Source organism: Lytechinus pictus, unplaced genomic scaffold, assembly GCF_037042905.1.
Source record: "Lytechinus pictus isolate F3 Inbred unplaced genomic scaffold, Lp3.0 scaffold_20, whole genome shotgun sequence".
NCBI classification, from domain to species: Eukaryota; Metazoa; Echinodermata; class Echinoidea; order Temnopleuroida; family Toxopneustidae; genus Lytechinus; species Lytechinus pictus.
This window is the reverse complement of record NW_026974141.1, coordinates 7,077,406-7,308,671: the sequence shown is the minus strand read 5'-3', so window position 1 is coordinate 7,308,671 and position 231,266 is coordinate 7,077,406. Positions and strand designations below refer to the sequence as shown.

At 36.9% G+C, this 231,266-nt stretch overlaps 7 protein-coding genes and 3 long non-coding RNA genes across 21 annotated transcripts; 5 read left to right on the top strand and 5 right to left on the bottom strand.

Moving 5' to 3' along the window:
• The first annotated feature begins 799 nt into the window (after positions 1-799).
• LOC129282839 (alpha-mannosidase 2C1-like) lies at positions 800-48,579 on the top strand. 9 transcript variants are annotated; one of them, XM_064115101.1, is made up of 26 exons: positions 5,803-6,036; positions 6,712-6,795; positions 13,865-13,985; positions 15,010-15,165; positions 16,347-16,443; positions 17,705-17,796; positions 18,411-18,588; positions 19,030-19,219; positions 20,205-20,311; positions 20,914-21,117; positions 21,698-21,814; positions 22,388-22,483; positions 23,860-23,951; positions 25,015-25,192; positions 34,189-34,359; positions 35,010-35,105; positions 35,599-35,785; positions 37,251-37,455; positions 38,419-38,526; positions 39,414-39,567; positions 39,922-40,065; positions 40,457-40,566; positions 42,256-42,335; positions 42,853-43,001; positions 44,260-44,363; positions 46,067-48,579. In XM_064115101.1, the coding sequence occupies exons 3-26, from the start codon at positions 13,870-13,872 to the stop codon at positions 46,191-46,193; spliced, it is 3,258 nt and encodes a 1,085-aa protein (XP_063971171.1). In that variant the 5' UTR covers positions 5,803-6,036; positions 6,712-6,795; positions 13,865-13,869; the 3' UTR covers positions 46,194-48,579. The 9 variants fall into 9 exon arrangements, with proteins under 9 accessions (XP_063971164.1, XP_063971165.1, XP_063971169.1 ...); XM_064115100.1 differs by having other exon boundaries at positions 5,809-5,909; XM_064115102.1 differs by having other exon boundaries at positions 5,895-5,914.
• On the top strand, positions 29,406-32,440 carry LOC135157911 (uncharacterized). The gene is made up of 3 exons (XR_010296817.1): positions 29,406-29,742; positions 31,172-31,288; positions 32,010-32,440. It is a non-coding gene; the product is annotated as an uncharacterized LOC135157911 (long non-coding RNA).
• A 1,915-nt stretch (positions 48,580-50,494) lies between the features above and the next one.
• LOC135157830 (monocarboxylate transporter 7-like) lies at positions 50,495-63,272 on the bottom strand. The gene is made up of 4 exons (XM_064114805.1): positions 62,827-63,272; positions 58,450-58,590; positions 55,365-56,342; positions 50,495-54,062 (listed from the first exon to the last, which is right to left on the bottom strand). Exons 1-4 carry the CDS (start codon positions 63,020-63,022, stop codon positions 53,926-53,928), a joined length of 1,452 nt encoding a protein of 483 aa, XP_063970875.1. The 5' UTR covers positions 63,023-63,272; the 3' UTR covers positions 50,495-53,925.
• Positions 63,273-82,055: 18,783 nt separating this feature from the next.
• LOC135157836 (uncharacterized) lies at positions 82,056-109,487 on the bottom strand. Of its 2 annotated transcripts, none has more exons than XM_064114830.1 (10): positions 109,164-109,487; positions 99,212-100,088; positions 98,400-98,639; positions 94,996-95,694; positions 93,664-93,891; positions 90,881-91,014; positions 90,202-90,433; positions 87,821-87,962; positions 85,832-85,899; positions 82,056-84,782 (listed from the first exon to the last, which is right to left on the bottom strand). In XM_064114830.1, exons 2-10 carry the CDS (start codon positions 100,014-100,016, stop codon positions 84,778-84,780), a joined length of 2,553 nt encoding a protein of 850 aa, XP_063970900.1. In that variant the 5' UTR covers positions 100,017-100,088; positions 109,164-109,487; the 3' UTR covers positions 82,056-84,777. The 2 variants fall into 2 exon arrangements, with proteins under 2 accessions (XP_063970900.1, XP_063970901.1); XM_064114831.1 differs by having other exon boundaries at positions 99,212-100,091; positions 109,164-109,459.
• A 23,920-nt stretch (positions 109,488-133,407) lies between these two features.
• On the bottom strand, positions 133,408-158,672 carry LOC129282837 (uncharacterized). Of its 2 annotated transcripts, XM_064114936.1 has the most exons (9): positions 158,470-158,672; positions 157,750-157,837; positions 147,711-148,578; positions 140,643-140,897; positions 139,462-140,157; positions 137,996-138,229; positions 137,421-137,554; positions 136,582-136,804; positions 133,408-135,618 (listed from the first exon to the last, which is right to left on the bottom strand). In XM_064114936.1, exons 3-9 carry the CDS (start codon positions 148,528-148,530, stop codon positions 135,536-135,538), a joined length of 2,445 nt encoding a protein of 814 aa, XP_063971006.1. In that variant the 5' UTR covers positions 148,531-148,578; positions 157,750-157,837; positions 158,470-158,672; the 3' UTR covers positions 133,408-135,535. The 2 variants fall into 2 exon arrangements, with proteins under 2 accessions (XP_063971006.1, XP_063971005.1); XM_064114935.1 differs by lacking the exon at positions 158,470-158,672 and having other exon boundaries at positions 157,750-157,977.
• A 14,341-nt stretch (positions 158,673-173,013) lies between these two features.
• Positions 173,014-175,073, top strand: LOC135157852 (uncharacterized). The gene is made up of 3 exons (XR_010296778.1): positions 173,014-173,257; positions 174,331-174,457; positions 174,989-175,073. It is a non-coding gene; the product is annotated as an uncharacterized LOC135157852 (long non-coding RNA).
• A 2,003-nt stretch (positions 175,074-177,076) lies between these two features.
• LOC129282838 (A-kinase-interacting protein 1-like) lies at positions 177,077-192,216 on the top strand. 2 transcript variants are annotated; one of them, XM_064114813.1, is made up of 6 exons: positions 177,077-177,192; positions 183,795-183,863; positions 184,681-184,809; positions 185,378-185,458; positions 186,557-186,664; positions 188,130-192,216. In XM_064114813.1, exons 2-6 carry the CDS (start codon positions 183,852-183,854, stop codon positions 188,274-188,276), a joined length of 477 nt encoding a protein of 158 aa, XP_063970883.1. In that variant the 5' UTR covers positions 177,077-177,192; positions 183,795-183,851; the 3' UTR covers positions 188,277-192,216. The 2 variants fall into 2 exon arrangements, with proteins under 2 accessions (XP_063970883.1, XP_063970884.1); XM_064114814.1 differs by lacking the exon at positions 177,077-177,192 and adding an exon at positions 182,081-182,401.
• Positions 192,217-192,832: 616 nt separating this feature from the next.
• LOC135157841 (muscarinic acetylcholine receptor M3-like) lies at positions 192,833-199,358 on the top strand. Its single transcript, XM_064114850.1, has 2 exons — positions 192,833-194,187; positions 195,811-199,358. Exon 2 carries the CDS (start codon positions 195,831-195,833, stop codon positions 197,202-197,204), a length of 1,374 nt encoding a protein of 457 aa, XP_063970920.1. The 5' UTR covers positions 192,833-194,187; positions 195,811-195,830; the 3' UTR covers positions 197,205-199,358.
• LOC135157842 (zinc finger protein 593-like) lies at positions 199,201-206,419 on the bottom strand. Its single transcript, XM_064114851.1, has 3 exons — positions 205,801-206,419; positions 202,166-202,228; positions 199,201-201,641 (listed from the first exon to the last, which is right to left on the bottom strand). Exons 1-3 carry the CDS (start codon positions 205,992-205,994, stop codon positions 201,485-201,487), a joined length of 414 nt encoding a protein of 137 aa, XP_063970921.1. The 5' UTR covers positions 205,995-206,419; the 3' UTR covers positions 199,201-201,484.
• Positions 206,420-224,170: 17,751 nt separating this feature from the next.
• Positions 224,171-229,115, bottom strand: LOC135157908 (uncharacterized). Its single transcript, XR_010296813.1, has 3 exons — positions 229,016-229,115; positions 225,718-225,834; positions 224,171-225,168 (listed from the first exon to the last, which is right to left on the bottom strand). It is a non-coding gene; the product is annotated as an uncharacterized LOC135157908 (long non-coding RNA).
• Positions 229,116-231,266: the final 2,151 nt, after the last annotated feature.

The following is a 231,266-nucleotide window of genomic DNA, read 5'->3' as shown; positions in this document are numbered from 1 at the left end:
TACTGATCACAGGGAGATAGAGAGAGAGAGAGGGGGGGGGGGGGAGAGAAAGAAAAAGAAAGGAAAGAAAGAAGGAAGGAAAGAAAGTTGGAAAGAAAGAAAGGAAGAAAGAAAAGAAAGAAGGAAGGAAAGAAAGAAATAAAGAACAAAAAAGTAAATCCCTGACTTTTTTAGTCCCCCCCCCCACCACCAGTTATTGTTGATTGGCATTGCTCATGCAACAAATTGCTTTATAGAAAATCTGCATGTTAAGGTAAACATAAAACCTAACCCCAAAAGCTAATTAAACCTTATCTTTACATTATCTGAATTAAACACTGTATTACAATCCAAAACTCTTAACCCAATGCCCTCTGAAATATTCAGACCGGCCGGAGTAAAAAAATGCCAACCTCAGTATAGGCTTTTGGATTTATGCCCCTTGCCTCCCCCATAGAGACTAGAGAGATATAGTAAAAGGAGCCCCTCTTGTAGCCATAGGGCATAACGACTATGCTTTCCCCATTTTCGTATCTACCATTTTATAGCATCACTTATTCAATTAAAAAATCTTATTAAAAAATATATATTATTGAATATTAGGTATTCATTGTTTGTTCCTAGTTATTAGTGTGATTTGTTTTACTCCTTTTTGACTGTTTATACTTTATTTGTTCTTTGTTTATTCCAGTATTATCTTTGTATGTTTGTCTTGATGTATATTACATGTATGTTATTTGTTGATATGGACCTCTGCATATGCAGCTGTGTCTGGATTAAAGCCTTGAATTGAAATTGAATTGAATGCTCAATAAGCGTTCCATACAACTAGCAACTGCATCCGCATCCCCCGTAGCTAGGTAGCGGTTATGTTGCGTCGTCCGGCCGGCCCGGCGGCTGCCCTGGCCTGCCGGGTACTCGCCGTCAGCGTACCCCATCGTCGTCGGACGGGCCCTGATATATTGATATAAAATGTTATGCTTACAGATTTTGCGAGGAGACAAGTACGAGTAATATTGTAAGTGGTATCATACTTTTTCCTAAGTGAGTCTAATCTAATGTGTGAAACTTGAATTGTTTGTACCGTATACCGACCAGAACTCGAACACCTGGCTCAACTGCCAGCGGCTGCGTCAGTGCGCCTTTCATTGCCAGCGCAAACGCGTATCGGGGAATGACAATACGCAACGGGGCTACTGCCGGGTAGGCCACGATCGTGCCTTTGCAAACATGCGCGATAAGCATCGAAAACGATAATTAAACTTGGCAAAAACTAGTCTTTTTACTTCACAATTTGAGTAGCGGTTGATCTTATTCACGATTTTCTACGGGGTGCCCGTAATCAGTATTTTTACGGAAATTTCACCTTTTTAATAAAATTGGAAGAAGTTGACCAAAAAATATACAATATTCCGAAAGTGCTTCTTACGTCGGCTCGGTGTTCGTCAGGGCATCTCGTAATTACGGATAATTTTCGTTTCAGAAGGGGAAAAAGATGACACCAACATGACAATTTTTTCATGCCAGAACTCGAACACCCCGATTTATTGATATTTGCACTTCAACACGTAATTAATTAATGGTAGACTAGTCTTTATCAAGCATTAATTATGATCTCTTTTCTTTTGATATCAATTTGTTTTCTTTTATTTTTTGACCAAATGCTTTTTTCTTGTGTGTTAATTTGCCCATTATAATACACATATTTTATTATTTATTTAGTCTTTTTTTTTTGGGGGGGGGTGGCAAATACTAAGGATTTAAAATGACCTTACATTTTGGGTGAACCCCCCCCTTTTTTTTTGCTTGTAAAATTTTTCTGTTAAAATAACATTACATTTTGGGTGATAACACTTTTTTTTTTTGCTTGCCATTTTTTTTTAAATGACCTTACATTATACTTTTGGTGATGACCTTTTTTTTTTTGGGGGGGGGGTTGTTAATTTTTTTTGGGGGGGGGTTAAAAAGGCCTTACATTTTGGGTGATAACCTTTTTTTTTCTTTGCTTGTCATTTTTTTAATGACCTTACATTATATTTTGGGGGATTTTTTTTTTTTGGGGGGGGGGTTGTTAATTTTTGGGGGGTTAAAAAGACCTAACATTTTGGGTGATAACCTTTTTTTTGGGGGGGGGGTCAGGTCCCCCTACCTTTGGGGACAGATTTACGCCCATGTCAAATCTTTCTGTTAAAAGTACCTTACATTTTGAGTGATCTTTTTTTTTTTTTTGCTTGCCATTTTTTTAAAAATGACCTTACATTATACTTTTGGTGATAACCTTTTTTTTTTTTTGGGGGGGGGGGTTGTTAAATTTTTTGTTGGGGGGGGGTTGTTAAATTTTTTGTTGGGGGGGTTAAAAAGACCTTACATTTTGGGTGATAACCTTTTTTTTCTTTGCTTGTCATTTTTTTTAATGACCTTACATTATATTTTGGGTGATTTTTTTTTTGGGGGGGTTGTTAATTTTTTTTTTTTGGGGGGGGGTCAGGTCCCCCTACCTTTGGGGACAGATTTACGCCCGTGGGAGGGTTTCCTTTTTATTATAATTTTTCAACCGTTTCCTTTTATTTATTTTTGTATAGATCGGGTGATTTTTTATCCTTCATATACAGACCTTTTTGGTCAGAATACCCCTATTTTTCATTTTTAATATTTCTTTATTGGGCGATTCTCCCTAATATTAAATTATTTTGATCCAATTATAATATCTAATTTTGGTCATATATCGAGAACCACCCCACGGATCCTTGAGACCTTGACTATGATTGATATATAATTTCATCTACATGTTGCTATTGTTGTCATCATTATCATTGTGACATTACTTTTGTCATTACTATATATTAAAATTATAATCATTATCTCGAACATTCTTACCTTTTTCTGTGATGGTATGGCCAGGACCGAATCCATTTTTTTCTTTCTCTACATTCTAGGCTGGGTATTTTGCTCACTGTGGGCATGCAGGCTATGTATGAACAGTATATCCAGGTTTGTATGCAACGGCAGCACCAAGATTTTGACTAGGAGGCAAGTGGGGGGGGGGGGGGGGGTTGGTTTCAAAGATATATTTGGGGCCAAGTTTGGCAAAAGCACATTACAATTTACTAAACACGTTTTTCCAGGTTTATTTATTTTAAATTATCAGGGGACAACTGGGGAATGCCCCATAATGCCACCCCCCTTGCAACCACTTTTAATTTGTATGCCATGGACAATGCCCTATTTTGATGGAATGAAGATTTTAATATTAACTATTTCTAAAAATTACAGGACTAATAACTCAACTAATACATGTTCTCTTAAGCTCCTTTTCTTATTTCCCTTTTTTTCCTCATTTTATCCCTTTATTCTATCAGGGGGTAATTGTTATTTTCACAGCCACGACTCATTGAACCCCCCCCCCCCCCCCCCCGTTGTATACTTTCCTGCACTTTTATAACATGATATTCTCTCTTTCTCTCCTATACTATAGAGGTGGATTTATTGTCATATTTACAAGAAGATCTGTAGGCCTACCAAGTCCATAAAGGTGTCTTCTGTGGATAGGCTATACCTAGCCATCAATGTTCTATGCGGTTATACATATACTTTGAAATGTAGAAAAAGATGCTTTTACTGTTAATATGGAAAGTTTATTTGTTTTTAATGAACAGTTTCACAGTGATCATATGATTAATAATGCTTTCACTGTTTCACAACTGAGACTGATTGAAAGATGAACGCAAAAGATTTTGAATTGAAAAAGACTACATCATTCATACTCATTGTGCTTTTTATTGCATAGTATATAAGCGATACAATTATGATTTTGATTTTGCTAATCCATAAATGATTGGTCTCAAAATAAATATGTTTCATTTATGATTACAGCATTTCATCATTGTAGAAATATTTATTCTGCTTAATTAATAAGTATAAGATACAGAATGGATCAAGAATAAAAATAAGGGCTGCAGTGATCAAGGAAAAAAAATGTCTACTGAAATGATGCATGACAGGCAATAATTTTCCTGGTATCGCATCGCAATTTGCTCCACACTTTTTAAAGACTGCTACGCATAAATTCTTTCGTAAAGCATATTTTTACATATAGGACTGTACATTACTTAGTTGAGAGCTAAATTATGACCAAAATGCTATTCGAATATGTAAGCAAAATTATTCCCTGCATGATATAACAATTACTTTTATTTGGTTGTCTCATCTTTCTTTCTTTAAAAAAAATGATTGACAGTCTATGATCACTAAAAACAATTTTTAAATCTCATTTTGGGACATGATAAATGTCTTTGTGTTATTATATTATAATTAATGCATTAATGCTCATAAGTAATTTATTGAAGTTGATGAAACCATTAAAAGTGCTTTATGAATATATTTTATGATTTTTTTATATTTATAATTCATTTATTCATTTTTATTTTTATTTATTTATTTATTTAAGTTGATAAAACAAATAAAAATTACTTATGATCTTTTTCAATTTTGTGTATTTATTTATTCATTTTTTTATTTACTATTACATGTATTTTTTATTTAGTTATTGTATTTATTGTATAGTTTCTGTTATGTTTTTGGAGATAAAGGAATCGATAATAAGGCAAGAGTGATCGATATATATATCATCAGTAAGTTATATTTTATTATGCAATCGGAATTGAGCGCCCATGCAGAGTGTGCTAAGGTAAGTGGTAAACTTCTATTTCGCACTTCTTTAGATGAACCAAGAAACCTGCAATAAAACACAGAAATCAAGTACCGGTAAGTGATATATGGAAATCAATAAATCAATAATGTTAAATCTCAATATGAATATAAAAAAAAAAAACCTGAAATACTCCTACTTGCCTCAATAAAAGTAGCGAGACAACAGACATGCATTGTGGTTATATCCTCCAAAATATATTCCCTACATGAATTACTCCATGAAATAAGTTCATATACTGGCAGAGAGAAATTATACCAATGTGGTAATAAGTAATAATAACACAAATGATATAGGCCCATATGAAAGAAGATGCCAATGATGGTGATGATATTGATAACATTGATAATAGTAAATATTATTTTAATAATGACAATTATGAAAATGACAATAGATATAAAAATATAATAAATCAATAACAATATTAATAATTTTATAAGTCATAGAAGAATAGTAATTGAGAGGAATACATAAAAAAGCTATTGCAAATAAATGTATCCATTCTCATTTTTCTAAATAAACAAATTAGAAAATCTATATGCACAAAACTCAAAATAAAAGTAAGTGATATGACTGAAATTATTCTAAAATTGAAATATAAATTAAATGTAGCAGAAACTCATTCAAACAATGAAATTTATGATTTAATGTATAAATAGTTGAAGAAATTAAAAAATAACTACATGGAAATAGATAAAGAGGTGAATTAAGTCAATAAACAATGAATTAACAACAAACCAATCATTTAATTATCACAGAGCGAGGGGGATATGATCGCGCGATCATCAACAGGCAAATTGTATTGCGCCATCTGGTGTTCGAATTCTGGCATGTGGTGTACGAATTCTGGCAGGCTCGAAGCCTTCGGCGATCGCCGCGCCACCCGAAACTTTCCCCAGAAAATCCAAATCGGACGGCACCTACGGAAAGCTTAGAATTTCGGCTACATCGCAAGCCCAAGAATGTAAGCCAGAAACACCGTAAATACATTTTATGCGACCTTTATTGAAAAGGTGTACGAGTTCTGGCGGTTATACGGTATTAATTAAAGAATAATGAGGAAAGTTAATAAATGATTTTCGCCGCGATCCCACGCCCACGGGCGATCGATGGGCGAGAATAGTCTTGACTTGATCGAGCACTTGTTCACGTCACGTCATACGTCACTGCATGAAACCATCCTGCCTAGCCTGCCTGTGGGGAATCTACAGGTAGGACTATGGTACGGTATGCCAATGCTGATTTCATATTTTCCTATAAGAATATGAACATTATTAAGAAATTTAGGAACAGGAAATGCTCTTTATTTGCATGATAAATTGAGTCATGAGTGCGTATCTTTACTTTAGGTAGGGTGTCTGAAGCCACACTGAAAAGTGTCAGCATAAAACAGGCTAATTTAGGGGGAAATATGGCACATTTTTTCGGGGAAGTTCAGGCTACTAGAAAATAGTGATCTGAATTGATTATTAACTTGTGTTTGATATGTATGGAAAGAGAAAATTCAGGGGCTTCTTTTGACAGTAAGGACAAGTTTATATGATCATTTAAAATAAGGATTTAGAGATAAATTGCAAACCCTTATTTTTGTGTGTGTTGAGATTGCCATTTCTCCATGCGTTTTCTATGGGAGAATGAAATTTCTGTTTTGCACAATTTTTTTCACTTTGTCACAATTTTTCATTGTGATCTGGTTTCCAAATCTTTATAAAAATCATACCATCAGATAGAGCATAAAAAATTCTATTGGACTCTTTATGGACAAGTTTTTGGCATTAATAATAAATTTATAACAGCTCTCGGAAGCTAAAAATTTGGATTTGTGTGTGTCCATTTCTTAACTACACAGTCTATGGCAGAGAAATGCTGAAAATTTACCTAATTTCATTCTTCTTTTTTGCAGCCAATAATTGGATTTTTTTCAAAAATGTTACATTTCTGTCAGTCTGAAGGTCATTTCTCTTCAAATTCACAAAGAAAATGTGATATTTTCTTGAAATAAGAAAAATAAATTTTTACTCCAGACACCCTACTTTAGGACCCCTTCTAATCGGACGGCGAAATCAAAAAGGTGTTCGGAAAACACGGCGGGATTTTCGTCTGACTTAGTGAGTTTTGTTATAATTTCTTCTAGGTTAAGAATCTTTAGAATATTTAACACAAATTTGTGAAAGATGATTTGTTAAAATATCCAAATTGGCATAGTCTTTATCGTTTGTAAACAAAGTGCGTAGGCCGTAGCTTTAGGTCCCCCATCATACCATTACCAGCAACAGGTGCATCGTATATGTGAAATACACATTCACCGTGATTCACGAGGGCGACACTTTCACCAGCAAATCCGTCTACCAGCCTTTCTCACCAAACCAAGGGCAACATCACATGCACTACCACTATTAATGTTGTATATCTCATCACTTGTAGAGTTTGTAGGATACAATACATAGGGGAAACCAAGACCACACTCAAGAAACGATTCTACGGGCACAGATCCACCGTCAACACAGCAAAGCTGGACACTCCAGTTGGCCGCCATTTTAACCTTCCCAACCACTCCATCACTGACATGATGCTACAGGGCATCGAATCTTTTAGGTACCCGTCCTGACTCAGTCCGTACTAGCAGAGAGAAGTTCTGGATGAGACGACTTCGCACCACCCAACCTCATGGAACATCCAAGAGGGGAACGACTTATTAGTCTTTTCTATCCACTTTCTATATATTTTTTCCCCGTCAGCTCTTTTAGATTAGTTATATTATAGTTTCTTCCTCTACATTCCTCCCATATCTCGTACAAGCTCAGCTCCAATTTTTGCTTTTCACATTCAGGCGATGTAATATATATTTTTTTAAACATATTTTTTTCTCCACTCACCTCTTTTGGACTTACTATATATATATTTTTTTTAGTTACATCATCATGTATGCTGTAGTTTCTTCATATACTGTTCATTCCCCCTCTCATACAACCTCGGCTTCTACATGTATATTTACTCTACCCTTTTAGGAAATATGCTTCTCCCTTTTCATATATACATGTCTTGTTTCTACTATATAGCATTATGGTTTTTTTCCCCTCACCCCTAGCGGATTTACAATACTAGTTACACTATATATTTATATAGGCCCTATTCAGTTTACGCCATCACATGGCGAACTTTCAAACAATACCGTTCAGTCTAAATTCTTCCACCTGTTCTGTTATTTCTAGTGGATTAATTAGGTTTTATTGTTACTATTATTAAAAAAATAAACACTAGAAATGTATAATTAAGATGTGAAGATCACATAAAAGGAATAAAAAACAGTAAGCATAAAAAGAGAAAGTCGAATAGTTAACATTAGATAAATCGCGCATTTTCGCGCGACCAAATTCTGGGCGGCGTGACCGAATACTGGGCGGAAAACACCACCTCGGTCTATCGGCAATATTTTGTTCAACAATATTCAATATTCTAAATGAGTTCAATAATCTGAAAGAGTACAATTTTTTCTTTCTCCTGGTTGGTGGATTTACAAATAAATGAGGTAGGTATTTATTTTACCGGCGATTTCCCCTTAAGTGACCGAATACCGGGCGCGTTACCCTATAGGCCTATGTGTATGTTTTTTTTTTTTTTTTTTTTTTTTTTTTTTTTTTTTGCTTTTCATTTATACTTATGTCTTTTGCACATTATCAGTTGTTCCCCTTTCTTTCCCTTTTTCCCCACTCCTATGATCAGTTTATTATAATAATAATAGTGATATTTTATATAGCGCGCACACCGTCCAGAGACGCTCATGGCGCTAGGCCAGCAACAGTTCCTTTAGATAGCAAATATTATATACACGTACATTACAAACAGCTACTATAAACAGAAATCTGGAGTCACTACAAGTATCATCCTGGAAATTCCCAGCTACATCCTGGTGGGGCCTGGTGCCCTTGTGCTTGCTGCCATGTTCACCGACAATTTAAGGGGCAAGCCCGGTCAGCTCAGTACTCACAGGAGCTCTAGCAAATAAGGGCACCAGCCCCCATAGGAAGCTATGCCTTTCTTTGTAACCTGTTTGACCCACCTTTCACTAATTCTTTTGTTATTCATCTCTTCCTCACACCCCCTATCACTGTTTTGTTCCAGATCCTGTTTGATGTTGCCTGCCCAATTGTCTTAATCCCTCACAGCTTTATAAGGTCTTATACTGCCTTACTGTCCTTACTTACACTGACTTCCCTTTGTGTCTGCCTACTCCTTTGCTTTCATCCCCTTCTCTAACCTGATTGGTCATCACAACTCTCTAATGCCCTTTTTGTCTCCTTGTTTCTAGTGTTGCTGTTGCATGTCTATGGTCCATATTATGTTTGTCCCACTTTATATGTTTGTCATTTTGCCTCTGACGAAGATTCTGCTAGGATCGAAAGCTTAGGCCCCTTTTGACTCTCTAATTTACTCCATTGGCTCTCTTTTATTAGATATAAGCAGTTTTCAGCAGCTTTTGTCTGCCACTTTAAAAAATCATTAAAATGTCACTTTTGTGACCAAAATTACTTATTTCCATACAGTTGTAATTTATTTTTCATTAGTAACCAGGGAATATCTTTTGTATTCACCAGAGCGCTCAAAAACTTAAATTTTGGGCATGTTTTTGTGTACGCCATCTATTGGTGGAAAGTAATATGGTAAGAAAAAAATTTCATTTTTCAATCTCTATTTTTAGTTAAGAAAAAATAATTTAAAGAATCAAATTCACTTAAGAGCCAAGTTATATGATGAATAGCTGTAATGGAAACAGTGTAAAAAAATCAAGCATTTGTCGCAAAGAAAATGAGAAAATAAGCCAAACATTGCTACCCTTATTTTGCAACACATGGAGATGTATTTAAACTGAGAACAAGGTTATATTCATAACCTTGTTCATTGAATGAGTGGACTTGAGCGGGAGTCGAGGACTCCATGATGATGACATTAAAAATATTTTGACATATATTTCTTCATCATGGAGTCTTGAACACCGTCCATATATGAATAAGAGACACATGTACACAAAGATGGATTTCCCTAGGAAATCCATCTATAGTTAGAGGGTGAAATCGGTTTGTAGGGTCGAATTTTATTAATCTATGAACCTTCAGGCGCCTAATGTGTATAAAGGGATAAAAGTTATTTCACTATAAATGGTAAAAATGAGACGTTTCTTACCAGACTGATCTCCCGTAGATCCCCCGATCCATTTGTCAACAAAGCAAAGACAATAGGCCTGACTCTTGAACCGCTTTATGACGTACATCCGGTTAGCGATGTCGTTTTGAAGAACAATTTGTAGATAAAAAATATTTCACAAATACTTAAATTTAATACGTGATTATAAATAATTAGTAATACTTAAATTTAATACGTGATTATAAATAATTAGTAGTATGTACTAATTATTTATAATCACATATTAAATTTAAGTATTTGTGAAATATTATTTTTTATATATAAATTGTTCTTCAAAACGGCATCGCTAACCGGATGTACGTCAAAACGAAGCAGTTCAAGAGTCAGGCCTATTATCTTTGCTTTGTTGACAAGCGGATCGAGGGATCTACGGGAGATCAGTCTGGTAAAAAACGTCTCATTTTTTACCATTTATAGTGAAATAACTTTTATCCCTTTCTACCCATTTGGCGACTGAAGGTTCATAGATAAATAAAATTTGACCCTACAAACCGATTTCAACCTCTAACTATAGATTTTCTAGGGAAATTCATCTTTGTGTACATGTGTCTCTTATAGGACGGGGGTTCAAGACTCCATGATGAAGAATATGTCAAAATATAAAAAAAAACATCATCATGGAGTCCTCAAGACTAGGCGGGGAAGGGGTAACCCAGGGAGCTTCGGCCCGCAAAGCGGGCCGAAGCTCCCAGGAGTCGACTGTGCAAAACGAGGGAGACACTGGGGTAGATTGGGGTCTCAATAGTAATCTTCATAAAATGTGGAAACATAAATTATGCACTTACTACGATATGGATCCTGACATTTGAGGCACAGACTGGAATCTTAAAAAACCCGAAAAGTTCTGTCGCGATACCTCTCTTTTCAAAATTTCAAAATTCAAAACAAAAAATTTCTATCCTGACACAAATCCTGACATCGAGGCACAGACTGGAACTTCAAAAAAACAAAATATAGCCTTGGTCTCGATCGGCCATTTTGTCAAAATTCATTTTGGCCTATTTATTCATTTATTCATTCATTTATTTATTTACTTATTTGAATTTATTTTCATATTTATTTAATCATTCTTTCATGTATATATATATATATATATTTATTTATTTTATTATTTTTTTTATTTGGGGGGTGCTCTCTACTAGTTAATATTTGACTCTGTCTTCCAAACTTACATTATCATTTGAAGAGATATCTATCTCTATAATTGCTAATTCTCTTCCAATGTATGTTTGCCTTGTTATCAAATAAAGTTTCTGTGAAATCCATTGTGTGATGACCTGTTACATTTGCTATTAAAGCATATTTCTGAAGTTTGTACGCACATGTTTGTACAGGCAAGATATGGTTGTTTCGATCGCTCTCTGCAACCACAAATTATGTTTGCTTTCCAGAAGGCAGCAGATCAGAGGCAAACCCTCTTCGCATTTGTATTTTACTCTATGAAGTATTTTTTCTAGATAATTATGTAGTAGCGATACATGTACATGTATCTGTAATGGTGGATTTTTGCTCTGATCTCCAGAGCTAACTATTGTGCATTATTCGCAGGGAATAATTTCCCTTTTTCCATTTTTAAAGACTGCTTTGCATAAAGTCTTTTGTACATGTATAACATATTTTTACACAGGACTGTAAATTACTTAGTTGAGAGCTTTTCTCTCATGACCAAAAAATGCTATGAAATTTTAAAGCAAAATTATTCCCTGATTTGTACCTTTTAGGAGACACTTTGGCACTTTGTTTTTACCCAGAATGCTATCAGTTACCAGTGAATATGTCCTTAATTAAAAAAAATATATACTTTGTTGGATACAATGCCTGCATATATTTCTTTTTTGTAGTTGAAGAGAATCATTACACTCTCTCAATTGGAAAAAATATGAAAATGAATTCGCTCTTTAAATATGCAAATATATTCCCATTATATCCTGGATTTTTAAAGTTATATTGTAAAAACTATAAATGGGTCAAAACATAATTGCTACTTTGAAAATTGAAAGCCAATTTAAAAACAGGTTTTAAGGAGTATTGCAATAAATTCAATCATTTGCAAATTTCTGGTCTTGCTTGATAGATCAATATTAGCCGTACAGAGCAAATTAGTTTAATAATAATAATAATATTCCGCATTTATATAGCGCTTAATACATCAGAACGACGTCTCTAAGCGCTTTACAGACATATTATTACCCCGGTCATCGGATCCTTGCATGCCCGCATACAATGTATGCACCTTCTCCACTCCCTGGGGAGCATCCCAACCAGAGTTCCAAGACTCAATTGCTAGGCATACTATATAGGCTTTCACACCCTACCGGGTACCCATTTAACACCTGGGTGGAGAGTGGCAAAGTGTGGATTAATGCCTTGCCAAAGGACGTTAGGCCATGGTGGGATTCGAACACACGACCCTCTGATTACAAGGCAAGAGTCAGAACCGCTACACCACGACGTTTACACTTCTTATCACAACAAAAGCAAACCAGCAGTAAATTACAATTGATTGTGAGGCATGATTGATTTACTGTAGGAACTAGGAACCCTATTTTGCAACATTTGGTAAATTGCCAACTCGTCCACTCACCACATGGTCTACCTTCATTTAGTCTAATGCCATTCCGTCCATCAACATTTCGTCTAACAACCATTTTGTCCAATAACCATTTGTCCAATCATCACTTTGTCTACTAAATACCATTTAGTCTATTACCATTTCGTCTAATGACCAGTTGGTCTATAACCATTTTTTTTTCATTCAGTTTGCACAATTAACACTTTAATTGTATTAGACCAAATGGTATATGGACTAAATAGCTATTGGACCAACTGGTTATTAGATGGAATGACATTAGACTAAATGAAAGTAGACCATTTGGTGAGTAGAGGAACTGATGATAGACCAAATGTTAGTAGACGAGTTGGCAATGGACAAAATGGCATTATACTAATTGGAGTAAACCTTTGCAATTGATGGGACTTTTCATTTCATTTCATTTATTTCCACAAAATTACATCAAATATATCCAAAGCAACGTTCTCCCAATGCCAAAGTAGGAAAGTTGTTTGATAACTAAACTGATAAATTACTACTTATGATTTATTTTTCCATGTAAATGGGGTCTCTACAGCAGTATTTGTCAATTCCATATTTTTGCTATAATAAGATCTGTCTATATAAATACAGTACATAAAGCAACCGCCCCCTTTTGCAGAGTGCTTTCTAAGTCTGCTGTACCGTACCCATAGCATGTAATGTCACTGCCAGTCATTTGTCAAATGCTAATCATGAGAGTATATATATAGTTTCACCTCAGCTCTACATGTAGGTAAGTAAAAAGCCATATTGTTATGCCCATCAGGGGATATAGTCGATGCAGGTAGTTCAGATTCACAAGGCCAGTGGAGAAAACCTTCCATAGACTTTGTACAGGTAGCTCGGCCTGAGGCCAAGGCCAAGGCTGGCAAAATGTGACCTTGAGGCTGGCCTTTACTACATCCTTGATGCCCAGGTTGTCTAGGTTCATTCTTAATCCGTCTAATGTCAATTCGTCCAATCACCAACCCATCTACTATCATTTGGTCAACCGTCGGTTCGTCCACTATCCACAGGGTCTAATTGCCATTTCGTCCACTCACCATTTCGTCTAATAACCAGTTGGTCCAATAGCTATTTTGGTCTAGTTGGCCTAAATTTTAATTTGGCGAAATGATTGAAAAGTCATGTGGTACATGTATAAGACAAACTGCATGGTTATGAGAAGAAATGGTCATATAGACAAACTGGTGATTAGTCGATGTGATCATTGGACAAAATGGATATTGTACCAAATGGTTGTTAGACGAAATGTTGATTGGCGGAGTGGCATTAAACTCAATGAAGGTAGACCATGTGATGAGTGGACAAAATGGCAATTTAGAGGTTGTCTAGCGCATTACGTTTGGCCCTTGATAATAGGACTGAGTTTTTTTTTTCAGATTGAATGATGGCTGAGTCTGGTTCAGCCCCGGTTCCTCTCAAGAGTAAACGGTGCACCCTGGAAAGAGCTGAGAAGTTTATATCAGATGCCTACTTCACGGACTGTAATTTGTATGGAAAGTGAGTATCAAACTACAGTACATGCAAAAGACATTGATAAAATCACGGCTCTCTTCGGCATTATCCTGGTTTAAGTCACCAGTCCATTCACTGCCATTTATTTTGTCAGCGCTGGTGACTTCTTTCAACTCCCATTGACTCGATACACAACAAGTGCACACACACCGACACACACGAGAAGAGAGGTGACTTATTTCACGATAAGGCCAACTCTTCAAAAAATATTCCTTGATTGTTGCTTTGTGGTGTATTTAATATTGTTCATAGATTCTAAAAAAGAAAGGAATTCAAAAATTGGATATCATTTGTGCATACCTTCAAGACATTTATGACTGATAAATCAACATTTACTAATAATTTGATGCAGGGGGTTTTAATTTTAACAAGTGAAGCATATTGAATGAAATTGGGATGATGTTTCCTGTCACTTAAAATCACTTTTTTTTTTAGAACTAAACACTGATTTTCCATGTGCATTTTCTCAGGGCTTCATATTTACAACTTATCACAGACATGGTAACAAATACATGTAGATTTCATATCACTTTCAGTCAATGCCTCTGGCATTATGATAAGATTTGCATGGTATGCACAAAAGAGAATATGATGAATATGTTTAACAGGAATTCAAGGATCTAAGAATTGTATTGGTTCGCATAGGAGATAACGTTAAAATCTTTTGAAAATATATCTATATGTACTCTCTGAAGTGCACAGAGAGATGTTTAATCTATTATACGCAAAATAAATTAATCTTGATGATTCATTATAATAATAATTGCATGTATCCAGCAAAGTTTCCCAAAAAGTTTACAATCAGAAATTAGAAACCTAACATCATCATGGTTATACTTTTATTTATGAAACCTATCTTTTCAACTAATTCCCTTTCATTCTTTTTTCCCTTTTCTAAATTTTCAAGCATTTCATAAGCTCTTAATTACAGTGCAGTAGAATGTATGTACATAGTTTCTGCACTATACTAATAAGTATATTATTATTATTATTTATTGTGTAAATACAGGCTCTTTCTAGAAAAGCACCCTGTGCGCATCACTCACAGAAAGGCCAATGGTCGGGTGACCTTTGGCGAGGCCACTCAGGCATGGAATTCAGGTAGTTCCAAGTCAAAGTACCCAGCCGCCGAAGTAGTCAAGCCAGGGTCATCTTATGGTCCTACGTAAGTTCTAGTCAATACAGTGCTGCATGTATCTGTGTTGATTTTCAATGTTGTTAATTTTAGCTGAAGTTTCTGATTTCACAAATTTAGGTTTCTGTAAATGTTTTTCACTTGGGTCTAGATCTATTATAATACGGTGAAATACTTTCAAAAGAATTATTGTTTGCTGCAACAATTAGCTTAGCTTAAACGTCAAGCTAGTACATGTATATTGACATTTACCCAGCTCTGAAATTATAAAATTAAAACTAAAAAAATAATCATCGCATTGAAAATCATCAATGCAAATAAGCAAATTTGAATCAGTGTGTTGTTTTATTATTGCTCAATCTAGATGAAATGTTAGGTATTTTGCTAATTCTTCAGCAATTAAACAATACTAGAATCATTTGGCATTTTTTTGAAAACTTCATACAAACAAGTATGTGTTTATTTATTCCATTTGATCTCATTTTTAGATTGTTATCACAACTGGCATTATTTATTGCTTTGAAAAAGACCATTTTCTTTTCATTCATTTTGCCAAATAAACACCTAGTCCAATTAGACCAAATGGTATATGGACTAACTGGCAATATGACCAACTGGTTATTAGACGAAACGGTGAGTGGATGAAATGGCAATTAGACCATGTGGATTGTGGACTATCTGATGGTAGACCAATTGATAGTAGACGAGTTGGGAAATTGACGAATTGACATAAGACCAATCGAAAATAAACCATTCTCGCGGGAGCAAATGTCATGATGATCTCTAACTAAAGGCTTTCATGGTGGAGAGAATAATGGGAGGTTTTGTGCGGTAAACAACATGTATGTAGTCCTGAAATGGCCTGTTTGTTTTGCTTTCTTGGTTGTTTGATATCTCTTAAAAGAACTGTTATCGATTTTTCGACCAGCGTGTTCTGGTCGTCATCAAGAATGACGATCCACTTGAATACTTGGGTATAAAGCAGGTTGGTTGGTAATGAAAAACTTCAAGGTAATCAAAGTATTCAAGTGGATCATCATTCCCGATGACGACCAGAACAGGCTGGTCGAAACATCGATAACAGTTCTTTTAAGAGCTATTAAACAACCAAGAAAGATAAAAACAAATATGCTTTTCAGGACTACATATATGCTGTTTGCCGCAAAAAAACCTCCATTACTTCAAAGATGTTGAATCTTGCTCTTCTTCAGGTGGGCGACTCACTGGTTTCGCATCCAGTTCCAAATTCCCAAGGCATGGAACAAGAAGGAGGTCCACCTTCTCTGGAACTCAAACTCTGAAGCAATGGTAGGTACTTGTTTTTATAATTTTTCCTTAAGCTACACAATGATACTCATTCTAATTGTCATGCCTCCATCTACCTTATGGGGTTGTCGGAGGGCAGAGTCATTAGGTTTTGGGGTTGCCTGTCCAGCCATTCTGTTTTCATTTTGATGATCGACATAATAACTGTTAACGGATCAAATTCAAACTTGGCTCAGGTATGTATCGGAGTTGCAATGATCTGGATCCCGTAACACAAACGTTAAGCCCCATCACACTTATTCGGAATCAGCAGGAATCAAGCAGAAGCTGGAAAGAAAAAAATATTCAAAAAATCTAGAAATTTTTGGGAGGAACTTATGAATTCACCAAACTGGAGTTGAAATTCAGTATATTGACCAGGTGTATCATCATACACTAGTCAAAATGAACCGCAATGGAGTCAGATTGATAATTCGTGCTACGTTCTTGGACATTCTAGGGGCATTCTAAATATCCTGACTGCATTCTGAGTGCATTCGAAATATTTTTGTCATTTCTTTTGGCCGTCCCGAAGGTTTTGGTCATGTTCAAAACATTCAAGGGATATTTTCGAACGGTGTTCGAAGTAGATTTAAATGACCAACTGGTGGTCAAACAATAGTCCTTTCATTCAGGCCAATTCTGCTTGATTCGGAATAAGTGGGATGGGGGCTTTAGCGATTGATCATATGCTTGATTTTTGCGATTGATTGTACATTGTAGTCAATACAATCAATCGTAGAAATATGTTCTGTGATGATTGCTAAGCTTTTTGGTACAGGCCCCTTGGTTTGATCATTAGATCTGACCATATACCTGAAAATTGGACACCATGCAGTCTACTGAAATGTGCCTGCTGGCTTTGCTTTCTCGCATTTTGATATGCATGGGTCATCAAACCTGATTGTACAGTTTGGTGCATTATTAGTGTTTCACCTCACGTTGGTTTGCACAGTTCATATCACTGTAATCAACCTCACTTTGGTTTATGTTATGTTAATATTGCAAAGTTCATTTCACTGTTATCATGATAGTAGTAACCTCACTTTGGTTGATGTTATGTTATATTGTACAGTTGAAATCACTGTAACTGTGATAGGAGAAACCTTACTTTGGTTGATGTTATGTTATATTGTACAGTTGAAATCACTGTAACTGTGATAGGAGAAACCTTACTTTGGTTGATGTTATGTTATATTGCACAGTACATATCACTGTAATCATGATAGTAGTAACCTCACTTTGGTTGATGTTATGTTTATAGGTCTGGAGTCCTTCAGGAGAGCCTCTGCAGGGATTAAATAAAGATGATCGAACCAGCTTCATCCTAACCCGTCCACATAGCTCGTTATTAGAGTAAGTACACAAAATGATTGTGTTTTCTAATTCAAACAAAGAAATTATCCAGAAAAATTAAATTAATGGTCAATCCTGGTGTGTTGGCTCAGTTTGGTAGAGCATCCACCTCACAACCGGGCTTTGGGGAGTTCAAGGCCGTACCGCATCAGACCAAAACACATTAAATGATGGGAGTTGCTACCACCCTGTTTTTGCACTCAACGATTTAAGGGATAGAGTAACATCGATCTGGGGCCCGTTTCATAAAGAGTTACAACTGTTGTTACTTTGCCATTATGGCAACTACCATGGCAACCTTGATTCTGATTGGCTGATGAGCCCTGTTACCATGGTAGTTGCCATAATGGCAAAGTTCCAACAGTTGCAAGTCCTTTATGAAACGGACCCCAGATGCTGCTTCAGTGGCTGCAGGGCTCACGATCAATTTGGCAAAATGAATTTTCTGAGGATTTTTATTTCTAAATTCTATTTCGAACAATAAAATATGGAGTTTTCATATACATTTTCTTGTAAAATTGGAATTAAAGGATGATAGTGCAACATGGTTTTATCATCATGGCTGCCCTTGTTTAGATAGTTTGGATTCATATCTTTCTCTCTTCTCGATCTAGATATGAGCACCTTTACATCGAGATGGCGTGTAATAAGATCCTGGGAGCGGGGAATGGTCTGATCGATGCACCGATACTAGATAGTACATTCACTCTATCTCAAGCTGAGCTTGCTCTCTTCAACCGTGATGCGTATGACTTGATGATGGACGTTGAAATATTGGTTGATATGGTTAAGGTCAGTATACATCTACTGCCCCTGAAATTACACAAATTTCTTTTGCATGCAGTTCCGCTCAGTTGCTATTAGCCACCCAGGTTGCTGGTCATTCATAGAATCATAGTGAGTAATTACATGTACTTGGGGCCAGGGAGTGCATTGGGAGAGAACTTGTCGGACGTTTAATCCGACAACCTCTTGTTTTATCCGACAGTTACCATAGTGACATTGCTTCTCAACCAATCATAGTCAAGGAAAGTCGTCGGGTCTGATAACTCGTTGGACAAAAATGTGGATGAACTGCTCGCCAAAGCTCGAAAACTCCCCAGGGAGCGGCAAATCTTATAAAAGTGGTGAGGGTAATTCTGAATCTTGTAGCGCTTTTAAGTTCACTTTACGCCTATGATGAACTTTGTTCTGCTGACAACGTTAAACATTTCAATCCCCATTTCTTTCTAGTACTTACCCGAGGACCGAGAGCGCGGATATCAGGCTCTCTACACCGTCAATCGGATGATGAATGCTTGTTCGGCCGATCAGCCTGAGACCTATCAGGCTGCCCGAGATATCTGCAGGAAATTCCTTGAGGAAAAGAACGGAGACTCAGCTCACACCATCCATGCTATAGCCAATGCTCATATTGATTCTGGTGAGGTTTTTATCCCTCCTTTAAAGTCCACCATGGGGCAATTCCAAAAATGATCAACCTTTATGTACGTCCAACCCCCATTTTTCTCAAGTGTTACTTCACTTCATAAAGGAAGCATACATTATGGAAGCGCTGTGGTGTAGTGGTTCTGACTCTCGCCTTGTAATCAGAGGGATGTGTGTTCGATCCCACCTTGGCCTAGCGCCCTTTGGCAAGGCGTCAATCCACACTTTGCCACTCTCACCCAGGTGCTAATTGGGTACCGGTAGGAAACAACCGTCATTGTGGTTGGTTTAGCAAGTGTGCGACTAACAGGCTGCTTGAAATGCTATGAATCCAGTGACCGGGTAATAATAATTGTGAAGCGCTTTGAACAGTCGTAGATTGATAAAGCGCTATATGAATGCCAATTATTATTATTATAAACTGACCCAGCCTTTGAGAACATTACAGACTGTCAAAAGAACAAGGAAGACGGAAAATTTCATGAAGGTCCCACGTATAGGGAGTCTGACGTACATATTTAATGGAATTGCACCATGGTGTTTTTCAGCAATTAAACATCTACCAGAATCAGTTTAATACCCATACATACACTTGTGGGGTCAGTTTATTGGATTCTATTCTTTGTCATTTTGATATTGTTCAGGGGCGTGCCAGGATATTTTTATGATTAGGGGGAGGGGTGAGACAATCTAAATGACATAAATCTGACGCCATATTTCTTTTTTCACTTGACTTAATGGGTACCATAGATTCACATGCCCCCAACCTCTTCTCCTGGTTTCAACCCCTTTCTACCCTTTTTCTTCTTTATTTTCCCCTCTCTTTTATTCAATTCTTTGATATTATGGTGGGGGGAGGGGGGGGGGGGGCGGAGAGGGGCGGGGGTGTGGCAATTGCCCCATGTCCCAGTGTCTCACCACCCCAGATGTCCATATCACAGTGGGAAGTTTAACAAGTACAAATTGTATTTTATTCCTAGCCTGGCTTTGGCCCTATGCAGAGACCAAGAGGAAGGTAGCCAGGACCTGGTCTAATGTCCTAAGTCTTGCTAAGGACTACCCGGATCTTAACTTTGCCTTCTCTCAGGTAAAAGGTAGTAGTTCTAGATCTAATCCATATCTACATGTACATGTAAGAGTAATAGTATTGACTCGCCTTGAGGGGAATATGATATAACCGTGCCCCTCCAGCCGTTTCAGGGTTTAACAATCTATGCTGGCAGCACAGAAACGTTGTTGGCATAACAGAGTGCTACCAGTAAACCCAGTCACATCTTTCAAATTGTGTAGTCAAAACATTTATTTCAATGTGTAAGTAATGCATTGTTGTAACATTAGGCATCGCTGGCACATTACCAGTTGTAACAGGGCCTCTTTTTATAGCGCATTGTTAGCACTATAAACAACATTTCTGTGCAGTCAGTACTGGTATTTCTCAGCATTTCCAGATACTCAAAATTTTAAAGAACAGAATTACAGTCAGTTACAACATTTACAAAAAATAGCATTATTAGAAATTAAAAAATAATTAGGCATATACATACCTTGTTTCTAAATATATATGTACATAAACTTGGCTTGAAATATGACTCATTGTGCAATTCAAGTTTCTTTCTTTAATAATTATGTAAATCTCATGAAAAGACCTCTTAATAATGCAATATTCATGAATATTATCATTATCACCAGGCCCAGCAATTTCAGTGGGTGAAGAGTGACTACCCATCGCTCTACAGGAAGATACAAGAGCTGGCCAAGAGAGGGCGCTTCATCCCTGTAGGGGGATGCTGGGTGGAGATGGACGGTAATCTGCCGAGCGGGGAATCGTTCGTCAGGCAGGTTCTGTACGGACAGAGGTTCTTCAAGGAAGAGTTTGGGAGTTATTGTACAGAGGTATGGGAAAGGGTTAATGTTTGACTCAGGGCCCTATAGGCACTAGCGTATCCAGCATCACTATGACAAAGAAATGTATTGGCCCATGCACAAGCATTATAGTGTCACTAATGTCCGCAGACAGTTGGGCCCCTGAAATGCTGATGTAAAACATAGGTTTTACTACAAAATGTAGTTTATTGTGGTCCCGAGAAATTTAACAAGCAAAGTTTCATTACAAAATGTAGGCTCCCGATAAAATTCATACCCTGAAATACTGATACTACGTTTGATACATCGTGAGACAACTGGTTATTTCTTCTACTCAAAATTCATACCCATGCTTACTATCAACAGTTTTAATCCAATAAGTTTTAAAGAAATAAAAATGTAATGTAATTGTTATTTTTTTTTAAGTGGAAATAATTTCATTTATTAAACATTTCAATTACTGCATAATAAGGCTCAGATTGCACTAGAGAGCATCTTTCAAGCCAGGGCCATAAGGGTTGAGCTTTGTGCCTCCCTAATTCTAATTTCCAAAAGTTGGCATGTCTGCAGAATCAATCACGCTCATGAAAATATTTTCTTCTCTTCACAGTACTGGTTACCCGACACCTTTGGTTACTCCGCTCAGCTCCCTCAGATATTAGCGGCAGGAGGAATGAGGAGGTTCGTTACGCAGAAGATGAGCTGGTGTATCGTCAATAAATTCCCTGTAAGTAAATCCAAGCTGGTATAACTGCACATGTGCCAACTGTTTAATTTTGTATTGAAATGATCAACTCACTTCATATTTGTAGTAAAAAAATCCCCCCAACCCCCCCCCCCCCCCAAAAAAAAAAAAAAAAACCAACAACAACAATTGCTTTGACATCTTGAATCCTGAATCCCATAATCGGTAGATTAATTTAAAACCTTAAACACAATTTGGATGGTTTTGGATTTCCCATGATAATGTTTAATTGTAAACAGGTTTTTTTCTTTCTACATTTTTAATTCCTCATTTTTGCCTTTATGATTATCTTTGGGTTGCCCACGCTTTTCAACTTAGAGCATTTTTGTTTTATACATTCATGTACAACACAATACATCCTGAATCCCATAATCCGTAGATTAATTTAAATCCCTAAACACAATTTGGATGGTTTTGGATTTCCCATGATGATGTTTAATTGTTAACAGGTTTTTTCTTTCTTCATTTTTAAATCCTCATTTTTGCCATTATGATTATCTTTGGGTTGCCCAAGCTTGTCAACTCAGATAATTTTTTGTTAACATTCTTGTACAGCACAATACATTCTGGTGGCAGGGTATAGATGGTACCAAGTGTCTTGCACACTTCCCTCCTACGGACACATACCATGCTAGGGTCAAAGTTGAAGAGGTCAGTTGAGTTCCACTCTCTGGCCCGTATTCTGAAGTCGGGTTTAAGTTAGACTTAGGTTTAAAGTTGTGGTTTAAGTATGGACAGCCAATTGTTATATAAATCAGTAACAATAGAGATATTATATTTCAGCTCCTTTGGCTCTCAAATCATTCATAATTGTCTAGGAAGTATGAAAAATTATTGTCTTCACCATCGATGAATCAGGAAAGAGCACAGTAAACAGAAGAAAAATACAACTTAATAAAAAAAATGATACTTTTGGCTTCCCATACTTAAACCACAACTTTAAACCTGAGTTTAAGTTAAACCCGACTTCAGAGTACGGGCCTCTATCTCCATTCTATACTTCCATCTTATTCATGATGTTTATGTACATGTACATGTATGTTTAGTAAGCCTCAGAGTAAAACTCTTTAACCCTAACTCTCCCGGGGTATTTTGATTCTTGTCCTTCCCGGGGGGGGGCCATTATGGCCCCCCCTTAAGATCTCGGCTGCCGATCGCGCGAGCGACGCAAAAATTTGCACGCTGGTAGTGTGCGATGTAATCTACAAGGCTGTATGGTAAAATTTTCCAAAATAATGAGATTTTATTTTATATGAATTAATTATGCTAATTTATGCATAAATCATACTTTTTGCTCTAATTCACTAAATAAAGCTCCTAGAGTGCTAATTTTTGGTAAAAATATTCTTTGTAGCATTCTTAACAATCGCATTAAAAAAAACTTCAGTTTGGAAATCAATTTCTTATGTATTTTATTGTTTTATGAATTTCTTATGTATTTCTTTGTTTTTTTACTTTTTGTTTTTTATTGTTTTTTCAATGGAAATTGTTCCAGACTTAATTCTGATCATAAACAAGGCAAAATTAATTAAGTTTAATCAGTAAAAGTAGAAATAATGATACATTTATGAATTTTGGCTAAATACACCATTTGCATTGGATTTGTACATGAAATCACGTTTATGAGCAATTTTGGGTCTGACATGCACTTACATAATGTTGTGTAATGTCGTAACCGTGTACCCGGGCGTCACAAATTTGGGCTCAAAATTTGCGCGAGACTTGAAAGTAAAAAGTCAGTGAGCGGCGAGGTCAAAAAATTTTGCGCAGCAGATATATCGCGAAAATTGTCGAGGGGGGGGGCCATAATGGCCCCCCCCCGGGAGAATTAGGGTTAACAATCAGTACATTGTATCTTTTTACTAACAATTTGCAACCGAACGACGCACCGTATTGTGAATCCACCGAATTGAATTGTAAAAAGTGTATGCATTCCAGGTTTAATATACATTGCTCCAGTTAAAGACAATTAAAGATCTATTCAGTTGCACATTTCATCATGAAATATGTCCTTTATACATGTATAGTGTCTAAAGAATGCTACAAACCACCGAGACAAAGGACGCTCTGATCATAGTCTGATGCTATATGGCTTTGGTGATGGAGGCGGTGGACCAACGTAAGTGTCCCCGCTTTATTCATTCTATGATTACAAAATATGATTGAATGACATGTGTAACGTATGGACTGAACAGATGTATGAATTTGGAGTTAAACATGTTTGCACACATACATAGGCCTTACATTGGGCAAAGGGTGATTAGCCCTAAAATATAAAATTAGTAGCATTAAATAGTATTTGTATGTGTTTTTGTATCCTATACGGATTTAGCAGAGGTAAGAAAAAAAACCTTATATAATGATATTTTATTTTGGATTGGCATTTCCACACAAAGTGATTGCTTGCCTTATAAAGATTAAATCCTCTTGTCTTTAGGAATACAGTCCCTTGACCATTTTGACTGGTATAATGTTGACAGTCAAACTTACTGAAGAAAAAAAAAAGAGTTTCTAAAAATAATGATATTGCATGATATCTTTGACCTTTATCCTCCATTGGTGCATTTCATCAAAGATACTTCAAGGGGAAGATCGGACACTTTGGCGATTTTTTGAAACGCTTGATTATTGCTCAGAGAGTAGGGTGCCCACTCGCGTTGAGTAAGTAAACCTTCACACATCAGCAGCGACTGTGTATGAAACATGGGGAAAATGAGAGGGCTCAAGGGTGGCCCATGGGAATAATTCCACATTTTATTACCCAGAAACCTCTGAAAAATATTCATCTTTGATTTAAGAAAAAAAAATTTGAATAAAAAAAAATTCTAAAATGTAAAAATCGTCTATTCCTTCACCATTTCTCCCATATATTTTGTACACAACCACATCGCGATACGCAAAGGTAAAAAAAGGTCGTTACTTACTCAACACTGTGGGGCGCTCTCTTCTCGAGCGTTTCATTGCGAGATCTTTGTACTGTCCGATCTTCCCCTTGAAGTATCTTTGATTTCATGTATTAAATAGTAAGTTTCAATGACAAACTGTTATAAGCTACTGAAATCCTTGCCTCTGATTGGCTCAGAACAAATTGGTCAGTAAAAATCATTGACAAGATGCTTCATGAAACACTCTCCCGATTTTGATATAATCTTAACCTTTGACATTTGACCTCCTGGTTACAGGAAAGATATGCTAGAGAGGATGCAGAGACTTAAAGATGTAGACGGCATCCCAAGGGTCAAACCATCCACGCCAAAGGAATTCTTTTCAAGCGTGGAGAAAGACGGCGGCAACCTCTGCACATGGCAAGGGGAGTTATACCTTGAGCTTCACCAGGGAACCTTCACCACACAGGCAGAGGTGAGATAAACACCCCTTATTTGAAATGGAATAGACCATCGTTGCTGAGAGGGCATTGGGATATAATAATAATAATAATAATGGATATTTGGATCGCTAAAAACAAAAAGTACCATAGCGCGTACAATGTATGAATAATTTAACATGAATAATAATTTTATAACTACAATATTCAAGATAAAAAGGGAAATTAATTATTGAGGAAAAAGGTATGTCTTAAGGGAAGATTTGAAGCCAAGAACACTGGAAGCATTTCTTATTGAAAGAGGGATAGCATTCCAAGTCTTGGCAGCTGCTACAGCAAAACGTTTTTCGGCAGAGGAGAGTTTTGAGAAGGGAATGCAAAGTCTGCATGTGTCAGTGATTGAACGAAGATTACGAGAGGGTGTGTATAATTTGATGGTATTATTAAGATATTCAGGTGCCAATTGATTTAGAGTTTTGTATACATATAAACAGACTTTAAACTGAATACGTTGGAATAGAGGTAGCCAGTGGAGTTCCTTAAATAGGGGTGTAGTATGAGTTCGGGATCCAAAGCCAAAAATTAATCGAGCGGCACGATTCTGAATAACCTCAAGTTTTCTTCTATCCCTAGCTGACAAAACAGTATATAAACTATTGCAGTAATCTAACCGAGAAAGAATCAGTGCTCGCACAGCATGGTGACATGTCTTAAGATAATAATAATAATAATAATATAGAGTATTTATAAAGCGCCAAATCCACATTGATTATGTGCTCAAGGCGCTGAAATATACTTGGTATATTATTATTACCCCGGCTGTAGCTGAGCGGCCATACAGGCGCTAAAGCATTCAAGGAATAAATCCTACCGGGTACCCATTCACCTCACCTGGGTCGAGTGCAGCACAATGTGGATAAATTTCTTGCTGAAGGAAATTACGCCATGGCTGGGATTCGAACCCACGACCCTCTGTTTCAAAGTCCGAAGACTAATCCACTGGGCCACAACGCTCCACATCAATGATCAATGAATCTACGAATCCTCCACAAGTTGCTGAGATGATAATTACATTACTATAGCCTGATGAACATCATCTGGAAATGTACCCGATGATAATGAGCTGTTTACAATAGAGGTCAGAGCAGAAATATTGCAATTGACAAGTTTTTTCAAAAGCCAAGTAGGTTGAGAATCTGTTAAAAAAGTGGCATTAGACATATTGCTCACAATGGGTTTGATATTATCCTCACTGACAACCTCAAAACAATTCAACATACTTTCATGAAAAGAACTGACTTCTTGATTATCTACACTTCTTGGTTCAGGTGTATTTGTGACATTGTTGCGGATATCACTTATCTTCTTGACAAAGAACAAAGAAAAACGATTTGCTAGATCAAGAGGATTATCATACACAGGGAGAAACTTAACATTCTTGTGGAGCAGATTATTAACAACTTTAAAAACTGTTTTGACATTAGCTTTACAGAGTAACTCTGTATAGTATTTTTGCTTAGCCTCAACTACTGTATTAGGTCGTTAACATGCTTGTTAGCTAGCTTAAAAGCTGTGTGATCAGTGTCAGAAGAACTTTTGATCCATTTCCGTTCAATCCGTCTTCTTTCTCGACGCGCAGTAAGGATTTCCTCATTGAACCAAGGATTGCGAACCCTTGTGGAGCAGAGACATGATTTCTGAGGAGCAAACTCATCAACGCAGGCTGCTACAGATGTGTTATACGCAGTAAGAACTGAATCGACATCACCAGCCGAGGACAAGTCATTGAGTTTGTCAATCAGTGCCTCACTAAATCCTTCGATGTCCATCTCCTTGAAGTTCCTGAAAGTCCGCTTAACTTTCTTCACCACCGGCCAAGGATACCTGAGTACAAACCGGATGCAGTGATGATCAGACATGAGACTATGATGAATGACAATGTCTTCAATTATGCAGTCACGACGGGTAGGACAGGGGCCCGTTTCATAAAACATTTGACTTGCAACTGTAACATCTCCCATATCTATGGCAAATCTTGTTATTGCAATGGCAACTTGTCATAGTTGCAAATATCCGTTTCATAAAAGCAATAACAAATTGTTATCGTAAATAAAAATAAATAAATGAAAAATAGTTCGTGAACGAGCCTGATTTGCAGCTAACAGCCGGTTTACCGTTTTTTTTCTTCACACACGTCGTCTGCGATAAAATTTTGATGGTGACAGAATTGAAGTAAAATTTTAATCGGAGATGTAAGTACTTTCTAATTATTGTATTTATTCAATTATTACATCATTTGATAAAGTAATAAATAAATCACTTCCGAAAGAATGACATTGATAATACATATCATATTTCCATCGTTTTCTACGAGGTAAACATGCATTTTGCCCGGGGATATCGTGGAGGCATCATCGAGATGCCGAGTGGTCGCTATCCCGGAGCTTCGGCGTAGTACACGGCAGTAGTGTTGATGTGTGTGGGGTGGAGCTCGAATGAGCGGCGTTGCGACTTGAGTTGCATCTGTCTTTCTTTCTGACTTTAATCTTTAATTATATAATTCAGTGCGATATGTGAACAGCTGTGTGAGAGTGAGCCTTTATTTTTTTGTGGCTTGGGTTGTTGTGGGCGACAAAAATACAGTCAAGTCTCGAGGAGCATTGATGGGTGTTGATTGGTGTTCACGCTCATGTTGTTTGGCCTCGGCTTTGGCATGTTTTTTTTTTTTTTTTTTTTTTTTTTTTTTTTTTTGGGGGGGGTGACTGTCACAAATATTGTACTCTGTAACTGTGAGGGATTGTTTTTCTTATAGTTTTCAGGGGGGGGGGGTGGGTGGCTTGCGAGTATAAACAGTTTGGTGGCCAGACAGTAATAAAAAAAAAGGCAAAGTTTTTTTTTTTTTAAAGCTGGGAGTGTGAGTCAGTTAGCAAAAATTTGGGCCTTTTTTAGAGGATCTAAGTACTTCTAGATCTAGACTCTATACAAAATCTGATTTTGTGATAGATTTCGAGTAACCCAGGCAACTGCGGCCCGCTGTACGGGCTGCAGCCTAGGAGCTGTCCGTGTATTACACGAACAGCTCCTGGGCTAGTTGGCAGACAAATGGGGTAGAATTGTGGTCACCATATCACCCCAAATTAAAGGGGGAAAATTATGCACTTGCCTCTATTACATGGATGAAGATCTATCGAGACACAATACTATCGTCGATGCATAAAGTGTAAGCTCAAAAAAGGCGAAAGTTATGTCGCTTTCGCTCTCCTGCTTTCAAAATTGAAAACAAAATGGCAGATCGATACCGGGGCTACTTTTGTTTTTTTTAACTTAAAGTTTATGCATCGACGTTAGGAATGTGTCTCTCAACAGACCATTTTTTTTTTTTATTTAGACAATACAACACTTCTATGTGTGAATCATATCTAAATGCATAACTATTAGTGTTGTATCCTAGGCTGGGTCAGCCGAGACAGAGACCGCTAAAAAAATTTGCATGTTTTTTGTTGAATTCAATTGACAATTGACCCCCCCTCAAGAAAAAAAAAATGAATAAATGAATGTAAAAAATTGAAAATAAATAAATAGAATAAATTTAAAAAACAGGCAAAATATATATATATTACCGGTATATATAATCTATAGAGAGGGGGGGGGGGGGTGGGGTGGAATCTAGATCTAATAATAGTGTGTGCATTAGAAATTCACATTGCGTTGATGATGGACACAATTTATGTGCTGGAAATGACTGCATTTGTCAGGCCTCGGAGCCGAGACATCAAGACAGAGCGACCGAGGCCGAGACATCAGGCTTCGAGGCCGAGGACGCAAATTCTGGTCCCGAGGCCGTCCTCGGTACACAACACTGATAGCTATAGAATCAGCATGCTCTCTTTACCCTACAAGATTGATAACAAAGACATATGTGTTTCAACAAGAATTAATTGGTCAACGTATATCTGAATGGGGTATTGTACAGTACTATTGATCAACCAATGATACGAGTTGTATTCTGAGATTTAAATCCATGTTCCTCTTTGACCAATGTTGTCAAATAAAAACCTTGCTTTGAGCATAACATCCTCAAGGTGGTCTGAAATTCTATTAGAAGAAGGTACATGTACTCTTCTGTGGAAGTTCATTTTATGCTTTGACTGCTATATCTACAAGTTTTATTATCAATATACTAGTGTTCTGAAGTTGATGTGTTAATAATCAAATATTTTAATGTTTATTCTACTTAAAACATAATAGATGGCAGCAGGAGCAAATGTTGGTCGTGATGAGGCGTATACCACCATCAACAATGCTGCAATTGCAGTCACCGCCACCACTGCTGCCACCACCATCAGTGCTACTAATGCCACCACCACCAAGTCTGCTTCTGCCACTGCCATCACCATTGCCACCGCCACTACCAAGACCACTCCTGACACAAAGCCCCCAAGTCCTCAACTGACCAGATATTGCAGCTGGAGAAGGGCTTGCCGGTCTCCTACAATAAGAAAAATGCCAAGGGCCCATCTAATGAACTTGTTGCAGAATATTTGGCCACAGTTGTAGAAAAGCAGAGACTAACATGCAGCCACAGGTAAAAATCAATGTCAGATATGATGGATAGTCTTTGAAATATGGGTTGCAGAATGAATATCAGTAAAACCCATCATGATGTGCAATCTGATTTAACCCTAAAAAGGCGGTGGGGGGGGGGGCTCAAAAATTTTCGCGATAAATCCACAACGTGAAAGATGGTGCCGCGTCATTATATGCCTTTTTTAAAAAGATTCATGAGTTTTCAGACAAAATTTGTGACACATGGGTACCCGGTTCTGTAATTACGCAACGTTGTGTAAGTACATTTCAGAATTGCTTTAAAATGTGATTTCATGAAAAATCCAATGCAAATTCTGTTTCTAGCCAAAATTCATAATTGTATCATACCAGTAATTTTCATTTTTACTGATTAAAATCAATTACTTTCAAGTTGCTTATGATCAGAAAATTTTGTCAACAATATCAAAAAAAAGTAAAAAAAAACAACAAAGAAATACTTAAGAAAAAAAAAAAATACAGATGAATGGAATTTGATATCATTTAACGTTTATGTGTCTGAACAAAAAAAAACCACTTCAAGGGCTTTGTTTATAGATTTCCAGCCAAATTCTAATTTCATGCATGATTAAGTAAAATTTATTAATTACAAATAAATTTAAATAATTTTAGAACGATCAAATATACAATTTTTTCATCTGTGACAGGCATGTTGCATTTTTTCACAATTGCGCAATTAACGGTCATACCGTCAAGATCTTGAGGGCCCCCACCCCCCTATCTTTCCTGCCTCCAAAATACCCTGGCAGTCTTATTAGGGTTAGATTAGGTTTACATTAAAATATAAAATTCTTACAATGGATTTCAGTGGCGTAATGAGCCAAATATTTTGAGAGGGCTAAATATGACGGATGGAACAAAAGTTCTCCAAAGATGCAAGAGAGCGAAGGGAGTGAGCAAAATTGTTGAACTTTTAAATACAGAAATCAAATTTTTAGAAAGATTTTGACGTAATCAGAAAATAATAGACTATTTCACCCTTTCCCATTCCCTTTTTTTTTCTTGGCCATGAAACATTGGGGGGGGGGCATTGCCCCCTCATCTATACACCAGTGATGGATTTAATACTTTTTGCATGTACGATGACAACGCTCGCTCTCTCTCTCCCTCACCCATCCTCACTACGTGTACATGTGTGTGCAAGATAAATTATGAGGAACAATTGCATAGCATATGAAGTGATGTTTCTCAACCAGAGATTCCTTATATATTATCTATTGTTGCATGTTTGCATTTTTGTTCATCATATTAACCCATCTTGATCCCTTTACCCCCCCCCCCCTGATAAAAAACTTAGTAGTCAAATGACGTTTCCTCTTATTTTCTTTTGATATACATGCAATGTATACATGTGAGAAAAAAAAGTGCCAAACATTTTTTGAAAATTTCAATTTAATTTATTCCTTCAGGTGAGGCTTTGCCCACATTTCCAGAAAGACACAAGATAGTATCAGAAAGCCATGTCAAAATCAACGACTGAAGGGTTTGGAGAGCCATACAAAGAGCCTAGAAATGTGATTTCACCTGTAAGTTAAACTCTTGATTATAATTCTGATTCACTTTGGCATAGGAAGTATGTCACATGATAACAATTTGAATGATTTTTGTCTTCTTGATTTGCTCTTCGTCAAGAATCCAGTCCATATTTAAGAATTAAACTCTAAGTTCAAGGTGTTAAATTGATATATGATATTTCTTTTACAGCTGCAAAAACAACAAACCAATATCAATCATTGGTAGATAATGTGACTTGCTTTCTCTTGCCAAAGTGGTACATGAATATTCTGCATTTCTATAATTATTGACCCCCACCACTACCACCTAAGATGCAACATGTCAAATTACTGCAAAGACATATATGCTAGTTATTCACTTCATCATATTTTTAATTATTAATTTGTCAGTAAAGGAGTAATAGGACTCAGGTAGATTACCCGAAGAAGCTCACATAATTTTTTTTTGACTGGTAGACCCTTTACATTCATTTGATGAATTGAGTTGCTGCAAAATCAACTGAATGTAATGAGTACAAAATCCTGTTAATAAACCTTACTAGGTGAGGCTATTCTGGTAGATCATCCCGGGGGGCGCCTGAGGATCTTGTCCATTTGGAGAAATCTTGCAAAGTATCGAAAGGTGCCTCCACCCCCCCCCCCCCCCAGTCTATTAAGGGTTAACAATGAAAATGAAATTAGGAATAACTTTGGTATCTTGCTTATATGCATTATAAATTAACTTCTATTTCAGGTACTTCAATCACATGAACAGCAGCAGGAGCAAAAACAGCAGCAACCACACAGGAGATGTAACGACAGCATTGACCAACAGCAACAACAACAGCAGCATAAACAATTTCTGCAGGAGGTGCAAAAACCACACCGGCAACCTCAACAACATCAAGATGTCCAACAACCACTCCGGGAACATTAACAGCAACCACAACTTCAGCAAGAGTTTCAACAAACACATCAGCAAAAACCAACAGCAGCAGCAACAACAGCACTTATGAAATGAATTTAATTGAAACTCAAAAGCCAATGAGGAAACATCTTTTACAAAATGAGACATCATTTGTTCATTCTTTTACAGGATAAAGGAAAGCTTTTTTGAAAGTGTAAATTTGCAGGAACACAATGTATGTTCCCTCTGTATCTATTTTTTGAAATAAATTTGACTTTAAAAAGAATGAATGATGATTCAATAAATATCTACTTTTTATTTGTCAATGAGTAAAAATACATGTATTTTCTATTTAGAATGACAAAAAGCAATTTATCAAATCAAAATCATCAAAAAATTGACCAATATGGCTCTTAGGCCCTCAAAATTGTTGGTATTTTGATGAAATAGCTGTTTTTGCGGCAATATTTGACACAGCTCAAATATCTGCGTCAAATTTGCCGCAGAAATTGTCATTTGACGCAGCTCCTTGAGCTGCGTCAAATATTGCCGCTGAAATTGTCATTTGCCGCAGAAAGTATCTGCGGCAAAGTTTTATGAAACGGAAACTTGACGCTGTTTTAAGATTTGCCGCAGAAACACAGATTTGCCGCAGAAAATGGGAGTTGCCGCTGCGGCAAATGTTTTATGAAACGGGCCCCAGATGTCTGCAGAGGATTGTCCTTGATGATTACTCTCATCTCTGGTCATTACAAGGTCCAAAGTGTGACCCATATTATGGGTAGCTCCGATGACATGTTGAACCAAGTTAGCAGATTCTATGATGGAAAGGAACTGAGCTACATCAGACTTTGAAGGTTTATCGAAATGAATGTTAAAGTCTCCCAGAAGAAGAACTCGCCCAGCCAATCGTGATATCTCAGCAGTAAGATCATAAAATTCTTGAAGAAAATCTGCTGTACGGAGCTGATTCTGCACAGAAGGTGGTGGTCAGTAGACCACCAAGAAATGCAATTGACCTGCATTACTAACAACATGTGCGAGCTCAAAAGTAGAAAAGGTCATAGAGTCATCCATTTTCAGCTGTAGTTGAAGTGGAGACTTAAAAATAACCGCAATGCCGCCATGAGGATCAGTTGGTCTTGGAGCATTCACAAACGCATATCCAGCTGGTAGGCATTCTGCGATGACGACTGGATCTTCTGCTCGAAGCCATGTTTCTGTTATAATCATTACATCAATATCGTGTTCAGAAATATAATCATTGAGTAGGTATGTCTTATTACGTTCAGAGTGAGCATTCCATATACATATCTTTAAACAGGATTCATGAACCTTTTTGTTATTGGTATCAATAACAATCAAGTTATTATGATTAATTCCCTGCACAGTACATTTGTTGTTCAGACTAAAGTGAGAGATACCTGTAAGTACTGGGATTCTACGTTGCTTTCTACAACCTCCCCGTTTCCCACGATGAGCTTTCTTTTTGAGTTTACGATTTATTCCTAACCTCTTGATATTTCTCAAAACATCAGGATGGAGACTGATCCACTTGAATTTATAGGGAGGTAAATTACAGGTGCCCGTATGTGTGATATGCATGTACACTTCTATATTATAAATGGACTGTGCCATCGTTAGTGAGAGGGGATTGTGATATAGACTCATCCACTTGGCTTGATAGGGGAGTTAAATCGTATGATTCAGCAGGTACATGTACTTTTAAGCACAAAAAGATGTGCTTTCGTTGCTAGTACTTCTTATAGTTGTTGTGTTCAATGGTATTTGCAGTTTCTGTTTTACATGTATATTTGTATTGATATTTTTTTCTCTCGATCATCTCTCTTCCTGCTATTTCCTCTCTCTCTTTCTCACTCCTCCCCTTCCTCCCTCTTTCCATATCTCCCTTTTGTGATTCTGTATCTGTTTCTGCTTGTCTGTTTGTCTCTCCCCTCAATGCCCCCCTCTTTCCCCTCCCTGTTCCCCTCTCTCCTCTCACCTTCCTACCCTCCATATACAATAGATCAAGTACCTAAATAGGAAGTTAGAGCACAAGTTGCAGCAGACGGAATTCCTCTCAGCCCTTCAGCCCGTTGGTAAAGAAGCCCTGATGCAGGAAACCATCTCGGAGAAATGGAAACGACTTCTCCTCCATCAGTTCCATGATGTTCTACCAGGGAGCTGCATCAGGGAGGTAGGTGAATGATGATGATCGTGGTGGTGGCTAGGATGATGATGGTGTTGATGATGATGATGATGATGATGATGGTGATGATATTGATAAACATGTTCATAACAATGATGGTGTTGGACAATTTATGATGATGATGATAATGGTGATGGTGATAATGACAATGGTAATGCTGGTGATGGTGATAGTGGTGATGATTGTGATTTGTGATGACGATGATGATCGTGATGTTGATGGTGATACAGATCATGATGTTCATAGACATGATGGTGTTGATGATGATGATGATGATAATGGTGATATTGGCAATTGTGATGATGGTAAGGATGAAGGTGCGGGTGATTAGGATCATCGTTAATCATGATGACAGTGATGATGATGAAGGTTATGATGGTGATGATCGTGGTAGCTGTGGTTGTGTTAATGATGATGATGATGTTTGTAATGATGATTGCGATTAATGTGATCATGATGATTGTGATAATGATTATAGTGATAATGGTGATGATGATAATGATACTTATGGTGATAGTGGTGATGATGAAGACGGTGATGATGAATTGAATGATGGAGTGGTTGAAGATGCTTGAAATAGAAACAAATCAAATCTTGTTTGGCATATATCTCAACCATTTTCACTCTCTGTTCCCTAGGTTGTAGAAGATGCTGTTACCGACATGAAAGCTTTGAGCAGGGAATTGGATCTGGAGAAAATTATTTTAATCAACTCACTTTCCCAGAATATCAAGGTCAGGAATTAAATATTCACATGTAATTTTGCATTGTTTTCTATTATTTATTTATTCATTTATTCATTCATTTATTCATTTATTTATTTATTTGAATTAATTAATTCGTTCATTAATTTATTTAATTAGTTTTTCATTTATTTATTTATTTATTTAATATTAGTTTATTTATGTATTCATTTATTTATTTGTTTATCTATTTATGTATTTATTTATTTATTTACGTTTTTATCTATCTATGGATTTTTTAAATTTATTAATTTGTTTGTTTATTTCTTTATGTATTCACTTAAACTGTACTTGCTTAATTACTTTATATTTGTTATTTATTTATTTTTTATTTATTTATTGTTTTCATTTTCATATTCAAAGTTCATGCCGATTGCATGATTAAGACTTTTGAGTAACATTAATTTATATTGGAGCCAGATGAAACCAGGTTAAATACTGCTCATTTTTTATTAAACTTAATTTTCCCCATTGTGTCATGCAGAGAGGGAAGTCTTCGTCCGTGCTTGGGTCAAAGGTCATATGTAACCATCTAAGCTGGGAGCGCACAGAGGTGATAGACCTGGGTCAGGGGTCAATGTCAAACACTTCCGGGTCAGGCGGCGATAGTCCTACACCGGCCAAGAAGGCAAGGAAGGTGGGCGGTGGTTCTGAAAAAGTGGACAACTTTGGTGAGTAGAGCAATTTTTTTCATTATTCATCCCCAAAATCTACTTTTTTTTAAATCTTAAGAATTGTATCTATATTAAAACACAAATCCCAAAATGTGCCAGGTGTCTGTTTGTATCGATAAACAACTGTGTGCCTTTTTAGGTGTTAACCACTTGCAGATCCCGGGGGGGGGGGGGGTGGGGGGGGTGGGGGCACAGCCAGCCCATGCCCCCCCTCCCCCTTTAAGAGGCACAATTAAAATTTGTAATGTAAAATTGCCGTTAAAGCACAAGCATGCCCCCCCCCCCATTTTGAAAGGCATAATTAAAATTTATAATGTAAAAATGCCGTTAAAAACACAAGTGTGCCCCCCTCTCTTGAGAGGCACTATTAAAATTTGTCATGTAAAATGCCGTTAAAACACAAGTGTGCCCCCCCCCTTTTGAAAGTGAAGACCTTTTGGACGAAATGTCCTTATTTTTTGGTTAAAAACCTTTTTTTTTTTGGCTTGTCAAATCTTTCCTCAGGAAAATGTGAGTCCCCTTTTGGAAAATCTTGGTGTTATCGATACACTTAAATGAAAAGGAGTTGCAGTAAACATCGATTTAAAAAAAGAAAACAAGGTTAATTGTCACTACGTATACATGTATCATCGTTGATCCAAATCTGGTAGAGTCTGGTACAGTTACAGTAGAGTCTGGTACAGTTACAGTATTGAACTTTGTGAAATCACATTGAAGATCACTGTACACAGATAAGCACATGTGCGACAGTGCATCTTTATTGCATTGAAAAAGACCTGACCTTTGTTGCTAAAACTTCATGCTTGTTTTACTTATTTCCCAGGAACTGCAGAATTTGTTAGAGAATTCTTTCATTAGCACATGTTAGTATTCAAACATACGGACACCTGGGTAGTCGTTTGTTTGGATTCTGTAAAAGCTGATTTTGAAATCAATAGCACAACTGGCATTATCTTTCATTTCTGTTTATACAATCTCATCCCTCTTGTACCAAATCTTCAAAGTCTGTCCATCTCCAGACCAAACCTGTGAATGATCTGCAAGAATACTTGCCCCTTGGACCATTAGCGTACGCAGGATTTTTCAAAGGGGGGGGTTCGACAAAAAAAAAGGTCTTCACCAAAAATTTGAGGTTGTTTCGTACCAAAAAGTTAATTAGGCGGGGGGGGGGGGGTTTGGAACCCCTGTAACCCCCGCCCCCTGCGTACGCCACTGACTTGGACCATTTGTAATTATACCAATGTAACATATTATGTAATTTCTTATGTTTATGTTTGTATTTATGGTTACCATTTTGCTTTGTTAGTGTTCACAAGTGCTCAGGGAGCCATTTTTTTGTCCAGCTCAGATCGAACCTTCCTTTAAAGGTTACGAATCCTTGATTAAAGCACCTTTTATTGTTAACATATTCCAATTCTGTAATCAAACTGCTTGAAAGAAATGATTTTTGTTTGATTTGTAGCTATGGTAACCATTCCCGCAATGTCGGTGTCAACCGTTCTTCAGTGCACCCCATCATCCACTCCTGTCCCGGCTCAGATTGAAGCAGTCAGCAACGGTTACAAGCTCTGGAATGAACACCTTGTGGCCTTGGTAGACTCCTGCGGAAGACTGACCCAGATGAACTTGAGTAAGCCTGGAGGAATCAAACCTGTCTACCAGAAACCGTGAGTCTCTTTTTTCCAATTTTTTTCTTACACAACATGATGATGATGGTAATGATGATGATGATGGCGATATTGATTATAATGATGATGATGTTGAGGATGGTTAAAAGTTTTGGAACGAACACCTGGTGGCATTGGTCGACTCCTGCGGAAGATTGACCCAGATGCACTTGAGTAAGCCTGGAGGAATCGAACCTGTCAACCAGACACCGTGAGTCTCTGTTTTCCAATTTTTTTCATACACAACATGATGATGATGGTAATGATGATGATGATGGCGATATTGATTATAATGATGATGATGTTGAGGATGGTTAAAAGTTTTTGAACGAACACCTGGTGGCTTTTGTAGACTCCTGCGGAAGATTGACCCAGATGAACCTGAGTGAGGCCTGTTTGCAGAGCAGAGGAACCAAACTGTCTACCACAAACCATGAGTCTCCATCCCGTTTTGGTTTCAAACACAACATGATGATGATGATAATGACAACGATGATGATTGAGAAGGAAGATTATGAGGATGATGATGTTTAAGATGATGAAGATGATGATGCTGAAGATGATGATGCTGATGATGATTATGTTGGTGATGATAATGATGATTATAATGTTGATGATAATGGTGTTGTTGATGACAATTTTACATGTACAATTTTATGGAGTGCCATTTGTCGACTTATTCACAAATTAAAAATTGTTCCTATCCTGCTGTAAAAAGTTGTCAAAAATTAATTTATTCTTGAAATGGAAAGAACAGAAAAAAACCACAAATTTTATAATGAAGTTTAATGAATTAATTGGTACATTGTAAATGCCACGAAGAAGGAAGAAATATTATGAAGCAAGCAATCCACAGAAATATGGTCTAACATTCTAGTTTAGACTAGGGTTAAACCTAGGTTTAATTGTCAGAATATCACCCTTGTGATTTATTTTTATATTTCCCATTTATTCTATTTGCAGTGATGTCATCCCTGATGGTGATAACTATGGCAACCAGTTTGTGATGTTTGATGACGTACCTCTCTTTTGGGATGCCTGGGATGTGATGGATTATCATCTTGAAACAAGGTGAATAAAGGTGCCTTAAAGCATGTTTTTAGCTTTGGTAAATTTCCGAAAATGTATCTTATTTCTATTCCGAGTAATTTCTAGATAATACATGTACATGTATGAATGTACATGTATGTACTACATGTATATGCTATACAACAGATGATATGATGTGTAGAATATGAAATGAAAATATGTTTCACAGAGTAAATTCATTTTTATTGGGTGCCCAATCAAAATAAGTAATCAAGCCATCAACGAAACAATCACAATCAATCAAACAATTATGCAAATCCTCAATCAGCAATCAATCAAGCAAGCAATAATTAAATAAATGAGTGAATGAATAAATGAACGAATGAATGAATGAATGAATAAAGAAATGAATAAATAAATAAAACAGTCCCAACAATCAATCAGTCAGTCAACCACACAATCAATCAGTCAGCCAATAAATAAAATGATTGATCAATCATTCAAGGAAGTATTAGTAACCACTCAAACCACCAATCAATTGATCGACCGACCGACCAAATTGACCAATCAAGTAATTCAAAATCAATTGATGCACCAATCAATCAAACATTCCCTTAACTAAACAATCAATAATTTAATACACCAATCAAACTGTCAGTCAATCAATACATATATCAAACAAGCAATCACAATCAATCGAACAATCATTCAATGCCTTAATCAGCAATCAAGCAAGCAATAAATAAATGAATGAATGAATGAATAAATAAATAAACAATCCCAACAATCAATCAGTCAACCAAACAATCAGCCAATAAATAAAATGATTGATTGATCAATCATTCAAACAATCAACCAACCAATCAAACAAACAGTCAGTCAGTCAATCAATCAATCAACCAATGAATCATCCATTAATTTACTTACAGGAAGCCAGTGAATGAGTGTACATCCATTGAAGTTGTAGAGACAAACCCTCTCCAAGTTTCTCTCAAGGTTGAACTCAAGATCAGTGACAGAAGCTACATTGAACAGAAGATCATACTCAGAGCTCATTCCAAGTATCTGGAGTTCCATACAAAGGTATCATTGAGGAAACTTACATTTAGACACGATCATGTTGATTTGGATGGTGATGATTATGATCATGATCATGATGTAGATGATGATGTTGATGATGTAAATGATGATGATGTTGATGATGGTAAAGTTCCATACAAAACTATTGTTGAGGAAAATGGCAATTACTATAGCAATGATGATGAAGACAATGAACATGTAGATGATGGTGATGATGATAATGATGATGACATTGACAATGTTGATGGTGGTGATGATGTTGACAATGATGATGACGATAGTGATGATGAAGTTCCATACATAGAAATTCAGGAATCATCATTGATCATTTTTTTTAACATAAAACATCATCATCAGGTTCACTGGGACGAATCTCACAAGTTCCTCAAGGTGGAGTTCCCTGTCAACGTTCACTCTCCTGAAGCGACCTTTGACATCCAGTATGGCCACCTCAAGAGACCAACCCATCAGAACACTTCCTGGGACTGGGCCAGATATGAGGTAAATTGCTGCTTGTTCTACAAACAGTAGCCTCTATTCTGAAGTGTGGTCCAATCTAGACCACGGTCGAAAGTCAGTGCTAGCAAAAAGCCAAAAATGACAAGATTTTGTTTACATTGTAAACTCCTTGGCCCATTTTTTTTGGATGAGTTTTCATGTGTAATACATGTAACAGTACAAATTCATGAATTATGCAGATTTATTGTATTATCGTGCCTCTTGTTTAGCGCACTTTGCCAGAAGCGCAAATTTACTTGGATTTTTCTGAGTTGCCTGCTTGCTCACAAGCATTCATTCTTTCTTAACAATCAGGTGAACATTCACAACCACCTGATCAACCATCACCATCTGGCCTATTTCAAGCATTTTTTTTTGAAATTTTCCCTTTCAGGTCGTAGGCCACAAGTGGATCGATTTATCACAGTATGACTGGGGCGTGGCCATCCTCAACGACTGCAAGTACGGACACTCTGTCATCAAGAATGTCATGAGGATCTCATTGTAAGTTAAAAGCTGATGGACGGTCTTATGAGGGAGTGAGTTAACTCAATTGGTTAAGCATCTGCCTGTCGAATGAAAGGTCGTGGGTTCAAGTCCATCTGGACGGTTGACTGAAGCCAGTATTGTGTGTAAATGTCTCTCCCTGTTCCATAGATGCAGGCAGTGTCACATTGGAAAACACTCCTTCCCTCGGATAGGACGTTTAATGGAGGTCCCTTGTAGAGGAGAGGCACCACCTTTGTACAATATGCACTACTTGTATATTTGGGGAAAAACTCCAACCCCCCATCATTTATATCAGGAGAAAAAACCTGCAGGTCATAGTGATTCAGTTCGCTTTTCTTACAGTGTACCAGGCACAGGTGACACCAAACAAATAATGATAGGAGGACTCGCTGGGAGAACAGTTTCCAGATCTGAAGTGGCTTACCTGGATAAATATACCTTTATTATTATTATTATTATTATTATTATTATTATTATTGTGTACTACAAGTATGTGAAGATGTGATGTAGAGTTCCAGTTTTCCTCAATACAGAAAACCAAAAAACTTCATGGAATTCAGTAAGGGCACGCGACTCACAGATTTTCTTGGAAAACATGATTTTTCACTTTCATGCAATAAAATTTGTGATATGAGAATGCAGTAAACATGAAAATGAAAGCAAAATCCTATTAGTAAAACAAAAAACTATGCATGAGTGGAAAATGTGCCCATCTAACGCGTTGGCAGTGTTTGGCATGTGCTTGCTTCCCAAGCTCTTTCTTCATGGAAACTTATGTTTTTCTTCTGAGAGTTTCACTAAATTAACATCGGGTTATCATTATGTTTTGTAATTGAAGTACACAGAATATGATGTTTTGGGGTATTCTCTCTGAAGAAAAAAAACAAAAACAAAAATGTCCTGTAAATCAGGTGATCACCAATAACAATTTGCATTTTACCATGAAATATAAAGAAAGAGGTAAAAACAGATCTGCTGCTGTGTTCTAATCAAGTATGAGAAACCCTAAGACTACCTGACGTCCCAACTTCTGAAAATTCAGTCTTGTTATTAAAGGACAATTCCATCCCCCATAAAAGTTTATTTGAATAAAAAGAGAAAATCCAACAAGCATAACACTGAAAATTCATCAAAATCGGATGTAAAATAACAAAGTTATGACATTTTAAAGTTTCGCTTAATTTCACAAAACACATCCTGGTCGGTATGCAAATGAGGGGACTGATGACATCACTCACTATTTATTTTGTATTTCATTATATGAAATATGAAATATTCTTATTTTCTCATCATTGTCCTGTGAAACAAAGTTTTATTCCTCCCTGAACATGCGGCATTACCATTGTTATAATATTTTATGGTTCAGTTGAGTTGGTCCTTGATGTCAAATTGGTTAAAATTGAAATATTGTATAATTCAAACAATGAAAAACAAAAGAAATAGTGAGTGATGGACATCATCAACTCTCTCATTTGCATGTCACTGAGCTGTGCATATAACGGTTTTGTGAGAAATAAGCCAAAATTTAAAATGTTGTAACTTTCTTATTTTACATCCGATTTTGATCAAATTTTCAGTGTTATACTAGTTTGATTTTTCTCTATCTATTCAAATCAACATTTTTCTGGGGGGACTTGATCTATAAGTCACAATGCATTATTTATTGTTTGTCTCTCTCTCTAGGTTGCGCTCTCCTAAGAAGCCAGACCCAGAAGCTGATATCGGTGATCATGTCTTTTCCTATGCCATCATGCCTCATACAGGTAAACAATCCCAAGAAATTACCAGTGATGTGTGACTCGGGTCCGGTCTCCAGACAGGACTGGAGTCCGCAATTGCCCCTCCCCCGACATTTTTTTACTGAAAATTTTACCAAAATTATGCATGAAATCCTTTAATTTCACATCACATAATGCAGAATCTCCCCAATGGTGAGCTTGGTCGCTTTGTTCCCTCGCTTTCAAGTGTTTCTGAAAAAGTTTACACGTCCTGCCCCCCAGCAAAATTTTTTTGCATACGGCCATGTTCTGATTGAGTACATGTATGTAAGACTTTGCACTTGTGCCGGACTCGGACTATGACATACTGGACTTGGACTCAGACTGACTGGACTCGGACTCATCACTGGAAATTACACACCAGTCTCTTTATTCCAATGTATGACTTCTTTTACACTAAAACATTCTCTTGTGTATTATCATTATTATTAGTTTTATTTTCATTATAATCATTATTGTTACAATTATTATCCTTTTGTTAAATTGATTCCATTTACACTAGGTACGTACCAGTCAGCGGGTGTAATCCAAGCAGCGTATGAGTTCAACAATCCTCTCACACCCATGCCAATGCCCACTGATACGACCCTTGACCTGAGGGAGATCTTCACCATAGCGCCCTCTTCAGTCATCATTGAGTCGGTCAAGAAGGTAAGGATAAAGTGGTTTAATAGGAGGATAGGCTGTATGACTATGTATAAGATGACATGATGAGATTTTTCAAATTCTCAATATCTTACATTGCTTGTATTTCAGAAAGGTATTCTTACACTACTCCACTCCAAATGATTGACTGATAGTCCTGTTTAATAAGTTATTCAAATGTGTGGATGTTTCTTTCACGGAAGCTATGAGCCTACAATACTTAGAATCCAGTTTCCATGCATTACTGATTGCTATATCTGACATTCCCTTGGCAATCTCTGATTATTTTGAACTCTTCTCACCAACACCAGGTTTCAACACCTACCTTTAATTGGTCGAGACCATAATTAGTGCAGATTTGGCATGCTCTTTAGTGAGCAACTTTAATGAAGGATATATGTTATACTAGCAGAGATGCCAATTAGTATGATTTTATTTTAATTAGTAGGAATTTTTAAGGGTAGAGTGACTGTATAGGATTATTCCCTAAGAAATAGGATTTTTGAAACTTATAAAGAATGATGATTTTTGGGTATGTTTTTCAAAATTTTAAAGGAAAATGTGATTTTAGGCTTGAAAATAGGATAAAATGTATTAAAGAATAGGATTTTGTTCACAAATAAGGTTGGCAGTTTGTACTAATTTTTTTGACAGAATAAATGTATTACCACTTATTTAAAGGTAATCGTTCCAGGGGTTCTAGAGGGCGCTGTTGCACGGTTTTGTTATGTGCTGCACACATTTTTCTGCTGACTTCACACAGAAGGAAGCAGAGCCAACTTGCCGTAATCTTCGAACAGCAGCCGAGGCATACGCGAACTAAGAATCATCCAATTTTGAGGCATTAGCAACAAAGGCATCGTACTATGAACGTTTGTGTCAATTGGCAGCTGGCGCCATCCATAGAACGTACGCATGTTCAACAGCACCCTTTTGAATTCTGGGAACGATCGCTATTCATAATAATAATAATGAGAAGAAAAAAAAACATGACTAGCCTAGATGATTCGAACTTGAATATTTCCATCAGGAGTGTACTCTTTTTACCGCTGCGCATCAAAAATTGGTACTACTAATGGTGCTTGCACAAGAGTTCTATCCTGCACTCCTAAACCCTGCACATACATGTATAATCAGGAATATTCATGTTGACTTCAGGAAGATTACCTCATGAATATTAATGAGCCTGCCCAATCTACGCCAATACAGTCTTTAATCAACTTATATCATACAGTGCTCTTCACTTGATCTCTTTTCATTTCAGTCTGAGGATGCTAACGACTGTGTGGTGGTCCGCTGCTATGAGGCTTATGGAGGAGAAGTGCTCGCAAAACTAACAACAAAATTAGAAGCAACCAAATTCTCAAGGTGAGTCAAAATGAGGAAAGGAATGTCTACTTTGCCTAGCTGCCAAAAGCGAGTAGCCCGTGTGGTCACCTCCACAAAGTAGCAGGCCAAAAATATTATTTATTTAATTTTCGGGGGCTACAGTAGTTTCCCCCGAACAAACTGGCTGAATCCACAACATTGGGGAAGCTTCAACATTGTAGTGAATGGGAATTTTCTAGGGCTCTTCTGAGCATATTTTGCCCGAGCCTCCATGTAATTTTTTCCCCTCCATCCGATCCCCTATACGAGGGGGGGGGGGTCATTCCTGACATGATTCTTCGGTGCTTTGTGCTTCATATGAAACAATGTAATGCTCTCAGATTAGCATGACTTGATTAGTTCATAAAGTGATAAAAAAATGAAAAAATTAGGACTTACACAAATATTGACAAAGTGAATAAATACATCATGGTACGTGTAAAGAGGACTTTCTAATCAAACAGTGCGCTTTCATTCTTTAAGCACTTTCATCCTTGGCTATTGTTCTTAACGATTATGCGTAAGCTCCATGCAAACCTTGACATTGATTTTGATTTGCTGTGGATAGTTATCATGAGGGCAAAGTTAGGTTCTTATCATGATTTTAAGCTGTTGGTGGTGGTGATGATTATAATAATGATTGTGATGATGATGATGGTGACGATGATGACGATGGTGGTGGTGGTGGTGATGATGATGATGGTGATGATGATAGTGATGATGATGATGACGACGACGATGGTGGTGGTGGTGATGATGGTGGTGATGGTGATGATGATGATCATGATGGTGGTGGTGGTGGTGATGATGACTATGATGAGGATGCTGATAATGATGATGATGCCTATAATAATAGAACAAGTAATACAAATGTAGAAATGTAAGTATTATGAGGGCAGAAAGGCAGAGCCTTATATTTAAGCCAATTTCCCTAAAGTTCAGCAGATTTAAATTTTGAATTGTTGATTAAAAATAGCAAAGTAAAATTAATTAAAAATAATATATTTAAAACATACACAATGGTGGTGATAGTGATTATGTTGATGGTGGTGGTGATGATGATGATGATGGTGATGATGATGATGGTGGTGGTGATGATGATGTTGGTGGTGGTGATGATGATGATGATGATGATGGTGATGATGATAGTGATGATGATGGTAGTGATGATGATGATGTTGGTGGTGGTGATGATGATGGTGATGATGATGATGATAGTGATGATGATGATGGTAGTGATGATGATGATGGTGGTGGTGGTGATGATGATGATGATGGTGATGATGATGTTGGTGGTGGTGATGATGATGTTGGTGGTGGTGATGATGATAATGGTGGTGGTGGTGATGATGATGATGATGATGGTGATGATGATAGTGATGATGATGATGGTGATGATGATGATGGTGATGATGATAGTGATGATGATGATGATGGTGGTGGTGATGATGATGATAGTGATGATGATGGTGGTAGTGATGATGATGATGGTGATGATGATGATGATAGTGATGATGATGATGGTAGTGATGATGATGATGATGGCAGTGATGATGATGGTGATGGTGGTGGTGATGATGGTGATGATGGTGGTAATGATGACAATGATTTTCATCACAAATATGCTGATGAGTATGATTGATGATGCTAAGGATGATGATGATTGATTCCACTGTTAATGAACCCTTCTTCTTGTATTTCAGATGCAATTTCCTTGAAGACGAAGATGCTGATTGTGATGGCTTCTTGGAAGAAGGGCAATCATCAGTTTGTTTCAGACTCACACCATTCCAGATAGCCACAATCAAAATTCAGCTAAAACCACACTAGCAGCTCAGTTGAAATTGAGAAATGTACCAGTACTTGTTTGGGGGTAATTCCATCAGGTTGTGTCGAAAAATGACAAAATGTCCATGTAATCTAGATATTAACTATTATCATCTACATAAAGAGTGTTCTAGCGTTGCATTAAAAACGCATATTTTGGTCTGCATCAATTGCCCTTGCAGTATCAGAGCGTATCCCTAAAAGGACCGAAATCCGAAGAATATCCCATAGGCTTCTGTACAAAATTTGCTATTGAATATGAGAGCATATTCAACAGTATAGTGCGAATGCGTGAAATATACAACACATACATGTACAACAATGAAAGCAATGCGATGCACAGCAAGAGCACAACGACACTCGATGACATCATAATGCAAGTCGCATGTCAACGACCAAATTTGATCTTATGAAGTGATGATGCCATTATGTGATAAGTGACATGACTTGTTCAATCAAATTTCTCCCTCCTTTTGATTGGTATGGGTGGGATAGATAATAATGATTATATTGGATGGCTTTATTTCATGGAATACCTGAAATATTCCACTCGTTAGGGCCAATATTCCACTCATCTACGATTCATGGAACATTTGCCCATACTCTTGGAATATTTCTTGTATTCCATTCTGAGCCATCTAATGTAATATAATTATATTTCACAGTGTAGATCAATTCAGGGGCCTGTTGCAGAAAGAGTTGCAATCAATCGCAACTCTAAAAATCATGTGTAACTTGATTTTCTACCGATCAACAGCGCGCATTTGGGACTTGCGATTGATTTTTTTACTTGCGTTTAAACGCAACTCTTTCTGCAACGGACCCCTGCAGCCTGTTGCATAAAACGTTTTACCTGAGAAAACTCTGGTAAAAACTGAAAACTAAATTTAGTCTGATCTCTGCCATTGACTTTAACACAGGGCAAAAACTCAGGTAAAAGATACCTGAATTTTTCTCAGGTAAAAATTTTTATGCAACAGGCCCCTGATGTGGCTATAAAGTCTCCACCCATAGATATTTATGTTTGATCATGAAATCTTTTCTGGGTTTGCTGTAGTTCAAACCTTTTTGACCAACATTTCATGGACTTAACATTCATATACATGTATCATTGTCAATAGACCGTCAGGTCTGAAATTGCAATACATCAGGATGATGTTCAACTGGTAAACCTTAGTGGGTCATTGGAAGATTTTTGCCTAGTTTAAATGAAACACATATTTTTGTTAGTTCTGGTATGTCAAAATAAAAGAAAAGACCCAATCCAATGGAATGACCTTTTTTTAAAGGGGAAAGTAATGTACCTTCTAATCTATGTTATTCAAGATGCATATTATAGTAAGAGGTCTGCAACAAAATAATTTCCGGTAACTTTGCCACTATGCCAGAACTAAAACTCATGATAAAGCAAATATGAATTGTGCAAAATGTTAGAAAAACATATTAAATTCCCAAGCAGATAAAATTCAGCAAATGCATGGTTAACACTGCAATCAGTTTTGATGGACAGATTTCTCTTTTAAGGTAGGAACAATATGATGTTGCTTTGATTTTCATTGTATTTTTTAATGGAAAAAATGTGCTTGCTCAGTTGGTAGAACATCCGTCTCACAACCGGGAGGTCAGGAGTTCAAACCCCGGCCGCATCAGACCAAAAGATGTTAGAGGATACGAGTTGCTGCTACCCTGTTTGGCGTCAAACGATTCAAGGGATAGAGCTTTGTCGATCTGGCGCTGCAAAGTACCTGCTGGGCCCACGATCAATTTGGCAAAAAAAAAGAATTTTCGAAGTATTCAATTTCAGATTTCATTTTTTTCAAATAATAAAATATGGATTTCATTAGATTTTTCACTGGATTTTCATTTTCATTTCATTGGATTTTTAATTTTCATTGGACTTTTTGGGCCTGAAAAATGATGTTTTCCATGTCCTTTTGAATTCAGTGATTTTTCTTTATTTAGAAAACTGGGGGCTCTACCATATGGAATGTATCAATAAGAGTTATTATGAAATCGGCTCTTGATCACTCAATTTCATAAGAAAGCTGAAATACATGTATACATTTGTGTGTGTAGGTTATGTGACTCTTAACTGAATATAGTCATATTTTGATAAATGTGACTACATCTGCAACTTTAGTGAGGAGGTTTATATATCTCAATAATATATTTTTTTATAATCATGATATGAGATAATTTCATGAAGGTTCTGTAATCAGTATGTGTATTCATTTGTATCTGTACAGCGTATTTTTGTATGAAATTACGACTGAGGGGATGATTTTTCAATCTGATATTTCCTGTTCTTTGCTATAAATGTTTGCACATATAATGATGTCTTGGATTAAAGTTGTATACAATATTGACAATAAAGAATATTGACAATGTACGACTATTTATAGGATGTTGTGGGTTTATATTTTACAGGTAGGCCCCAGTTTTCCTTGCCCACTCCTCTTCCCCCCCCCCACACATGGAGAACCCCCCCCCCCCCCCGTAATATAGTCACTTACACACTCATCGTAATGATATGGCATGTCTACCCCCATGGGCGGAAATCCCAGGGGGATGTGTCCCCCCACCAAAAATAGTAGGGGGGACACAATATCAAATGTCCTCCCTACTATTTTTGATCTTTTATGATGGAGAAAAATACATCACTTCACAATCACTTCACACTTTGTGCAAAAACCTTTTTTTTTTCTTTTCAAATTTTGTTTTGGTTAAAATGACCTTACATTGTGAGTGATAACCTTTTTTTTTTGCTTGTCTAAATTTTCCAGGCCCTGGTTCCCCCTACCTTTGGTGACAGATTTCCGCCCACGTCTACCCCCTCAATTACCCTCCCCCATGACCCTATCCACTGCACATTTCGATCACTGAAAAGTCACACAAGACGAAGGAAGGTTGTTGTACCCCTACCAGGGGCCGCGGAACCGGGGGGGGGGGGGGGGCTGGGGAGGCTTCAGCCCCCCCCCCCACTTTTTTCTGAAACTGTGTACAAAAACGTAAAAATTACCATATGATTGTGATTTTTAGCATGGTCAGCCCCCCCCCCCCACTTTGAAAACCGTTCCGCGGCCCCTGCCTACTAATCACCCTACCCCTCCTGAACGAAAAACTATGTGAGAAAAATGGTACCTTGAAAAAAGAAAAAAAAATCCCCCTTTCATTTTTGTCATACCGACCTCGGTAGATTTGCGTTGAGAGTCCAACTAACGATTGGTAGCCGTGACATCTTCAGTAGACACTCAGAAATTTAAAGAAATGCTGATATTGTCAAAAATTTGAGTTTTATCATTTCGTATTCTTAGTTCTTGGAACTCTTGAAACAGCACATGCACCTGAATACCATATTAGAAATGGGAATCCCGCTTTCCTGGTTTTTTTTCCTGATAATATATTCAAATGCAATCATGGCAATCATACATGCAATTTAAAGGCAATCTCGATCTTATCACCCTTTGCCAGAACTTCAACATTACTTCAAACATTACAAATATTCTTCTGTATTTTTTTTTCCTCATCCTTTTTGATCGTCGTTTTGTTTTGTTCTTCATCTTTTTCTTTTTCATTCAACTTCATTCCTTATTTTTTCTCCTTTGTTTATCATCCGTTTTCTACTGATGATTTTGCCTCCCCCTTCTAAGCTTCCTCCATTTTCCTTCAATATGTGTTGGGTTCCAACCAGTGTTAGGAAATACACGACGTGTTTTTATAGGGAACAAACGCAATAAACCTTTATAACAAGCAGACTATAATAGACGTTTTGAATCCGATATCTGCTAAGAATTGTGTTAATTTACGAAATGTGGCACTGCTACCCGTCAATTTAAGCATGGACCTACTACTCTAGTAGGTCCATGATTTAAGCAATATTGGCCATCTCCCCCAATCACTTGCACGCGCACACTCGCACAACACACACGCTCTCCCGCAAGACACCAACATATGCACACCACCCTGCGCCCTGCATGCTTATACATAAGAAATAGCGCAACCGATAATCGATGTACTCACTTATAATTGATGGGACTATCATTTACGTGCTAGGAATATATCTTTTTTATCTGCTGCATCTTATGAGGCCTCATTCACGTGCGAGTGCCCCCCTTCTTTGAGAAGCAAAATTAAAATTTGTAATGTAAAAATGCCATTAAAACAAAGGTATGCCCTCTCTTTTTTTTCTTTTCAATTTTTTTGTTTTGTTCGAAATATCCTTATTATATTTTGGTTAAAATCCTTTTTTATTATTTATTTTGCTTGTCAAAATTTCCCTCTGAAAAAATGTGCCCCCCCTTTGGAAAATCCTGGATCCGCCCCTGGGCCTACATACTTCAGTGCTTCCACTTTTTCAAAACGAAACCTGGAATTTGCTCTGAAAGTTCCTGGAATTTAAAAAATGTTCTCCAGTCTTTCATATAGATATACTTCTCTTCTATTCACAAAAAAAGATGAAATATAGGGCCCGGTGCCGTAATGAGCCTAAAATTTTGAGGGGCCGGGGCGAAATATGACCAACGACGTATAGGGTAAAAGAATTGCGAGCGAGTGAGCAATTTTTTTTTGATATTTTCATGACAAAGATCCAATTTTGAGATAGATTTTGTCATAATATTCAGAAAATGATATCATTCCTGGAAATGATAGCTTCGCGGAATTTCTCACTTCCCTAAATGATCTTGGAAAATAAAACTTCCGGAATTTCCTGGATTTCGGGAAGAGTGGAAGCACTGACATACTTATGTCGCGATAGTTTTATATTGATATCTCCATCAAAGACAATAACCAAGTAATGGTAAAGTTCAATATCTTTAAACGACAAGTCTACGCTTACAAAAAATGATGTGATTTGAAAAAAAAGAGTAAAATCCAACCAGCATAACACTGAAATTTCATCAAAATCGGATGCAAATTAAGAACGTTAGGATGCGTTTTCTAGTTCCACTTCATTTTACAAAACATTTATATGGACATCCTGGTCTGTATGCAAATGCAGGGACTGATGACGTCACTATTTCTTGTGTATTTTATTATGTGAAACATGAAATATTTTAATCTTTTCATTGACCAGTGAAACAATGTTTTATATCTCCATGAACATGTGGGATCACCGTCGATTTATCATCAGCTCTCTCATTTGCATGTCACAAAGTTTTACATATAATTGTTTTGTGAAAATTAAGTGAAACTAAAAAATTTCTTGCCCTTTTTGTAACCATGAAATGGATGGCTAGCTAAATAACAATTGGTGCGAGCGCGAAGCGCTAGCTGATTTTGATTTTTTTTTACCGACTTGAAAGCAGAACTCTCTTAAGCACGTTTTTCTTACCAATTAAATTTTCTGACAACCCTACCTGAAAAACAGGAAAGTTTAAGCAGGTTTTCAAAAGAGAATAAGATATAATATCTCAATAAACAATTGTTGCGAGCGCAAAGCGCGTGCAGATTATGCATTTTTATGAAAAGGATATCTTTCTTGATAAAACGATAAGTACAAGCTGAAATTTAGTAACATTCCTAACTGAAAACCGGTCGTTTTATGAATATGTTCAAGATAAAACAAAAATCATGCTGTGTTTAAATAATGAAGCGCAGAGCGCGAGCTGAAATTTTTGATATACTGACACGAAAGCGGAATTGTGAGTATATATATGGACCTCGTTTTTCCTTGTTTGCGTTCTTATTTACATCATCGTTCTTTGAGCAAAAAGAAAACAGATACAGCCTACAATAAGCTTGAGGATAAAAAAAATGGACAACACATTATGGGTAAAAGATAAAATGTGAAACAGATTTGAAATAATTGTGCATGATACTTATTTAATTTTCTTTCCACAGTTTTCCATATAAAGTATAAAACTTGCTCTCTATTCAAAGATTTCTTTAAAAATGTGACTGTCTCATATTTGTTAAAATATTCTAAAAGCTAAATTAATATTACCTTTAAAAGGATATATTGACATTGTTGGGTGTTATTGAACTAAATTTTAAGTTTTCTTATAAAATGACCTGAAAGTTTTTATGATTTTTTTTCTCCAATAATTCGCTTCCCCCCAGTTAATTCACCTTTCTTCATACTCTGAACGATTTTGTTTCTCTTCTCTTTCCCTATCATCTCTTTTGTATTCTTTTTTGCGTTGCTAATAATTCAATTTTATTCACATCACTTTAAAAACACATCAAAATATTTGAAAGATCAAGTTAACAAATCAAATTGCATATTACATTATGCATAACATTATAAAAGAAATAGTCAAGACTAAGAGTGGAGGTTTTGGGGGATAAACAGAAGGCCATTGCTCTGTCAAGGTTAATCCCAAAATTTAACCCACTTAAAAATTGATATACGGTGTGTCCAAGAAAAAAAAAAGGAAACTGGGATTCCCATGTCTTTTTTCTTCAAAGGCAAATAAATTTTATTTTATTACATAATCATATAATTAAATTATTCCTATTTACTTTGGGGGATAAACCAAAGGCCATTGCTCTGTCAAGGTTAATCCCAAAATTTAATCCACTTAAAAATTGATATACAGTGTGTCCCAGAAAAAAAAGGAAACTGGGATTCCCATGTCTCTTTTCAAAGGCAAATAAATTTTATTTTATTACATAATCATATAATTAAATTATTTTTCTTTACTTTGATACCTAACATGATACCAACACTTCACGCATTAATGAACATGGCGAGTTTGAAATTTAATGTCAAAACCAGGTTGCGCAGAAAAATTGGACAAGATTTGTTCGAGATACGACGACCGTGCTTATTCAACGATTGGCTCATTAGCATTTTTAAGATTCTCTCACTGATCCCTAAAATGAGAGTGGATTCAGATGCACACGTGAGTTTCTGCGCAAATCGTTTCTGATGCCCCCCGGGGGGGGGGGGCACTTACATTGACGAGTGGATACCATGCGCGACCAAAAAAGAAACACGTAAAAATGTCTTTTTTACATAGGGCACGTTAAAGTTACGTACGTGTCAAAAACACTAAAATAATGAAAATATGGTATTTATTTCACTAGATGTTTAGGGTCAAATTTGCGACGGTATAAAAAAAAGACTAAATTTTTTTATCGAGGATGTACTTTTTGCCCCAACAGTCAACACTACGTGTTTAGAGTCGTGTGGGAGGTGGGGCCGTACTAAACCCAATGATGTCGGAAAAGATAAAACCGACGACCCACGTCTGTGACATAATACTTAAATATATCGCTGTACTTGTTTAGGGGTTCAGTTCAGGGAATACTTGCAAGGGTATCGTTTTGTTTCCAATACTTGTTAAGGGTAGGGTGTTACATGCCAGTACTAAAGGGGTGCATTTTCAGAATATGGAAAATACTTTAGCATGTTTAGGGTGCCTTTTGAGACTCCATGGTCGCGCATGGTATCCACTCGTCAATGAAAGTACCCCCCCCGGGGGGGGGGGGGGATAAGCCTCAATATTCATTGTTTGTCATCTGTCTTGCGTGACGATTTGTTAAGCTGTTGGTTTCAAATTCGATATGATATTCCACTCTTGTGATGAGTATCAATTTATATAGTAAAAACATAGACCTATTGAAAACGGGTTTCCTTTTTTGTGTGGGACGCACTAGCTGTATATTACACATTTCAAAATATAAAGCTAACATAGAACAGTAACACACATTCGCCTTGCTAGTCTGCTCGTCTGGAATGTTAAAGCACACTGGAATGTTAAAAGCACACAGTTGAGTGTTGACACAAACACTATTTTGTTTGAAAGTGCTTCTGTCGTCTTTTGATAAGAAAGCATACGATTATGAGATTGATGACCGCAATGGCGTGTATGGCACCGATGATGATGAAGACCTTCGTGAATGACTCGGTAACATCAATCAGATAACCTTTGGAAATATAATGAAAAAAATAAATAAATACGGCTTAACAATTCCACACGAAGAAAAAGTGCAATTGTGCACCCTTAAAATGCAACAATGGTATCTCCATTTTTGGATAGGGTGACATCGAGCAGAATACCTTTGGAAATATAAGAGTGAAAAAAATAATTGTGCACCCTTATATGCAACACTGGGATCTCCATTTTTGCATTGGTGCAACTTAACGCACTTTTCAGCCCGGAGCACACTACACAATCGCTGCGATCTGATTTTCATAGAATTCGTAATATAGTATTTGAAATCAACTTTCTAAGCTATAAAATCTTAATCTACTTTCCCAACATTTGTATTGATTTTAAAATAGAAATTCCAGTCTACCCTCCCTCTAAGTTAATAAAATTTCATTCCAATTTGTTATGGCGCCATCAACGGCTGCGACTTCGATGTCGACTTTCCTCCGACCACAAGCCTTGCAGCAGTGCAGAATTCTGGGGCGCATTTCATCAACATTTTTCTTCCAACAACAAGTTGTCAGATCTGACAACTTTCATTGATTGGCTGAGATGCACTGTAACTATTGTAATTGTCGGATAAAACAGGACGTCCGCTTACACTGCAAAAACTCCGGTGTTGATTTAACACCAGCCCGGAATCTAAATATGTCCACACCAGAGAAGTATTGAAACAACACCAGTTTGGAATCAAACCGATACTGTTTTAATACTAATTGGTGTTGTATAAACACTTCTCTGGTGTGGACATATATAGATTCCGGGCTGGTGTTAAATCAACACCGGAGTTTTTGCAGTGTAGTCCTTCATGAAATGCTCCCCTGATCATTATATTCATACTTAATTCAAGTGCAATTTCTTCAAATCGCTTCGTAGTCGAATGGTGTAGTGTGCGACGGGCTTTAAGGTGCAGAGTTGCATCCCTTGGGACAAGGGAATAACCAAGAGGTCAAAGCTAGGTCGCCGAACTAGAACGGTGTCACTTTTCCGTTTCCGTTTCTTACCACAAAAAGGCATTAAAATTCTGTCATTTGAACAATCTTTCCACCCGCCCCTGTCCCCTCCCCCTTTACGAAAGTTTCAAAATTGGCGGCATTTGAATGCAAAATAATATTAATAAATGAATAAGAAATTAAAAACCCCAAAAGAGAGTTTTTCAGATGCAAATGGGCATAATTATAATAATAATATCAAAATGCAACATTTTGTGAAGAGATAATCGCAATGTGTCTAAGCGCGTCGTACTAAGCCATGTTCTTGGATCCGAGTCCAGACTTGAAGGCACTATACTACTTACCTGTGAATATTCCGGCACAGGATATGCCTAGCCCACTCGTGAAGTTGGCAATCGCCACGGCCATGTCGAAATTATTCTCATGGAAAATCGCTGATTTACTTAGACTGGTTAACACAGAATCCTCGATAAAGAAGGAAAACCCTTGGATAAATGCCAGGGTAGCGCGGACAGGATAAGCAGAACTGATGAAATCCAAGAAGAAAGACCCCGAGCAGATTGAACCTACCACGATGTACACGGACAGGTCACTGACTCCTTTGCTGATGAGGGTGATCAAGATAGTTCGACCGAGTATGCCACCTAATCCACCTAAAGTAGAGAGGTAAACGGCGTTGGAAGGAGAAATACCTAGATGTTCAGCATGGGGTACCAAAAACAGCATCCATGAGTAAGTTGCGTAAGAAAACAAGAATAGAGTCGCGAGTGATATAAAAAAGATCCATTCCGTAAGAATTCCACAATTTCCCAGAGAGTCATTCGGTAATGTTTTCTGGTTTCTTTGAAAGTTGGTCTCCTGTTGAATCAAACGCCTTTTCTCTAGTAATGTCTCTTTCCAATTCTTATTCTCTTGTTCCTTGTCCACCCACTCTAACAGAGAGACGTCCTCTTCCTCACCTTTCTCATCCAGTTGATGAAGCATAACCTCCCTGTTCAGTGATGGACGTTCTACGGAACCACACCTATGTCTCTTCTCCTCTTGATCGCAACCTCCGCCTTCACTCGTGCCATTTACAGACCTATCGGTCGCCTTCCGAAGCGTTGCTCCACAAACGAGAAGGTGAAGAGCTACACCGCCAAAGATGATGAATTCCCCCTGGTATCCGTACGCCGGAAGTGACCTTTCAGTTAAGATAGGGAGCAGCAATGACCCTGATATGTAGCCATATGACGCAACTGTACTCCATAAAACAAAAGTGTCTTTAAAGTAATCATTCAGTGCAAGGACTGTAGGCAAGTACGTCATTGCCATTCCAACACCTGCAAGATAAAACAAAACAGAACACACTTAAAAGTACACCTAGAAGGCTAGAACCACTCCCTGGCTAGCTCCTATTGTACTGGTGGAACAGCGGTGATTTGGGCCTTGACAATCATGTTATTTTCAAATATTGTGATCACATTAAAGCCTCGCTCAGACGAATGCAGTTTTGTCGGAGGAAGGGTCGGAGAAAGTCATAAGGGTGGAAAGTGATAGAAGGGGTCGATTGAAATCTTTTCTAATAAGCCAGTTCGTAGTTCCACTCTGCGCATGATCAGAGGAAGGTCATTAGTACTAAAGTGACATGATGGTGGTTTAAAATTTGATAAGATAAGCACCAACGTTGATGTCTTGATTATTTATATATTCTTTTTAATTGTGTTTTTCATTTACACCCCCCCCCCAAAAAAAAAAAACAATTATAATGCGCCCACGAACGACTGGTATTTCACAGTTTGCCAAATTCATTGTACAACATGCTCTAAATTGCATTCAAAGTAGATATGCAACAAATTCCTTCATAGAGTGCTCATTGGTGTGTTATTCTAGTCACCTGGTCTATTCAATTTCTTCACCCTGCTATGTAAGGCATGCTAACGTAATATCTGGCTGGCTTGAAATTTGCCTATCACAATTAAAGAAATGAAAGGTCATTTGACCAAAATTGTCCATGAAGTAACTACGAACTGGTCTATAAGCCAGTTCACGGTTAGCTCATGATCAACTTTTCTCAAATGATCTTTGTGATTTTTCATTAGGATAAGCACTATCATTTTCAAATGTAGATGTTGCGTAAGCTTTACCGGTAGAGTATTCAAATTCTAAGAACAAAAGGCATTTTATAGACCAGGTGACTAGAATAGTACATCAGGGATAAAGTTTGGAAATCTGTTTTATTGTCTGCCTTTGGCACATTTGACTATTGTTTAGGCTACTGTCAAATACCAGTGATTATAAAGGCTCTATTTATTACTCTTCAGCTTAGACGTGATAAATATTTTGAAATGAAGACATGAATAATCATCAAATCACAAATGCCTATGTCAGTGAATTTGAAAGCCACCTTCATGGTTGTCTCCAATGACCTCTTTCTGCTCGTGCGCAGTTTACAACCGTGAACAGGCTTATAGTCCATGAAGTAACTACGAACTGGTCTATTGGAATCTTTGTGTAAAACCCACGGATAATATGTGACTAGCAGTGGCGTACCTAGGATTTTCCACAGGGGGGGGGGGGGCAAAACCGTCCGCCCAAAAATTTGACAAGCAAAAAAAAAAAAAAAAAAAAAAAAAAAAAGGTCTTCAAGTTCGTCAGGGGGGCATTAGAGGTCTTAAAGTTTCAAGCCCGTCAGGGGGGGCAAAGATACGTTTTTGCATGGGTTGTGACTCGTCAGGGGGGCAGAGTGCTCCCCCTGCCCCCCCCCCCCCCGTAGGTACGCTAGTGGTGACTAGCCACCCTTAAAAGTCAATAAGTCGCCAGGAGGGTTCTCTGTAAATAACCAAACCAATTATTTTCTTCTTAAAAAAAAGCAAATTAGCTTATCTGAAAGAGTAGTATTTCTTCATCATACTGTCAAAATATTAAGTTGTAAATTAGATAAACTAAGATATACAAGAGATTCCCCCTCCCCCAGACTGCTTTCACGTTCCATACATGTACCTCGATCGGTCACATTACTTCTACGGCCGTCGTACGGCGAGTCGAAAACAGCCGTTTTATTTATTTTTATTCAAACCCCACTAAATGTAGCTGGTACAAAAAATTAAAACGGCTGTTTTCGACTTGCCGTACGACCACCGTAGAGCAAATGTGCCCGAGGTATCACTTACTATTGCAAAATTGTGCATCATCCTCGAGTGAGCCCAAACTTCAAAATTTGTTTTCCCTTTTATTTATCGAAGCTCTCATTGAATTTCTTCTATATTCATTCAAGTACTTTTGTGTGGGTTTTCTCACAAGTTATAAATCACTGTACATGTAGGGCCTATGGATGTAGGTTTTCAAGCTCAATAAAATAAATTTAAAAACTCATTTTGGGCGACTTATTCTTGGTTTTGGGGTGGTATATAGGCTCCTGCATAATATTATAGTGACCGCGATACTCACCTGAGAGGGCGAGACAGATGCCGACAGTAGCTGTGGTTTTCAAGAAAGCACAGGCAATAAAACACAACGCTGACAACAGGCCGCCTGACATAGCAACAGGGCGATGACTGACTCTACGAAGAGCGAGCGTTACAAAAGGACCTAGCATTGTGAGGGAAATGAAAGTATGTGGGTTCAGTTAATACGTTTAACTTGTTTAGGAAAATTATCCAGTAAATAATGTAATGTTCATGTGCAATTATCAATCCGAGTATAATGCGCCTTATATCCTACCAGACAAATTAAGGCCTGGTCCTACTGGCCGACGGAAACGATACGTATTCATATCGGATGCAGCGGACAAGCCATATTTTGGGGTGGCGTCATCCGGCCGTTTTCATCCACTCCAGACATGGACAAAATCGGCGAACAATGAAATCACAGTGGACAGATTCTCGATGGATACAGAGCGTGTGAAACACGTGCAAAGAGTACACATGCAGCGGATACATAACGTTTTCCAACGAATGGCAAGATTCTTTTCCGTTTTAGATCCTCTCTGCATCCGTAAGTGCAGTGGGACCAAGCCTTATATCCTACTAGACAAATTAGTCCATACCCCCAACTAGACGAATACTTGCAACACGATCATAGAGCATGCACTCCCTTCAATATTCATTTTTTTTTCCAAAAAAAAATCTTTCACAATATTATTCATAATCATGCATCGATCCGAACTCCTTCAAATCCGAATCCTGATATTTCCCAGTATTTTACTCATTTCATCATCAAAATAATGGATTTTCTTTGCAATTTGATTTTAGAATTTCGGGTGAGCGTTTCAACAAATGTTGCTTCATTTCTTCTTTTTATCTTGAAATATGCTACCAAGTAATGATATATTGAAAAAAAAATCATTCTTTAATTTGATTCTATCAAGATATTATAATGTGTTTTCTACTAATTGAAAAAAAAAAGTTAATAATTTAAGTTTTCTCATAAATATTTTGTATGCTAAAGTTCAATGGAATAATTGAATAATTCAATCATCAACAGGTACAATTTAATACTCAGGACTATAAACATGGTTATTTCTGGAGTGAAAACCTCGAGAGAAGTGTATTTTCCATTCAATGATAAATAGACCAGTTCGTAGTTACTTCATGGGCAATTTTGGTCAAATGACCTTTCATTTAGTCTTTCAATACGATAGGCAGATTTCAAAGCAAGATATTAACGTAAGCATGCATTACATAGCAGGATGAAGAAATTGAATAGACCAGGTGACTGGAATAGCACATCAATGAACACTCTATGAAGGTATTTGTTGCATTTCTACTTTGAATGCATATTATGTACCATGTTATACAATGTACTTGGCAAAATGTGAAATACCAGTCGTTCGTGGACGCATTGTTTTGGGTTTTTTGTGTGGATGTAAATGAAAAACACTATTCAAAAGAATACATGAATAATCATGACATCAAAGTTGGTGCTTATCTCATTGAATTTAAAACCACCATGTCACTTTAGTACCAATGACCTTCCTCTGATCATGAGCAGAATCTTCTGATCATGCGCAGAGTGGAACTACGAACTGGCTTATACCTGACTAACTTTTATAAGTCGACTTGAAGAGATAACGTATCTCGCCATGTTGATATACAAGTTTACATATAGGTTGACATTTGATTAGTTTTCGCATATCGATTCATTCTTTTTAAAAAGACAATTAAAATCACGATGGAGAGCTTAGAGGCTTATGTCGAAAAGTTGGTGGACCGGGACAGCGGCAGTCGGAATCTCTTGACTCTGCACAACGACATATCTGCATAATCTATGTTCGTCGGGTGCAAATCCTCGGAAGATCTGCTGTCCCCATCTTGGCTGTCCCAGTCCCCCAATTGTCGACAAAAGCCTGTCAGCTCTCCAATTGTGATTTTAATTGCATTTTCAAAGGAATCGATGCGTTGTAGAGAATGTCTCCGTAGTAAATGCGAAAACTCCCTATCATCTCGCCATCTCGACTGACATGAAAATACAGAATACTTTCTGTTAATGTGTATGAGTCTTTCCTTCACCAAATCACGTCCTGCTGGGTTTAAATGTGCATCATATAATTTTATTGTTTTTAATTTCATTTTTCTTGCATTTATCTGCAGTATATACTATACTAAGCCCCGCCTCCTTAAAATCTACTAGATCATTTTTTGCCTCTTGTGATGTCACAGGAGGCAGAAATAAGCATATAAAATACACAGAGCAACGCAACTTGCCCGCCAACTGTACCATCGCTAACAATTACAAGTCTTCATAAAACACCATCTCACAAGCAGTATACTATAAATGACAGTTTGAATGGTTGCTACGTAGGCCCTGGTGTTGATTGAAGGCTTGTGATTGTTAGGAATGACACATAGAAATGGCATTGTGTATTGTAATACTTATTTCTGCCTGCTGTGGCATCACAAGAGGCAAAAGATGATAATTTAATGGGGCGGGGCTACTGCAGGTAATGCAAGAAAAATTGATAAAATAATTGTATGATGCACATCTAAACTCGAGGTAATAATTTAGAGAAGTAAAGACTCGTACACATTAACTGAAGAACATGAATCGTATGTCAGGGGACCTCTTTAAATTTCCGTGGGAAAGCAAACTTAAAGGGATGGTGCAGGCTGGAAATATTTATATCTCAATAAATAGAGTAAAATTCACAAAGCAAAATGCTGAAAATTTGATCAAAATCGGATAACAAATAACAAAGTTATTGAATTTTAAAGATTTGCATTATTCCGGTGAAACAGTTCTAGGCATGTCTTTATGAATTTTCATAAGGTGGGCTGATGAAGTCATATCCCCACTTGTTCTTTTGTATTTATCATGTGAAATTAGGTTAATTCAAATTTTTTCTGCCAAGAACTAATTGGATTGACAACTGATTAAGTGTTTAGTTATATATTGCCGCAACTTATTTCATCATAATGGAGACACATCATTTACACATGTATGACAAAAATGAAACATTATGATTTCATGTAATAACATAAGAAAAAGGAAAGTGGGGATGTGACATCATCAGCCCACCTAATGAATTAATGACGATGTACACATAACTGTTTTCACAAAATATTGATAAACTTTAAAATTCAATAGCTTTGTTATTTGTTATCCGATTTCGATGAAATTTTCAGCATTTTGCTCTGTGAAATTTATTCTACTTATTTAGATATAAATATTTTTAGCCCGGACCACCCCTTTAAGGCCACCGCACACCTTACGACTGATCCACGCTCCGATTTAGAACAAATAGCATTTTGCTCATTTTCTGAAAATGTGAATGAAAGGTAACTTTTTATTTGAAGTTTCAGTTAACTGTAAGAGTACTAATATAACAATTCTAGAATATTGCAATAATGATTTCGGACTAATGGCCAAAATATTTCAAGATCGTAGCCAATTGTTAGATTGCTATGACGTCATTGCGACTAGGTATTGAAGGGTATTGAATTCGCTTTTATTCTAATAAGGATGGGAGCATAGTAGCAAATTTCAGCATAGGTATTCGTACGATGATTCAGAACTTTACACAAGTATAAGATATTCCATTTCTCAATATTAGCATCAAATCCTACGACGTTATATTCCAGAAACGGTCGACGCAGACCAATCGTAAGAATAAAATGGCACTGTACATACTCCACGCCAGACCTGCCAAATACAACGATTCACCAGTCGGTGGACTGTACTTTATCAGAAGAAGAAGAAGGAGATGTGTGGTGCATTGTATTAAAGGAGAATGAAACCCTTGAATCTAGCTGAATCCATATAAAAGAGAAAAGTCAAAGAAACATGTTGTTGAAAGTTTGAGGAAGATTGAATGAATAATAAGAAAGTTATGAGCATTTGAATATTGAGATCACTAATGCCATGTAGATCCTCCCATTGGCAATGCGACCAAGATCTATGATGTCACACACGTACAACTCCCTCATTACTTTAGTACTTATTTCACTTATATTCTCACTTTTATAGAGTCTATCACAAGGTGAGGTGTTCTCTTTATGAGAGGACAAGTACAGAGGTTTCACAACATTATATCATTGATGAATCGTTTGTCATAAGATTAGATTGAGCAAAAAGAGATGTTTTGGGGTATATTTTCAGTGTCCAAAAGGGAAGAGTTGTTCATCTGTGACATCATAGATCTTGGTCGCATTGCCAATAGGAGGATCTCCATAGCATTAGTGATCTCGATATTCAAATGCTCATAACTCTTCTATTGCTAGTCCTATTTTACTCAAACTTTTGTTGATCTTATTCTTTGATTTTTCTGCTTTCACAAAAGCTAACTTGCTCCAAGAGTTTCATTCTCATTATAAAGTAAAAATTTCTTACAAGCAAGATACATCATCGTTGAATGCATACTGCATATCAGCCCAATCGTTGCATAGTCGGACTCCAGGCGCTCAACTAAGGTGGGAATCAGAACGCCAAACGACTTCTCTATTCCGGTATCAATAAAAAGGATAACGAACTTGCTCAAAACAATCACATATCCCCAGGAGTCAACGCGGGAGTTTGCGGTGGCCATGATATTTTTCGCAATCAAATCAGCTCCTTGCCCTCCGCTCCTTCAAGAGTATACATCAATATCATAGAGCTATTACAGATACATCAATTATGATGTCCGTTCTTTGATTCGAGCCGTCACACACCATGCACAACGTGAACTAGCTTAGCGATTCTAATAGGCCTGTAAGGATTCAAATGTGTGGTTATTGTAATAGACTCGTGTCGTCTTACAATAACGTTACATGACTGTATAAACCCATTTCACCTTAACTCTTTTTAATTCCCTCTCCTAGCTCTGTCTATCCATGGAGCTATAGACCAGTTCGTAGTTACTTCTGGGACAATTTTGGTCAAATGACCTTTCATTTCTTTCATTAAGATAGGTAGATTTCAAAGCAAGATATTACGTATGCATGCCTTACATAGCGGGATGAAGAAATTGAATAGACCAGGTGACTAGAATAGCACATCAATGAACACTCTATGAAGTTATTTGTTGCATTTCTACTTTGAATGCATACTAGAGGATGTTGTACAATGTACTTGGCAAACTGTGAATATACCAGTCATTCGTGGACGCATTTTTTGTGGATGTGAATGAAAAACACAATTCAAAAGAATATATGAATAATCAAGACATCGAATTTGGTGCTTATCTCATTAAATTTTAAACCACAATGTCACTTTAGTACAAATGACCTTCCTCTGATCATGCGCAAAATCTTCTAATCATGCGCAGAGTGGAACTAACTGGCTTAACACAGAGTGTTAATAGCTCCGTGCAGTGGCGTAACAGGCGGGGGGGGGGGGGCAGGGGGGCAAGCTGCCCCCCTGTCGGAGCTCACCGGGAAAAAAAAAAAAAAACGGGGGGAAAAAAAAAGGGAGAAAGGGAAAGGGAAAGGGAAGAAAATAAAAAATGGGAAAGGGGAAAGGGAAGGGGAAAGGAAAAGGGAAAAGAAAACTAAGAAAAAAAAGGGAAAACGGAAAGATAACGGGAAAAGGAAGGAAAAAAGAACAAGTGACAAAGAACAATTCGCCCCGATATAATACATTAGCATGATTAGTAAGACAGGGAAATAAATTAAAGATGACAAAAAGGCAAACAAAAGCGGGAAATAAAGGCAGAATGGAATTAGCCAAAATCTAAATTGGAAAATAAAGAATAGGGACAAGAAAACGTACACCACCGGGCTGCCGAGGATTGAGATAACGAGCGGGAAGAAAAATGGATGGTATAAAGCATAATGTTGTATGAAAGTCTATCATAAACTTGCTAAATCTCCAAACGCTCTGTCCTAGAATCAAGACCCCGTGCAGTGGGGGCTCTTCATCTGTAACCTTTAATGGGTTCTATAACGGGCCCCTACATGGACCCTTCCTGCATTAAGCTTTACGTTGAAGCACTGGCGTACCGGGGGATGGTTCCACAGCCAAGGGGAAATAAAAGAAAATAAAGGAGGCAGCGAAATGAGATGAATGAACAAAAATATATGACATGATATTTGCTGTAATGATGTAAAAATCTATCACATAATTAGAATTTCATTTTAACAGGCCATTTTTTTTCTGGCTCGCTTCGCTCGCTGGCGACTTTTTACAAATTTTCCCACATTTGCTATGGTGTGCCCCTCACAATATTTGGATGATTACGATACACAACTGCATTGAATTTATGTGTTGTGTTAAAGCTATATAAATATACACGCAATTTGATTAAAATAAGTGGCCATCTGTAAGGTTTAAAATGGCTTTGATATCAAGAAGTTCCGGGGCTCTGCCCTGGACCCCACCCATAAAGCACTGTTATATGGATGAGTTGGACCATGGCCCCTAAAAGTTCTACAACCAAACAAAAAAAAAGAGGAAAGAAAGGAAAGTGTATTATATTTTTTTGAATATCACGTTAAAATCTATCTTCATGTTAGATTCTCATGAAAATGTGATGTTTTTATCTCGCTCGCTTCGCTCGCTCGGGACCTTTATTAAGCTACTTATTGCCAGAAGCGCCATACTCGGCCCCCTCAAGCATATAGAGCTTCGCCATGATGCTCACAATCATAACAAAAATCCTGTTCACCGTGGCGTACAAAAAAGAGAGAAAAAAGGAAAGAGAGGAGGGTGAAATATGATATCATCTTTTTAACACATTATGTCAAAATCTATCACAAAATTGGATTTTTGCAATAAAAATGTCAAAAACATTTGCTCGCTCACTTCGCTCGCTCGCTTATATATATTATATATTTGCCCGATACGCCATATCGCCCCCTCAAATTTTTTGCCTTATGACGCCATTGCCTGTTCCATGATATGACCGGGAAATTTTTGGCTCTTGCCCCCCCCCCCCTGGCCACCGACCCCTGTTACGCCGCTGAACGAACTGATCTGTTCTGGAAGGTGAAAATACCCATGTGCCTGTTGTATGAAACCGGTTAAGAACAATCAGAAGGGACTGAAGTGTACTAAATGCAACCAATGGATACATATCATCTGTGCTGGTATTCCTGAAGAGATCTACAATGACAAGTCAGAGAACTTTTTCGGTTGGCAATGCAACATTTGTTTTTTTAAAGACATGCCCTTCTATAATGACTAATCGAAAAATATCACTATCCCAGAGTCAATTAATGTCAGTACAAAATACTACCAACCGAAACATTGCTTGTATACATGGTTATACTACCAATAATTACGTGGTAATGGCCTTAAGATCGCCCATTTAAATGTTAACAGCCTACTGAGACATATTGAAGAAGTGAGAACATTTGTTAAGACTAACAAGGTTCAGGTATTCGCAGTTAATGAAACCAAAATAGATGAATCTATCTATGATAGAGAAATCATGATTAACGATTATAATTTGATTCGTAAAGACAGAGTTCGACAGGGTGGTGGAGTAGCCATTTATCTCCACAAATCATTACATTTTGAAAAAATAATTCATGAAATCCTTGATGATTTAGAAGCAATTGTTATTAAGGTTTATCTCAAGTTTTCAAAACCTCTCATCGTATCAACTTGGTATAGACCACCATCTTCAGATATTGGAATCTTTAATTTGTATGAAAGATTTCTTAGCGTTATGGACACAATGAATTGTGACATAGTTATTGCAGGTGACGTCAACTGGGATATCCTAGCTTAATCCTTATCAAGCATGACCAAGAAATATGTTGATGTAAATAATGTTTATTCTCTGGTCCAAGTCAATACCAAAGAAGCAACAAGAATCACAAATGTTTCTGCAACACTGATTGATCATCTATTAACAAACAACACCCAAAACGTAGTGAATCACGGCGTAATTCATAACGGAATGAGTGACCATTCGATTAGCTTCCTGACCTGGAACTCTAAGATTTGTGCTCAGCCCAAATGTATCACTTTCAGAAGTTGCAGCAAGCTCAATAGTGATGACTTTAGAAATGATATTCGTAACCAGAATTGGGGAAGTAAAGATCAATGTAATTAAGTTGATGATGCTATCGAATTATGGCAAAATGTGTTTTTACAAGTTGTTGACAAACACATGCCAAATCGTTCAAAAAGAATAAGTACAAAGGGTTCCCCTTGGATGAATGGATGAATGCAAATATTTGTAAACTCATGAAAAAACGTGACAAACTTAAAAGAAAGGCTTGCAAACTGAAAGATGAAAAAAATATGTGCGAGTACAGAATATTACGAAATAAGGTAACGAATGAAGTAAGGAAATCAAAGAAACGGTATTACTCTGATAAATTTACAAATTTTAAGGTAAACCCGAAACAGACTTGGAAAACCTTAAAGTCCATTATTCCGAATAAAAAACATGAAATACCTACAGTTTCGTCTAACTCGGATTGTAATACTGAAACTACTAACCTATTCAACACTTACTTTGCAAATTTAGGGAGACAATTAGCAAGTGAAATACCCGATATGAACCCCCATACAGAAAATGATAATCATACAAATGAGACTTTTGCATTTACTCAGGTGAACGAACATGATGTTTTGAAAATCATACGAAATCTTAAAAACACTAAGTCTGTCGGTGTTGATAAGATATCTGTCTTTGTCTTGAAGGCATGCTCTATGGAGATATCAATGAGTATTGCTAAGTTGATTAATTGATCTTTGTCAAGTGGTATATTTCCGCAACAATGGAAAAAAGCCAAGATTATCCCAATTCACAAAGGTGGCGATAAAAATTCTCCTTCGAATTATAGGCCCATCTCAATTTTGCCCTGCGTATCTCAAATACTGGAAAGGGTTGTCCAACGGCAAGTTTTAGATTTTTTGCGAAAGAATGATATTTTGACACCTGCCCAATCCGGTTTTCGGCCACGGCACTCAACCATTACCACTCTCCTAAAGGTAACCGATGACTGGTTTCACTCAGTCGATCTGAAACATTACATTGGGGCCGTCTTCGTCGATTTAAAAAAAACATTCGACACCGTGATTTGTGATATTTTTATGAAAAAAAATGAATAACTTAGGCATTTCTGGCACACCATCCTTATGGTTTCGAAGTTACATGTCAAACCGGGCTTGTAGGACTCTTATTAATTCGGAATACTCTAATGAATCAGTTATTAACTGCGGTGTGCCCCAAGGATCACTCCTGGGGCCACTGCTCTTTATATTATATGTCAATGATTTAGTGAAATGTATTAAGACATGTCATATCCAATTGTATGCGGATGACACCGTTTTGTATTTTCCACACCCCTCCATTGATAGAACCAACGAGGCCCTGAATTCAGATTTAGAAAATATGTACCAATGGATGTGCCAGAATAAGTTAAGTGTTAACTGTCAAAAAACGGTCTGTATGCTCATTGGAAGCAAGAATATGATTTCTAAACAAAATGTCCTTCATGTTTCCTTAAATAATACCCTATTAGAACAAGTTCATCATGTCAAATACCTAGGCATCATAGTTGATGATTATTTGAATTTTAAATTGCATATAGATAACATGTTGCAAAAAATAGGTCAATTAATCGGCTTTCTTGGAAGATTGCGGCTATCCCTAGGTGAATCGATTCTGAAATTAATATAAAGTTCATTGATCCTCCCCTACTTTGATTATGGTGATGTTGTTTACCATGCATCCTTTAGGAAATACACAGACCGCCTCCAAAAACTACAAAACAGAGCAGGTCGTATTATACTCCAGATTAAACCCGAATCTCATATATCTATTTTGGAAATGCATAATACACTTAATTGGCAATTGTTGGACAAAAGAAGAAGCGACCATTCCCTTATTATCATGTATAAGATCATGAATAATCTATCTCCAAAATATTTAAGAAATGAATTTGAGTTAGTATCACATACGTATCCCTCCCGTTTCGGAACCAAATTTAAATTACCCAAACCAAGAACAAATTACCTCAAAAGATCCTTCAAGTATAAAAGCGCCATAGCTTATAATTCCCTTCCTCCTCTCATTAAATCATCCCCTAGTATTAATATTTTCAAATCTAAGATTGTTGATCTGTAGCCACATGGACTCCGGTACCCCCTCCCCCATTCCCTGTTAGGTTTGCACCCCTTAATTTTTGTTTTTCTGTTCGTTTTTGCGGTGTTTTATCCGAATATGTTTACTGTTGATATTTGTATTTTTAATCATTTATGTTCGTCATTATTCTCATTTATCTTCTGTACGTCTGTTATTTTAATCTGCTTTTATTGTGCCTAACTTATATGTTAATATTAAATGTTTTGGACCCCACGGAAGACCAGCGTGACTGTGCCAGTCACGCTGAATGTGGGCTATCCACCGTATTTTATTGTATATAATTGTGCTTTTAATACGGAAATAAATACTACTACTACTACTACTCCGGGTTCTCGGCCCCAGCACTAAATGTTAATTTATTACACCACCATTTTCACCGCCCGCGTTGATAATAATAATGATAATAATTATAGTAATAATGATTATGATGATGATGATAATATGCAACATTTATATACCGCTTAATACAATGTTTCTAAGCGCTGCATACTATTAACGCTGCTTACTATTATCATGAATACAAATATAATTCATTAATCATTTTACCATGTTCGCATTGGTTTCATGTGAATTCCCCGAAGCACTGCATGGCAGGCATATCCATCGAGAGCATCTGTACAAGTCGCTCCATTCATGCTGGGGTAACTAACACAAGCTGTAACATATTAAACAGTGTATATAGCATTGTTTCGCATTGTCTTCTGCCACGACTACCAGAGGCGTCGATCCTGGGGGGCAGGGGGGGGGGCGACCAATGAAAATATTGGGGGGGGGGGCAAACATATCGTTCTGCCCCCCCCCCAATAATTCCGCATGTGCAAAAATAAAATAAGATTGTAATCTTACAGAGGCATCAGAAAGCGAGATTGAGATACACAACTCGTTCTTTTTTTTAAATCGTGCTAAAAATGTCCGTTTTTCAGATTGGAATATAAAAAAATTCAGCTCGCGCTTCGCGCTCGCATCATTTCTGTAGCAAAAACCCATACTTTTCATAATTAAATAGGTTAATAGAATGTCCCATTTTCAGTTCTAAACCTCAAAAGAACTCCCTCATCGATTTGCAATAATCTTTTGTTGGATATATTTCTTGTTCTTTACTAAAAACCTCCATTAAACTGTCATTTTTTTCAGATCGAAATATCAAAATTTTCAGCTCGCGCTTCGTTCTCGCATCTATTGTTCTTTTAGTTACCCATCATAATCATTGGTACCAAAAATTCTTAGAATATCAAGCTGTCAGGTCAGAATATAAAGAATTTTCAGCTCGCTCTCGGCATTCGCATTATCTATATAGTGAGATATGAATCCTCCTCATGAGTTACTACAAACAATCCTAAACATGTACCTTTTTCCTGTTTTCAGGTCAGTTTACTAAAAGATTTCATCTCGCGCTTCGCTCTCGCATTAATTTGTTGGTGAGATATGTGTCTCCATCTCATGAGTCATATATAAATATGTATATATATATAAATAAACATGTATATATATATATATATATATATATATATATATATTACATATATATATATATAAAACATATATATATATATAAGCCTATGTGTGTGTGTGTGGGTATATTTGGTTTGTGTGATTGAGCGCCTTTGGAACGTTGATTCATGATTTTGCCCTCCCCTCATCTGAAAAATGGATCGACGCCCCTGACGACTACTCATATTTATCATTACTATAGCGACAACGATTACTCCTCCTCCTCTTCCACTGGCGTAAATTCAAGTAGTGAAACTATCATTCAATACATTCAGAAGATGTATAATCACAGTCAGTCGGCAAGCCATGAAAAAGTAGCTTCTTTTATCCAAGTGATATTCATGACTAGAGGGTTTTTGCATTGTTAATGAGCTTGGTGCGGACCGAAACACCTCTTTTTATTCGGGCTATTGTTGCTCTAAATGTTGACCAAATTTCATATTTTTGGTATCTTTGTTAAGAAGAAGAATCATTCTTTTAGGTCATGTGTTTGGATTTATAAGAAAACTTTGCAATATAGGGGAAACCTTTGATCTAAAACATGAAACAAAATGATTATTTTCATGCAAAAAAGTTGTTGTTTTCACACTTAATTTCTGTTTGAGCACAAATGATTTTTAAATTTTGATAAAGCTGAAGGTTTAAGCTTTAATATGATATAATTTTTATAAGAAGATGTATTTTAGATGGGTCAGCAGCCAGCTTTTTATAGGCCAAGTACATTTAGCAGCTCAAAGACAAGAATACTGCACTCTGATTGGTCATAGAGACCACACACCCACGCAAATTCCAATGTTCCCCACACTCTGCAAGGACACACTCACCATGTAGTAATCTCTTCAAATGACCCGCACCTGTTGTTTTGAAAACATTATTCAGCCAATCAGAACAGAACTCTAGATTTTATGTAGCTGGCTGCTGACCCATTCAAAAGATGCCAAATATCAAGAGTGACACTGTAAGAAAGTATAGAGTTTGAGCTTTCTGATGATATAAATAATGTTTGTGCCTTACACACAAGATGTTGCACAATTTGCAAGTGAAAACAGAGGAAGAAAATTCTGTTTGAGGCATCTTTTCAGGTCAAAAATTAACTTATTTATCAAAATATTTTATTCAAAAGAAATAACCACTATAAAAGAGTAAAGGCGACCGCACACCTTACGACTGGTCTGCGACCCGATTTTGGAACAAATCACGTTTTGCTCATTATCTGAAGATGTGAATGGAACATATCATTTTATTTGAGGTTAGAATTAATTGAAATAATTATATTATAACAATTTTGAAAAATTGCAAGCCCTTATTTTGGAGTAAAGTCCAAATTAGTTTCAAATCGTAGCCAATCGCAAGACTGCTATGACGTCATTACGACTAGATATCAAATTCGCTTTTATTCTAAGAATGATGATAGCATAGTCATAAATTTGATCATAGGTATTCGTACGATGATTTCGAACATTACACAGTAACTTATTCCAAGTCTCAATATTAGCATCAAATTCTATTACATTTTATTCTGAAATCGGGTCGGAGACCAGTCGTAAGGTGTGCGGTGGCCTTAACATGTACTCTTTTCCATGGTACAAAAATAATCAATATTACTCAAAGAGAAAGTGGTTAAATTCTTTGAGAAAGAAAGTCTCACTATTCACGAGATTTTGTTGGGACATGAATTTAGCCACGAGAGGACTTTGATAAATCTTGCTCATTTGCTCATTAACACAGGGGCTTGCAGGCTGACTGATCTTGATAGTATTGTAATGGAATGGAATAGTGACATTCACTTTGAGGGAATTTGCTAAAATCTAAAAGCGCCTCTTATCATTTTAGAATAGAATAGATAGTGTCTTAATATAATCTTTCTTACTCTAAAAGTGTACAGATTCGAAGCTAACAAAGCTCTCTTTTATTCGTTTCTTATCCACAATTCTCTTTTCTTATATTTAGTTTGAACCAATTAAGCAATGCATGTCTACTGCAAAGACGAAAACAAAAAATCATTATAAAATTCGCCCAATCAAATAGACGTTTATTTGACACGCATGTTAAAGAGCCAATGTTCTCTCCGTATATTAAATTTCGTAGATTAAAAATCAATGTAATTTATTGTCATGATTGTGGTCAGGGACTAATCCAAAATTGGATAGGAATGTTCAATCGAATAAGATTGAATTCTAAATCTATTAGATTTAAAACTTCAATCCAACATGGATTGGTCCCTGATCGGAATGTATTTCAATCTAAGAATTTGAAAGAGTATATATCTTATTCACGGCCTTATCATTATGACCAGAAATATATGCATACTTACCAAACGTCTCATTCTGAAGATTCGTTGTATTGCAGTCTCGCGAATAATGCTGAAAATCGGCTCGTGCATTGATGGGATTGGGCAAGTATAGCTCTTCCTCCTCCATTCAGGAATTCAGTCGATCATTAATTATATTTCAAAAAGCGTACATCGCTATATAGTCCAGTCAATATAGGATTTGACCCACCACTAATTGCAACACGAGATATTCCACTGCAATGCTTTCTAGGAAGGTCCCCTAAACAACATACTAAAAGTCCCAAGAAATCCAAGCAGTGGAAATTTATGAAATTTGCATATTAAATTGAGTTAAATGGACGTTTTTAATAAAGAACAAGATATATATCCAACAAAAGATTATTGCAAATCGAAGCGAGAGTATTTTTGATGTTTAGAACTGAAAACGGGACATTCTATTCACCTTTTTAATTATGAAAAGTATGGGGTTTTGCTACCAAAATAATGCGAGCGCGAAGCGCGAGCTGAAAATTTTGATATTCCAATCTTAAAAAGCGGACATTTTGAGCATGATTTTAAATAAAGAACAAATTTTTTATCTCAATCTTGCTTGCTGATTTCTGTGTAACATTAAAATTTTATTTTATTTATTTGCACATGCGGAATTATTGGGGGGGCAAAACGATATGTTTGCCCCCCCCAATATTTTCATTGGTGGGGCGATCGCCCCCCCTGCCCCCCCAGGATCGACGCCTCTGGTTTAGGGGACCTTCCTCAAAAGAATTTCAGTGGAATATCTCGTGTTGCAATTAGTGGTGGGTTACCCCCCTATTCTGGCTAGATTGACTGGACTAATAAGAGTCGAAGCTTTAAAAGCGTTTGCAATAATGGTAATTACTAAACCTGCACAAATGCTGGTATGGGCAATATTTGGATTTCCAAGGATATACTGCATCTAATTTGTCAACTATGTTTGTTTTTCTTATTTTGGGCTTGTGAAGAGAGCAAAAAGATAGATGGACAGAGAGAGAGAGGGAGAGGGGGGGGGGGGAGATTGGGGGGGGGGGGTATGCGGTGTCGGATAGGAAGAGTCGGGCGAGAGGATTGGTCAACGTCAAAAATATTTCGATTTTGGCCTGGTCTTACGAGGAGAGTAAAAAGATATATATAGTGCGTATCCAAAAAAAGTTTACACTTAGAAAAAATCCTGTAAAATTATTCATTTGTAATATCCTGAAGATTTTTCCACATTTTAACATTGGTACAGATCCATTTAAGCAAATGACGATATAACTGTCAAAAAATATTTCCGCTTGAGTGAGCACCACTTACTTTTGAACAGTTAGTGAAAAAAGAGTTGCGCAGAACTTTGAAATAGTAGAATAAAAGTAGACCATAGTACTGAATAACGCATGGAATTTAGCTAGTAAAATTGATTTGAAGATATCTTTTACCTTTTTAAACTCGTTTCCTTGCCCAAAACACTTCGAAGAGTGCATTGTGCCCCACCCCACTCCCCCACACACCGAGGCCATCGTGACGATATTTGCTTTACACTGAGCTGTGATTTACATGAAATGGGTTAGGCTTGATTTTCATTTTGTTAATCATTGTCAAGCTTAGAAAAAGTGTGGAAAAACATGTATTAAATGAAAAATGAAATGTTAACCCACTTTAAATGATAAAAATGATAAAAACTTAGTGAAAAAATGCTGGAGATGTCTGATATAAACTTTTTTTCAGATTCAGTTATGTCCTCAGTTCCAGCTGGCACAAAAAGGGTAAAGGTTGTGCTTACTAAGTGTTGAAATTTCAATTTGGGTGGCAAAATGTTACAAAATGCTTGAATGCATCCGTTTTATTTCATTTGACTAAAAGTGCAAGGGAAATGTATGAGAAATGGTTCGCAGGGTAAGTTTGATTTCGCCCTTTCCCCTTGATACAGCGTGAAAACGAGCATTTCTGCGCAAACAGATTTCTGCGAGCTTTACAAAAATGGACAGTGCTCTCTTAAGTGTAACATTTTGTCAAAACTTTTACTTTCATTGGATAGATGAGACCCAAACCCAAGATTATATGTGAAAAAATTACCCACATGTTTTTTTTTTAATTCCCAGGGCTTTTTCAAAGTGTAAACTTTTGTTGATACGCACTGTATATAAAATACACACATCCACACACCGCCACACCCCTACACACATATACATATGTATATATAGAGAGAGAGATGGACTCTATATACTAGTTTGTATCCTCATTCTGTATTCAGTGTAACTCATTTTCACATAAAAGTGTTATGGCATACACATAATTTATTGTCTTTCTTTTAGCGATTTTTTACGTTTTATTTTGCGACGTCTCATGTAAGCACCTCCTTCTTATTTCTGTATTTCATATATTTCATAAATGGGGAATTCTATTGCATATTATCAATGATGATTTAAAGATAAATGATTGCTTTGGTAATGATTTCAAAATTAGTTTGTACCGAATCAAAGTAAATAACCGCCAAGTGTTTGTATATATCAATAAGAACAAAAATATGTTCCAAAGAATTCTGCAAAAATCAGCAAAATAAAGAAGGAAGATATTTCAGCACGATGGCGGGTCTTTTTTTCCACGCAATTATCATACACAGTCGTGCTATACCTTTCCCCGATAGACCTAAAACTGTTGACCTTGGGAGTCAACTTAACAAAAAGAAATGACGTTCAAGAACGTTACTGAACGCAAATAACCCTCGCATTGTGTGTGTGTGCGTGATAGGGGTGCATGTGTGTGTTGAAAAAAGTGTGGTGCATATGTGTGTGTGTACTAAAAATGTCCGAAGGTCGTATGTCAGCTCATTAACTATTCAAATTGGTTTTCAGATATTTTTGATGGATGTTAAACTTTTGTTGTGTGTGTGCAAAAAAAAAAAAATTATGGATGATGTTTGTAAATTCAGAATCCGCGGGTCAAAAGTCTTGGCTCATTATGTATTCAAACTGCTTTCTAGAAGACCACTAACCAGTTTGGACAATTAAACAGATGACAATGAACTATAAATCTTCTGAAAACTCTTTAATTTAACTCATAGCTCTTTATGCGCCTTGACCACTCTACAGAGTGAATTTGACGCTTTACAAGTCACATTATCATTATTATTATTATTATTATTATCATTATTATTATTATAATCAATTGAATTTGCTCACACCATGCCCAATTTAAGATCTACCCAGTACTCCGTTGCAGAACAGTATAAAATCAGGAATAACTTCGAAAAATGTCCACTACCATCCAACATTTTCAATAATCTCCCAGACTTAGGCATCCTTAGAACTCTATAGGCGAGGCGGTCGACAACGTCGTGTTTGTCAGATGTCAACTTTACGTCTAACTATGGTCACTGTAACACCATCTGATTTAACTAATTCAACTAGATCTATTGAGGTTCGCATCAGCAACAGGTCTTGTCATGCTGATGGCATGCTCCTACTCTCAGACCTCGTAGAACATTGGTTAATGTGCAGCTTCAACACCGTACTCCAAAGTGTATGCCTAGTTTGATGCTTTTTAATGCTCGATCATTGACTAACAAATTCAACCAATTTCATGCGACAGTGCTGATCCGGTTTAAGGACACGCATCTGATTGCAGTAACAGAGACTTGGTTCTCCGACAATACACCAGTGAATGCATGTCGTCTACCGTCATATCGCATCTTTCATATGAACCGCAGAGGGAAAAAAGGAGACGGTGTAGCCATCTATGTGCGTGAGGATTTAAACTGTAGAGAGATTTTCAGCGATTTGGATTTTGAAGTTGAAGTCCTATGGGTGCTCCTCAAGTCATCACCAGCTGTACACCTGGCCCGAGACATTTGCGTGTGTGTGATCTATGTTCCTCCAAGATCGCCACACCAAGACAAAGTTAAAGAGCATATCATTAGCATGGTCGACCATATTCGTCTTCAGTACGCGAACATTTCTTTTATTATCATGGGAGATTTCAACGATCTAGACACCAATGATATAGAGAGACATTGCTCTTTTACCCAGTTAGTGAATAAGCCTACACGTCATCTGGCTATTCTGGATAAGATAAGATCCTGACAGACATTAATGAGGAATATGAGGACCCGCACATTTCCTCACCAATAGCCTCCAGTGACCACAATGTGATTACTGTTTGTCCTACTGCTCCACCACCTCCGAGGAAGTCGAACAAGTCATCTTATCGGCCTTTCCGTGACTCTTCTATCCGGAGTTTTGGACAATGGATCCAAGAAATGGACTGGAGTACTGTTTCTCATAGCAATTCTCATGAAATGGCCTCTGAACTAAACAACTTGATTAACCTCAAGTTCAGACAACAATTTGAGCTTGTTTCTGTCAAAGTTCAACACCTGAAGGAATCGGAGCCTGGGAGGTGGCACCAGCAGATTCGCCACCTTGCTGGCATCCGTAAGAAACAGCTTGATCGTGCATCTGGTGACAAATCTGACTTTGACATTGAAAATGAGTTGAACATACATTTTGCTGCTATCTGTTCTTCTTTGCCTCCACTTTCTTTGACTGCTCTTCCAGCGTTCCTGCCAGCACCCTCACCGGCTCCAGTGATTGACTGACGAGAAGTTTACAAGCGTCTGTGTCGAATCAGCACTACCAAGGCTTGTCATCCCTGTGACCCCCCCTCCAGATTGCTGAAGGAATTTGCCTTTGAGTTTTCTGAACCTTTGACCACTCTCTTCAATCTGTGCCTCAGTGAAGGCTGCTTCCCGGACATTTGGAAGACTACATCTATTAGTGCTATCCCTAAAACTAGTCCAGTTACCAGCTACGACCAACTCCGGCCCATCTCTATCACACCAACTCTTGCGCGTATCTTTGAAAGTTTTTTTGCAGACTGGATCCTGAATGACATTCGCCCATTAGTTGATCATCGTCAATTTGACAATCTTCATGGTAATTCAGTCTCGCACTACTTCAGTTAGCCTTCTTGATACTATCCACAAAGAAATTGACAAGGGAAGGACTTTTGTTAATCTTTGTACTGTCGATTTTAGCAAAGCTTTCGACCATGTTAATCACACGATTGACTTAGGTGTCGATAGAGCAATCATCCCTACCATCTGCAGCTTTCTTTGCAACAGGAAGCAAACTGTACGCTACCATGGCAAGGCATCAGAAGAGGATACCATCACGTGCGGTGTGCCCCAAGGTACGCAACTCGGGCCCATTCTCTTCCTTGTTTTAGTGAACGACGCATCCGTTGATTGTGCTAACAGGTGGAAGTATGTGGATGATTTAACCCTGGTTGAGATATTGAAGAAATCACAGCCATCCCAGCTGCAATCCAACGTCGACGCCTTGGTTCAATGGTGTAACTCTAATGTTGTTGTTCCGAATGCTTCCAAGTGTAAAGCCATGTAGCTCTCATTTCTTCGCCAACCACCACCACCAATTATACTTGACATCAACTCTTATACACTAGAAGTTGTTTCATCCCTGAAGCTTCTGGGGATTTCGCTTCAGAATAATCTCAAATGGGATGAACAGGTGAGTCGTCTGATCTCCAATGCCTCTAGAAGACTTTACATCCTGACCAAGCTTCGGAGAAATGGTGTGAACGCCAAAGATCTTGCCATCATATACAAGATGTATATTCGACCGACGCTTGAATTCGCAGCTCCTGTTTGGACATCTGGCATCACATGTGACCCCTCTGCCTGCATTGAGCGTGTTCAGAGAAGAGCTCTTAGGATTATCTCATACCCGAACATTAAACCGTATGATCAATTGCTCTCATAATTCAATGTAACCTCTCTAGAAGAGAGACGCTCTACCCTTTCACTTAAATTTGCTCAATCTCTTCTCAAATCTAAGGTGCATCGACATCTCCTTCCTGCAGATAGAGGTAGTGACTGTGGTCGTACTCTGAGGAATGCATCTGCACTTTCCCTTCCCAGGATGAGAACTGACAGATATTGGAATTCCCCCATCCCTTATTTCATTCGAACTTTAAACAGTCAGTGAATTTACTGTGTTCAATTTATTCAGTTATATTGTTATTCCTGCTAGCCTATTGAATGCATGTATGGTTAATTTAAGACTATATCTGTATGCATTAATTATTTTTCTCTCATTTGATGTGCAATATTCCTTTGTGCTGTTTTCTTTTTCTCTCCTCTCTCTCACTTTTTCTCCTCTCTTTTTCCTTGTTCCCTTCATCTCTCCCCCTTTCTTTTACTTTTCTACAACTTCTCTTTTCTGATTTCATCCCACTGTTATCTGCTACGTTTATATAAATCTTCAGATAGTTCTATTTGCACATATGCTTGTCAGTTTACTCATCCTGGGGATGATTCTCATTTTTGTTTTTGATTTTAATGTTTGTCCAAATGTATTATGAATGTAATTTTCAAAACAGTTATCTCTCACATTTATTGCGTAAGTTTTATGATTGCATTTTAACATTTTCATGTACCTGTTGTGCAATATTCCCTAACTGGATGTGATGTATTTTTTCTTTTCCTGTCTCTCTCTCCCCCTTTTTTTCTCCTTTTTATCTATTTCTCTATCTTTTTTTGCTCTCTTGTTTCTTTCTCCTTTTCTATAGTATTCCTTTCATCAATGCATCAAACTCCCACTTGCTTCATTCACTTTGGACAGCGTTGTAATGTAAATCAGTAATGCAAATCATTAATGTTATATTTTTGTATTACTCCCTTTCATTTGGTGTCTGGCCGGTATTCATTATTGATGCCTACCTTTTTTTCTATGTATATATTGTTTACTTATGTAACTTATGATTAGATATGATGTCCTTCTTTCAGATCCTGTCTGACCTTTCTATTTCTCTCTTTCTCCCTCCTTCTCTCTCTCTATCTCCCTGTTGCTCTTTCCCACTTTCTCGTCTATTATGATCGCCATCATGTCCCTTTTTTTCTTTCTTTTTTTGTTACACATAATTCTTATAATATTTGTAATCTGCAATTTATTGGTTACTTGTGGGTCTTTTTCTTTTCCTCCTTCATTAAATTTTCCCTCTTTCCTTTACTTTTGCTACATCCCCCTCTCTATTCTCACCCTTTCACATGCTTACTCCTGCTATGCTAGTTCAGATTCTGAACGATTTTATTTAAGAGCAATCCCCCAACCGCTGCCAGGCCGAGAGATGGCGTGATCCCGAATTGTACGGGCGAGGAATTGTACGGGCTTTTCCTCGCCCGTACAATTCGGGATCACGCCATCTCTCGGCCTGGCAGCGGTTGGGGGATTGCTCTTAAATAAAATCGTTCAGAATCTGAACTACTGCTATGCTTGCTCCACTTTCTTGCTCTTCACCTGCTTTTTATAAAGTGCGTCCCAGAAAAAGCGAAACCGAGATTTAGCGATGATTTATCATAACTTAATCACAAATACAATAGACAAATGACCTACCATTGTAAAGCTTAGAACCTCCTATTTCATCTGAAATTACTTAGATTATTTCTCATTCACGCATGAGTGAGCAAAAACAATTTGAAAAGGGGATACCAAAAAGTCACTTGGCGGGCTGTATCTGGGTTTCAAAATGAAAGCCACATTTTCAAAAAGTTCAATATCTGCTGCTTAATTTGATACCTCAATTACAGAAAATGGTAGAGAAATAACAAATTTCTGGTTATTTGAAATAAGGCTTGAATTTCAATAATTACATAAAATGAAGAGGTTTTACAGGCCAGCGTTTAAACTCACTCGACACTCCGTTTTGTTGACGATCAGCCATGCATTAAGTCTTTTGTTACCGTGCGATAGCTTCTGTGGGAAACCGGTGAAAACACGTTTATTTAATGAAATTATGGAAATACAAGCATTGTTTCGAGGGAACATAACTTTTTTACTTCTTGACCATTTTCTGTGATTAAGGTATCAAATAAAAGAACAGATATTGAACTTTTTAGGCATGTGATTTTCTTTTTGAAATTCAGATACCCCCTGCCAAATGAGTTTTTGGTATCCTTTCTTCAAATTGTTTTTGCTCACTCATGCGTGAATGAAGAATAATATAAGTAATATCAGATGAAAGAGGAGATTCTTAGCTTTACATTGGTAGGTCATTTGTCTATTGTATTTATGATTAAGATATGTTAAATCATCGCTAAATCTCGGTTTCGTTTTTTGTGGGACGCACTGTATATAAATTAAATCTGTCTTATTACATGCATCTGCTCATTCTTTCTTTTTTATACTATTATTGCATTTTAAACATTTTATATATTTTTTTCTTCTTTAATGGTCACTGCATGTTATGTATTTATTTATTTCTCTGTTATGTATTTTTAAAAATGTAAACTCACATTGTTAGTCTTTGGACTTTTTGATGAGTATTGTTTAATGAAACCGAATTGAATTTGAATTTGAATTAGAATATTATTATTATCATTATTTTAGTATGACTTTGGAGTTGGTGGATGAATAACCTAAAAAATGAATTTTGAAAATTTCTTATCGATTATGTAAAGCGGTTTCCACAGTGTACCATGGTCACATCAAATGCCTGGCTCATTATTTTCTGAGTGATTAGTACGAATGTCTCCAGTTGGCACCGCTTAATACCAAAGAGCCATATGCTTGTCTGGCATTCTAAGAGTTAATCAGAGTCACGCATGAGTTTCCGCGCATATCGTTTCTGACACACTTTCCTTAATTGTTTTTACTTCGGAATGCGTGAACAATTCACTAAGAATTTAGTGTCAAAATAAAAGAAGAATTTTCCTTCTCACTATTAATGTTAAAACTATGATCTAAACATATTCAATCAATTGGGTTTCTAGCTCCAAAGACGGGTTTTCTTTTTTGTGGGATTTGGAAAGGGCAGGGGTGTGTAGCCCCGAAACCTAAAACCACTCCCTTCAGAACTAAAGTTGCTGTGAAATGAGGTGCTTAAGAACTTAAGAACAACTGGGCGTTGTGGCGTGCGCCTGTAATCTAAGCTATGTGGGGAAGTTACACATTGATGCAGAGGTTCGAGGTTGGAGCCTTGGTCACGTCTTTCGGATGGTGACGTTAAAGGTCGGTCCCAGACGTAAATAACCATATCTGATTGATACACGTCTGACAAAACTCAAATACACACATAGATTGCCCTATCCAAATGGAGGTACTTGGGAACTAGGATTTTACATGAAACGGGAGTCTTCGTTCTCAAATCGATATAACATTTTAACATTAATGGCAAATTTGTAATAAGAACACCCTTGAAAAGGCATCGCCCCTAATACAGGGTTTTATTTTTTCTGGGACACACCTAATATACAATGACAGATCACTCAGAAAATCTTCAAAGTACAGCAGAAAATGTTTTTTTATTTTTGCTGTGAAATGAGGTGCTTAAGAACTTAAGAACAACTGGGCGTTGTGGCGTGCGCCTGTAATCTAAGCTATGTGGGGAAGTTACACATTGATGCAGAGGTTCGAGGTTGGAGCCTTGGTCACGTCTTTCGGATGGTGACGTTAAAGGTCGGTCCCAGACGTAAATAACCATATCTGATTGATACACGTCTGACAAAACTCAAATACACACATAGATTGCCCTATCCAAATGGAGGTACTTGGGAACTAGGATTTTACATGAAACGGGAGTCTTCGTTCTCAAATCGATATAACATTTTAACATTAATGGCAAATTTGTAATAAGAACACCCTTGAAAAGGCATCGCCCCTAATACAGGGTTTTATTTTTTCTGGGACACACCTAATATACAATGACAGATCACTCAGAAAATCTTCAAAGTACAGCAGAAAATGTTTTTTATTTTTTTTTATTTTTCAGAATTAGCTCTAGATTAATTATTGCATGTAAAAAATAAAATATCTTTTAAAAATCTTTACATATTTATGATCACAAAAACAAACTACGTGAACCACATACATGACATGCCAGGCTGGGCCCGCTAGGGAAACAGTTTTCGGAACTGAAGTGTCTACCTTGGGTAAAATTGGATGTTATTTATGTTATCATCATCATGAAATAGTTAAGGGGCGGCCCAGGGTATTTTGATATGGAGGGGGGGGGGGGTGGCATGCAGGACGACCCAATTTTCTATTTAAAAAAAATGAATACAGGAGTAATAGTTAAACACGTTAAACGTCTTATACCTGTATACCTCTTTTGTATTATCTGTTTTATTCTCTCTTCCCTTTTCCTCCTACTTTTCTTCTTTCTGTTCAATACTTGAAATAAAAATCGTTGTGGGTGGTTGCCCGCTGTCCCCTGCAATACCGCCCTTACAAAATCACAAGAACATTTTCAACATTGATATAATGACTTATTGTTCTGTGGCACTGACCCGTTCGGGCACCCAATTTTTTCCCTTCATATGAATGCATGAAGAGTTATGTCGCAAAAGAGAATGGCCTGTCCATAGTTTTCTGTTTTATATAGTACGATTGTTTTCTTAAGCGGCGAAAGCCTGGTTTATATGTAGTCGTAATGATATTCATTAGACACTTTTGGTTAATTCTTATCATACATTTAAGAACATTCATTGTTTTTATCATGAAAATGATTCTCTTTATTTAATTTTTATGTATTTATACTGCAGGGCTGTCCTTTTCAGTTTCATAAACTGCTATACATTGGCGCCCCGCAGTCTGACAAGTGAAGGTTATACATTTTAGAAAGGCACCTTTTCCATGATCAAATTATTGAAAGGGTTTTATCACATTACAAAAAAAATGGATAAATACATTGATATTTAAACTACACCAGTCTTTGTTGTGAAAGGAACACACCAAGCAATTTACACCTTTGTTTAGTGTTAGTTTTACACCATTTGTGTTATGTAGCAATAAGGCCTAATGTTTGTTATATCACCTCATTTAGTGTTATAGTCAATCTCCGTGGTGTATTTCAAACACCTGTTCGGGCGGTCCTCAGTAAATTTACCGCATTTGCGAAAAAGCTCACAGTTTCACTCATAACCAAGCATACAATTTATATAAAATGTAGCTTCATTCTTAAAATAAGTTGTAGAATCAAAATAACAATTATTATGATTACATAGAATCAACGCGACTTCCACACCGATTACATCTATTTCCGATGATTCAAGATATGAGCACTTCAAACTACATGCATTCTGAGATATAATGTATCTTCGAGGAAAAAAAATGTTAGCTTGAAAAACGAATTAAAAACTGTGCCATTATTATTCAGCTGCTTATTATTATTTTAAGATAACCAGGGGCGGTGAAAACGTAATTTGATAAGAGGCAGATCTTTTGTAACGTCATTTGTCCCCATTTCATTACAAATGGTAAAGCAGAAAATGCCTCTTTTTTCCTTCCCTTCCCCTGTCAACACTTGAAAAAAACCATAGGATCCCCTCCCTGTGTAGCACCACCCCTGGTTATACCCCCCCCTATTTATGACAAAGTCGAAAAGGGTGTTCCTAAAAAGCATAGCTGGAACAATATTTAGATCATAACTATATACACAGACAAGTATGAACACTTATTTATAGTTTTGTCAATCATGAAAATAAAGGTAAAGAATGATTTTCTATAAAGTGATATCGTTATGAGCAGAATATGATATCAAGTGGTATCGATAAAGTATTGCAATCTGGGCAAAATTAGTCCTACGAAATTTCCATGGAGATAAAATAACAGCAAATAATACAGATGAAAACTTATCAAAAAGTAAAAGAAAACATATTCTTTAAGATGTGGATCGACATGCTAGTACATGTATATTTCAGCCTATATTTGATATTGAACGGCTTAATCATGTTAATATGATTCTAAACAATACCATTCGACAAAGTACTGTATTATGTGTAAATATATGTCAAAATCGATGAAATAACATAGTACATTAAGATGATTAAAACACATAAAAATAAAATAGTTACCAATAAACTTGATACATTGCAGCCTATAGATAGGAACTGCGTATGATTCTAAATATCATTAATTCATAAAGTACTGTAATCTGTGAAAATAAGGCCTATCAAATCTCAAGATCTCCAAATACATAGTAAAATAAACAAGTATAATAAAAGTAAAAAAAATACACTGTTTACGCTATGAATAAAGTTGCTATATTCATGCCCCGTCTAGTCAGAGCTAAATATGATAGTAACCAGTACCAATAGATCTGTGTAAAATATGCAAATATCAAATCTTCAAGACGATAAAACAACATAGTACAAAATAAGGATGAAAACTGATTAAAAAAAATAATTTGAGTTATGAGTGAGCCTGTAACATTTATGACTCGTCTGATATATGTTATTATCATGTTACACAATTGTACAATGTTACATTATTCTTTAATAGATTAAGACTTAATTGCAAAACAAATACAGAACATGATTTACAGATTATTAACATGATATACTTTTAGATTTCCCGATAGTATTGATGAAAGACCTTTATTAATCAATTTTCTCCAACTTTTATCGATTTACGTCACCATGGTTACCAAACTGCAAGGCTGGAAAACACATTTGAAGCTATGCAGATTAAGCTGTGAAAAGAGAATTTCAAAAATATATATTTGTTTGTTTCCTAAATGATCATGTTATCATGAACAACATACCTGTCAATTTACATTAAAACACGATATGACTGGAATTCGAACTTATGAATTTGGTACTTTGTCATATTTATCATATTATGTACAACATTGTGAAACGGAAATCAATAAATGAAATGAAATAAAATGACCCTCTTTTTAAAAGACGAGAGCCAGAACCATCAAAGAACTAGATCATTATATTTTAATACTATTTTCTCTACTATCAACTTTATTAATTATTTTTTACCACTATTTTTTTTAATCTCGCCTATATATTTTCAATTTTTGAGTTCGTTTATTACTTTATTTATATATATTTTTTTAATTGATTTGAAAATGTTATTTGTTATATTATTATTCTGAGATAAACTAAAGCAAAATCAAGATCCAGTGATATAGGCCTATACGAGTTCATCCTTTGACAAAGCTGTGCCCAAGGCGTAGAAAGTAAAAAATCTGCAAATGCACCTCACAATAATACATTCGTCGCATCAGGAATAGACATGTAGACAGGCCTATGCAAGGACGGGACTTGGCCTAAAAATTGTGATCTACCCCAAGAAACAACCTTGGATATACAGACCCTTATTTTGACACTTAAAATCCCCGACATGTCTATACTCATGTGTAATTTTTATACGATCAGGTTTGTGAAACAAGCATCAAAATATTGATTACAATTAATCAAATCAACAATTCAAATAAATCGATTTTCCCAAACTTGTTTTTTGAAAAATGCGATAGATATTGTCACAGTATATCGTCGGTATTCCCAAAACATGTGTCTTCACAAAATATCTGTTTTGACATTTGAAATTTGTAAAACAAATTGTGTTTTTGATCAGTATGGAGGAAAATGGTTCATTTATTTATTTAGTTCTTAAGTTTATTTTGATGTTGTGCATATTTTGACGGGCATGAGTACGTTAGTATGATGGGGATCGAAATATTCATTTTCTCACGCGCAGTGCGATCGTGATGGTGTGGTCGATACTTACCGTATCTTGGTTTCTCGTCAGATGCGTATCCAGGATTTTGCATCCCAATACCTCGTCCGCCAGGGGCACTGCATCATACAAAACAAAGGATTGAACGTCAACTTTGACTGACACAGCACAAGCAATGCTGTCCCCAATAATAGGTCAAGTCCACCCCAGGAAAATGTTGATTTGAATAAATAGAGAAAAGTCAAACTGTCATAGTGCTGAAAATTTCATCAAAATCGGATGTAAAATAAGAAAGTTATGACATTTGAAAGTTTCGCTTATTTTTCACAAAACAATGATATGCACAACTAGGTGAGTCAGTCGATGATGTTCATCACTCACTATTTCTTTTGTTTTTTATTGTTTGAATTATACAATATTTCATTTTTTATAGATTTGACAATAAGGACCAACTTGACTGAACCATATAGTATTAAACAATGCTAGTTCCACATGTTCAGGGAGGAATTAATCGTTTTATCACTTGACAATGAGGGGAAAATGAAAATATTTCATATAATAAAATACAAAATAAATAGTGAGTGGATGACGTCATAGTCTTCTCATTTGCATACCAGCCAGGATGTGCATATAACTGTTTTGTGAAATTAAGCAAAACTTTAAAATGTCATGAAATTCTTATTTTACATCCGATTTTGTTAAATTTTTAGTGTTATGCTTTTTGGATTTTTCTCTTTTTATTAAAATCAACTTTTTGTTGGGGGTGGACTTGTCCTTTAAAGAAACATGCACGTTGTAGTTATGACTTCAATGAGTTTGTACACGATCCAATAACATGACTTCCCAAATGTCAGTATATGTATTAAACCAGCCCACACGTACCTCTGTTGGGTCTGCCAATTAAGCAAACAGGATTTGCCTGTTTGCCGCAAGTTCGTTTATAATATACCATTTTTACAAAATTGACTTTAATTTCAAATTGCTATCTTCTTTCCATTAGATGGTGTTATCATGGCGGCGTTATGATATTTTGGTGCGTGAGTGTGTGGGTGTGTGTGAGGGAAATGATGCTTGTTCACTCTCAAGTGAAGAAAATGAGTGTTATGCGGTAGAGCTATAGTTACAGGACCAAGCCCAATCCATGTTGGTCTGTTTTATATTTTGTTATCTTCCTTCTTCCGCCGCCCTCTCTCCCTCTCTCTCTCTTCTTTCTATTCGCCCCCCCCCCCTTTCTCACTACTTGAAAAGAAACAACCACAACCTGCATAGAGATGCGGGCCCAGCGGGATTAAAGGAAACCAAAACCCAAGAAGAGAAGCAATTTTATTGGAAAGAGTAAAATGAGAGGAACAATTTAAAAAACGTTTCATCAAAATCGGTTATGAAATAAGCAAGTTATGGATGTTTAAAAAGTCGTCTTGTACTTTCTATGGGGATCCTCAAATTGGCAAACGTGCTTCAAAATGGCTGATTTTGTGGACAACTCTCCTTTGTTTTATACACAAATTTTCAGATTTTCCCCTTTATTTTACATATTTCACATTATCTCCTCCTGACCTTCACATATGTGGTGTGAATTATATTTTCCCATGACATATGTTGTCCTCAGAAGGAGGCAAGATGCAATTTGAAAGATAATGAGGAAAATCTGAAAATTTGGGTACAAAACATATGGAGAGTTGTCCACAAAACCAGCCATTTTGAAGCACGTTTGCCAATTTGAAGATCCCCATAGAAAGTACAACAAGAGTTTTCAAACTCCCATAAATTGCTTATTTCATAACCGATTTTGATGAAACTTGTTTTAAATTGTTCCTCTCATTTTACTCTTTCCAATAAGATTTCTTCTCCTCTTGGGTTTTGGTTTCCTTTAATGTCAGTCCTAGCTTTGAACATGTTGAAAGTCGGACTATTGTGCGAAAACCATCTGGCTCCTAAGATGGTACTTTGTTTAACCTGGTTAGATCCACCACTGGGTCTACCACTTACAACCAACAAACCCCACCGTAGACCCGCCCCTCTCCGTAATACTGTACTCACTTGTTATGTGCTTGTCGGTGAGATTGCTTTACGGCGATGGCGATGATGGCGACGACGAGGACAAGGGCAACCAAAACGCCAACGACGATGCCGATGATGGCACCAGTACTCAAACCTCCCCGTATACCTGGCCTTTCATCAGCTGACAGAAATAATATATATATGAAAAGGGTTACATACATACACATACTGGTGTCTAAAGCATTGAATGGCCAAGCCCCTAGTTATCTTGAACTGCTTTTCTTGAAAATGCCATCAACCTCACACAACCTACGAAGTGTTAAAGGGGAAGTTCACCCTGGCAAAAAGTTCATTGTAAAAATAGTAGAAAAAATAATAAAAATACTGCTAAAGGTTTGAGAAAAATTCATCAAAGAATTAAGTTATTAGAATTTCAATTAATTGATTTGTGACGTCATATGCGAGCCGCATTCCTACATAGCGAATGGTAAAAAATCAATGCAATGTAATTTTCTCAGAAAATTGAAAATGGTTTTCACTGTACCTTTTGTATATCAACAGACAAATCATTTCACACCCGATCATGTATAGAAAACAAAATTAAGTCATCAGGAACCATACAAAATTTGAAATTCATGCATTTTATATTACATAACATATGGGGCAGCTGCTCGTTTATGACGTCACAAATACAAAATTTTGAACTCTAATATCTTTTAAAATCTTTAATGGATTTTCCTCAAACCTTCACCAATATTTTTATTTTTTTTTCTGCTATTTTTACAACAAAGTTTTCTTCAGGGTGAACTTCCCCTTTAAGGATAGATTCCTTGAAAAAAAAACATACTCTAAAACACAGGCACACCTGGAGACTGCATCTAGCTAGGCAGCCTCGGAACTAGATAACCAACTTCTCCTCACAATTAGAATGGCCCGAACTGTGCCTGCTTTCAAGAGTATAGAAGACACATCTGTTAGGGAAACGTTTAATTAGATCATTTTCATTGTATAGTACAAGCAATATTAGTTACTAAAGCGCAGTAGAGTATATCATAGTGGGTGCGCTAGACAAATTATGTCTCATATTACACTATTGACTTAAAGGCGTTAAGTGTAAACTTCTCTGAACGTCTCTAATTTGCGACGCCGCTCACGTTTAGTAAGAGGAGTTGACCTATAATTGTCAGAATAGATATGCTGCAAGTCTGTCTGAGTAAAAAATCAATTCATTCCTATTACAAAATCATTTCTATTGAATTCTACTGCCACCAAGATTATGTTAATACAATCTCTAGGAGAAAGTACTGATATATAACTGTAACTTGACTTGAACATCATACATGTCAGAGTTAATTGATATCATCAACGAACGTAGGGGGCAGTAACACACAGCAGTGTTGCTGCCCTCTACGTTCGTTGGATATTAGTGTGTTTTCGCCCAGCGTCGTACGACGTAGAACGTAAGGGTCGTGTGCAAAAATTGCCAACTTCCATGGAAACAGAGGCCCAAGCGATCTTGAGCTCAAATCACGGACGGTTCTTCCGCAAATTAGCGGGCGTCCGCATTAGAACGTAGGATTTGTCAACAGCCGTCAACAGCCAATCAGATCGCTTGTAGAGTGAGCAAGCTGAGCCGATGTAAACATTCGCCCATCGCGTGCATATGCACATGTTGTACTCTACTCTGACTACACTGCACTGATAGCTGAAAGCTTCAAAACGATCCGGCCGCGATCAGCGATTTGCGAAACTGCTTACAAGCGAGAGTTGAGCGCGACGGACGCACGAACCAAGAGATCGTTCTACGTCGTTGATAGCGTCGTACGACGCTGGGCGAAAACACACTACTATTAAGAAGGGACCGTAGCTGGCTCACAGGCCACGGAACTGATCTAGTTCAGTGTCACAGGCCTCATTCTTTTCCCATAGACTCGTGTGTCAAAGTGGCACTTAAGAAGAATTCATAAAAAATAAGGAGGAAATTCGAGGGTTAAATGTTTACTACCAGTGGATAGGATAAATGTTTGACATTCCATATCTGACCAGAAAAGGGTACCTCGACCGGCTCATTTTAAAAATAAATCAGGGACCAAATTCATCACTTGAGAGAGTAAACTGATCCTAATTCTTCCACCAGTAAAAACATAGTTCCATAGTCGTGATATATCTTTCCAATTTGGGAAATATAAGTTCAGTAGGTACCCTCCCTAGAATCAGTTTTAGATTGTCAGTCATATTCATTCATTTTTGTCAATCAGCAATATCAAATTTAAAAATTGAGCAATATGTATGGCCTGCCACTTGTGAATAGGCCCGTGCAACCCGTACTGCTCGACGGACTGGTGGCTTACCTGCAACTTGTACATCGATCAGTAAAAGTCAATGCCACGTATCAAAATGAAAAAGGACTGAGGGCTTACTTGTAACTTGGACCTCGGAAAGAGTCAGTGAATTCCCATCCCCAGAGATGGTCAGACTGTCACTGGATGCAAGCTCGACCGCGTCGTCGGCAAGTGTGTTCGCAACCTCTTCCGAAATAGCATGTAGTTGAAATTGCAACTCGGCGATGATGCTACCCTGGCGAAATGCGGTAGCGGTGCAGGTGATGTCTCGCAGTTCGTTCCCGAGCTCCTGGGTGATAAAGTTCGTCGTCTGGAAGCAGTAAACAAAATTATGACAATTAGCAAAGCAAGCCAGACTCCCAGTGTGGTTTGCCATTTCGATCCAGAGGATCTTGAAAATGTTTAAGGAAGGGGATAAGATGGTATGAGATGTTACGATTGTTATCATTATCTCTCAGAATAGTTGAATAGCTCGGTCGTCATTCTTTTCAAACGTATCAAATTATAGCATTTTTGCTTTGGTAATATGAGGATAAAGTTTAGGCCTTCTTGCACGTCCAAAATTTCTATAAAAAAAAACCCCACTCTGCTTTGAATTTGTATTTTAGTTCTTGATCATGCATATTCTCTAAATTGTATATCTTTGTCTTCATCCAAAAGAACGATGAACATGATTACTCTCTTCAGTTTATGAAGATAATTAGGTGACTGTCTATTATATCACATGCACAGTGTTCTACAACTTCAATAAACTTACCACTCCACAGAAAAATGTTTCGTATTCCTGGAAGCGATCGGAATTTCTATCAGCTAGATCATCGGTATACACGAGGGGTATTCCATTCATACTCTCCGCTTTGAGCGTCATCGATATGTCAATCACAGAAAGCACTTGAAACAAAACAAATAAACAAAAAATTCAAAAGAAAATGCTTATTGTTTTCACCATATGCCTTCTGCATCGTAATACATGGTACTAAGTTTCTCCCACACGTGGGCGTATTTCATTAAAGGACTTGCCGGACGTTTCATCGACAGGATCTAGTTTACCCGACAATTACCATGGTAACGCTGCTTCTCAGCCAATCATAATCAATTAACATGATTAAAGCCTTCAGACCTGACTTGCCAGATGAAAAAAGTTGATTAAATGCTCCCTTGAACATTTTCTCAAGCGTATACAGGTGTATGATAAATTAATCAGTTATCACATTTGATCCCATATCTTGATACCCCCATCCCCGCTGCTTTTCAAAAATGTTGGTTTATCGTTACATATTAGGCTTTTTGACTTACTGTGTCACTACATAAGCTGATTACGGTACTCGTTTACAGGAATGTCTCGCCCAAACAAAACATGACTTCTAATGAAAAGAGAAGTATCGAACGAGCTTCATGCTAAAATTTCATGTACAATTAAAGGAGGTTATGACATATTGAATTTAGATTAATTGCAACAAACAAGCTCTATGCAAATGAGGAACCCATAACGATGTCCACTCAATTAAGACTATTTCTTTGGTAATTCGTTATGAAATATCTTGATTTTTTCCTCTATCAATACAACCAAAATACGATAAACTATTCTTAAAAGTATGACTGATTGAATTTATGCTTTAAAGAGATATATGTGGGATTGCCCTCGTTGCAACCTATTGTGGTTCAAAGCAGACGCAACCGCATTGTGAAATCTGCAATAATTGAAATATTGTACGTAACTTGAAATAAAAATAAAAGATGGCTGAATGGCTTTCATCTGCAGCGACGCAAAACATGTAAAAAGAAATTAAATACAAAATGGATAGCTAGTGCGTTGCACCAGTATTGACTCTTATTTGTCATGTTTGTATAGCGCCGATGTTGTTCAAATAACCTATGTGTGAAAATAAGCAAAAATTGTATTAAAATGTCAAACTTACTTGTTTTACATCCCAGTTCGATGGGGGGGGGGGGGCTAGAGTGAAGCCTGTCTGATTTTTTTTCTATTTATTTCAATCCACCTCTTTGTTGGGGTGCCCTTGTCATTTATAAACAACATGCACTCTCGTCAGTCGGATGGCAGTACGGATATCCGGGGATTTCCGGTCACAGATTAAAAGAAACACATCATTTTTTGGCCTTTGGATGTCACACATTAAGCCCAGCAAAATCAATGCACAAGCATTGTGAATGAATGAACATTTTCCTAATTATTGCCCGACATTACTTTCATCGTGTTCATATAAAGACTTTTCTATGAACTATTTCTCGCAAATTTATTGAAACGACCGCCTATACAGTCCAGGCGAACAACCAGTTCTCACATAGGATGTGGTCGATCCAGGTGAGAGGGGGGGGGGGGGTCTGATCCTTTTAAGGGGGGGGGGACAACGAAAAAGGGTCTCCGTGGACCTGTACAAAAATTGAATCAGAGGTGCTGGTTTGTATTAAAAAAAGCAAAAAAAAAATTATATATATATATATACATATATATTACAAAAAAAAAGGCTTTTGCTCCAATATATTATTAAGATGATTAATGGTCAAATTTTAATATTCTAGCATAACAATCTTATTTCCTCGGGGTGCTGCCTATGGTGTATAACATACGCAGCACCCCCGACAGGGGGAGGGGGGTGGGTCTGATCCTTTTAAGGGGGGGGGGGGAGACAACGAACGAGGGTCTCCGTGGACCTGTAAAAAAATTTGAATCAGAGGTGCTGGTTTATATTAAAAAAAGCAAAAAAAAAATCATATATATATATATATATATATATATATATATAAATATATATACTCCTAGATGGCACCTTTCGGAGACGTGTATAAATTTTGCCACTTTATGGAGACAATTTGATTTTTCTTTAGTTACATCGATTAGGTTCATCATTTTTTTACTAAATTTGTGCAAAATATTGAAAAATACTTTACTTTTGTTATCACAACTCTTTGGGGATTTTCAGAAATCAGTTTCAAATATAGGATTTCCTAGAATATATATACATATATATTAGAAGAAAAAAAGGCTTTTGCTCCAATATATTATTAAGATGATTAATGGTCAAATTCAAATATTGTAGCATAACAATCTTATTTCCTCAGGGTGCTGCCTATGGTGTATAACATACTTAGCACGCTCAGAACAAAATCATGAGGGGTGCTTCTGCACCCCAAGCATGCCCGCTTCCCAGGGCCATGCTTGGGTCCCTGGGGCCTGTTGCAGAAAGAGTTGCGTTTAAACGCAAGTCAAAAAATCAATCGTAAGTAAAAAATGCGCGCTGTTGATTGGTTGAAAATCAAATTGCGCATGATTTTTAGAGTTGCAATTGATTGCAACTCTTTCTGCAACAGGCCCCTGGAGTCAATGGAGGGGGTTCTGATTGTAGTAATAACTCCTTCCCTTTTATTTGTTTTTCATCTCGGGAAAATGATCCCTGCCAATAGTGATAATCCTTTTTTTAGGGGGAAGAGGGGGGGGGGGAGGGGGTTCGTCAAAGTGTCCCCCGTGGTAATTTTTGGATCCGCCCCTGTTTACATACAGCATCCGGGTATGAGACTTACTCGTGAAAGCTGTCTCGATGGCTCTGCAGACCCCTTCTACACCCATAAAACCAGTATAACGGTAAATGGTATAATCGCTGATTTTAATCGGTAGCCCGAAGAGCTCAAAGAGTGGGTGAATGACCTCATCAATGAGGTCGTTTGCGTACATGGAGCACCGGGCTGTGTCGACGTAAATGCTCGAAGAACTTTCAATGATTCCTTCGGCAAAGGTCCTTCTTGCTTGCTCTGGAAAGTAAGAATGGAAGAAAAAAATCCAATAATACGGGCACCACATTCTAATATGAAATAGATCTACACTTTGTAGGCAAAAATTAAGCAATATGTAAAAACAGTTGATGCCCCCGAAAAAGATGAATACGATTTAAAAAAAGCAATAAAAAGATATTTTTAATTAATAAAAACACAAATACAAACAAATGAATAAAGAACCAAGCATAGAATACCCCAAATAAAGTAAAATGAGTTAACAAATAATATGGTGCAATTTTAACACTTCAGGGTGTAGTCCTCTGTAGACACCAACTGGTGTCAGTTTTAACACCACAATTTTTACAGTGAAGGAGTTTTCGCTTCAATGACGCTTGACGGTTTCCAAGAACATAAAAAATGTATTACCAAATGCCAATGAACAATCAATCAGGAAATCTTTGACAAACTTTGGTGTATCAAGCAGCAGTTTCATCCTTGACTCCGAAGAAACGACATTTTTGCAATTTTTCGTACGCTTAAAAAAATAGGATGAACTGCCTTTCCGGTTCACCAATGTCTGGCAAAGACCCTACAGCTGGTCACTGTCATTTGATGGACATTTAAGATACATTTACTGTGTTCTCGTGCTCTTAAATCCGTCAAACGCCGATAAAGCGAAAACCTCTCTGATGGCTGAACTTAAAGACGACGACATTTCGTCATAACACGCATGGCAATGGGGTTCCTGTGTTATAAGCTGGTACACTGTTAAAACTGACACCAATTGGTGTTAATAGAGGACCACACCCTGAGGTGTTAAAATAACACCCTAGAGATTGAACATAACACCAAGAGTGTAAATGTAACAACCATAGGTGTTGTTATAACACCTATAGGTGTAAAACTAACACCACCAATACCGGTGTAAAATAACTGGTGTGGTCCTCTATGTACACCGGTTAACACCACAGTTTTTTGCTGTGTATGGCTTATATTTTTAAACACAGGAAACACCTAATGATACGTTTTCTGGAGAGGCGGGGGAAATGGCCGAGTGGGGATTTGAATTCCCAGCCTCAAGATCGTGAGTCCAATGCTAAAACCACTCTTCCACACAAACGCCGATCGAGCTCTTCTTACCTGACTGCTCCTGCACCTCGCCAATTCTGTCACAAAGGTCTTGCCTGTTGTCGTACCCCAAAAGTTGGACTACGATACGAACACCATTGTTGATCACGTCGATGTATTCTTGAGCATTATCGACACCCGGGAAGAAGGATTGGAGCATCTCATTCCAATTTTCACACAGATATGGAGATACCTCCGGCAGATAGGCGACCATCAGCTCTGTCTCAAACTCCGTTAAGATATCATCAATGGACCGGTCCAGGAACTGACCGATGTTTGGGCAGATGGTAGTCGGATCGGTGATGTCGATGTTGTACAGCTTCTTGGTGATGTCATTAATGAGTACCAGAGGATCCTGCGCGGAAGAATCCATTGCCTGTCGCCGTTTCCTCTCAGCGCTGACCAAGCTAGAGATCAGTTGGGTAATGTCATTGCAGAAATCTTCCGCATCGAATCCCGCCAGGTTATTGGCTGCCTCCTGAACCCGACCACAAACTTGGTTGTAATCCCAGTCGGCCTGGTCAAAGTAAGATTTAATCGCGGGCACCATCGATTCTAGATCCGGCAACACCTCGCTGCAGATGAAAGCCATTGAGTCGATGAGTCTGCTCTGCTTCCAGATGCCCCCGGCAGCATTCAAAAAGAATGGAACGGTCAACGTAGTTTCGGGGATCAGATGGACCGGTTCAGCATCCACCAGGTCTACAATATCTGAAAACAGGAATGGGATAAAGGGCAGTGAACTAATAGCAAATTAACAAAACATACACAATGAGCGTCCACTCTAAGAAGTAAAACACTCATATCAGGATTTTAGAAGATAATATATTTTTTTACTTTGAAGTGTTGATTTTCAGCACTTTGGCTGCTAAGACCAGCACGTGAATCTGAGCAGTTAGCAACGAAAGTGTCGAAAATCAGCGACCAGGGGTTCAGCCCATACAGGAGCTCCTAACGTGTTTAATTTAGCACTTTATCTTTTTAAGTTTAAGTTTAAGTATAAGGTTGATCCGGGAAGCGGTTTCTGAAAGGAACTTTCGGGGGGGGGGGGGTATCATGCAAATTCGTTTTTATCTGACTGGTGCCCTAGGGACGGTGCCTGTCGGACAACCAGAAGGGACGAAAGTTGTCATATAACAAATGGTGATGTTGACGTAGATCTTGAACACATCTTGACCGAGCTCTCGAGGCCCTTTTCATTTCCTTTCTCTTCCAATTAATTATTCACGCCTTTCAGTTTCATAACCGGTGGGGGTGATCCACCCCCCAAAAAAAAATCGATACAGTGCCGGGGAAATGGGGAGATTCTTTTTCCTTCTCCTAACCTTATCTCGGCATTTCTTTTAAGTCATCAAATCAACTTTATTTTTTATTTTTCCCCATTCTCTTTTTTTTTCTTTTAAACATACATATATTTTCTTATCTTTAACAAATTTTTTGAGGATCCACACTTACCAAGCCCTGTATGTTAGTGGATCCCTCAACTCATTTATTGAAAAAAGGAAAAAAAATAGATATATAAAATTAGAATTGCAAAATGGAGAATGATCTCAATTAGTTTGATGTTCATTGTATAATTCTGTTAATCAATAATGGTATATTATATACCATTATTGAACATGTTGAATAACAGAATTACCAAATTGTTTAGTGTTTACCATACACAGTTACCTATTTCTCCTGTACAGTCATACTACTTAGAATGTATATTTATTTGTATCGATTTGTATGGCTATCATTTTATATCTGTGTAATCATTTCCTATACAGCGCGTCCCAGAAAAAACGAAACCGAGATTTATCGATGATTTATCATAAATTAATCACAAATAAAATAGACAAATGACCTACCAATGTAAAGCTTAGAATCTCCTCTTTCATCTGCAATTACTTAGATTATTTTTCCTTCACGCATGAGTGAGCAAAAACAATTTGAAGAGGGGATACCAAAAAGTCATTTGGCGGGTTGTATCTGGCTTTCAAAAGGAAAACCACATTTTTAAAAAGTTCAATATCTGCTCTTTAATTTGATACCTCAATTACAGAAAATGGTCAAGAAATAACAAAGTTCTGGTTATTTGAAATAAGGCTTAAATTTCAATAATTTCATAAAATGAAGAGGTTTTACAGGCTAGCGTTCAAACTCAGTCGACACTCCGTTTTGTTTACGATCAGCCATGCATTTAGTCTTTTGTTAACGATGCGATAGCTTCTGTGGGAAACCGGTGAAAACAGTTTATTTAATGAAATTATGGAAATTCAAGCCTTATTTCAAATAACAAGAACTTTGTCATTTCTTGACCATTTTCTGTAATTGAGGTATCAAATTAAAGAGCAGATATTGAACTTTTAAGACATGTGATTTTCTTGTTGAAATTCAGATACCCCCCGCCAAATGAGTTTTTGTTATCCTTTCTTCAAATTGTTTTTGCTCACTCATGCGTGAAGGAGAAATAATCTAAGTAATACCAGATGAAAGAGGAGATTCTAAGCTTTACATTGGTAGGTCATTTGTATATTTTATTTGTGATTAAGTTATGATAAATCATCGCTAAATCTCGGTTTCGTATTTTCTGGGACGCACTGTATAATGCTGTGTAATTGAGTCGAGTCGAAATGAAATAAAGCAATCTTGAACTTGAAATGTCCCCCACGGGATGACAGACCGCCTATGTTTGTGAGAGTTGCCAAGTCCTTATTTCAAACTATCCTGAACAAGGAAATGCCAAAATCGAATATCATAAAGTGAATATCAGGTAAATTTTTACATCAAAGATGCCATGCTCTTCATTCCTGAGTCGGCAGTGTATATTTGGCCAAAGCAACGCGAATTATAGCATTATACAGTGCGTCCCACACAAAAAAACGAAACCGAGATTTAGCGATGATTTACCATGATAGACAATAGACAAATGACCTACCAATGTAAAGCTACATGTATCTCCTCTTTCATATGAAATTACTTAGATTATTCCTCATTCACGCATGGGTGAGCAAAAACAATTGTTTTTTGCTCGGTCATGGAAGCTCTCGCTGAATTTCTTCTGTATATGCAATCACTTGCTTGTGTGCTTGTTGTTTTACAGGGTTTTTTTTTTCATTTAAAAACTTAGGATGCACTCTTTTGATCTCAATACACATATTCAACTAATGCCGAAATTCCTTCTTGGGTGACTTATTGTTGGTTTTGGGTTGGCAAGTCACATACTATACCGTTTACAACAATATATGTTTTTATACTTTAGGCGGGATTTTGAGAAAACAAAATTGCAAAACTTATATTGAAAATTCATAGTTGTGCATTCAGAAACTGGATATGGAGGCAACTGCCTCCCTCATCACAGCTGTAGGCCCTTATTTGCAAAGAAAATAATACACAGGCTTAATGAGTTTTTGAACATTTAATTATATACTTACTCGTAAAAGCGTTTGCTAAAGGGGAGCACACGCTAGGAACACCACCACTGAAGCCAGTATACTGATAGATGTCGTTGTTAGTGATCTCGTAGCTAGAGTCATACACACGCTCCAGAGGTACTACGACGTCGTTGATTACGCCAGTAGCAATTGTAGTACACCTATCAGCATTCTCCAAGACGCCGAAGGCATCTGTAATGGCGTCACTGGCGAACATTCTCCTGGCATCCCCATTGTCACCTGCAGATAAGACAAAGGGCGTGGGGTTAGTGTGAGGGTAGTGGTAAGGTCAAGGAAACGAGGGGTGGAAATTGATGATCGACAATAGTACATGAATCCGACCTCGGAGTGCTGTAGGACTTACTAACAGCGGCAATAAGGGGGGGGGGGTCTTATAAAGAACAAAATAAGTTTACCTGAAAAAACATGAATATAGGCCTATACAACGAGCTAGGTATGTTGCTTTTTCAGAGCGTATAGTATATTTTACGGCATACTTGAATATCCCGAGTTGAAGTTACTATAAAAGATGGCATCGAACCCAGACTTGTTTGTAGGGTACCATTTTGTGGATTTTAAGAGTGATTTTCTATGTTAAATGTTGAAAGACAGCAGATTGCGTTAATGAGATAAGGCTTCTATAGTGAGATGGTGTGATGAACGTTTGCTCTTAATAACTATCCATTATCGCTAATCGGGTAACAAATGTGCAATTTCTGTCACAAAATCTATCATTAATTTTTGAGAACTCTGCGTTCGGTAAATTTCAGTTCACTCTATTGTTCCGTAGACTGAAGTACAAGTGTTCCTACCTTGCATTGACAGTGCTAGGTCCATATCTTCACAGAGGTCGTTCATGCTGTCATACCCAGCGGCCAGAGACCCGAGATGGGCAATGATTTGGCTGATGTTGTAGTCTACTGATGGAGGTTGTACCTGGAAGGTTTGAAGAAGAAAGCCATTGTAGTCTTCGCAGATCGGTGCTGCCATTGGCAGAAAAGCCTTTCCCAATTCGCCTCCGGCTGTAGTAATGATATCTTTCAGAGATAACCTCAGGAAGTTATCTTTGATGTTGGTGCAAATTGTATCAATATCAGATATATTACCAATGATCATGTTGATGTCGATTCCGTACAGATCCCTTGTACTGTTGATCAGGGTTTCTATAATGGGATCGTTTACCTCCTCTGACATGGTTGGAGGAAATGCTTGTCTGCGTCGCCTGAAACCGGTCATCCCATCGGGATTTTCAACCAGATCAGATACCTCCTCGATCAAGTCGACACAGAACCCCCGTGCGTCGTAGTTGTCCAGATCTCTGGAAGCTTCGATGACTTCGTCACAGACGAACCCCCAAATCAGACTTGTCTGGTCAACCACTGGTATCGCCGATCCAACAACCGGTAAGACGCTTCTACACGCATAGGCCAGCGAATCAATTGCCCGGGTCTGCTGCCAGATCCCTCCGACTGCGTTCATCGCAAACTTGATGGTAAGCGGAGATTCATAAACGATTTCACCCGGATTTGTGAAGGGCATCATATCCTCTGGTTGAAGCTGGCCAGACACCATAACAACCAGAACAGAGATCGCCAGGGACAATTTAAGCTCCCTCATCTTTGCACGGTAGATATAACCCGTCGGATGTAAGGTTGACTTGATCAGAAGGTAGAATCTTAACGCCCTTTGCTGCTGGTAAGACATGAAAAATGAGAGACGTGTTAAAGCGATGGTTTCACTTTGTCCTGGTTAACAAAAAAATGCATTTATATGGACATTTTGAACACTTTTTGAGATGTAATCCAAAGAAAAAAAATGAACGAGGGTTGGTATTTACAGAGCGAATCGATCTGTACTCCAACACATGAACCCATCATTACCTACTACTGTAACCTTGTAACTATTTGATTGTCTTTTGTGGTCGGTGCTTGAACTCTCGGTAAATTGCCAATTCGTCTACTGCCAACTCGTCCACTCACCACATGGTCTATTTTCATTTAGTCTAATGCCATTCCGTCCATCAACATTTCGTCTAACAACCATTTGGTCCAATAACTATTTGGTCCACTCATCACTTCGTCTAATCATCAGTTCGTCTCCATTTCGTCTCATAACCAGTTGGTCCAATATCCGATTTTCATTCATTTTGCCCAATTAACACTTAGTCTAATCAGACCAAACGGACTAAATCGCTATTGGACCAACTGGTTATTAGACGAAATGGTGAGTGAACGAAATGACAATCGGACCATGTGGATATTGGACGAACTGATGGTAGACCAAATGATAGTAGACGAGTTGGCTATCGGACGATCATAGTCCTCGTCAAATTTTCAAGCCCCTGGTCCCCCCTACCAATTCATCATTCTGCCTTATTTCCTGTTAGGCTATTCCCATTTCGTCTGTTATCAAGCTGGCCAAACGCCACTAAGTCCATAACGATTAAATGGATTGTTATGAATTAAGTTCTCGTTTGCAATGGTAAAAGAAAGTAGGCATACGAAGAGGAAATTAGACCAACTGCAGGGGTTTAGACAAGATGAGAATTCGACCAAGTGGGTATTACAAGTATACCAAGTACCTCGGGCCAAGTACAAAGAACAAACGGTAATTAATCAAATTCAATTTCACGTGTCCTTATCATACATAATTATCCAAACTATATTTTCCCGGATCACGCAGACTCGACAATCTTTGCTTTTGTTTTTAGTTTCCTTCATAATTCACCATATTCTAAAATTGTATTCAATTTGATATCGCTGTATTCTTTGGTTTAGAGGAATGGTTATGGTACGACTGATTTATATCATGTTGAGTTTTCTGATATATAGTTTTCGTGTATTATGTTTATTTGTGAAATAGGCCTATGTAAAATAAAATTGAATCAATTCAAATGGATGGTCGACCAAATAGGATCTGGCCCATGTGGTATTATACCCGGGATTAGGCTAGCTACTTGTATGTAGACGAAAACAAAAACAACAACATTAAAACTATTCAATCAACCTTCGGATTTTTCTGCAACCTTTTCGAAATTCAATTCAGGCAAAACCAACACAAAATATCAACTAGAGACTGGTCGTATATAAGAAAGAGATCGTTATTACATTTCTGACGTCATCAGCTATTGTAATATTCAGCTACGACCTTCGTTTCTTTCACCGCAATGGCCACAACGATAACCATTAATTTTCATTTTAAACAAATATTGGATTTTTGCCCTTTTCTTGGCGTTTCTCATCATTTGGCACGTACACGAATTGACTCGGTTTCCATGCCTTTACACGGCAGAGTTTAACGAAATGGAAAACTGTCCAACCCTATAATATAAATACTAAAACAGATGTTTAGAATATTTAGAATATATCATCGAAAACTTGCTTCCTAGATTCAACGAGCAATACATTAAAGACTTCATCTATACCTTGATAACAAATGGTGGAGTGTCGAATTTCGATGTTTAGCAGTATTTTTTGAAAACATTTATATGCACGTCGTTACCCAACTGAAGGCCGTACGCAGGGGGGGGGGGTTGACACATTTTTTCGGGGGTAACTCGAAAGCAGGGGAGCAAAGCGACCAAGCTTGTTATTGGGGCGCATTTGCTAATTTGCCTAATATGAAGTGAAATTTAGGGATTTCATACACACTTTTGGTGGAATTTTTTAAAACATTCAATAAAAAATGTAAGTTTTCAAAAATTCTGAAGCAGCCCCCCCCCCCTGTATATCTTGTCCCAAATTTCCTTATTCATGTGAATTTTCATTCATATTTTCATACACGGTATGTCTCTCTTGTAACAAATATAACAAAATAAATATCGTAGTGCTTATATGCAAAATTAATCCATTTTTGTTTTCAGAGGACAACATTTTGAATAAATATAATTTTATAAAATGAATGACTAATAAAAGCGATTACGCGGGGATATGACACTGTCAGCTTGCTCATCGCATATTCACGAGGAACTGACTAGAAACGTTTGCCGAAGTAGAGCAAATTTTTAAAATGTCATACTTAAAAAAAAAATCCTTGTTTTTTTTTTAATGAAATTTTCGGACAGTATAACATATCATGTTCAGGTTTTAACCTGGCCTACCGCTTTAACTCTATCCTACCCTTTTCAACAAACATAGGCTATCCAGTTTGTAGAGCTCAAAGTTCAGCTTTGCTCTGACAACATAATTATCAATCTTTTCATTTTTTTGCATTGCGGTTTTAAATCATTTTTATGAGGAAAAGGGGTAATATCAATGAAATATCACCATAGGCATGATAGGACATTCTGTCGACATCGGCACAAACATTATTCCTGAACAACGGGACCACTGAAGCGGTAGCGAACTTATCAACACTATAATTATGAAGTCTCTCATCGACTGCGTGTTACAAATACCTAGTCTTAAAATAGTCCTCTGGGGATAATTATGAGAAGTAAAGATAATAAACTAGCCTGTCATCTTATTTTTAATTAGAAACTAAATTATGTTGAGAGGAAAAGTACCTTCTTTGCTACATGGTAATATAATTATTGCGACATGAATGCATTTGAGTATATATTGAATGAGTGTGTTATCATTCAAATGGGTCTTTATTACAAGACTGCATCGCTGAGAATGTTGCATTGTGGGATATAAACCTGGTCAGATATGAGAAGTTGGAGACTTGTGGTGGGGCAATATTAAGACGTGGTTCATGAGTCGATTACATGATTAAGAAGCTGATGTACGGGGGTACAGTAAACACCATGGCCCGTATTCTGAAGTCGGGTTTAACTTAAACTCAGGTTTAAAGTTGTGGTTTAAGTATGGGAAGCCAAAAGTATCAACATTTTTATTAAGTTGTATGTTTCTTATGTTTACTGTGCTCTATCCTGATTCGTAGATGGTGAAGACAATCATGTATTTATACTTCCTAGACAATTATGAATGATTTGGGAGCCAAATGAGTTGAAATATGATATCTCTAATGTTAGTGATTTATGTACATGACATTTGGCTATCCATACAACTTTAAACTTGAGTTTAAGTAAAACCCGACTTCAGAATACGGGCCTTTGTGTCAAGCACAAAATAGGTGTTAAAAATACATTCTTGAGTTTAACAACAAGAAAATCTGTTTAATTCATTTATCAGTTTCACCTTTAAAAATATTAACTACATAGTATTCACACATCAACTCATCACACATTGTCACTCTTTCGTTGTTACTTTCGATATTTTGTATAGCCTCCTTTTAAACTGTCTTCCGTCTCTCTTTTATACTATAGTTTTGTAATGTTGCCTCTACGTATTGAAACTATACAGGGGCTTGCCTCCCATACAAGCTTAGCTTTTCTTGGCAAGCCCCTCCGTTTTGTTTTATATAGTTATTAGTCAAAGTTACTTTAGTTCGCATTAGTTCTCATTGTTTATACCTTCTAATTCTTATGCATTATTCCGATTGATATTGTACTTTAAATTTTACTATGTATTGTTACTTTGATTTTGTTGTGCTTTGTGAAAGGAAAATGAATAAAATCTAAATCTAAATCAAACATACACATCAAATTCATGGATAAAAATGTACGAAAAAAGTATGTAAATGTAAGATAGAGTCAAATGATGCGAGTATAATTAGGCATGTCTAATACCATAAGGATACAATAGGAGGAAATATAATAAAGACAGTAGCGGTATTGTAAAGGAAAATCTCCTAAAATACGAAACTATTATTTGAAGGAGGCTATTTCATTTATTAAAAAAAAATGAATATGACAAACAGTGGGGCTAAAAACATCGTGAACCCCACCAGAGAATGCACTCTTTCTTGCCGACTGTTGAATGTAAACAACAACACTACAATGTCTGGCGAGCCCAGCGAAACAAACTTTATTACATGTAATATTTTATCACCCGACTTGACAATTAAATATCTAAAAGATGGCAGAACCTGAACACTTCGAAATAATTATGTTCATTTTCTGGTGGGGTTCACCAAGGAGCTTGTGTTGGAAGCTCCTTGATTATAGTAACTCTGCAATCTAGTCCAGGTAGGCCCCATAGAAAATTGACCAAACCTTGTTTTTTCGAATATGCAGCATTTTTTGATGGTTTCTTGTTAATTCGAGGGTGTTGATTACGTATGTGAATGATGCCACTCGTGCAACCTTGAGCATTTTCCGCAAATTGGCAAAATCCAATATGGCCGCCAAAATATGCAAATTGCCCATGAAAATCATAAAATTGCCCGCACATTGGTTATAAAACACAAATGTGTTGCAGGAGTGAAACATTCTCTGAAAAAAAAAAGATTTTTGACAAAAAAATTAGTTTCTAGATATTCAAAATGGCCGCCATAGACCCATGTATTCTATATTATGTACAATATGAATGGGGAAAACTAAATTTCACAAAGGTGAGCACTAAATGCACATAATTGTGATTTTTAGTGAAATAATGGGTGAAAACATGATTGCTAACGAAATGTATCATTTGTTATGTCATGTATATAATAAATGAAGCATTTTAATATTCAAAAAGCCACCAAATGCCCTCACAGTATTATGTACAATGCTAATGGGGGGAAAAGAAAATCATAAGAGTGAGTACTAAAATGCATATTACTAGCATTAAGACAAGCGAGTGGAATACTGGCTAAAACATAATTGTTAACGAAATATAAATGCAATTTATGTGATAAATGCTGTATTTCGACATTCAAAATGGCCGCCATAGGTCCATTATACATTATGTACAATGCAATTGGAGAAATTAATTTTCACAAGAGTAAGAACTAAAAAATGCATGTAATTGTGATCACCGAGTAAAATAATGTCTGAAAACATATCATTTCTTTTGTCATGCATGAGATAAATGCTTTATTGTGAAATTCAAAATGGCCCCTATAGGCCCTAATAGTATTATCTACAATGTAAATGGGGACATGTAATTTTGTAAGAATTTGGATTTACTTGACTATGAAATCCATAAAATCCTGTTGTATGATGAAACATTATTTGAAAATATGATTTTTATGACATATAACATTTCTTCTTCCATGTAAGCGATAAATGCTGTATTTTGACATTCAAAATACCTGATACAAGCCCTAACTGAATTATGTTACATGCGTACAAGAGTGAGAATCATACAATACATGTAACTGTGATGTGTGAGTAAAAATATTGTCTTAAACATGATTTCTAACTAAATACATCACATATTGGTCATGGAGGTAATAAATGCTGTACTTTGAAATTCAAAATGGCTGCCATAGGTCCTAAAAGTATTATGTACATTGTAATTTGGAACATATAGTTTGGACATAATTTGGCTTTGCTTGACTATGATAAGTATTGCATATAACTGTGATGTAAGAGTGAAATATATTGTATAAAACCATGGTTCTTAACGAGGTATATCATATCTGGTGCATTTAAGGTGATGAATGCTGCATTCTGAAATGGAAAATGGCTGCCATGGGCCCTTATTGTATTATGTACAATTTGAATGAGGACTGATAATTTTCACAAAAGGGCATATGGCGGCCATTTTGAATTTTGAAATATAACATTTATCACCTAAATTTTAGATGAAATGATATATTTCGTTATTAATCATGTTTTCAGACAATATTTCACTCATACAACACCATTTAGCAAAGCAAAGGCAAAATCTGTTGAAATCATTTATCCCCATTCGCATTGTACATAAAACTGTTGGGGGCTGTAGCAGCCATTTTGACTTTCCAAATACAGTATTCAGGTATTTATCACCTACCTGACAGAAAAACTGAAATATCTTGTTAGAAATTATGCTTTCAGACAATATTTTACTCATAGATCACAATTACGTGCATTTATGGTGCTCACTCGTGTGAAAATTTATTTCCTAGTTCGTATTGTACATAATACAATCAATGTCTATGGCGGCCATTTTGAAAGTCAAATTAAAGTATTAAACACAAACTTTAAACCTGAATGATGTATTTCGTCAAAAATTGTTTTTTAGACAGTATCCCATTTATTCTTCACAAATAAATGCATTTCAGTGCTCACTCTTGTGATATCTTTGGTCCTCTTTATCATTGTACATAATACTGTAAGGGCCTTTGGTGGCCATTTTGAATATCAAAATACTGCATTTATCACATACATGGCATATTGAATAATATATTTTGTTAGCAATTGTGTTTTTAGTCAGTATTCCACCAGTTTCTCTTAATAATATGCATTTTAATGCTCACTTGTGATTTTTGTTGGCCCCTTTGCCATAGAAAATAATACTATTTTGGCCAGTGGCAGCTATTTCTAATATTAAATACAACAATTTTCCCATTCATTACATAATAAATGATATATGATATGTTAGTATTGACGATTTTCATATATTTCTTTGTCCATAGATCACAATAACTTGCAGTTTATTAGTGATCATTTTTGTGAAAAATTAATTTTCCCTACTCATATGGTATACAGAGGTCTGTGGCGGCCATTTTGAATATCAAGAAATAAATATTTTGTCAATTTTTTTTTTTTTTAGAGTATTTCACTCCTGCAACACAATTACATACATTTTATATTCAATTTGCTGGCAATTTTATGATTTTCATGGGTAATATGCATATTTTGGCGGCCATATTGGATTTTGCCAATTTGCGGAAAATGCTCAAGGTTACACGAGTGGCATCATTCAGATTCGTAATCAGCACCCACGAATTGACAAGAAACCATAAAAAATATTGTATATATGAAAAAAAACAAGGTTATGCCTCTTCTATCCTGGACTAGTAGCTGTTTGTTCGTGTATCATAATGTAAATCATAAGCCAAGAAAAATGTACATTGAATGGAAAGAGACACGCCTGTGCACTATTTACACGCACACTTTATCATACACAAGAGACAGTGTTTACAAAGGGATTCAAATATATCTCCACTACAAAGAATGTAGTGTCCCACAATGTGTGCCACAGTGTTTTTTCACTATGGAACACAATGCGAAATCACTTTTTCAACAGTGTGAATCATGTATTCACATAATCGACCATGTGAACACACTGTGATCACACTGTGTGATGCTAGTCTGTTGTGCAAACCACTCGCGTAACATGAGTAAAGGGTCTGAATTGCAGCCTACTCATGCCTTGTGTACGGAAGGCCCTCTCGCTGAATTGAAACAGCAAGTTTTGTATTTGCTAGTCTTTGCGTGGAGACACACTTGTTGATCAAAGTTTCAACCAGGGTCTGTGCCTGCAGACTAGTGTGATGCTGAATTCTTTCCAACAGGGGTGAGACGTTACTTTCAGAATGAAATTAATCTTTTTTGTATTCCTCGAATTGGCAACAATGTGTTTCCATACTATGAACGACTGAAATATAGATGTAACAATGTAACAATTAATGATAAATGAACAGATTTTGAAAAAAATTGCCACGCTGAATTTTTAGACAGTGATTTTATTGATTTCATAGCGTTGTCTGATTTAGAGTGCGAAATAATATTATCGATCTAGTCCTAGTAAAACAGCTTTCATTAAGGAATGGCACCAGATATTGTACTGGAAATGGTATGTATATATATATATGCCTATAATCTTTTTCACTGTAACTACGTAAATCTGATATATTAAATAAGTCTTTTTTGTTGTTGCAAATAATCCTTCAAAATATGTATTTGAAGGAGAAGGGATCCAAAATGTGGCCCGAATGGGACTGAAGTAAAATTCATATGGGAAAAATAGCACGGTCAGGGGGAAGTTTGGCAAACCTAACCAAAATACTTAAAGGGGAATCCAACCCAAATAAAAACTTGTTTTTATGAAGAAAAAAAAAATCAGACAAGTTGATAGGTGAAAGTTTGAACAGTATTGGACAAACAACAAGAAAGTTATGAATTTTTAAAAGTTGTAGATATTGGTAATCACTATACTCATGGCGACTTCAAATTGGCCGCATATGGGATGTCATAGTGATGTAAGGCAAGGACTACTCTTTCATGTGCTCCAATACATATTATGGCTAAAATGTCATTTTTCCCAAAAGTTTTATTTCAAATTATATTTTTCTTTCATGAGGACATTAAACAAAATACTACCTGGGTTATATTTAGATTACTGCCCCAGGGGAATGGGTACTTAGGAGAAAACCACAAATCCCTGATAATAAAGTACATGGCCTATGGAAAAGTTGTCCTTGCCCCTTGTCATAATTTACTTACCCAGTTGCCAATTTGAAATCTACATACTATTAGTGATCTCAATTTTAAAGCAGCTATAACTTTCTTATTGCTTGTCCGATTTCTTTCAAACTTTCACCATCCTGTTTAATTTATTTTTCTCCTTCCCAACACAATATTTTATGGCAAAGGTTGGATTCCCCTTTAAATCACAGATACAAGGGATACAATTTTCTTACAATAAGATTAATACTGGACATAACAACCCTGCTAAGGACATAAAAGAATAAGTTGTAGACTGAAGACCATGGACACAACACTCCCGCAATATACCAAGGGCCATGCCATTGCATCCGCTCATCCCTTAACGGTTGTTCCCGTACAATAAAGAGACAAATTGAATATTGGTAAAAAAAGGGAATATAATCAATCATGGGAATCATCATCATTTATAAACAAAAAAAAAATGATTGAAATGCATTATTGATATCAAAGAAAATTAATTCCAAGATGAACACAAATCCAATGAGATGATTTCCCTTTATCGAATTATTCGAATATGAATCAAATCAAACTATTCCAATAAATTACGAGCTCTCATTTCTCACCTTGAACAGTTGTTAATGACCACAGTCCACAGACACGATGAGAACCGTGTGGGAGTTCAGAGTTTGGATCCGTGTGGTAGTAATATGGAGAATGCTTTACAAAGGCAATGATAACATTTCGTCCATCGCTACGCCACAGTGAATTTACCTACGTGTGTTCCGTGAACTTGTACGTTGCAAAGCATAGCACCCTTCAGGTGGAATGACACCAATACAATAGCAATGAAAAATAAATGATGAAGTCACTTGATCACGTGATAATTTTCAGTTATGCGTGTGAACCTATTCTGTGGAATGTTTAGGCATATCCTCCTGTGCTGGAGTAACAGTTGCAGCAAATGGGGAAACCGCAACAGCTATATATGTTTGTCTACACTCCTCTCTCTGTATTAGTTCATATGCAGTTCTCACATTCATTCCTCACCCCCCCCCCCCCTTTCCCTCTCTCTCTCTCTCTCTCTCATTCATCCGCTCTCTATTGTGTCTCATTCCTAAGTTTTTTGCGTAATTTTCGTATATTTTGGTTATTTGATATTTTCTTTTAATGATGTCTCCTGTTGGCAATCATGGTTTCTATTTTGATTTGTATTTATAAAATTGATCGCTTGTCATATTTTGAGGAGCCCACAATATACAAGCTTTGCTTTTTAGTGGGATCCTCCATTTTCACAAATTATAAATCACAAATCCTTTACACATGGTTATTTTGTATGTAACTTTCTTATGACATGTCCTTCTCAAGTTGATTTTATGACATTGGTATATTTTTTTATGATGTTGACTTGTTATGATTTTATTTATTTGATTTATATTTGTTGAAAATGAAATGAAAATGAAATGAAAATGAAATAAATGAAATGAAAATGAAATGAAAAAATATCACTGGTCCCTTGTCCCCCTTTTCACATGAAGTGATGTCGTTATATCGCAGGCGGGGGTGCTGAAACGCCCCAAGATTTACCTGGGGTGTTGCGTGTGTTATACACCATAGGCAGCACCCCCGGCCCCCCCCCCCTTACTGGGCCACATTTCATTAAAAAAATGGCATGATAGCCACTTTTCCTGGAAGGTCAATTACAATGTCAATTACCATCAATAAATCAAATCAAATCAAAGCATGGCAATTAGCAGTCAAACTTCTGCTTCGATCCTAATTGGCTCTTCCAATGATAGTTGACAATCCAGCTCGAGTTGATATCATAGTATTTTTTTTACGAAATGGGGCCATGGAAATGATATTGGTATGCTAAAGAATTAATTTAACCCATATCACCTTCATTTCCAAGGGAAAACATTTTTTTTTCTTAACTTCCAAAATACCCGAAATACATTTTTTTTTCTACCAAATCAACACATCTTATTAAGAACATCCCAGGGCCCTGGCAGGGGGAGGGGGCGCTATTTTTTTTAAATCTCATTTGAACAACAGGCGTATCATGCATCTACATGACCTAGACCTCTCGTTTGCCACTAATTCTTTTTCTTTCTTTTCTCTTTCTTTTCCCCCTTTCCTCCATCATGTTTATTACTTTAAAATTCCCCTACCCCCTACAGCCTACCCCATCTCACCCCACCCCTGTACCATCGCCCGTGACCTAACATCAGCCAGAGATAGGTGTTTCCGTCCAAGAGCCGTTCTCCTCTTTTTTTTAACTTGATTATGCGGTACATAGTTACTATTATATCCCTTACTTAAAGGGATGGTCCGGGCTGAAAGTATTTTATCTAAATAAATACAGTAGAATTCACTTAGCAAAATGCCGAAAATTTCATCAAAATCGGATAACAAATAACAAAGTTATTGAATTTTAAAGTTTAGCAATATTTTGTGAAAATAGTCGTCATGAATATTCATTAGGTGGGCTGATGATGTCACATCTCCACTTGTTCTTTTGTATTTTATTATATGAAATAAGGTTTATTCAAATTTTTTCCTCCAAGAACTAGAAAAATTGGATTGGCAACTGATTTAGTGCATTAGAAATTTATTGCTGCAACTTATTTCATTATAAGGGAGACATATTATTCACACAAGTATGAAATAATGAAAAAATTATGATTTTATGTAATAACATAAGAAAACGGAAAGTGGAGATGTGACATCATCAGCCCACCTAATGAATATTCATGATGACTGTTTTCACAAAATATTGCTTAACTTTAAACTTCAACAATTTTATTATTTGTTATCCGATTTTGATGAAATTTTTGGCATATTGCTCAGTGAATTCTACTCTATGTATTAAGATATAAATATTTTCAGTCCGGACCATCCCTTTAAGATTGTCGCATTGAGAGTGTACACAAGAAAAATAAGCGTAGTTTTACTACGAAAGACGTTTGCCATGAAATAGTTCATTTTCCTTGCTGACGTCACGCATAGTCCATTTTTCCCCTAGGAAAAAATGAACTATACGTTTTTTTCGACCCCCCCCCCTCGATTCGCGAACTGTGCGACGCGACGCTCTAGCTGAACTAGTACTCATGCGCGGGGTGCGAAATTATTTTTCCCACCGAGTTCTGGACCAACATATGAATATTCATGACTTGCGTCTTCGGATTGAGAGTACGCATGCGCGTGGACTTTGCCTCGACCAGTGCCGATCGTAAGCATTCACGTTGCTCAGAATGAATTAGCATCGTCAAATTACCGGTACCCTTACATAGTTACATATATAGGTCTTATAGGCTTAGATCTATATATATATATATATATCCAATTCTTAAACACTTAATAAACTAGCTGCATTAACTTTACCTCAACTCTGGACCTGTCTAATTAATTCCTAGTACTAATCAGTGTTTGTAGTGCCTTGATGCTCGGCCTTGGCCTTTAGGCGCCTTAATGCCTAGCTACTTGTTCAAAGCCTTGGCCTTGAGGATTTTGAGCCTTGACATTTTAAGGCTTTTTCAAGGCATTTTGTATTTTGTACTTTCATTTGTTTTAAATAAGTAATTATAAATGTTTCAATTGTTTTTTATATATATATTTAATAACACTAATGGTCAATACTACCAATCACCAGTAACAGTAGCAGCAGCAGTAGTAAGTGTATACTAGCAGTGTCATCAATTGTAATTGTCACCATTGTCAAGAAATTCAAACAAAGAATACATCAGTTATGAAAAATAGCATTATGTATTGGTAATGTGTTGTAATCATATGATGATAATGACAGTAAATAATAATGGTCATGATCAAGATGACAAGAATAATTTTTACATCTGACTGCAATTTTGACAACAATTTTCATACTTTAAACATAGCTAACTCTAAAGAACAATAACAAGGTTGATTTCTATTCCATTAGGATTTTCCTTGTATTATTTTCTTTGGCCAACAATAATGTTTTAAGTCTTAATGATATTCTGAAAAGATTTGGTAAACTTGAACACAGTCTCCAATTTTGTCATATCCAAATGGGTTATGTCAATGGCATGATGAGCCAGAAACTTTGAGGCCAAGCATGGCATATATAGAGCAAAATTTCTGTCCAAAAAAGAAGAAAGCGATTGAAGCGAGCGAGTGAACAAAACCTGTCCCCCTCTTTCTATAAGAAAAGCTAATTTTGCAATAGATTGTTTAAAAAATAATATCACATTTACTCCATCTTTTCCTTTCCCTCCCCCCCCCCCTTGTCTAAGTTTATTCTTGGTGGTGGGACTTCTTCTTCTCTCTATCTCTCTTCTAAATTTTATAGTTGTTTTGGGTCACATTGACAAAACAAAGGGGAAAAAATGTTTACTTCTTTTTAATCATATATCGTTCAACATTGAATCTCATTTCTCTACAGTTTCAAGGAAATAAACAACATATTTGTTTTTGTGTCAATATGGTTTCAAGAAATAATAATTAAAAAAAATAATTCAATAATTATTAATATTATCAATAAGTATTAATAATTAATGATTAATTAACTGTTTAATAAAAGTGGTTGTAAGCAGAAAAAAATATGAAAACTGACAAGAGTCCTAAAAATTACTCATTTTCAGTTTAAGCATTTGAAAATTTTAGCTTGCGCTTTGTGTTCTCTTGCCCCCCCCCAAAAAAAAAATCCCACATTTCAAATGAAATGTGCCCTTTTAAAAAAAGAAATACCTTCTTTAATAATAAAACATAATACATTTTAGGTTCGAAAATCATAGATTTTGAATCGTGCTTGAATCAATTATTGTTTAGTACAGTACTGCTAATATAATGGTTACAAAAATGTATAGAATGTTGCTTTATGGTTGAAATATCACAAATATTTGGCTCGCTTCCTGCACTCGCATCAATGATTGTACTCGTTCTCTTCTCGTTCACAAAAAAATGCTTAGAATGTCCAGTTTTCAGGTTGGAATATTACAAATTTTTGAGCTCGCGCTTTGCGCTCGCATTATTTTTTATTGGTGAGTTATGTATCTTATTTAAAATGCAGTAATTAACTGCTTCCTTTACTGGTCAGTATATAAAAAGAATTAGCGAGCGCAAAGTTATTTTTTAGTTAGATACACATCTTTTTCATGATTACAAAACCAGCTCAGAATAAAATAATTTCCATGTCTTATTACACGACATGTCAAGAAGTTTGAGCTGGTGATTCGCGCTGGCAACATCGCGCAAGGAAATTTCAACAATGATTAGCCCCATAATTGACCATAAATCAAGTTTTACAACTTCAGATTTTTTTTTTCAAAACCGCTTGCTCGCTATGCTTTCTCGCTGAGAAGTAAAACCTAAAGCAAAATATCTATCTTATAATTAAAAATCACTTTAGAAAGCCTTTGCTCAACTTAATTTCTATAAAACACACAATTACTTCACGCAGTTCATAATCTCATTTTGAAAATACATGTATCTGTTTGCACAAAAAAACTCATTTTGAAAAATGGGTGCCTTTTTGGCGTTGACCCCCCCCCCCCATAATAATTTTCTGCTGCCCCAGTCCCAGGGAGTGGAGACTGAAACATACGGTACGTTGAGAATGCCAGGATCAGATGACCGTGGTAATAATAATTATTGCAATGTAAATCGCCTATAGAAAAATTATGGATTATGTGTACACAGGTAACTATATCATTACTTTGATATGTCTCTATCATGAAATTATTTTTGTTTTAAACAAAGGTTTTTTTTTTTCTCGCTCAGTCCCCTCGCTCACATACATTTTACCATGTGTGATGTCTGCCGCCTAAGTATTGTTAGTTCATTGTTCTGTATATCGTAAGTTTGAAATGCCTTGGCCTTGAGGTTTTCAGGCCTTGGCCTTGGGGTTTCCATGCCTTTGCCTTGGGTATTACAGCCTTGGCCTTGGGTATTACAGCCTTGGCCTTGGCCTTGGAGGTTTGAGCCTTGACTACAACACTGAATAGCCGACTAATGCCATGGTTAACTTCGAACTGGTTGATTCCGAACTTCACGTTTAATTAGGTTTAGACAAATATTAGCTTATTTGCCATGGTTTAATATGTCTAGTCCGTATACAAAACCAGTCCTAGATCTAAAAAAAAATTATCTTAGTTCTAGTCTAGTCTCTATATCTAGATTAGACTCTGATCTACGCTGTATCAGCATGGAACCACTATAATTTGACGATGCTAATTCACGTGAATGCTTACGATCGGCACTGGTCGAGGCAAAATCCACGCGCATGCGTACTCTCAATCCGAAGACGCAAGTCATGAATATTCATATGTCGGTCCAGAACTCGGTGGGAAAAATAATTTCGCGACCGGCGTATGGTACGCGCTGCATGCACGCCACGGGAAAGTTTCGGCAAGCTGCGCTGGGACGGTATGCACTAATCAAGTGAGCTTGCACTTGCAGAAACTGCCATCTTTTGATCATCGAGAGTTTTTGATCGCTTTATTCTGCAACTTCATACAGGATAATTAAATTGTGAGAAGCATAACAAGGTGAGTCAATTAAGGACGTTCCACAGTTATGTTTGTGCGCATTATGATCTGCGCATAGTTTACACGCTGCGCGCTGACGTCACAATGGATGAACAGGTGATTAATTAGCTGCGGGTATGTGCTGATTTTTCTCATCTTCTGCACTTTAACTGCAGATCGGTTGCGTTATTTCATGAAGCTAAAAAATGGAATTATTCCATGGACCATTAAAAAAAAAGATTCTCTACAATTTCAAAATACTTTACTCTGCAGTGCTGCCAAGAATCACGAATATTACCCCGAGTTTGAATAAATGGTAGAGTGGTTTTGATTTTTTCTTCACATAGATACAAAGCCTTCGGCGCATTTTTGGTGTTTTAAAAAGCACATTTGCTCTAATAAAAATACTGATAGTTTAAAAACAAGCACATGAACCCCTATTTTTTAATGTTTGTTCCTCTTAGGTATACCTTCCTCTACAACTCGACAAATTTTGGTGAAAATGACATGGATTTTGAATAAAGTGCAGCATTTATTGTACTTTTGTAGTTTGTTACTGAAATTTCACATTTTTTTGATTGGGATTTTGTTATCTTTTACGCCATTTTTAAGAACTGACAGTGCTGTTAAACCTAAAATTGCAAACAAATAGCACTATAAATATATTCTCCATTCTAACGATACAATTATTAACTCTCTTGCGAAATATGATGACTTTTTCATGTATTTTGACTGAGTAATACAGGTTTAAACTCATCTTGGGCGGTCTAAAAATGCCAAATTCTTTTGAATGCGCAATTCTTAAGAACATCAATTTGGGTGAACTTTGAAGTTCTATAGCGAAAAATCAAGCACATGGACCTATGTTAATTTTTGCATATTTCGAATATTAAGGTTCTAAAGTATCTATGTGCAAAGTATGGTGAAAATGACATGGATTTCACTTTAACTGTGGAACGTCCTTAAGATCCGATGTATTAAATTAACGTTAGCCGGCCAGTGCGTAGCAAATTGACTTGAGTGAAAAAGCAGCAGGAGAGCAGCTCAGCGGTAACCGGATCGGAGTCGGGCCGGGTAGCAGCCGCGCGCAGCCTACCCAGGAGCTGGATAGCATAAGCTCATGCGCTAGGTCTAGACCGTCTGTCTTTTGGCCAGGACGATCTAACGTTTTGGTCCAGATTGGTTACAAAACAGTTCTCACTTACAGAAGGGATATAAAACAAATATATCAGGCGTTTCCTTCAAAAGCATAGTGGGAATTATTACTAATCCTCAGTTGGACTAGCAATATTACTATTTTGCCCTCGGGGCTTCGCCGCTCGGGAAAATAGTAATTGCCAGACCAACCTCGGATAAATATTTCCCACTATACTTTATCAAAGCCTGATATATTTGTATATTATATTATGATAATGATCGGTATAGAAAACAGGCCTTTGGTGGTATCGTTGCGCGGCAGTAGATATTAAAGGTCAAGTCCACCTCAGAAAAATGGTGATTTGAATCAATAGAGAAAAATCAGACAAGAAAAATGCTGAAAATTTCATCAAAATCAGATGTAAAAAAAGAAAGTTATGACATTTCAAAGTTTCGCATTTTTTTCACAAAATAGTTACATGAACGAGCCAGTTACATCCAAATGAGAGAGTTGATGATGTCACTCACTCACTATTTATTTTGTTTTTTATTGTTGAATTATGCAATATTTCAATTTTTACGAATTTGACAATTAGGACCTCCTTGCCTTAACCACAAGATGTTAAAATAATGGAGTTCCACGTGTTCAGGGAGGAATGAAACTTCATTTCACATGACAATGACGAGAAAATCAAAATATTTCACATTTCATATAATAAAATACAAAAGAAATAGGGAGTGAGTGATGTCATCAGTTCCCTCATTTGTATACCGACTGAGATGTGCATATAACTGTTTTGTGAAATGAAGCGAAACTTTAAAATGTCATAACTTTCTTATTTTACATCCGATTTTGATGAAATTTTCAGCGTTATGCTTGTTGGATTTTTCTCTTTTTATTCAAATCAAGTTTTTGTTGGGGTGGACTTGTCCTTTAAGCATCAATTTCATGATCACGCTATATACACACACAAGTATGCCATTTCGCTGGTAATGAATTGTGGAGTTTGATATCCGGGTCCCCGGGGGGCCACTTCCATTCACGAGTGGATACCATGCGCGACCATGGGGTCTCGAAAAGCACCCTAAACACGTTATTTCCATATTCTGAAAAAGCGCCCCTTAACAAGTATTGGCGCGTGAAACCCTACCCTTAACAAGTATTGGAAACAAAACAATACTCTTGGCAAATATATTCCCTGAAATGAACCCCTAAACAAGTACAGGAATGTTTTATTGTTACGGGTCCTTCGGTCGTCGGCTTTACCTTATTTGGTTTAGTACGACCCCACTTTCTACACCTCGCGCAAATCGGACTCTAAACACGAAGTGTTGGGGCAAAATGGACATCCTTTATAAAACTTTTTAATTTTGTTTTATCATTCCCGCAAATTCGACCCTAAACACGTAATTTTCCTAGCGAAAAAGAGACCCTTTTTTTGATTATTTTTGTGTTTTTGACACCCTTATCACGTTACGTACGTAACGAGCCCTATCGTGAAAAGGACATCCTCTTTACGTGTTTTTTTGGTCGCGCATGGTATCCACTCGTCAATGTAAGTGCCCCCCCCCCCCGGGATCCGGGTCAGCTTTCTTTTTTTACGAAGGACACTTCAAATTATGATGATTTTCCACAAAGTTACGTATATCCGACATTGCATCGCAAAAGGAAAAACCGGATATACCTTTAAAAGTAGATCATGCGATTAATTATGGTCCCACGACATGTAATGATTTATATTAACATAAACAATACCACCTATATACACTTGGAAGACAAATGGGTAAAGAAAGCGACCCCAAAGCTCTCGAAATTTAGTTTCATTTTCATTTTTTATTTATTCAAATACGGTAGAGATTAAAAAAATGCTATCCTCAACAAGCTGTTTTTCAGCATGTTATTTGTGCGAGCTTTGGGCCATGCTGGCTTTATTCATGCCTACACATAAAACTTAAACAAGCTACTAGAAACAAAAAAAAAGTTATAACATTATATGCACATGAAATAAGTTATTTAAATCACGATTTTGAACATCACTTGGATGAAATTCAATTATTGTAGTGTATATAGAGTGTATGCATTATATCGACAAAGGGTGTGTGTGTGTGATGGAGTGTGTGTGTGTGTTGTGGGTATGTGTGTGTGCGGGTGTGTGTGCTAGTGTGCGGGTGTGGGTAAGTGGGTTAGGGTGTAGGAGGATGTGTGAGGGTGTGCAATGCGCACATATCCACTCCGAGAAACGCTCGAGGCGCCTGGGTTGAGTGCAGCACAATTTGTGTAAATTACTTGCTGAAGGAAAACACGCCATGGCTGGGAATCGACCCCACGTCCCTCTGATTGAAAGACGAGAGTCATAACCACTAGACCACGACGCCCAAGGGGGTCAATTGAGTGAAAGTATTTGTGTAGCTTAAATCAATGTTCCTCAGAACTGTCTTTCCATTTGAGATTTAAAAGGTTGAAGTTATCACTTTCATGGTAATTACTTTTATGAACATACAAAATTATGGATTAACTAACCTTTAAAAAATATATATTATTCTCTTCTCTCATCAAACAAATTTGAACATAGTAAAATATTACATCCATGATCATAGATTAAAAATGATATCAAATCAAATTACATCATAATTACAAAGCTTGGTTTGAACGTACAATTATTGTGATCAACACATCCATACACTTGACTATTCTCAACGAAAATGAAAAAACAATGTCATGAATAAATTCTAAATCAATTCAATTTGTTCTCAAAATATCTGATATACATTTTCTTCAACAAGATTGAGTCCATGATTATTTATTTTCCATGGGATATATATTCTTTTCTCTTACATTTTATACACATACATAATATATATGTTTAATTGAAAAAAACAGTACAACCTTAAATCATACAAATTATTCACCATTTCTTGATGGTTGTATCACACACACAAAAAAAATCTTGAATCCTGTAAATTTTTAAAATACAACTAGTAAGATTTATGAGAGAAGATGTAATATTCATAATCCTCGGACCTCTCCCACACACTCACATCCCACCCCACCACACTCAATACAGATTCGCGCACAAACACCCCCTGCACACACTCCCATACACCCTCACACATACATCCACCAGATCAAATGCATCTGTCCGCATAATATAAGTGTCATGGCAGCTGTAATGAAAATAAGTGCATGTCATAAGTTTAGTCCAAAAAATAAATGGATTCGGAATGCCTCGTCGTCATGAAGTGTAAAAATTTTCCCTCTTCCTCAGGGGACCGGATAATTTTCCACGTGCCTCTGCTATTCTTTTTTCATCCTTTTCATTTTCCAAATTTTCCCCTGATCTCTTGAGGGGTTGTGGGTTTTCTCTAAGCTTTACTATGCTCAAAGATCATAAATTTAATTATAAAAAACATGATTTAGTATTTGTCACTTCCCTATATCAAAAACCTTAACTCCAATATGAATATCCTTCCAATTAACATTTTTAATTTGACGTAATTTAAATAAATAACCACAGTCTCTCCACAAAGTTTTTATGTATTCACAGGTGAAGAATATGTGCTCATATGTCTCTTCACATTTACCACAGAACGAACATAGATTATGCGTTGACAATTTAAATCTAAACAAATATATTTTTTTAGTATAAACAAGTTCATATAACAATTTAAATTGAAACTCCCTTAATTAGCTATTTAATGTAGCTATCCTGGGTCTTAAAAATATTGTATCAGTATCTTTTCGGAAAAGTCATATATTCTTTCAATGTTTTTAACATGAACATTATTTCGATACAAAGAGAATTTAAACCAAAATTACGGTAATTAAATTGCCAATTCGTCCACTGCCAACTCGTCCACTCACCACATGGTCTACCTTCATTTAGTCCATCCATCAACATTTCGTCTGACAACCATTTGGACCAATAACCATTTGGTCCAATCATCACTTCGTCTAATCACCTGTTCGTCTAGAACCATTTCGTCTCATAACCAGTTGGACTAATATTCGTTTTATTTTCATTCATTTTGCCTAATTAACACTTTGTCTAATGGGACCAAATGGTATATGGACTAAATGGCTTTTGGACTAACTGGTTATTAGACGAAATGGTGAGTGAGTGAGGCGATTGGAACATGTGGATATTTGAAAATCTGACGGTATACAAAATGATAGGAGACGAGTTGGCAATTGGACGAATTGGCATTGGACCAAATTAAAATAAACCAAAATTACCACTTAAAATAACTAAAAGAGCAGTATAAAATAGTCACATTTCTACCTTGTATCTCGCTTGACATGAATAAGGAGCCAATTGAAAGGTGAATGAAATTCAATTGACGAAAAGAATAAGTTCCTGGTGATTTTCGAATAATCAGTTGTGTCAGAGCTATATTAGGGACTGGTGAGTAGAGCCTAAACAAATACATTGTCGTTTCATGGTGATGTGGAATATTTTCGCTTAGCAATCTTAATTCCATTTTTGTTTTTATCATATTAACTCTGGGTGTGTTTGGAAACTCGCCAAGATTCAAACCTTCAGAAGACGTGCAATTAGGCTTTTCTACACACACGCCAATATATGTGTCCCCAATGTGTATATTATCAATGTGCTTGTTATAATCCGGGGAAAATTTAATTCGATGTTCTTTAAAAGTGAAGAAAATTGAAATTCATACTTAATTTAATTTCATTTCATTTGATTCATTTCCATATCCCAAAAAACAATTTCAATTCAAGTAACATAATCACCTAAAAACATGAAAAAGTGTAGAACGAGGGGGGGGGGTTCCTTTAACTATTTCAACACGTTTTAAAACTTGATCTAAGAACAAGCAAGTTCAGGGCCCCGTCTTACAAAGACGGTTGCAACCGATCCCATCAACCACAGCTATGGACGGCCAGCAACGTGAACATCTATCATGCACGTTTCTTTTTACAATATTTGTATGATGTATATTCTTACATTTATCGTTCTCTTGAATATTTAGAAAGTCAAAAGGGGCCTAAGCTTTCGATCCTAGCAGAATCTTCGTCGGAGGCAAAATGACCAATATTGAATATTTAGTGTGATTTTTCCTGTTTACTAAGGAGAAAAAACGATACTGATGGATTTCCATAGAGTTATGATTGATTGGATCAGTCGTAACTCTTTGTAAGACGAGACACTGATGAAATATTATTGAGCAGGATCTGGTGCAACATTTCGCCCACACTCTTAAAGGGATGGTCCGGGCTGAAAATATTTATACCTAAATAAATAGAGTAAAATTCACAAAGCAAAATGCTGAAAATTTAATTAAAATCGGATGACAAGTAACAAAATTATTGAATTTTAAAGTTTATCAATATTTTGTGAAAGCAGTTATATGCACATCGTCATGAATATTCATTAGGTGGGCTGATGATGTCACATCTCCACTTTCCTTTTTCTTATGTTATTACATGAAATGTTTCATTTTTTAATACATGTGTAGATGATGTGTCTCCAATATGATGAAATAAGTTGCAGCAATAAATAACTAATGCACTTGATCAGTTGTCAGTCCAATTGTTTTAGCTCTTAGTAGAAATTTTTGAATAAACCTAATTTCCTATAATAAAATACAAGAGAACAAGTGGGGATATGACATCATCAGCCCACCAAATGAATATTCATAAAGACGTGCCTAGAACTGTTTCATCGGAATAATGCAAATCTTTAAAATTCAATAACACTGTTATTTGTTATCCGATTTTGATAAAATTTTCAACATTTTGCTTTGTGAATTTTACTCTATTTATTGAGATATAAATATGTCCAGCCTGGACCATTCCTTTAAAATGGGATTCAAGTTCGCAAACGACTCATCTCTGAACAACTGTTATTCCAATCTGTTCAATTTCTGAATCTGGACTATGAAGTATTTTCTCACTGAATTAACTGCAGTCATTTTATAAACTTCAAATTCATCTATTATAAAACAAATTCGAAAGTTCTTGTGACAACCAAAAGGATTGCCAGATGCTTAACTGACATAACATCAAGTAATGTATGCAAAGTGGATTTCATTCATTGTATTTCCTTATAACGAACAGGCTGTATGAAAACCTTGTTAGAATGAGATCCACAGGAAATACTTATAAATCTGAACGATTAAACAGGCATGTTCTGGGAAGATTTCCTGTTGACTAACAATTCCGAATTAACATACGTATGCGTTACTTTGTGCGAATTGATAAATTTTGCTATGTTCTACAACAGTACACACGCTACATGTGGATTTGATTCATATCCGGTAATTTTGCTGAAATTGGAATGGAAAAAAAGTGTTAAATCTATATATAATCTTGTAACAAATTTAAAATTTATGCAGCTTTTTAAGCAACGATTGTTCTAGGCAACATGGAAGACATTGCAAGAACTAATGTATCCAGGCAACGTGTTACTTTATCACTTAAAAAGGATAATTGTTAGTAAGTTCCTAGGAAGGAAGTGTCATGAATATAATCACCTGCAGCTAATTAGGCCTAATGTGATGAAAAATAAAGTTGGTACCTCTGGGAAACGGATATTTCTAAGTTTGTTCTGGGGCCCGTCTTACAAAGAGTTGCAATTGATCCGATCAATCGCAACTATGGAAATCAAGCAAAGTCATCATATAAAATGTATGTTTGTTCAAAAGATTTTCTAGATATGAATGTATATCCAGGAATTCATTGATTTCTTGACAATTTTGTGTTTTCTCCTTTGTTTACAAAGGGTATTTTGCAAATTTCCTGTAGAAAAAATTATGGCACTGATGGATTTCCATAGAGTTCCGATTGATTGGATCAATCGTACCTCTTTGTAAGACGGGGCCCAGATATTTTAAGATGAGATGTGACATAGACAGTAAAGTGGACCAATACATTGCAACAATAATGCCTGTCTATGCATTTATACATGGATGCTGCAGCACATATGTGAATGCAGACTGCGTTGTATATTCACCAGTATTGCATGGCCAGAGATATAGTTATCGATATTGCACCGTCATTATGTCACGTGATCATTAAGGTAACAAAGAAAATGCGGAGAAGTAGGCCACGCTGGCACCCTTTTGTTCGACGCTGAAAAAAAAGGAACGTTTGTTGTCGGTTGACAAGGAAGCGATGTGCGAATCTTTCTCAGGTCAGATAAAAGACGAACTTCAATACATCCGCATGATACACGAGAGATGCAGACAAGCTGTGCAGGCTATTTCTTGTTAAAGGTCAAGTCCACCTCAATAAAAAGTTGATTTGAATAAAAAGAGAAAAATCCAACAAGCATAACACTGAAAATTTCATCAAAATCAGATGTAAAATAAGTGAGTTATGACATTGTAAAGTTTTGCTTAATTTCACAAAACAGTTATTTGCACATCCTGTCTGGTATGCAAATGAGGAGACTATGACATCATCCACTCACTATTTCTTTTGTATTTTATTATATGAAGTATGAAATATTCTAATTTTCTCCTCATTGTCAAGTGATACAACGATTAATTCTTCCCTGAACATGTGGAATTAGCATTGTTTAATAATATATGGTTCAGTCAAATTGGTCCTTATTGTCAAATCTATAGGAAACGAATTATTGTATAATTCAAACAATAAAAAACAAAAGAAATAGTGAGTGATGGACATCATCGACTGACTCACCTAGTTGTGCATATCACTTTTTTGTGAAAATAAGCGAAACTTTAAAATATCATAAGTTTCTTATTTTACATCTGATTTTTATGAAATTTTCAGCATTATCCTAGTTTGGTTTTTCTTTATTTATTCAAGCCAGCATTTTCCTGGGGTGGACTGGACATTTAAAAATTAGAATCATCAGAACTGCGATGGTTGTACGACGTGGTACTCTCTTTTGCTCTTTCTCTTTCTTTTATCTCTCTCTCTCTATTTTCTTTCTCTATCGTCTGTTATTTTTTCCATATGAGTATAGTGCCACATTGTGGGTTATGCCCACTGGTGCAAGTATAGGTATTTTTTTAATATACAAAAGCCGGTTGAGGAAAGATTTCCAAGTATATATTCTATATCATAGACTAATAAATTGATATTGAATTGAATTGAATCTATACCAGTCTCTCACGAGTTCATTTTATCAATATAAAAAAAACTGCATAAACATAATTTCAGATTTAAAAAAGATACAAAAGAACAAGCGGGGATATGACATCATTCTCTTTATTAAATATTTCTAAAGACATGCAGAGAACTGTTTCACCGAGATAATGCAAATCTTTAAAATGCCATAACTGTGTTAATCCTTGTCCAATTTTTATAAAATTTTCAGTGTTTTGTTTGTCTGATTTTTCTATCCGCCCTTTATACGAAAAAAAAAATCGTCATTTGAATGATGATTACAGTGACAAATAAGGCTAATTACGAATTTTAGCACGTTGAAACCAAGCTAGAATCATGAATGCTATTCACAATCGCGAATTCAAATTCTACTCCGGAGGTGAATTCCAGTTAAGTTTCACTAAAATTACGGTACGAATTTTTCGTGTGAAACCTCCGATGATTCTAAAGACTAATTGCTATCATCATTAAGAGTCACGTGTGCAAAGGCCCTTCAAATCATAGTATTTTCAGCATGGAGTACCCCTGTAACCGTGAAAATATTTCATATTTTTAATATTTGTCTCTGGGGTAGAGGCCTAATTCTGGGGGAGCATTTCATGAAACGAGTGGTCAGTGATTCGCACTGTCTATTGTTATAAGATACTGAAATCCTTGCATCTGATTGGCTCAAAGCAAAATAGTATGAGGGAAACTCACTGACAAATATTTCCCTGAAACGTATTATACACTACTGACTATTTTTTTTCCTGAAAGGACATTTATACAGAGATTGCCCTTCGTAGACCTATGTCATGTTGTTTCCCTTCAAAAGAATAACGAAAGAAAGAAAAAAGAATATTCAAAAGAGAAATGCCACACTCCCGTCGCAAATAAACTGGATTCCTATAAAGTCTGTAATAGTTTATAGAAATATGAAATTTTCCAAGAGGTGTTTTGAGTGTTATAGGCTGTGTGACATGTTTGGTCATGAATACTTCATATATACATTACCCTGCTATGCAAACATTTGTGTTATAAATCATCCGTTTCTATTTGACTAACACAACCTTATATTTTTCCGACACCATCCCGCCGCAATCATGGCAGTTACACCGCTTAAAGCCCCTTTCACAATTGACGTACGACCTGTTTACGACCGCCTGCAACAGATTTTTCTTGTTGTTGCACGATCGATCTCTTGGTGTCTTGCGAGCACTCGCAGTGGTTGTAGACGAACGCACGAATTTGAGGTGGTCGGAGGTGGTCGTGACTGGTCGCATCTGAATCTGAACATGTTCAAAATCCAAACGCGATCAAATACGATTGGTTTACTCGCATCAGGTCGTACCATCGGTCGGGCGATCATCGTGTGAGTGTTGTTCAACGTTGTACGACTTGGTGCGAGAGGTGACACAACTACGTATAGTCGCATTTAGTCGACTGGAGGTCGTACAACACTTGCACATGCGCTAGATACCTACAGAGACCAGTCTTGCGACTGGTTGCGATAATATAAGACTGTTGCAAGACCGATCGAAATTACGGCTTACAACATTCCACTACCGTTGCATTCGCATGTATGCGACCGTACAGCCCCTTTCACAATTGATATCCGACCAGTTTACGACCGCCTGCAACAGTTTTTTTCTGCTGTTGCACGATCGATCTCTTGGTGACTTGCGAGCACTCGCAGTCGTTGTAGACGGTCGCACGAACTCGAGGTGGTCGTGACTGGTCACATCTGAACTTTGAACATGTTCAAAATCCGAACGCGATCAAATACGACCGATTCACTCGCATCAGCTCGTATCCGGGGTCGTACCATCGGTCGGGCGATCATCGTGGGAGTGTTGTTCAACGTTGCACGACTTGGTGCGAGAGGTGGCACAACTAAGTAGTCGCATTTACTCGACTGGAGGTCGTACAACACTTGCACATGTGCTAGCGACCTACATGTACAGAGACCTGTCTTGCGACTGGGTGCGATAATATGATGTGCCATAAGACTGTTGCAAGACCGATCGCAACGGCTTACAACATTGTACTACCGTTGTGTGCGACCGTTCCCCTCGCAATCCCTCGTGCAACACTCGCATGTGATCGCACGAGCACAATAGGATCATAATCGACTTACTCGTGCAACGGGTTTTACTGGTTGTTTTTGTTGTACGACAGCTGTTGCAACTGTGAAAGCCTATGTGCGATATTATGAGATGACTGGCGATTGATGCCTGTTGCAGCCTGTCGCACGACCAAAAGGTCGCAAGTGGTCGTACGTCAATTGTGAAAGGGGCTTAACTGTGCTTTTTTTCGCTCGCCCTTCTAATTATAAAATTGAACTTATCTTGTTTTGGTGACTAAATCTATTTTTTTTGGCATTTACATATATACATATATTTCAATGATTGGAAACATGACATTATTATGTTAAGTATCAGTCTTCTTCATTTGGCATTATGGATATTAAAAAAGTAAAACATAATATGGTTCTAAGATGCCTTTTAAACCGATATGTATAATACATTAAAATTAAATAATTCATTAGTTCTCTAAAATTATGATAGAAGAAGGTATGTGTATAGACTGTTATGAAAGCATTGATGGGTGGTGAGTGTTCGGCCACTTAAACGCAAGTAGTGTGTGCAGGGGACACGAAGCGTCCTCGGCTGCTCAAAATATGCTCACGTTCTGTCTGAAAATGAGCTCAGTTGGTGTAATATGAGTGTACACACACGTCCCCACTTTGACGATTAATGATAAATGAGTCCCCGGTTGTCGAATCACAAGAGTTTGTCTGTGTATGTATGCATAAGTTGTCGTGGGGGTAATGTGTGGGTGTGAGAGCTTGTAATGACCCTCCTCTGAGGATATTATCTTACATTTTACCAACCAACCGGGGACGTCCCTGGTCGAGATAACCATTATATTATTGCTACCGTCTCTGTTGAATTCATATTTTGTTTATGCATTCACTAGTTATGTGCTAAATATGATTATCATCTTTTTAATCAATTTCTCAACTCATTTCAAATCGATATACCCATTCGGTCAATTAAACCCAAGTTCGGTGTGTGTGGGTGTGTGTGATGATTATCGCAGCATCAGGCTTCGTATTAAATGAATATAATAGACGAATAATTTACATTGTCATGTAGGCCTAAATATATAAGAATCTAATGGGTAAAATGCATAGACGAATTACTTGGATATTCGGGAGTTTTTTTTAAAACTGGTCTAATGCCAATAAGCAACTCGTCTACTATCATTTGGTCTACCATCAGTTCCTTCACTATCCACATGTTCTAATTACCTATTCGTCTACTCATCATTTCGTCTAATAAACAGTTTGTCCATTGGCCATTTAGCCAATATACCATTTGGTCTATTTTGACGAATGGAAAGAAAATGGGTATTAGACCAACTGGTTTGAGACGAAATGGTTATAGACGAACCGATGATTAGACAAAGTGATTAAGGGACCACATGGTTATTGGACCGAATGGTTGTTCGTGAGAGGAAATGTTGTTGAACGGAATTGCATTAGACTACATGAAGGTAGACCATGTGATGAGTGGACGAGCTGACAATGGACGAATTTGGCAATATGCCCATAGGTTCACGTTCCCGATATTATGATAAAATCAAGACTCAAGATCCAAGACTCAATCCGGAAATAAAAATAATTTTATAATCAAAATTCACTGGCCTACATGGCGTGTATGGAAGGCTTAATGATAAATCAAAGAACCCCAAGTAATAATTTTATGCAAATTTTGTAACATTATATCCATGGAAGTCATAAAGGAGCGCACGTGGTGAATAATATCTAATTCGAATGACACTTCTTGACTAAAAATGTTATCCCTTTTATCATCATTATCATTGCAGGGTAGATGCAGAAAGTAAAATCAACAGCATCTTTAGCGAAATTACCGGATAAGCCTACTCAGCTTTGTTAATATAACGAAAGTTTTCTTCTCCTGGGTCCAAGATAAATAATTAGTGTGCTGCCACAGCAAAAAAAAGCACGTTGTTTAAGCCTGTCACACTTGTTTAAAAAGTTTTAACAGCTGTTTAAAAAGTGTAAACAGTAGTTGTTAGAGTGACAGGCTTAAACAACGTACTTAAAATTTTAAACAGCACTTTTACAATGTACCTGATTGTACACCACCGAGAATATACATCAAACTAAGACAATTACACAACATTAAATAACAAAAAAAAAACACATACGAGGGGGTAACCTTTCCTTTCAATCGAACATGGAAATAAAAGAATATTATACATGAACAAAGAAGCTAGGAGAGCATATTAGCTGATGAAAGATATAGAGGTTTTGTTTTCTTACCTTTCAAAGATGAAGGTGTACATCTGAAATGGTTTCCCGTTTTAGTATTATAATAGCGTGTAACAAGGCGAATGCTCTGCAGATTTTTTTTCTGTCACGGGGAGGGGGGGGGGGGGTGGTGAAAAAAACCTAACCAATAATAAATAACAAAATTAGATCTATTCATATATTTATGTTTATTCAATTATGTATTTATTTATTTAATAGTTATTTATTCATTCATTTATATATACATGTATAGATATCTATCTATTTATTAATGTATCTACTTATTCAATCTCATTTAGTTATTTCATTTTATTTAATATCGTTTGGTCAGTTTAATTTCTTTTAATTCAATTTTATTTCATTCTATTTCATTTATCAATTAATTGATTAAAAGAAATCATTTACTTTTTAGGGGGGGGGGGGGCATTTCCCCGTTCCCATGGGATCGCCTCCCATCATCATATTTATGCAAAATTAATATAGGCCACGTAGAGTGAATCGTTCCTAATCGCAAGAGCGCCTTGAGCTCTCAGTACATTGAACAATAGCATTTTTTAGCCCTGTGTGTCTGCATAATAAGTATAATTTATTTGGCTTTATACCAGGCGAATATTTAAAAGGCGGTGGAATTCCCCGCGTGGGGAATTCCACACCGGATGTAAATGTTCATGGCCTTGGGAAGAAGCGGGAGGGGGGGGGGGGGTGCTACGTGTATTATTCTCCAAAGACAGCACCCCCTGGAATTCTGGTAGGTGTGACAATATGGAGAAATGTCAGCAAAATAACCTACAATTTGAATACCGCTCCCTTTATTCCTTTTTGCTTTTCAAACTTATCGGGACCAAAATTACTTTCATTTTTTTGTAGTGAACCCCATTTTTTTATGCTTGTCGAATTTCTCGGGCCCAAATGACCTTCATGATTCGGTGAGAACTCCCCCCCCCCCCCTCTGGCTTGTCAAAATTTACATCAGTACCCCCTGTAAGAAAAAATCGTCCCAGGGCCCTGCAAATGCTAACGGCATCTTGACATGACGCCAAATAACAAGTACGAGAATCATTTCAAAAAAATCATATTTGATCAAATCAATCCATTCACCTTTGATTGCTACCAATCCATTGAACTATTTTAAGGCTTATATAACATGAATAGCAAACAGTGTTGTATAGGCATCTTAGGCAGTGTTACTTTTATGTAACTACCCATTAATAGCAAAGCGAATGCAGAAAACGCTATTCTTCAAATAGGTGTTTTATTTTTTTCACCCAAATAGTTAGGGGGTAGTGAAACAAACTGTAATTATAACAAAAAAAGGACCCTGCTAATTTATCAACATTCATTTTTGTAAAATGTCCATTTTAAACACATATTTTGAAGACAAAATCGTCTGATTTTCTTGTATTTAAAAAAAAATGACAAAACACATTTACCAAATTCCATTCATCTTTATTTTTATCATTTTCGAAAAAGAACACTTAACATCTGATAAAAACTCGATATGTTCTGGGAATGCTGAAGCGGGGTTGCTTCAGCATTCCCAAGAATTTCCCGGGGGGGGGGGTGCTACCTGTGGAGAATAATACACGCAGCACCCCTGGAATTCTAGTAGGCGTGGCAAATTGGAGAAATGTAAGGAAAGTGACAATTTTTTTTTGGCTTGTCTAATTTCTTTGGACCAAGACGACCCTCATTTTTATTGTAAAACCTTTCTTTTTTCCTCTGTCTAATTTATTGGGTCCAAAACGGCCTTTATTTTGTAGAGAAACCTTTTTTTTCTTGTTAAATTTACTTCAGCACCCCCAGCCAAACAAATCGTTCTCATCGTCGATGTTATGAGATGACGTGCAATATTCTGTCCATGATATGTATTATCCATTTTCGTGCACCAATGAATTTCTATGGAAACGAGTTTTAAAAATGTAAGAAAATGATTGATTTGAATGGCTAGATGTCAATATCTTTGTGTCCAACATGGCATGATAATAGGTGGAATTCCGCAGTTTGTTATACGAATCAATTCCCCCATCTTATTATTCCAGCCATTTAAGCGGAGTTTGCGTTGAAGCATGGCTGGCGGCACGTATCCCACTTACGAGACTGTCGTATCTATTTATTTGACAGCATATATGCCGACGCATATTACGTAGGCTGTGGAAAGTCCTTTTCTTATCAAAAATGGAAGATGAGCCTAACAAAAATCTTTTCTTTCAGAATTAGCCGAAAACAATGTAAAAAGTATTGATTTGGGTTTGAGGAAAGTACATTCAATATTCAAAAAGCAATTAGAATTTCATTTTATTTTTGGTTGACTTCGCATAAGAGCAGCTTCTCATATCGTGAATTAAAAAAAAAATATTTGCTCAAACACAATTATGAAATGGTTGTTTTTACCTTCAGTAGAGCCGTTATCAACAGACAAAATACTTGACATCCGCCCCTGAAAAAAGAAAGTTTTTCGTCAGCCTGAAGCATTAATAAATTGAAAATTGATACCTTTCATATACAAAACACATGTGACACCTGGGCCCCGTTGTACAAAGAGTTACGATTGATCCGATCAATCGCAACTATGGAAAGCCAGCAAAGTCAACATATGAAATGCATGTTTGTTCAAAAAAAAATTCTAGATATGAATGCATATCCATAAATTCATTGATTTCTTGACAATTTGGGGTGTTCTCCTTTGATTACAAAGGACATTTTGCAAATTTCCTGTAGAAAAAATTATGACACTGATGGATTTCCATAGAGTTAGGATTGATCGGATCAATCGTAACTCTTTGTACAACGGGGCCCTGCTCTCCTATATGGCGTCACAAAAATAAAATTGTTATAACTATCTTATTTTTTGTTAGATTTTCTCAAACTTCAATCAATATGTTTTTATCCCTTTTTCTGGTATTTTACAATAAACTTTTCGTCAGGGTAAACTCCCCCTTTAATATGGCTTAAAATCGCACTTTACAACCGCACAAATGTATGATTTTTCATAGAAAAAATATAAATTCATATCCTTTTGTGTTGTTGAAATGAAGTTCTTGATAACAATGGAATAGTTGATATCAGAGAATGTGATTAAAGGAGAGGATAAGTGGTCACATCCATGTACAAAATATGAGTATACACTGGCTAAAACTTCCAGATGTGACCCCCAATCAGCAAGCGAGTTTAGCATTCTCTTCTATACTACTACCATTGACCACTAATACTACTACTACTACTACTATTACTACTACTACTACTACTACTACTACTACTACTACTACTACTACTACTACTACTACTACTACTACTACTGCTGCTGCTGCTACTGCTGCTACTACTACTACTACTACTACTACTACTACCGCTACTACCACTACTACCACTACTACCACTACTACTACTACTACTACTACTACTACTACTACTACTACTACTACTACTACTACTACTACTACTGCTGCTGCTGCTGCTGCTACTACTACTACTACTACTACTGCTGCTGCTGCTGCTACTACTGCTACTACCGCTACTACCACTACTACCACTACTACTACCACTACTACTACTACTTCTACTACTACTACTACTACTACTACTACTACTACTACTACTACTGCTGCTGCTTCTACTACTACTACTACTGCTGCTGCTGCTGCTGCTGCTGCTACTACTACTACTACTACTACTGGTGCTGCTGCTGCTGCTGCTACTACTACTACTACTACTACTACTACTACTACTACTACTACTACTACTACTGCTGCTGCTACTACTACTTCTACTACTACCGCTACTACCACTTCTACCACTACTACTACCACTACTACTACTACTACTACTAATACTACTGCTGCTGCTGCTACTACTACTACTACTACTACTACTACTACTTCAACTACTCATACCACTACTGCTGCTGCTTCTACTACTACTCCTGCTACTCCTATCACCACTATCACCACCATCACAACTTTTCTCCTACTACTACTACTACTACTACTACTACTACTACTACTACTACTACTACTACTACTACTACTACTATACTAATACTAATAATACTACTACTAATACTGCTACTACTACTATTACTTCAACTAATTCAACTACTCATACCACTACTGTTGCTTCTACTACTACTACTACTACTACTACTACTACTACTACTACTACTTCTACTGCTGCTACTTCTACTATTACTACTACTACTACTGCTGCTGCCGCTGCTACTTCCACTATACTGCCACTACTACTACTACTACTACTACTACTACTACTACTACTACTACTACTACTACAACTTCTACTACTTGTACTGATATTACTACTACTTCTACTACTACTACTTCTACTCATACTCATACCACTACTGCTATTGCTATTGCTATTACTGCTTCTGTTACTTCTACCACTGCTACCATTTGTCATTATCACTAGAGTGGTTCATTTCATCCATTATTAGAATTAATATTCTGGTAATTCTTATTTCTGTCATTATCATCATCATCATCATCAACAACAATTTATCTGCCAAAGAGGGAAGATAATTAATTTTCGAAAAACATTTGTTGGTCAATCAACATAATCAAATGGGCGGCCAAAATAGGAAGTAAATACTCCAAATTTCTATTAGGCATAAACTTTCCTGCGTACCAAGTGTGACGTCATGATGATCATCCCTCGTCACAGTATGTGGTTCTTAACAAGTTGTATTTTTTTGCAAATTCATCTGATTTAACGCATATACCATGGTAAAACTTGATAAAAACTTACATAACTGATTTGTGGAAATAAGTCTTCAGTAACAGAAAACAATTGTCAGACTTTTCATTGCTATACTATGTCAATAGTTTAATTCAAACACGAGGCATACAGAATTGAATGTATTTCAGGTTCGTACTGAACTCAAAGTGGTTATGAGATTTAAAAAATATAGAAGAGATATATAAAATGGCAAGAACTGATGAGTAAAAAAATATAACTTAAATAATTGCTCAATGTTTTGCCACCATGGAATTATCAATAGTATACGAAAGACTTTCCTATTTCTTAGTGCGGATTCAAATCTTCTTAGGAATAAAACGGTGATAGCAATACCACTACTACCTTATTTTTTTTTTAACAAGGAAGTTATTACAAAAGACAGTGAAATGTATGGTAAGAATGTACATCTGTAAAATTATACCCGATTTTTATTACTTTGTATTATGTTTGAATGGATATGAAATAAAGAATTGAATTGAAATGTAAATAGAATAAAAATCATAATCCTCATTAGTATGAAAGAGAGAGAGATAGAGAAGGGAAGATGGGGCCTAAATATGTGTTTTAACTATGGAAAGCCAACCGTTTCTTAAATCCCAAACAGTAGAAGGTTAAATTTGAAAGAATATTTGGTGTCTGAATTATTCATAATTGTCTGTGAATGAAAAACAAAGTAGATTTCTCTACCACTAATGCTTGCAAAACACGTAGACATGTAGAAAAGGCACACAATAAATATCGAAAGCATATAATAGTGTAACAAAAATTAATGTTAAAGAAATGTTGAGATTTTCGACTTCTTATAATGTAAGAACTGACTTGAAGCCATTGATGATCTCCCCACTGGTTGGGAGATCAGAGGGCCGTATCACAAAGAGTTGCGATTGATCCGATCAATCGCAACTATGGAAAGCCAGCAAAGTCAACATATAAAATGCATGTTTGTTTAAAAAAAATCTAGATATGAATGTATATCCATGAATTCAAGTTTAAGTTCAAGTTCAAGTTCAAGTTTATTTTCCATTTCCATTATCAGCATAGGCAAATACAAATCATACATACATTATAAATTCATTGATTTCTCGACAATTTGGTGTGTTCTTTGTTTACAAAGGACATTTTGCAAAACTCCTGTAGAATAAATTATGACCCTAATGGATTTCCTTAGAGTTACGGTTGATTGGATCAATTGCAACTCTTTGTAAGACGGAGTCCAGTGCTTGGACGTTAGTCAAAGCTCAGGACACTGTAAAAGCGAAGTAAGGCACAATCCCAATATTGTTTCGAATTTCTGACGATAGCGGACGTGTTTCGTAAAAACTATCATTAAATTTTAAATAATTCACTTGTCTGATTAGCTTGTACTAAACAAGGGTATCTGTACCTTTCGTTTTCAAGTCTTCAATTATTGATAATATTGCTCCCATGACAGTCGTATAACTATTAAACTATTTGAAATAATGATTTTCTCTGTGTACATTATTTACTTAGTTTCTCCACCAAGTTTATAATTGAATCTTAGTACTAAATATTGGATATTTGTGTCCTTAGTTTTCAAGTTTTTTACTTGTTATCACTACTGATCTTTTCGTAGAACTAACATTCCATTCTAAATATTTTGTTTTCTGTGTAAATTCAATACAAAATTATCATCAAACCTTAGCACTATCACTAAATATAAATAAAGATGTCCGTGTCTATAACTTTAAAAGTTTTACTTGTCATTACTTGATTTATTTGCAGAACTATAACATTCCATTATCAATAATTCTTTTCTCTGTTTAGTTTGAATACAAAGTTTGTTTGTCTACCAAGTTTATTGCGATATTTTAACAATAAAATATACATTTTCAAGATATCACTTGTTATTACTTCCCAATACATTTATACCGCAATAATTATGTTACCAAGGCAACCAAGCAGCAAAACAATTACTCTTCCTCTCAAAATATTTTAGTTTCTCGAAACAAATACAATTATAGGTCAATTCATTCTCTGTTGTATTATTAGATATCTGAAAAAAGTATAGTTTAAGACTATGTATTTATAACACACAGTCAATGTGAGACCATACACGGTTCACTCCCCTTTAACTTAAAATTAATTTGCGTGTCCATGCGTTGGAATTGACGGCGATTCCTTGTCATGTTTGTTATCCGTTCAAAGGAATTTACGTCATCGCCAAAGAAGGCAGATCTACCATAGTCCCGCCGTAACCACGCCCAAGGCAAAGAATATGATTGCTCCAATGGACGGGCTTCCAATCTTTCCAGCACCTCCTAGTATGTAGGAAACATAAAAAGGGAGAGAGAAAGGGAGGGAGAGGGGGAAGGGGAAGGGGAGAGAGAGAGGGGGAGAGGAAGAGAGTTGGAAAGAGGGAAAAACAGCCAAGAGATGCAGAAAAAAAAGTTTGTTAGAAGAAATGTATGAGAAGACCAAGTAAAATTTTATACATATACACCCTCTCACAAACACACACACACCCTCACCCACCCACCCACATATACATACCCTCACACACACACACACATGTGTGTGTGTGTGTGTGCGTGCGTGTGAGGGTGTGTGTGAGGGTGAGGGTGTATGTGTGTGATTTTTTTTTTTCGATTTTACATGGAGATATATTTTCATCTGGTGCCGATCAAACTGAAATAGCTGCGTGGTTGACAAACATATTCCTCATCATGGACTGGGCTGGGAATTTCAGAATTTAATCTTGTCTGCAGAATCTTGATATTCAATCCCCGAATTTGTAGGATTAATTCTCTAAGAGCCCTTTGAAATGAAAAACCTAAGTTTCGCCGATAGAGGGCACTGTATATGTTTGATGTCAATATTTAAATTTGTACAGATATTCGGCGGTTGAAAACAGGTCCATCTCCTGCACCAATTATTGTGATTGGAACTTTTAATGATACTCAAGTTTAAGTAATATTATTGATCCTCGAGGTCTCAAAGACAAAATCCTATGTTCGTCGGCGCCAAGCGGCAACGATGATTTCTAGCCAGTTAATCATGTTAATTCAGACGAAATGAAGAAGCGTCCCGGATCGGACGTGAAAGTATTGAAGTCCGTTTCAATAACTGCAAGTCCAACGGAACAGACTTATTTTCTCTTCGTAATTTCTTGACGCAGTACCAAATCAGGTTTTAAGCATTTACTATCTTATATCATGGATGCGATCTCTTATAGATATTGAATGCGACTAGATTGCCAAGAGTTTGATCATGTATTATCTTACCAGTTACCATGGTTGTGATCTCTGAAACGCCCAGAGAAACTCCGTCAAACGAAAGAACGTCGACAGACAGCTCGGTCACACTTTCCGCGATGCCATCAGCGTTGGTTTGGGTTGTGGCATAGACCATCACGTCCAACGCAGCAACAACGCTTCCTTGGCTGAATGACACCACCTCGCATTCCACTCGACGAGCACCCGACTCGTTCTCAATGAGATTCACAACCTGTTAAAAATGGATGCCACATACCGGATAAAAAACAACAACGAAACTTTACTTCAAAAGGGTTAATCAGTGTTCCGTTTCATAAAGACTTGCTATGAAAACAAATTAAAAATTTATATTATCAGCCAATCAGAGTGGAGGATTTCTGTAGCTTTTAGCTATTACGCAAATATGTTATCATAGCAAGTTTTATGAAACGAACCCCAGGTAGGAAGTCTAGTTTATGTTTGCACACAGGAGTACGGATCGAAGCAGTTGAGGGAGGGGGGAGGGCGTGGGGCCATGTATAAATTTCCATGACAATGATTACAAAATGACAAAAAAGAAAGAACAGGAATGAAAAAGGGGAAAATATGATGTAATTTTCTTAATATCAAGTCAAGATCTATTTCAAAAATCAGATTTTTGCCTTCAAAAGATGAAAATGTTTGCTCACTCACTTTAATTGCTCACTCATTTAAAGAAAATATTGCCCTACATGTCACGTCTGACGCCCTCAACAAATTTCCCTAATCACATCACTGTTTTGCAGGAATAAATGAATTAATGAATTTAATTAACAAATTATTAAAAGAAACATTATTCGTTCAAAGTTCCAGAAAACGAAATATCATACCCCTCCGCAGAAGGCTGTTTCAAGTCTCTTGAAGGCAGCTGACTCCTTGTTCTTTAGGTCGTCCGTGAACTGAAGTTCTTCTCCATTCAGGGTTTCAACGGTAATCGTCACCGTCAAAGTACTGTTGAATAATTCTGCGTTATGGCAAAGAGAGAATTGATACCAATCTATCTCTTGAACTGGTGGAGATGAATATTTTACTCGTATTAAAATTGGCCACTGGTTGTTCCGATTGAAAAAAAAACCCATAGGGCCTATATATATTTTGGGACTCGAAGGTAACACTGAGCAATAACGGAAAGTCATCCAAATTGGATGCTAAACTAGTTATTTGAATTTCCCCCAATATCGGTTAGAATCGACTTTGAGCTCTAAATGTAGATAAGTAATTGAATGTAATGATATATCCCCTCCCCCCTCCATCCAGAATGGGCGCGATAGAGTATTTTGGATTCAATCGAAAGCAAAATTTGTTAATGCTTATTTCGATGAACTTGTTTAGTGTATATGCTTGATTTTTTTTTTTGTTGGGAACCGTTTGATGGGAAAGACATTTAATTGAAGGGAATACTTACGAGTGAATGCTGTTTCCAGTGCGATACAGATTTCCTGGACGGTACTGTATCCGGTGTAGCGGGACATCATGTATCTTGTGACTTCATATTCATCATGATCATACAGGACACGAACGAGGGGTTCAACGATGTCATCAACTGCGTCCGTCCCGATCCTAATACACATGTCAACGTCGGTGAAGATGTCAATGACACTCTCAAAGGCATTCCTCCCGAAACCCTTCCCAGCTTCATCTGTGCGTAAAAGGTACACAAGTGCGAGAATGTAAAACAATTTTAATCCTAAAAGGACTGGGGAGCATGGGGGGGGGGGGGGGCAACGCTTCGTGTGATATTTCCGAAACAATCAAGCACACAGTAACTGTATTGAAAATGCAAGCCTTATAACAATGACAAGCTGGGAGGTCAGTGTGGAATACTGATGAACAAAAACAGCTGATCAGTGTAAAGTTCTGAGCTACAATAAATGTCGTTTGTCCATACACTAGGACGCAAGTGCTGTTTTGGTCCACCTGCTTCGACAAAGACTTTTTGGGATGCTCATTGTCAAGAAGCGCACTTTATCTCTGGTGCTCTACATAAATTGGAATTATATTTTTGTTTATGTTTTATTTGTACTGATAATGACTCATTTCATGACAAGATTGTATGCTATCACTTATTGTTTTATTACACTCTGAATTCCAAGGATTTAAAATAAATCCAGATCGGCTGTGAAGAGTGACCAGCCAAATATTAGACTTAAATTTAAACCTTGTTGATTTAAATATAAATCTAAAAGATTTGAATTTAAATCGTTTGAGATTTAAAAGTTAACCCTTAAGATTTGAAATTAATTCAAAATTTGGCTGGTCACTTTTCACAGCTGATCTGGATTTATTTTAAATCCTTGGAATCTAAAGTGCACTGTTAAGCATTCACTAGCTGATGATTTTTGTATATTGACTATAAAAGCAAATATAAACGGAAGCTTTATTGAATAAAACGCCCTACTGTGGGGGGGGGGGGAGAAATTGAAAAAAGCGCACTTGACAAACCATTTTCTCTGTTGAAAGCATACTGCGTCGCAATACGAAAACCCCCTATTATCTAGTTTATAGATTCACGATTCACGATCGGATCAACCGATGGGGAGCATTTCAACAAGACTCAAGATCCAGAACTCAGTTGCTAGGCATGCAACATTGACTTTCGCATCCTTCCCCGTTACCCTTGAACACCTTGGTGGAGAGTGGCAAACGTTGGATTGATAACTTGTCAAAGGACGCTAGGAATTCAAACACGGGACCGTATGTTACTTGGTAAGAATCATTCAGAGTCGTTACGCCACGATGCTTTTGCAATAGGCCTACACGGTGCTACATGGGTGGGGTCACAAAAATGGGACAAGTCGATTTCTTCTGAATACATGGCCAGTGAAAAAGGAGGAAATTTTCATTAGATGACACTGCTTCTGACTGACTTACCTCCATTTGTAAGAGCTTCCTGGATAGCCGTGCAGATGTCATTCCTATTTTCATATCCGAGCATTCGAGATCCTATATCTGCTACTGCCAAGATGATAGGGTAATAGGTAGAATTAGCGTGGATCCCAACACTAGGAAGATATTCAGTCCAGTCTGAGCACGCGTAGTAGTTTGACGCAGGAAGCAAGGGGTTGGTCAGCTCTCCGACGAATCTCGTGACCAAGTCAGGCAAGGCTGGACCAAGGAACTGGCCGATATTCGGACATACGGTGGACTGGTCCGAGATATTAATGTTGTAGACGTCTCTGAGGATATCCTCCATGATTTCGATGATGTCGATACTCGGAGCCATAGGATCATCAGTCTGCCTTCGCCTCCTTCTGCCGACATCCTGGTTAATCAGGTTCATAAAGGTGGCTTTCAAATCGTTGCACGACCCCTCTGCGTCAAACGCATCGAGGTCATTTGCTGCCTCGCGGATCTCGCTGCAGATTGGCTCATAGTAGGCAGCGTAGTTGGTCAAAGAGGGCGCCAGCCTGAGAAGATCGGGGAGGATCTCTCTGCAACCAAAATCAAAGGAATCAATTGTTCGTTCACGAAGCCACAGACCCCCTGCCGCGTTGATGAAGAACTCAACACTAAGATTTGTCTCTGGGATAAGTTGAATTGGTACTGAATCAGGAAGATCCACCAGTGCTAGAATAAAAAAGGAGATTCATATTCTTAGTTACTTCCTTTTTTTTAATAAAAAAAAATAATAAATACTTCATCTATGTTCTTTTTGTAATGTTTCTTGTTAGCATTTATTGAATTCAATTTGAGATGGGGGCGAATTCCACGAAAATCTATATTTTCTTCAAAACCTATTTGTGCAGTCATTTCGTCAAACATGATCAAACATGAATAAATGTTGTTTTTTCTAGTTTCTAGGACAAACTGATTTTAATTTTGATTTAGTTTTTTGATAGTCTATGCTCATTGGGTATATCTATATATATATACATATTTCTTTAACAACAAAAGTATACTGTCGGCGGAGGCCGAATGGGGATTATTAACTTTGATTACCTATACTTGGTAAGAAATGACAGAACAAAAGTACAGAGATCAAATGAATTATGAAATACTAAAAAAATATTGAATGATCAGAATTAAGCTAGGCCTACTTATTCATAACTCACTAGTGAAAGCAATTTCCACGAAACGACACATTCTATCCACGGGGTCCGGTCCCTGAAATCCAGTGTACTTGTAAATCATCTCATCCGTTATTGAAAACATCATGTCATTCGGGTTTCCTAATTGGACAATCGGTTCGATAACGTCATCAATGAGGCCATTGAGCAGCACGGAGCATCTGTCTGCATTTTCCGGAATTCTGAAAGCGCTAGAAATCCGAGCAGCTGAGAATGAGCGTCTAGCCTCGATGTTTCCATCTACACATGCAAGAAGGGAAGATAACGAATAACCTAAAAAGCATGATAAACATGATAAAGAGAAAACGGGAATTCAAAGGAAGGCGTGGCAGTAAGAGTGATAACTTCGGATTCTGGTTACACGGGTTCGATTCGCATTTAGTGCGCTGTAGTACCCATGGTAAATTAAGGCATTTATCATCACTGCCGGATCCCTCGGACATGTCGGAGAGGACCGTTACGTAAAACTTTGGCTGTTTGCTTACAGGAATCTATCAGTCACAAATCCCACCAAGTTCACAAAGGAGAGGGGGCATTTGAAGCACGAGCTCAATTTGTTATGTACTGACCTGAGAACGGAAAATGAACCTTTGCAGTCATTCATGCAGATATTACATATCTCATCAAACAAAATAATGCGAGCACGAAGCGCGAGCTGAAAACATCAATATTCTGACCTAAAAGCTTGACCCTGTACTTTTTATTTACCAAGAATGATCGGGATGTTATCTGAATTATCAACATTGATTTGAGCAAGAAGACCGAGTGACAAAAGTTTGGTTATTCTGATCTGGCAAAAATAGGGATGGGTATCTAATTGAACTGTTAATGCGAGTGTGAAACACGAGCTGAAATCTTTTACATTTCGATCTGAAAAAATAGCAAGTTATGGATATTACATAATTAAAAAAAAAATTATTGGAGAGAGGATCACGTGACCGCCATGCTGTGAAGTTCAGCCAAATATCGACCGGAGCCTGGAAAGGTGTTAAAATTAAGATTTTAAGCAATTTTGTTGATAGTGGACTACCCCGTTATCACCATGGGCAAGGACAAGCATCCTCATTCACCAGAGAAAGTGAACTCTAGCTCCAAGTCCAAGAAACCTAAGCTTGATAAAGTTGATTCTGAAGACGATCCCGGTAATTCTTCGTCGACCGCAGAACAAGCTCCATCCTCCTCCGGGGCCCAGCCCGCGGGTGCTTCTGCCGAGCCAGCCCCGCTTTGGTTCACCAGCTACATGGCCTGTTTTGAGAAACGTATGGATACTCGCATTGAAGCCCTTGTTTCCTACTCACGTCGCCGAACTCTCTGCAAAATTTGACGTCCAAGATGAGAAAGTAAGCTCATGTAACTTACTCGTATCTGACTTGATGGAGAGGGTAGAGAAACTGAAAATTGAGAAGGAAAAACTTAGTTGGAAATTAGATGACCTTGAAAATCGGGCACGTCGCAACAATCTAGTGTTCTACGGTGTCCCGGAGAAAGCTAATGCCTCCTCTTCCTCTGTCATGAGAGAGGTCCTAAAAGAGTTTGTTGGATCTCTGCTTCGAACGTTGTCACCGGACCCCAACAACGACAATAGCCAGTGCTGAGGATCTGATGAGCCGTCCAAGGATGGTCCATATTGCATTTTCTTCCTTCCTTACTAAGGAAAAGGTGCGACAGCCCTGCATTATATAGAAAGTTCAAGTCATCTAAATACAAGGATAGGAATCTGTTTTTGTCGGATGACTTCTCTAAAAAGGTTCTAGAAAGCCGTAAAGGCAAGATGGATGGATTGAAGAAGCAGGGGAAGAATCCATTCTTCTTATTTCCAGCAAAACTAGCCTATAGGGATGTCTCTGGAAAGCTACACATTTTTTTAGATGACTGTATTAACCTTTTTCCTGTTTCTATCTACCAAGGTCAAGGTTTTGATAATGGATATCACCCCGTTTGTAGAAAGGACTTACCTCTACTCTACCCTTCGTTTTTGAAGTTGATCCTTTTTTCGCCTGATTTTTATGTCTTTGTATATTTTAAAATGTTGACTCTTATGGCCATGTCTTGCTTGTATTAATGTAAGCATCCTTGTATTGTTTTAATAGGCCTACTTTTACGAGGTTGTTATTCTTGACTTAGGGGTTCTTTTTTCCTTATTTGAGAAATAAGGCTCATGTATTTATATATATTTTGTGAGTTCAGCTCCATGTTGTTACATTCATTTAGTTTCATATTTGATTTTTGTCCACTGATCAAAACCAAGAGAAAGAATGAAGAGTTCTTTTTTTCTGATTTGATGGAACTTAGACCCTTTAAGTTACACCCTTTCCGGATCTCGGTCTGTTTTGTGATTGCTGCATCATGCCACGGTTTGCGCGCTTTTGTAGGGCTGACCTTGATTTGAAGCCCTCTTTTTCATCTCGCGCTTTTGTGATTCTCTTTTTTTGGTTGTATCTAATGTTCTTTTTTAATTATTTTTTGTTGTTGCATTTTTATACTTTTTATTTTCCTTTTTTTTTCATGTGGCAAAGTGATTATTTGTATGAAAATTAAATGCATTGTTTTTTTCAGTGCGTATTGAGTATTTTCATGTAACACAACAAACAATATTTATAGTGTGGTATTTAAAAGACAATCTCTATATTTTTCCAATATGGATATAAAGCTTCATACTTTTAATTGTCGTGGATTACAAGACTTCCACAAAAGAAAGAAGATATTTCATTATATGAAAAATTTAAATACTGATGTTACTTTTTTGCAAGAAACTCATCCAGACAAGACAGATGCGTTATTGTGGAAGACTCAGTGGGGTGAACAAGCCTTTTTTTCTAGTTTTAACTCTGCAAGTAGGGGGTAGCCATCCTTCTTAGAAAATCTGTTTCTTTTCAAACCCTTTCTGTTTTTAGTGACCCAGAAGGTAGGTTTATAATTATAAAGGCAATATTGAATGATTTACATTGTACACTTGTTAATATTTATGCCCCCAATAAGGACGATCCTGACTTTTTTCTCAAGGTTTTCGCTGAAGTAGAAAAATTAAGCAGCTCAATATTGATTGTGGGCGGTGATTTTAATTCAGTTATTGGCCCACTCGACTACCAAGGTTCAAGACCACAGCATTCTAACAAGCAATCTAGTGAAATGCTTTCTATTTTAATGGATGAAATCGGACTATTAGATGTATGGAGACATTTTCACCCAAACTTAAGACAATATACTCGTCATCAAAAGTCCCCGAGGGCCCTATCCAGGCTTGATTTCATTTTAGTGTCTAGCAACTTTATAGTTAACTGTTCAATTTAAAAGATATTACCTGGAATTCAATCTGACCATTCTGTTGTACAAATTTCTTTTAATGATAATCAGCCAAAAAGGGGAAGAGGCTTTTGGAAAATGATCTGTTATTATCTTCATCATGATTCAGACTTTTTAAATTTAATTAAAGATACAATACGAAATTTTAAATTAAATCATCATAACTCGGATTGTAACCCCAATATTTTATGGGACTCCCTAAAGTGTGTAATTGCAGGTGTTAGTGTTGAATATTCATCCAGAAAGAAAAAAGAAAGAAATAAAGAAAAACAAAAATTGCTACTTAAAAAATAGGACTACAAATTTCAAATGTTATCCCGACATCTTCAGACAATACTTTGTTGATTAAATTAGAAGAAATGGAAGAAAAACAAAATAAAATTTATGACTTTGAAACGAAGGGATTGATTACACGTTCCAGGGTAAAATGGATTGAAGAAGGAGAGAAAAGTACAAAATATTTATGTAATCTAGCGAATAGGGGTTGGCATAAGAAAAATATTTCAAGGTTAAAAGATCACCATGGTAATTTCATTACTGACCCGGTTGGAATTAAAAGAGAAATTCAAAGTTTTTATAGTAAATTATACTCCATCCAGGATGATGCTCTGGGGAACATAAATGAAAATGATATAAATAAAAAATATGTTTGATAACCTCAATATTCCACAACTACCTGATGATCAAAAACAACTTTTTGATGCTGGACTATCAAAACAAGAAATTTTTAATGTCATTAAATCCATGAAATCAAATAAAATACCTGGTTTTGATGGTATACCTGCATAATTTTATGTTGTTTTTTCTCCAGATATAAATGAAATGTTAATTAATTCTTTGAATTTCTCATTACAAAATGGCACTTTGTCTCCATCACAGAGAAATTGCATAATCACACTTCTTCCAAAGAAAGACAAAGATCCTCTCCTTATAAAAAATTATCGTCCAATTACATTATTGACAGTTGATTATAAAATTATTGCTAAATGCTTAGCTAATCGTCTCAAACGATGTTTAGATAATCTTATCAGTACTGATCAATCCGGTTTTATGAAAGGTAGGACTATTGGCCACAATATTCGCTTGATTCTTGACATAATTGAATACACTGACAAAAAAGATATTCCTGTGTCTATAGTACTGTTAGATATTGAGAAAGCATTTGATAGTGTATCTCACAACTTTTTATTTCTTACATCGCATAAGTTTAATTTCAGCAATTTTGTTATTGAGGCAGTTAAAACTTTATATGCATCTCGCCATGCCTATGTTTTGAACAATGGTTTTCTAACTGAACGTGTCCCTATGGAACGAAGTATTTTTCAAGGTTGTCCGATTTCTCCATATTTGTTTTTACTTGTGATAGAGATAATGGCAATATCAGTCCGACAAAATAATGCTATTTAGAGGTATCCCACTTGAAAATGAAGATGTTAAAATATGTCTCTTTGCTGATGATTCTGTATGTTTTATAAATGATTCTGATAATTCTTTTTTTGAGCTTTTTGAAACCTTGCAGAAATTTGGTCGTTTCTCTGGTTGCAAAATTAATTCTAGCAAAACTGACGCAATATGGATAGGTTCTAAGAAGGGTAATCAACACTTCCTTACATAAACCGTGGTGTTTCTTGGAAGGCTTCAAAATTTAAATGTTTAGGAGTAGTTTTATCTCTCAATGTTGTACAAATTCATGAGTTAAATTATAAAGAGAAATTAAAAAGAATGGAGCAAACTTTAAACTGCTGGCAAACTAGAAATCTTTCTCTAATTGGTAGAATCTGTGTTGTCAAAACTCTTATTTTGCCACAGTTAATCTATCTTTTTTCTGTTCTTTCTGTTAAATTACCCAGAGCCTTTTTTTAAGAATTAAATAAATTATGTTTTGAATTTCTTTGGAATGGAGGCAAGGATAGAGTTCAACGTAAGATAATGTGTAATGATTATACTCAGGCTGGACTTAGAATGATTGACCCTTTTTATTTTGCATGTGCTCAAAAAATGGTCTGGGTAAAACACTTATTGGATGAGAATTTTTATGCTCCATGGAAAAAGATTGAAGTAGCCTTTTTAGAAAAATTTAATCATAACATTCAAATTTTGTGGAAATCTCAAGCTCCTGAGAGCATTTTAAACAGTCTTGGTAATATACAATTATCTGAAGCATTGAGAATGTGGTATTTATTTAGGGAGGAAGCTGCTGTCGAATTTTATGGTAACAAATTTTCAGATTTGAGTGGTTGTCAACTTCTGTGGTATAACAAATTCATTCGTTCAAAAACTAAACAGTATCTTAATTATCCAATGTGGCATGAGAGAAATGTCTTAATGATGTCAGACTTATTTAATCCTCCTCTTTTAGGTCACAAACTCTTTGAAGAGCTTGTGTTAGATTTTGTAATCCCCCAAACAGACAGAAGGAAATATAATGTTTTAATTAAGTGCATCCCGGAAGAATGGTTGGTGAGTTTTGACCCTGATATTATTGGTGTTCATGAAACAATTGTACATAAATTGTTGAGTTATAAAAAAGTCCCTAGAAATTCATACATTTTATTTGGGATATCACACACACCTGACAAAAGATACTCTTATTGGGATGAACGTTTACCAATACCAGTATCTATCGATTGGGAAAAGGTACACTACACAATTTTTTTTTGTACCATTGATACTAAATTAAGATCGTTCTATTTTAAGATTTTTCATAAAGCCATAGCATTAAATGATTTTTTATATAAGATTAAATCTAAGGATTCACCCAATTGTGTTTTCTGTGATAAAAGTGAGGAAACAATAGTCCACCTGTTTTGCGAATGTGAAAGGGTAATTCCTATTTGGCAATCCCTTTTAACGAAAGTTTCCCAAAATAATGTTCAAATAAATGGTTCTTATTTTGCAAAAATGTTCGGACTCCCAGCTGATAAGTTCATTTCATACCGTTTCTTACTTTTGAAGTATTATATTCATAAATGTAAATTTAAGAATAATCCTCCAAGTTTTGCTCTTTTTAAAACATTTGTGAAAAAACAACAGGACTTGGAATATTTGATAGCTAAGAAAAAAAATAAGTTGCCCTCTCACTTTAAGAAGTGGCGATTCACCTTATAATTTGGTTTTCAAAAATGTCAACAGGTTACATGATAACTAACAATGTATATTTTGTGCCCCATTTTTTAAAAATAATACTGCACTGTGTTGGTCATATGGTTGTAGACATCAGATCCCATTTTTTCATGCAACTTGTATCTCAGTTTCCTTGATATACTTGTTCGTTTAAAAACCTCCATAATTATGTCGTCTTGGATAACCAGTTGTGTTTTTAATCCTATCAATAGTTGTTGGGAAACCATTTTATAATCATAGCTTGTATATTTTGTTTTGTCTACTTTATTTACCAAATCACCTATCTTTGTTTAGATAACACTGATATTAAGTCATCACCTAATAATCATTTGTAAATTTTGTGATTTATTTCAATTCGTTATAATGAAAACAGAAAAAAAAACAGAAAAAAAAATTGTTGCAAATCATAACCTTATTTTGATGATATGAATTCAGAAAATTAATAAATTGACTTTTTATAAAAATTAATGTCTATTTAGATTTAATATTATGCGCCTTCTTCTGCATGACATAAGCGGTTAACTCTCTAGCAGAATTTAGGTGCAGAAATTATTCCGACTAGCACACACACACAGAAAGGGGAGCCAAAACAGTGATGCCAACATTACGCGCTATTTTCAGGCTTACCTTCGAGTGTTGAAAGGATGTTCTCACAAAGGGCATCTCCATTGCTGAAGCCGACCGCTTGGGCTACTAGCTCACGGATATCTTGAAAGATAGTTTTCTCAAAAGATGAGTTGACCATTAAGCTCTGAAGGAAGCCGTCAAAGTCTTGACAGATCGGACGTGCATGAGGCAGAAGGACAGCCATCAGCTCAGAGCCGAAATTAGTTATGACGTCCTCAAGGGACTGCCGAAGGAAGTGATCCTTGATGTTGGTGGTGCAGATGGCTCTGATCATGGATAAATCCTCGATGATCATGTTGATATCTATTCCATAGAGATCCCTGGTTATGTTGACTAGGATTTCAACGATATCAAAAGGAAGTTCCATGGGTCCAGGAGACGTCGAGGAAGATTGTCTTCGAACCCTTCCACCATATACCTGGGCTGTTGGATCCAAGAACATATCGATTATTCCATTACACCAGCCCGTTGCGTCGAAATTATCAAGGTCGTTCGACGCTTCCCTCACATCATCGCAGAGTGGACCCCAAATAAGACTTGAACCATCCACTTCCGGTACTACCGAAGCGATGAAAGGGAGGACATCATTGCAAAAATAAGCCGCGGAGTCAATGGCACGGTCCTGTTGCCAGATGCCCCCAGCAGCGTTGATCAGATACTGGATCGTTAGACCGGTGTTTGGAACGATCTCTCCTGGGTTTTGGAATGGCTCAAGCGGATCAGCAGGGGGCAGCATCGTCCATGGAGTGAACGGGGGAGGCTGACTAGCTACCATAGCAACCGCCAAAGCGGTCGACATGAGAATAAAAAGCGCCCTCATGGTTGGAAGCTGCTGTATTCTCTGCAGCAAGTTGTAACTTCTTTATTTCTGTTAAATAAAAAAAAATCAAAGAGGACCGTATTAGATCATCTTACATTGATTTGTGTGTGTGTGTACTAATGGTTACCTAAAACAATTGTGAACACCCCTCCTCTCCCACCCCACCCCACCCCACCCCAACTTTTATGCGAGAAAGAGGGTCGATTATACGATTGTAGAATGAAAAATAAATTGAATTGAATTGAATTAGGAACAATCTGGATGGGAGAGAAAAAAGGTAATAATTTAAAAAAAAAAATAGATACTTCACATTATTTTTTTCCCTCGTAGCACACTCCTGTAATCAAACTTTGTTTTATTCGCATAAAAAAAATGCTTGAATGAAGAATCACATATTTATTACAACAGAGGAGACTCTAACTAGCAAACTTGTTACAATAGTCTGCGTTCGTGAAGCGGGGATGGAGCGGAGGCGGGGAGCTTTTCTCGAAAGGGTGTGTCGAGGGAGGGGAGTCAAATATTATATGATGCAAAAAAAAAAACAAGAAATAGTCAGTGTGGGACATCATCGTCTGTCTCATTTACATGTCACTAAATTGTGCATATTTTTGTGAAAATAAGCGAAAATCTGAAATTTCATAACTCTCTTATTTTACATCCGATTTTAATGTAATTTTCAGCGTTATGCTAGTTTGATTTTTCTCTTTTTATTCAAGTCAACATTTTTCTGGGGTTGAGTTGACCTTCAATTGACTCCCTTCGCTTAGTTAAAACCACCCTTTTTGAGAAAAGCTCCCCCGGTTTTATCGAAAGTCCCCGCTCCGCGAACCCAGACGATTGTAACAAGCCCTCGAAGCTTTTCGTCATATATCAATTATATTTTGTTATCACCAAATTTCGGTTTCCCTTTTCTGGGGCAAACTGAATTACTTAGCCATGTCCACAGTTTAAACAGGGGCCGACCATTCAGAGAGGGGATGGGGCGGGGGCTGCCAAACTGTTTAAATAAACGTGAATAAAAACCTAAGAAAATGTTTATGATTTTCTTTTTTCTTTCTTTCTGTTTGCATGGCCATGCAGATCGAACCCCTCTCCTGTCACTTTCAAAACCGTTCCGCAGACCCCTCTGAGGATTTTAATTCTTGCAGATGGACTAAATCTCAGATCGACTGACCACTGACCAAACTCAATTGGTCATCTGCCACTTCGTCTAAAGCCCTAATTAAGTCTTTTAGTCTAATGTCCACGTAACTCTATTACATTTTTTTTTCAAAACGAAATTGTTTTGACCAAGAAGAATTTTGAGGAATTTGGGGAAGCATAACTGGTTACACAGAATGGTTAAAGGTCAAGTCTATCCCAACAAAAAAGTTGATTTGAGTAAAAAGAGAAAAATAATTCAAGCATAACACTGAAAATTTCATCAAAATCGGATGTAAAATAAGAAAGTTATGACATTTTAAAGTTTCGCTTCTTTTTGAAAAACAGTGATATGCACAATTCAGTGACATCCAAATCAGACAGTCGATGATATCCTTCTCTCACTATTTCTTGTGTTTTTTATTGTTTGAATTATACAATATTTCATTTCTTACATACTCGACTATTAGGACTAACTTGGCTGAAACATACAGTGTTAAATAATGCTAATTCCACAGGCATGACAGGTTCAGGGAGGAGTTAATTGTTGTTTCACTTGACAATGAGGAGAAAATTTGAATATTTAATATTTCATATAATACAATACAAAAGAAATAGTGAGTGGATGACGTCATCAGTCTCCTCATTTGCATACCGATCAGGATGTGCATATATCTGTTTTATGTCATAACTTTCTTATTTTACAACCGATTTTGATGAATTTTTCAGTGTTATGCTTGCTGGATTTTTCTCTTTTTATTCGAATCAAGTTTCTGTTGGGGTGGACTTGTCCTTTAAAGGGAATCTGTAATCAAGCAAAGTGGTTGTAGGTGAGTTAAGATCATAGACTGGGGTTGAGACAATAAGGAAATGGCACAAAGTGGGATTACACGAAGCTCAATATTTACACAGTTTTATGGTGATATCGTCTTTATGGCCGTGAAATTAGGTGGCAGCATTCCTGTTTGGCAGAAAATAAGCCTTGGTTTGAGGGAAACCGCTATTTACATAAATGTTGCAAAATATTATTCATGAAACAACAACAAACGTGCACAGTCATAATGTAATCAATACAAAATACATTTGGTCTTCACTTATACCGGATGCGTGGGGCGGGGGCGGATCCAGGATTTTCCAAGGGGGTGGCACATTTTTCCAAGGAAAAATTTGACAATGCTTTAACCTCCCCCCCGGCTGTCAAGTAAAAAAAAAAGTAATGACCTACATTTTTTAGCCAACCCCAAAAAAGGGTTTTAAATTACCTTAACTTAGAACCCTTTTTTTCTTGCTTGTTACAAAATTTCTCTGTACCAAAATGACCTTCATTTGGTAGTGACATCTGGTTTTTTTTTGCTTGTCAAATTTCTCGGTAACAAAATGCCCTTCATTCTGTAGCGAAGCCCCCTTTTTTTAGCTTGTCAAATTTCACGGTCTAACCCCCTCCTTGAATAAAAGATAGATTCGCCCTTTGGCAAACTTGTTATATATATTGTGCACGGTGATATTATTAGCCTTCATGAAATGACGCTTTATCAGCCTGTCTTTAGTATGATTATAGATTTTTTAATCTCAAACGATTAAAATCCAAATACTTTGAAACTTGAAAATAAATCTTTAGGATTTAAATTGCTTGGCTGGTCCGCGATCAAGTTTAGCTATAGGAACTACTTTGGGTTCAATTTTAACATGCTTTGATTGTAACGAATTATTTTAAACCTCAAAGTAGTTTACATTATAGTTTTAATATTTTGAAATAACCTTAAGGATTCATTTTGTTTTCAGAAATTGCTTGGGAACTACAATTGATCTAAATGTATTAAATCCTTGCAAATTGGTCTAGGACGCTGGACTTGTGGAAATATATGGGCAAGTAACCCAACATTTTTTACAAAATCATGTTGAAAAACACTTCCATAACAAATTATTATTATTATTATTTTCTTGTAATTCTGGAGCCAATTTCTTGTCCATTTGATCCTTCCCTGTTTGCATGTCATAGTAGAGGTGTTATTGGCTCATTGCCTTCGGTGAGAGAGAGAAAAAAATGCATATAAGGCATTGCATTCGGTCGAATTCTATTCGCGCAATTCCACGCCTCATTGCGCCACTGTGAATTGTAAATGAGTATAGGTCACTTACTCATTCTCATTATATTCATGATTCCCAAATATTTGCATTATCATTTCAGATCTCAAGGGGGAAATGTCATTTCCCCTCGTGCGTTGACCTTCGAAGGTATTTCATTTGTAAGTGTGCCTCTATGCATTCATGGTGTAACTCTGCTATTGTTCGTAATAAACAAATGAAACGGCGATCTTTACTTCCGCACACGTAGGCAAAATTGTATAGTTTTCTCAAGATCCCGGATGCCACAATTATTCATCTACTAACCTTTTCCAAGTAACGTGAATACGCAAAACAACTATTCTTTTCAATTAATTGACCTTGGTGTTGGCGACATACTGCCTGAGCTTAGAAATAATATAAGACTAGAATTACCTCACAACCGTTTATGTATGCCCCTGTAATCGCAATAACGCCATTAATGATGTGATAACACTCAAATAAATATAATAGATTACTATTACAGCTTGATAAATTCATGCATTATTATATCATCATGTTGAGGTATTTGTAAAAAAAAACCTTGAGATATGGGCTGAAATCTAAGAAGAGATGCTACACCACAAAGCAATTAGTCTACCCCAAACGGTCAGTCTGTTGTGATTTTTTTTTTTGTAAATCTTATTTTGGAAGTTAGAGTTTAAGGAAAACGAAATCCTGGACATAGCTCTTGTGAAAACAGGGCATCCAAATAAAAAAAATACCCCCCCCCAAAAAAAACCCAAACAAATCAATGCTTTGACAATTGCAAAAAATCATAATAAGATTGTATTCCTTCACGTATGTTGTACAAACGGGGAAAGGGGTTAGGGGCGCCACTCCGCCCTCCCCCTTGCAGTTTTCCGTCATAATGTAGAATGGATTCAACCACTTGAAACTTCTAAATCTCAATTAAGTGCTTGACGTCAAGTTTGCTACTGTTACGTTGTTTTTCAACGTTGTTTTAATTTAGATTGGCATACATGCCTGTATTTGTTTTTCATTTATCCAATGATTTTTTTATATCACGAATACAGTATTTGATTTAGATTGGCACGCATTCACCTATTTTTCCACTGGTTTGTGTTGGCGTATGTTGAAGCTGTCACATTATTTTTCTTTACAAATAACATGAAAACATTTGGGTGGGCACGCAGTTCATTATCTTAATTAAGTGCTCAACGTCAAGTTTGTTATTGTTACGTTGTTTTTTAACGTTGTTTTAATTTAGATTGACATATATGCCTGTATTTGTTTTTCATTTCTCTTTTACTATACAGTGCGTCCCACAAAAAACGAAACCGAGATTTATCGATGATTTATCATAACACTTAATCGCAAATACAATAGACACATTACCTACCATTTTAAAGCTTAGAATCTCCTCTTTCATCTGAAATTACGTAGATTATTTCTCATTCACGCATGAGTGAGCAAAAACAATTTGAAAAGGGGATATCTGGGTTTTAAAAAGAAAACCACATTTTTACAAAGTTCAATATCTGCTCTTTAATTTGATACCTCAATTACAGAAAATGGTCAAGAAATAACAAAGTTCTGGTTATTTGAAATAAGGCTTGAATTTCAATAATTTCATAAAATGAAGAGGTTTTACAGGCTAGCGTTCTAACTCACTCGACACTCCGTTTTGTTGACGATCAGCCATGCATTAAGTCTTTTGTTACCGTGCGATAGCTTCAGTGGGAAACCGGTGAAAACACGTTTATTTAATGAAATTATGGAAATACAAGCATCGTTTCGAGGGATCATAACTTTTTTACTACTTGACCATTTTCTGTGATTTAGGTATCAAAGAAAAGAGAAGATATTGAACTTTTTACTCATATGATTTTCTTTTTGAAATTCAGATACCCCCCGCCAAATGAGTTTTTGGCATCCTTTCTTCGAATTGTTTTTGCTCAATCATGCGTGAATGAGGAATAATCTAAGTAATACCAGATGAAAGAGGAGATTCTAAGCTTTACATTGGTGGGTCATTTGTCTATTTTATTTATGATTAAGTTATGATAAATCATCGATAAATCTCGGTTTCGTTTTTGACTGGGCTGGGCACGCAGTGCATAATCAGTCAGTCCGCAAGCCCTGAAAAAGTAGCTTCTTTTATCCAAGTGATATTCATGACAAGAGGGTTTTTGCATAGTTAATGAGCTTGGTGCGAACCAAAACACCTCTTTTTATTCGGCCATTGCTGCTCTAAATATTGACCAAATTTCATGTTTTTGGTATCTTTGTAAAGAAGAAGAATCATTCTTTTAGGTCATGTGTTTGGATTTTTAAAAGAATGTTGTAATATAGGAAAAACTTTTGATCTAAAACATGAAACAAAATATTTTTTTTCATGCAACAAAAGTTGTTGTTTTCACACTTAATTTCTGTTTAGGCACAAATGATTTTTAAATCATGATAAAGCTGAAGATCTAAGCTTTAATATGATATAATTTTTATAAGAAGATGTGTTTTAGATGGGTCAGCAGCCAGCTTTTCATAGGCCAAGTACATTTTGCAGCTCAAAAACAAGAATACTGCGCTCTGATTGGTCATAGACCACACACCCACGCAAATTCCAATGTTCCCCACACTGGGCCTCTGCAAGGTCACACTCACCATGTGGTAATCTCTTCAAATTACCCGCGCCTGTTTGTTTTGAAAACAGTATTCAGCCAATCAGAACTCTGGATTTTATGTTACTCAGAAATTTCAGAAATCTCGTCTTACATCTTGATGGAAATAACTGGCTGCTGACCCATCTAAAAGATGCCACATATCAAGAGTGACATTGTAAGAAAGTATAGAGTTTGAGCTTTCTGATTATATAAATAATGTTGGTGCCTAAAACACAAAATGTTGCACAATTTGCAAGTGAAAACAGAGGAAGAAAATTCTGTTTGATGCATCTTTTCAGGTAAAAAATTCACTTATTTATCAAAATATTTCATTCAAAAGAAATGACCAATATAAAAGGGTAACATTTACTCTTGCCCATGGTACAAAAATAATCAATATTACTCAAGGAGAAAGTGGTCAAATTCTTTGAGATAGAAAGTCTCACAATTCACGAGATTTTGCAGGGACATGAATTCAGCCACGAGAGGACTTGGATAAATCTTGCTCATTTGCTCATTAACACAGGGGCTTGCGGACTGACTGTAATGTTGTTTAACTTTGAAGGGAAAGTCTTCCTCAACAAAAAGTTGTCTTGACTAAAACAGGAAATATGAAAATTAATATCAAACGAGCATAACGCTTATAATTTCATTACAATCTGGTGGGAAGCTAATAAGAAATTAGTGGCATTTATTTTTTTAAGAAAAAAAAGTTATATGCACAACACGTGGTTTTTTTAATGAAAGAGTCGACGACGGTGTCTCACACGCAATGTCTCGTATGTATTTGATAGTATGAATAATGCAATAGGTATATTTCCAGTTTTAACAGATTTAACAATAAGGAATTTCTTCATCGAATCATTTCGATACTTTAGGAAATCATGATAATAATATACTGATTTATATAGCGCAGTAACTTTGTGCATATATTCTACTGCGCTGCAATTAAGAGCTAGTGAAATGCTTGAGAACAAATTTAGAAAAGGGGAAAAAGAAATTTATGGAATTTATTTTAACAGACGGGTGTTTAGTTCAAGTTTGAACGTTTCTACTGATGGACAGGATCTCATTGCATATGGAAAATCATTCCATAATTTCGGGGCTGCAGAGGCAAAAGCACGATCTCCCAAAGTTATCTTTGTATTATGAGTGGGGATGATACTTTAAATAAAAAAAGTAATAATAATAATAGTGCGTGGGTGACGTCATGATTTCCTTCATAAACCGACCAGTGCGCTCTTTTCGCTAAGGGTATACATGCAGTATATATATTTATCTTCACATTACTAGGCAATAAATCAAAGCTTTGGGAAACAATTATGTTTTGATTTAAAAAGATTGTTTGGATTTTACAATACCTAATACATGTGATATGTGAAAGTTGTAAAGATAATGGATTTATTTTTCATGAAATTATCCTCAATAAAGCACGTGATTGAACCAAAATAGGCCTGACACTTTTCTCGATCACGTTCCCGTTTTCAATTACAAATTTCAGTTTCTCTTTTACTGTTTTTAACGCTGCCGTACAGTCGGGGGGGGGGGGGGCAAGAGCTACCCCCTTCAATAAAATAAAAATACAGAAAAGGAAAGGAAAGAGAGAAGGGTGAAATATGAGATTATTTTCTTAACATTAGGTCGAAATCTAAAAAAAAAAAAAGAACTTTAAAAAAAAAATGTCGGAATTTTTTGCTCGCTTACTCTGCTCGCTCGCAACTTCGTATTGATTTTATGCGATACGCCACCTCTATCCAACTCATTTTTTTTATCATTACGCCACTGCTATCTCACTAGGGGCAGGGCCCTGCGAACGTTTTTTGGTAGGGGGGGGGGGGTTGGTGAAGTAAATTTGACAAGCTAGGAAAAAAAAGGTAGTTTTGATCATTAAAAAATGACAAGCAAAAAAAAAATGGGTTTCTGATTCAAACACTAAATCTTAGTCATTTTCCACACATTTCTCCAATTTGACACACCTATCAGAATTCCAGGGGTGCTGTCTATGGAAAATAATACACGCAGCACCCCCTGGGAAAGTCTTGGGGGTTCGTCAGCACCCCCAGCACCCCGTTTCTCAGGGCCATGAATATGGCCGGGGGGGGGGGGGTCAAATATTGAGAAAAATTAAAGGAGTCCACACTCAACAAGCCCTGCTTTTTAGTGGATCCCTCCATTTCCTCAACATTTATTTAAATAGTAAAGATGAATAAAAGAAATTGTATGCAAAATTCTTTATCATGAATAGTCTACAGTTATTATCATGATTATCTAGTTCATTGTAAATATCATTATTAATATGGTTATATTGTTTCGTGTCTATTGTAAATATTCATTTAATCTATGTCATAATGTATATAGCTGCATATTCATTTATATTTTTGTAATGATTTCTTTTGCTGTTTAATTGACTCGAGTTGAAATGAAAATAAACCAAACTGAAACTGAATATATTGCTGTAAAAACGCGTTTAAAGGGGTGTTTTTTTTTTTTTTACAGTTTTGGACGCGGGCCGCGCGTGCGCTCGTTAAGGGTATCAAAACACCGATTTTCAAAAATAAGGGTGGTTTTGAAAAACTGGCCAATGGTCAATCGCGGGGTCAAACGTATTTAGGGCATGTTTTTTTTCCAAAACTTTTTTTTCTAAGACTATCCAAACGTGTTTAGGTTATGTTTTTTCCCCAAGCTTTTTCTCCGGGGCTTTATTTTTCCTCCTCGTTTCTGAAAAGAGTTCAGGTTCTTCTTGATTGTGGTATTCTAACCCTAACTGCACTGGGGGGAGGGGGGATATGCAATACCCATGAATATAGTTTTGTCTATATTTATATATATATTGTTAGCAAGAAGACAAATCTTGTTTAGGGGTCATATTCTGGCGACAACTTGTTTAGGTGCCAAAATATGTTAATGAGGCTCGCAAATAAACTTATTTAGGGGTTATTTTGCACACAGAGAAAAACTCGTTTAGGGGTGTTTGGAAATTACTTGGTCACGCGTGTGTACAGCAATATATTTGACCCCCCCCCCCGGGGGTGTGGGGGGGGCTATGGACATAATACGGTAAATGGCAGTTTTGACGAGTTAAAAACTTAGTTCGTACATAATTCAAATAAAAATGACATCCCACACTATAAAAATATTAAGGGGGGAAAGGGATCAATCACACTTTAAACATGTTAAAAGCGCAGATGAGTGATAGGTTTTTAAAAACACTGGGTTGGGCATAAAAAGTTTTAACATTAATTCTCAAATAAGCTGACAATAAGGAACATAGGTAAAATGGAATAAAAAGTGGACATAATTGTAAGGCATCGCACGTCTGATAAAAAGAATAGAAAGAAATCTAATTGATTACCTTGGTCTTTTATTTGATGTCACTAACTCGGATGACAAAAAGATGGTAGAGATCGACCTGAATTGTAACTCGCAGTCTGCCAGCGGTTCTATCAAAATGAACAATTTCTCAATGTGATTTCATCATAAACACTTGATTTAAGTATGGCAGTGATCCCTTTTTTGTATGTTTGTTTTAATGAAAGGATCGTAGGTCCGCCCTTAGCTGTCTAGTAACAAGTCGACGACCAATCAAAAGTAGTTTTGCTGATTAAAAGCAAATGAACAATGCAGTCACGTGAGAGAGAGAGAGAGTGAGAGAGAGAGAGAGAGAGAGAGAGAGAGAGAGAGAGAGGGGGAGAGAGAGAGAAGATAAAGGGGGAGGGAGAGACGGAGAGGAGTGTCGAATTTGCATTAAGCGGATATGATTTAATTCCGAAACGATTCGCTATATTTATCTATTACCCAATATCAATGATGACTCCATACTATTATACAAAAGTAGAATAATAATAATTAATAAAAAGAACAAAGCTACACTTTGGCAGATGAAGGCCAAGTATGTCGTCAATTCATAGACCACTAACTATAGCGGTTATCCATAATATGATGCATGGGTTAATATATTTTTAACAATTACTGCAAGCGCAAATCGCAAGCCGAAATGTTTGATAAACTGTCATGAAAAGGGGGTTTTAAGTAGTTTGTTATATATAGAATTATAGAGGTATACATAACTTACCAATCAAAATGCGAGCGCGCAGCGCAAGTTGATACTTGATTTTTGGTTAATCCATACAGTTGCTGCTAGATGGCCGCCATGAACGTACCAGGAGGAAATGCATATATGGCATGTGCAGTTTAGTATAGGTAGATGAATGATAAAAGAGAGCATCCGAGGAACAAGTTTTTATTTTGCCAGCAGTGATGCGTTGTGGCGTCTCCGGCGTCACTTCATCATCATGGGGTGTAAAAGGAGGATAACACAGCTGCTACAACTCGCCATTTTACCAGCATTGTGGCGTTGCGGCGTCACATCAGCATCATGGGGTTGTGGGGGAGGGGGTACCTGGAGTACACCATTCACCTTATAATTTTGGTGATTGAAGAATATAACATGTTTTCATGAGGCATACATGGTTATTGAACAATGGAATAGATTGCTTTGATTTTTGAGACTGTTTTCACATGACTGTCAAGGTATGGAAGCAATGTACCATATCTTGAGTACACCCAGGTAAAAAAAAAAACCAGTTGAAACCAGTCGAAATATTAACTTTTGATTTTTCCTCCTGTCTTTCCTCTTCCTTTTCTTTTACCTTCTTTCCCCCTATTTTTTTGGCTCTGCCAGTGGGGGGGGGGGGGGGGGGCTCGGGCCCACCCCCTGGATCCGCCTATATGCAATTGGTTGGTATAGAGTCGCCTGTGTCACTATAACATCATACAAAAAGGGAAACAAAAACTAAAATTAGTTCGTCAACGACTCTTGAGTCCTGAAGAGGCATTAGTTTCCATCATGACTATAAAATTTATATAGCCCCTAATTTGATTATAATACAATAGTTACAATATTGATGCATTAATGGACATGACAGAAAGCGACCGAGGGCCTTGGAACAGTTTTAAACGTAGACGGATAGCCGCTGAGCCAAAAGTGGGGGCCCACGATGCAAATATACCACAATACATTTTCCGGGTTTTTTTTTGTTCATGAAAACGGAAAAAAGTAGAGAGAACGGCTATTAAATTTTGTTGGGGATATAGTAAGCAAAACTTTAAATGGCATAACAGTAATTTCTTAGTTATTTACAAGATGAATTCTCGTCAGGTTTATGCAATTATTTTATTTTCTGTATTTATAAACTTTTTTTTGTTGGGATGTGCTTAACCGTTTTGGCATCGCGTCAGAACAAACCATCTATCTTTATTTTAATTTGAATTATTCAATTTTTCAATTCACAAAAAAACAACATTGTTTTTCTTCCATTTCACATATTTCTACGTTTTTCGTAAATATAAATTCATACAAAAATCAGTTTGTTATGAAGTACATGCTAGGTTTAAAGAAGAAGGTAAACAAGTGGAACGCCTCTGGCAGTCTCGCCTGCATTCACGCGATTTAATATAGCAGCAGTGCTAACTTTGAAAACTACTATAAAATAATCATTCACAAAAAGACCATTCATATAATGACATAATACCACGTTCATTGACCATAAATGACACTTGAACGGTAACTTAAGACTTGTCAACTACACCCATGTCCACATTTCATTCACTCTATCCATAAACTTTCAAAGTTATGAAGGCGATTCAACAATAACCCCAACATGGCCTAAGTTTATTGACCTTAACTGACATTTGACCTTGGTTTTGTGACCTGAAACTCACAGGGGATGTTCAGTGATGCATGATTACTCTTATAATTCAAGTTTTATGAACTAGATCCATAAACTTTCAGAGTTATGATGGTAATTCAACAAATACCCCTAACTTGGCCAAAGTTCATTGACCCTAAATGACCTTTGACCTTGGTCATGTGACCTGAACCTCAAGCAGGATGTTCACTAATACTTGATTAACCTTATGCCCAAGTTTCATGAGCTAGGTCCATAAACTTTTTTAGTTATGATGTCATTTAAAAAAACTTTACCTTCGGTTAAAGGAGAATGAAACCCTTGAAACCAGCTGAATCAATATCAAAGAGAAAAATCAAAGAAACATATTGTTGAAAATTTGAGGAAGATTGAAAGAATAATAAGAAAGTTATGAGCATTTGAATATTGAGATCACTAGTGCCATGTAGATCCTCCCATCGGCAATGCGACCAAGATCTTTGATGTCACACACGTACAACTCCCTCATTACTTTAGTACTTATTTCACTTATATTCTCACTTTTATAGAGTCTATCACAAGGTGATATGTTCTCTTTATGAGATGACTAGTACAGAGGTTTCACAACATTATATCATTGATGAATCATTTGTCATATGATTATAATGAGCAAAAAGAGATGTTTTGGGGTATATTTTCAGTGTCCAAATGGGAGAGTTGTACGTGTGTGACATCACATATCTTGGTCGCATTGCCAATAGGAGGATCTCCATAGCATTAGTGATCTCGACATTCAAATGCTCATAACTCTTTTATTGCTAGTCCTATTTTACTCAAACTTTTGTTGATCTTATTCTTTGATTTTTCTGCTTTCACAAAAGCTAACTTGCTCCAAGAGTTTCATTTTCCTTCTCTCAACATGGTCTAAGTTAATTGACCCTAAATGACCTTTTTCCTTGGTCATGTGACCTGAAACTCAGGCAGGATGTTAAGTAATTCTTGATCAACCTTATGTCTAAGTTTCATTAAATAGGTCATTATACTTTCTAAGTTATGATGTCATTCAAAAAACTTAACGTTAGGTTAAGATTTGATGTTGACGCCGTCGCCGCCGCCGTCAGAAAAGCGGCGCCTATAGTCTTGCTCTGCAGCTATGCAGGCGAGACAAAAACTAAGGCTTTTGGCGGGATACGCCTACATACATTTTTTGTTTTGTATGGTATTTTTCTTATATCGGTCTCTACAGTACGTATCAAAAAAAAGTTTACACTTTGAAAAAGCCCTTGGAATTAAAAAATATAAAACATGTGGGTAATTTATTGACATATAATCTTGGGTTGTGTCTCATCTATCCAATGAAAGTAAAAGTTTTGACGGAATGTTACAATTGAGTGAGCACTGTCCATTTTTGTAAAGCTCGCAGAAATGCTGGTTTTCACGCTGTGTCAAGGGGAAAGGGCGAAATCAAACTTACCCTGCGAAACATTTCTCATAAAATTCCCTTGCGCTTTTAGTCAATTGAAATAAAACGGATACATTCAAGCATTTTGTAACAATTTTGCCACCCAAATTGAAATTTTAACACTTAGTAAGCACAACATTTACCCTTTTTGTGCCAGCTGGATCTGAGGACTTAACTGAATCTGAACAAAAACTTATATCAGACATCTCCAGCATTTTATCACTAAGTTTTTATCATTTAAAATGGGTTTACATTTCATTTTTCATTTAATACTTGTTTCTCCACACTTCTTCCAAGCTTGACAATGATGAACAAAAAGAAAATAAAGCCCAAGTCATTTCATGTAAATCACAGCTCAGTGTAAAGCAAATATCGTCACGATGGCCTCGGTGTGTGGGGGAGTGGGGTGGGGCGCAATGCACTCTTTGAAGTGTTTTTGGCAAGGAAACAAGTTAAAAAAGGTAAAAGATATCTTCAAATCAATTTTACTAGCTAAATTCCACGTGATCTTCATGATTAAGATTACTTTTATTTGCATAACTATTTCAAAGTTCTGCGCAAATCATTTTTCACTAACTTTTCAAATGTAAGTGTGTCACTCAAGCGGAAATATTGTTCGACAGTTATATCGTCATTTGCTTAAATGGATCTGCACTAATGTTAGAATGTGGAAAAAACTTCAGGATATTACAAATGTACAATTTTACAGGATTTTTTCTAAGTGTAAACTTTTTTTGATACGCACTGTATAGACTTTGGGTTTGTCTCCCTGCCACCTTCCAAGTACAGCGCGCTGTGGTGTATGAGCAAAGAGATAACACAATCAAGTTTTACTAGCGACTACGTATAGGCTTTGTCTTCTTCATTTTGTTGTGATTTGGTTTTAGTTTCGATCTATTCCTGTTTACGCTTTTGATGCCAACTCTTTACTCTCTTCAAAACGACCCTTCTCCCTTCTCTTGACTTTTAGTTCTTTCTTGGAAAGCATGCAGACCAGTATTGTGTGAGAGGCATTTTCTTTCTCTTTCCTTGTCCATGAAAGCTTCCTTGTTCCTCCTCCTTCCACTTTCTCTCCATCGTTTCTGCCGACTTCAGCATTAGACAAAGCCATGACACCTGTTTTGGAACTATAGAATCGTACTATCTCAGCAAAGTACAGCAGAGAAGTTTATCAACTTCCGTAACAATTACTGAAAGAACTTATATAGCAAAGGAAACAAGAAAAGTTCTAAATAATAATTATGCTAATACTTAACATTTGTATAGTATAAATTATTTAAAATTCCAAAAGCATTAAATGTCGTATATTATTCTCGGGAAATTGTTTTCGTTGGCAATATCCCCTTTGCTCAAAGTGATGTTGAAAATGAGTTGTAAAATATTAATTTGACAAGCACGAATAGCTATGATTTTTATGGGTACCTAGGTGGAGGGTACATTATATGATTTATACCTGTATGATTATGATACGGAGTGATTCAGTAATAGTAAAGCACATTAATTTGTATAGCACATTCAAGAATTTTTTCACGGAAGTTAATGCGATTTTTAACACGATTTTCAAAATACCGCCCAAGAGCAGACACGGTAGACTAGGTTCTTATAGGCCAATAGACGACTGGCGTACGGATGAAGGGGGGCACCCCACCCACGAATTTTCAACAAACAGGGAAAAAGAATAGGACGAAAATGGGTGTAGATGTGATGTTTTATTCTGATTATTATGTCAAAAATCTATCACGAAAATCTTTTTTTCAGAAACTTCGATCAACAATTTTTGCTCCCTGGACTTAAAAAAAAATTGTCACAGACGCCATGCGCCCCCTCAATGTATTTTTGCTCATCATTACGCCACATAAACACGTTGATTAATGTAGGCCTGTGAACCTACACATTCGGTTCTTCAAAATTAAAAGCCTGTATTTTTATTTTGGTAAATTCCCCCAGACGCGCACATCCATTGTTGTGATATAACCTGAAACTGCTATAAAGTAGAAGGAGCGAAAAAAAAAAAAGTTCTTATCAGTTGCCCCAGCAAAAATAATAACTATATTAATAAAATCCTTGCGTATTTGTTCTCTCTCTCTCTCTCTCTCTCTGATATAAAACCACTCCATAATGTGGGGAAGTTACAAATTGATGCAGAGGTTTGAGGTTCGAGTCCAGGGGGGTGTTTCACAAAGACTTAAGTATGACTTAAGTCGCATGCCGACGCGTACATGATATCTACCGTGTTTACACTTAATCGGCAATTGGTTCTGAACCAAATGCCGATGCAGAATCGGCATTTAGATTGCGTTTACACGTTGTTACAGCTCGCGGTTCAGAACCGCGAGCCGATGCAAAAACCTGAAATGATACGCATACCTACAATATACGTCATAATAAAGACAACGCTGGATCAGTGCGCTTACAATTACGTCACAATGGTAAAGTAATTGAAATGCGCACAAATTGCCGGTGCAGAATCGGCTTTCTGTTTACACGTAGTAAAAAAGCCGATTCTGCATCGGCTCGCGGTTCAGAACCTACTACTTTGGTGGTGCAAATTGCCGGTTCTGAACCGCGAGCCGATTCAAATGCCGATAGATACGCAGTAGTGCGCGTCCTCGTGGCACGATCTGACCAATAATATTCTGCCTTAAAATTTGCATATACATCCTATAAGCATTTTTTGTAATCATGAACGGGATGGGCATCTCGATGTAAGCGGAAGCGCGAATTGAAATTGTTTGATATTCCAACCCAAAATTTGACACTCTAAGCACTTTTTGTGACCATGATCAGGATGAGTATCTATCTAAACAATTGATGCGAGCGCGAAGCGCTAGCTGAAAATATTGATATTCTGACCTAAAATTTGAACATTCGAGTAAGAATTTGGGGTAATCATGAACAGGATGAGTATCCAACAAAACATTTTACGGAAGCGCGGAACGCGAGCTTATTTTTTATTTATTATTATTATTTTTTTTATATTTCGACCCAAAGTTGGACATTCTAAGCACTTATATAACGGTCCGTGAACAGGATCGTCACCTTACTATACAATAATGCTAGCGCTATGCAGAGCCCTGGGAACGATTTTTTTGCTGGGGGTGCTGAAGTAGGCCTAAATTCAGGGGCGCCTCCAGCTTTCGCCAATAAGAGGGGGGGGGGGGCGAAAAAAATACCCATATTTTCCCGGATCGGCCACTCAAAGATGATTTTTTGTTTCTTCGTAACAGTCACTTCTTTGCTTTATCCTTATAAAACAGTTATCTCATAAGCCATATTTAGATAGTGCGAGCGCGAAGCGCGAGCTAATTTTTATTGATATTTCATGTATCTTATCCTGATAATTGAACGTGTTGGGCAATGTTTGTGATTTTGAACAAAATCCGTATATAAAGGGACCTTTTGAGGACTGTTTGTAGTTAGCAATAAAGCGATACATATTCAATAATCAAATAAAGCGAGTGCGAAGCGCGAGCTAAATTTGTTTTGACATTCCAACCTAAAAAATGGAAATTCTAAGCATATTCTGTAATCATTTTTTTTCTTCATACTTTTGCCCCAATGGGCAAGTTTATTTACAAAAAAAGAACACGTTTACAGAAGTCAAATTATAAACATTATTCAAACAAATGTTTCAACATCCTCCATTTCAAATTAAAATCTTTCCTTTTTCCATTTAGATCATAAATGTAACATTCATCTAAATAATAATTTTGTATTACCTTCTTAATCTTCTTAAAATCAGGTACAGTCTTGTTCAACCTCGAGAAATATAATTGTTGTTTTACTAAAATGATAATACAATTCAGGGCATCATTTCGCTTTTCTTTATATCCAAACAAAATATTATGTGGAGTAAATGTAAGAATAAACATAGGAGATGATATCCACGTTTCTATTTTACTCCAAATATTTCTACTAAAATTACAGAAGTAAAAGAAGTGTTCAATTGTTTCCTTTACAGTATAACAAAATGTACAGCACTCAGTATTGGTGATCTTTAGTTTGAATAAAATATCATTTAAAAACACAATTCTATTGAAAACTTTGTATTGGAAATACTTTATCCGAATGTCAGTTGTAAATCTGAAAATCATCCTATTAAATTCCGGTATTTAAGTGTGATCCAAAAGAATATTTGAATTTTTTCCCCATTTTGCTGCAATAGTTTTGGCTGAATCTTTATTTCCTATCAAAAGTTTATATATACTTTTACACCCCTTTTTATCACTCATTATAGGAGAAATATAAGGCATAACAAATGGTTCACATATTCTATGGTCTAGATTTTGAAATTTTCGATTAAACACACATCTTAGAGCCTGAGAAATTGAAAAATATTCCAAAACATTGACTTTTAAACCAAACTTAGATTCACATTCAGTTAAAGATATAATATTTCCTTCTCGATCTTTTAAATCATTAATAAATCTTATACCCTTTTCTTGCCAGTATTTAAAATAAACAGACTTTCCATCTATTTGTATTTTACTATTTTTCCATAAAGGTTGCGCTAGCCAATTGATATTTTCAGATTTTTGAAATATCGAAAATAGCATGGCAAAAAACTCTTTCCAAAATGGATTACTAATCTTTTCCGATATGTTATAAAAATATTCATCTCCATAAAACAGATGGAAAGGCTGTCCTAAAGAGAATCCTAATAGACTTTCTACGTCATCACATTTTCTCAATATAATTCTTCTCAACCATGTCAATTTTAATGCTTTGTTAAAACAATCTATATCTATCATTTTCAATCCCCCTTCTTCGTATGAACCAAGTATTTATTCCCTACTAATTTTGTCTGGTTTTCCATTCCATACAAATTGAAAAAAATTTAACTTTAATATTTTTCATTAGTTGAGCCGATGGACTGGGGATTGAAAGAAAAAGGTGATTGAATTGAGGCAATAAAAGGGATTTAGCCACTGTAATTCTACCCAAAGGTGTAATATTTCTCTTCGACCATGAAATCATCTGTCTTTTCAATTTATCAAAAATCCTATCGTAATTGAAATCTGGGATCTTGTTAATATTCACATGAAAATCTGTACCAAGATAGCGAAAATAAGTATCCTTTATCAAGTTTACTTCTAATTCAATGTCTAAACTTGTCTTTTTCAGGTTACCCCAAAAAATAATTTGCGTCTTTTGTGAATTGAGTTTAAGTCCAGTAAATTGAGTAAAAAAAGAAATCATCTCCAACACTTTTTGAAAAGACTTATTTGAGCCAGAAATGAATAAAGCCGTATCATCGGCATATTGAAGTATTTTGAATTCTCTTTTGTTTACGCTGATTCCCTCAAACTGGTTTGAATTTCTTATCCACAATGCAAGAATTTCCACACACATAATGAAAAGGTAAGGAGAAATTGGATCCCCTTGTTTACAGCCTCTTTGGATATTAAATCTGTGTGACAATTGAGAATTAACAATAACGCTTGAGTAAGCATTACTGTGCAAGACATCCACCCATCTCTGAAATGACGGACCCACCCCAAAAAACGAAAGAACCCTTTGAATGAATTCATGGGAAATACTATCGAACGCCTTTTCGAAATCTAATAGCATTAAAGTACAAGGTAAATTTTGCTTTTCCGCTAAAGCAATGATATCGTATATTATTCTAATATTTTCCCCAATAAAACGACCAGGTAAAAATCCTTTCTGATCTGTGTGAATGACTACTGATAATACCTTTCGTAACCTATTTGCAAGACATGTAGATAAAATGTTGTATACAACATTAAGAAGAGATATCGGTCTCCAATTTTTAATAAAATGACGGGGCTTATTACCTTTAGGAATTAAAGTTATAAGACCTAAGTTTTGTGAAGGAGATAATTCACCAGTCAAATAAGCATTTTTGACACTTCGCCACAAATAAATTCCTATATCATTAATAAAATACTTAAAAAATTCTGCTGTAAAGCCGTCTTGACCGGGCGATTTACCAATTTTAATCTGTTTAACTGCATCAAGTATTTCTGAATAACGTATATCCCCTTCTAAAACCTCACTTTCTCGTGGTGTAAATATCCTTACTTTATTCAAAGGAATCATAGCAAACAATCTTTCAGCCTCTGATACTGGTTGAAATGTATGCAAATCCTTAAAATAAAGATATACTTCTTGTAAATATCTTCTTGTTGATCAATTAAACAGTTGTTTTTATCGATCAAATCTTATAATTGTCTTTTCCACTGATCTCTGTTTTTCTAAATTCAAAAAATATTTGGAAGGCTTTTCTCCAAATTGCATTTCTTGTATCCTGTTATACTTAATCGAATTTTGCTGCTCATTTTCAATAATGCTTTCTAATTGTTCTTTCAAAATACGTATCTTTTCAATAGTTGAAGTTCTTTCCTCTGATATCATATTGGTTTCTAATCTAAAAATTTCCTTCTCAATCTTGATTTTTTCTTCCTTATTCTCTCTTTTTCTTCTCACCGAATATAGAATAGTAGAACTTCTCAACTCCATGAGAAGAGTATAAAAAAACAACTGTTCATTGATAGAAAACAAAATATCTTCCTTTCTCATCTCTTCATATTCTTTACCTTGTATACACTAGCGTACCTACGGGGGGGGGGGGGCAGGGGGGGCACTCTGCCCCCCCTGACGAGTCACAACCCATGCAAAAACGTATCTTTGCCCCCCCTGACGGGCTTGAAAAACCTTTTTTGCCAAACCCCCCCCCCCCCCCCCGACGAGCTTGAAGACCTTTTTTTTTTTTTTTTTTTTTTTTTTTTTTTTTTTTTTTTTTTGCTTGTCAATTTTTTCTGGTGCGAAATCCTTTATTTCTGATCGAAGACCTTTTTTTTTTTTTTTTTTTTTTTTTGCTTGTCAAATTTTTTGGCGGACGGTTTTGCCCCCCCTGTGGAAAATCCTAGGTACGCCACTGCTTGTATAGATTCTTCGTCTGCATATTGTAATACTACTTCTCTTATCTTTCTTTTAATAACGTCCACATATTCCTCATCTTTCAACAAAACATTGTTAAATTTCCAATAAGTAAAACATTTTTGGTACTTATCTAATTCAAATTCTAAGCTGATTATAGAATGATCAGATTTATATCCAAACAAATGTTTTGTTTTTGTGATTAAAGAAAAGAGATCTGAGGAAACCAAAAAATAATCAAGCCTACTCTGTTTTAATGGAGTAGGCTGTCTCCATGTATAACTTCGAATCCCTACATTATGTTCACGCCAAACGTCTACCAAATCCAAATCATTTTTCAATTCTATCACCTTCTTCCTTGCTTCTTTGTTGTTCAATCTAATGTAATTTAAAGTATCCAGATCAAAATCTTGCACCAGATTCCAATCCCCACAAATTATTATGTGCGGGTCATCAAACTCAATGGTATATCTTTTTAGATCATCAAAAAAACCAGGAGTATCGTCATTTGGACCATATAATGAAATCAATGTTACTTGCAACGTTCCAATACAAAGACTCAGTATAATAAAATTACCTTTCTCATCTATTTTTTCCTTTTTTACTTCTACAACAAAATTTTTGTCAAACATAACAGCTACTCCTCTCGAGCGAGAATTGTTACAGGAAAAATAACATTTACCCAACCACTCCCTCTTCACTGAAAGACATATTTCAGGAACAAAATGAGTATCTTGTAAACAATATATCTGTGCTCCTCTAGATTTTATATATGCAAGGATGTCTCTTCGTTTCGTAGCATTTCCTAGTCCACGGCAGTTAAAAGATAATACTTTCACAGTCATAGAATCACTCGTAAATAGCTACAGTCAACAAATGACAACAACATTATGAAGACACCCATACAAAATCTATCATAAAAGAGAGTGGTTGGATAATTCATTTGATTCATTTTGAATTGAGTAAGGGAGCAAGGCATGTTAACACAGATGTTTCGCGGTTCCAAATATTTCAGAATGTCAATTTCACAAGGACTTTGCATAACAAAGGCAGCTTTAATGTTCAACAACCTAGGCAGGCATTTGTCACCAGTGCATTGGAAATGGCTACAGCTAAACTTCATCACATAATGTAGGGATACACGTATTCCAATTGTAAATACTAGAACATGGTTGTGTACAGAAAAGTGTATGGTTATTCCTAGAGTCAAAATGTTCACTTAAAAATTTCCGTACAACTTAGAAAAATATATTGTTCTGGTTGTAATTTCACAAGCATACCTTTTTAAGTATACATTTTCTAATAAAAGGTTACTCTCAATCCTTTCAAAATATAAAAAATTCACATTTTGAAGAAAAACTTTGAATATTGCTTGAAGGCATGCTTGAAGGCATGACTTCAATGAAAGCCTTGAAAAGTAATTTTGAAACTCCTCCATTATATTTGTTTCTGATTCCGAGCATAGAATATGACATTGAGATTTTGAACCCTGACTCTGAAAGAGTAATATCAACATTACTTGGAACCATGACTTTAAAAAATATCTGAAATGGCAGATGTGAGATTTCTCAATCTTCCTTGCTTTTAACTCCAAATATTGAACAAAACATTGACCTTCTGAAACCTGACTTGTAAAGTAAATTTGTACTAAGCTACTGTATTCCAGGTATAAATGAATAATTAGAGTACATGTATTACTATCCATTCCTTTGAAATAATACATTTAACATCATGAATCAATATTGTTTGGAAGTATAAATTAAAGAGATAGTATTGAGATATGTCTGTTGTTGCCGCTTGTAATAGCCACAATTGGATATAATATTGATCCTGACTTACATGTAACCATACTAACTGCAATGAGCAAATGTATCCATGAAAAAATATTGGAGACAATTGTTTGGAACCTATGTATAAACTAACCTCAGCAACCTGTTCCATCAGAAAATCTTTATATGCATGTTTATCACATTTAACACATATGATATGGAAAAGAAATATCAAGATGTATAGAGCATGACTGCTTAACATAAAGACTTCATTCGAATCTTTCGAAATGTAGCTTGGTAAACGTGTTCTCGCCTGTCCTTTGGAGTATTTATAAATTGTCATGAAGGAAAGCAAAATGCAGTCTCACAGGCAAAATATAATCTTTTAACGATGACATTTGACTCCCAATCAGCACATGTATTCATTGAGTTTCAACATATAATGCCATATAATTTTCATCCACATATTATGGTGATGATTGTTCTACTCACTATTCTGTAATCATGGGCAGGATAGGCATAAAGGGCATATAATTAAACAATGCGAGCGCGAAGCGTGAGCGGAAAAAGGAAAGAGATTTAGACCTAAAACGGGTCACACTATTCATGCTTTGTAAATCATGAAAATAATGGGTAATTGGATATCCTAAATCAATAATGTGAGCGCGAAGCGCGAGCAAAATATTTTAGTCTGAAACTGGACAACTTAAGCATGTATTGAACAACCTGCGTATCTCAATAAAAAATGCGTGCGTGTTTAAGATATTTATGTCTAGTATCTGGGCATTCCGATTATATATTTTTATCATAAATCATAATGTGATCGCGAAGCGTGAGCTGAAAATATTCCTATCTGAAAAAGTGTAAATTTAAGCACTAATTCAAGCACTGTGTAGGAGAATTGTAAAGTGGATACTATAGATCGCTCCTAATAAAGTATGTGAGCGCGAAGCACATGCTGATATTTTTAATTTTGACCTCGGGGTCTGGACATTCTAAGGACTTTTTGTCATCATATGAAAATGATGACTTTCGTTTACTCCTCTTCCTAAGCGCGAGATATTCCATATGACAAAGAAAAGGATTATTTAATTATCAGGAATTCATGAAAATGTTAATGTTAATCTAATAAGCATAATGGCAGCTAGAAATTTGTTGAAATTAATTCCTGAAAACTGGACATTTTAAGCACTTTTGTAATTATGAATAGGATGCATGGGTATTCATTTTTAACAAATTAATAAGAGCGCAAATGGCGATGTCATGAAAATAGGATTTTAAGTAGTTTGTTTTAGAATTGCTTATTATTATAGAGGAAATTATCGAGGTATACATTACTCACCAATCAAAATGCAAGTGCGCAGCGCTGACTGATTCTAGGTTTTGACAATCAAACCTGAAAATTAAGGTATAGTTTGAGAACTTTATGGAATACACGAAGAGAATAGGTACCTGACAAATAAAATAACGCGAGCGCGCAGCGCGAGCTGAAAACGTTGACACTAAAACAATAAAACGGACATTTTACAGAGCACTTTTTGAAAATCAATTTATAAATCAAACAAAATAATTAAAGCCCGATGTCGGAGCTAAAATAAGTTTTGTATATTTACTTCAAAACTTGATATTTTAAGCTCCATATCAGCCTATTGAGGAAGAATCTCATGCAGGCCATCTCATCAAACATGCAATGCAAAGGTGAAGCGCAAGCGAAAGCTTTATATAATGACATGAAAGGTTTTTTATTTTATTTTCCAAGCGTAAGTCGTCCCCTCACCTTATTTTATTCACTCATCCTCTCTTTTCCCTTCTTTTTCTTAAATGCCTCCCCCCTTTTTTTTGCTCCGCCAATAGGGAGTCCCGGGTCCCATGATCCGACAAGCAAAACAATGTTTCACTACAAAATGAAGGTCATTTTGGTGCCAAGAAATTTGATAAGCCAAAAATGGGTATAAGCACAAGATGTTGGTCATTTTCCATACATTTCTCGTATGTGAAACACCAACCAGAATTCCAGGGGGTGCTGCCTATGGAAAAAAATACAGGCAGCATCCCCTAATGGGAAAACCTTGGGGTGCTTCAGCACACCCGCTTCCCAGGTCCATGGCGCTATAAGAGCGAGATGAAAAGTTTTGATATTGTGACCTAAAATTTGGACATGATAATTTAAGCACTATTGGTGGTGATGAAAAGGATATGGGCATCTATATAACTAAGGATTTGATGCGAGCAAACATGAGTTTGGCGCCCCCCCCCCCCATGCATGTCGACCATCAATTCGGCGCAGCCCTACGTGGACCCGATTTGGCGCCCCAGGTAGGGCAACAATTCGCCCCCCCCCCTTGTCGAACATCAATTCGGCGCCCATACCTATATAGGCTAAACATCAATTCGGCGCCCCTCTTTTCCTCTTCTTTTTTCTTCTCTCTTATTCTTTCCCTCCCTTTTTTCTCCCCTTTTCTTTCCCTCTTTTCTTCCTCTTTTTGGCGCCCCCTTTATCGTCTACCCGGGGGCCGCGGCCCCCCTAGCTAGCCCCAATACGCTGTCGATAAATTTCTTGCTGAAGGAAAACACACCATGGTCATTAATTCCACGTCCCTCAGTTTGAACACAGAGATACGATCTTACGTATAAGCTCCCGAAGGGAGCTAGAGAGGGAACTCTTTCCGCGCGTTTTTATTTCCCATAGGTTTTGTACATAGCCAACATGGCTGCCGGCGGACAATTTGAAGGATGATTTTGGAGGGTCAATGTTTTATTCATGAGAATAACGTCAAAATACGCATAATGCACTTGTATGATTGGATTAAACGCTAATGTTTTATTCATGTTCTCATGCATTAAACATTTTTTTCCGTCCCACAATTCCCTACGATATCTGTGCGAAGTGTCGTTCTTTTGGACTCTGCGAATTTGAAGTTTCTGAAACGAAATAGCTAGACTAATTATCTGTTTATAGAATTGATGTTCGAAATCATGGTTTCTGAGTGAACTTCATTGGAGCGGAAAATCTTGGAGGGAACATCAATACTATTCTAATGACATTCCATAGGAATAAAAGTAAGTTACGCTCATTTTCATGTTTTGATCTCACTTGCAAATTGTAATGTGTTTGCCGGGGTTCGGGGCTCATCCTGTATTACGCACTATGTAAACCTCAATTTCAATATTTCTTTTGCCTGACTTCCAAATAAGTGTGATCATTGAGTTTCTCAAAAATACTATAACTAGGACTAGGCTAGGGGTCTACAGTTTGTCGTAGATCTAGACATTCATCGGAATGCTTCATGTAGGTCCAAAGTAAACATTTATTTCAGTTTTATTGTGATTAGACAATTATCAGGGGTAGATGTGGACTTGTTTCCGACCTCCTGTTTTTTAGTAACGACAAACTGTCGATTTTAGGCCTATTCAAATTTAGGTCAATGTAGGGATATGGTCAGAGCGGGATCCGGCCTTTGATATCGCCGGTGCTAGCCGAGCGAGATTGTCGATGTAGTCATGGGGTATGAAAATAGCGCGGGGACGGACTAGGCCCAAACTAGGCCCAAACTTCAAGCTTGAAAGTTGAAGTTTAGGCCTAGTCCGTCCCCTCTATTTCATCTTCATATGAATTCTCAGCAGTTTCTTTTATTCAGGAACGCTTTACTTTAGAATAATCAGTGTTGAAATACGATTGACTTGGCATTAATGTCTGTTATGTTAAGTGTTACTTGTCTTAGTCTTAGATTTGAATGAAATGGCGTAGCCTACCCTAGACCTAAATCAAGTCTATTTGAACAGGATACCCTGGGTCCGGCCTGGGGTGGTAATTTGAAAACGTTCTTAGTGTTTACTTCATTCAAATGTGATGTGATTCTGAAGTTATACAGGCCCAGCATAGACCAGATTCAGCTATATACAGCTGTAGAAATATGTGGTTGGAATCATTTTACTTTTATAAACAGAGTGAGGTAGGCCTATGCCTCTATGTGATAGAGAATGAAGTTTCGGGTCCAGATAACTTTTTTGTTCTAGTTTGGAATATTCATTCATAGACCTGGGATATGGGCAGCTGGAAATTTCAAAAATATTGTTTAAGAAGAGTAATTTTATTATCTCTAAAACTCTCAAATTTAAATTGTCAATTGCAGATCCAGTGGGACCAAGTTCTTAGCAGTTCACACCTAGTCAGAAGTACAAAATTGAGAACCATGCCGATCAGCAAGTGTTAGTTACAATCTAATGAGGAACAGGATATCTGAATGGAAAAATTGCAAGGTATGCTTACTGTTTTGATAATATACAGGCTGTATCTAAGCTCATCACCCCCCCCCCAAAAAAAAAAAAAAAAAAAAAAATGAATATTTCCCCTTTTTTGGGAGGGGGTGGGCTATGGCCAATTGTGCTGAAACATGATGCGATATCATGTAATGTTAAAGTTCCATTGTGAGTTAATATTTGTTTGAATTCAGATTCAGCAGTATTTCCATTTCTAACACTGCATACTAATTATCCATATCTCCTGTCTATACATGCATTTGCATAAAAAACCCAAGATATTAACAGTTATCACAAAATTCTGATAAATATTTGAATTAATTTTCACTCTTTATTTTCAAAACATACTGTAGATAGTTATATTGATATATGAATTTATCTGGATGTGGGACGAAAGTGACTGCATGTGCTAAACTTGTTTTATCACTGAAGATATAAAATAGAGTTTACATCTTTTTTTTACTAAACTGGACTAGATGAGTAAAAATAATTTACAGCTTATTATGTTCTTTTCTCTTTTTTACCATGCAGGTTTCCCACTTCCTAAGCTGTTTAAGTACTGGTATCACAACATAAGTGCCAAGAAGAGATATGAAACGGTCTCAAAATTTTTGCTGATGCCCCCCCCGATGCCGTGACCCACGGAACGCCACTGCAAGTCTTCATAAATTATGTAGGGTTATTAAGTTGCATTTATTGTTATCTTCATTTTAAAAAAATGTGAAATGGGCTACCACTGCAATAATATATAAATAGACTATATTTCAAAAATAGATTGAATTCTAAGCACAGTGACAGTAGACAAATCAAATTTTGTTAATGATTCGCTAATGTATTGATTGGGGAAGGCACTCTTTAGGATTCTGGCATTGTGTCCCACCCCCCCCCCCCCCTTATGAGGAGTGCTCTCACATCAGAAGACTATTTCTTGTCAGCAAATTTGAAAGGAATTTACCAATTTTTTTGAGTGATAAACTTTTGTGGAAGAAAATAAACGAATATCAAAGGTTTTTATGCTCTTTTATGGAATATTAACTATAGGCTCATCGAGATCCTTTGAATGAAATTTTAACAAACATTGTACAATGTAGAAAAATGTACTTAATCCTATTTTTGTACATTTATATACCCACCCCATACTACCCTTACCCAGTAACAGCCCTTTTTAGCTATGCATTGCCTTCATTTTTTAAAATACAATTTAATGCTTGGTAGATGCTAATTATTATTTTTATGTTAATGTCAATGTTTTAGAAAATGGATTCCTTAATAAACATGTTAATTTTGAATTGAATTTTTTGATCTTGGTAATTTTCATTTATCAATTAATTGTGATGATGTATTGCTTCTGAGCTGTTATGCACAAATGGCACAAGATGTTGCACTGTACTGAAATGTGATGATACCACTGTTACATGAGATCAAACAGCAGTCAATTAAAATATCATTCAAGAAAAATAAGGATAAGAGTGGGAAAGAAAGTAAAATGACAGGAGATTATTTGCTTGTATGCATATAGTTATGTCAGTTTCTGAGAGAGAGACAGACAGAAAGAGAGAGAGATGGGGGGGGGGTGAAAGTTCAGTTTGTTTTGAAAGAAGCAATTATAAGACCTTACTGTTCATGACGGGGGGGGGGGGCAAATTATTTCTCCAAATTTTTGAAACCTGCATATAAAATGTATTTTTTCTTTCCAAATGAAAATTACACCAGATTCATTTTCAGTTGAAAATAAAAAAGAAATAGCCTACGATCGGTTTGCTCTCTTGCCTATTTAATTTTGAGAACCCCCTCCCCCCTAAAATATGGTATATACCTAGGTCATGATTATTGATGATTGACATAGAAGTCGCCATTTAAAATTAAGTGCTCCGAGGACTGCTATTCATAATAGGACTTATATTGGAGACTACAATTATGGAAAAGAATTTGATTTGTTATTATCTTTGTTTATATTATGAAAAGAGGTTCATTTCGTTTTCTGCAATAAAAAGAAAAAAGGGCTCCAGAAACTTAAAGAGATGTCATCGTATATGGCAACATTTTCTTTGGGAACCTCCTCTGTAATATTTTTTAGCAAAGATCCTGGCCATTTGCAGCTAAAACAAAGCAAAGATGCAGTAATAATCGTAACAAGCAATAACAAATAGATCATTAAAATAGATGAATAATAAAACTCTGAGGAGGAAAAAAACGAATGATCTGACATGATGTAATCACTGACAGACACCATTAACGATTATTAATCAGGTCGCGCATTATGCTAATTATAAGTGACAAAATACTAATTTACATATTTTTACGCTATGCGCGAAGGACGTTCCGTGACCACGCCTTCATTTCGCTGGTGTACCAAAACAGTGGCGGTGTCCATAGGCTTGTATACGAAAAATGGGAGCAGTGTGCACTTTTGACCCTCCAAAATTTTCTTCAATTCTGACCGGATGCAGAAGCGGAGTTTCACCCCCCTGAGTTTGAAAGACGAGGGCGCCCCCATTCTTTCTATTCATTCAAATGTTCTTTTTCGAGAGTTTGACTTTAAAAAAGTTTGTTTCGGGGGTCATTCTATCCACGGCGAATTTCCATTTCAGTGGTCACGGTCATTCACGACACGTCAGCGCTCAGAATGAAGCGGATATCCGGCCGGGTATATGTATCCGCGCGCGCCGCGCGAACGCGTACTGAGAAACGTAAACAAAAACAAAATTCAGGACGACCGAGGCTTGCATGCTCAGGTAAGAAAATTGTGTAAAATTTCCGAAGATAATGAGGAAAATATTATGATAGGTAATGTGAGAATCATAATAAGTTATGTCTTAGCTTGTTTAAATTGGGACCCCTTGTGTAGAAACTAGATGACATTTTGATTTTCTACGATGAAAACAATCGAAATTTTGAATTACAGTCCCATACGAAGCAAACGTTGTCACGGTGGTCTGTCTATCAATAATAATATGCCATGGCGCGTATACCTGGGGCCTGTTTAGTGTTGCATGAAAGGGTCTTTCGTAGAACCATTCTATGTAAGAACGAGATATCGCTCAACTGTTTCACAAAGCCGATTTGGGCGATACGAAGAATGGTCCTTGGAAAGACACCTCCAGACATGTCCTACGTAGGCATGATCTTCTTTGCATGCAGCGCCCGCCACTCTAGGCGACACCCCAATACTTACCCGTGCTAATAAACTGGGACTCCACTCACGCGCATTTGGGCCGCCCTAGCTTAGAACTAAGCAATATTATCTAGAAATTGTTACATTGTAGTCATTAAATATGTTCTATTAAATAAATTGATAATGTTTAATCGGTATGGTTGGAACTACCCCTTATCGACCACCTAATCTTCTAAGCATCATTATCATATCTGCGAAAATATTCATCAATTTTACCCAGTTTTCGTCTCATTTGTGCAGAAAATTGAGCAGATCAGATTCCCATGTTTCGCTCGGCGACTCCGATTCAATTTGCGTATATATCGACGATCAACGAATGCGACGATTTTCCATTTGCTCATTTGCACCCGTCTTTTGAAACCGACCACCCGCGGTACACTAAGTTTACGGCCGATTCTTGTCGCGGTGGCGAAATATTTTTACTCTTTCAAATCAGTTCTATGACGTCAACATGCTAAATGATCGCCTCACTACTTCCACTGCGAGCTCCGACGCATGATTCGACGATTGACGACGGATATTTGTTCTAAAGCCGTTTCCTATCGGATTTCTTGGTTTTTCAGCGGGTTTTGGGTTTGGTCAATACAATTTTGATTAATTCTACTAAATCTTTACTGTTTGTTGCTTCTTTTTTTCTCGTAAAATCGATTCTTACCGTTTCTATGGACACTGCGCCTACTCTCCCGCGCGTATCGTTTGTAATACGCAATAATTTTAACGCGCGCAAGGTGGTCGGTTTCAAAAGAGGTGGTCGATATGTGGTGGTCTTACCATACTCACCGGTTCTTTTGTTGCATTTTCAGACCATTTCTCACAATTCTTCGTAAATATTTGCGGCAAATTTTGTCGCCATAGACAGCTTAGCATCCATCTTTATTGATAAATGGAGCGCCCTTTACGATAGTTGTTAATGCCGCGGAGAAATCGTTAGGCATTTTGGCCTGTGTTCAAGGCGTTCTTTCTGCTTTATTTTTTATATTGAAGATTGTGCATTTGTTGAATAGCGCCGTCTACGTCAGGTATGAGATCGAGTGTATAAATAAACTCTTCCAAAATAATTATGATTCCGACCTGGCGCTGTTTAACTTCAATCTCTTTCACCTAAATTAGCGATGAATGCTAGCATTATAAAATATATATTATTAACGTCTGACGAAAAGAAGAACCAACCGATCAGCTGACGAGAACGCGAATCACGTGATCTTCATATCAGCTTCGATCGCGAGTCAGAAGAGAAGAGCAGCTGCCCAGAAAATCAGGAAAAAGCCGTGAAAATGTAAGTTCCCCTTCATTTCTTTCATTTTTTGTTGTTGCTAACGATGCATTTACACTATAAAATTATAATTTAAATAAGAGAAAGGAATATAGCTTGTACTTGTGATATAATATATAAATATCCTGTTCTCAGAGATTTCTAACCAAAAATACTACTGATGTCGCCTATGAGGTCCATACATGTAATGTTGGACCTCATTGGTACTTAGGTGAAAGAGATTGAAGTTAAACAGCGCCAGGTCGGAATCATAATTATTTTGGAAGAGTGTATTTATACACTCGATCTCATACCTGACGTAGACGGCGCTATTCATCAAATGCACAATCTTCAATATAAAAAATAAAACAGAAAGAACGCCTTGAACACAGGCCAAAATGCCTAACGATTTCTCCGCGGCATTAACAACTATCGTAAAGGGCGCTCCATTTATCAATAAAGATGGATGCTAAGCTGTCTATGGCGACAAAATTTGCCGCAAATATTTACGAAGAATTGTGAGAAATGGTCTGAAAATGCAACAAAAGAACCGGTGAGTACCGATTAAACATTATCAATTTATTTAATAGAACATATTTAATGACTACAATGTAACAATTTCTAGATAATATTGCTTAGTTCTAAGCTAGGGCGGCCCAAATGCGCGTGAGTGGAGTCCCAGTTTATAATATTAGCACGGGTAAGTATTGGGGTGTCGCCTAGAGTGGCGCCCGCCACCGTCGGCATTGAGAGAAAATGCGTTTACGGCAAGCCACACTGACATACATGTACTATCACCTTAAAAAAAATTTGGGGTTGCACTCTGAGTCTGATACATTTTATCTGGGATGGCGCCAAGTTATTTTTATATGGGGGCTATATGTCATCAATTTCAGGTCGTCTTTTTGCACGGGGTATTATTAGGGTGTCTGGAGAAAAAAATTATTTTTCTTATTTCAAGAAAATATCACATTTTCTTTGTGAATTTGAAGAGAAATGACCTTCAGACTGACAGAAATGTTACATTTAAAAAAAAAATCAAATTATTGGCTGCAAAAAAGAAGAATGAAATTAGGTCAATTTTCAGCATTTCTCTGCCATAGACTGTGTAGTTAAGAAATGGACACACACAAATTTATCCAAATTTTTAGATTCCGAGAGCTGTTATAAATTTATTATTAATGCCAAAAACTTGCCCACAAAGATTCCAATAGGATTTTTTATGCTCTATCTGATGGTATGATTTTTATAAAGATTTGGAAACCAGATCACAATGAAAAATTGCGACAAAGTGAAAAAAAATGTGCAAAACAGAAATTTCATTTTCCCATAGAAAACGCATGAAGAAATGGCAATGTCAACACACACAAAAATAAGGGTTTGCAATTTATCTCTAAATCCTTATTTAAAATGATCATATAAACTTGTCCTTACTGTCAAAAGAAGCCCCTGAATTTTCTCTTTCCATACATGCCAATCACAAGTTAATAATCAATTCAGATCACATTTTTCTAGATGCCTGAACTTCCCCCAAAAAATGTGCCATATTTTCCCCTAAATCAGCCTGTTTTATGCTGACACTTTTCAGTGTGGCTTCAGACACCCTAGTATTATTATGTCCGGGGGTAATGTAGGCCCAAATATTTTCTTTTATTCTCCCTCCGTCCTATCCCCATGCACCCCTTTTTTATAAAAAAAAAAATCAAACTTGAAATATTGAAATGGGCGGCACTATCTCTCTAACCCCTCATGTTTTCTCATCATTTATAGATAATTAAACAACATGAAAACAAATTTCTTAAAAGAAATTATATAAGGTAAAAAACGTGTTTATAACGTTCAGCAAAAAATAAAAAAAATACAAAATTAAGATGTTAAACATGCTAAATCATTTATTTATTTTGATTTCATTTTCATTATAATTATTTTTTGTGCTAGTTTTAATCAATGAAAATTAATTGTTGGATTTGGGCTAACTTGAGATATGTGAATTAACAGTGAAACAAAACAAAAAATCTGCAGTAACAAAATAGCTAATTGAATTTAAGATACAGATTAGGCCTATAGCTTATGAATCCATATGAAGATAAGTTCATTAAAGAAAAGATTATGGAAAGTCCATACCATACAGTATAGGAAGAGGCGCGTTTTTAATCGTAGGGTAGGCCCCTTTCAGCGGTTCAGCCCCTATGTCATGTTAAAGCAATAATGAAGTCTCTATAGGCCTACTCCTTAACTTTGAAATGTTGAACATATATATTTTTTATATTCTATCTTATATGAACTTCCATAAATTAAGTGATCAACTTTAGATATGACCAACGTTTATTGATTGTTGTAATTTTTATCATTATTTCTGTAAATAGTATTTTTTCCATTGCGGATTGCACACCCTTTTCTTTGTTTTAATTATTATTGCAAAGCACTACTTAACTTTATCCACATGTTTGCAGCAATTTTCATATTTTGCTTTCGGTTACTCATCATGCAACTGAGGTATGTTTATACTCTAAACACTCACATTTGTATTTCTTGCGTTATATCTGACAAATAAAATAAATGAATTAGATTTTTCACACGCAGCCTCTCATATTTTCCTTTTTAGTCTCATACAATCAGACACTGTTGATTTTGTTTACTCCATTCAAACCCTATTTTTACCTCAACAAATAACATATTAACGCATAATTTGCAAATTTATCATTATATATAAGTATTCTATAAAAATACAGAATATTGAACTAATAAAATGTCGAAATTACTTAGTTAAATCAATTTTTAGGTCGGACAAGGGTCTCTTTCGTTGAAATATCAATGAAAGGTGTCTCTAAATGGACACAGTGTTCTAAATAAGGGAAATAATGAAAATTTCGATTTTATCCAGTTATGTTTGTGAATCTTGAAAGTATTTTCTCTTTTTACCTTGTAGTATTTTCCAAATTTCATCCTTTTTCATTTCTCAACTTTGCCTTCTATTACTCATCATCTTCGAGAGGACATTACCCTTGGATACCAGTTACTTCCACTCCTTTAATAGCAATAAACATGCCAACAAGTGGTCAATAATGACCCTCACACAGCACACTCACCTGTGACTCACTATAAATTCTCTGAATTGGTACCTCTCTCTCCCCTCTCTCTTTGTTTACATCCTACATCACATTTGGGATGAAAACTACTACTTTCTTTTCTGAACACACTTCTCAAAGTTTTCTACTTTAGTAAACACGTGTTTTGAGAACGTCGTCAAATACTTGATACATTTTGTGGATTCCATCATCTCACTTGGAGCAAATTCATCCATTGCATCTTCCACAGCATATCATTTCTAGTTTGCGTACTACCCTTTTTTTCTCCGTCATTTTCACTAAGAGAAAATCCAAATACCGCTTGAGCTAGCCAAGTTATTTTTTGTGATATAATCTTGTGTGATTCTGTGTCATTGGGATTGTGCAATAATTGGAACACTTTGTTATATTAGAGGATTGTCTGTCGGATCTCTACACGCATAAAGTTGGTAAGTGGAGATTGGCTTATTACCATTTCATCTTATAACCAGCCCCCGCTTCACCCTCATAAAGTAAGCTCCATACATCGATTCTACAATCAGTAATAAATAAAACATTGTTTGATCTCCTTTTATTGAAATATATGATTTTATGAAAAGTCGTCATTCCGAAATAAAAGGTTCAGGTGACGATGAAGACTAAATATTTTTCCGATACTATCGATATCAAACGATGTCGCGGACTTGGAAGACAAAATTGCCTTCGTGTAACGGAAAGCGCTGATTTGTCGCCAATCTTCCTATCTCGGAAGAATGGTCCTAGGACGTTCCTACGTATCGCTCATCTCGTCGTGCAACAGGCCCCTTGTTCATTGAATGAGTGCTATGGCGTATGATGGTGGTCCCCAAGTCTGTGCACCTAACTTTTTTAGTTAAGATTTTACATGAATTTCCTTTTATTTCACAAAATCTTTCAGTAAATAATGTTACTTATATTGTTATGAGTAAGTCTACCAAATATCTCAGAAATTTGAAAGAAATATAGCCTAATATATATACTATAGGATTTTCTTGGAAAAAACCTCGGGCAGTCATTTTCAGATTGAAAAAAAATGGTACCTCATGTCTGCGCACCCATTCACTTTGCACACGGTTCAGGTATTTTGATGAGAAATGCTGCATTTTGAGGCCGTCACATGAAATGCCCCAAATTCTTTACTTTTCCATAAGTTTGAGTCGGAATTTTAATGAAATCTGTCTATGTGTTGCATGTGTAAAGTTTGTGTTCGTTGCATATCTTCTTTTACTATAATCGCGCAGATACGCGTGTGCGCAGACATGGGTGACTGCGCAGACTTGGGGGAACTTGCCATACCTGTTAGACATGTCCAAACACTAAAGCAACAGTAACTTGTAGGATGGGGTAGCCAAGAGGATCCTAGAGAGTAAAGATCATTCACTAACGTACATGTATGCTTACTCTCAACGGAGCCAGGGATATTGCGTCCCATCCATCCTACCTCGGGCGATGTTCGTGCAAGCTCCACTCCACTTCACTACCGCTACACTCCGCTCCACCTACCCGAACATCGGGACCGTGAACCATTTCGGATATACCGAGTCACAAAGGTGGGATGGCAATCATGATAATCGTAAAAATATAACGAAAAAGATGATTGACTTTGGGCCAGTATCTTTTACCTTACACGTATTATTCACGGCCAATTTCAAAACATCGCATGCGCTGCGATCACGAATGGTTTACGTCGCTATCTTGAATCTGATTTCTTTGTCTTTCGCTATAGCTACAGCACGCATATCTCGATATGCGTGCTGTAAAACAAAGAGACTTTGTATTTTCTAATAAAATCAATATTTCTTCTATACTTTCATTTTGATACAGTTGATGAGTTGTGACATCTCATGAAAGAGCCAGTCATCTTAGCTCAGCAATCTCAAAATGAACCACTCGGTGAGTACTGCTAAAGGCCTAGATCTAACCATTTCAACTTTTTTTTAAAATGCTGTTGAGTTTTTGTAGATGCTTTCGTAGGAGGGGGGGGGGGGGGGGGGGATCCGATGCCCGGGCACTTACGCAGATCCAGATACATTGTAAAATGTCATGGCTTTGTATTTTCACAAAATTCATGCAATAAATAGCCAAAAAAGTAAGTGTTATGTTCTGTATGTTTGAGGATACCATGACAAATGTTCTTTCTGCCTGTCTGACAATTCTCCAAATCAGGGAATTCGATAAGAAATACCTCAAATGAGGGAAAAATCAGGGAATTTAAATCAGCCCAAAAGTCGAAAGCACGGTAGTCAGTTAGACTCTGTTATATATTGTTGCATTTCAAAAAAAGATCCATTGAATGACTGGTTATGATGGTACTAGATCTAATTAGTTTGACATTGTTTTTATACTGAAAATACATGTAATTCACTGGAACAACTTAGAAAACATGCAAAACTGGGAATGGGTTTAAATAATTATCACCTCATGGAGAATTTCTAAACTTCATCATGGCAAAATCAAGGAATATTTTTTTTATTGAAAAGCTGGGAACCCTGGTTTAATGCTCTTGGCTATGCATCTTGTGTGTTAGAACTGCTCCTAATGTATCTTGTATAATTCTTACTAATGCCCTCTATGATGAGTGTTCCCATACTTTCATAGTATTTCCCCTCTCTTTTCAGTTTGATATTACATTAATTTCTTATTCCTCAATGTGTACTATTGGTACATAAAATATTATTTCCCTTTATGGCTGGAATTGACTTTTTCCTAGCACCCTGAAGACTGGATGACTTGTACGCTGTGCAGAGCAAACCACCAAGGGCAGCAGGTCCTAGAGAGAGCTAGAAGGAGAGAGATCTCATGGCCTGAACCTAGAGAACACGGAACTCCTCCCATCCAGGTCAGTTCAGCCTACGTGTGGGCATTCCATCGGGTAGGGTCCATTGTCAGGGAGACTTAATGAAAAATAGCTGATAATCGAGTGAAAAGATGCTGATTTTCAACATTTCCCTGCTTCATACATTGATTTCTTTCATTGGATATTGTTTAAGTGAGACAGGTCTCCCTTTTTCCTCAGTAAATTCTCCATGAAAGTTTGAAGCTCAGATTATATTCTTTTACTTTGTTTTGTATTTATTCTGTGTATTGAATAGATCTTGGGGGCAGTTTTCATAAAGCTGTTCATAAGTTACGCACCACCTTTTATAAGACTGGTGACCCATCCTTGTCGTGAATGGTGGAATGGTGTACTCCAAATTTTCATTGATGTTGATTTCGCTCTCAAGAAAGGGTCCACAGTTGTGCATAATGCTGTTTGACCTGTTATAATTTTACCATTGTATTCTTACACTATTCTTGAGAAGGTCTAATTTGAGGTCTCTATAAAGTCACACTCAGCTCTTTGTGAAACCTTCCCAGTCCCTTTGTTCTATTTTCTCTTTTTCATTCGATATTGGATTCATATGCAGGATGCCCTGGCGTACACCACCATAGATGAGGCCTTCGGTAGCATCCTACAGTATATGACAACCAGTAGCAGACAATGCAGAGTAAGTCATCTCTCCAATTGACCAGGGGTCTGTTTCAAAAAACATGTTATGATGAAAAATTTGCAATACTAATTGGCTGAAGTACTTTTTTGGTGTGTTACCACTGTAATTATTATTATTTGAATTACTTTCTCTTATTTTTGTTGTCGCTTATTCGTTTTATTTTGATATTTGTGGATTACTTGTTTTAAGTTTGTCTTCTGTGTCCGTCTCGATTTTTGTATAGAGTTGTATATATAGTTTGTTTATAATTAGTATGGAAACTAAGTTTAGGGGCTTGCCTTCTCTACAAGCTTTTGCTTTTCTTGGCAAGTCCCTCCGTTCATTTCTTGTTTCTTTTCATTGATAAAATTACTGCAACAAATTGTAGTTTTGTTTAATTTATATTCAACATTTGATACGAAATTTCTTTGATTTGTCTGTATTATCGATTATATTGAATATGTATTGTTACTTTGATTATATTTTGAAAAAATTGTTGAACGGAAATAAAATCTAAATCTAAAAGGCAATTCTAAACTTATGGACAAAAGTGTAGAGTAAGTTTCATTAGCCTTTTGTAAACTAGTAGTTAAAAGTTATTTTAATAACGAAAGTGCGAAGTAATTCATCAGTCCCAATGAACAGAGTAGTGTTTCATAAAGCCCATTTTAAAAGATACTCCTTACTTTAGGAATGAAAGTGTAGGGAATGTAAGCTATCCCATTCATTGACCAGGGGTTGGGGCAGAGTTTTATGAACACCATCTTAAGTTAGGAAAAAATCCACAAACAAATTACAAATGATTAGAATATTAAATGCAAAAATTTGGCCCAAATGTCTTGAGATATCTATAAAGTATGACGTATTTCAAATAATTTCACAATAATAACACGTTGTGTATTCAAGAAAAAATATTTGTTTTTTGTTTTGAAAATGTGTCCCAACTGGTAACCATAACATTTTAAATAAAAATCTGTTCTATCAATGGTATTCAGCAGGGGACTCATTTTGTGCATTTCAGGGTTAATCCTTTCCACATCAAAGTGCACCATTTGTTTTATTATTAATCCTGTCGTATAAGACTACCATAACTTGGTTTTATCTTTTTTTTTGCAGAGGTACTACTCCAGTATTCCAGCTTCTTCCCAGAATGCACTAGACAAACGGCATTGTGGGAGATTCCATGCTCCGAGATACACAGAGCCCAGAAAAATGCCACATCCGGTAAGAAAATCTTTTTGGTTACAATTTACAAAGCGTTTTGAAAACTTACATTTTTTTTTACTGAGAGATTTTTCATAAAATCCTTCATGCAAAATGCCCCCCAATGACGAGCTTGGTCGCTTTGCTCCTTCACTTTCAAGTTTCTTTGAAACACTTTACGGGTTGCGAAGGATTTATTTTATCACTAATTATTTGCAATTATTGGCAGTTAACAAAATGTTTGTCACGTCAGCCTGTCAGTAGTCCGATGAATTAACTCTGGTTTCATCTCTGCTGGAAGGGTGCAGGATTTGCTCTCACAGCAAATGTCCTTATCCCTCCTTCCATTTGCAAAATTCTTTACATCTATCCTCGACCCATGCATTAATACATGATTGCTTGGGGACACAACATTTTCTCTGGCGACAATTCTTTCGGGCTTTATTTCGTTTAAGATATAGGGTAAGGGTTTGGGTTGAATTAGGGTTTTACGTTAGGGTTAGGAATGTTCTGTAAACTGATTGGTCCAAATCGGATCACACGATATTCAGCGAATTGCACTATGGCATCTAAAATGCACTATCCTGCACTCGGTCGTCACACCAAATGTACTATCCTGCACTCTGACGTTAGAGTGCAGGATAGTACGAGGTCTGGAATCATCTAGAATTTAGATCAAATACAGCATTTGGGGCAACTCAGTAACATGGGGGGGGGGTTGTATAAAACGAACAATGCACTCATTCTTGTGCATAGAGGACTTAAATAATGAACTCTGTGCCTGACTCACCAAAATGCATACACCGCACTCGGTCCTGCGGACCTCGGTGCGGTATATCCATTGCTTCTTCTCGCACATCGTTCATTATTTGGCCCTGTATGCACACGCTTTCGTGCATTATTTGTATAATAAGTTATTTCTTGGAGTCCATACTGTCATAATATGAAGTTGTACATTATCACAACATCATTATTGGAATGAATCTAGCAATTGGTCAATTTACTGTAGGCCATGAACATTGTTGAAATAGAGTCATCATTTATCCAACAGGTAAATGTATATACTCATCCATTGCTGCATTCATTCATGATAGTGACATTAATGCATGGCAATTATTTGAAATTCTGATTTTATTTTTTCTAGCATTATGCCAGACTTCAAATAAAATAATTTACTTCTTGGAACTTTCACATTTATAATGCAAATTGTGACCTGTTAATAATTGCATCATATCGGATCTTGTAGTGTGCGCCGGAAATTACAGGTTTTGATGGATAGTAATGTAGTGTGGGTATTCTCACAGTAAAACCATTGAATCATTTGTTACACTGTTCAGACAGAGAAAAGCCAGTAGACAGAATCGGAACTTACTGGCTAGTTTCCAATCAGTGTATAATAGCTGCTTGCAACATTCCATGGAAATTAGACATTCATGATGGAGAATGTAAACTGTGTTGTCTGTTTCTTTTCATTTTTTTTCTGCAGCTACAGCGATCTGAAGATGTTCACATCCAAGTCCAGCCTGGTACCTACGCTGTGACAGCAGGAGGGTGGGGAAAAGGCAAAGGTCAACAGACACATGTCGTCCATGTCAACCAAGGTCAAAGTGTCAATCTGGATTTCAACCTTTGACCTCAGTGACCTTAAGGGTCAGGACTGCATTAGCAGCTGATTTGATAAACTGAATTTTAAGAGAAAGAATTGTCCTTGCCTTGGATCTGATTCAGAGAAACGCTCTTTCTTGAGTTCAACAAAAATTTTACCTTTGAGAGATCAACATGAATCATGATTAATTGAAATTTGCCGTTTATATCATGTGTTGATTTGAATATGCTTTTTTTTTACTATTTGACAAATGAGGCTTATTGGCTTTGTCAGTGGTGATGTGATATTTCAAAAGACCAATTGCTTCCAACTGCTATGTTGCAATGCAAACATTACTCATAATCGTGACATTGTAATCAGTAACTGGTAGAGGCAACTGTTCATTTGGAAGAGGAATTATTTGATATCAAAATTAAATGAAAGCTATTCATGATAAAACTCTTCGAAACACTATGGGAGATATCCTACATGTAAGTGCATAGAAATGAATCTCTCCATGTTTAAAGCCTATTTAGTTTTGGGGCAATTCCATAAAATATGTACGTTCGACCCCCTGTATGTGGGACCTTCATGAAATTTTCTGTCTCTTATTTCTTGTTCTTATGACAGTCTGTAATGTTCTCAAAGGACCATGGCTTGGTCAGTTTATGAAGTGGGTTAAAACTTGATAAAAATTGCATGTCACTATTTAGGGGTGTGACAGTTCAGAGTTACAGCTGATTTCAGATTTTTTTTGGTTCTTATTTTCAGCTTATTTTTGGCTTTCCTCTGTACAAAGACTATGGGAGCTCTTTCTATTTCAGACTTTTTCAACACTCTTCAGCTTTTTTCAGATCTTTTTATTTGTGACCACTCATACCCCTGACTATTCCATCTCAGTACTTGATTATATTAATGCTTATGCCTCAAAACGGTTGTGGTGTAAAGGATATAAACTAAAATGTGTTTTCATGGTTAAATTTGCTGATTTTACCTCATAGTTTAATTAGACCGGGTGCTGAGTCAAAATAGAATATCTGCATTATTTTGCATTGTTTATATAAAACACTATCAAGCATGGAATGGGTTTAAAATTTCAGGATAATAATAGCTTCCTATTATCCAATTTAATCCAATTGATAAATATGTAAAGCGAGGACAAGGCTATTTTGAATAAAAATAAAACAAGAGAGGGAGGTAGATTTGAATTCAAATCCTAATGGCCGAAAAATGACATATTTAAAGTCCAGTGGGTAAAATCAGTCAATGACTACAACGCTTTTCTATTATAATGTTCAATGATACTTCAGTATACATCACATAACTAATCTATTACAAAAGCTAAATACATGCTCTAAAATGTCTGAAAATATTTGAGGTTATTGCAGTCATGTTGAGAAATCAAATCCTCTGCACCTTATATACATTTCTGTCCCGATTTATGACATCAGCAAATATCGTTTTTTAGTTGATGGTATAAACATTATATGCTGTCATAAAAGAAAATACAAAAGTATTGGAGCAGGTCATTACATGCAATGTTATAAATGTTGCATTTTATAATGTTTGACGCAACAGAAGTAGGAGGTGATTTGTAAAATAATTACTTTGGAATCTGGTTCCTTATAAAGATGATGTAAGCAATGGAAGTCGTCAATATCACACATGATATTGGCGTTACATTAAAAATCATGAACAATAATTTTAATTTGGTTGGAACCATTTGCACTCACTATGTAGACAGTTTGTAGCATGAAAGTTCATTTAAATCTTGCCCATAATGTATGAAATTACTTCTGCCAATACCAAACAGGCCTAATATTTTCTGTGCCTTATCAAATAAAAATTTAAGGACCCCGTTCTTCACTTTTAACAGAAAATAGAATTAGGGTAATTCCATTTGACACCAGTCCTGTTTATTAGCAATCAGTCCATCTGTCTATTATTATTAAACCATTTGTATATTTGACCTCAATTAAAATAACAAGCATATGAGTTGTGCGAAACAATATTTTCATATTCAATTATTCATATGATGTTTTGAAGTAGTTCCTTTTAATTTCTTTTGGTTTGATAGTTATAATAAGATATTTTCTGGTATCCATTCCACAGCCCTTTGTTTGAAAAATAAAAAAATGTGAAAACCCAGCTATAAACTGACATAAGCTACTGATATGACCTCATTTACTCACAATAAAAATATTGCAGCTTTTGAAATATCATTAAATACATAGAGTCAGTATGTTTCTCCTGAAAATGTAACGACATTCCAGAATACTGTCAAGATAATTGAACTGAAATATGTGCAAATATTGTAAAAATACCCCAAATGGTCTTTAAAGTTGAATTAAGAAGACGATTCCAAATATTGAGATATTTACATTAATAGCAACCTTACAACCCCCCAAACACTAAGAGGTGATTCGACCCCCCATTTTCTTTTTTCAAAATAGTGAATTTGAACGATTTATCCCTACCCATTTTCCCTGAGTTCGCTCCTGCAATGCCTACCGAGACGGGTGTTCTTTGAGTGTGACGTCACCGGGGGGTATTTTAGTAAACAAGGCAGTGCCGCTTTGTGTACTATGCACGTACGCCTTCATATGGAATAACTGCAGTTGAAGTTGTATCTGCGAGCCATAGAACTTGCAAAGAGGTAATGATTAAAATATTTGTGGCCGTACTATTATTCCAAATATGTAAATTCCCTCAGAATGATACCATAGACCCTAAAGGAATAATTTCAAGGTGAATAATATGAAATTTGATAGAGATCTTCTCACCAGTCGATAACGTAGCAGACGTGTTATTATGACATATTTATCCGCGCGTGACGCGGCTCTTGCAAAAAAACACAGTTGGTTGCGGAATTGCTTTGTGCCGACCGGACGCCCGCTCCGGCGCAGCTAGCTGTCGAGCTACCGTACCGCATACCTTTCTTGTTGTCTTCAACCATAGATATGTCTCTGTCTTCAACTCACTTGCGAATTGCGTTTGTATGTGTGACGGTGACCCCTAGCGTAATTAAATATAGAAAACAACTCAGAAGGCCGAGAAAGAATAATACGTTTGGTTCAAGATTGTTCTGTGGAATGAGCTATGAGTGGAAATGATCCAGAGGATATAAAAGTGGAGTCAAAGACAAAAGAAAAGAAGAAAAAACGCCAGGGGATCGCGGCACGGCCATGAACTAAGTCGACATACCAGACCATAACAGTACACTCAATGCCTGTACTGTACGTACCGGGTGTTGTGTGTACTAGTTGCGTTCAGCGCGCGCTGAGCGAGAGCTGAGCTAGCCGCCGGAATTACTTTCCAGCTATTCACTTGATTGAACATCGTGAAAATAAATGAGAAATAGTGAAAATATCATTCAATAACTCACTGTTTGCTATCTTACATCATGATTGAAGAGTTCATGATGGTTATTCATACTGTTTTTTATACAGGGAAAGTAAAGATTTGTACATATCAGTCCTATTTGTTTGATTTGAGTTGCTTTGAAAAAAAATTGTAAAATATCTTTCTCTCTCTGCATAGCATTTCTGTATGACATTCAGGCACCTCTTATACTAAATTCCCCCCGGTGACGTCACACTCCGAGTGGCTTTTCTGTACACTCGTCTCTCGGGCTCTGACAGGTGGCTAATTTCATTGACTTTCAAAGCAAAATATCGAGAAGGCAGAGGATTTTTGTGACATGCTATCTGTTTGAACAACTTATATATACTATATATTGTTTGTAGAACCTATATTTATGGAAACTCACCCCCTTCTTAATTCAACTTTAATGTAAAGTTAGTTGTGTAAAGAAATACTTGTAGTTCATCCAGAAATTCCAATATTTACAATTTATTTGGCATTTTTAGAACATCCATAAGCCATTTCAACCTTATAATTATTTATCTATACCAAATGCAATTTGTGTAAATATTTTTAGCGAGTCGATGTATTGTACATGAAAAATATACGTTCTTTTTTAAACATAGATGAACAGATGAGGTTATCATTTTATTTGCTTCCTAATGTAGACATAATCAGGGGCCGTGGAATGGTTTTCAAAGTGGGGGGGGGGGGGGGGCTGACCATGCTAAAAATCACATGGTCATTTTTACGTTTTTGTACACGGTTTTAGAAAAAAGTGGGGGGGGGGGGGCGGCTCAACCCCCCCCCCCCCCCAGTTCCGCGGCCCCTGATAATTGTAGCTTATCTGATGATTGAGATTTAAAATGAAATTGCATTTGTATTATTGAATGAAGGGATGTAGATAGTGAGAGAGAGAGAGAAGGAGAGGGGTTGAGGGGGTAGTCAGAGGTAGAGAAAAGGTTGGAGAGACAGGGTGGGGCCGAAAGAAAAGGCAAAAGAGGGGGAAGATAAGGTGTCGGTAAAAAAAAGGGGAGAAAAGAGAAAGGAGAGCTGAGAGTTTAAACGGGACAAGAAAGTAAATTGAAAACAAGGGGGGAACATAAGAGGTGGGAATTAGTCGGATACTGGGCAAAGAGAGAGAGATAGAGGAAAGACTAGAAAATGGGGAAGGGGTGGAAAAAATTTACCAAAAATTGTTGAAGTTTGTTCAGATGAAAAACAAGAGAGGTGGCCGGGGGGGGGGGGTACGTATATATCAACAAAAATGTAGAAATGTTGTAGGGCCGAAAAAAGCTAGCCTTTGCTTGCAAACAAATATTTTCTCTCAAAAGGGGCCGGATCCCCCACCCCCCCTGATCTGCCACAATTAAATAAATTCATCAGTGTGGTATTCGCCTTTATATACATTTTTCATAAAGAGAAAGATGCAGTTTGCAACCAATTCATGCATAGACGTTATCATGGAATCGAAAATAATGAATCAAACTGTCTTTCGGCCATAGAGAGAGAATGGAGCTGTTATCCAATCAGTAAATTTGTGTTTCAACTCTAATAAATACTCTTTCCTGTATAACGAATGGGATGAAAAAATGACGAGAGCTCATAAATCATTCAATCGATCCAATTCACCTGAACTAACTCATCTAATTATCGCCGGCCTCGCGTTCCGCATGGATTAATTATCTGATGCGACAGTCACACCCAACGAAGCCGATTCCAAAACCGACCGATCATGTCATTCGAAATAACAATATAATTGTGATCGATCTAGACTCGGATCGGTTAGTTTGTCGGTAGCATATAATAGCTTTATTTATCCCCCGAGAGACAATATTGATAGAGTCTGTACTCAATCATCTCATTTATGGCGTATAATTCGATTCGGATCGGAGTATTGAGAGCCTTTTAATTACGTAACCATCGTGTGACGTCATGAATGCAGGGCAAGCAATGTTGCTATGAGAGATGCTGCTTGATCTCAGTCGAGATAGGTAATTAAGGAGAGAAAATAGGAAAATTATTAAAAGAAGGATTGAACGTTCTGCTCTGTACGTCTCCTAATTCGTGAGCAATGGGGCAAAGGTTGTATTTACACATTTTGGGCTTAGCCTAATAAAATGTCCTCGGGAGTCTCTGTTTTGTAAGGTACATTATTGGCGAGTTTATCTGAATGGATTATTGTTGGTTTGTAGTACTGTTGGATAATACCCTTATTATGGTATGACGTTTTCATCTCATCTTTTCAATCTGCGATCAGGGTGTGCACGTATTCGGCAGGTTTAACGAAATTGTAAAATAATTTTGCTATTATATTTGCTGCGATGGCTTCGTTACCTCGAATGGATCAAAGTGGTGATCAAACTGATTCTCATGCTTTTGATTGTTTTGTTTTCGAAGAGTTGTTTTGAATAACTCTGGCAGAAACCTCGTTCGACAACGCCGTTGACGTAATGTTCTACGATATAAAGATGTGACCTATATATTGACTGTATTCTAAAAAGGCAATGAAACTCCAATAATTTGTAGAAGGAGAGTCAGCCATGGCTAATTTCTGATAAGTTGCAGTGGAAGAATTATAGAACATTTCTTTCGGGTAAGTATACGTTGTTTTCATTAAGATAACCTAAATATATTTGTGTATGTACTACCACGACTACCCGAGGGAAAATCTCTGTTTTGATATTATAGATCGATAAAAAATAATCTGAATCTAAATTTCATGGATGTTTTCTCTCTGTTTACCCCACCTTAATTCTTTTAATGAATTATATTTTCATACCTTCGATTCCTCGTATATGTCACATATTATTTATTTCCGTCGGCAGCGAATATAAAGAAAAATAATGCACATTTTTCATTCTCTTGCCATGCAGTGTATTCAAAACGGCCTCAAATATAAGATGCGTATTAAAGGATTCATAAAAAATAATAAAGTTTGCGTAGGTGCACAAAAAAGGGAAAAAATGAAATGAGAAGCACTGGATCATCGATATGTGTATTACAGAAACTATAATGATATAATGATCAGCGAAGGTTTATTTTGAATCCATTATGAAAGGGAAGAAGCCATATTCATTATGACCATATTTACACCAGCGAACAAATTATAGTTGAGCATATATACCTCTCTCAAATATTACGAGTTTGCTGACTCAATAATCATGTATTAATAATAACTCGGATGATGCGAGGTAAAAGAAAATCAATATATCACGTTCTGGAGACGTGTTTCATAAAGCAAATAGGAGACAGACAGTAGGCCTACACGATATATTCATGGCCGTACGCATTTTCCGGGGGGGGGGGGGCAAGACGCATAACAATTTTCGAGGAAAATCGAAATTGAGGGACCGAAGTAACTAAACTAGTCATGTGAGCGCTTTTGCATTTTTTAAAGGGCACTGGGAACGATTTTTGAAAAGGGGGTGCAGAGTTTGAAAAAATTATACCCCCCCCCCCGATTTCCATGGGGTGCTGCCTTATGGTGTATAACCAAAGACCTTATGATAATGTGTATAACATACACAGCACCCCGCGCTTCCCAGGGCCATGGTGATTTTCTAAAGTTTGATTGAAGGATTAAGTTTACACCTTTGGTGAGGTTTGTGAAAATATTCATTTAAAAAAATGGCAAAAAGAAGCTGCTGAAAACTGCTTATCTAATAAAAGAGAGCCAATGGAGTAAATTAGCAAGTCAAAAAGGGGCCTAAGCTTTCGATCCTAGCAGAATCTTCGTCGGAGGCAAAAAAAAAAGCAAAAATATAAGTTTTCAAAATTTCTGCATCACCCCTGAGGGGTATTCCCAGAATAGGTCCCGGTTTCTAGATCTTCAAAAAGAAAAGTGTTTCTTGTGTCAAATTTTTCTTAAGTTCTTTGAATTAATGACCTCCATGTTTCAATGCTTAAGATTGTCATATACTTGACGAGATATTTATCTTGCCATGTCGGCTCAATTAGACACGTTATATTGGCAAGTCGACTCCACGCCTCATTTGGTGAGACACGTACTGTCGACTTGTCGTCATGGCGGTATAACGATACCTAGCCATCACTGACTTTTCAAAGTAAAGTATCACGCCATGTCGACATAATAATGGTATTAGATCGACAAGGCAAATCAAATATCTCGCCATTGCATCAAGCAGATGACACTTTTGAAAGCTTTGATCCTTAAATTTTCACCTGATCGCTAAACATTTCATGTTCTTCTTGGCAGATTGACTGACGGCAACCACAATGGAAGGGTCTATTGCATATTACGGGCCAACCTATCAATCCGACAGAGGGCATGGGACACCGATCATTGATCAAATGACGTTATCATCCAATACGACCTCTGATGATGACATCACAGATTATCAACCATCCATCGCGTGGTTGGCCATCGTACCGCTCGTCGTGGGGACGATCACGATCGCCACGGTGGTCGGCAACGCACTCGTGATGGTGGCTTTCTGCAAGGATCCCCGCATCCACAGCCGCGTCGCCAGCCTGCTCATCTTAAACCTCGCCATTTCTGATTTCATCATCGGATTAGTGGTGCTCAGTGTTAACCTTTCTTGGATCACGTGGAACGAGTGGCTTGGCGGGGAGTTCTGGCTTCTCGGTGAAGTCTTCTGCAAGATATGGCTGATCATCGACAACACGGCCACATTGTTGTCCGTATTCACGATCATCCTCATCAGCCTCGATCGCTACTGGCTGCTCACAAAGAAACTCCATTATCAGACTTTCCAAACGCGGAAGCGTGTCTTGGTGACGATAACCATCCTTTGGGTCTCAACCGCGGTTGTCTTCACCATCCTTGCGGTCGGTTGGCCGTACTTCACCGGTGAACGCAACGTCGATTTCAGTAAAGAATGTGAACTAGACATGGCTTACAACGTATACGCTACAATCGCGCTGTTGATTTGCGAGTTCATTATACCTCTCATAATCGTTATTGGTCTGAACATCGCAGTTTATATTAAAATAAGAAAACGAGCAGAGGGCTTGAGTCAATTGAAGACAAGAAGTGTAGATCATTCTAAACGAGAACAGAAGGTAGATACAGTAGAAATGAACCGGTTACCATCTCCTATCGAGTCTCCAGTTTCTTTATCCCATGTCAGTCTAGTAAACACATCCGCTTCGAACCATGAACTACGAGAACAAGTCAACGAATCATCTTTTGTCAACGGTGATGTCAAAGACTACCAAACGATGCCTTGCAACCGCGAACTTTCAAAGACTTTGAACAGCGTAGCAGAAGCGCAGAAACGCAGACGGGAGTTCGCGCGTCATCGACGCGCAGCGACAGTCCTTGGAATTTTGGTGTCAGTGTTCATAGCGTGCTGGCTCCCATATCAAATTGCAAACATCGTAAACGCCATTTGTGACGAGTGCATATCGGATCTTGTCTGGGAAATAGTAAATAATATCTTGTGGTGCAATTCGTTCATCAACCCTTTCTTATACGCAGCCACCAACGTTCACTTCAGGAGAAATTTCATTATTCTGCTTGGGCTTCGTAAGTGCCGATGTTTCAGAGCAACCATGCAGGTGGAAGCTCGACCAAGCTCAACGGTTGAACAAATCAGACCGAGATATCGTAATACGCAAGAAAAGTAATAAGATAATTGGCATCATTTAACAGCACTCCACCATAACTGCGTGCTGATAACACTATTAACAGGACCACTGTGAGTCATCTGAAAGCCGAACCATATCTTGATCCAATGACTGGATATAAAAGCATCGATTTGTAAACTAATATTATTTTCTAATTAATGGAACACTGAATAAAAGCAGATTTACATTACATCTCTTTTTGCTATATCTAAATCTTCAGTGGTGTATCGGGGGTTGGGGTGGTGGGGGTAAATTGCCAATTCGTCCACTGCCAACTCGTCCAATCACCACATGGTCTACCTTCATTTAGTCTAAAGCCATTCCGTCCATCAACATTTCGTCTAACAACCATTTGGTCTAATCATCACTTCGTCTAATCACCATTTTGTCTATTACCAATTTTTCCAATAACCAGTTGGTCTAATACCCATCTTCTTTTTATTCATTTTGCACAATTAACACTTTAGTTTAATTAGACCAACTGGTATATGGACTAAATGGCTATTGGACCAACTGGTTATTACACGGAATGGCATTAGACTGAATGAAAGTAGACCATGTGGTGAGTAGACCAAATGGTAGTAGACAAGTTGGCAATTGGATGAATTGGCATTGGAAATAAACCGTTGGGGGGGGGGGCACAACAATTAAAAAAAACATGAAAAATGGAAGGAAATTGAAAATACAATTTTTCCTTGGAAATTTCATCTCATGAACGAACTGAGAAGCTACCAAATAATCGTCTTGATTTTTGCCCTTGCCCCCTCCCTTCACAACTCAGTTTTAGACAGCCCCCCCTCCCCTCTCTCACATGGTTTTTACTCGACTTGCAGTTGATCTACCCATGCATATGGGCCCCGTCTTACAAAGAGTTACGATTGATCTGATGATCAATCACAACTATGGACGGCCAGCAATGTCAACATCTATTATGCATGTTTGTTCAAAATATTTTCTAGCTATGATGTATATTCATGCATTCATTGTTTTTTAAGATTCACTGCGCTTCTCTTTGCATACAAAGGACATTGTGCAAATCTTTCATTGAAAAAATTATGATATGGTTGGATTTCCATAGAGTTGCGATTGATCGGATCAATCGTAACCCTTTGTGAGACAGGGCCATGGTCTAACTATCAATTTTGTCTAAAAGCTTTTTGGTCTTCTCCGTAATTGATCTACTACCCACCTAGTCTAATTGTCAGTCTAAAATTGCAATTCTATTTTTTGCCCCCAAATCGATCGTAAGTTTTGAAATGTATTACCAATTGGCGATTGATTTCTAATCTGCTTCTTAAAACAAGCAGTATGATCTAATTTGTTACAGTTAAAATGGATCCATCAATTGTAAAATTGCAACAGAATATTTGCAATTGATTGCAAATATTTTCTTTTTAACACCCCCTAATGCCAATTTGGTTTGATCTCCATTTCGTCTACTATTTCATGCTTTGTTAAATTGAAATTCGCTTCATAAACAGTGCATCTAACCAGATTGACTAAACAGAGTTAGATAAAATGGGCAGGCAGAGACTTACTCGAAATTAGACAGAATGGTAACTGGACAACAGTTGGATCAAACGGCTAAAAGATGAACTGGTTATACATGAAGATGAATTAGGATTAGACCATGTGGGATGAGACCAAATGGGCCAAAAGATACTGGGCTCCGTCTTACAAAGAGTTACGATTGATCCAATCAATCGCAACTATGGACGGCCAGCAACGTCAACATCTATTTTGCATGTTTGTTCAAAATATTTTTTAACTCTGATGTATATTCCGTGCGTTTATTGTTTTCTTGAAAATTCACTGTGCTTCTCTTTGTTTACAAAGGGCATTGTGCAAATTTCCTGAAGAAAAAAATTATGACACTGATGGATTTCCATAGAGTTACGATTGATTGGATCAATTGTAACTTTTTGTAAGACGGGGCCCAGCACATTTTTCTGTGAAACTTTACACCCTGTACACTAAAACACAATTTGTAAAAAAATTGCAGTTATAGTTTTTAATAATTGTTTTGTACATTTCGCCTTTCGTAAAATGAGAAACAGTAAATAGGGGCTAAAAAGTGGATTACCTTCTCAAAACATACTGTTAAAGTGTAGAAATTCACAATAAAATTTTGACAGAAAATTTCTGAAATTGCTATAAACCGAGTCTTGTTTACTTCGTTTATAATATAATAACAATCATTAAGTAAAATAATGTGTTTCTTGCAATTTATTCAAAATAAGCTTTAATTTCTTTAACCCTAAAATGGCCGGGGGGGGGGGGGGTGGTTGAATCAACCCCCCCTCAACATTTTCTGCGATCATTCTGCCGCGCGACATTCTTTGACCGCCCCACTCGCAGAGTTTATACTTTTAAATCCCGCGCATCTTTTGAGACCAAATTTACGACGCCCGGGTACGTGGATCCGAAATTACGCAACATTTTGTAAGTGCATGTCAGACCAAAAATTGTTCCAAAACGTGATTTTGTGTACAAAGTCAATGCAAATTGAGTTTTCTCATCTTATTCATAAAGATATGATTATTTTTACTTAAAACAGCTGAAAGCAATTGATTTTAGCATAATTATGCTTCAAAAAGGTTGTGCAATAAATCTGGTGAAAAAAAACAAAGAAAAACAAAAGGTTGAAAAACAAAGAAATACATAAAAAATTCATAAAACAATAAAATACATAAGAAATTGATTTCCAAACCAAAGTTTTTTTCAATTGCCATTGTTAGGAATGCTACAAAGAACATTTTTACCAAAAATTAGCATTCTAGGAGCTTTATTTAGTGAATTAGAGCAAAAAGTATGATTTATGCATAAATTAGCATAATTCATATAAAATAAAATCTCATTATTTTGGAAAATTTTACCATACAGCCTTGTAGATTATATCGCTCACTACCAGCGTGCAAATTTTTGCGGCGCTCGCGCGATCGGCGGTCGAGATCTCAGGGGGGGGGGGGGTTGAATCAACCCCCCGGCCACAGAACAGCCCAAAAAGCCCGGCCTAGTTAGGGTTAAAATCCAATGTACGACATGAAGAGAGATCAATCAGGCAGGGTAGAACACTGAAAATATCATCTAAATCAGGGGAGTGTTTCATCAGCATTTTTGTCCGACGAGTTTTCAGATCTGACAATTTTCCTTGATGTTGATTGGCTAAGAAGCACTGTTACTATGGCAACTGTCAGATAAAATGGGACTTGTCGGATAAAACGTCTGACAAGTCCTTTATGAAACGCTCCCCAGATGAAAAGAAATCTTTAAACTTGCTCAGTTGTTAAAAATGAGATATTACGCATCACAGAAGGTAATGGGGAACTTCATGAATTCCCGTGAAAAATGTAATATCATAATTCCTGATTTATTGGACATCCCCTTTATAAACATTTTTTTCTAATTGAATTCTTTGATAATCAAATATTTGAACAATTCTTTTATAGCAGGGGCTGCAGAATGGTTTCGAAAATTGGGGGGGGGGGGAGTCAAAATTACATGTAAGGGGGGTGACCATGCAAAATATCACAAACAGGTTTTTGTACACGGTTTTGGAAAAAAGTGTGGGGGAGGGGGCTGAACACCCCCCCAGTTCCGTGGTCCCTGTATATTTCTTATATAAATGGATTACAAACGATTGTGAAATGTGATGGCCAATGTGAATGGCCCATAGGATTCATGCAAAGGGTTCCAAGGAAGTTAATTGTAGGGAAAATTTGGTCAAAAAAAATATTTTATCAGTGTCGAGTTTTCCACAACTTACCAAACAATAAATTTCTTTTCCTTCTTCCAAATGAAATAGGGGCAATGCTAGATCGGTTTTAACATGTGACAGGTACATGCACATACATGTATAGGGTGGGTGTGGATGGACATGTACCATCAAATGTGCAAATACACATCCAATCACTTGGGAGTTGGAACCATATAAAATCTGTTTGACTTACATGTAGAAGAGGAACAGATATTTTGCACTATCTGATCTTAAAAAATATTGCTTGAATATGGTCAAATATTGACTTCTGTAAGGTCTACTTAAGCAATTTTACTTTTACATCACTTATTAAAGAACCATTTTAGGTTAGGCCTCTCTCTCACAAACATCTAGTTTTTGTCTTGGTCTGCATTTATAATCCATGATTACATTGATCTTTGAAAGTATTGCATCATGAATGTAGTCTCTTCATTTATTCAGTCAAACTAAAATTTTTGCTGTGTTACCCGTAGAGGGATCATTGTTCATTTGACTGATTTCCAGAAGTGGTGTTCCCCAAGGATCATGTTTGGTCCCTCTTGTCTTCATCCATATTCACATCCTGTTGTGTAGCCTGTTGGGTAACCATTACTCTCTTCTTAGGTGGTTGATATGATCCCATCCCTGCAGCTGCTTCGGCTTCTTTCTGTGTGTAGGGCTCCAACTCGAGCGCTTTCAATCTAAGGTCAAAGGTCAAAGTTAAAAAAAAACATGATTGACAAGCTTGCATTAACACTTCAATATACAGATAAGCAGATCTGTTGCATTTCTGATAACGAAACATCAAATATTCTCTACTTTTCATTTATCCTTTGAATAAGCAATATCATAATCCAAGGCCAGGAGATGTTGTGCATTCCCCGATTGTATGGAATAAGGAAATGAATGGGCATGACCATCCATATATCAAAATATAATAATATTATTTAAATTCCATCCATGTAAAAAGGCCATGTCCATCATTACTTTCCCTATTCTCATGAGTTACTGTCATACGTCAAAGTGGTGTTTAATAAAATAGCGACATGAAACAAATTTAATGCAAGATTTAACCTGTGGCAGAATCGCACCAAGAGCAAAATGATGTGCATTGAAATCTTTTCTCATCTTTTAATAAGGCGTATATTGTATACAATATGCGCAAAAGCAATTACATATGATTTTTTTCATCTAGTTTTTAACTCTATTATTCCATAATGCTTACCTCCGTTTATGTGTCTTGCTTCGAAAATGATCCTTCATTGCAGACTCATCAATGAAGTATCTCCTGAATTATGGAAAAGACAAACCAAAATTAACTTTATATTACACATCAAAATCAGAATCATTTTATTGGCACAAAGTTGAAAGGAATTCGAGAAGTACACTGTAGTAGGCCTAAACGTTGAGGACGTGACTGTGGGTGACGACAAATTAAACAAAAGTGCAAAAATCTCCCCCCCCCCCCAGCTCAATTTGCACAATTTACTATACTCTTCTTGGTGCGAGGTTAGTATACTAATACTAAAAACCTCGCACTAGTGTGAGTGGATCTCGAAGTCATCTTTCAAATTCTTAGACATCGCTTTGCTATAATTTTGATATGGACTGAAGTTAGCGACCAAATCATGCGAACACGCGGTGAACGCGAACGAACGGTTGAGCCGTCTGTAGGCACATCTTTTGGTCGCTAACTTCAGTCAATATCAAATTATGGCGAACAATAACAGATGTAGACAGGCACTGATATACTGTATCATGTGAACACTTCCTTTAATCTAGATTGTATGCTGTGTGAACACAGCCTCTATGACTATAGACATTCCCCTCTCTTGGATACAAGTATGTTAATGACAATGCATCCCTTTCTATTATGTTAGCCTTAAGCTGCTGCATTGGGCACTTTATAGGGGTCTATTGTAATATCAAGCCTTGCTCATTGATGCTTGGCAGTGGCATAGCAGTAACTCCGAGTAAGGCACTGGGTATAATTATAAATAGAAAACACAGTTTAGTTGAGAGAGTAGTTGTTTGAGTTTGCTTCTAATGGATCCATCGCTGAAAGCGTGTACCATCTGTCTTGTGGATGTGACATTCCCCGGCAGTATACATACTCCAGCTAGGACCCCACAGAGCGCTCTGCAATGGTAGCTTCGCATCGCTTCCAAGCTTCAACAAGGCCATCAAAGTACTCCGTGATCCATTATTAAGCCGGTTAGCTTAGTACATGTAGATAGGCCACAATACTACACAGATAACGTCACAATTGAATTGGAGCCAAAATACAGCCGTTCCTAATCCGATACGGTAATAATAATCGCCTGTTTGGAAATACGGTGGGCATATTGTTTATTGACCTCCATCTCCATGACCTCTAAATCAGTAAACTAGATAAAGGTCTAAATCTGAGCTGAGTCTGAGAGACTTGTCATGACAAAAATTGTGAACAATTTCTGGTGGAGAAATTTTTGCTCAAAGTCGGCCTGTGCGAAACTGCATTTAAGCCATTACATAAGCGCCCTTTATTTTAAAACGAGGCACAGCATTCTGAATCAGCTCAGACTGCTACAGTTCACACTCAATGTCATTGACTCAGTATGGCAGTGAGTCCAAACTTCGCGTGAGTCCATACTTCGCGAACGGCCATTATCTCAAAAAGTAGCCAATACCCTTAAAATCTGACATCATCCATGTGAAAAGCGACCGAAAATTATCCCTTGGCGTAATTTTCTTTAGGATGAGTTCAGTATTCATGAAAATATTGACAAAAGATCAGCAAATTTGTCACCGTTAGCGCCCGTTCCGAAGAAATCTAGGGACAGTGATTTTCCACGATCGCGGAAAACGGACGGAATTCACGGAAAGGGCCTTTTGAAACGGAAAGTGGCATTTCAAACGGAAAATCACGGAAAACGTATTTTCCCTCAAAATACACAGAATAGCAACAGAAATTACTCCAAAATCATAACAAAATGAGAATATTAAATGGCCACAAAACCCCAGAAAACACGATCTCACTTCGCTACTATCATGACAATTCACACATCGTGACTGCACTCGACATCAGCACACTCGATTGTACCCCGCACCGTACCCGTACCCGGCCGGCTGCCGGCCGGGTTGGGCTTCACATGCACACATATCATTCAACTACACGGTCGTGTGTTGCTGCCCTCTACGTTTGAACATGTAACAGCACGATATCGTGGTCTTAAAATCCAAGATAGCGGATTGGCAAAAGCCGTTGACTGATGATAACGATGTCCAAAAAACCCCAAAATTATCGATGAAATATCATTTCACCGTGAAATAATGCTAATAATGTGAAAGGTGAGGATGTATGCATGCTAAATGGGTTTGTAAAAATATTTTATGCACCCGCATAGATCCGATTAGAACGGATTCTATTGTGTTGTTGGTACAGTAGCAGACACAAATTTTGACCAGTGCGAGTGTTTTGTACGTGTTGTGATTTTGCTATTCAATGTGTAAACGGAATTGTCACTTTTCCGTGTGTACAAAGTCTATGGGGAAACGGAATTTCCGTTTTCTGACATGCTGAAACGGAATTTGAGATTTTCTGAAACGGAAAAGGCAATTTTTTGAAACGGAAAATCGCTGTCCCTAGAAATCTGATATTCTCAACAAGCAAGCAGAAATAAAAAATGTGAGTTAGAATGTGGTATGGTTGGAACTACCCCTTATCGACCACCTAATCTTCTAAGCATCGTATCTGCGAAAATATTCATCAATTTTACCCAGTTTTCGTCTCATTTGTGCAGAAAATTGAGCAGATCAGATTCCCATGTTTCGCTCGGCGACTCCGATTCAATCCGCGTATATATCGACGAACAACGAATACGACGATTTTACATTTGCTCATTTGCACCCGTCTTTTGAAACCGACCACCCGCGATACACTAAGTTTACGGCCGATTCTTGTCGCGGTGGCGAAATATTTTTTCTCTTCCAAATCAGTTCTATGATGTAAACATGCTAAATGATCGTCTCACTACTTCCACTGCGAGCTCCGGCACATGATTCGACGATTGACGACGGATATTTGTTCTAAAGCCGTTTCCTATCGGATTTCTTGGTTTTTCAGCGGGGTTTGGGTCTGGTCAATACAATTTTGATTAATTCTACTAAATTTTTACTTTTTGTTGATTCTTTTTTTCTCATAAAATTGATTCTTACCGTTTCTATGGACACTGCGCCTACTCTCCCGCGCGTATCCTTTGTAATACGCAATAATTTTAACGCGCGCAAGGTGGTCGGTTTCAAAAGATGTGGTCGATATGTGGTAGTCTCACCATACTGACCGATTCTATAGCATTTTGCTGTCAATCTGATATTAATATTTCACTTTTTGAGCTTGAATTTTTGTTTTAATCTCCATAAAAACTTTGATCCACGAAGTTAGGTCACACTTTTTCAGAACGGTTTTCCAGCACAGCACGCATTTGCTGATCGGAATAGAATTTTGAGATCGCGATACCGGCGAAACCCCTTGACCTACTTTACATTTTCGTCAATGATTTTATAAATTACGACCTTGCCGTCAATGTGGTATACAATTTCTTGAATTGGTTTTGTATAAATTGTGAACATTTTGTGAACAAATTTAAGCCTGATGAACATTTTTGAAAAGTCCGCGGAGTTTGGACACCCCATCATACTCATGACTCATGCTCATTTATTTTTTCATCACGGTCACACTTCACGGAATGAAATACCCCGCCCCCCAAAAAAAAAATAGAAAAGGATACTCTCACAATCTCACATGCCCTCACTTTTGTCTCTCGTGTGAGAGTATGTGTTTTTCTATCGTCTTACAGTGTCAAGTCTCATCATACTCACGCGCAATGAAGACAGTAATGTTGTGCTGATCCAGGCTTGTCAAAATCTATTTTTTGATGCAGCAATCTTTCCGCATTTCGGGGTTTCAAATCCTCGTCAATTTCATCCAAGTCCTTGGTTTTCCTTTTTGTTCTGTACTTTTTCTTGATGTGTGTGTATCCCCGATGGTGTCGTTTTCGTGCTTGTCGAGTCATTTTTATCAGAGAAGAGAAATTTTAAGCTGAAAACAGAAGTATAAATGTCACAACCCGTCTTGAAGAAACCTCAGCATCCATATGCACACTGCACTGCACATGCATTGCATATGTAGACGTAAAGCACAGCTGCTAAATTTACATGCTGCGCTGCGCTGCGGAAGCGACACGCGCACACTGAGAAAATGAAGGTAGAGATTGAAATTCAATGCTCAAACAGTGTTTAGATTTGCAGATTTTGCCAAGCTGCGAAATGATCAATTTATATTGAGAAAAGTATAGGGGATTTGATTGTCTCTATACCTATATGACCTGTGATTGTCTCATGTTTCTTGATATTTCCTTTCTGAGAATTGAGCACCCCCTAAAAAATAGGCAAAAAAAAAATAATAAACACCCATAACACAACAATACATATATACACTAGCGTACCTACGGGGGGGGGGGGCAGAGGGGGCAGTCTGCCCCCCCCCCCTGACGAGCCACAACCCATGCAAAGGACGTATCCCTGCCCCCCTGACGAGCTTGAAGACTTTTTTTTTTTTTTTTTTTTTTTTTTTGCTTGTCAATTTTTTTGGCGGACGGTTTTGCCCCCCCCCCCTGTGAAAAATCCCAGGTACGCCACTGCATATATAGCCATCACCCCCAAAGGACGTATTTCCCTTTTTTTCTATGAAAAATAAATAAATGATAATAATAATGAAAAAATTATAATGATAAAAATGATAATAATAATAATAATAATAATAATAATAATAATAATAATAATAAGCTGTTGACGACGATGATGCCGATACTGATGGTGAGAATTTGTATCATAAAGGCAAGAACGAAGGAGGCCAACCAAATAAAGACGGGAGAGTAGAAACGTGTGACAAGAGATTATCAAGACATCCACCCAAGGACAATGATACGACATGGCAAGCCAACTATGATGAAAATTCGAAGATCACAGATACACAATCGCTACACAGCAAAGTGAGGAGGAAAAGAGAAAAGAAATTATGGTCAAATAAAGAGAAGGAAAATCTTATGACTTGCTTCTACTTTGCGACTGATGTATCTCATAAAACTAGACATTACAGGAAGAGAATGAGAGAAACGTGGCTTGAAAATAATGGTGATCCATCCGTTGGAGAGCAAGCTCTGGCAGACATGAAACAAAGTATCCTTCGTACTCAATATTTCAGCGAGATTGAATTAGAGAGAATAAAACAAAAGGCACATATACTTTGTAGAAAAATCGATAATGCCGGTAATGACGAAACCAGCGACGATCATGGGGATAGTGATGTCAAAAATGCCGGTCCTGACAAAGCCAACGATGACCATAATGATGCTGATGACAAGAATGCCGTCTATGGCGATGCCAACGGCGACCATGGTAATGAAGATGACAACGAAAACCATGATGGTGATGACAATAATGTCGGTGTTGATGATTACAACAATGGCCATGATGATGCTGACAACAATGATACCGGTGATGACGATACCAATGATGATCTCGGTGATGCTGAAGTCAATAATGCTGGCAAGCCTAATGACGATGCCAACGACGACCATGCTGAAGCTAATAACGATGAAGCAGATAATGACAATGTTGCTATAAACGATAACCATGGCGATGTTGTGAATAATGACACAGCTGATGATGACTATGATGCCGATATTGATGGTGAGAATGTGTATCTTAAAGGCAGGAACGAAGGAGGCCTACCAAATAAAGACGGGAGAGTAGAAACGTGTGACAAGAGATTATCAAGACATCCACCCAAGGACAATGATACGACATGGCCAGCCAATTATAATGAAAATTCGAAGATCACAGATACACAATCGCTACACAGCAAAGTGAGGAGGAAAAGAGAAAAGAAATTATGGTCAAATAAAGAGAAGGAAAATCTTATGACTTGCTTCTACTTTGCGACTGATGTATCTCATAAAACTAGACATTACAGGAAGAGAATGAGAGAAACGTGGCTTGAAAATAATGGTGATCCATCCGTTGGAGAGCAAGCTCTGGCAGACATGAAACAAAGTATCCTTCGTACTCAATATTTCAGCGAGATTGAATTAGAGAGAATAAAGCAAGAGGCACACATACTTTGTAGAGAAGTCAATAATGCCGGTAATGACGATACCATCGATGACCATGGGGATGCTAAGGACAGTGATCATGACAATGCCGGCACTGGTGATACCAATAATGGCCCTGATGATAATGCCGATGTTGTTGATGCCAACGAAGACCATGGTGATAGTGATGACAAAAATGCCGATGATGATGTCATCGAGGACCATAATGATGCTGATGACAAAAATACCGGTGATGATGATGCCTACGAGATCTATGGTCATTCTGACTACAATAGTGCCAATGGTGACGAAGCCAAAGTAGGAAAATCGATGATTCTAGACACACAATCACTACACAACAAAGTGAGAAGAAAAGGAGAAAAGAAATTATGGTCAAATAAAGAGAAGGAAAATCTTATGACTTGCTTCTACTTTGCGACTGATGTATCTCATAAAACTAGACATTACAGGAAGAGAATGAGAGAAACGTGGCTTGTAAATAATGGTGACCCATCCGTTGGAGAAGAAGGTCTAGTGGACATGAAACAAAGTATCATTAGTACTCAATACTTCAGCGACATTGAATTAGAGAGAATAAAGGAAAATGCCCAAAGTCTTTGTAGAGAACGAAAGCGTAATGCAACAAAGAATCAAGATGACAGGGGAAAACGAATAACAGATAAAGTAGACAAATTGCACGACACCAACAATGATAGAGAGAGATCGGGAAAAGGAGAAAACTCGGTAATCACCAACACTGAGAAGGTGAGAAATTCTATCCATGATGAAGGAAGTACAGTTTCTGGAAATACAGTGAATATATCTCTTGACGAGGGGATTATATTCAACAATCAACAGGATGTTCGGACGCAGAGTGATAGGGGCTTACGAGATGGAGAACACAACCAAAGAATATCACAAGAACGACGTATGAATCGTCTTGATATGGACAGTGCTCAGAAGAAAAAAAAGAAAGATGACTACATCGCTCAATTTGGGGCGTGTTCCTTGTCTCTTCTACAAAAACTAGATGAAATCGAAACGGTAGACACACAGATTGAGGCCGAATACCAAAGAGGAGCACATTTCTTTCAGTACTGTGACACATCTGACAACAAGCCCGCTGGTGGAGAGGGAAAGGGATCAACGATGAACAGAAGAAAAAACAGCTCTTATAAGACTGGATTCTCTTCACATGTAGACATACACCAGCATTTGCAACAACCTAAAGTGAAATCTCGTACTCTTCGGGTTACAGCAATAGAAAAGGCTAAGAAAAGACAAGAAATTACTGAGACTGAACATGGGGACGATGTTGCCCATTTTATATGCGGCGGAGAGCCTCACATTCAACAAGATAAAGAATGTGAAAGGAACGTATCGGGTAATATCAAATCATCTGTACCCGAGAGAGATGCGATTGTATCACAAGACTCGACAAATGAAGACAGAGATTCCGATCAACGGCTGTTATCAGCACTGAGGAGCAACTTTGAATATGTGAAGGGAATATCAATATCAGATAGACCACAAATTCCCAAAATCGACACAAGGTGCTGTACTACTAGGAGCGTGATCGACAAAGTAGATAAAATGCTTGAAAAGGTGCAATCTAGTCCTTCCAGTTTGTTGGAGATAAACTGTCTTATCTGGGCAGGTGCAAAAACTGTAACAGAACATATGGGACTCAAGCTTCATTCATCAAACCACTCTACCAATCATAAGAAGAAGGCTCCTGAATGGAAGAAAAGGCTACAAACTAAGATAGCAGAACTACATAAAGACGTGGCTCAACTCGGAGAAGTAGATAAGGGAAACATCAAATCCAATCGGATGAAGAGCAATGCCAAAAGACTTCAGAAGAAATATCGCATTGACGATAAGACCCGTACTAGGACAACTGTTATAGAAACGCTCAAAATGAAGATAAATGCTCTCAAACACCGTGTTAAGAGATACACAAAGAGTAACAATTTCAAACGGCAGAATAAACTCTTCCATGGAAACAGAAAGAAATTCTTTCGTGAGCTGGATTCAAAGATGACTGAGACGAAAGATGTTCCATTGGCAGATGATATGAAGAACTACTGGAAAGAACTTTGGGATAATGATATCACTCACGAAGAAACTCCCTGGATTCAGTCGGAAGCAGACAAATGGTCCAATGTGCCAGCGCAGCAGCTAGTAGACCTGACCTTACCTGAACTACACAATATCACAAGGAACACTCAGAACTGGAAAAGCCCTGGACCAGATGGTGTACAAAACTTCTGGATAAAGAGGTTTGGTAGCACCCATACTAATCTACTGAAAATCATCAATGACATTATCAGAGGGAACAGGACTATTGAGAAATGGCTGCCAATTGGAAGGACCTATCTACTGTACAAAGGCAAAGACCCAAAACAACCTAAGAACTATCGTCCAATCACTTGCCTTAATACTATGTATAAGCTGCTGACATCAACGCTTGCCATGCACATCGAACGACACATCGATGATCATGACATAATGGAGGTCACTCAGAAAGGTTGTCGGAAAGGAAAGAAGGGTTGTAAAGATCACCTAATGACAAATAAAGCAATAATCGGTAATGCTCGCCAAAGACAGACCAATCTATCCATGGCTTGGATAGACTACAGGAAGGCATTTGACAGCGTACCACATAGTTGGATCATCAAAGTTCTAGAGATGTATCACATCAATCCACAAATAGTCAAGTGCATATCAGCAGGCATGAAACAATGGAGCACTACTCTTTCGCTTACGATAGGCACCCGTTCGATGACAGTGGAGGGGGTCCGAATCAAGAGAGGAATATTTCAAGGAGATTCCTTATCTCCTCTTTTATTCTGCTTAGCTCTCAATCCAGTATGCTCTCTCTTACACGCTACGAGTTATGGCTACAGATACAAAGGGCAAGATGTATCTACGACAATAAACCATCTGATATATATGGATGATATCAAACTCTTTGCAAAAAATGACGATGAACTTCACAAGATGATAGCAGTAGTTAAACATTTCAGCGATGACATCAAGATGTCGTTTGGTATAGACAAGTGTGCCAAAGTTACACTTGTACGAGGAAGGAGGGTAAATACAGGCGACATGTTTGTGCAAGATGAGGAAACATCAATCAAGGAACTGACTAATGATTCGACATATAAATACCTAGGCATAGCTGAGAATGATGTCATTAGCCATAACACAATGAAGGAGAAGGCAACATCAGAATACAAAAGAAGACTCAGGCTGATCCTCAAATCCGAACTGAATGCCAAAAATAAGATTGAAGCGATCAACACTCTAGCCATTCCTGTGCTTAGATACAGTTTTGGTATTGTTAACTGGAGACTAGCTGATATATGTGGCCTAGATGTTATGACCAGAAAGCAATTAACGATGCACAGATTACATCACCCAAAGGCCGCAATCGAAAGGTTGTACCTTCCCCGTGATCTTGGAGGAAGAGGTCTACAACAAATTGAGATGGTCTGGAATATGGAAGCAACGAACCTCGCCAACTACCTATCCAATCCACCTGATATACTGACGAGTATATCCCTCGATTATGATAAATGTCAAGCAATATACTCCATTAACAAGCAAGCATCTATCTTATTTGCACAACATCGACTGACACTACCCTACGGTGAAAAAGAGAAGGCAAGACTTAAATGCTCCTTTCACAAGAAACTTCAAGAGCAACTTAAATCCAAGCGACTTCATGGCCACCATGAAAAACAGACGCATCGGGAGTTTGTAGACCAGAAAGACACACATCAATGGCTTAAGTCGGCGGGACTAAGAGGTGAAACTGAAGGGTTCGTCTATGCTATTCAGGACCAGGTGGTGAGGACCCGTGCCTACGAAAAATCTATCCTCAGAACAGACACAGACGACACTTGCAGGATGTGTGGAAAAGAGACCGAAACAATCATGCATTTGGTATCAGCATGTTCGACTCTTGCGGGAACTGAGTACATCACAAGACATGACAATATTGCCAAACTTATCCATTGGCAACTACTGAAGGATCGCGGTAAAATGACTTGTGATCACGCTTGGGATCATCAGCCACAAACGATCACCACGATCAATAACAGCACCATATATTGGAACTGTGGCATACTAACGGATAGAACCATCAACTGCAACAAGCCGGACATCATCGTCAGAGACAACAACGTAGTAAATATCATTGAGGTCTCTGTTCCCCATGATATCAACATTGCTGTAAAGGAAAGAGACAAACGGCTCAAGTATCAAGACCTAAGGATTGAGATCGAGAGGATGTGGAACGTGAAAGCAGAGGTCACACCAGTCATCATTGGTCACTCAGGAATGGTGAAGAAGGGAATGGAAGCCTGCATAACCAAGATCTCTCCTCACCTTCGGATGTACGACATTCAGAAGGCAGCTATCTTGGGTACAACCAGATTGATAAGAAAGACTCTCGGACATTAGTAGTGTAAAGTTCCTAGTTGCACTTGAAATTACTTGGTGCTTTTTGTTAGAGCAAAGTTATTCAAGAAAAAAATACGGACTTGATCCTGTTTAGAGGAATAATAATAATAATAATAATAATGATAATAATAATACAAAGAAAAGAAAAGGAAGTCGAGCACGACCTGGGCAACCTTATACGCCTGGTAAAATACGCAACTATCGAATAGAGAAAACTTTGAATTCTTTTATTTGATGACAAAAATATCACATCTATTACATTACAATTTGTAAATTCGAATTGCTGATTTCATTTTTCAAAATAATTTTATTTAAGGAGCAGTGGCGTATGGGCCAAAAATTTAGAGGGGAGTTAATAAATTGATATTTAGTGTGAGCGACAAAACTTTCGACATTTTTTAAAGACCATTCCGAGAAAATCATGTTTTTTTTTATTCTCCCTTATTGTAATATTCTTATGCGAAACTAAATTGTCATGATATGCTACCATTGCTACGTACCTTACCATGTGAACATAAAAATTGTTTTTGAAAAAAAAATCTACCTGTCGTCATATTTTTAGAATAAAAAAAAAAAAAAAAAAAAAAAATCATTGTGGGTCTATAGCCCCTTTTGCAAACAAACTTAAATGGACCCAACCCCTTTTGAATAGGTTGTTTGCAGAAGGGGTTAGACCCACTTTCTATCCTTCCGAGAATATCATTGCAATATTCTTATGCCAAACTAAATGAAACCCTACCATGTGAGCATAAAATTGGGTATAAAAGAAATCTACCTCTAGCTGTCTTCATTATTAAAAAAAAAAAAATTTCCAAAAAATTATCTTTGTGGTTCTTGCCTCTTTTGCAGACAAACTGAAATTGAGTAACCCCTTTCGAAAAAAGTGACTTTTCTTTGCCATTTTTGTTCACTTTCTAATGGGAATTTCAATTTTTTTTGGTATCATCTTAAAAGCTACTAAACATCTATACATTTGAAAAAAAAAATCAAATTTGATGAAAAAATGGATCTAGGCCCCTTTTGCAATTAAAGCTCTTCATATAAAAATGAGAATATTGTTTTCTTGTTTCTTACCATAATAATGATGCTGTTTCTTATTACCAAAGGAAAAGGAATGCGCCATCAGGGCATCAACAGACTGAACATTTTGAATGAACTAGAAAGGAAGAGGGGCATTTTTCCAAAAAAAGGAAAAAGAAAAATGAGAATGGGCATATTAACAAAGCTAGCATTTAATTTTAATCAGAGGTTTAAAAGGGATCAATATCATTATCAAAAGAAAGTCATCTTGATAGGCGCTCTGCGACTAAAGTATACACTTGCAGTAGGAAACCGGGTGCTCATCGGGCACGAAAAGAGTTTTTTTTTAGGGACAACTTATCTGATGTAACAGGCATAGTCCAGGATAGGCCCCATAGAAAATTGACCAAACCTTGTTTTTTTATATATACAATATTTTTTGATGGTTTCTTGTCAATTCGAGGGTGCTGATTACGAATCTGAATGATGCCACTCGTGTAACCTTGAGCATTTTCCGCAAATTGGCAAAATCCAATATGGCCGCCAAAATATGAAAATTACCCATGAAAATCATAAAATTGTCCGCACATTGGCTGTGAAATGCATGAAATTGTGTGGCAGGAGTGAAAAACAATCTTAAAAAATAATTTTTGACAAAATTTTTATTTTCCTGATATTCAAAATGGCCTCCATAGGCCATTGTATACACTATAATGTACAATATGAATAGGGAAAACTAATTTTCACAAAAATGAGCACTAAACTGCAAAAATCGCGATGTATGAACGAAGTAATATATGCAAATCATCATTACAAATGATATATATTATTTATTATATCAAATATGAGAACATTGCTGTATTTTGATATCTAAAATATCCGCCACTGGCCTAAAGAGTATTATGTACAATGGCAATGGCCGGGGCCCCAAAAATGACAAGATTGAGCATTAAAATGCATATTATTAAGATAAACGAGTGGAATACTGACTAAAAACATAATTGTAAATATGCCATTTATGTGATAAATGCTGTATTTTGAAATTCAAAATGGCCGCCATAGCCCCTATATTCATCATGTACAATGCGAATGGAGAAACTAATTTTCACACGAGTAAGAAACATAAAATGCATGTAATTGTGATCTACGAGTAAAATATTGTCTGACAACATGTTTTATAACAAGACATATCATTTCTTTTGTCATGTATGAGATAAATACTGTATTATGAAATTCAAAATGGCCCCTATAACAGTATTATCTACAATGTGAAATGGGACATACAATTTTGTAAGAATTTGGATTTGCTTGACTATGACATCCATATAATCCTGTTGTATGAGTAAAACGTTATTTGAAAACATTTTTTTTTTAATAATCGCATTTCTTCTTCCATATAGGTGATAAATACTGTATTTCGACATTCAAAATAACCTCTAGAAGCCCTAACTAAAGTATGTAACATGCGAACAGGGAAATTAATTTTCACAAGATTGAGAATCATAAAATGCATGTAACTGCGATGTACGAGTAAAAATATTGTCTTAAACATTATTTCTAACTAAATACATCACATATTGGTCGTGGACATGGTGGAGGTAATAAATGCTGTACTTTGAAATCCAAAATGGGTGCCATAGGTCCTAAAAGTATTGTGTACATTGTAACATGGGACATACAATTTTGACAGAATTTGGCTCTGCTTGACTCTAAATATTGCACGTAATTGTGAGTTGTGATGTAAGGGTGAATTATTGTCTAAAACCATGGTTTCTAACGAGATATATCATAATGTTGTGTAATTAAGGTGATAAATGCTGCATTTTTAGACTGAAAATGGCCACCATAGGCACTTATCGTATAATATACAATTTGGATGGAGACAAATAATGTTCACAAAAAGGGCATATGGCAGCCATTTTGAATGTTGAAATACAATATTTATCACCTAAAGTACATAAGATATGATATATTTTGTTATAAATCATGTTTTCAGACAGCATTCCACTTATACATCACCATTTGACAAAGGAAAGCCAAATTCTGTTGAAATGATTTGTTCCCATTCATATTGTGCATAATACCGTAAGGGATTGTAGCGGCCATTTTGACTTTAAAACAACCGTATTTATCACCTAACTGGCAGAATAAATGATATATCTTAGTGGAAATTATGAATTCAGACAATATTTCACTCATACATCTCTATTACGTGCATTTATGGTGCTCACTTCTGTGAATATTGGTTTCCCACTTTCCATTGTACATAATACAGTTAATGTCGATGGCGGCCATTTTGAAAGTCAAAATACAGTATTTAACACAAACATGAAACCTGAATGATATATTTCGTTAGAAAATACGTTTTTAGACAGTATCTAATTAATTTATCACATATATATGCATTTTAGCGCTCACTCTTGTGATTTCCTTTCTCCCATTTCTCATTGTATATAATACTTTTAGGGCTTTTGGCAGCCATTTTGAATAGCAAAATACAACATTCATCACATACATGGCATATTGATAATATATTTCGTTAATAATTATGTTTATAGTCAGTATTCAACCTGTTTATTCTTCATAATAAGCATTTTAGGTGATCACTCTTGTGAATTTTTTGGCCCCCATTGTCATTGTACGCCATACTGTTTGGGCCAGTGGCGGCTATTTTAGATATCAAAATACAGCAATGTTCCCATATATGACATTATAAATGATATATCTCGTTAGTAATGATGATTTGCATATATTACTTCGTTCATACATCGCGATTTTCGCAGTTTAGTGCTCATTTTTGTTAAAATTATTTTTCCCTATTCATATTGTACATAATAGGGTATACAATGGCCTATGGCGGCCATTTTGAATATCAGGAAAATAAATATTTTGTTAAAAATTATTTTTTCAGAGAGTATTTCACTCCTGCCACACAATTTAATGCATTTCACAGCCAATGTGCGGACAATTTTATGATTTTCATGGGTAATTTGCATATTTTGGCGGCCATCATTGGATTTTGCCAATTTGCGGAAAATGCTCAAGGTTACACGAGTGGCATCATTCAGATTCGTAATCAGCAACCTCGAATTGACAAGATACCATCAAAAAATATTGTATATATAAAAAAACAAGGTTATGCCTCTTCTATCCTGGACTAGCACCTATGAGAAGGCAACTGGGGGGCACTCTTTACCACAAAACAACGGGTCCTTCTCAGGTGTAAAGGGCACAGAGCACGTTCGAGAGGGGGCATTTTTGTAAAAATTGGCTTGAGAAACGGCACTTGGTATCACCTAAAACGAGTCCTGTTCAGGTGAAAGAGCACTAGCGTACCTAAGGGGGGGGGTAGGGGGGCAGACTGCCCCCCCCCCTGACGAGTCACAAGCAAAAAAAAAAGGAAGCGAAAAAAGGGAAAGAAAAAAGAGAAGAGGAAAAAGGAAAAAGGAAAGAGAGAAAAAAGGGGGAAGGGGAAAAAGAAGAAAGAGTTTAAGAGAAAGGGGAAAACAAAAACTGGAACGTAGACTGTCGTAAAAAAATATAAACTGTCGGGCACACGGGGCTGTTCCAACTGATTAGGTTTTTTAGTTCCACTATCTTTGTCGGTAAATGTCAATTAAACTGTACACTTTTATTGGTAAATTGTGATTTTCACGCAATGCGACTTTTAGAGCTCTCTGTATACCGATAGTGAGGACGGACTGGGCTGACCAGGGACAAGAAAAAGTTAAAAAACAACTTTTAGGTAATATAATTATAACAATAAAAATTTCGCGCGTAGCGCTCGCATCAACTTTTTAGTTGGATACTTAGATAAATGTTTAGTTTTCAGGTTAAAATTTTCAGCTCGCACTTCGCGCTCGCGTCAATTGATTAGTTAGAAACCAATTTGTTCACGATTACAAAAAGTGCTTATAATATCCAGTTTATGCCGGATTATCAAAAATTTCAGCTCGCGCTTCGTGCTCACATATAACTGTTTAGATATATCCATCCTGTTCATAGTTAAATGAAGCGCTTAGAATGTCCGGTTTTCAGGTCAGAATATAAAAAATCAAAAATATATCATTAAAAACCAATTTGTTCACGGTTACAAAAATTGCTTAGAATATCAAGTTCTTAGGTCGGAATACCAAAAATTTCAGCTCGAGCTTCGCACTCGCATAAAATTCCATCCTGTTAATAATAAATGAAATATGCTCAGAATGTAAAGTGTTCAGGTCGCAATGTAAAATTTTCTAAGCTCGCGCTTCGCGCTCACTCCAAATAATTGTTTTTAACTACCATCTTGTTCATAGTAAAAAAAAAAGTGCTTAGAATGTCCACTTATCAGGGGGGAATATCTCAAATTTTTAGCTCACTCTTCGCGCTTGTATCAATTAACTATTCAGTCAGAAACCAATTCGTTCATGGTTAATAAAAGTGCTTAGAATGTCCAGTTCTCAAGTCGAAATATCAAAAGTTTTAGCTCGCGCTTCGCACCTGCACGACTGTTTAGAAACCCATCCTGTAAAACTGCTTAGAATGTCTAAAGTCCAGTTAGGAATATCAAAATTTTTAGCTGATCGCGCTTCGCGCTCGCATAATTTATTAAGGAAGATACCCATCCTATTCATAATTAAGTGCACAAAATGTGTCGTTTTAGGTCTAAAATTTTAGAAACAAATCAGCTCGCGCTTCGCGCTCGCAATTATTATTTTTAACTGATTTCAATATTAAATACCTCTTTTATAACGTCTCCAAATGAGCAGAATTGGGAACATAATGTAAACACCTTCAAAGAGGAATAAAAGAAGTATTTCATATAAACATTGCAATTACCACTTGATTAGAAATATATCAATCACGATCCAATACATTTCATTTCTGGAATGATATACAAAAAAGTATTAATTTCGACAATAAACTGCAATCGCCCGATAACAAATATCATTAGTAGCAAGATCCCAACTGTTTTATTGGGCACCCCTGGGTAACCTTTCCCACCTTCATTGCCACTGCCAGACCTTCACATCCAAACGTGTATGGGGGATGGTCTGCAAAATGCAGGGCAACGAGGACTGCGAGGTGCCCAAATGTCCTCGTGTATTGGTAATTTTATGACCGAATGTATTTTCCTGCACGTTTCACATCATGTAAAAGGCTAAATAATAATTTAAAAAAATGGTCGCTCGCTTTGCTCGCTCGAAAATTAAAAACTGTAAAGTTGATATTTGGGTAATGATTATCAGCCCCATCCTTGAACAAATTATGCCTATATACGTCTATGCCTATACTACCCCCCCCCCCCCACCCTTGTCGCTTTCCCCCCTGACGAAATTTGCCAGGTATGCCACTGTGAAAGGGGCACAGTACACGTTCGTGAGGGGACATTTTTTCTAGGGTAAAAAGGGTCACTGATTCAAGAAAGGACACTTACAAAAAGGTAACTTTAAAAGAAAAAAAGGTGGAGCGCCTCTGGCAGTAGTATCGCCTGCATTACAAGATTCAGTAGCAGCAGTGCTGACACTGAAAATGATTATAAAATAATTATTCACAAAACACCATTCATGTAACTGATGTTCATTCACCCTAAATGACATTTGACCTTCAAGTGACCCAGACTTGTGCAAGATGAGCAATGATACTGGCCATATGTCCACATTTCATTAACTTCATAGGCGGATCCAGGGGCCGTAGAAAGATACCCAATTACCCATCATTTTCATATTTCACAAAATATGAACTGAGTGTCCCGTTTTTAGGTCTGAAATCTCATTTTCCCACTCGTGCTTCGCGCTTGCGTTAATTGTTTAGTTACATACCTATCAAGTTAATGAATAAAAAAGTTCTCAGTAGAACGTTCATTTTTAGGTCGGAATGTCAAAAATTTTCAGCTCGCGCTTCGCTCTCGCATTACTGTTGAAATATGTATCGTCTTCATGGGTAACTGAAAAAAAAAAACAGTTTATAAAAGGTCCCTTTAAAGGTCAAAATTTTCAGTGTTATGCTTGTCAGATTTTTCTCTTTTTATTTAAATCAACTTTTTGTTGGGGGTGGACTTGTCCTTGAAGATCAGGCCAGAACTTACATTAAAAATTTCTACTCGCGCTTCGCGCTATCAGTATACGCATCTTCACATACATTGCCCAGGACTTTTGTGGACAAAATACATGAAATCTAAAAAAAAAATAGCTTGCGCTCCGCGCTCGCACTTTTTGAATAGGGCCCATGAAATTATAATTATATTTTATTAAAAATTAAAGCTCAAATTAAGTGACTGTTAGGAATACCCCTTCAAAGCAACAAAACAAAACTCAACTTTGAGCGGCCAATCGGGGGAAGTGGGTCAGTGATAACAATCTCCGGCCCCCTCCGGAGGAGGTACGTGCTCCCTATATATGCCTGGAGAATAACGCACGCAACACCCCAAAGGTAATATTTCGGGGTGCCACCCGCCAGCGGCCAGCACCCCCGCTTCCCCGGGGGGGGGGGGGGGCAGTCAAATATATTGCTGTACACACGCGTGACCAAGGAATTTCCAAACACCCCCTAAACGGGTTTTTCTCTGTGTGCAAAATAACCCCCTAAACAAGTTTTTTATGGGCTTTATTTACACATTTTGGCCCCTAAACAAGTTGTCGCCAAAATATGACCTCAGGGAAAAAAACGTACCCTAAACACGCTTAGCTACAGTCTTTAAAAAAAAGCTTGGGGAAAAAAAATAACCCTAAATACGTTTGACCCCCGCGATTGACCATTGACCATGCAGTCTTTCAAAACCACCCTTTTTATTGAAAATCGGTGTTTTTTATACCCTTAACGAGTCCACGCGCGGACCGCGTCCAAAACTGAAAAAAACCCACCCCTTTAAACGTGTTTTTTGGTCACGCGTGTGTACAGCAATATATTTGACTGCCCCCCCCGGGCCTGCAGCTTCATATACCCTTTTTACACACGCTAAAATTTCATTAACCCCGTACTATAGGTGGGGCTAAATTGCTATTTAGCCCCACCTATAGTACGGGGTTAAGCTTAGCCCACATATACCCTTTTTACACACGCTAAAATTTCATTAACCCCGTACTATAGGTGGGGCTAAATTGCTATTTAGCCCCACCTATAGTACGGGGTTAAGCTTAGCCCACTTTCTTTTTACACAGCATTTTTGCAAAGTGGGCTAACCCCACCTTTAGTACGGGATTATTTGGCCCTGCAAAAAAGCAGGGTTATCCCAGCAATTGCGGTGCTAAGAGCGATAGTACGGGGTTAAGATCGCTAGTGTAAAACGAAAGTGGGCTAAGCTTAACCCCGTACTATAGGTGGGGCTAAATGGCAATTTGGCCCCACCTATAGTACGGGGTTAAGGAAATTTTAGCGTGTGTAAAAAAGGTACGAGTGAAGTACTTGTACTACGAATGATCGACAAAAACCACTAGTCCGCGGGTTAGCGAGTTTCGTGTGTGAAAAGCAAGCATTCCATATCCGGGGTTAGAAATAACAATTTGGCATGTGTGAAAAGGAAAAAAAATAGTACGGGGTTAAGGATAGTACGGGGTTAGCGATAGTCCGGGGCTAAGAAAATCCTGTGTAAAAAGGGTATTGGTGTAGTATAGGCCGTGGAGACCAATTAGCTTGTTGTGCAGAAAGAGATCACAGTATAGTACTAGCTTGGCAACACCCAGACCCAGACCTACGATAATTTTTAGTCGACATGTTCAGCTGCTACTAAAATTGCGTAATCAGGCAAAATTACTGTCACAGAGCAACATGCACAGCACGCACAGGATCAGGATCGGGCGCAGGCGAGAAAAGCAAGAAAAAGGGGAAGAAGAACGTCAGTGACGGAAGTGCTCGTAAGTGACACTTTTATTTACTGCCTTGTGGTCTATTGCGTTTTTTTTTTAAGCACGATCGCGTCGTTAAAATTAAAGCCTTAGAAGTAAGATGGATCGATGGCGCGATCATCGTGAAAGACGTGATCATGCAGTGAGCTGAGCCCGGCCGGGAGCTTAACCCAGAGAGCTCCGGCCCGCGAACCGGGCCGGAGCCTACCTCGGGCGATGTTCGTGCAGGCTCCACTTCACTACCGCTACACTCCGCTCAGGGCCGTAGCTAGAGGGGGGGTATGGGGGGGTGTGACACCCCCCCAACATTCGTGGCAGTCGGCAAAATCATGTACCAGTTGGCAAAATGGAGGATAGGGGAGAAAAAGAAAGAGAGAAAGAAAGAAAGAAAGAAAGAAAGAAAGAAAGAAAGAAAGAAAGAAAGAAAGAAAGAAAGAAAGAAAGAAAGAAAGAAAGAAAGAAAGAAAGAAAGAAAGAAAGAAAAGGAAAGAAAAATAGGGGTACTAACTTCGAAGAAGGTTACGACTTTTAGAGTAACCCTTATAAAAAAAATTGAATGGTATACCATTGACTACCATTTACCATACACCATTGATATACCATTGGAATACCATTCGCACAGCACCCACCATGCACCAATGGTATACCATTCAAGCCCCAATGGTATACCATTCAAACTAATTTAAATAATTGGGACGTTACTATTACCATATTCATGAGCACCATTTACCATTCATATACCATTGATCAAACACCATTTACCATTGATCTACCATATGGCCACTATAGACAGGTTTACCATTGACCACCATTCACCATTCAGCCACCATTCACTGGCCTACCATTTACCATTCAGCCACCGTTCACTGGACACCATTGGCCTACCATTCACCTTCCACCATTCACCGTACCCCATTGCCTACCATACACCATTGACATACCATTCACCATATACCATTCGCGTACCATTCACCGTACACCATTCGTGTACCATTCACCGTACACCATTCGCGTACCATTCACCGTACACCATTCGCGTACCATTCACCGTACACCATTCGCGTACCATTCACCGTACACCATTCGCGTACCATTCACCGTACACCATTCGCGTACCATTCACCATACACCATTCGCGTACCATTCACCTTACACCATTCGCGTACCATTCACCTACCATTCGTCATACACCGTGCACCATTGACCTATCATTTACCGTACACCATTGGCTTACCATACATCGTACACCATTGACCTACCACTTACCGTACACCATTGGCCTACCCTTTTACTGTACACCATTGTACACCATTGTCATACCATACACTCTTTACTTTTGGTCAACCATTCAATTTACACCATTGGCCATACACTATAGACCACATGTGTACAGTGAATGGTAGACCAATGGTTTTCACTGAATGATAGACAGTAGATCAAAGGTGTACAATGTATAGTAGGCCAATAAAGTACAGTGAATGGTAGACCAATGGTGAACAGCATATATCTAGGGTTAATGGTAGGTTCAATGATGGATTAAGTATGCACAAGAAAACAAAATGATGAAAACAATTATTTCAAGAACGTCAATAAAATGTTTTTACTATAAGAAGTTTAAGTAGCATAAATAGCACAGAGTATTCACAAGTATACATTTTATCATTAAAGCACATAAGTTATGAATGTATATGACTTTGCTACTCGATGACATCTATATTCTGTCAATCTTGGTATCTAAAAATAAACATGTATCAAGACTGAGTTTGATTGAAAAACACAACAAATGAAGATTAACATTTTCAAGAATAAACCTGTTCTCTCTGATTGCTTTTTATATGGATTGAGTACCTGGCAAAACCACTGTTCTGCATACATTAATAAAAACATTTTTTTTTACTAATAAGTTTAAGTACAAAAGAGTATTGACAAGTATGGCATAAAAGCACCAGTATTATGAATACATGTGACTGTGCGGCTCTACAAGAGATCAATGATTGCACTCCACATAGATATTATGTTAATCTTCCAATAAACAAATTTACATGAAAGACATAGTTTGGACAACAAACTAATGAACACCAAGTTTCGAAGATTAAGGGTACCAAACCTAGAAGAAATGAATTATCCCCAAAAGGGGGAAAATAGTACCCCCCCCCAAAAAAAAAAAAATAGAACCCCAAAGTCGTTCTCTATTTTAATTTCACCTAAAAAGATTATAAAACGGCGTGTTTCTACATAGAATCGTTAAAAGGTATTACACGCGTAAGTATCCAGAATCCCGGAAAACTTTCCTGTAGAAACAGACGCGATGCGGTTTATTGATAAACTGCATTGCGCAAAATACAGTTTGTCATAACCAGCTGATCGTGCAATGTATATACCTGCTACATTGAGTGAGATCTACCATAAATTTTGAAAATTTTCCTGGCGAGATGCAATGTGAGGTTATAGGTTAAATTTTCCGATTTCCACCGTATTTGTGACGCGAAATGCGAGTTAATCAGATTATTTGGTCTGTAGAAACAGGTTCGTTTAAGGGCGATAAGGTTATTTCGAATCGGGTAAAGATAAACCGTTTCTTAATGATTTCTGTAGAAACACGCCAAAATTTTATCATAAATACAATAAAGATACATAAAGAAATAAATGATATATCACAAATAGAAAGATAATATAATGAAAATAGGAAAAATAAATTATTCAATTTGAAACACTGAAAAAAACAAAAGAAAATAGAGACCTCTTTTTCTAATATTTTGCTAAATATATATAAAATAATAAATACAAGATACACTTATTTCTTTTTTGTTGTGTTGAATCAGATGAAATACTTATCTATGTGTGAGAAATAATAAGATTATTGTCTTACACAGTAAATCAGTAGTCAATCGTAAATTCTTACAACCTAGCTGACAAAATTTGAATTCATATAATACAAAAAAATATATAAATTGGGATCTTGTATATTAATGAGGACATGCAGAGAACAGTTTTACCAAAAAATTAACAACATAAATTCGTCATAACTTCGTTAATACTCATTCAATTTTGCTGAAATTTTCTGTGTTTTTTTTTGTCTAAAGTACACTTTGTGTGTTTGAATCACATAACTTTTAAATGTGAGTACCTAGAGTAGAGTACCTAACCCTTCAATCAAATGTGTTAGACGACCGGTTACATTTTACCTATAACATAGTGACAAGGAGAATGAAGGGGACCATAGAAAGAAAGCATGAGAAAATGGGAGATTTAGGTAGGAAGAGAATGAATCAGAAAAGCATAATGTTGACAATTTCATTAAAATCTGATAACGAAGTCTTTAATTTGAAAGTTTAGCAACATTTTGGGAAATATTACTGGAATGTGCACACGATCGTCAGGAATATTTGTTAGGCTTATGTAATAAAATGAAATCATAATCATTTCATATTTTCATACACGTGTGTATGATTTGTCCCACATATCATGAAGTGATTTCCAGCAATGCATATGTTCACATTAAATACATTTTCACTCCACTATTTAGTTCTTGGAGGTCAAAATGTGAATAAACAAGACTTCTTGTTATAAAATACAAAAGAACAAGTGGGGATATGACATCAGCTTGTAACTTGTGGGTGCGTCGTGATCAAGTGGTTCTGTCTCTCACCTTTCAAACAGAGGGTCATGGGTTCAAATCCTAGCAATGGTGTTTTCCTTCAGCAACACATTTATCCACACTGTGCTGCACTCGAGCAAGGTGAAGTGAATGGGTACCCAGCAGGATTAATTCCTTGAAGCTGTAATAAGGAATATAAGATGAAAACAATGCAAAGGACAGTATGTCAGCTACAGGTTCAAAAGATCAAACATCAATCAATCAATGTGTGCAAGCTTTCTTGAGAAAGTCATATATTTTTTCTAAAATATCGAGAAATTTGCATTATACACCACCCTTCAATTGAATAGTACCAATTAACAAATATCAACAAAACATTTTGTACAATGTGATAAAGAAATTCATGTTTAACCAAAGATGAGCAGAAAATGACCCGTTATATTAAATGGGAAGTTGCCCAAATGATGACAAATACCATACCACATGCATACCTGGGGCCAAAGTGCCCACCCCCCCCCCTCCCCAGTCAGCATATTGATTTTTTTTCCGGGGGGGGGGGTGTTAGAAAGGACTTGTACTCCTATAAATGGGGATAACAGTTGGCCTTTTTCAGGATTTTTACCATTCTTCACAAGTTGTTTTCCATCTATGCCACTGCAGGAGTACAATCTGTTTTATCTAATGAAGCTTTGCAATTTTTTTCTAATGAAGTGAATTCTTACACAATTACCTTTCACAAACTCCAGTTGTTTTCTTGTAAACGGTTTTCTGTGTTCAGCACCTGTAGTATCCTTCCCTGATAATCCTGGACCATCTACATTATCATCCAGTGTATCCGTCGTCCAATCTTAAATGAAATAAAATCAATTTGAGCTTTGGAAAATATGCATGTGCAAATACAAACAAAAATATAATACTAATATAGTAAAACTTCCTTTAAGCTAAAAAATTCAATGATTCACTCATATACAGCATCATTATCATTGTTATTTCAACATATGCAGCAAATTCACTTGGGAATACGTTTGACATTGATGTCACAGAAATAAAATTCCCCCACCCAAGATTTTCTGTGTGTGCATGCTGGAAATATTTAGATCAATATAACACAGTTACTCTGCTGCATAACGTGTTTGGATCATCAATCATGTAGATATGCAAGAGAAAATTATCTAATAGAAAAAGAATGATCTGAAATCATATTTCCAGAGCAGCAGTTTTCAAAAGGTAATCAATTAATTGATAATATTCAATATGATTTTCTTGGTATTGACAATCACAGTAGCGGATCCAAATGGGCACAATTGACCTGTGCCCCCCCCCCCCCTTGAGAGCAATAGTCAATGACCCGAATTCGAAAAGGTGGTTTTTAAAACCCCGGTTGAGTCCATGGTTTATGGAGATTTCCTGTATAAATGACGCTTATTTTACCGCATATATCAAAATATGTCCAATGCTTATGCGCGCTTTTGTTACAGTGCGCCAAATTGACGCATGTTGCTGTGGCTATCCACGCTATTTTATTCACGAGTCCACTGTTTTTAATTAATGAGTCCACTATTCAACAGTGGACTCATGAATAAAATAGCATATCTAACCATGGTAACAGGCGTCAATTTGGCGCACTGCGACAAAAGAGCGCATCAGAATTGGACATTTTTTATACACGTGCCAGATACGTGCTAAATTAAGCATAATTTATACAGGAAATCTGCATAAACCATGGACTTAACCGTGGGTTTTCAAAACCACCTTTCTGAATTTGGGCCAATGTGTTTAAAGTAAATATGGCGTCTTTACACAAGAGTTTCCCTCCTTTTGAAAGTTACAGAACATATTTCCAATGGAAATATATACCATGTTTACACTTAATCGGCTTTTGCATCGGCTCGCGGTTCAGAACTGCGAGCCGATGCAGCATCGGATTTTTCATAGCGTGTAAACACGATTAACTTGCATCGGCTCGCGGTTCAGAACTGCGAGCCGATGCAGCATCGGATTTTTCATAGCGTGTAAACACGATTAACTTGCATCGGCTCGCGGTTCAGAACCGCGAGCCGATGCAGCATCGGATTTTTCATAGCGTGTAAACACGATTAACTTGCATCGGCTCGCGGTTCAGAATCGGCAATTTGCACCAACAAAGTAGTAGCTTCAGAAACGCGAGGCGATGCAGAATTGGCCTTTTTACTACGTGTAAACAGTAAACTTATTCTGCATTGCTAATGCACATTTCATTTACATTAACATTGTGACGTAATTGTAAGCGCACGGATCCAGCGTTGTCTTTATTATGACGTATATTGTTGGTGTGCGTATCAATTCAGGCTGTTATGTCCCCGAAAAAATACAAAATAAACACCGAAATAATGTGACCATTTACCACTATTCATGAACCAAGCTCATCTATTTTCTCAAATAATCTAACTTAATTGATCCTTTACATGAATTTCAGCTACTTTGAGCAGTGGAAACAGCATAATCTTAGCTTTGATCTCGACGTCTTAGTTAAAATTCTTAGTCAGATTTTGCCAAACGAACGCAGAGGGCAGCAACACTGTTGACTTATTGTTTGCGCGTTGTAATCGCTAACTTTAGCAAATATCCAAATAAATACGGTGGAGTGAGACCCTAAATCTGATAATTCGAACGATGAAATCATGGTGGAAGCCGGAATAAAGATATTCGTGATGCTCAGTGAATTGATTCGGACAAATGTTAAGGTTAAATTAGTATGCTAACATCGCAGGATACGAAAGTGCATTTGGGATTATCGGGGCCAGGTTTTTTCTAGGGCTGCAGCAACGGTGTTGAGCGGTGGCTCCGAGTTCCAGGGCCCGGATTTTTTTTGCTAAACTTTCCGGGCCCCAAGATTAAACATTATGTTATCGTTCAAATTCTCAGTCAGACATCACTTTGCTTGGCTTCACCGTAGTTTATAAGGACTGAAGTTAGCGAGCAAAAGATTTGTCTGCGGCAGTTTGCATGATTTCGTTACTTCAGTCCATATCAAAATTATGGCAAAGCAACGCATGAGGATTCAAACAATGACGTAGAGATCGAAGCCAATATACCGGTACAGCTGTTCCCAATATTCGGAAAGCAGTGGGCATATGGACACTCAAATGCAATTCAGACTTGCTATGACATTTGAGAACAATATTTGGAGGGGAATTATGTTCGAAGTTGTTCGGTGCAAAATTAGCGCCCAATCCCACGGAAAAATCCCAAGGAAAAAATTCAGGAATTGTGGTTTTAGTCAGCTGGCCTCAATTTCTAAAACATGTTAATTCCAAACAGTTGTAGTATTTCCCTGAATAATTAATGTAGCCTCTCTAGAAAAATGAATAGGAATCGTTTGTCACTCTCTCCAGTCACAGTTCCGCACACAAAGTGCACATTTATTTTACCATTGAAATTGCATGCGCAAATAAGTGGTGCAAGCTTTTTAGGGCCTGCGTAGCCTTTACTTTAATATCATGTTTTAAAATGTAGGACACCTTACCATGTTTCACCTGAATACTACCATGTCTATGTCATCTTGAATTTACCAATATTATCTACCAACAACAACAAATTATAGGCCTCATTCCAGAGCAATATTTTTCGGCAAGGTTTCCATTTCAGTGAAAAAACGTTGTGCAGTAACCAATGGCCTAATTGACACTTTGACAGTCAATGTCCTGCACTGTACTGCATTAATTTAACAGGTCATTCCTTCATAAATTCATACCGGTATTCAGAGATGGTTTTGTAAAACATTGACAATAAATATCAGGCCATACGAGCGAATTACTATTCAATGCTTGGCTCAGCTCACCTCAGCCAATACAAAGCACAACGCACCCCATAACCATAAATAATCAATATCGCCAGAGCCAGGCGTGTCCCGGCCCGCGCCAACGGGGCAGTGACGGTGGTGGTCGTGGCAGTACAACGACATCTAACAGTAACAGTAACATTCTAAGAAATCAGGCCGAGCCACTAACTACGAAAACAATATCAAAGAAAATTGTTATCTAACTTACTGTTTAGCCTATTCTGCAAATGACTTTGAAGTTGTTATCCGAATCTGACCTGTGTTCCTTTAGTTTATGATGAATTATCGAGGGACTTTGCAACAGCGAAAAAGTGGTTGATCGTTTTTTTTTCAAATATTGCAACTGGCGGTTACATGCGTACGTGCGCGCGCGCGCGTGCGAGAACAACACTTACATACATAGAGCGATCTAGCTAGCAGTGCAGCCAACACATCCCGATATGGGGGGGGGGGGTAAATTAAGACCAAATCAGGGGGAGGGGGCTTCTTCGCCAAGATATACATCCCAATATATGGGGTGAATTGCATGTAAGACCAAATCAGGTGTGTCTTTTTGTTGATTGGTTCTGGGTTGGCAACCATGCAGTCAATTTTTGCCACTGCTTTATCCTTTGAAAGGATCTATGAAAAAAATAATTTCGCTCATTTTTTTTTTCTGTTCTATATAATTCCATGTCTTTCTTTCTTTTCTTTCCGTTTTTTTCTTTTTCCTTCTTTTTTCTCTTCTTTTTTTTTCTGTTCAATCTTTCTTCTTTACTTTGTCTTAGTCTTTATCTTTTCTTTTTTTCGATATATTTGTTTTACTTATTTCTTTTTGGTTCCTTTTCTCTCTTTGTTTAATTTCGCTTTTGTTTTGATTGCAATTGAGAATTTCGTTTAGTAGATTTTTTCTGTTACATTGTATAGCGTCAGGGAATTTTATTGGGGGGAGGGGGGCAAGACAATGTAACAGACAAATCATTTCAATTAAGCAAGTAATGACCGGCCTAGAATAGCTCTCCTCTTTATAACACCGTCCATAAGGGAGACAAAATAATTAAAATATAATTTGTTTTTAAAAAAAGAGGAACTTTTCATGATCGAAAGCAGTAGTAGTGATATATAAATTGGCCGGGAGGGGGCTTTGGTCGTTGCAGACCAAAATCAGGGTTTGCCGATGGGAATTTCGATAGGGGTTGGGGGAGGAAGACAACCAACAGTGAATTTATTTTAAGAAAAATAATGACCTATGGGACATTGTAAGAAACTTGCAATTGAACGCAAGTCAATTTCAAACTCCAAAATCAGTTGTAAGTCTGACTTTTCATTGCAAACTTGCAACTGATTTATTGTTTCTTCTATCAATAAATCTATAATTTGGTTTACACTAGATGAAATTAGTCTATCACTTATAAATTTTCAACCGACTTTTGGGATTGACTGCAAATATTTTCTTGCAACACCCCATAGCTCTCTTTATAAAAAGGGGCAATAATTGAATAAGAAAATTAATTTAAAAATAGAATAAAACTTTGAAAAAAGGGGCGGTGTGCCGTTCAAATTATACCAAGAAACAAAAAGAGAAAAGGATGGTGAAATGTACAATTTTTTTTCTATTTAGTACGATTCGCATCTTGTTCATGCTCTTTCATGTTCTTTGCTCCCAAAAACTTGCATGTATAAATTTCAAAATTTTTATTGTAAATGATGACTATATTCTTCCCTTTCAGGAGCGGCTGTGAAATAATTTTACAAAGTAATATGTACAATTGTAAAATATAACAAATTAATATACGCACTGGATCTTATCTAAAAAATTCCAGGCCTTTCACTTAGTAGACAAAGACAATTTAAAAGAATGCAAGAGACCATGTTTACCATCGTGAGCGATTAGGCTTGATTTGGGGAAGCTGTTCGCATAAAAGTCACAAATCAAAAATTATAATAACTCTAATTACTTTTTAATCGTTGATGGATTTTCTTTAAATCTTCGGAATTGTGTTATTGGGTAATGCAATTGGGCATACCATTCACCGTTAGCATAAATACAACTCATTAGGCACACACCACTCCTAAAGCCATCATTAAATTACAATTTATCTTTTGGTATTCAATTCACCTTTAAAACACCTATCCATTAAGGCACATTCTACTGAGACACATTTACCATACCAATCATATACAAGCACACACCATACCATTGGATACCACTGAGACACCATTTGGTATGGTAAAACCGTTCACCATTCCACCATACCATTGGAGACACATACCACTAAGACACCATTCGATACCACTGAGACACCATTGGGTATGGTATACCATTCACCATACAAAGCACACCATTAAACACATATAAATGAAACACCATTGTATACCATTGAAACACCATTTGGTATATGGTGTACCATTCACCATACAACCATACCATTGAATACACATAACACTAAGACACCATTCGATACCACTGAGACACCATT

Coding starts and splice junctions, on each gene's coding strand:
- LOC129282839 (XM_064115094.1), top strand. CDS start 13,870: ATGATGGCTGAGTCTGGTTCAGCCCCGGTTCCTCTCAAGAGTAAACGG. Junction 17,797..18,410: donor CCACATAGCTCGTTATTAGA/GTAAGTACACAA, acceptor TTCTCGATCTAG/ATATGAGCACCTTTACATCG. Junction 25,193..34,188: donor CCTTCACCACACAGGCAGAG/GTGAGATAAACA, acceptor CATATACAATAG/ATCAAGTACCTAAATAGGAA.
- LOC135157830 (XM_064114805.1), bottom strand. CDS start 63,022: ATGGCCACCGCAAACTCCCGCGTTGACTCCTGGGGATATGTGATTGTT. Junction 58,591..62,826: donor AACGATGATGTATCTTGCTT/GTAAGAAATTTT, acceptor TCACAATGCTAG/GTCCTTTTGTAACGCTCGCT. Junction 54,063..55,364: donor CTGTGCCGGAATATTCACAG/GTAAGTAGTATA, acceptor ATATTTCCAAAG/GTTATCTGATTGATGTTACC.
- LOC135157836 (XM_064114830.1), bottom strand. CDS start 100,016: ATGAGGGAGCTTAAATTGTCCCTGGCGATCTCTGTTCTGGTTGTTATG. Junction 93,892..94,995: donor CGAGGTGCAGGAGCAGTCAG/GTAAGAAGAGCT, acceptor CTTACTTTCCAG/AGCAAGCAAGAAGGACCTTT. Junction 87,963..90,201: donor TTCCGAGGTCCAAGTTACAA/GTAAGCCCTCAG, acceptor TATTTCTGTCAG/CTGATGAAAGGCCAGGTATA.
- LOC129282837 (XM_064114936.1), bottom strand. CDS start 148,530: ATGAGGGCGCTTTTTATTCTCATGTCGACCGCTTTGGCGGTTGCTATG. Junction 137,555..137,995: donor ACTGGAAACAGCATTCACTC/GTAAGTATTCCC, acceptor GCCATAACGCAG/AATTATTCAACAGTACTTTG. Junction 135,619..136,581: donor GATCACAACCATGGTAACTG/GTAAGATAATAC, acceptor CCTACATACTAG/GAGGTGCTGGAAAGATTGGA.
- LOC129282838 (XM_064114813.1), top strand. Junction 184,810..185,377: donor ACGGAACTCCTCCCATCCAG/GTCAGTTCAGCC, acceptor ATTCATATGCAG/GATGCCCTGGCGTACACCAC. Junction 186,665..188,129: donor CCAGAAAAATGCCACATCCG/GTAAGAAAATCT, acceptor TTTTTTCTGCAG/CTACAGCGATCTGAAGATGT.
- LOC135157841 (XM_064114850.1), top strand. CDS start 195,831: ATGGAAGGGTCTATTGCATATTACGGGCCAACCTATCAATCCGACAGA.
- LOC135157842 (XM_064114851.1), bottom strand. CDS start 205,994: ATGACTCGACAAGCACGAAAACGACACCATCGGGGATACACACACATC. Junction 202,229..205,800: donor CATTACTGTCTTCATTGCGC/GTGAGTATGATG, acceptor TCCATAATTCAG/GAGATACTTCATTGATGAGT. Junction 201,642..202,165: donor AGCAAGACACATAAACGGAG/GTAAGCATTATG, acceptor CTTTGACCTTAG/ATTGAAAGCGCTCGAGTTGG.